Raw genomic sequence first — 288,358 nt, forward strand, 5'->3', positions numbered from 1 at the left:
CATCTTCCATGTTTATTAGAATATGCTAATAATAGCATCTGTAGCTCTTAGGAAATGGCAGCCCCTCTGGATGCCAATTCAAACTTCAATTTTCAAATTTATCAACTTTATTCTGAATTTAAATGTGGTTCTTCAAAAGTAATGAAATGCTTGTTTATCTGTCCTCCTTTAAATGAAAGAGAGTGACGTTTTGTGTAGCATATGTAGTCACAAACCACAAAATGTTTAGGTAGAGAGAGCTGAGGTGATTCTCTTTAAAATCGGGATCAGTCGTGAGAGGATCAAATGACAGTCTCCTGTCACCTCCACTGTCTGTCTTTATGTTTGCATCCCTATCATGAAATGGTCTTAAAATGAATCTTGAAGCGGGGTTGGGGGAAATAGGCCAAACGGAGACTGCCCTGAGTATACCAGGAAGAAGAGTACGCTTAGATTTTACAAGGGTGACTGACCGTAAGAGCTGACTGACAGAGGAGGGAGGCTTTTGGGATGGTGCCCTGTGACTCTCAGCTTCTTATTTAGCAGAACCTACCAGATCCATGGACTCCCCTACCCCACATCATCACACTAACCGGCACTGCCTGTGCATTGGGGCTGCATACTGACAGCAGGAAGACTCTGCTCAGATTATTAGAGGGATTGCTTCTGTGATAATTGGATCCTTTCCTCTGGTAGATATTACAGCCTTTACTAATTACAGGCTAGTGGCTCTGGTGCACCCTCCCCCTGGCCCGCCCCAGCCCCAAGTAAGTTGCTCTGAGACAGCAGTTGGAAATGGGAATTATAAAATAAATCTGCAAGAGGCTCTTTGAGCTTTTCTTTCCCATAAAAATATGAAAATAGAATATCATTTGTGAAGTTCTATTGAAGGAAGACTTGGGAAAGATAATTTAGGTTGTTTAGCAGAGGGAGTGTGGCTATTGAAAGAGCGCCAACCATGGCAGCCACGGGTAAAAGACAAATGCAATCAGGAGAAATTACTCGGAATGTTTACGTTCACTTTCAGTCTTCAAATTAAAGCAGAACGCTGTGTTCCTTTGGGTTGCAATTCAAATTCCCGTTTCCTCCCCAGATCCCTATAAATGTAGCAGCTGAAAGAGACTTCCTCTCTTCCTACAGTGACTGCTCCGCACTTCACACTTTTGCTTCTATTTTCTGAGGGCTTTATTGCCCGTTTGACACTTTGAAACCACAAAACGTCTCCTTCAGACTCTCCGCTCAAGAGTCTCGCTGACTTTGGGAAGAGTATGTGAAATGCTCGCTGAGCAGAACTGAACCGCGTTAGTCTCCAAGCCAATCAGCCTTCGCCTTGGATGGGTCTGACTACATCAGAGAGGTCCAGTCACCTCCTAGTCATGTCCGGCCATCATCCTTCACACAAGTTGCTTCCTCTTGGATTTTGGTGACTCAGAATTCAGGGCTCAGTTGAGTCTACTGATGGGATTTGGACACAGGCCAGCAGTGCAGGTGTGAGGACAAATAGAAACCGCTCGTGACCCCTGCAGATGGTGACAGCTGTTAACGTGGAGGGAAATGCCTGCACGTCGCATCCTGTCTAAAGTCTGCTATCTGTCCTCAGCTCTTCCTCTTGCTTGCCTTTTTCTCGCCCCGACTCCCCAATGTAGAAGACGTAATTATACCCAAGATATACAAGAGTGCAAGTGGACCACTCAAGTAAGGAGAAATGACTTTATCTTTCTGGGGCTCAAGCAACTAGGGGGGAAGGGGCAGAAAAGAAAGGGGGAGGGTAAGAGCTCTCACTTCTGATTCAGTTATAATGCCCTACTTTTCAGATGGACAGTGATGGAAACTGCCAGCAAGAGGGAAGTCTGAGGTTATAGAAATCCCACTTCTGAAAAAAGGCCAAACCAGACACTTTCTAACAGCTTTCAAGAATCTCCCAGAAGGGCCTAGCACGGTGACACAGTCCTTTAATTCCAGCATGTGCGGGACAGAGGCAAGTGGATCTCAGTGACTGTGCCTTTAATTCCAGCGTGTGCGGGACAGAGGAAAGTGGATCTCTGTGAGTTCAAGGCCAGCCTTGTCTAAATAGTGAGTGCCAGGATACTCAGGACAATGAAGAGAGATCCTGTCTTAAACAACCACAACAGAAGCAAAACAACAACAACAACAACAACAACAACAGCAGCAGCAGCAGCAGCAGCAGCAGCAGCAGCAGCAGCAGCAGCAACAAACAATAGCAGCAGCAGCAGCAAAAACAACAACAAAATCTCCATGAGAATAGCCACATAGCAGGGTGAGCTTCCGCGCTGAGATCACCAGGGGGCGAACGCATCTGTTGAGCTCCTACTCTGCAAGTGAGCCAGGCCGTAGGCGTGGACGTAGGCGTGGGCATGGGCCAACAGTTTCCGGTCAGACATCCACGTCTTCTGGTGTCCACAGGTGGTGCTTGAAGACATGGACAAATATGCCTTGCTGCAGAGGGCTAAACTACATCTGGATTTCATCCACGCCAATTCGTGAGTTTCCAGAGGGGTTGGAACGGGGTAGTTTTTGTCCACGTGCCACCACCATATTCAATTGGAAAACGAAAGCTTAATGAACTTGGTAGGACTGCTTTAAGAATGTATTTATGCTGTGTGTGAGGACTTAGCGGGGAAGCCGTAACTCTATATCTGGGGATAATAACTGAATAATTTTGATGTTCTTCAGGTAAAGCCGAGTGGAAGGATTGTCCCATGTTTATCATTTAACAAACTTAAATATTGGCCAGCAAATTAGAACACTTATCCCCCTCCTTTCTATCCTTACTCCGACACTCTGGAAGACACTGTTAAAAAAAATCTTGTTGCTATACAGAGTAATTCGCTTGTGTAGATTTCAACTGCAGTGGGCAGTAATCGTGTACTTTTCCTTTTGTGCTGAGTCAGATGTGTTTGCTGTCTGACTAGCTGTTATGCTGTCAGACTAGAGGGAAGACAAGGCAGTTGAGAGAACCAGCTGCTCTTCCGGAGGACTGGGGTTCAATATGAAACACTCACAAGGAGACTCACAACCCTCTGTAACTCCTAACACCATGTTCTGGCCTCCTTGGGTACCAGGCATGCACTGTGGTACTCCGATGTACATATACCGAAACACCTTTGCACAAAAAAATTAAAAATAGAAAAGAAATATCACAGTCTGTTCTTAACCATGACAATTGACCAAAATCCCCCAAGTGCATCTTTAAAATTCGGGTTAATACAGAACTACAAATGAAAATATAAATCTGACTGTGTTGGTATATCTTCAGCTCTTCCTATGCATAGAGGCCTAATGTAAAGTTGAAGATGGAGACAGGAGTAAGAGATGAACTAGGATAATAATACAGTCCACTTGCAACCATACACCATGATGAGCAGAGCAAAGCAAGGTTATGATCCTGCTTAGATGGGTATACCACTTAAAGTACGGACAGCTTATTTCTAGAACTTTCCAGTTGATATTTTTGGAGTGATACAGAGGGTAATGAAGATCTGCAGAAAGTAAAACCATGGGCTAGAAAAGGCTACTGCAGTCAGGTTGCAGAGGCAAGTGACTGAATTTTGTGGCGTCATTTGTCACTTCGAGTTCGGCACAGTACAACAGTGGATGCTGTGTCTGTCATTCATACGGTGTGTTGGTGTTTAGGAATTACCTCGTAATCTGTTATTTACCGAAAGCACCAACTGATAAGATGGATGGAGCAAGTTTTAACCACAGGAATGGAAGTGTGTAGAGATCCAGAACAGGGTTGTCGTATTTTGTAGGACACTCTGAGATTCTAAGGTAACAGAGGAGAATAGGCTGTGCTAAGCAGATGCATACCTGCCGTGGAGAGTGGCTTTAAGCTGGAAGGATGGGCTGTCTTCTCAACTCCTTGGCTGACCTTCATCCATAGAAACAGGGGTAAAACTTTTTGCTTAATATTTGAAATAGGGTTTTGTTGTGTAACCCAGAGTGGTCTTAAACTTCAAATCCCTCTGATTTCGCCTCTCACGTTCTGGGATGGCTATATGCAGTATTCTGTTTCCATACCCCAGAATCATACCCTATGATTAAGCTCATGCTTTCTCTAATGCACTCAACAATTCTCTCCATCCTTTCTGCCGTTGACTTCAGCCCAAGCCACATGATCTCTCTTGTGACCCGCCCTCCACGCGGCCTCTTATCCAGTGCTGTGCTTCCGACCCCAGCTCCTCCTAGGCCTGTGTTTTCTGAAGCTTCCAGGCTGAACTTTTGAAAAGTGAACCAGATAGAAAGGCCATTCATCAAAAACTATTAACAGTGCTTTCCACTTGGTCTTAAACACTTCTCCTCAGGGGCAGGAATTCCTATATGATCCAGACATGCCTTTATTTTAGCCTGTTCTCTGTATCCATCAAAGGTTTAGTGTGGTCTCAACCACTCTTTCCTGCTTTGGGATGTTTACCTGTTTGGAGAGTTTCCACCTTGGCCCTTCAAAAGATAAGAGTTCTTGTCTGCAGGGGTCAGATGAGGTATTAAGAGTCTTCGGTGACTTTCCATTCCATCCTTTGTAGTCACTCTTTCTTGTTACTGCTCTGAAAATAGCCCTGCTCAAGCTCTGGGAACTTGTCTTCATGTGTTTGTGTATTTTCTATGTACCCCATGATTTCCTTCTAGATTATGACTTGAATTCTAAGAAGGAAAGACCCAGTCTGTACACAGGGGACACGGCTAATGTTTATAAAAATTTCTTGAATGAGCTAGCACAGAAAGGCCGTTAGGGTCAGAAGTTTTACACTTTAGAGAGTCAGGGACATAGCTTAGTGTTAGAATGCTTGCCTAGCACTGAGGCAGGAGTGCGTGGGTGGGTGGGTGGCGGAACACCTTCATAGATGCAGGAGAGAGGGGAGGAGATAGGGAGTTTGTGGAGGGGAAACTGGGAAGGAAGGGGGATAACCTTTGAAATGTCAATAAATAAAATAACTAATAAAAAATGAAAAAAAGAATGCTTGCCTAGAATTACTGTGAATTTCTAGTGGGTTGGTTACATATAACATTTTAATTAAAAAATAATATAGACAAAAATAAATATTTATAATTTGTGCGTGTGTTTGTCTTCCATGTGTGTACAAGTGTGTGTCCATGGAGGGTCAGAAGAGTGTGTCAGACCCCTTGGGACTAGAATTACTGGCAATCATAGCATCCGGTTTGGATGCTAGGAACCGAATTCAGACTCAGATTCTTTAGTCTAGAAGAATGGCAAGTGCCTTGAACCACAGGCCGCATCGCCAGCCCCTGCACTTCAGTTTTAAATTCTCTGTGCTTGTGCTTGAAGTAATGATTCTGTAGAGCATGTCTTTTATTTAAAACAGTGTTTTATATTTTTATACTAGTTTCCTCCCATGAAGGACAGCTGTCTATTGGTGGCTTAAGAAAGCTAATTTAAAAATAGCTTACAGAATACTGAGTTTAATAAGGTATTTTGTGCACATATGTCATTGTACTTTGCTTATATGGCCCCCTTCATTACACTCTAGTCTTCCTGCTCACTTCCTGTTGGTCTTCCTCCTCCCCCTTCTAGACTGTACATGTGAGAGAAGACACATGAAATTTCTCTTGTCTTTAGCCACTCCCATCACTCTCTCATTCTCCCTTTGCTAATGCTTATTTTAAAATAAATTAGAAAATTTAAAGAATAACTGACTCAAAAGTCCTTTTCTTAGCATCTGAATTTGAAGTTAAATTTGGCTTATGTGTGTGCATTTTGTTTTCTTTGAGACAAAGTTTCTCTGTATAGCCCTGACTGTCCTAGAACTCACTTTGTAGACCAGGCTGCCCTCAAACTCAGAGATCCACCTGCTGCCTTCTGAGTGCTGGGGTTAAAAGCATGTGCCATCATGGCCTGTCATGTTTATTTTTATGAAGTATATTTAAGCTAAGGTGCTGCCCAAGGCTTGAAGTTCCCATTAATTTATTTATTCACTTTACATTCTGATTGCAACCCTCCTTTCTCTCTGCCTTTCTTTCACACAGCCCCCCTTCTTTCCCTTTTCCTCCGAGAAAGGGAAGGCACCCTGGATACCACTCCATCTTGGCATATCCAGTCACTGTGGGACTAGGCACATTCTCTTCCAGTGAGGACAGACAAGGCAGCTCAGTAGGGGAATGGGATCCACGGTCAGGTAATGGTTTCAGGGACAGTCCCCATTCCAGTCATTGGGGAACCTTCATGAAGACCACGTTTCACATCTGCTCCATATTCTTGTGGTGGGAGGATGGGTTCAGCCCATGTTTGCTCTTTTGTTGGTGGTTCAGTCTCTGGTAGCCCCCAAGGGTCCAGGTTAGTTAACTCTGGTGGTCTTCCTGTGGAGTCTCTGTCCCCTTAGATTTCCTCAATCTTTCCCCCAACTCTTCCACAAGATTCCCTGGGCTCCATCTAATGTTTGGCTGTGGGTCTCTGCATCTGTTTCCATCATCTGTTGGGTGGAGCTTTCAGAGGATGGTTGTGCTAAACTCCTCTCTGCAAGCCTAACAGAGTATCATTAATAGTGTCAGGGATTAGAGCTTGCCTATGGGGTGGATCTCAAGTTGGGCTGGTTACTGGTTGGCCGTTTCTCAGTTTCTGCTCTGTCTTTATGCCTTCACATCTTGTAGGCAGGACACATTTTGGGTTAAAGGTTTTGTGGGTGAGTTGGTGTCCTTATCCCTCCACTGGGAGTCTTGTCTGGCTGCAGGAAGTGGCCACTTCAAGATCCATAAGCACCACTGCTAGAAGTCTCAGCTAAAGTCACCTCCATAGATGCCCTGAAACCTCCCCTCTCTTCCCAGGTCTCTGTCACTTCCTAGAAATGCTGCCCCCTACCCCATTTCGATTCTCTCTCCCCCAGCCTGAAGTTTTTAACATTTCAATGGTGATTCCCCCCCCCCCCTTGTGTGCATGCACTGTGGGGTGTGTGGGGTGTGTGTGTGTGTGCAAAGTTATGTAAATGTCTCTTTTGTTTCTGCTCTCTTGCTTCTGCTACATATTTTCTACACAAAAAGAAAAAAATTGCAAGCTAGAGTTTTGTGTTGAAGTTGGTGGCTGTGTGTCCACATCAGGAAATGGAAAGCAAGCACCTGATGCTGTCAGGAGCCTGATATCACCCACAGATCACCCTTCCCTGCAAGTATTGGAAGTGGGGAACACAGAGAAAGGCCAGCCACCATGTTCTGGAGAGAATATAGCATTAGGACTGAGGAGGGAGTCCATAGGCATCTGGGAAGCCCACTCACAAGTGCCTTCTCAACTTTGGAAAGGCTCCATACAAAATTATACACAGTGGAGTTGAACAGGGTGCCTGCTAACTTCTGTATCCACAGGTTTTTAATATTCTCCAAAAATGATTTGTTCCTAAATACTATTATTTATTAAATACTTAAAAGAAACAAAAACTCTACTTGAATATTTAAGAGGTGTCTTTAAAAGATCAAAGTAATTTGTAGCAATAATACATTCCTTGGAGTCTCCCTTTTACTAGGATATTTTGGTAAGACCTGTTTGTAGAACAAAATATAACCATATGAATATATGAAAATCATGCCGTGAAGCCCATTTCTTTGTGTGCTAACAAAATGCTAATGTTGAAATAATCTAAGGGGCTGGAGAGATATCTCAGCAGTTAGGAGCACTGACAACTGTTCCAGAGGACCCCAGTTCAATTCCTAGCATCTGCATGGTAGCTTACAGCCATCTGTAACCACAATTCCAGGAAATCACTTATTTTCTTCTGGTCTCTGCAGGAACCAGGAATTCACATAGAGCACACACTTACTAACAAAAGGCCCATATACATAGAAATATAAACAAATATTATCTTTAAATGATAAGTCAGGGAGTGGTGGTACATGCTTTCAACCCCAGCACAGGGGACAGAGGCAGGTAGAACTCTGTGTTTGAGGCCAGCCCTGTCTACAGAGTGAATGAGTTCCCGGACAGCCAGGACTATTTAGAGACACTCTGTCTCAGAAAAAAAAAAAAGACTAAATCAACCAACCAATCAAAAACAACAACAACAAAGCCCACAAACAAACAAAAACCAAAAATAAAACCAACAAAAAACTTAAAATTAACTGAAAAATATGTTCTTCCTTTAGCTTTAAAATATATAGGATCTATTTCAGAGTCTTAGCAAGTAGTTTTTTAAGATATCTTAAAACTAAATTTGATTAAAATAGAATTCATCATCTATGTGTTACACACTTATACATACTAGTTGTATTTTAGGTAAATATCATTATTGCCTGTATATTTTCCAAGCATACTTAGTGTTGGTTATCCCTCCTCCCTCCCTCTCCTTCTGTATTGTTCTTCCTCCCCTGTCCATAATTGAATCCCTCATCTCCTCTTAATTGGTAAGCTGTTTAGAGTGGCAGAATGTTTGACTGTATCTGAAACCCTACTCTGATTACATACTAGCCTCACCTTTTTCTTCTCCCTTTATTTCCTCATCAGCACAACACACAGTTTCCTCTTTGGAGCGCTGGCTGAGTTGCTGGACAACGCAAGGTAAGATGTATCTGTGAACAAAGGTCACTGGGGAAATTTCAAGACACAACTATAGTCTATTTATATTTGAAATAAAACTATAATGCTATTGAATAAAAAAACAAATAAAAGTGGACATGGCTGTTCCCTAAGGGGATGAAGGAGTTTTGTTGTTGCTGTTATTGTTGCTGTTGTTTTAACTATAGATACAAGATAGAACAGAGAGGGAGAGACATCTGGGAGAGTTTAGAATGAACATGGCTGGCAGATTGAAAGGGGGCCATGTGAGGAGAGGGGAGGAGAGGGGAGAAAGGGGCCAGGAGCCAAAGAGGCCAGGATCAACTCAGAGACCAAGAGATTGGCATAGCCCTAAATGGCTGGGTTAGATAGGAAAGAGAAGCTGGGGGAAGGGCAGCCCAGGAGGACCTTGTAACAGGGAGGAAGGCTGGCAGCCAGAGTGCACCTAGATAAGTTAATAGGCACCTCAGTTAGGCATTTGTCCTGGGTTTGAGACCTAAGAACTATTATCTCCCATTTGGAATGTACTATGATTTGCTTTCCTATACAATCCAAGTACTATACAAAAAGACCAAATAAGAGCACCCCATATCTTTACTTATTTGTGGTTTCACATCTGAAGCTCTAGGAACATGGATGTCTGCTTTTCTCTTAGCAGTTGTGTAAAAGCAGGTATTCATTTAGCTGTTTCTTGAATTATGTATCAGTGCATGCTATGTCTGAAGCCAGTTGACTTTGAAGCCAGTTGTACTTACCAGTCGCTGTTGCTTATATAAATGTGTTTGTACACGTCTATATATGCATCTCAACTTGTCCTAGTTGGCTTTCTGTTGCTGGGACAAAGCACTGATCAAAAGCAACTTGAGGGGAAACAGGGTTTTCTTTGGCTTTCACTTCCAAGTCACAGTCTGTCACTGCAGGGAGCATAGGCAGGAATTTGGAGGTAGGAAGTGAAGCAGAGGCCATGGAGAGGTGCTGCTTACTAGCTTGCTCCTGTTGGTTGTTTTTATATGGCTGAGGCTCATCTGTCTAGGGATATACTACCTACAGTGAACTGGGCCATCCTACATTAACTAGTTATCAAGAAATACCCTCTAAAGCCATGCCCATAGAATCCTGTGATAGAAGCTTCTAGACCAAGGCTCCCTCTTCCAAGGAGCGTCAAGTTGACAACCATGACTCGCCATCGCATAACTCCTGCATCTCTTCAGTGTCACTCTGAGATTGGGGGATCATTATACCATCTCTACTCACGTAGGCATGGCGTACAGGCAGACTAGGTGGCTTATTAAAAGTTATGACATGGTTATTTGGCACAACTGCTAAAAGTTATTCAGTAGCCATGTGGCCATAGAATCCAGTACCAAATTTAATGAGTCTGGTGAAGGTAATGAAGCTTAAGTTCCCTCTTTATGAGTTTAAGATTCATCCAGTAGTGTGTTTTGGAAGACTTGAGAAAGACTCAGTTTTGTTTTGGTTTGGTTGTTTCCCTTGAGACATGTTCTCATTATGCAGTACAGCCTGCCTCAGGCTTCCTCTATAGTCCAGGTTGGCTTCAAATTCATGGTTTCTTGCTGCCTCCATCTCCCAAGTGTTGGGATTGTGGGAACACACCACCATACCTAGCTCACACCTCCATGTCTCAGCTCAGGTGAATACTGACTTGTGTATATTTCTATTTCTTGTTTAAAAAAAAATGCTTACTTTCTCTGCAGCAAGAGAAGTCAAGAAACACCCTGTAGTTTTCTGATGAAGGCTCTTAACGGGGGAGCTAAATTCCCTGTCACTAGTTGATAAGATACCAGGTTCTTGAGCTTGCCTCTCAGTTCGACCCTGAGAAGTAAGATGGCCTTGTGAGAGCCCATAGAGAGTGGAGTAATTAGCTAACTACCTAGAAATTCCTCCAAGCACCAAGAGGGGAATCGGACGCTAGCACTTTTTTTTTTTAAATTCTCTTTCTGTAAGTTAGAAAATAATAAATTGTTCAGTGTAGAAGGATTTAATCCAAGTATGGAGCTACCAGGGATGGGGCCAGGATCAAGTTTGGGGTGACTGATGCTCCTACAAGGATTCCTCATCTACCCCTAGATACTGACTGCTTCTGAACACTGTTTCCCAGAGCTTCATTAGCTCTGACTCTGAAAGAAACACATTTTCAGGAGTTGCCAGCTTTCTCTTCTCCTGTGTTTTACATAGTCATTTAAGCGAGAAGGGTAGTTAAAAGCGGAATGTAGTAGGAAGGGTTCTGGGAGAATACTTTACATGGCAGAGGATGCGGGGTGACTGGGGAATGGAAGACTGACTTGGCCTCAGGCATGAGGGAGAAGATGGAGGAAACTTTTCTGAGCTGTGTTTGCAGCCCATCTCTTGTTTGCATCGAGCCTGGAAAGAAAAGGCAGATAAGGTTCAAGCAGCAAGAGGCAGGCTGGGGGTGTGGTGGGGGCTTGTTCAATAAAGGACTGGCCTTGTGAGCACAAGGATCCCAGGGGTCACATACACCCTCCCCCCTCTTCCCCCCCCAACCCCCCTCCCCCCTCCCCCTCCCCCCAAACCCCCCAACCCCCCACTCCCCCCTGTGATAGTTGCAATTCCAGTGCTGAGGGGTGGAGATAGCAGCATTTCCACGCTCACTGGGCTCACTGGCCGGCTGGTGTATTCTAATTGGTGGTGAGATTTTTTTTCTTGAAAGGGATAAATAGTGTTGTTGAAGATGACACGTGAGATTTCGTCCAAACTCTACATACTGTCACCCTTGTGAACATGCACGTAGGCACTCATGCCTACCCCCATGAACATGCACCATCTCTCCCTTCCTCTGCCTCTCCCCTCCCATTCCCTCTTTCTCTCTACTCCCTCCCTCTTCCTCTACCCCCTGCCCATCTCCATCTCCCCTCTCTTGTCTCCTACTTTCCCTGAAGTGACATGTGGCAGGTATCTTCATAGGACTGGGCTGTTCCTTCAGCCCTGCTTTACACCACCGTTGCCCTTGGGGGACCGCCCACATTGGTCTTTTTTTTTTCTGGCTTTGACAGACACTATGGTTTTTTTTTTTTTTTTTTTTTTTTTTTTTTTTTTTTTTACCTTTGATTAGATGCTGATATTAAACATCAAAAGAAAATGTACATTTATTATTTTATTTAAGATGCTCAGTTGGTCTCCTGAAGGATTTTCTAAACATCGCTGTTACTCAAATAATTTTGCATTATATTCAAGACTTTAGTGATTTCCTGTGGATGTATATATTAGAACGTATGTATCTTTTTTTAAAAAAGTTTTTATTTATTTATTATTTATGTGAGTACACTGTTGCTGTCTTCAGACACACCAGAAGGGAGCATTAGATCCCATTACAGATGGTTGTGAGCTACCATGTGTTTGCTGGGAATTGAACTCAGGACCTCTGGAAGAGCAATCACCTAACCATCTTAACCACTGAGAGCCATTTCTCCAGCCCCCAGACCTAACATATCTTAAAGGGATATCGTGTAGAGAAGAGGAAGGAAGGGTGGTGGCAGAGAAAGCAGCGCTGGAGGTGTGGCTAGTACAGTAATGATCCAAAGAGAACATTTCCTGGGCCGAAGCAGAAACTTCATAAAGCATCCAGTGAAGAGTCTATATACACAAACTGTTTCTTTAAAACCCTTAGTCTCTGCTGGGAGTGTGACTTAGTGATAGAATATTTATTCTCATGTGCCTGGCCTTTTATTAGTTGTCTAACACACAAGAAGAGAAAAACAAACAAAGAAAGAAACAAACCTATCAAACATTTAGCTTTAGTCCAGTGGCATTTCCTGAGCGCCTGATGTGTCCACGGTTCTTAGCAAAAGGCACAAGTGTATAGTGGAAGGATTGACAACTACATACAGGATCTGGTGAGGACTAGAGGAGAATAAAGTCAGTATCCCACTCAGTGCTTGCTTTATATACAGGGAATACTTGAGAAATGGCTGGGATTCTTGCAGAATGTGTATGTTATGAAAGCCTTACGGTATTTTTAGCTATATGGTAAAGCAGGACTCCCCACCAGGCTGGCTGACTGAGTGCTGGGTGCGGTTTATTAGGTGTAGTACTCACTCTCCCCCTCTGACTCTTGCATCTGCACTGAGCTGATGCAGCCCCACCTGTCCCTCAGACTCTCTTTTTCTTTAGCACATAGCTTTGGCCATCAGCTGAGAACTTGTTCCCCATTGTCAGCATGGCTGCTCTTACACCTGATATGGAAGCCAGGATTTGGCGTTAGAGTTTTTCACTTTTACAAATCCTGAAATACAAGAAATAGCTATGAATTTACAAAGCTGAGAAAATAAGGAAGAAAAAAAAGAAGAAGAAGAACCAAAAAACTCACTGTTAATCTCATCTCATACAGTAGCAATCAGAATATTTTTCTGTGGAAGGCCGGAAAATAAATAAATTTGTCTCTGAAGGCTGTCCAGCATCTGCTGAAATAATTCAGTTCTGCTGGTGAAGGGCTAAGAAATCCATACTCAGTACTTGAGTGAACAAGTGTGATTGGGTTCTAATAAAACTTTATTTATAGAAACAGTTGATGAGCTAGACTCCATGGGCCATAGTTCACCTTTATAGGAAAAACTTTTATTGACATTTTGAGGGGCCGGTAAAGCATTTTCCTAGCATGAATGGAGCCTGAACCCTCATCTCCACCATTTCAAAGAAACACATTTCATTTGAACATGTATATAACATATGCCTTTAAAAATATGGTCATATGGTACAAATGACAGTAATTTCCCTTTTCTTTTCAGGTTTTCAACTGGAATATGTCATGAAAAGTCATCCTATGGCTTTTTATTATTCTCTGGGAAGTTTTAAAATATAAATACTGTATTTATGTTCACTTGAACCTTTTCTTTATACCACGAAATTCCATATGCAGTCTTTTAAATGTACTAAGTTTTAGCTTTTGTAATATTTGTAAATTACGGGTGATGACAGTTCTTTGTATATAAATGTTCAGTGAACCATCTTAGAAATTGACCTTAAGTGATTTATGATTTCTGTATTGATATCTTACAATATGTTACACCTCACATAAGCTATGGAGATTAATGTTATTTTTAAGACACATTTTTTTTTCTGTGAATCAATGTTATATCTGTATTGTTTCCAGAGATGCCGGGGCTGTAAGACTCGATGTGTTTTCAGGTGAGCACACATTTTCTTTTCTTGCTTTTTTTTTCTTCTAAGAAAAAGCCTGTAGCTACTTTGGTTTTATTTTATTTCATCAAATCACACCACATTCTGCAGCTTTTTGATGTAATCTAAGTGCTTTGTGAACACCGTGACCCTGTGGGGAGCCAGATTGAGAAATACATACTCTGAGGGTCAAATCACTCACTTGCTGGAGGGTCTGTGTACAAAATGATGTCTTCTGGAGTTTCCTGAAAACCTCTGAGTGATTTGGGGCCATGAATTTATTGGCCATGAAAAGCAGTTTTATTTTAAAAATCACATCAACATAATAGTTATTCATAACTAAGCCTATATCATTTCTGATTTATTGAAGTCTTAAAAATGCTTAAGTGACTATGTGGTGCAGATAATTGTCTAACTGCTACAAAGTGTTTTCTTTATTGACTTCATTTGTGGTTCCTCAGTGTCTTGTGTGCTTATTATTTAGTCTTGGTAGATTGGGATGCTAACGCCCTTAGTTTCTGAGATGAAGTTAATGCTACCTTCCTGTACCAACACAGCCTTCCTTCCCTTAGTTTCTGGTCCCACAAGAGGGGATGTTGTCCATGATGTGATTCCATCTCTGAGAAAAATGCATCTCCTATCACGTCTCATGTCTGAACATGTTGACATGAGTGCTTAGTGTTCATGAGATATGTAGAGGTTGAAATCCCAAGACATGGGACACAGTAAGTGGTACTCTCTTTGTTTGTCCTGTTCACATTATGAAAAGTCTGAGAAACGAATGGACAAGTGAATCTCTATTGCTGAGACATAAGATTAGGTTGGGGTGTTGTACCGGCTGGTTTTGTGTGTCAACTTGACACAAGCTGGAGTTATCACAGAGAAAGGAGCCCCCTCGCTTGAGGAAATGCCTCCGTGAGATCTAGATGTAAGGTATTTTGGGAGAGCCCCTTGTGGGTGGTGCCATCTCTGGGCTGGTAGTCCTGGGTTCTATAAGAAAGCAAGCTGAGCAAGCCAGAGGAAGCAAGCCAGTAAGTAACATCCCTCCATGGCCTCTGCATCAGCTCCTGCTTCCTGACCTGCTTGAGTTCCAGTTCTGACTTCCCTTGGTTATGAACAGCAGCATGGAAATGTAAGCCCAATAAACCCTTTCCTCCCCAACTTGCTTCTTGGTCATGACGTTTTTGCAGGAATAGAATCCCTGACTAAGACACTTTGTTATGTGGCTTGGATTTTTTTTTTTTTTCTTGAGAGCAGTGGGAAGTCAGGACAGGATTTTAGCAGTAGTGGTGACATGAACTGCTGACCAAAATCAGGTTGCACATTGTGATTAGAGGAGGAAGAAATTAGGGAGCTGTTGCTGTCATCCAGAAAATCCAGATCTTCTGAGTGAAGTCAACACAGCAGAATAGCGTGGCCTAATCCCAGAGGCAGGGAGAAGCAGAGGACACTGAGGGTGCATATCCTGGTAGAGGAGGGGGCAAAGGGCTTGATAGCCATGATGTTTTGACTTGGCCAAAGCCCAGGGCAAACAAGAAACACTAGAGAAAGAGAAAGAAGTAGTCTTGTGGAAATGACGATGCCGTTTGCTTAGGGAAATACATAGTTAGCAGGAGATAGAAATCTGAGCCCCCTGCCTTCTAAAGAAAAATTTATTTTATTGTTTTTCAGTTATGCATGTATATATTCCTCTGTGTGTGTGGCTTTGTGCATGTGAGAGAAGGTGCCTGAAGTATCCAGAAATGAATGTTGGATTTCTCTAGAGCTGGAGTTACAGGCAATCGTGAGCTGCCTGCTGTGGGTGCTGGTCCCCAGAGGTGGGCCCTCTGCAAGAACAGCCTGTGGTTGTAAAGCACTGAGGCATCTCTCTAGCCGCAGACTGATTGCTTTAGGGAACTGTCATAAGGTTGTCTCCATGGGCATAATAGGGAAGCCTAGATTTTTGAGGTCATATCTGCTTAACCCTAAGACCCAAATTTGCATATGAATAAATGTCTTTAGTGTATCTGTCTTGGGGATTTTGGTCTTTTAAAGCTGTTTTGGAAGAAATATATTTTGTGTCTGCTTGCTTCTTCTATACGTTTGTTTGTTTGTTTGTTTGTTTAATCTTCAAACTTAGCTTTGGGTATTGTGTATTGCTGCTGAGGCTAAGCAACATCCTGAGCCAGGTGTATCTTAGTTCTAGATGACAAAGAATAATGAGGAATGGCTCTTAGCATGAGTACAAAATCAAATTACTATGAATGCCCTCAAATTAGTTTTATGGTTTGAATGTGGTTTGTCCTCTAAAAGTTCCCCTTAGACACTTTGGCCTCTCTGGATGATGGGACTTTGACGGGCAAGCCAAGTGGGAGATGATCAGAGCATTGGGGGTCTTGTCCTTGAAAGAGATTAATGTTTGCCGGGTATGGTGGCGCACACCTTTAATCCCAGCACTCGGGAGGCAGAGGCAGGCGGATTTCTGAGTTCGAGGCCAGCCTGGTTTACAGAGTGAGTTCCAGGACAGCCAGGGCTACACAGAGAAATCCTGTCTCAAGAAAAAAAAAGAAAGAAAGAAAGGAAGAAAGAAAGAAAGAAAGGAAGGAAGGAAGGAAGGAAGGAAGGAAGGAAGGAAGGAAGGAAGGAAGGAAGAAAGAAAGAAAGAAAGAAAGAAAGAAAGAAAGAAAGAAAGAAAGAAAGGAAGGAAGAAAGAGATTAATGTTGTTCTAATACATAGCTTATGATGAAATTTGACTCTCGGCTTTTGGCTTCCTGACTTGCCAGGTCTCACTCTGTCGCATGCTTTCTCATTCAGCCTTCCCACTGGCATTTGGTATACCATGAAGCCCTTACAGAGCTGAGCAGAAAATGGCACCCTGCTCTTAGACCTGCAGCATCATGAGATAAATAAGTGTTTTCCTCCTCACAAATTATCCAGCCTCAAGTATTTTATTATTATAACAAAAGTGGGTAAATACAACTAGGTGCATCTTTTAGATATTTATTCTTTGGCTGTCTTGAGCATTGTCTTCATTTTAAATGTGAATTAACTGTGAATTCTATTTGAACTTTGAGTACATATTTAAATGTGCTAAAAAACCAAGAAAGGATGTCAATGATTGTCGGGGGACTATCGATGATAATGATGATCGGGTATGGAAGGAGGAAATATGTGGGGTGCTGATATGTTCTCTGCTTGTGATATTTTCACACATACACCAAAATTAGCCAAATTATATACTCTAAGCATGTGTTATGTATTGTGCATATGTTATTCATCGGTTGCACTACTATCAAAAAATGAAGTGTGTCATTTTTTATAGCCAGCTGTTGAAATTCTTTTCAGAGCTGCTTTCCAGACTTGGCACTAGAGTTTGTTTTATTAGTTTTAGTTACACCTCTAACACTTTAAATGGGAGATTAGATTATGTAATTTAATGGCATCTCTTCATCTTCAAAATTGACTTCAAATGACTTCCCCCTTTTCCGAAATCAAAAGTGTCATTAAGAAGCAAATATTTGCTGCTACAGAGAAACACTCACCAGAGGCTCTCAGAGGAATTAGCTACTTAGAAAGGAGCCTGATGAAGTTAATAAGACCGGCCCTGATCTGTTGTAGAACTACTGTGTTGTGGGAAGGGCATAAGGGACAGTCAGGTTGATAGAGAGACTCTGGAGCTCACCTCGCACAGTTACCTTTTTCCCCTCTCCCAGGGGAAAGTTACCTGAAGTTGAAAGGACCAAGCCAGGTCCTGAGCAGGGCCCATCCTCCTGGATGCATACGTTGCTCACCTGCAGATGCTGCATGTTAATTTAAATCTGTTTTGCTGTGTGATTGTTTTCCTCCTGCAGTTTCTTAGGAAGTTATAGCCAAGATTCCATTCGGAGCCCATCTCTATTCTGTACCTGGGGCTCCAGGCCTGCCGTGGAGGAGAACAAATAATTACGGGAGCAGCATGATTTTTCTGACGAACAAATTAAGCCCAATATTTATTAGGGGTAACTGCTTTCTCTTACAGTGGATAATGAAACACTGCAGGGAGGATTCATGTTGTGTTTCCTGGATGATGGATGTGGCATGAGCCCTGGTAAGTTAATTATCCAGCTACCTAACTGGCTATGGAAGGATGCCGTCTGCACACCCAGAAAATAAAAATAAATTGAACTATCTATTCCAAACAGAGATACGGAGCAATTAGGGCAAATAGATTGCAGACAAACTTGTTTTGAAAAAGATTTTTCTTTTGAGGTTTAAATATTCTAGCTGGTAAACTAAATCCATTTTAACCACCTAAACCAAGACACAAAATGACTATACCTTCTATAGTCAGGTCACATGAAAGACAAACCAGACTGATTGTAATACAAAAGCACCTCGGAAGGAACAGGTTACAAATAGTAACTGAACAGACTCTGAGCTCTTTTTCTTGCTCATCTTTTACCTCTCCGATGCAGGAGCCCTGAGGCAATTTCCAATGCCTTTAGGCTATTATTAATTTTCTGCATAACCTTGAGAGAGAGGTTGTTTCTCCTTGTTTTTAACAGTTTCTGGGTCTTTTTCCTCCTCTTCTTCAAAGGCTTAGTTTCTTTTACTGAATGTTGCCATCATAGCAAATACATCCACGATATATTTTAGGATTTATCTTTGTCTATTTAAGGGTAATCCCTGAGTCAGCACATCATGGGTCCACAGTGCAGACTCCAGGCAACTGAAATGATGTTTCCTCTGATCCGGGCTGTGTGTTCTTTTGGATCTAATCTAGACTTCTTAGGATGCTTTATGTATCTTAAGATAGGGGTTCTGACTGCTCTGCTTAAAGAATGTCAGAGGAGTCCAAGCAGATTGGTCAGGCACACACATGAGAAAAGGGTGGCCATCTCAATGGACTGAGAACAAGGAAAGCAGTTAACTTCCCTTAGCTTTGATGTCACCTCGTGATCCCAATAGCCATTGGGAAAGCTTAAAAAATGTCCTACTATCCCACGCAGGTGCTTGTTTATACTTTGTTTAGATAGTTTTTCCTGGTCTCTTTTGATTAAAGTGGTGATTTTTTTTTTTCAGTGTTTCAGTAGGAAGTGGTAGAGGGAAGCCACAGTGAAGAATGTCTCTAATTACATGTAGCCTGAGTTACAAGTTTATTTTCCTGAGTTTTTGTTTGTTTGTTTTGAAGCAGGCTTTCTTGATTAATGATTGATGTGTGCATGCCCAGACCATTGGGAGTCCTGCCTCCCATAGGCATGTGGGCCTGGATGCTCTGAGAATGCAAGATGAGCAAGCCAGTAGAAAGCACTTCCCCAAGGCCTTTGCTCCAGCTCCTGTCTCCAGATTCCTGATTTAGTTCCTGTCCTCATTTTCTCTGATGATGGACTGGTGTGGAAGTGTGAGCAACATAAACCCCCACCCTCACCACACCCACCAAGGTGCTTTGGGACATGGTGTTTTATCACAGCAATAGAAACCCTAGCTAAGACAGTTGGAAATCAAGAATTCATCTTGAATGACATTTGTCTGTTGTCTAAACTAAGCATCTTGACCCATAGATGATGGCTGTACCAATTTCCAGGATGCTTTGGTCCTTCATTCTTCCATAGTCTTCCATATCAAAGGCATCTGCTCTATGCTCTGTAACTTTATCTTGGGCTTGTTGTTGTTGTTTATTCTTTTTAGACCGTTTCATTATGTAGTCCTGACGGGGCTGGAACTCACTATTTAGACCAAGCTCTGTATGTTTAAAGTTAGCACAAACCAACACAGCAGGTGCTCAGTTCAAATACTGTGCCGTGAAAATATTTTTCCCTGTGGTCAGGGCTTTGATGTCAATGATATTTCACTTTACCAATGAAAACCCTCAGAGAATGCCCATGGCTTCAGAATAGGACTCAGAGCCACTCCCTCATGGTCAGCATTTCCTAGTCTTACACTCAGCTCCATCCAGTTCTTGGGTCTTCTCTTAGAGTACTTGCTTTCTTGCTTATAGCTCTCCAGCCATAGCCAATGGGACCTTCCCCACTCCACTCTGGGGCTGACCTTCTTCAATGCCACTCCCCAGTCATTCCATCCTAAGGACACACCTCTGTGCTTCTCTGTCACATCCCTTGTTTCCCTCCCTTAACCCTCTAGGACATGATCTTGTATTTCTTTCTCTTTTTCCTTTCACTGTGCTAATACAGATTTTAATATCTTCCTGTAAGTGTGTTGTAAATGTGAAGTAGAAAAGCATATGAGGCATATAACCTTCCTCACACATATGAAACTGAATAAGTGCTGGCTAACATTGTCACGGACTTACTCCTGTATGAAAACATGTGACCAAATGTTTTTAGCTTTAGACTCACAGGGTGTTAGTGGCCTTTAAATATCTTGCACCATGTGATGCTGAACTATAGCATGTCTGTACCCAGACTGACATAGGACTCAACATCCACTTGGCAGGCCAATAGGAAGAACATTCACTGTCAGAAGATCACACAGTCTGAGTTCCCAGGATCTTGAACGCTTTAGAGAGATGAGAACAACAAATCTACAAGTCTGGAAACAAATCTCCTTCCTCCCTAGGCAGCAGCATAGAAATCTCTCTGTCCTTAGTGTTACATGAACCAGAACCAACACCATGAGATAGTTACAAGCTAGCAGGCAACTGCAACATTTACATTAACACTTACACTCAAGGCCACGTGTGAAGCAGATCAGGATATAGCAGCTCATTTGTTTTCTTTATCGTTGTCGCTGTGGTGGTGTTAGCCCTTCTCTTTTAGAAACGAGGAATCGGAGGCTCACAGTTCTAAACTGTCACATGGTTATGTCTGTCTGACCTCCAGGACATCACCTTGAGGATCTTAGTGGTTCTGGGTCATGACACCAGTCCTTGTGGACTGTCCCAAAGGCTATGGTCTTATCTTAGGGTCCTGACGCATGGACAGAATTCTGACACGGGAACTCAGTGCTGACATCAGACTTTTCCTAACTCCCTTAAGAAATTGTTGTCGATTACAGATGAAGCTTCAGACATCATTTACTTTGGAACATCCAAGAAACGGTTGTCAACCTTGAAGTTCATTGGGCAATATGGTAACGGGCTTAAGAGGTGAGAATTGTTTTTCCTTAAGTTATACATTATTTGCGCATACTGAAAACAATATGCAAGCAAAATTTCATTTCTAACAACCTGGCACCTTAAACTCAGTGGCTGAGTTTTAGGGACCATCAAAACTCACTTTGGAATCTTTATACCCATAACTGACACAGCTCTTCACAACATTAAAAAGCTTTTCATGTAGAACTAGGTGAGTCTTTCACAGGCATCCAGAAGCTGTCCAGTGTCACTGGGTCTTTACATCTGCTTGCTTCTCAAAGCATATTTGAGCATCGGTGTGGTATCTACAGCTTTCTTTAGTTTGTTTCAATGTAAGTGACACGTGTGTGGTTCCATCCAGGGCCCAGTAATTGTTCTTTTGTGCCTTGATTGGAACCTCTCTCAGGCGACTGTATCTCAAGCAAGAGTGTCAGGCCGAGTCTGCTAAAGTTCGTCTGTTCTCCTCTGAGAAGTAAAGGAATATTCGCGCACTCCTGGGGATGACTCCAGCAGCTGGGTTATGGAAAAGAACAACCTGTTATAGTCAACAAAATCATGCCCCGGCTACTTCTCTATTAGTGTCTGTATGTAAACCACTGTGCTCCCATTTTTAATATAGCGGCTCCATGAGAATTGGCAAAGACTGTATTCTTTTCACAAAGAAGGAAGAGACCATGACCTGTCTGTTCTTCTCTCAGACTTTCTGTGAAAAAGAAGGTCTCACTGAGGTAAGAGATGGGGCTTTCTTTCTATTACCATGGCAACAGTGCAGTTTTCATTTACCCTCTCAGGAGGTGGAGGAGGCTGTAACTCCTTGCAGATTATGACGTAGAAATTTGGGCATATGTTTGAGGAATGGACAGAAGGTGTCTGTATGCACTGGGGTCACCAGAGGCCTTTCTGGGGAACTTAATTTTGTTCTCCTTGTGCCCGAATTTCCCAGAATAAGAAGCTGTCTCTGGCACAGTAATATTTCTTGGAGAAGCCTCCAGAGACCTTTCTGCCGTTTTGTGACACACACAGTTTATCAGTTTTTAAATAAATAAACCGTTGGGTTCCGAGACTTAGAACACATCTATAAAGTAACTGAATGCAAAATAGATTTAAATTGCTAATTCTAGTGGCCACATTTTCAACTCTTAGCTGATCTTCAGACAGTGTGTTAATTTACACTGTTTGAGTTCTGTTATGAATGTCAATTGTAATCCAACATATCATATGCATATTACAAATACTATCTGCTTAGCAATGGTTAGAGTCTGTGGATGGGCAAAAAAAAAAACACAGCTCAAGACTCTGTCTCTAATAAAATGTTATCATTCAGCCTCATCACATGATAAGTCAGACACACAGAAATTGGTTAAATAACAAAACTGGAGGGTTGTGGGAAAAAAAAAAATGCTGCTCAATGAGCACGTGTGACTGTTCTTCCCAAAATGTCAAAAAGCAGCAGTATGGAGGGAGAGATTAGAGAGCCTTGGGTAGCCAGTGAGGTTTTATGGAGACAGTATGACTTGTATCTGAGCAGGCTGCTCTGTGAAGATGGGTGTGGGATTTGAACAGTGTGGTAGTTCAAGCCTGCTGCAGGGGTTGGGTCTGGACCACAGCAACAGCCTTTCATCAAAGAGGACCTTAATCACACACACACACACACACACACACACACACTCATTTGTATTCCTCTGTACAGGCTGTGAAGAGTGACATCATGTCACCTTAGAGTACGGCACCAGTGATTCCATGTTTGTTTTTCTTTTATGCACCTTTTATCTTATCTAGAATGAACAATTATTTGGCATTGTGTGTGCTTACTGTGGTCACTGGTAATGTGCTTAGTTTTCCAGGTTTGTATCCATTGGTTCACCCCAGTCTCACACTGCAGTCAGATCCACCTTCCCCAGTAAACTCTGCTAGTGAGCCCTCCCCTCCCTGTGGCTCATGTCTCTGCCTCCCAAGGAGTTGGCATTCAGCTGCCTTCATTCTATGTGTCAACCTCTCCCAACCTCTCTGATTCTAAATCTCGTGTGTGTGTGTGTGTGTGTGTGTGTGTGTCTGTGTTGTTCCATTTTGGTGTAACACACTGTATACTTGATTCCTGAGCCAGAGAGCATGTCGGACTCTCTATGCACAAACATCTTCTTAACCTACCTTTACCTCAGCTTAATTTTAAAAAGATTACTTTGACAAGTTTTATTAAGTTACCAAGGTTAGCCTTGAACTTGTGACCCCTCTACCTCTACCTGAGTAGAGGGCTTACAGGCATGTACCATCAAGGCCAATTTACACTCAAGGTTTTAACAATTTTCTCTTGAGATTTTTGTCTTCTTGAAATCTAATGGCTTCTGTTTCTACAGATTTTTTTTTTAAACCTTGTTTCTATTTATCATAGTAGAAGCTTTTAAAAAGACTTTTTATTTATCCTTTAAGAGTTTTCCACGATATATTTTGATCATATCCATTTGCCTCACCTTAAACTCTCCCAGATTCCCTGCTCCCTCCCGGCCTACCCACCTTCATGTTCTCTGTCTTATCAGAGAGGTTTTATACCTATCAGTCCCCAGTACTTCAAAGGTTAACTCACTGAAAGCACTGAGATTGTGGGTGGGGATTGGCAGCTGGAGTGCTGTAGTCTAACCAGCTGTTTTCTTGAGGGAACTCTACTTATTTTCATTTATTTTTATTTGTGTGAATGTGCGTTCATACCTCTGCACCTCTCTCTCTTTCTCTCTCTCTCTCCCTCCTTCCCCTCCCCCCCGTTTTTTTTTTGTTTTTTTTTTGTTTTTTTTTGTTTTTTTTTTAGCTTATTGTGCCACCATTACACATGTATGTAGGTCAGAGGACAACTTGTGGGAATTGTTTATTTTTTTCCACCCTGTATGTCATTCCCAGGGGTTGAGCTCAAGGCTTGGTGGCAAATACTTTTCCCCACTGAGTCATCTCGGCAGCTCTGATAATGGAAATTAAACAAACAAACAAACAAAAAAACCAACCCTGAGTAAACACACAGACACACACACACACACACACACACACACACACAGACACACAGACACACACACACAGACACACACACACACACAGACACACACACATACACACACACGTCTGTCTCCTAAATCTAGGCTTCAGGAGGAAGATTACTTTTAACTTAGTGTTTTGTAATTTGGAAGAAGAACGGAATAAATTGGAATAAAACAAAGGAATGTTAGTGTGTGTATATTTCATAATATGTTGTGTTTTTTAAAACTAGGTTGTAGTTCCAATACCTTCATGGCTAACGAGAACAAGAGAGAGTATCACAGATGACCCGCAGAAGTTCTTCACAGAATTGTCCATCATTTACAAATACTCCCCATTTAAGACCGAAGCTGAATTGATGCAGCAGTTTGATATGATCTACGGGAGATGTGGTAAGGTTATCAGAAGCAACATTTTTGACCGGAGCATTTCTTTTCATACTTTTTAGCATCAATGATCTCAGGTGCAGTATCGCATGAGGGCAGCCATTCATTTTATCTGTATGAGTGTTATCTTGAAAGAATCCAGATATGATTTATTGTAAATTCTTGACACCTGGAGAAAGGTTCAGGCTTGAGCTTCTGAATGAGCAGAGGGTGACAAAGGCTGTGCCCACAGGGATCCTCGGTCCTGACCTTCATAGCAGAGTTAGCTGTCCATTGCATCATCCGAGTTCATGTGATGCTATTTTGCTAATAGAGTTAACAATAATGAGAGAATGTAAGAGTGCATTCCCATCTTGGGGAGGGGCAGTAAGCAAGCCTTCATCTACACTCATCTCCCAGGCTGACAGATCTTTTATTCATTTCCTTCAGCTGCCTTCATTTCCTTTGTTTCCTCTCATGATGTCTAGACTGCATTAGTTACTGGAAATTTCCTTGTGTCGGTCTTTCTCTAGACATTCCCTATTTTCACTTCTGGAAACATAAAAAGAAGTCTACTTTAGAGGAAGCCACACGTGCCCTGCCTGCTCTTAGCAATGTTTTGGCTAATATAATATTTGTAGAAAGATTTTGATAATTTTATTTACAACTTGGTCTGCTTTATCATTAAGATACCTTCTGTAACCCATGGCATCATTTTTTTTTTCCCAAAAGTATTCTACTTCTTTCCTTCTGTCATTGAGGAAAAAATGGTGGTGATTAAATTAGTATTTACATATTAGATAAATATTATAATCTTACTGTTTTAGGTTAGACTGTGCAGTAATGGTTTTCATGGTATCTTCAGATGTGTCCTCACATTTTCTTCTCATTCTTACCCTCTCGTGGCCTTCTCTGTGCTCCAGCTGGTCCCTTTCAATCCCTGAGTTAGTCCCACATCTGCTTCCTATCATTACACTCCACTCCACTCTCTGCCTTCTCCCTCCCTTAATAGCTCTTCCTCCCCTGTCATAATTTTCTTTTTCATCTTACCCCTTCACATACATAAATAATTGTATATACACACATATAAGTAGTGCTAAGGTGAGGACCTTCAGATAAGGGAAAACAAGGACTTTACATCTTAATGCTTAATGATCATTTAGTCTCTCAGAGGACTTCTGTTTTCGTTATTATATGTAAGTACACTGTAGCTGTCTTCAGACATTCCAGAAGAGAGCGCCAGATCTTGTTGCGGATGGTTGTGAGCCACCATGTGGTTGCTGGGATTTGAACTCTGGACCTTCGGAAGAGCAGTCAGGTGCTCTTACCCACTGAGCCATCTCACCAGCCCCTGTTTTTGTTTTTCGAGACAGGGTTTCTCTGTATAGCCCTGGCTGTCCTGGAACTCACTTTGTAGACCAAGCTGGCCTCGAACTCAGAAATTTGCCTGCCTCTGCCTCCCAAGTGCTGGGATTAAAGGCGTGCGCCACCACCACCCAGCTCTCAGAGGACTTCTAATTGTGACGCACTCACATTAATATTAGTAAAATGTTTATTTTTGCTTATTTTATTTTGCTTATGAATTCTTTTGGATAGATTAGGAAAATGAGGGTTTTGTTAGTTTTATGTGTGTATATATGGTTTTAAAATCATTTTACTCCCCCATTACTATCTCTTGTCCTCTTCTTAGCGCTCTGCACTCCCTTCTCAACTAGTCTCTGCCCACTTTTATGTCTTTGCTTGGAGTGGAGCTCTTAAGGTCACACCACTGTTCAGTGGTTGATCCAGAATTTAGAAATAGGCATTTTGATTATAAACTTCTCATTCTTCTCCCCTATGCTGTTCTCCCCACCAAGAGAAGTGTAATTCATTTCCCTTTTTAATTTCTTTGAAACTCACATTTGTGCTCATATTGTAAACAGTTTTGTGAACAGTTTGGTCATTTTTGGTTAATGATGCCTTAGAGCAGGTGTCACAAGACATAGCCATAGGCCAAGTTTGGCACTTTGTGTTTGTTTATTTATCCTTTATTTTATTAAAAAACCAAAATATAAGAATATAAAATGAAAAAAAAACATTGTATTGAAGTTAAACAAGACAAGCCATCAAAAAATAAAAGAGCCCCAAGAAAAGGGACAAGAATTACACTTGTTTACACATTCAGAAGTCCCATAAAAGTACTAAACAGAAAGCTATAGTATATATGATGTGGAGGACCTGGTGCAGACCCATATAGACCCTGTACATCCTGCCTCAGTCTCTGTGAGTTCATATGAGCTTTGCTCAGTTGTTTTAAAGGACTTTGTTCTCCTGGTGTCCTGTCTCCCCAACTCCTGCTGCCTCCTTTTCTGTGGTGTTCCCTGAGCTACGAGGGGAGGCCTTTGATAGAGACATCTCCTTTAGAGCTATGTGTTTCAAGGTGGGTAATGGCTTCCTGTGGGTCTCTGCACTTGTCCACATCTGTTGCAGGAGGAAGCCCTCTGATGATGGATTAGGTACTAATCCATGAATATAGCAGGATATCATTCCTTTTTTTTTTTTATCAGTATTATTTGGTTTTACCCTAGGTCCCTGGGCTATCTAGTCTCTGCTTCTTGGTCACAAAAGCAGTGTCAGGTATGAATTCAATATCATAGAGTGGGCTATAGTCAAATCAGATATCAGTTGGTTACTCCACAGGTTTGTGCTGTGGTTGCACTAGTCTTATTTTTCATGCAGGACAGATTGTAGAGCATAAGTTTTATGGTTGGGCTGGTGTTTTTTTCTACTTTTCTCTTTTAGTAGTCCACAGAATACCTTTTTGTGTCATAGACACCAGAACATTGGGGTGAAGGTTCTATGTAGGCACCAACTCGACCTCTCCGTGTTCAGTGAGTTGTGTGGGTGTTGTCTTCAGCAGTGGGGCCTTGCTGTCAGTTTATAGAAAACAACTTATTGTCTTGGCAACAGCCTGACTTGTATGGGGATTTCTGTGCAATCACTTTATCCACCAATCACTGGATAAAACCCAGTCCCACTCCTGGAACCTTTATTTGGTGACAAGAGATGGCCAGTGGGGGTTCCGTCTCCTTCATTATTTGGAGTCTTCATTAGTATCACCTTGTATATTATAGGAAGTTTCTACTTCACTGTTTCCATTCTGTCCCTCAAATGTTCCTCAAATGCTCCTCAGTTCTAGCTGTGTCTGCCCTCATTCCCTCCCTCAATCCCATGTCTTCTCTTCTCCCTATTCCTATCCCCACCGTATCCTCCTGTTCTTGTCTCCCTGCCTTTAATCCACCCATAAAGTCTATTCTATTTTTCTCTTCCAGGGAGATTCATGCCTCTATGCCTAAGATTTCTGGGTATATGGATTGTAGCATGGTTTTCATTTATTTAATGGCTACTATACAGAAATAACTGAATATATTCCATATTTATGTTTCTGAGTCTGGGTTACCTCAGTTAGAATGATTTAATTTTACTTCCATCCATTTGCCTGCAAATTTCATAATATCATTTTTTAAATATTAGTTATTTATTTTTATTTATATGAGTACACTGTAGCTGTCTTCAGACACACACCAGAAGAGTATGCATCGGATCCCATTACAGATGGTTGTGAGCCACCATATGCTTGCTGGGAATTGAATTCAGGATGTCTAGAAGAGCAGTCAGTGCTCTTAACTGTTGAGTCATCTCTCCAGCCTCCCTTGATGCAATTTTTTAAAAAAGAGCTGAGTAATATTCATTTTGTAAACGTGCCACATTTTCTTTATGCATTCTTCTGTTGAGAGACATTTAGGTTGTTTCTCATATCTGGCTAATTATGAAAAGAACAGAAGCAAATATGGTTCAACAAGTATCCTTGTGGTAGGATGAGGTGGCCTTTGTTACATGACCAAGAGTGATGTAGCTGGATCTTGAGGTAGATGGATTATCATCTTTCTGAGGAACCACCTACTGATTTCCATAGTGGCTGTACAAATTTTCACTTCCACCAACAAGAGGGGAGAGGTCCCTGCTCTACATCATCACCAGCATGAGCTGTCACTTGTGTTATTGATCTTAGCTGTTCTGGCAGGTGTAAGATGGCATCTCACAGTAGTTTTGACTTTCATTTCCCTGATGTCTAAGTTAGTTGTCTAGTTCTTCTAGTGTTTCTCACCCATTTTGAGTTTTCTCTTTTGAGATTTCTCTGTTTAGATATGTACCCCCATTTTTAAATTGAGTTATTTGGTTTCTAGATATCAAGTTTTTTTGAGTTCTTCACATATTTTGTATATTAGCGCTCTATTATATATGGAGTTGGTAAAAACCTCCTCCCATACTTTAGGTTGTTGCTTCATTCAAATGCTGGTATCATTTGGCATGCAAAAGCTTTTCAGTTCCATGAGGTCCCATTATTTGATTAATTGTTGATCTTAGTGTCTGTATTAACAATGTTCTCCTCAGGAAGTTGTCTCCTGTATCAATGACCTCAAGATTGTTTCTTACTTTCTCTTCTATCAGGTTTAGTGTACCTGGTTATATGTTCAGCTTTTTGACCCATTTGTAGTAGAGTTTCACATGGGGAGATAAATATGGATGTATTTGCATTCTTCTATGTGTCACCATCCAGTTTGTCCAGCATCATTTGTGGAAGGTGTTGTCATTTTTCCAGAGTGTATTTCTGGATTCTTTTTTTCTTGTCAAAAGTAAGTGTCCATAGGTGTGTGGGCTGATTCTGGGTCTTCGGTTTGATTTCTTTGATTAACATCTGTTTTTACACCAATACCATGCTGGTTTAACTGTAACTCTGTAGTATAACTTGAGATCAGGAATGGTGAAACTTTTCAGGGTTTCTTTATTGTTCAGGATTATTTTAGCTATCTGGATTTTAGCTACCCTGGGTTTTTATTTTTTTCTTATGAAGCTGAGAATTACCCTTTGCAGATTTGTGAAGACTTGTCTTGGAATTTTAATGGGGACTGCATGAATTTGTAGATTACATTTGACCATTTTTACTGTAATAATTCTACCAATTAATAACATAGAAGCTCTTTCCATCTTCTGATAGCTTCTTCAATTTCTCTCTTTAAAGACTTGAAGCTTTTATCACACATGTCTTTAACATGATTGGATAGAATTACTCCAAGATATTTTATGTTGTTTAAGGCTATTACCAAAAATGTTATTTCCTTGATTACTTTCTCAGTCTCTTTGTCATTTGTATTTAGGAGAACTACTAATTTTTGTGGGTTAATCTTGTGTCCAGTCACTTTGCTGAAGGTGTTTACTTGTTGTAGGAGCTCCTTAGTAGAATTTTTAGGGTCACTTATATACATATTATCATATCATCTGCAAAATTGATGCTTTGACTTCTTCCTTTCTAATTTGTATTGCTGTCTTAGTCAGGGTTTTTATTCTTGCACAAACATCATGACCAAGAAGCAAGTTGGGGAGGAAAGGGTTTATTTGGTTTACACTTCCACATTGCTCTTCATCACCAAGGAAGTCAGGACTGGAACTCAAGCAGGTCAGGAAGCAGGAGCTGATGCAGAGCCATGGAGGGATGTTCTTTACTGGCTTGCATCCCTTGACTTGCTCAGCCTGCTATCTTATAGAACCAGATTACCAGCCCAGAGATGGTCCCACCCACAAGGGGTCTTTCCCCCTTGATCACTAATTGAGAAAAATGCCTTGCAGTTGGATCTCATGGAGGAGGCATTTCTTCAACAGAAGCTCCTTTCTCTGTGATAACTCCAGCTGTGTCAAGTTGACACAATCTCCTTGACCTCCTTCAGTTTTCTTATTGCTCTAGCTAAGACTTAAAGTGCTATATTGAATAAGTATGGAGAGAGTAGACAACCTTGTCTTCTTTCTGATTTTAGAAGCATTGCTTTGAGTTTCTCTTCATTTAAGTTGATATTGACAAGGCTTGCTGTAAACTGCTTTTTTTATGTTGAGGTATGTCTCATGTATCCCTGTGTTTTCATGGTTGTAGTTAACTTCCTTTGGTTGGAATTTTTCTTCTAGCACCTTCTGTAAGGCTGGATTTGTAGATAAATATTGCTTATATTTTGTTTTATAATGAAGCTTTTTTTCATTTATAGTGATTGAGAATTTTGTTGGGTATAATAGTCTGGGTTGGAGTCTGTGATCTCTTAGAGTCTACAGCACATCTATTCAGAACTTTCTGGCTTTTAAACGTTCCATGGAGAAGCAGGGTGTAATTCTGATAGGTCTGCCTCTATATGGTACTTGGTCTTTTTCCTTTGCAGCTTTTCATATTCTTTCTTTGCTCTGTATATTCAGCATTTTGATTATTATATGCCAAGCAAACTTTATTTTCTGGTTCAATCTACTTGGTGTTCTGTATGTTTCTTGTACTTTTCTAAGCCTCTTTTTCTTTAACTTCAGAAATTTTCTTCTTCCTTTATTCCTATTATTTTTAGATTTGCTCTTTTCATAGTGTCACAAATTGGATTTTTTTGGAGTGTGTGGATTTAACATTCTCTTTGACCAACGTATTCATTTTTTTCTCTCATACATTTTCATTCCTGAGATTGTTTCTTCCACCTCCTGTAATCTGTTGATGATGTAGTTCTATTTAAATGCCCAAGATTTTCACTTCCAAAATTTCCTCAGTTTATATTTTCTTCATTGATTCTACTTCCATCTTAAGATCTTAAACAGTTTTATTCACTTCCTGGCACTGTCTGTGTTCTCCTGGGTTTCTTTAGGGCTTTATTAATTTTCTCTTTAAGGGCTTCTATCATTCTCACACAGGCTGTTTAGAGGTCTTTTTATTGGACTTCAGCTATTTTGGAATAATCAGTGCCTGCTATGGTAGGGTAGCTGGGTTCCAGTGGAGACATATATTACTGAATGTTATTGACTGTATTTTTATGCTGACATCTAGGCATCTGGGATTGGGGTTCATGCTTCCTCCCTAGATGTGGTGGCTATATGCTACCTGGAAAGAAATTTTCCACGGACCTGTTTTCCCAGACTGTTCAGCTGCTGTGTACCCAGTGATTGCTTGCTTGTGTTAGAAGCTGGAATGATGGGATGCGTTTTGGGTAATGAAAGCTGGGGGAGAAGATATTTGTGATTTGTTGGGTTAGGGGATCAGAGAGAAAAGGGAAACTGGAGCAAGTGTGGCTCTGCCATCAGCCTACTTGTTGCACTGGCATGGGTGGTCTTTGGATTAGTTAGTATCGGCTGCCTGCTTGGGTTGGGGTCTGAGACAAAGCAGTGAGTCGGGTAGGGATGTTACAAGGGGAAGATCTGTGTTGGTGTCCACAGGAGATAAGAGTAGGGCGACAGGGAAGGCTTCCACAGGTGTTCTGATGCAGAACCTCGGTTGAGGCTGAGGGATTAGATCTCAGAGAATGGAGGGAGAAGAGAATATTTGCAGGTAGTCTACCTGGTTTTCTTGGCGCTCTGTACTTATAAATCACATTTTATTGGAACATAACTGCATTTATGTTCCTCTGTCTTTTCTCTATCTGGTTTCATGGTACAGCAGTGACCAAGTTGAGTTTGAGTAACTATGACAGCGACAACATAGACTACAAACCCTAAAATATATACTGATTATCTTATACAGAATATAGTTTGTCGGTGCCAGCTCTAGAATCAAAAATCAACACTCAGTACACGGTTTTAAACTAATATTTTCTCATAACTTTTTCTCACTGCATTGGTTTCAGATTCACCAATGAGAGCTCCACCTACAATACAAACTTGGCTCAGGCTCCTAAAAATTGTCATCATGCAAATTATGAAAAGCGGACCAATGTTTGAAAGACTCACAGTGTATTTAATAGTACTTAGAGCAGTGTATTATGGAAGTACAGCAGTCTCAGACAGATAGTATAATTTCCCAGAAAGCATGGCGTGCATTTTATCCAAATGTATTTGGCTGAAGCAAAAAAGAAATTTGATCTAGAGTAGCAATCCTCAACTTGTGTGTCATAACCTCTTTGGGGGGGGGGGGGCGGGCCAAATGACCCTTCACAGAGGTCACATATCAGACATCCTGCATAGCAGATATTTACATTACAATTCATAACAGTAGCAGAATTAGAGTGGTAAAGTAACAATAAAAATAAACTGTCACCACAACATGAGGATCTGCATTAAAGGGTTACAGCGTTAGGGGGGGTTGAGGACCATAGCTCTAGAGTCAGCTGAAGTGATTAGAAAGGTCTAGAAGTGTCTTGAGGAACTGACGAGTCAATATTTCCTTTTCCTCTTTTTTACAGGAACTTTGCTGATTATTTATAACTTGAAGCTGCTGCTTAGCGGAGAACCAGAGCTGGATGTTAGAACTGACAAAGAAGATATACTGATGGCCGAGGCTCTGGAGGAGTGAGTACTAGTGTATCTAAGAGCATCCTTCCTCCATGGCACTGGGCTGGAGCTGGGAGCACTGCTTTCCAGCTGCAGACCTGGGGCCCCTAATGGTACCACAGAGACAGATCATTTTATTGTATTTTATTTTATTTTTATTTTTTAATTTTTTATTAGGTATTTATTTCATTTACATTTCCAATGCTATCCCAAAAGTCCCCCCCTCCCGCTCCCCCCACGCTCCCCACCCACCCACCCACCCACTCCAACTTCTTGGCCCTGGTGTTCCCCTGTACTGAGGCATATAAAGTTTGCACGACCAATGGGCCTCTCTTTCCACTGATGGCCGACTGGGCCATCTTCTGATACATATGCAGCTAGAGACACGAGCTCCGGGGGTACTGGTTAGTTCATACAGTTATTCCACCTATAGGGTTGCAGATCCCCCCAACTCCTTGGGTACTTTCTCTAGCTCCTCCATTGGGGGCCCTGTGATCCATCCAATAGCTGACTGTGAGCATCCACTTCTGTGTTTGCTAGGCCACCGCATAGTCTCACAAGAGACAGCTATATCTGGGTCCTTTCAGCAAAATCTTGCTGGTGTATGCAATAGTGTCAGCATTTGGAAGCTGATTATGGGATGGATCCCTGGATATGGCAGTCTCTAGATGGTCCATCCTTTCATCTCATCTCCAAACTTTGTCTCTGTAACTCCTTCCAGGGGTGTTTTGTTCCCAATTCTTAGAAGGGGCAAAGTGTCCACACTTTGGTCTTCGTTCTTCTTGAGTTTCATGTGTTTCCCAAATTGTATCTTATATCTTGGGTATTCTAAGTTTCTGGGCTAATATCCACTTATCAGTGAGTACATATTGTATGAGTTCTTTTGTGATTGGGTTACCTCACTCAGGATGATGCCCTCCAGGTCCATCCATTTGCCTAGGAATTTTATAAATTCATTCTTTTTAATAACTGAGTCGTACTCCATTGTGTAAATGTACCACATTTTCTGTATCCATTCCTCTGTTGAGGGGCATCTGGGTTCTTTCCAGCTTCTGGCTATTATAAATAAGGCTGCTATGAACATAGTGGAGCATGTGTCCTTCTTACCAGTTGGAACATCTTCTGGATCTATGCCCAGGAGAGGTATTGCGGGATCCTCCTGTAGTACTATGTCCAATTTTCTGAGGAACCGCCAGACTGATTTCCAGAGTGGTTGTACAAGGTTGAAATCCCACCAACAATGGAGGAGTGTTCCTCTTTCTCCACATCCTCGCCAGCATCTGTTGTCACCTGAATTTTTGATCTTAGCCATTCAGACTGGTGTGAGGTAGAATCTCAGGGTTGTTTTGAGTTGCATTTCCATGATGATTAAGGATGTTGAACATTTTTTCAGGTGCTTCTCAGCCATTTGGTATTCCTCAGGTGAGAATTCTTTGTTTAGCTGTGAGCCCCAACTTTTGATCGGTTGTTTGATTTTCTGGGGTCCACCTTCTTGAGTTCTTTATATATATTGGATATTAGTCCCCTATCTGATTTAGGAAAGGTAAAGATCCTTTCCCAATATGTTGGTGGTCTTTTTGTCTTATTGATGGTGTCTTTTGCCTTACAGAAGCTTTGCAGTTTTATGAGGTCTCGTTTGTCGATTCTCGATCTTACAGGACAAGCCATTGCTGTTCTATTCAGGAATATTTCCCCTGTGCCCATAACTTTGAGGCTTTTCCCTACTTTTTCTGTATAAGTTTCAGTGTCTCTGGTTTTATGTGGAGTTCCTTAATCCACTTAGATTTGACCTTAGTACAAGGAGATAGGATCAATTCACATTCTTCTACATGATAACTACCAGTTGTGCCAGCACCATTTGTTGAAAATGCTGTCTTTTTTCCAGTGGATGGTTTTAGCTCCCTTGTCAAAGATCAATTGACCATAGGTGTGTGGGTTCATTTCTGGGTCTTTAATTCTATTCCATTGGTCTACCTGTCTGTCGCTATACCAATACCATGCAGTTTTTGTTTGTTTGTTTGTTTGTTTTTGTTTTTTGTGTTTTTTATCACAATTGCTCTGTAGTACAGCTTTAGGTCAGGCATGGTGATTCCACCAGAGGTTTTCTTATCCTTGAGCACAGTGTTTGCTATCCTAGGTTTTTTGTTATTTCAGATGAATTTGCAGATTATCTTTTCTAATTCATTGAAGAATTGAGTAGGAATTTTGATGGGGATTGCATTGAATCTGTAGATTGCTTTTGGTAAGATAGCCATTTTTACTGTATTGATCCTGCCAATCCATGAGCATGGGAGTTCTTTCCATCTTCTGAGATCTTCTTTAATTTCTTTCTTCAGAGACTTGAAGTTCTTATCACTTCCTTAGAGTCATGCCAGGATATTTTATATTATTAGTGACTATTGAGAAGGGTGTTGTTTCCCTAATTTCTTTCTCAGCCTGTTTATCCTTTGTGTACAGAAAGGCCATTGACTTGTTTGAGTTAATTTTATAGGCCGGGCGTGGTGGCGCATGCCTTTAATCCCAGCACTTGGGAGGCAGAGGCAGGTGAATTTATGAGTTCGAGGCCAGCCTGGTCTACAGAGTGAGTTCCAGGACAGCCAGGGCTATACAGAGAAACCCTGTCTCGAAAAAAAAACAAAATAAATAAATAAATAAATTGTATATACAGCCACTTCATTGAAGCTGTTTATCAGGTTTAGGAGTTCTCTGGTGGAATTTTTAGGGTCACTTATATATACTATCATATCATCTGCAAAAAGTGATATTTTGATTTCTTCCTTTCCAATTTGTATCCCCTTGATCTCCTTTTGTTGTCTAATTGCTCTGGCTAGGACTTCAAGTACAATGTTGAATAGGTAGGGAGAGAGTCTAGTCCTTGATTTTAGTGGGATTGCTTCCAGCATCTCACCATTTACTTTGATGTTGGCTACTGGTTTGCTGTAGATTGCTTTTATCATGTTTAGGTATGGGCCTTGAATTCCTGATCTTTCCAAGACTTTTTATCATGAATGGGTGTTAGATTTTGTCAAATGCTTTCTCTGAATCTAACGAGATGATCATGTGGTTTTTGTCTTTGATTTTGTTTATATAGTGGATTATGTTGATGGATTTCCATATATTAAACCATCCCTGCATCCCTGGAATGAAACCTCCTTGGTCAGGATGGATGATTGTTTTGATGTGTTCTTGGATTTGGTTAGCGAGAACTTTATTGAGGATTTTTGCATCGATATTCATAAGGGAAATTGGTCTGAAGTTCTGTATCTTTGTTGGGTCTTTCTCTGGTTTAGGTATCAGAGTAATTGTGGCTTCATAGAATGAATTGGGTAGAGTACCTTCTGCTTCTATTTTGTGGAATAGTTTGTGAAGAACTGGGATTAGATCTTCTTTCAAGGTCTGATAGAATTCTGCAGTAAACCCATCTAGTCCTGGGCTTTTTATAGTTTGGAGACTATTAATGACTGTTTCTATTTCTTTAGGGGATATAGGACTGTTTAGTTCATTAACCTGATCCTGATTTAACTTTGGTACCTGGTATCTGTCTAGAAACTTGTCCATTTTATCCAGGTTCTCCAGTTTTGTTGAGTATAGCCTTTTGTAGAAGGATCTGATGGTGTTTTGGATTTCTTCAGGATCTGTTGTTATGCCTCTCTTTTCATTTCTGATTTTGTTAATTAGGATGCTGTCCCTGTACCCTCTAGTGAGTCTGGCTAAGGGTTTATCTATCTTGTTGATTTTCTCAAAGAACCAGCTCCTTGATTGGTTGATTCTTTGAATAGTTTTTCTTGTTTCCACTTGGTTGATTTCACCCCTGAGTTTGATTATCTCCTGCTGACTACTCCTCTTGGGTGAATTTGCTTCCTTTTGTTCTAGAGCTTTTAGGTGTGTTGTCAAGCTGCTAGTGTGTGCTCTCTCTAGTTTCATGTTGGAGGCACTCAGAGCTATGAGTTTTCCTCTTAAAAATGTGTTGTGTCTCATAAGTTTGGGTATGTTGTGATCTGATAGGATGCATGGGACAATTTCAATATTTTTGTATATGTTGAGGCTTGTTTTGTGACCAATTATGTGGTCAATTTTGGAGAAGGTACTGTGAGGTGCTGAGAAGAAGGTATATCCTTTTGTTTTAGGATAAAATGTTCTGTAGATATCTGTTAGATCCATTTGTTTCATAACTTCTGTTAGTTTCACTGTGTCCCTGTTTAGTTTCTGTTTCCAGCATCTGTCCATTGATGAAAGTGGTGTGTTGAAGTCTCCCACTATTATTGTGTGAGGTGCAGTGTGTGCTTTGAGCTTTACTAAAGTTTCTTTAATGAATGTGGCTGCCCTTGCATTTGGAGCATAGATATTCAGAATTGAGACTTCCTCTTGGAAGATTTTAACTTTGATGAGTATGAAGTGCCCCTCCTTATCTTTTTTGATGACTTTGGGTTGGAAGTTGATTTTATTAGATATTAGAATGGCTACTCCAGCTTGTTTCTTCAGACCATTTGCTTGAAAATTGCTTTCCAGCCTTTCATTCTGAAGTAGTGTCTGTCTTTTCCCTAGAGATGGGTTTCCTGTAAGCAGTAAAATGTTAGGTCCTGTTTGTGTAGCCAGTCTGTTAGTCTATGTCTTTTTATTGGGGAGTTAAGTCCATTGATATTAAGGAAAGTAATTGTTGCTTCCTCTTATTTTTGTTGTTAAAGTTGGCATTCTGTTCTTGTGGCTGCCTTCTTTTAGGTTTGTTGAAGGATTACTTTCTTGCTTTTTCTAGGACATGGTTTCCGTCCTTGTATTGTTTTTGTTTTTGTTTTTTTTTTTTTTGTTTGTTTTTGTTTTTTTCTGTCATTATCCTTTGAGGGGCTGGATTTGTGGAAAGATAATGTGTGAATTTGGTTTTGTCGTGGAATACTTTGGGTTCTCCATCTATGGTAACTGAAAGTTTGGCTGGGTATAGTAGCTTGGGCTGGCTTTTGTGTTCTCTTAGTGTCTGTATAACATCTGTCCAGGATCTTCTGGTTTTCATAGTCTCTGGTGATAAATCTGGTATAATTCTGATAGGCTTGCCTTTCTATGTTACTTGACCTTTCTCCCTTACTGCTTTTAATATTCTATCTTTATTTAGTGCATTTGTTGTTCTGAGTAGTATGTGTCGGGAGGAATTTCTTTTCTGCTTCAGTCTATTTGTAGTTCTGTAGGCTTCTTGTATGTTCATGGGCATCTCTTTCTTTAGGTTTGGGAAGTTTTCTTCTATAATTTTGTTGAAGATATTTGCTGGTCCTTTAAGTTGAAAATCTTCATTCTCATCTACTCCTATTATCCGTAGGTTTGGTCTTCTCATTGTGTCCTGGATTTCATGGATGTTTTGAGTTAGGATCTTTTTGCATTTTGCATTTTCTTTGATTGTTGTGCCAATGTTCTCTATGGAATCTTCTGCACCTGAGATTCTCTCTTCCATCTCTTGTATTCTGTTGCTGATACTCACATTTATGTTTCCAGATTTCTTTCCTAGGGTGTCTATCTCCAGCATTGCCTCACTTTGGGTTTTCTTTATTGTGTCTACTTCCCTTTTATGTCTAGTATGGTTTTGTTCATTTCCATCACCTGTTTGTACATGTTTTCCTGTTTTTCTTTAAGGAATTGCAACTCTTTAGCAGTCTTCTCCTGTATTTCTTTAAGTGAGTTATTAAAGTCCTTCTTGATGTCCTCTACCATCATCATGAGATATGCCTTTAAATCTGGGTCTAGGTTTTCGGGTGTGTTTGGGTTCCCAGGACTGGCTGAGGTGGGAGTGCTGAGTTCTGATGATGGTGAGTGGTCTTGGTTTCTGTTAGTAAGATTCTTACGTTTAACTTTCGCCATCTGGTAATCTCTGGAGTCAGTTGTTATAGTTGTCTCTGGTTAGAGCTTGTTCCTCTCGTGATTCTGTTATTCTCTACCAACAGACCTGGGAGACTAGCTATCTCCTGAGTTTCAGTGGTCAGAGCACTCTCTGCAGGCAGGCTCACCTCTTTCAGGGAAGGTGCACAGATATCTGGTGTTAGGACTTGCCTCCTGGCACAACATGAACGTCTGAAACAGGACCTGTCCCAGAAGCTGTTAGCTTCTGTAGTTCACACTCTCACCTGTGCAGACTAGTCTCAGTGGGATCCAGGGACCGAGATGACTCCCTCAGGTACTCCGGCAAAGCCCTCCGGGGCCAGGTGGACACTTCTCTCCTGGCAGGGAAGGTGTCTGGATGTCTGGAGCTCGAAAAGGGCTGCCTCAGAAGCTCTGTGGCTTCAGATTGTCCCAGAAGTTGTTAGCTTCTGTAGTCCACACTCTCACCTGCGCAGACTAGTCTTGGTGGAACCCGGGAACCAAGATGTCTCCTGCAGATGCTCCGGCAACTCCCTCCCATGACAGTTCATTTTATATTATTTATAAAGGGAAATTAGGCCAGACAGGTGGTTCCCCAAAACATGTTCAAACCTCCACTGGCCTGGTCTGCTTCTTAAACAGGCCTCACCAAACTTCATATTCAGACTCTCTGGATATCAAGGTTGGAGAATAATACATTCCAGATGTTTCTCAGGGGACAAAATGCCAGAACAATTGGAGATCATTGGGTAATAAGACTTACAAAGTCCCTTAAAAGTGTACTCCTATTTCACATATACTAAAACAAACAACAACAGACTTCAGTGTTATCACAAATCAACAAAGGTGGGTATATGTGAGATGTGAGTAAGGAGCAAAGAAGAATATGACCGAAGGTGAAAAGAATATGGAGAGAAATCAACTACAGGGTTTGTCTGCTCAGGTGTCCTTGTGTGAACTCCCCTTGTTTCTGTAATAAACAAATGAATTAGGATCATCATTCTTATTTACTATGGACCCAAGGTAAACAGAACGAGATGGAACAGAGAGAAGGTACACGTGGAATCTCTAAGAAAGTGAGATTGCTGTAAAATAACTTACCAAGGCTTTCAGTAACAAACCAAAGGGTATGAGACCTCTCAGTGTCAGACTAAAGGACAAAAAGGGACTTCAAATGCAACTTAAGGGGCTGGAGAGTTGCTTCTGTGACTAGGAAGGCTGCTGCTTCTCCAGAGGAGCCGAGTCTTATTCCCAGCAGTCTAGTTGGGCAGCTCACAACTCTATATTTCTGACTCCAGAGCATCAAAGGCTTTCTTCTGACTTCTACACAGTCACACACACACCCACACACACACCCACACCCATACACATATATACACACAGTCATATACAAAGTCACATGTATAGCACATAAATAAAAATTGTCCTTTAAAAAATAATTTACTATAATTCAATTTGTTTTATGTGTTGTTAGCTAGTCTAATCTTAAATTTCTTACTAGCTGTGTATGTTTTAAGTAAAAAGAAACATGAAAATGATTTTAGTATTGTTTAATTTAATCTGATATATCTAAAATAATAGAGATTGAAATAATAAAGATTGAAATAATTCAATCTCTTCAATTTTCAATAGAGATTGAAAATAATAAAATAATAAAGATTGAAATAATTCAATCTCAATATGAAAAATACCAAAAATGTGTTTCTTTGTTTGGCTGTGGGTCTCTGCATCTGTTCCCTCTCCCCACCCCTAGTCTTTGACTCTAGAGTATGTTTTAGACATACAGCCCACAGGAATTCAGAGTGGTACCCAGTAGCCACAGTAGTCAATAGCTACTATACTCAACAGAATTGTTTTAGCCTGAGGTGTCATTATTCTTGTAAACACACCAGCTTAGCAGAGAGCATTGTTTCTTTTACCTTTGAGGTGAAACTTAGAAAGTCTCTTTTAGCTTATTGTTTGAAATATATGCTTTTCTTGGATTACCTTTTGTAATTTTTCCTCGGTTTTATAACATGTGGAATTCTGAATAAACAGGAATAGGGAGGATTTTGTTCATTTAGAAAAAAGAAGAAAAAACACATCCAGCCTAATTGCTGTAGTGCTGGGAACCCCCTTGCCAGCATTAATTTGCCAATATCAGGATGGAGGCCAGAGTTGTTATGGGCACCTCCATTACACTCTCCATGCTTCCCACTGCCCCTGCCCTTCTGTTTAACAGTTGGTTCCAGAACTGATATTTCATGCTATTTAAAAGCTTTGAATACACATTTTCAAGTCGTTATCTGTCAGAGTGCCTTGGCATTTCAACATTAATGTCAGAAAACAGTACATTATTAGAGGAATAATTTGTCAACCTAAGTTGAGGGAGAAAGTTCTCGCTGCTGTTTCCAGGTTGTGTAATGATGCCTGAAGTTTCTCAAGACATTTATGCAGTCAATACAAAATAAAATTAATCAGACCAAAGACATCTTATAGTTTTGAGTAGGGAAATTGACAGTTTATTTACTCATTAATTAATTAATTAATTAATTCACTTTACATCCTGATTGCTGCCTTCTGTCCTGATCCCTCCCTCACACGAGCTCCTCCCCCAACCTCCCTCCCCTTCTCCTCTGAGAGGGTGGTGATCCTTCCTGGTTATCCCCCCATCTTGGCAATTCAAGTCTCTGCAGGGCTAGGTACACCCTCCCCCTATGAGGCCAGACAAGGCAGTCCAGTTAAGGGAGCATATTCCACAGATAGGCAACAGCTTTAGAGATAGCCCCCGCTCCAGTTGTTGGGGGACTTACATGAAGATAGAGCTGCACATTTGCTACATATGTGCAGAGGTTCTAGGTCTAGCACATGTATGTTCTTTGGTTGGTTCAGTCTCTGAGAGACCCAAGGGTCCATGTTAGGGTCCATGATGGTCTCCCTGTGGAGTTCCTATTCACTTCAGGGCCCTCAGTTCTTTCGTCTCTTCCATAAGAGTCCCCAAACTCCATCCAATGTTTGACTGTGGGTCTCTGCATCTGTTTTAGTCAGCTGCTGATGGAGCGAACCTATGAGAGGAAGTTATGTGAGGCTCCAGTCTGCAAGCATAACAGAGTATCATAAATAGTGTCAGGAACTGGTTCTTGTCCATGAGATGGGTCTTAAGTTGGGCTGGTTACTGGTTGGCCATTCTCTCAGTCTCTGCTCCATCCATTTCCTTGTACTTCTTGTTGACAGGATAAGTTTTGGGTTGAAAATTTTGTGGGTAGGTTGGTGTCCCTAACATTCCAAATGGGGTTTGTGCCTGGCTATAGGAGATGACCTCTTCAGGGTCCATATTCTCACTGCTATAAGTCTCAGCTAAGGTCACTCCCATTGATTCCTGGGAACCTATCCCCCCCCCAGGTCTCAAGCAAGTCCTCAAGATGGCCCCTCTGTCAGCTGCAGATTTCTTTTTTTTTTTAAATATTTTTTTTATTATGTATTTTCCTCAATTACATTTCCAATGCTATCCCAAAAGTCCCCCATATCCTCCCTACTCACCCATTCCCACTTTTTGGCCCTGGCGTTCCCCTGTACTGAGGCATATAAAGTTTGCGTGTCCAATGGGACTCTCTTTCCAGTGATGGCCTACTAGGCCATCTTTTGATACATATGCAGCTAGAGTCAAGAGCTCCGGGGTACTGGTTAGTTCATAATGTTGTTGCACCTACAGGGTTGCAGATCTCTTTAGCTCCTTGGATACTTTCTTTAGCTCCTCCATTGGGGGGCCCTGTAATCCATCCAATAGCTGACTGTGAGCATCCACTTATGTGTTTGCTAGGCCCCGCCTAGTCTCACAAGAGACAGCTATATCAGGGTCCTTTCAGCAAACACTTGCTAGTGTATGCAATGGTGTCATCGTTTGGAGGTTAATTATGGGATGGATCCCTGGATATGGCAGTCTCTAGATGGTCCATCCTTTTGTCTCAGCTCCAAACTTTGTCTCTGTAACTCCTTCCATGGGTGATTGTCATTCTCCTGGCCCTCTGGCCCTCTCTCCTTTCTCTTCCTACACCTGATCCTGAAGCTCCCCGAGTCCCCTCCCCATCCCCTCTCCCACCCAGTTCTCCCCCTCCATCTCCCTCTTATGATGATTTTAATTACCTTTCTAAGAGAGATTCAAGCATCTTTGCTTGGCCTTCCTTCTTGTTTAGCTTCTGTGTGTATCCTGTACTTTATGGCTAGTATCCATTTATCTAATAAAAAAATTTAAAAAAAAAAAGAAATGTACCTGGGTTTGAATTTAAGTAGGTACAGTAAAATGGCTCATCACTATAGAATACATCAAATAAAATTTAAAATTCTCCTCCATCCACCTCCCAAGTGCTAGGCTTATAAGACTCTACCTCTGTTTCCATTTTTATACATTATAAAATTGGTTGTGAAACAATGTTCTTAAATTTTTTTATTGGATATGGTCTTTATTTACATTTCAAATGTTATCCCCTTTCCCAGTCCTCCACCCCTGAAATCCCTATCCTATCCTCTCTCCCCCTGCTTCTATGAGGGTATTCTCCACCCACACACCCACTCCCACCTCCCTACCCTCAGTTCCCCTACACTGGGGCATCTATTGAGCCTTCAAAAGACCAAAGACCTCTCCTTCCATTGATGCATGACAAGGCCATCCTCTGCTACATGTGTAGCTGGAGCCATGTGTGCTCGTTTGTTGATGGCTTAGTCCCTGGGAGCTCTTGGGCAACTGGTTGTTTGATGTTGATGTTCTTCTTGAGGGGTTGCAATCCCCTTCAACTCCTTCAGTCCTTTCTCTAACTCCTCTATTGGGGACCCCACACTCAGTGCAATGGTTGGCTGTGAGCATCTGTCTCTGTATTTATAGGGCTCTGGCAGGGCCTTGCAGGAGACAGCTATATCAGGCTCCTTTCAGCATGTACTCCTTGGCATCCACAATAGTGTCTGGGTTTGGTGACTGTATATAGGATGAATCCCCAGGTGGGACAGTCTCTGGATGGCCTTTCCTTCAGTCTCTGCTCTATACTTTATCTCCATAATTGCTCCTTGTGAGTATTTTGTTCTCCTTCTAAGAAGGAGCAAAGCACCCACACTTTGGTCTTCCTTTTTGAGCTTCATGTGATTTGTGAATTGTATCTTGGTTATTGGGAGCTTTTGGGATAATATCCACTTATCAGTGAGTGCATAACATGTGTGTTCTCTTGTGACTGGGTTACTTCACTTAGGATGATATTTTCTAGTTCTATCCATTTATGTAAAAATGTCATGAATTTATCATTTTTAATAGCTGAGTAGTACTCCATTGTGTAAATGTACCACATTTTCTGTATCCATTCCTCTGTTGAAGGACATATGGGCTTGTTCCAACTTCTGGCTATTATGAATAAGTGGAGCATGTGTCCTTATTGCATGTTGGAACATCTTCTGGGTATAGGTCCAGGAGTAGTATAGCTGGGTCTTCAGGTAATACTACGTCCAATTTTCTGAGGAACTGCCAAACTGATTTCTAGAGTGGTTGTACCAGCTTGCAATCCCACCAGCAATGGAGGAGTGTTCCTCTTTCTCTATATCCTCACCAGCATCTGTTGTCACCTGAGTTTTGTATTTCAGCCATTCTGACTGGTGTGAGGTGAAATCTCAGAGTCGTTTGACTTGCATTTCCCTGATGACTAAGGATGTTGAACACATCTTTAGGTGTTTCTCAGCCAGTCTATATTCCTCAGATGCCCTATTTTTTAATAGGGTTATTTGGTTCTCTGGAGTCTAACTTCTTGAGTTCTTTGTATATATTGGATATTACCCCTCTATCGGATGTAGGGTTCATAAAGATCTTTTCCCAATCTGTTGGTTGCCTTTTTGTCCTATTGACAGTGTCCTTTGTCTTACAGAAGCTTTGTAATATTTTTTAAAAAAGATTTATTTATTATATGTGAGTACACTGTAGCTGTCTTTAGACACTCCGGAAGAGGGCATCAGATCTCATTACAGATGGTTGTGAGCTACCATGTGGTTGCTGGGATTTGAACAAAGGACCTTCAGAAGAGCAGTCAGTGCTCTTAACTGCTGAGCCATCTCACTAGCCCCATTTTTCTTTTGGTTTTTGGTTTTTGTTTTTTTTGGTTTTTTTTTTTTGTTTTTTTGTTTTGGATTTTCGAGACAGGGTTTCTCTGTATAGTCCTTGCTGTCCTGGAACTCACTTTGTAGACCAGATTGGCCTTGAACTCAGAAATCCGCTTTTTTTTTTTTTTTTTTTTTTTGCCTGATTTGGACTGGGGTACCTCCAGCGCTTTTTTTTTTTTTTTACCATGTCTTTAATTCTTTTTTTTTTTTATTTTTTTAAATATTTTTATTACATATTTTCCTCAATTACATTTCCAATACTATCCCAAAAGTCCCCCATAGCGCCCCCCACTTCCCTACCCACCCATTCCCATTCTTTTGGCCCTGGCATTCCCCTATATTGGGGCATATAAAGTTTGCAAGTCCAATGGGCCTCTCTTTCCATTGATGGCCGACTAGGCCATCTTTCGATACATATGCAGCTAGAGACAAGAGCTCCAGGGTTCTGGTTAGTACATCATGTTGTTCCAACAATAGGGTTGCAGATCCCTTTAGCTCCTTGGGTACTTTCTCTAGCTTCTCCATTGGGAGCCCTGTGATACATCCAATAGCTGACTGTGACCATCCACTCCTGTGTTTGCTAGGCCCCGGCATCGTCTCACAAGAGACAGCTATATTTGGGTCCTTTCAGCAAAATCTTGCTAGTGTATGCAATGGTGTCAGCGTTTAGAAGCTGATTATGGGACGGAGCCCTGGATACAGCAGTCTCTAAATGGTCCATCCTTTCATCACAGCTACGAACTTTGTCTCTGTAACTCCTTCCCTGGGTGTTTTGTTCCCAATTCTAAGAAGGTGCACAGTGTCCACACTTTGGTCTTCATTCTTCTTGAGTTTCATGCGTTTAGCAAATTGTATCTTATATCTTGGGTATCCTAAGTTTTGGGCTAATATTCACTTATCAATGAATACATATTGTGTGAGTTCTTTTGTGATTGTGTTACTTCACTCAAGATGATGCCCTCCAGGTCCATCCATTTGGCTAGGAATTTCATAAATTCATTCTTTTTAATAGCTGAGTAGTACTCCATTGTGTAAATGTACCATAATTTCTGTATCCATTCCTCTGTTGAGGGACATCTGGGTTCTTTCCAGCTTCTGGCTATTATAAATAGGGCTGCTATGAACATAGTGGAGCATGTGTCCTTTTTACCGGTTGGGACATCTTCTGGATATATGCCCAGGAGAGGTATTGCTGGATCCTCCGGTAGTACTATGTCCAATTTTCTGAGGAACCGCCAGACTGATTTCCAGAGTGGTTGTACAAGCTTGCAATCCCACCAACAATGGAGGAGTGTTCCTCTTTCTCCACATCCTCGCCAGCATCTGCTGTCACCTGAATTTTTGATCTTAGCCATTCTGACTGGTGTGAGGTGGAATCTCAGGGTTGTTTTGATTTGCATTTCCCTGATGATTAAGGATGTTGAACATTTTTTCAGGTGCTTCTCTGCCATTCGGTATTCCTCAGGTGAGAATTCTTTGTTCAGTTCTGAGCCCCATTTTTTAATGGGGTTATTTAACTTTCTGGAGTCCACCTTCTTGAGTTCTTTATATATATTGGATATTAGTCCCTTATCTGATTTAGGATAGGTGAAGATCCTTTCCCAATCTGTTGGTGGTTTTTTTGTCTTATTGATGGTGTCTTTAGCCTTGCAGAAGCTTTGTAGTTTCATGAGGTCCCACTTGTCAATTCTCGATCTTACAGCACAAGCCATTACTGTTCTATTCAGGAATTTTTCCCCTGTGCCCATATCTTCAAGGCTTTTCCCCACTTTCTCCTCTATAAGTTTCAGTGTCTCTGGTTTTATGTGAAGTTCCTTGATCCACTTAGACTTGACCTTAGTACAAGGAGATAGGAATGGATCGATTCGCATTCTTCTACATGTTAACAACCAGTTGTGCCAGCACCATTTGTTGAAAATGCTGTCTTTCTTCCACTGGATGTTTTTAGCTCCCTTGTCGAAGATCAAGTGACCATAGGTGTGTGGGTTCATTTCTGGGTCTTCAATTCTATTCCATTGGTCTATTTGTCTGTCACTATACCAGTACCATGCAGTTTTTATCACAATTGCTCTGTAGTAGAGCTTTAGGTCCGGCATGGTGATTCCACCAGAGGTTCTTTTATCCTTGAGAAGAGTTTTTGCTATCCTAGGTTTTTTGTTATTCCAGATGAATTTGCAGATTGCACTTTCTAATTCGTTGAAGAATTGATTTGGAATTTTGATGGGGATTGCATTGAATCTGTAGATTGCTTTTGGCAAGATAGCCATTTTTACAATGTTGATCCTGCCAATCCATGAGCATGGGAGATCTTTCCATCTTCTGAGATCTTCTATAATTTCTTTCTTCAGAGACTTGAAGTTTTTATTATACAGATCTTTCACTTCCTTAGTTAGAGTCACGCCAAGATATTTTATATTATTTGTGACTATTGAGAAGGGTGTTGTTTCCCTAATTTCTTTCTCAGCCTGTTTATTCTTTGTGTAGAGAAAGGCCATTGATTTGTTTGAGTTAATTTTATATCCAGCTACTTCACCGAAGCTGTTTATCAGGCTTAGGAGTTCTCTGGTGGAATTTTTAGGGTCACTTATATATACTATCATATCATCTGCAAAAAGTGATATTTTGACTTCATCTTTTCCAATTTGTATCCCTTTGATCTCCTTTTGTTGTCGAATTGCTCTGGCTAGGACTTCAAGTACAATGTTGAATAGGTATGGAGAAAGTGGACAGCCTTGTCTAGTCCCTGATTTTAGAGGGATTGCTTCAAGCTTCTCACCATTTACTTTGATGTTGGCTACTGGTTTGCTGTAGATTGCTTTTATCATGTTTAGGTATGGGCCTTGAATTCCTGATCTTTCCAAGACTTTTATCATGAATGGGTGTTGGATCTTGTCAAATGCTTTTTCCGCATCTAACGAGATGACCATGTGGTTTTTGTCTTTGAGTTTGTTTATATACTGGATTACGTTGATGGATTTCCGTATATTGAACCATCCCTGCATCCCTGGGATGAAACCTACTTGGTCAGGATGGATGATTGTTTTGATGTGTTCTTGGATTCGGTTAGCAAGAACTTTATTGAGGATTTTTGCATCAATATTCATAAGGGATATTGGTCTGAAGTTTTCTATCTTTGTTGGGTCTTTTTGTGGTTTAGGTATCAGAGTAATTGTGGCTTCATAGAATGAGTTGGGTAGAGTACCTTCTGTTTCTATTTTGTGGAATAGTTTGTGAAGAACTGGGATTAGATCTTCTTTGAATGTCTGATAGAACTCTGCACTAAACCCATCTGGTCCTGGGCTTTTTTTAGTTGGGAGACTATTAATGACTGCTTCTATTTCTTTGGGGGATATAGGGCTGTTTAGATCATTAACCTGATCTTGATTCAACTTTGGTACCTGGTATCTGTCTAGGAACTTCTCCATTTCATCCAGGTTCTCCAGTTTTGTTGAGTATAGCCTTTGGTAGAAGGATCTGATGGTGTTTTGGATGTCTTCAGGATCTGTTGTTATGTCTCCTTTTTCATTTCTGATTTTGTTAATTAGGATGCTTTCCCTGTGCCCTCTAGTGAGTCTGGCTAAGGGTTTATCTATCTTGTTGATTTTCTCAAAGAACCAGCTCCTTGATTGGTTGATTCTTTGAATAGTTTTTCTTGTTTCCACTTGGTTGATTTCACCCCTGAGTTTGATTATTTCCTGCCGTCTACTCCTCTTGGGTGAATTTGCTTCCTTTTGTTCTAGTGCTTTTAGGTGTGTTGTCAAGCTGCTAATGTGTGCTCTCTCTAGTTTCCTTTTGGAGGCACTCAGAGCTATGAGTTTTCCTCTTAGAAATGCTTTCATTGCGTCCCATAAGTTTGGGTATGTTGTGGCTTCATTTTCATTGAACTCTAAAAAGTCCTTAATTTCTTTCTTTATTCCTTCCTTGACCAAGGTATCATTGAGAAGAGTGTTGTTCAGTTTCCACGTGAAGGTTGGCTTTCTATTATTTATTTTGTTATTGAAGATCAGCCTTAGTCCATGGTGATCTGATAGGATGCATGGGACAATTTCAATATTTTTATATCTGTTGAGGCCTGCTTTGTGACCAATTATGTGGTCAATTTTGGAGAAGGTACCATGAGGTGCTGAGAAGAAGGTATATCCTTTTGTTTTAGGATAGAATGTTCTGTAGATATCTGCCAGATCCATTTGATTCATAAATTCTCTTAGTTTCACTGTGTCCCTGTTTAGTTTCTGTTTCCATGATCTGTCCATTGGTGAAAGTGGTGTGTTGAAGTCTCCCACTATTATTGTATGAGGTGCAATGTGTGCTTTGAGCTTTACTAAAGTTTCTTTAATGAATGTGGCTGCCTTTGTATTTGGAGCATAGATATTCAGGATTGATAGTTCCTCTTGGAGGATTTTACCTTTGATGAGTATGAAGTGTCCCTCCCTGTCTTTTTTAATGACTTTGGGTTGGAAGTCAATCTTATCAGATATTAGAATGGCTACTCCAGCTTGTTTCTTCATGCCATTTGCTTGGAAAATTGTTTTCCAGCCTTTCATTCTGAGGTAGTGTCTATCCTTTTCTCTGAGATGAGTTTCCTGTAAGCAGCAAAATGTTGGGTCTTGTTTGTGTAGCCAGTTTGTTAGTCTATGTCTTTTTATCGGGGAGTTGAGTCCATTGATATTAAGAGATATTAAGGAAAAGTAATTGTTGTTTCCTGTTATTTTTGTTGTTAAAGTTGGCATTTTGTTCTTGTGGCTGTCTTCTTTTAGGTTTGTTGAGGGATTACCTTCTTGTTGTTTCTAGGGCGTGGTTCCTGTCCTTGTATTGGTTTTTTTCTGTTATTATCCTTTGAAGGGCTGGATTCGTGGAGAGATAATGTGTGAATTTGGTTTTGTCGTGGAATACTTTGGTTTCTCCATCTATGTTAATTGAGAGTTTGGCTGGGTATAGTAGCCTGGGCTGGAATTTGTGTTCTTTTAGTGTCTGTATAACATCCGTCCAGGATCTTCTGGCTTTCATAGTCTCTGGTGAAAAATCTGGTGTAATTCTGATAGGCTTGCCTTTATATGTTACTTTATATGTTCTCTTACTGCTTTTAGTATTCTATCTTTATTTAGAGCATTTGTTGCTCTGATTATTATGTGTCGGGAGGTATTTCTTTTCTGGTCCAGTCTATTTGGAGTTCTGTAGGCTTCTTGTATGTTCATGGGCATCTCTTTCTTTAGATTTGGGAAGTTTTCTTCTATAATTTTGTTGAAGATGTTTGCTGGTCCTTTGAGTTGAAAATCTTCATTCTCATCCACTCCTATTATCCGTAGGTTTGGTCTTCTCATTGTGTCCTGTATTTCTTGGATGTTTTGAGTTAGGATCTTTTTGCATTTTACATTTTCCTTGATTGTTGTGCCGATGTTCTCTATGGAATCTTCTGCACCTGAGATTCTCTCTTCCATCTCTTGTATTCTGTTGCTGATGCTCGTATCTATGGTTCCAGATTTCTTTCCTAGGGTTTCTATCTCCAGTGTTGCCTCATTTTGGGTTTTCTTTATTGTGTCTACTTCCCTTTTTAGGTCTAGTATGGTTTTGTTCATTTCCATCATCTGTTTGGATGTGTTTTCCTGTTTTTCTGTAAGGACTTCTACCTGTTTGATTATGTTATCGTGTTTTTCTTTAAGGATTTGTAACTCTTTAGCAGTGTTCTCCTGCAATTCTTTAAGGGATTTTTGTGCTTCCTCTTTATTGTCTTCTGCCTGTTTAGCAGTGTTCTCCTGCATTTCTTTAAGTGTGTTATTAAAGTCCTTCTTGAAGGTCTCTATCATCATCAGGAGATATGCTTTTAAATCCGTGTCTAGCTTTTCCGGTGTGTTGGGGTGCCCTGGACTGGGCGAAGTGGGGGTGCTGGGTTCTGATGATGGTGAGTGGTCTTGGTTTCTGTTAGTAAGATTATTACGTTTACCTTTCGCCATCTGGTAATCTCTGGGGTTAGTTGTTATCGTTGTCACTGTTTAAAGATTGGAGCAGAAGCTGTGTTCCACTCACCAGCAGTCTCTAAATCCTGCGGCGGGGGTCGTGGGTAGCTGACGGTACCCCGGTGCTGGTCCAGCCGGAAGAGGCCTGTGGTCCTACTCAGGCCGTTTTTCTGCTTCCCTAACTAATGCAGTCTCTGGTCCCGCGTGCAATTGGATTGGAGCAGAAGCTGTGTTCCACTCTCCAGAAGTCTTAAGATCCTGTGGTGTGTGTTGTGGGTAGCTGGTGAGTGTCAGCCGACCCTGCGCCCCAGCTGCCCCGGTGCTTTTCTGACCGGAAGAGGGTTGTGGCCCTATGTAGGCCGGATTTCTCTCTCCCCAACCAGAGCAGTCTCAGGTCCCGCGTGATTGGACTGGAACAGAAGCTGTGTTCCACTCACCAGCAGTCCCAAAATCCTGCGGCGGGAACAGAAGCTGTGTTCCACTCACCAGCAGTCCCAAAATCCTGCGGCGGGGGTCGTGGGTAGCTGGCGGGTGTCAGGCAACCCTGCGCTCCCGCTACCCCGGCGCTGATCCAGCCGGATGAGGCCTGTGGCCCTACTCAGGCCGGTTTCTGCTTCCCTAACTAATGCAGTCTCAGGTCCCGTGCAATTGGATTGGAGCAGAAGCTGTGTTCCACTCACCAGCAGTCCCAAAATCCTGCGGCGGGGGTCGTGGGTAGCTGGCGGGTGTCAGGCAACCCTGCTCTCCTGCTACCCCGGTGCTGATCCGGCCGGATGAGGCCTGTGGCCCTACTCAGGCCGGTTTCTGCTTCCCTAACTAATGCAGTCTCAGGTCCCGAGCACTTGGGTTGGAGCAGAAGCTGTGCTCCACTCACCAGAAGTCTTAAGATCCTGTGGCGGGTGTTGTGGGTAGCTGGCGAGTGTCAGTAGACCCTGCGCCCCAGCTGCCCTGGTGCTTTTCTGACCGGAAGAGCTTTTTTTTTTTTAAGATTCATTTATTTATTATATCTAAGTACACTGTATCTATCTTTAGACACTCCAGAAGAGGGCATCAGATCCTGTTACAGATGGTTGTGAGCCACCATGTGGTTGCTGGGATTTGAACTCAGGACCTTTGAAAGAGCATTCAGTGCTTTTAACTGCTGAGCCATCTCTCTATCCTTAAAGTTTGCAATTTTATGAGGTTTCATTTGTCAATTCTTGATCTTAGAGCATAAGCCATTGGTGTTCTGTTCAGGAAATTTTCCCCTGTGCCCATGTGCACGAGGATCTTCCCCACTTTCTTTTCTATTAGTTTTAATGTATCTGGTTTTATGCAGAGGTCCTTGAGCCACTTGGACTTGAGCTTTGTACAAGGAGATAAGAATGGCTCCATTTGCAGTCTTCTACATGCTGACCACCAGTTGAACCAAAACCATTTGTTGAAAATGCTATCTTTTTTCCACTGGAATGTTTTAGCTCCTTTGTGAAAGATCAAGTGACCATATGTGTGTGGGTTCATTTCTAGGTTTTCAATTCTATTTCATTGATCCACCTGCCTGTCTCTGTACCAATACCATACAGTTTTTAGCACAATTACTCTGTAATACAGCTTCAGGTCAAGGATAGTGATTCCCCCAGAAGTTGTTTTATTGTTGAGAATAGTTTTCGATATCCTGGGGTATTTGTTATTCCAAATGAATTTGCAAATTGCTCTTTCTAACTCTATGAAGAATTGATTTGGAATTTGATGGGGATTGCATAGAATATGTAGATTTCTTTTAGCAGGACAGCCATTTTGACTATATTAATCCTGCCAATCCATGATCATTGGAGATCTTTCCATCTTGGGAGATCCTTCCATCTTGGGAGATCTTTCCATCTTCTGAGATCTTCGATTTCTTTCTTCAGAGACTTGAAGTTTTTGTCATACAGATCTTTCATTTCCTTGGTTAGAGTCACACCAAGGTATGTAATATTATTTGTGACTATTGTGAAGGGTGTTGTTTTCCTAATATCTTTCTCAGCCTGTTTATCCTTTGAGTAGAGGAAGACAATTGATTTGTTTGAGTTAATTTTATATCCAGCCACTTTGCTGAAGTTGTTTATCAGCTTTAGGAGTTCTCTAGTGGAATTTTTGGGGTCACTTAAGTATACTATCATATCTGCAAATAGTGATAGTTTGACTTCTTCTTTTCCAATTTATATCCCTTTGACCTTCTTTTGTTGTCTAATTGCCCCAGCTAGAACTTCGAGTACCATATTGACTAGATAGGGAGAGAGTGGGCAGCCTTGTCTAGTTCCTGATTTTAGTGTGATTGCTTCAAGTTTGTCCCCATTTAGTTTGATGTTGGCTACTGGTTTGCTACATATTGCTTTTACTATGTTTAGGTATGGGCCTTGAATTCCTGATCTTTCCAAGACTTTTATCATGAAGGGGTGTTGGATTTTGTTAAATGCTTTCTCAGCATTTAATGAAATGATCATGTGGGGTTTCCTTTGTTTTTGTTTTTGTTTTTTAGTTTGTTTATATAGTGGATTACGTTGATGGATTTCTGTATACTGAACCACCCTGCATCCCAGGGATGAAGCCTACTTTATCATGGTGAATGATTGTTTTGATGTGTTCTTGGATTCCATTGTTGATAATTTTATTGAGTATTTTTGCATCAATGTTCATAAGGGAATTTTGTCTGAAGTTCTCTTTCTTTGTTGGGTCTTTGTGTGGTTTAAGTATAAGTGTAATTGTGGCTTTATAGAATGAATTGGGTAGTGTTCTTTCTGATTCTATTTTGTGGAATAGTTTGAAGAGTATTGATATTAGGTCTTCTTTGAAAGTCTGATAGAACTCTGCACTAGACCTCTCTGTTCCTGGGCTTTTTTCAGTTGGGAGACTATTAATGACTGCTTCTATTTCTTTCGGGGTTATAGGACTGTTTGGATCGTTTATTTGACACTGATTTAACTTTGGTACATTGTACCTGTTTAGAAAATTGTCCATTTCATCCAGATTTTCCAGTTTTGTTGAGTACAGGCTTTTGTAATAGGATATGATGAGTTTTTGGATTTCTTTAGGTTCTGTTGTTATGTCTCCCTTTTCATTTCTGATTTTGTTAATTTGGATACTGTCCCTGTGCCCTCTAGTTAGTCTGGTTTATCTATCTTGTTGATTTTCTCAAAGAACCAGCTACTGGTTTGGTTGATTCTTTGTATATATCTTTTTGTTTCTATTTGATTGATTTCAGCCCCAAGTTTTATTATTTCTTGCCCTGTAAGCCTCTTGGGTTTATTTGCTTCTTTTTGGTCTAGAGCTTTCAGGTGTCCTGTCAAGCTGCTAGTGTATACTCACTCCTGCTTCTTTTTGGAGGCACTCAAAGCTATGAGTTTTCCTCTTAGCACTGCTTTCATTGTGTCCCATTAGTTTGGGTTGTTGTGGCTTCATTTTCATTAAACTCTAAAAAGTCTTTAATTTCTTTCTTTATTTCATCCTTGACCAAGGTATCATTGAGTAGAGTATTGTTCATCTTCCATGTGTATGTGAGCTTTCTATTGTTTTTGTTGTTATTGAAAACCAGCCTTGTCCCATGGTGATCTGACAGGATGCATGGGATTATTTCAGTCTTCTAGTATTCTTTGAGGCCTGTTTTGCGACCGATTATATGGTCAATTTTGAATCAGGTACCATGAGGTGCTGAAAAGAAGGTATATTCTTTCATTTTAGGATAAAATGTTCTATAGATATGTATTAAGATCCATTTGGTTCATAACTTCTGCTAGTTTCACTGTGTCTCTGTTTAGTTTCTGTTTCCATGATCTGCTCATTGCTGAGAGTAGGGTATTTATGTCTCTATTATTATGTGAGGTGCGATGTGTGTTGTTTCTTTTATGAATGTGGGTGCCCTTGCATTTGGAGCATAGATGTTCAGAATTGAGAGTTCTTATTGGTAGATTTTTCCTTTGACTAGTATGAAGTGTCCTTTCTTATCGGTTTTGATAACTTTAGGGTGAAAGTTGACTTTATTTGATATTAGAATGGCTACTCCAGCTTGTTTCTTTGGACCATTTGCTTGGGAAATTGTTTTCCAGCCTTTTACTCTGAGTTAGTTTCTGACTTTGTCTCTGAGATGAGTTTCCTGTATGCAGCAAAATGTTGGGTCCTGTTTACATACCCAGTCTGTTAGTCTATGTCTTTTTACTGGGGAATTGAGTTCACTGATGTTAAGAGATATTAAAGAAAAGTCATTGTTGCTTCCTGTTATTTTTGTTGTCAGAGGAAGAATTATTTTTTTGTGGCTATCTTCTTTTGGGTTTTTTGAAAGATTACTTCCTTGCTTTTTCTAAAGTGTCGTTTCCCTTCTTGTGTTGGAATTTTCCATCTATTATCCTTTGGAGGGCTGGATTTGTTGAAAGATACTGTGTGAATTTGGTTTTGTCATGGAATACTTTAGTTTCTCCATCTATGTTAACTGAGAATTTTGCTGGTATTGTAACCTGGGCTGGCATTTGTGTTCTCTTAAGTTCTGTATGACAACTGTCTAGGATCTTCTAGACTTTACAGTCTTTGGTGAGAAGTCTGGTATAATTCTGATAGGTCTGCATTTATATGTTACTTGACTTTTTTTCTCATGGTGTTTTAAATTCTTTGTTTTGTGTATTTGGTGTTTTGACTATTATGCATTGGGAGGAATTTCTTTTCTGATCCAACCTATTTGGCGATCTGTAGGCTTCGTGTATGTTTATGGACATCTCTTTCTTTAGGTTAGGGAAGTTTTCTTCTATAATTTTCTTGAAAATATTTATTTGCCCTTTAAGTTGTGAATGTTCGTTCTCTTCTATACCTATTATTCTTAGGTTTGGTCTTCTCATTGTGTCCTGGATTTCCTGGATATTTTGGATTAGGACTTTTTTGCATTTTGCATTTTCTTTGATTGTTGTGTTAATGTTTTCTATGGTATCTTCTGCACCTGAGATTCTCTCTTTTACTTCTTGTATTATTCTGTTGGTGATGCTTGTCTCTATGACTTCTGATTTATCTCCAGGGTTGTCTCCCTTTGTGATTTCTTTATTGTTTCTGTTTACATTTTTAGATCCTGGATGGTGTTGTCCAATTCTGTCACTTATTTTGTTGTGTTTCCCTGTAATTCTTTAAGAGATATCTGTGTTTCCTCTTTAAGGGCTTCTACCTGTTTGCCTGTATTCTCCTGTATTTCTTCCTGTATTAAAGGAGGTATTTATGCCCTTCTTAAAAATCCTCTATCATCACCATGAGATGTGATTTTAAATCAGACTCTTGCTTCTCTGGTGTGTTGTTATATCCAAGGCTCACTCTGGTGGGAGAACTGGGTTCTAATGATGTCAAGTAGCCTTGATTTCTGTTGCTTATGTTCTTGTCCTTTCCTCTTGCTATCTGGTTATCTCAGATCTTGCTGTCTCTGACTATGGCTTTTCCCTCCTGCAAGCCTGTGTGTCAGTACTCCTAGGAGATCAAATTTCTCTGGGAGGCATTTGGATATGGAGAGCTGTAGCACAGGTTCAGCTCCGGGCACAGATGGAAACCGGAAGGATATATTAAGCTTTTTATAATCATCATTTCCTCTTCTACCTTAGGTAGCTTTAAGCCTTTTCTCTGGACCTTTTATAATCCCCATTACATATCACTTGTGCTTCAAATCCTTGTCTTATTTTTAATACTCAGTTACTTCATCGTGGTTTCACTCTCTAGAAAGATTCACATGCATGCATAATGTTCTGGTACACACCCAGTCATGTCCAGCTTCATTTTTGCAACACGACTTCCATTATCACCTGGGTCTCTCTCCATCTACCCTTGGTCCTCTAAACCTGTCCCTGATACCTAAATAGCTACCAGACCAATCTTTTTTAACTTTTAATAAAACAAAACAAAAAGTCTCTTTGGCATTCTACTGTACTCCAACAGAATGCTTGGTTGTTCTACAGTTGTATTGGGTGAATAATTTGGATGCCCAGATCTTTCAGGCCAGCCTCAAGCCCTTGGCTCTCAGGCCACACTAATAATATCCTGGGTTTCAGCTGGAGACTATGTGTATGCTCACTCTGACAACCTGATTTTATGTCTTTATTAAAAAAAAAAAAGATAAAAAGATTCCTTTACCTAATAGCCTGGGCTACCAGTAGAGACATTAGGGTTAATTGGATGTCTAGGACCTGTTGGCTGCCTAATGCCATATAATTTATTCTATGTATAGTGATAGACAGGATCAGTAAATGGGGCCACCAGATCATTAAATTCAGATCTCTATGAATAAGTTGAAGCAATGCAAGTTTATGTGTACATAGGTGGTTATGGAGAGCTGTTGTTCTGGTGACCAGTTGTCTAAGGTTCTAAACTTCTGTGTTCCTTTGTATAAAACACAGCTCTACAGCATCTAGTTTATGTGAATGTTGTTCAGCTAAAAGAGATGCAGCACTTGATGTGTAGAAGATCTCAGTGCGGTTTGCTCCCACTCTTGTGTTCCACTTCTCCCTACAGCTCTTCTTTCTGGCATTTAACAATGTCATTAGTTTGTACAATAGGAAACTAAGCTAGTGCCTGGTACATGTGGAGCAACAAATGGATTAGATTCAAGTGACTAATGGGAATGCTATTGTCTGCGTGATTCTCTAAGCATATGGTAGGAAGGCATTGGGAAGCCTTAGTCATAGCTTCTACTGCCCTCCATCCCTGAAGATCACTGGAGAGCCATATGATGTGAGAGGGATTTTGTTATAATTGGAGTCTCTTCCATTTTAAACTCTGGAGGTCTAATCACCTCTAAGGCATCATTTTTCTAATGCTTTGGGCTTTGTTTGTTTGTTTGTTTTGATCACATGATTTATTGCAGCTTCTCTGTTTTACACTAGGATTTCTTGTGCTCATATTACCTTCAATGACATAGTATATTGTAAACATTATAAATTACATGTCCTGAATATACAGAACACTGGATGAAAGCACTGACCCCCAGGAGAAGAAAATAGAGCTTATGGGATTGACTGTCCTTATAAAGCCCTGCTTTACCTTTAGAACTGGTCAGGGCTGAGGCTCTTCAACACCACGTCCATCAGCTTCTAGAATGTTGTTATAATGCACAGAAATAATGAGGATTTTGTCCTATGTCACGTTTTGAAATTAGGTGCCACATTGCCAGCAGTTTTTAAATGGGCAATCATTGGGCAGCCTTCCATAATGACCCTAGTTTACATCTTAACCAAGCTGGCAGGAACACATCACTGTGACAGCTCCAGACTGTTCTTACATGCTGCTGACATCCTGTGGTAATCCCAAAAAGAAGTACTTTCATTACCCCATGTCGCTTAGGACTTTTCTTTGAAGTTACCTCTTGCGGTTGACATTTCTCTTAGGTATAATCTACAACCTAACATTCAGTAAGTCTGCTCAAAGTTCAGAATTTACACTAGTTGAAAAATCTTCATGGAGCCTTTTGTGTGCATAATATAGACTTCGTTAATGTCACGTATAACAACTCATCTGATTTATGGGAACACAATTTTGGTTGTCACATATAACTATTTTATATATAACATATAACACCTCTGAGACACTATAAAAAGACTTAGCTTAATGTTGTACCTGGAAGTCAGAGCCCAAGACCCAGCCATAGACTATATAAGGTACCGTAGCCTATTTTTCAGTTGCTATACTAGAATACATACAGATGGGTTAGTTATTGACACTAGGATTACGTAACTCATGATTTGGAAGCTGAGCGATCTAAGACCATGGGCTGATATCTGATAAAGGTCTTCTTTCTGTTGGGATCTTTCTACTGTGCCCCAAACCATCAGATGACACCTCAATCAGACAAAGCTGGGAGGACGACACAGTGAGAGAGACAGAGACAAAAGTACTTTTATAAAAGACCTGCACAGGAGATAACCACTAATCTATTAAGCCATGAGTGTATGGATATATGAATGGATATAATGACTTAGTTTTCTCTTATAGTTCCCATGGGGTTGTCACCAGTTGACTTTAAGTTTTAACATGGATTTTTGTGGGACATTCATACTATAGCACAAGAATAGCTCAGCTGATGGCTTGGATGGGAGTCTGTTGTCTAGGTTCCTTTGTGACTATACATAGGAGTTAGCTTTCTCAGAGAGTGTTCTATTCCCAAACACCTATGAGTATGTCCCCCTTTCTTGTGATTCTTTTCCTACATATCCCCTGCCAGCTATGTCTACCAAGTTGTGACTTCCAAACTTCATAGAGGGAAGGAATCTGAGGGATTCATGCTCCTAAACTCCAACCCCCAGGGATCTGAATCTGAAGATAAAGGCAAGACTTGGCTGTAGTGGCTTGCTCTCACTGTCCTTCCCTGTTCTATTATTATTATTATTATTAATTATTGTGCGACCACTATGTCAGTCCACATGCATCTAAAGTGTACATGGAGCCCCTGTTCTATTATTATTATTATTATTAATTATTGTGCGACCACTATGTCAGTCCACATGCATCTAAGGTGTACATGGAGCAGCCCCAGGAATAGAAGAATATGGACAGGTCAGGTAAAGACAACGGCACAGATGGCACAGCAGACCGTGGAAGCCAAATTGCAGGCAGACTTCTAAGAATTCTCAAGTCTAAGCAGAGAAAAGGACACTGATTCTAATCTGCTTCTCCTACACCATATTCCCCAGACTCTGCAAGCAGCAGGTTCAGCCTTAAAGTAGCCTTTTCTTTACTTCTGCTTGTCACGTGCCTCTGAGTGGGGAGGGCTGGAGATGGGGAGAGTGGCTTGCTTCAGTTTCTTCTTTTTTTTTTTTTTTTTTCTTCAGTTTCTTCTTATCAGAGCTAATTAAATAGAAAGTGAAAAAGGAAACCACACAGTGATAAATATACGAACTCCCCTGGCAAAGCACACAGAGGCAGAAAGGATGTTTGTGTAGAAATGAGACAAGAAAAGCCCTTGAAGAATTTATGCAAAGAGGGTCCTTACAGATGGAGAGTTGCAGACAGTCCTTTGTCTTCTAAAGATATCCTGACTATAGGGTGTTTCTTTGTCAGCCCCTCAAGTGCACAGCTTGATTTACAATTGGATAGCATCAACACTGAGGATGATCTTCCATGAAAAGACCTCACCACAGGAAGAATGCTCTGCTGCTCATTCTAAACTCGGCAAGAGAAGCTGTGAATGATCCTTCATTCACACAAGAACCAGTTATTTAATGGATGAGGTCACTAACTGCATGGAATTTACAACCTGATGGAGAGAAAATCACAGAGGTATAGACAGTCACAGGGACAGGAAGTAAAGAAGGAGGGACTCACACAGACTCTAGCACTCTGGAGGTGGGGAAGCACTTCAACAGAAGTGAGATTTCCAGGGTGCATCCAGAGAGGTCTAAAAGAACTAGTCAAGAGTGAACAAGAGTGACATCCCGTGGTCTGGAGATGAGATGGTGTGAGCCATATTTGAGAACTGAGAGTAGTTGGCTTATCCAAGCTGGAAAGAGATGAGGCTACAGCATTAATTTGCCCAGAACAAGAAGACCGTTTGCATTCTGTATTTAGCCCTGTTTTCTTTATACCTCAGACTTCAGAAATTAGAGCTAGTTCTGTAATGTTTGTCACAAACAGGAACTTGAGAAAAGACAGGAGTAGAGAAGAAGTAAACCTGCATCAATCCTCAGAAGAGCTGACTCATCAGCTGGACCAATGGCTAGCTTCTGGTAGTTCCCAATACTGATAGAAACCTTTCATTTAACTGAAAACTTGAGTCACTACACCTAGATTATGCAAAGAGCAGGACTGCAACTGGTCAGTTTTAATTGCCAACTTGTCACACACTACAGTCACCTAGGAAATGAGTTTTAATTAGAAATTACATCTGGCTGGCCTATGTACATGGTATGGCATATGTACATGTGGTGGACTGCCTTGATTGTTAGTTGATAGAGGAAGGCTGGGCTCATTGTGGGCAGCACTATCCCCTAGGCAGAGAGTCCTGAAGTATATGAGAGAGGAAGAAGCTAGATGAGAGGAAGTAGGCAAGGATTCCCATGTTATATTCTCACTCAGATCTTGACAGTGGATGTGAAGCGTTAAGTCCCTGCCATGACTTCTTGGAAGCAATAAACTGACCTGATATTATAAGCCAAACACTCCTATTTTTGCTAAGTTGCTTTTTGTCGTGATGTTTTTCACTGTTACAGAAATGAAACTGGGATAATGACTTATAATAAAAGTCCTATTTTCCTCCTGGCCCTCTGGATCTTGGACACACAGTAGGTGGCAGGTGCTGATGCTGCTAGAGCCCCACAAACCCCGATCTTGTATACTAAGTCTTTCAGGAACTACCTTCTGATGGGACACAGTGCATATGTTTCTGCATTTTCATAGCTGTGGATGGCAGTGCTGTGTGGACCTTCATGAAGGGGAAATGCTATACTTTGGGCATTGTCTCACCAAAAGTCTCATGTACTGAATCCTTGGTTTGCAGCATGAGGCATATTACCCAGAGGTTGTGGAAGCTTAGGAAGTGAAGCGGAGCTGGAGGAAGTAGGTCATTGTGATGGGACTCTCGGAAGTGTGTTGACAAGGCCCTGCCGTATTGGGCTCTTTGCTACCTGATTAGGCATGTACTGAAAAGCCACACACTCTTGCCACCATGATGTTCTTTCTAAGTGTATGGGGCTAAGTGATCATGGAGTGAAGTCTCTGGAATTAGGAACCCAAATAAATCCTTCCTCCTCTAAGTTATTTCCATCAGATATTCCATCTTAGCAATAAAAAAAAAGGATACAAATGAAAAAAAAAGTAAGAAGCTAGCAAATGGGTTCCCCCAGACTCCCCCACTTTCCTCTGCACCTATGTGTATCCTCATTACAGACCTGTGATAAATCTTAGTCATGAGTCCTTCCAGAGAAGGAGGGCGTGATGGTTTGTATGTTTGGCCCAGGGAATGGCACTATTTGGAGGTGTGGCCTTGTTGGAGTTGGTGTATCACTGTAGGTGTGGGCTTTAATACTCTAGTCCTAGCTGCCTTGAAGCCAGTATTCTGCTAACAACCTTCAGATGAAGATGTAGAACTCAACTCCTCCTGCACCATGCCTGCCTGGATGCTGCTGTGCTCCTGCCTTGATAATGGGCTGAACCTCTGAACCTATAAACCAGCTCCAATTAAATTCCTTACAAGAGTTGCCTTGGTCATGGTGCCTCTTCACAGGAGTAAAACTGTAACTAAAACAGAGGGTTTTAATGACCTCTGACAAACATGCTCTGTATATTTATCTACATTTTTTGAATTAATAAATTCAGCATCAATGGGTAGGAGTATTATCTAGATACAGTAACATATCTGTAATCCCAGTAATAAGGAGGCTGAGGCAAAAGGATTGCAGGGCCATAGTTATCCTGAGGAGTGGCATGGTGGTACACAACCTTTAATCCCAGTACTCCGGAGCCAGAGGCAGGAAGATCTCTGTGAGATGGAGGCCGGCCTGGTATATACATAGCAAGTGCCAGGACTACACAGATTTTCTCCAAAAAAAATTTATCCTGGGCCTCCAAACAAACAGAAATACTACTGTCATTATGCATATGGTGTGTGTGTCTGTGTATATCAGAAGTTGTTAATCACTTTGAGTTCTCACCATACCTCTCCACTTCATAAACTCTGCTGTAAATTATGCTGTTGTTTTGCTATACTGGGAATTGAACCAAGGGCTTTGTGCATGCTTGGCAAGCACTCGACCACTGATTGAAATCCCCAATCTCTCTGAGTTACTCTTGACTTTAACCTTGAAGTATCAACAATGTGTCCATTCTGAGAAGGGTACAGATAAGGAGTTAGTAGCTCCAGGGCGGTTTCCAATCATAGGATGGGAAAGGATTTCAACACTGGCAGGATTCCTTCGGATGTTTATAAGCATCCCAAGAACTATTGTTTTTCTTTTCTCGACTAAGTGAAGAGATACTTAATTGTTTAACCCCTGGGGTACTAAATGAAACTGCAGCATCACAGTGCAATACAGTAATGCAGATAGTGTCTCTTGTTACATTCAAAGTGTATTAGCAATGACACATATGCATGAACATGCTGTAATAAAGAAACCCATTACTTCATATGCCAACTTAAAAATAAATTAGAAAGTGCATTGATATTGATGGCATAACAGCCACATCCTAGTAGGCACTTTGACATGACTTATGTCAGAAAATTGGAACAATTGAAAGGAATTCCTTTGATCTTTGATCAAGCTTCAGATGGTATCCAAAGGAAGTTATATCTTACCAGAAAATCCTTGGATTACTTAGGGCTTCACCTTCAGTTTCCAGAATCCCTTGGAGTTCTGCCCTTGGACTGAGTGCCTGCTGGACAGATCCCTCAGATGGACCTCAGAGCTTCACCTCATCATCTCTGTCTCCTTCTGAACCAGAGAGAGATGGCTTCCTGCTTTCTCTTTAATCTTGGAGCCTTTTCTGCAGCTTAGAAGCACAGAACGCCACCTCTTAAGCCTGGCTTGGTTTGCTTTTGCCCAGCATTTCTTGTCTATTTGGAGAATATTTACAGCTCACAAGTGGGTTCTAATATTTAAGGTCTGCAAAGAGGCACAGTGTTCCAGCAACCTCACAGGAGCATGCAATTTACTGGTTTTTTTATTCCTGCTTGTCTTCTCTTCCGTTCTGTTTTCTTTCTCCTTTGTCTTCATTCATCCATCCTGTTAAGAGTGTCTTCTCAGCTGACCATAAGAACTTATTATAATAAGGTATTATTACGTATGGAGTTAAGTGTTATATGTCCCCTTCAATGTTCTGAAAGCAAATGAGACTTTTTCCCCCAATTTTATTTCTCTGTTCACAACTGATCAGTAGAAATTCCTTTTGTTCACGTGGACCTACAATCTCTTAGTTATGTTTGGACAGGAAGATTACATTGTTTGTTTATTTTTTGTTCTGCATCAATTACTGGGCCAGCTAATGTAAAGTATATTTCCTGTGACTGATGTATCTTCTTAGAATTGGTTAGCTGCCAACAGATTTTAGTTCTGACCAAAGCAAATGTTATCTGTGTTTGCCTTCTGTTCCGAGGCTTAATGCCACGAGTGTGGTAAGATTTGCTTGTGTTTGCAGCATCGTTAGTTCTGGGAAAAGGTTTCTAAGAGCATACAGGAATCTGAAAGAGACTGAGCCCATGGCCCACATGTCTGCATATGTAGTGCCCAGTTGGTAGAGCTGTTTGGAAAGGAGGAGGTGTGTCCTTATTGGAGGAGGAGTATCACTAGCGGTGTGGGTGTGGTCTTTGAAGTTTCAAAAGCCCAGGCTATTCCCACTTAGCACTCTCTCTGCTTTCTGCTTGTGGTTTGATATGGAAGCTCTTAGCTGCTGCCCCAGCCAACATGTCTGCTGCTTGCGGCCCTGCTGCCCTGGCGTGATGAACTCTTACCCTGTGTAACTGGTTCCTTACATTAGTTGCCTTGATCATGGTGTTTTATCCCAGCAACCGAAAAATAACTAAGACAGAGTGCACTAGTAGAACATTTCATTTTTTTTATCTTCCCAAAGAGAATGGTACCCTGCACACTGTGACCTTTCGAATTCTCTATTTCAGAATTCCAGAGAGAAGGTCCTTGAGAGCCTACACAGCTGTTCTGTATTTTGAACCCCGGATGAAAATATTTATTCAGGCCAAAAGAGTTCAAACAAAGCACCTGTGTTATTCCCTCTACAAACCCAGGTAACATGTTTCCTTTATTCCCTTGGTTTTCTGTTGTTGTTGTTTTTAGCATATAAAATTGATATAACGCCTCAGGTTGTGAAGAGGAAGGCACTGACTGATGTTAAGAGTATCACGTTGCTCTCAGGAAAGACTGAACACTTCAGGGAACATGCAACGTTTGGATAAGACTCTTAGTAGGAATTGGCTGTTCACTTTCACGCTTTGGTTGTGATTGTTTCCAAGAAGAGAACACAACTGGAGGTGTTTTTTAGTTTATATCGTATGGTAGAACTATTACGCTCCATATGGTCTTGTTATATAGTAATGTTCTTCAGAATGAGACGATAAGAAAGTGACTCCATAGGATTTTTACCACTTAATAGTGACGTAAGTGTCTTAGTGTTGTAAGTACACTGTGGCTGCTGACCCAGTTCTCAGACTATAATATACCATCCCTATCATTAAGCAATTCATGGCTTACAGTTATGCATGGTATGCATATAGAATGAGCAGATGTATAAAATACCTGATCCACTTATATTTTACTGCAAATATTTTTATTTTCTTTTAAAAGTTATTTTATTTTATTATTTTATATCTGTGGATCTTTTGTCTGCATGCATGTCTATATGCCACTTGTATGCAGCATTCACTGACATCGGGATTGGGCACTGGATCCCTGGAACTGGGGTTAAAGACAGTTCTGATCTGTGGTGCGAGAAATTGAACCTGAGACCTCTGGAAGAGCAGCAATTGCTCTTACTTGTTGAGCCATTTCCCCAGCCCCTTATTTTATACATATATTTAATATAAAATTTAAGCTTGAAGTTTCATAATATAGAATCAGTCTTGCCCAAATACTTATGACGTTCCAATGGTCTTTTCTTACTTTTACTGTTTTTTTGTTTGTTTGTTTTGTTTTTCTGGGTAGTCATTGATTTGTACAGGAGGTTAGCACATTCCATGTGTCAGATTGTACAGGTACAGAGACTAGAAATAGAAAATGAGTCTCACTTAAGGAACTTACGATTCACTAGGAGAAACAGTTCTAATGAGGGCTAAATAGGTACCTTTTACTTATATTATTTTCTACAGTGACTCTGTGGTTTTGTTTTGCTTTAAACCATCATGATGTTACAGATCTGCATTAAAAACTCAAATCTTCTGGTTCCATTTTCTTTTCTTTATACCAGTCCTCATTTGGTGTTTCTTTCTATATATCAGGTTATTTTTGGTAAAACATCTTTGCTAATCATGTTGTCATGGTGTCATGAAATCTCAACTGCTGGCTTGGTGCTTGAAAATTTCCTCAAAGAGATGTAAAATTAGAAATACAGCTTAATTCTGTGACTTCACCAAACAACGGTGGATTTCTCAACAGCTCCAATTTGGATTTCTGTCCATTCTGAAGATCATCTTTGAAAGTAAAGTGTTTATAGGCTGAGATCATGTCAGGCTGTTCATTTCCTAGTAAATATCAAACAGTGGTTCCTCTCCATCAGTCTCAGTCTTGTGGGAGGTACCCAGGGTCTTCTGGATCAGTCAGCTGGTCTTTTCAAGTTACTCCTGTCTTAGTGAGTTTGATTGAGAAAAATGTTCAAGCCACTGGAAAACGTATTCCTTTCCATTTTCTGAAGAGATTTCCCTTTGGCGAACACTTGCTGTTTTCATCTTAGTATGTTTGCCTTCACCTTCTGAAGAGACATTCTTAGCTCTGTACTGGCAGAAGTAGGCAATATGTCAATGTGTGTATGTGCATGTGTTGGTGTCACTAGCTTCATTTCTACATCATACCCTCTTCAGTATTTTCAGTAGTAACTTGGATAAAAAATGCCAAATGTGAATATTTTTCAATTCATATTTGACCCTGACCTAGTGGAATATATCTCCTAAGAAGTACCCGAAACAAGGTGTGAAAAGACTTGAATTCATTAAACAAATATGATATGGACAAGTGACAGATCAGCCTTTAGATTTTGTAGAATAATTTATTTATTTTTATCTTATATACATTGGTGTTTTGCCTGCATATATATCTGTGAGAGGGTATTGGGTCCTCTGGAACTGGAGTTACAGACAATTGTGAGCTGCAATGTGGGCACTGGGAACTGAACCCAGGTCCTCTGGAATAGCAGTCAGTACTCTTAATCACTGACCTATCATCTTTTCTTTCTTTTTTTTTTTTTTAAGCTATCAAATAGATTTAATATGTCTTACAAATTTAAAAGTTGATTGCTTAATTCAATTACATAAAATATATTAGCACAGAAATAGTATAAAATTTGACTTCTAATGTATTTGATTTTTTCCTTTATAAAGACAAAGGCCAAAGACAAACCACACAATCATCTGTAGCATAAATTTCTACATTATGAAATATCTCATAAAGATTAGTAATTAAATAATATTTTCATTATATACATTAATATGTAATATCAGCCAGAAACTGTATCTATGATATTGGCATTTTGTAAGTTCTACTAAATATAACTTTTGCAATAAATCAAATAAAATATAATTTAAAAAGGTCACATACAATAATGTTATATTACATAATGTTTACATTGAAAAATCAAATGTTAAACTTTATGTTTCAGTTAAGCAGTTTGTAAATTATATTCATGAATAATTTGAACCTTCATTTAGATAATATAAACCATACTACATTTTTTTAACTACTCATTTGTTCTTTGTGAATTTCACATCACCAACCCCAATCTCTCTCATCTCTTTTTTTTTTTTAATTTTGAATATTTTTATTACATATTTTCCTCAGTTACATTTCCAATGCTATCCCAAAAGTCCCCCATAGCGCCCCCCACTTCCCTACCCACCCATTCCCATTCTTTTGGCCCTGGCATTCCCCTATATTGGGGCATATAAAGTTTGCAAGTCCAATGGGCCTCTCTTTCCAGTGATGGCCGACTAGGCCATCTTTCGATACATATGCAGCTAGAGACAAGAGCTCCGGGGTTCTGGTTAGTACATCATGTTGTTCCAACAATAGGGTTGCAGATCCCTTTAGCTCCTTGGGTACTTTCTCTAGCTTCTCCATTGGGAGCCCTGTGATACATCCAATAGCTGACTGTGAACATCCACTCCTGTGTTTGCTAGGCCCCGGCATCGTCTCACAAGAGACAGCTATATTTGGGTCCTTTCAGCAAAATCTTGCTAGTGTATGCAATGGTGTCAGCGTTTAGAAGCTGCTTATGGGATGGATCCCTGGATACGGCAGTCTCTAAATGGTCCATCCTTTCATCACAGCTACGAACTTTGTCTCTGTAACTCCTTCCCTGGGTGTTTTGTTCCCAATTCTAAGAAGGGGCACAGTGTCCACACTTTGGTCTTCATTCTTCTTGAGTTTCATGCGTTTATCAAATTGTATCTTATATCTTGGGTATCCTAAGTTTTGGGCTAATATCCACTTATCAGTGAAAACATATTGTGTGAGTTCTTTTGTGATTGTGTTACTTCACTCAAGATGATGCCCTCCAGGTCCATCCATTTGGCTAGGAATTTCATAAATTCCTAGTCAGTACTCTTAATCACTGACCTATCATCTTTTCAATCCTAGCTGTTAGATTATTAAAACTCTATTACATAAGCATAGGCCTGATAAGTAATTGACATGAAAAAGTACATACATGCCTTAAATGAGCCAGAATGTTGGTTTTAATCTCATAGTGTGATACATAATAAGATAGCGTGTTACTTAATGTGGTTATGGAACTTAGTTGTAGAACTAGACAGTCATAGCAACAGTTTCCAGGGAGAAGTCCAGCATCAGATCTTTTGAAGGGACAGAGACCATTGACAGACCAGAGGATTGTCCCATGGAGCAAAGAACACTCTGAGTGAAACCTGAAAGGCTGCCATGTGGTTGATAGAATTTGGGAGGCAGACCTTGGATGGCTGCGCAGAAGACAGAGTTAGCTCTGCATGTCATAGTTAGGCTGCTTTCAAAATGAAGAGTTGTGTAACTGATCTTTCCCCATTGCTGCTTTATACAACGATATTCAGAGAACCAAGTTGAGGGAGCCCTTACAGCTGCTTTGTGTTCAGCTTGCCTTTGAGGTGTGGGCAGAAATAGGTCAATGTTAGAAAATCCCTAGCCACTCAGAGGGGAGGCCTGATGCAGGCAGGGACTGAGAAACAAAGAGCTAGATCTTTTCCTTCAATATTTTATTAGCAGGGAGTGTGCGTTTGTGTGTGTGTGTGTGTGTTGGGGACATGTAGAGGAATTTTAATCTAGCAACATGACTGCTTTGATCACATCTTAAAGAACTTCTAGGTCTAGGTCTAGGTCTAGACCTTTAGAATGCAGACATGTCTTTAGCACACACCTTTAATCCCAAACAATTGAGGGACAGACAAAGTGACAAATCAGAGAAAGATTTGACATCATGAGTCAGAGAAAGGATCTGCCCAACTCGAAGGAGAAAAACTACTTAAGGGCAGCTTGGGGAGAGAAATTTCAGTTTCTCAGTGAGCTGAGTTCATTTTAACCAGTCAGTACAGGAGGCAGTGCAGTAGAAATGAGTTCTGTTCAGTTCATGTAGCTGAGGCAGTTGAAGCCAAAGAATGAGAAGGAGCCAGATGATTAGAACAAATTGTCAGAGTTAGTCCGAGGCCAAACAGAGCAATTCAGTGAGAAGCCTAGAGAAGTCAGATTGAATCTCTTGACTTGGAGAGGATTTGGGCCAAAAGAGCTGAGGTAAAACGCCAGCCAGAGCTCAAAAAGAACTAGAAAGTGTGAGCTTATTCAGCAGTAAGCCTCTGAGATGGCATTTACATCAGGTGAATAAAAGTTATATTTATCAGGGGGAGGCACATAAAACAGTATCAGGGTGGTGATGGCTTCCATTTCTGGAATGGAGATTTGAACAATTTTTTGTTATGAGGATGCACAGGTTTACTACATTAAACTTTTAGAAATGCTTGCACAAAGTTTGTTTAAATTGTCACAAGAATTCTGAAGTTGCAGTTGTAGACCGAGATGCAGATTGTCTGGGGTCAGGTTATATCACTCAATTGTCAGTTTATTATTTTAAATTAATCACTAATGCAGAGTTGGCACCTCTAGTGCCACCTTTACTTCCTACAAAAATACTTGAATAGCTTAATTCACATTCTTTGAAAAATGACTTCATTGTTTAAACAATATCACCTTAATTTCATTTTGATTAAAAATATGATTTGACCTAAGATGAATGATTCGAACTAGATAAAGTACATTATTAGAACCTGATTTTTTAAAAGCAAATGATAATTTCAGTATATGGCCACTGATAATTGTATACCTTCAAGGCTTAGCTTTGCTGTTCTCTGAGTATAGTCAAGACTAATGTGGACTACACCAAGGTTATGATTTGAATGAGCAATATTCAGTGTAAAAGAAAATCAAGAGAACAAACTTATTATAACTTCACCTTAGATTTTAGAAGTATTTCTTCTCTGTAGTCAGTCTTTTCTCAAGTTGGACATTGAACATTGACAGTAACTACAAAGCTAGACCTGATAATAAAATGCCCATTACACCATTGCAATACAAGAATACAGGATACCATTTGGTTTTGATATAGTCCTGTATTTGGTTTTTGTTTTCTTTCTTTGGTTGGTTGGTTAGTTGGATGCTTTTATTCTCTGAAGAGATCCAAGATCCTTGGATATTCTATGTGAACATACTCTCCCTGAGTCTACACAGCCATTCTGTCTTAGTTAGGATTCCTGTTGCTATGATAAAATACTATGACCAAAGATGAATTTGGGAGGATTGGGATTCTTTCATTTATATATCCAGGTAGCCATACATCACTGAGGGAAGTTAGGGCAAGAACTTAAACAGGACAGGAATCTGGAGGCAGGAACTGACGCAGAAGCCATGAAGGAGTACTGCTTACTGCCTTGCTCTCCATGGCTTACTCAGCCTAATTTTGTACAGCACTCAGGATTACCAGCCCAGGGCTGGCACCACCCACCATGGGCTGGGCCTTCCCACATCAGCCACTAATTAAGAAAATGCCTATAGGCCAGTCTGCAGCCCAATCTTCTGGAGACATTTTATCACTAATGTCCCCCCACCCCCAGATAACAACTATGTGTCAAAGAGACAAGACAAATAAATAAATAAATAAATAAACCTAGCACAGAGTCCAAACATGTAGTTATTTTACAAATATTTGTTTTTTCATGTTATTGACCCATCAAATTTTACAGGCTTTTCATATTATGGCAAGAAAAGTAATTCATTCTCAATCCACGATGTATTTCTTCTCTAAAACACACATAGAGGGATTAGACAATAATAACTTATACTGAGAACCAACATTGTTTTAAGTTATTTATTTCTTTATTATTTGGTTATTAGATATTTTCTTTATATACATTTCAAATGCTATCCCGAAAGTTCCCTATACCCTCCCTCCCACCCTGCTCCCTTACCCACCCATTCCTACTTCTTGGCCCTGGCATTGCCCTGTTTTGGGCCATATAAAGTTTGCAAAACCAAGGGGCCTCTCTTCCCAGTGATGGCCGACTCGGCCATCTTCTGCTACATATGCAGCTACAGATATGAGCTCTCGGGGTACTGGTTAGTTCATATTGTTGTTCCATCTATAGGGTTGCAGACCCCTTCAGCTCCTTGTGTGCTTTTTCTAGCTTTTTTTAGCTTCTCCATTGAAGGCCCTGTGTTCCATCTTATAGATGACTGTGTCATCTTTGCCAGGCACTGGCATAGCCTCATACGAGACAGCTATAACGGTTTCTTCAGCAAAATCTTTCTGGCATTGTGCAATAGTGTTTGGGTTTGGTGGCTGATTTTGGGATGGGTCCCCAGGTGGGGTAGTCTATGGATAGTCCATTCTTTCATCTTAGCTCCAAACTTTGTCTCTGTAACTCCTTTCATGGGTATTTTGTTCCCAATCTAAGGAAGAATGAAGTATCCACCCATTGGTCTTCCCTCTTCTTGATTTTCTTGTGTTTTGCAAATTGTATCTTGGGTGTTCTATGTTTCTGGGCTAATATCCACTTATCAGTGAGTGCATATCTAATGACTTCTTTTGTGATTGGGTTACCTCACTGAGGATGATATCCTCCAGATACATCCATTTGTCCAAGGATTTCATAAATCCATTGTTTTTAATTGCTGAGTACGACTCCATTGTGTAAATGAATCACATTTTCTGTATCCATTCCTCTGTTGAGGGGCATCTGGGTTCTTTCCAGCTTCTGGCTATTATAAATAAGGCTGCTATGAACATAGTGGAGCATGTGTTCTTATTACCAGTTGGAACTTCTTCTGGGTATATGCCCAGGAGAGGTATTGCTGGATCTTCTGGTAGTATTATGTCCAATTTTCTGAGGAACCTCCAGACTGACTTCCAAAGTGGTTGTACAAGCTTGCAGTCCCACCAGCAGTGGAGTGTTCCTCTTTCTCCACATCCTTGTCAGCATCTGCTGTCACCAGAACTTTTGATCTTAGCCATTCTGACTGGTGTGAGGTGGAATCTCAGGGTTGTTTTGATTTGCATTTCCCTGGTGATTAAGGATGTTGAACATTTTTTCAGGTGCTTCTCAGCCATTCAGTATTCCTCAGTTGAGAATTTTGAACTCCATTTTTAATGGGGTTATTTGAATTTCTGGAGTCCAGTTTCTTGAGCTCTTTGTATATATTGGATATTAGTTCCCTATCAGATTTAGGATTGGTAAAAAAAAATCCTTTCCTAATCTGTTGGTGGCCTTTTTGTCTTATTGACAGTGTCTTTTGCCTTACAGAAGCTTTGCAATTTTATGAGGTACCATTTATCAATTCTTGATCTTACAGCGAAAGCCATTGCTGTTCTGTTTAGGAATTTTTCCTCTGTGCCCATATCTTTGAGGCTTTCCCCTACTTTCTCCTCTATTAATTCAGTGTCTCTGGTCTTATGTGGAGGTCTTTGATCCACTTAGACTTGAACTTTGTACAAGGAGATAAAAATGGATCAATTTACATTCTTCTACATGATACCCGCCAGTTGTGCCAGCACCATTTGTTGAAAATGCTGTCTTTTTTCCACTGGGTGGTTTTAGCTCCCTTGTCAAAGATCAAGGGGCCATAGCTGTGTGGATTCATTCCTGGGTCTTCAATTCTATTCCATTAATCTTAAAGATTTATTTATTTACTATATGTAAGTACACTGTAGCTGTCTTCAGACACCCCAGAATAGGGCATCAGATCTCATTACAGATAGTTGTGAGCCATCTCATTTTGAATTTTGAACTCATTTTGATTTGAACTCATGACCTTCAGAAGAGGAGTTGGCTCTTTTAACCCCTGAGCCATCTCTCCAGCCCCTTAAGTTCTTTAATGTGCTAAAAATTTTACTTCCTATAACAACCCTGTGAGATCAGTACACTGTTGTCATCCAACTACAAATGATGAAACAGAAGTTCTGCAAATGTGATTGGCTCAACCTTATATTAATATAGAGGGTACACATTAGCCTGAACCCAGGCAGAAAGACTCTGTGAAGTCCAATTTGTGTTCATTTGTTCATGAAGCTGTTTTGACTTGTGTAATCTGTTTTGCATCTGTTAAGATAATGGAAAAGAGTCATCAATAAACTAAACAGACTCCAGCTATCAACCATTTGATTGGTGTGTGACCTGTTTATATTAACAGTCAGTGAAAATTTTACATCATTGCTTCCATTCTTTAAAGTTACCATATCAGGCTGGAGAGATGGCTCAGTGGGTAAGAGCTCTTGCTGATATTCCAAAGAACTTGAATTCAGCACCTACCACCCATATTTGGAGGCTCACAACTACCTCTAACTCTAAGTTCCGGGGATCTGACACCCTCTTTTGGCCTCTTCAGGCACCTCAAAAGTATGACATATACATAGACATGTACATGTTGTGGTAAATCTCCTCTCAGCCTTCTGCTCCACCTTCCCTTTTACCTGCCCCAATCATCAGCTCTCCTTTATTTTACAAATTAAGGTGGGAAGCAGGTTTAAAGGAAATCACCTGAGTGCTGACTCATTCCTTGTTTGCAGCCACTCACAGGAGAACAGAATTAACATCAAATATAATTAGCCCCAGGGCTATCCATAACACATACACATAAATAAAAAAACAAATCTCTAAAAACTTTTTAAATGTCAGAAAAATATAAAGGCATTTCTAGATTAGGCCACAATTTAAAGGCTGTTGCTAATGGGTTGCCAAAGCTGTTTCTGAAGGTATATTTAGGAAACATGTTACTAAGGACATAGACACACTTGCACATTTCCTGTAGTTTAAAAACCATCACAAAATGATGAATCAGGTATGAGGCTGTCTCAGAAGTCAGTGGCTCAATTTGGCCCATGGGCTGTAGTTTGCCTTCTCTCATGTAAACTTATTCAATGCACAGATTTATTCATTTCTTTTTATGCATCTTAGGAAAGCTTGACTTTCCGAGAATGATCTCTGTACTTTGGGTATGTTTAATTAATAGTGATTTTACTAGTCAGGATTCTCTAGAGAAATAACTTGCGACATAGTTAGGGACTTTGATGTGGGGATTCATCACATGATTGTGGAGTTCAGGACCTCTTACCAACTGCAGTATGCAAACTGGCAGCCCAACAATACCAGTAATATAGTTCAGCTTGAAACCAACTGCCTGATGACCAGGGTAGTAGATGGTACATCTTTTATTCTGAGTCCAGTGGCTCAAGGACCTGGACAGGGAATGAGTAGGTAACTGACAGCACATGCAAGCCCAGAATCTGACGTTCTTGATGTTTCAAGTTGAGTGCCTCAGCTCAAGCAGATCTTGGATTAGCCTGTCTTCGTTTTATGTTTCTACTCCTCTTGAGGAGGTGGGCTAAGTCCAGACACACTATGAGGGTTGTCTTTGTTCATCTGTATCTTCAAATGCTCATCTCCTCCAGGAACACCTTGACAGACACACTTGGAAGTAACATTTTACCAGCTCTCTGGTCATAACTCAGTTATGTTGATACATAGAATTAGCTGTCCTGTGCCTTTCTAAATGACATTTTTGTTACTGGTGGGCTCCTGAGTCAATAGGACTGTGAGACACAACACAGATTGAGGGAAGTTGTGCTTTGGGCTTTCTCAAGTCTAACATTCTAGAATGTTCCTTTCCATAATGATTTAAGATAAAACTTAAGAGCCAGGTTCTAAGGATTCTCTATACATGCCTATAGCTTTAACTATATCAGGGTGACCTATTCCACTAAACTTTTTCTCGTAGAGTTTTTTTTAGTTGGCATATATTATTTGTAATGATATGGGTTTTATTATAACATGTCTATTATATGTGAACATGTATTTCAACCGCGTTCTCCTCCATTAATCTCTTCCATCTTCCAAAGCAGCCGTCTTTCTACCACTCTGCATGCATGAGTGTGTGTGTGTGTGTGTGTGTGTGTGTGTGTGTATTTGTTTACAGGACCCTGGGTGGGAACTTGTTTATACCAAATGATGGGAAAGTCTTTCTTGTTCTGCTTTGCTACTGCTGTGGTAAACGCCATGACCAAAAGCACCTTGGGGCAGAAAGGGTTTATTTCATTTTATACTTCTAGTTCACATGAAGGGAAATCAGTGCAGGAACTCCAAACAGGAACCTGGAGGCAGGAACTGAAGTAGGGGCAAGGGAAGAAGGCTGTTTATTGGCTTGCTCAGCCTGCTTTTTGACAATAACCAATCACCTGCTCAGGGGTGGTGCCACTCCCAGTGCTCTGGGCCCTTCCACATCAATCACTAACCTAGAATATATGCACAGACATGATCAAAGGCTAACGTGAAAGAGGCATTCTGCTCAATTGAATTTCCCTCTTTCCAGATGACCACTACTTGTGTCAAGTTGACAAACAGCTAACCAGCTCATTCCTCTATCAGCTGTTATCTGTGTATACATTCTCTTGACAGGATGCTGATGGGTCTGATCTTGCACAGATCTAAGCATTTAACTACAGCTTCTGTGCGTTCTCGAATGCAGCTTCCGTGTTATGCCCAGAAGTTGGCGTGCACATTTTTCTTTAAAATTTTTTTAATGATTTTTTTAAAAAATTATTTTATATGAGAACACTGTAGCTATCTTGAGACACACCAGAAGAGGGCATCAGACCCCATTACAGATGGTTGTGAGCCACCATGTGGTTTCTGGGAATTGAACTCAGGACCTCTGAAAGAACAGTCAGTGCTCTTAACCCCTGAGCCATCTCTCCAGCCCAGCATGCACCCTTTTTCTACTTCTGCTCTTATACTCTTTCTGATTCTTTTTTATGCACTGGTATTCAAGTCTTGGAGATAGTGTTAGAGCTGGGCCACTTATGTCTTGTCATTCAAAGTTATTTCTTCTCTGTTCTTTGACAAGTTACGAGTTTCTGCAGTCTCTGCTGACCACTGCAGAAAAGCTGCTCTTGCCAAAGCAGACAGCAGTATGATTCTGTGATCATCAACCTGGCTATTTTAGAAGGCAGTTTGACATGCACATCATGTCCATGTAGCAAAATAACAGCATGAGCTTCCTCACTAGGGGCTACGACTGCACCTCAAGCTGTATGCTATTGGCCAGGTTTACAGTACCATATGTGAATCCCCTCCCAAGGAGCAGCATCAAGTCCAATAAGAAAGCAGTTAGTTACCCCCATAACAGGCTTGCCACTGTAGCACAAGTGAGAGCATCTTCTCTGGCTGGAGTCCATAGCTATGTGCATATTGATGACAATTCTTCCCAGAAGCCTGCTCGGCACCTTCCTGCCCAGGGAAGGCTAGCCAACAGAGAGGAAGCTTCCAGCACAGTAACAGCTTGCTTTCTCAATGTCCTGTGATGAAAATGTGTGGCATCTTTAGGGTCTTAACAACTTGTTCATGTGGGAAAGCAACAACAGGAGCAATTGTCTAGATTCATTTGAGAGCTTCTGGAGCATATCGATCAACAGCCCGTGGAAAGATGCACCTCCGTCTTACCCCTGATTTGTTTTCCTTGAGTTCATAGATACATAGATATACATACATATTTTTTCCCCCTTGGTTATTCTAGAAACTGTTCGCTGTCACTAAAACAATGGACCTTAAAAATAGAATATTTCATCAAGACAGCAGAAAGTGGGGCTTTTAGTAGCTCAAAATTACTTTTTATGTGTTTTTCTGAGCATTTCAGGCAGAGATAATTGCTTGGGGACTGGGAGAAGCCATTTATACAGTGTCAATGATGAGCTGATCGAGAGAGCTATGTATATTAACCGGAAACTTTGACAATGGAGGACTTTTCGTGATCTTGTATTCCCTTTTTGAGAGTTCTCCTGTTTTGCGCGTGTAAGTGAACACCTGTGTGGGAAGAGATTTTAATCTCACTCTGGACTCATGATTTCCTGACTGTGAATTTTCCTCAAGGAAAATTGCCATGTATTTAAGAGGCAAGTGATGTTTTCATAGGTATGGAGTCAGCTAATGCATCAGGTAGGTGGAACTTACTCAGTGAATCTTTCTTTCTTAACAATTGTATATTTCAGCCAGGTGTGGTGGCACACGCTTTAATCCCAGCACTTGGGAGGCAGAGGCAGGCGGATTTCTGAGTTCGAGGTCAGCCTGGTCTACAAAGTAAATTCTAGGACAGCCAGGGCTATACAGAGAAACCCTTTCTCAAAAAACCAACCCCCCCCCCAAAAAAAATAACCAAACAAAACAACAACAACAAAAAAAAACCCAAAAAAACAAAAACCAATTGCATATTCCTGGAGTACATAGTCTTACTAAAGAATATTCTCTTATTAATGCTCTTTAAAATGATAATCTGACTTGATGATGTTCTTTTCTTCTTCCCAGAAAATACCAATATACTACATCTTCTTTCAAAGGGAAGTTTAAAACTGAAGTTCAAAAGGCAGAAGAAGCAGTAAAGAGGGGTATGTGGGTTTCTATGGCCAAATCATTATGGTTCATCCACTTAGCAAATGTTAATCAAACATTTATTCTCAGGAAGACACTGCTCTAGGCATTGTGGGTACTGTCACTGTCAGGCAAATGCAGCTCCAGTCTCTGGAACTTAAAATGCCCTGTTTCTCTCTGGTTTAATTGTGATATGATTTAGTATCTTTTCCACATTTACCCTCCCCCACAATTTCACCCTCCTCCACCGTGTGTGTGTGTGTGTGTGTGTGTGTGTGTGTGTGTGTTGGTCAATAAACAACCTGCAGGAGTCAGTTCTTTCCTCTTGTGATGTAGGTTCAGGGGCTCCAACTCAGGTCATCTCGCTTGGCGGCATGTCCATGCCTGCTAGTGTGATAAGCCATGTCACGGACCTATAGTTTAGCTTCTTAAGTGTGATCTCTGTGCTAGACAGAGTTACTGTTGCTGTGATAAAGCACAGAAAGCAACTTGGGGCGTAAAGAGTTTACCTTATGCACTTTCTATATAACAATTCATCATTGAAGGCAGTGAGGGCAGGAACTCAAGCGGGGCAGAAACCTGGAGGCAGAAGCTGATGTGGAATCCTTAGAGGGGTGGTACTACTAATTGGCTTGTTCCTTATGACTTACTCAGCCTGCTTTCTTATAGAACCCAGGATGAACAGCCCAGGGTGATACTAGCCCTCTCACACCAACCACAAGTTTATAAAATTTATAAAATGCCCTCCGGGCTTTCCTGTAACCCAATTTTCTGGAGGCATTTTCTCAATTGAGCTTTCTCCCTCTTGGATAACTGTAGCTTGTGCTAAGTTGACATAAAGCTAGCCAGAAAAATCCCCAACATATTAAGAATGAATGGGTATGTTAGAAATCCTGGATGCCACGATGTTATGGTAGCTCATGTTAATGATGAACATTGCCTCTATTTGAACTTGGAAGGTCAACCAGCAAGCTTTCCGGATCTGCGTGTCTCTACCCCATAGTGCATGCATACACACATGTAGCCTTGCCCTGCTTTTTATGTTGGTGACTGGAATTCAAACTCAGCTCCTCATGTGGGCACTCTTACCCACAGCAACAACTTCCACCTGCCTCAGACAGAAGAGTTAAAATGAGTGATCTCTGTGAGGCACTGAGGGTGTTCAGCTATAGTCTCCGTGCCATCCTCAGTGGTCATGGCTACAAGGATAGAAAGCATGTGCTTAGAAATGGCTTGGAAGAGTCTCTCCGTGACATACATAACTGTTGTGTTTTTGCTCCTAGCTGAACTCCTGTTTAAAGAGGTGCAAGCCAAAGTAAAGCCGGACAGAATTGCTTTGTCTTCTACCCAGGTATGAGATACAAAACATCATCTTCAATGGAAAGCCATGCCCCTTACTCCCCCCACCCCCACCCCCACGCACAGTTGTCTCTGATCATATAGTTTCCAAACTCCTAAATCCAGACAAGCTCAAAAGCTATAGGTGGTTTTAGCACAGGTAAACAGACAGTGTGAGTGCAGAGAGAGGACAGGAAGCCCAGCGAGAAAGGGAAAGGCTGGGGTGGAGCAAAGATGAGCAGCATCTAGGATTTATTTGGAGCAGGGTGAAAGAGCTTTACACTCAATTAAAAAAAAAAATAAAATGGAAGCACTACCAAACAAAAAAAGAGAGAGAGAAAATAATGAAAAGATAGCAGAAAAATATCTAGCCAATGAAGCATCCTCAAAAAATATCTATTCAAATTATAGCTCTCCATGGATCCAGATAAATGGGGAAAGCAAGAAGAAGGCTAATAAGCAATCCTTCTTCCCAGCGCTAGGAATCATAGACCATAATTATGAATATTAATCACAACACTTCCAGCTTACAAAGCTCTTTTCTTGCGCGTTGGTTCGCACAGTTCATAAACAATCCCTGTAATCCTTGTAATATGCCCACAAGTAAGGCACGTTTATAAAGGACTATAATTATTAATTATTGCATACTGCAGCTAACCGAAAAAGAATATAGCTGCAAGATATGCACTGTTAGTCTGCTCTTACCAAAACCATGGCATAACACTTCCACTGCGGTGATTCATTAAGCACTGCATCAACTTGCTTGTGTGCCAAGAGCTGAACAGGAAGGAGGAGAGGAATTCCTTCTCTATTACCTCTGCTACAGGTTAAATAAGTGAGTCTTGGCAGTGATTTGGCCTTAGCTCTCAGAGCCAGGGACCGGGATCCAGGCCACAGGTCACACAGAAGGGACAGAGTCAGAGAGAGTGTGTGTTAATGCCCCCAAGCAAAGTAAAATCATGGCTTTCCCAAGATTCTTATATTGCTGCTGTCATTTTAAAGAAAAAAGTAAATCTATCTTATTTTTAATTATCAGTGCCCCCTGCCTTCTGTATATAAGAGCCGAGAGAAATACTCTCGTGGCTCAGGGTCTCGTTCCTTTTCTCTGTGCCTTTGCCCTGTGCAGAGTGCTCTATCATGAAGGAAGGGCTCTCTTCGGCCAGCTTGCTTTGTATCTCGGAAGTGTCCTGGTTACTTTAATGCAGAGAAGACCGCAAAGTGGAAGGGCCTGAACTTCGACCTCTCCCATGCTTTCAGGAAGCTTAATGTGAATTCCTTTTGCGCTCTACCCCTCCCCTTCTAACTTAAAAGATAGTGAAAGTACTGTTCTGTCAGGGATGCAGCCAAGAGTGCCACCATCAAGAGATGTTCTCAGTCAAATATGGTGGGTGAAGCTCTTTGAATGTCTATTTTTTTATTAGCATATGCTGTGTACACTAATGAATCTCAGTAGAATATTTGCATACATGCATAGGATACATTTTGATCACATTAGCTCCATTACCAGCCCCCTCTGAGTCCCTATGAAGGCCTTCTCTTCCCAGGTGCTCCCTATAAAAATCTGTTATTATCTATGAGAACAGTAATAATGGATACTTCCTCTTGAGCATAGTTCGAGGGAATGGGAACATACGACAGATGGGGAGGGGATAAATCACTGTATCAGATTAAAATCAAGTCAGGCTGGAGGCTGGCTTTAGAGCACTCTGAAAAGAAAAAGCCCGAGGAACCTATAAATGGAACTTTTGGGAAGTGTCAGTCCAGAATTTGATATGGAGGGGACATAGGAGAGGGATACTAACAAAAGTTATTGCTGAAATATATCTCAGTGACTGCAGAGTTCAGAATTCCTGTCCCCCAGACAAAAGTCAGTCTATATGCATTGAATAAGTCACTCAAGTTTTCATGTAGTTTGTGTCAAAACCCTTCTGCCTCATAGGGAGTAAAATGAAGGCAGAGAGGGTATCTTAGAATGTCAAAAAAAAAAATAGAGTATGGTAGACTTGTACTTAGGGCGTGTTCTAGAAACACTGGGATGAAGCCTATTGCTGTGTGCCTGTTGAGTTCCTGCCATTCGAACTTCATCAGACATGATGAGCTGTCTCTGCTACCCCAGAACCTTCGGATAACAGGGTATCAGCTCAACTGACATCCAGTCAATGTCCTTATGTTTCCTCTCAATCAAATATCCTTCTCCAGGATGTATTACAGAAAGCTCTGCAAGACCTGGACACAAAGCATAAAACTCTTCGCCAGAAACAGAGGTAAGGCTTGCGGCTTTCTGTTGGTGAGGAACCCCATGCTGGGTCAAGTTCTTATTTCTAAGTGGGCGGATGTTATGGTAGGTATTATTATGAAAATTTCTCTTTATTAGCATGTGATGTATTATGATAGTAAATCTTAATGTGATCAGGCTTCCCCAACTAAGGCACACATTGTAAAACATGGGTGACATTTTTATCGATGTGTACATTGGTGTCTGTATAATGTTGAAGACAAGCCAGAAACCCTCCCAGAATTTGTCAGTGTGGACTTTATGAAGTTGTCTATATGAAGAGGCCCGAGCAGGAGAGCATGTGACAGCTTCACTATCCCTCTGCCATTTGTCCTTTACTGTAGAGCTTAAAATTTCAAATTAAGAATTAATATTTGAAGGGATGTGTCACTTATATGTATTAAAATAAAAATGGCAAAGATATCTTACAAAACAAATATTTATGTTTGTAAGTTTGACTTGCTCACCATCCCAGATGCTGAGTAAGTTAAATAAATAAATAAATAAATAAATAAATAAATAAAAATTACTGTTGCACAGACCAAGTCAGGCTTTGAAAAGTGACATCTTTGAGAAACTCCATTTCAAGAAACAGTGGTTAGCTCTGAGGATAATTTTGATGATACATTTATACCTTTAAACATAAGCTTAAAATGTTAATTATGCAGATGCCAAAAGTAAATTTAAAATATTATTAACATATTTTCTAAAATTTAAATTTCTTGGAAATTTCTATTGAAAACCAAGATTTTTTTCTAGTCTCTAGAAAGGAAAACTTTGTTGATAACTCATTTCCAGCTGTAGTGGAATGTGTTAAAATTGCCCTGTACTGGCAATGATGGCAGTTGTCCTGAATGGATTTATAGGAGAGTGCTAATTTCTCAATTAAAATTTAAAGTTAGCCTACAAAGTAATGAATGGCATCGTCATGTTCATGAAAATTCTGTGGTTTTTCCATTTTGTTTTAGAGAGAGTCTCACTATGTAGCAATAGCTGGGCTAGAATTCACTCTGTGGACTAGGCTGGACTCAGACTCACAGTCTCTACTAGCCTCTGCTTGTTGAGTGACAGGATTAAAGATGTGTGTGCACTACCATGCCTATGCTTGTAAATCTATAGACCACCATCTATAGTGTATTCCGTACTATACAGTGGGGATGTCGTATCTTTAGATGCTCTGTTTTGGGAACCCTTGCACTGTCCATATTCCAGTTTGTTGCAGAATTATAATCTCATGGTTAAGTACAGATTTTTGAGAAAGGCTTTGATTGATATATTACCTAGGTATATATGCATTTAGTGTTATATAATATCCATGTCAGTAACTCAACCTCTACAATCCGGGGAAAGATCCTATTTGTGGCCATTTTGGGCTGAGAAAATACCTCTTACCATTCCAAATTAATTCTTAAAAATCATCTCTCTCAGTCTTCACCATATCCCATGTCTAGAGAGACATTTTCCCCATGTTGCAGGTAGGACACTGTTCAAGTTGCTTGTGATTGCCAGGTTACTGTGAACATGAGCCAAGGTTGTGTCTCACATCCAGGTACTTTCTATAGCCCCATAAGCTTCCTTGTACCATGGAGATCTGTTCTCTCTCTCTCTCTCTCTCTCTCTCTCTCTCTCTCTCTCTCTCTCTCTCTCTTCCCTTCTCCCCTTCCCTTCCTCCCTCCCCCACCTCTTTGTTTTTAACACTTAATAGTAAAGAAAAGGAAAAACAAAACAAAGCACTTTATGTAAAGGGAAACAACAATGACAAAAACAAAGCAAAACAAAGACTGTAGTGCTTGCCCAGCCTGTCTGTGGTCCTTGTGAATTGGCTTTATTAGCTTTTCTTTATAGTTTTTGAACTTTGGCAAATGTTAGAGAAAAAGCTAGAGAGGACATTTTTGTCACAGCTTAATCTTCATCAGTTATTTAGAAATTTGAGAACATATCCCAAGTGGGAGATAGATGCAGTGTCAGAAATGTTTCTTTTAAGAGCCACATTACCATTTTTTTTCAATAATACTATTGTGATGACTATTCTTGCCTGTCAACTTGATTATAAATGGAATTAACTAAAACACAAGCAGCTGGGTACACCTATAAGTTAAATAATTAGTTAAATAATTTAATGTGGGAAGACCCACTTTTAATCCAGGTCTTTTGAGGTGGGGAAATCCACCTTGAATCTGGACTACACCTTCTGCTGGAAGCCTATATAGAGGACCCAGAAGCTAGAAGGTTGGTCTCTTTTCCTGTTTGCCCTCACTCTCATTGGCAAGTCCATTCCTTCACTGGCATTAGAACCCACTGCTTTGGGATTCTGGTGTATAGTGACGACCAGCTGAGATATCCAGCCTTGTGGACTGAACAACTACTGGATTCTTAGCAGAAATGTTTCTAGATCAACAGAAGTATAAAGGTGAGTATTTTAGCAATCTAGAATAAGCTTTTCAATTTGTTAATACCTACAGTTACCGAAGCCTCTCCTGCGAGTGTGGAGACTCCTGAAAACCCATGGCGTGAACTAGTTTACAAAGCGAAGGAGACAAATGCCTCTGGTTACTCCGATCCACCAATTGTGAGAGGCAATGGGTTTTGTGACTCTCTATATAAAACTTTTGACAATTTGTGGAAAAATAAGGAAAATAATGATCCTGGTCATTTGCTCCTAGGATCTCTGGATAAATTGGCAAAGGAAAAGAATGAGTTCTGTGATGAAAATCACGCAACCTCTCACATTTCAGTGTGGTGTAGGATGACAGTGAACTCAGTGGTAAAATTGACAACCTCCAGATGTGCATAAGCAGTCTAATGTTTTCTAAACGTGCTCTGGGAGGGAATCTTCTCTCCATTAACTACAGAATTTATGTTATGGAAAATCAATGAGAAGCCTTCATTAAATTGTTGGCTGAATTACAGCGAAAATTCAAACCCCAGCCTGAGGCGATTAATTGATAAAGGATGGGATCTTCTAACTTGGGGTAGTGATGTATGAGAGAACTCTATTGAGCCTGAGAACTCCAAACCCTCAGTTTTTGTTTCTCTTTTTTTTTTAAGATTTATTTATTTATTATTATATGTAAGCACACTGTAGCTGTCTTTAGACACACCAGAAGAGGGAGTCCGATCTCATTACGGATGGTTGTGAGCCACCATGTGGTTGCTGGGATTTGAACTCGGGACCTTTGGAAGAGCAGTCGGAGCTCTTAACCACTGAGCCATCTCTCCAGCCCACCCTCAGTTTTTAAAGCATTTATTTCATCTAAGGAAGTAGTCTCTCCACCTTCAGCAGGAGGTGTACCCAACACCCCTGAAATACTGCGCTTTATACCGTTGACAAAGGCAATGTATTCTTCATTGTCTTTTAAACTGCCGGTCACCTTCTTTAAAGGAAATGTCAGGCAAGACAATACTGATGTTCTTCAGGGCCCACCAATAGCTATCTCTAGATCTATAACCAGAATTAGCTCTACCCAGGCTCCTGGAAAGGAGATAGAAAGTGCATAGGCCATGGGGAGGTACGCAATCCTTCTGAAGAGCTTAATGAGTTTACTACTTCATTCAAGCAGAAGTATGGGGGATATGTGTGGGAATGGACTTTAAGGGTGTAGGATAATGGTGGAAGGAACCTAAAATTGAATCAGTCTAATTTATTGAAATGGGCCTAGTGACTGGAGATTCTAGGTTTAATGTAGAAGCTGTACAGTAAAAAAGAAAAGGTGTCAACAATTTGAATGGTCGCTGAAGCATTTGTCAAAAGATAGCTGACTGAAAAGGAGTTGGAGATGCCTTCTATCTCTTGGCTTAGTATTGATAAAGGGATTTAAGGTTCAGAGAAATTGCAGTGTGGGAGTGGGTATACTGTGTACAATAGTCCACGATGGGAAGAGTCAGAAGCTATGCTCTTCACTAATCCTATAAGATGCAAAATGGCAAGAGGGCACCAGTGAGTATGAAGAGATTTGTTGTTGCCCTTTTTTCTTGTACTAGAACTTAGATTGGAGATGCTACTGCTCAGTTGGATGGATTAAAAGAAGTGGGCTTTATTGGGTCCTGAGCACTGAGTCAAAGACACGGTAATCATAGTTATAATGGGCAGCATAGGCAAAGCAATGTCCATAATGATTTGACCCATAATGTTCAGCATAGGCAATGTGATTTTTATGATGGCATGACTTCTATGGACCTTTGATTCTGGATAATCAATCATGGTGTTTCTAGGCATGATATTGATAAGAAGCCTATTGCATTTTTTTTGTTTCATCTATATAAGCAGAAAAATTCTCACATGAAAGAAAGGCTAAATTGGATTATGAGAAAAGAGAATCTTGGCCAATTTCCAGACTTGAGCCCATTTGAAGATCCAGTACCCTTTAGTTCCCCTGAGGAACAATCTTCCTAAAATACCTAAGAGTTGTATTGTTAGCCTTTTTCTAGACCTTCCCCAGAGGGACCTATGGCCTTTTACAAGGAGAGAAGAACACCGGGAAAGGAAACAATCAGACTTTTCTGCGTCTATTGGATGCTGGTTCTGAATTAATAGACTCTGTTGGATCTCAAGAAACACTGTGGCCCTTCAGTTAAATTAAGGGCTTACAGAGACAGGTCATGTGTTTATGAAGCCTGACTCACAGTGTGCCCAGTGAGTTTTGGAGTTCATCCTGTGGTTATTTTCCCAGTCACAGAATGTGTAATTGGGATTGATAAATTCTAACATTTTCATGACCTATAGAGTGAGGGCTATTATATTTGGAAAGGCTAAAGGAAACCTTTAGAGTTGTCTCTGCCAAGTAAAATTGTTGAATTGAAAACTGTATCGCATCCCTGGATGAATAACAGAAATTAGTGCCACTATTAAGTACTTAAAAGATGCACGGTTAGTGGTTCACACCACATCTTCCTTTAGCTCTCCAATCTGGTCAGTAAAGAAGACGGATGGATTATGGAGAGTGACAAAGGACTGCTGAGCACCCAATCAAATAGTGACTCCAATTGCAGCTGCTGTACCAGATGTGGTGTTCTTACTTGAGCAAATTAACATATCTCCTGGTACATGGTATGCAGCTATTGATCCAGAAAATGCCCTTTTCTGATACCTGTCTGGAAGGATTGCCAGAAGCAGTTTTTCTTTCAGTTGACAAGGCCAGCAGTACATCTTTACCTCAAGGATATATTAACTCTCCAGTCTTGGATCATAACTTAGTTTGAAGAGATCACAATCCTTTGTTACTTCTTCAAAATATCACATTGGTTCACAGCTATCTTTATGACATTATGCTGATTGGACCAAGTGAGCAGGAGGTAGCGACCACTTTGTATGTGTTGGTAACACATGTGTGTTTCAGCAGATGGGAAATAAATCCAAACAAAATTCAAGGGGCCTTCTACCTCAGTGAGATTCTCAGGAGTCTAGTGTGGAGGGCATGTAGAGATATTCCTTATGAGGTAAAGGATAAATTATTTCACTCCCGCCACCAAAAAAAAAAAAAAAAAAGCACAACATTTTGTGGGCCTATTTGGATTCTGGAGGCAGCAGACTCCTCACTTGGAAAGTTACTCTGACCCATATACCAAGTGACTTGGAAATCTCCTAGCTTTGAGTGTAGCCTGGAACAAGAGAAGTGTCTTGAAGAAGTCCAGGATGTTGCTCAGGCTGCCCTACCACTTGGAACATGATTCAGCACACCTATTGGTTCTTGAGATATAAGTGGTAGATAGGGATGGTGTTTGTTGCCTTTGTGAAGAGGAGACCTTTGGGATTTTGGAGTAAAGCTTTGACACCATCTACAGACACTATTCTCCCTTTGAGAGAGAGAGCTCTTTCCCTATTAATGGGCCTGAAAGTTTGTTAATAGTCCACAAAGTTACCACATGACCTGAGCTGCCCATAATGATCTGAGTATTATCTGACCCACTAATCCATAAAGTAGGACGTTCTGAGTAGCAATCCATTATCAAATGCAAATGGTATATATGTGATGTGTCCAGAGCAGGTCCCTGAAGGCCCAAATAGGTTACAAGAAGTTGTTGTCTAAATGCCTACGGTTCTACTGCAGTTACAGTGCCATCTCCTCCTAGGACTCCAACTATAGCATTATACAGTGTGCCCTGTGATCAGATGACTGAGGGAGAGAAGACTAGGGGCTCTTTTACTCTTGGCTCTGCACATTATGCAGGCACCACCCAGAAGTGGACAGGACAGCATTATAGCCCGTTTCTGGGACAACACTGAAAGACACTGGTGAAGATCCCCAGTGGGCAGATCTTAGGGCAGTACACTTTGGTCATACGTTTTGTTTGAAAGAATCAATGGCCAGGTGTCCAGTTGTTGATGGATTCATGTCAAGAGATTGGCTGGATGGACAAGGACTTGAACACAGCATGGTTGGAAAATTGGTGAGAATTATATCTGGGGAAGAAGTATGTCAATAAATCTCTCCAAATGAGTGAAGGATATTTGTGTTTCATGTAAATGCTCATCAAAAGGTGATGCCAGCAGAGGAGGAGTTTAGTAATTAAGTAGATACAATAACCTATTTGGTGGGCAGTAAGGCTATTTCCATAGCCATTGCTCGATTTAACCAATGGGTCCATGAAAATGTAGCCATAGTAGCAGAGATGGAAGTTATGCATTGGCTTGACAACCTGGACTTCCACTTGCACAAGGCTGACCTGGCTACAGCTGTAGCTGACTGCCAGATCTGCCAACAGCAGAGACGAACACTGGTGCCTTTAAGCAAACATGATAAGAAAAAAATAAGAGTTAAGAGGGATACTTGATCCAGATTATCAAGGAGATATTGGATTTCTTCTCCACAATGGAGGTAATAAAGATTATGTCTGGAATTCAGGAGGTCTTTTAGGGTGTATCTTGATGTTTCCATGTCCTGTAATTAAAGTCAATAGGAAACTACAATAACCTAATCAAGGTAGTATTACAAAGGATATAGGATATATTCCCACTAGGAATGAAGGTATGGGTCACTCCTTCAGGAAAAGAACCAAGGCTTGATGAGGTACTTGCTGAGGGTGGAGGAAATACAGAATGGATAATAGAGGAACGTAGTTATGAAATGTCAGCTAAAGCCACATGACTGCTTACAGAAATGAGTATTACAATCAACATGGGTGTTTCTGTCATATTTTGTTAAGACTTTGTACAGATATTTGTGTTTTCTTTCCTCAATTTCTTAATCATGTAATTTAACAACAATTAAGGGGTATCTATGGTTATCATATATAAGTTGAGGGATTAAAAGAATGTCTCTCAAGAGATATTGCCACCTATTCTAAAAGTTTATAGTGCTTTTGTGGCAATGCATGGGATAGGTATATCATGTTAGACATAATTATGACACACTTAAATATATGATTCATTTATGATAGTAGGTGGGATAGAAATATTATGATAGGTGTAACTATGACATATTTATTGTTTTCATTTGGAAATTAAGCATGATATAAAGAGATATGATTGTGTGTCACAGCCTGTAAGTCACTCTAACCATTCTATAGGTTCTCTTACTCCAGAGAACTCTGACCACCATGACTGTCATACCTGTGTCAAATGAATAAACACAGAGATCTTTCTGGTCCTTTTAGATTTAAGTTAACAGACTTGTGTTTGCATGAATACCTGTGCATGACTTGTAATTTACATATACAGAATACTTGGCCACATCAGCTATACCCACGAGGTTTTACAAAATATCTGGTATGTTACAGGTTATTCTTTTGATGTTTATCTTTTGAATATATTAAAGGTTTTATAAATTTTAATTTTTCCTTAATTGAGCAGTTTTAAATAATCTTTCTAAATACAATTCTAGGGCACTAAGGAAAGCAGGAACTCTCTCTCTGTTCTTTGGAGTGAACACAGAAGACCAACACCAAGCTGGAATGTTCATTTACAGTAATAACCGATTGATCAAACTGTACGAGAAGGTTGGTCCCCAGCTGAAAATGAAGTCATTGTAAGTAGTTCGTTTCTCCATTTAAAGGCAGTATAGGGAGGCCACAGTCCATTTCTGTCTGTGGAGCTAGATGTGTGATTCACTATAACACCAGTAGGTGTCCTGTTCTTCACTCACCCTTCCTCTCACTCTACGGGAATTGATATGTGTAATTTATAATATGATGAAGCTGTGTGCTGTCTCGCATGGGAAAATCACATTGTAGGAACAAATATTGTTTCTAATATATGACCTTATGTCTTTCTATTCCTTATGACATCCCTTCATGTTTCTAATTTTACCAATTAAAAGAGTACTACAAATTAAAGAAATGTTAACAGAGAAAAGGTGCTAAGGTTCCAGAAATTGCTTTGACAGTTATGTGGAATCTTGCAAAGGCATCAGAGGAATAGAGTGATGGTCAGATATTAAAAAGGTTAATCTCACAACCAAAAAGTCAAAAGGATAGAGTCAGAGAAGATGTCCAAGAGTGGTAGAAGGACTCAGGGGGTCTTTGGTCTTCTTGCCGCCTCCTGCTCAGGGGAGTCGCTCTTCATTCATTGTTCAGGCAAAAGCAGGTGTGTTGCGATCTCATGTGCTAAGCTCTATGGACACGAAGGTCAAGGGCACCCACCTTTTGCTGAGGATCATTAGTGCACTTTAATACTGTGCACGGACAGTGAGAACAATATTTCTTTATTATCAATTTTAAGCTTAACATACACAGTGGCCAGTTTCATCATGGCATTTTCATACATATGCATCACTATATTTTGTTTTCATTCATCCCTGTCTCCCCATGCTCTTCACCATGTTCCTGTCCTTTCTAGTGAATTCCCTTTCTCCTCCCCCAGTCCCCATCTAGTGAGTCTGCTTTTCTGATTCAATTTCATGCTTTTCTTAAGATCTCTTCCTTCCTTCTTGTGATCCTTTTTCTAGTTCTATATCCTTATAAATACATTCATAATGCACGCTCCCATATATATAAATATAAATTTAAAAAATTAGAGAAAGTAGGCTCTGTTTGTTTTTCTGAGCCTGACTGACTTCTCTTCTGGTTACAAGAAATTTTCTTCCAATCTCATGTTTTTATTTTTCCTTATAGCTGAATAAAATTTCATTTCATATGTGGACCACATTTTCTTTGTCCATCCACCTACTGATGGATGGCTAGGCTGAATCCATTTCCTGGTATATTGACTACAATAGTAGTAAACTTGGATGTATAAGCGTCTCTGGGATACGTTAACAGAGACTTTTAGGTAGACGCTGGAGAATGAAGCGAGCTGGGTCATGCCGTACTTCTGCTTTCAGTTTTGTGTGGGACCTCTGTCCTGATTGCCTTTGTGACTGCATGGCTTTGCATTTCTGCCAGCAGTGAAGAGAGACTCTTCTTTGTCCTCATTTTCACCAGCATTTGTTGTTCTTCCTCTTCTTGATTGCCATTCTTACTGGGGCGAGACAAAATTTCAAAGCAGTTTTTTCTGGTTTCCCTGAGAGCTAAAGATATTGAGCAGCTTCTCAAATACATCTTGGTAATTTGACTTTATTCTTTTGAGAATAATCTTTTAGTTCATTCATTCAATGATTGATGGTATGATTTGGTTTTATGGTATCTAATTTTTACACTTATTTGTCGTGGATATTAATTTCTTGTCTGATGCATAACTGGCAAATGTTTCTCCCACTGTGTAAGCTATCATTCTATACTCTGGTGATTATTACCTTTGTTGTACAGGGGCTTTTTAATTTCATAATCTCATTTGTCAATTCTTGGGGTTATTTCCACGCTACTAGATTCCCAATCAGAAAATGCATGCCTGTGCTTATATTTTTGGGGTGTTTTTCTCTGTGTTTCCCCCTAGCACTTGCAAAGTTTCAGGTCTTACATTGTGGCCTTTGATCCATGTTTAATTAATTTTGTGGTCAGAGTGGGAGATAGGTATCCAATTTCACTCTTCTAAGTATGAAAAGTCAGTTTTCTGAGCACCACTCTTCTCTGCAATGTATGTTTTTAGCAGCTTTGCCATAAGATAGATGATTATGGTTGTGTAAGCTTGTTTTTGGGTCCTCATTCTAGCCTATTGGTTCACAGATCTGTTTTTCTGTCAGTTCCATGCTCTGTGTTTAAGTGTAGTCCATAATACCCAATGTTGTGATTCTCTTCCACTGATTTTTCTGCTAAGGGTTGTTATTTGGGGGGGGGGGAGAGGATATTTTTACTTGGTACTTCCATATGAATTTTAAGATTTTTTTGTTTGGTGAGAAATGTTATTAGAATTTTGATGGGATTCCTTTGAACCTGTATATTTGGTAGTATATTCTTTTCACAATATTAATTATCTTTATCCATGAACATGGGAGATTTTTTCCTAGGTTTCTTTCTTCATTGCATCAAAGATGTAGAAGTCTTTTATTTCCTGAGTTAGGTTTATTTAGTTGGATTTTTCTAATAGTGGGATGGAACTTTCCCATCCCCTTATTATTTGGTATTTTTAAAAGCTATTATGTTATTTTCATGTATAAGCAATATGTCTCAATACAGGTACTAAAAGATTTTTTAAAAAACCTGATTATTGCTACTGATTTGTTTCTACAAGGAACTTTGTTTCTTGGTACACTTCTGGGAGGATTTATGGGGCCTAAGTGTTTTCTGGTGAAATCTTTAGGCCATTTTCAGGACAGAATTATGTTATCTGCAAGTAGGGCTAGTTGAGTTTTTCTTTTCTTATGTGTAGAGTGATTTTCTAAAATTCAAATTCTTGGCTTTCATTACTTAAAATCTTAGCGCAGTTGCCTCCAAAAAGAAACTAGAGAGAGCATACACTAGCAGCTTGACAGCACACCTTAAAGCTCTAGAACAAAAGGAAGCAAATTCACTCAAGACGAGTAGACAGCTGGAAATAATCAAACTCAGGGCCAAAATCAACCAAGCAGAAACAAAAAGAACGATTCAAAGAACGACCATACCAGGAGCTGGTTCTTTGAGAAAATCAACAAGATAAATAAACCCTTAGCCAGACTAACTAGAGGACACAGGGACAGTATCCAAATTAACAAAATCAGAAATGAAAAGGGAGACATAACAACAGATCTTGAAGAAATCCAAAACACCATCAGATTGTTCTACAAAAGGCTACACTCAACAAAACTAGAGAACCTGGACGAAATGGACAAATTTCTAGACAGATACCAGGTACCAAAGTTAAATCAGGATCAGATTAATGACCTAAACAGTCCTATATCCCCTAAAGAAATAGAAGCAGTCATTAATAGTCTCCCAACCAAAAAAAAGCCCAGGACCAGATGGGTTTAGTGCAGAGTTCTAGCAGACCTTCAAAAAAGACCTAATTCCAGTTCTCTTCAAAGTATTCCACAAAATAGGAACAGAAGGTACCCTACCCATTTCATTCTCTGAAGCCACAGTTACTCTGATACCTAAACCACATAAAGACCCAACAAAGATACAGAACTTCAGACCAATTTCCCTTATGAATATCAATGCAAAAATACTAATAAAATCATGGCAAACTGAATCCAAGAACACATCAAAACGATCATCCATCATGACCAAGTAGGCTTCATCCCAGGGATGCAGGGATGGTTTAATATATGGAAATCCATCAACATAAACCACTATATAAACAAACTCAAAGACAAAAACCACATGATCATCTTGTTAGATGCAGAGAAAGCGTTTGACAAAATCCAACAGCCATTCATGATAAAAGTCTTGGAAAGATCAGGAATTCAAGGCTCATATCTAAACATAATAAAAGCAATCTACAGCAAACCAGTAGTGAACATCAAAGTAAATGGAGAGAAGCTGGAAGCAATCCCACTAAAATCAGGGACTAGACAAGGCTGCCCACTTTCTCCATACCTATTCAATATATTACTTGAAGTCCTAGCCAGAGCAATTTGACAACAAAAGGAGGTCAAGGGGATACAAATTAGAAAGGAAGAAGTCAAATATCACTATTTGCAGATGGTATGATAGTATATATAAGTGATCCTAAAAATTCCACCAGAGAACTCCTAAACCTGATAAACAACTTCAGTGCAGTAGCTGGATATAAAATTAACTCAAACAAATCAGTAGCCTTCCTCCACTCAAAGGAGAAATAGGCTGAGAAAGAAATTAGGGAAACAACACCCTTCAAAATAGTCACAAATAATATTAAATATCTTGGTGTGAATCTAACTAAGCAAGTGAAAGATCTTTACTATAAGAACTTCAAGTCTCTGAAGAAAGAAATCAAAGAAGATTTCAGAAGATGGAAAGATCTCCCATGCTCATGGATTGGCAAGATCAATATAGTGAAAATGGCTATCTTGCAGAAAGCAATCTACAGATTCAATACAATCCCCATCAAAATTCCAACTAAATTCTTCACTGAGTTAGAAAGTGCAATTTGCAAATTCATCTGGAATAACAAAAAACCTAGGATAGCAAAACCTCTTCTCAATGATAAAAGAATCTCTGGTGGAATCATCATGCCTGACCTAAAGCTGTACTACAGAGCAATTGTGATAAAAAAACAAAACAAAACAAAACAAAACTGCATGGTACTGGTATAGCGACAGACAGGTAGACCAATGGAATAGAATTGAAGATCCAGAAATGAACTCACACACCTATGGTCACTTGATCTTTGACAAGGAAGCTAAAACATCCAGTTGAAAAATGACAGCATTTTCAACAAATGGTGCTGGCACAACTGGTAGTTATCATGTAGAAGAATGCGAATTGATCCATTCTTATCTCCTTGTAGTAAGGTCAAATCTAAGTGGATCAAGGAACTCCACATAAAACCAGAGACACTGAAACTTATAGAGGAGAAAGTGGGGGAAAGCTTTGAAGATAGGGGCACAGGGAAAAAATTCCTGAATAGAACAGCAATGGCTTGCGCTGTAAAATCAAGAATTGACAAATGGGACCTCATGCAAAGCTTCTGCAAGGCAAAAGACACTGTCAATAAGACAAAAAGGCCACCAACAGATTGGGAAAGGATCTTTATCAATCCTAAATCAGATAGGGGACTAATATCCAATATATATAAAGAACTCAAGAAGCTGGACTCCAAAAAACCAAATAAGCCCATTAAAAAATGGGGCACAGAGCTAAACAAAGAATTCTCAACTGAGGAATACCGAATGACTGAGAAGCACCAGAAAAAATGTTCAACATCCTTAATCATCAGGGAAATGCAAATCAAAACAACCCCAAAATTCCACCTCACACCAGTCAGAATGGATAAGAGCAAAAATTCAGATGACAGCAGATGCTGGAGAGGATGTGGAGAAAGAGGAACACTCCTCCATTGTTGGTGGGATTGCAAGCTGGTACAACCACTCTGGAAGTCAGTTGGTCCTCAGAAAATTGGACATAGTAATACTGGAGGATCAAGCAATACCTCTCCTGGGCATATACCCAGAAGATGTTCCAACTTGTCATAAGAACACATGCTCTACTATGTTCATAGCAGCCTTATTTATAATAGCCAGAAGCTGAAAAGAACCCAGATGTCCCTCAACAGAGGAATGGATACAGAAAATGTGGTACATTTACACAATGGAGTACAACTCAGTTATTAAAAACAATGAATTTATGAAATTCCTAGGCAAATGGATGGACCTGGAGGGTATCATTCTGAGTGAGGTAACCCAATCACAAAAGAACTCACATGATATGCACTCACTGATAAGTGGATATTAGTCCAGAAACTTAGAAAACCCAAGATATAATTTGCAAAACACATGAATCTCAAGAAGGAAGAACAAAGTGTGGACAATTCGCCCCTTCTTAGAATTGGGAATAAAACATTCTTGGAAGGAGTTACAGAGACAAAGTTTGGAGCTGAGACCAAAGGATGGACCATCCAAAGAGTGCTCTACCTGGGGGTCCATCCCATAATCAGCCACCAAACGCAGACACTATTGCATACGCCAGCAAGATTTTGCTGAAAGGACCCTGATATTGCTGTCTCTTGTGAGGCTATGCTAGTGCCTGGCAAACACAGAAGTGGATGCTCACAGTCAGCTATTGGATGGAACAAAGGGCCCCCAATGGAGGAGCTAGAGAAAGTACCCAAGGAATTGAAGGGGTCGGCAACCCTATAGGTGGAACAACAATATGAACTAACCAGTACCCACAGAGCTCCTGTGTCTAGCTGTATTTTTAGCAGAAGATGGCCTACTCGGCCATCATTGGGAAAAGAGGCCCCTTGGTCTTGCAAACTGTCCTAGTACAGGGGAAATACCAGGACCAAGAAGTGGGAGTGGGTCAGTAAGGGAGTGGGGGCTAATAGGGGACTTTTGGAATAGCATTTGAATTGTAAGTGAAGTAAATACCTAATAAAAAATTGTGGGAATATCTTAGCGCAGTTAGCTTAGCAATTGCTAACAAGTTTCCTGTCCTTAGATCTTCCCACTATTGGCCTTCGCATGCTGTTCAGGCATGAATGCTAAAGTCCTTTCTTTGATTACCTAATTAACACTGGGCCCTATTGTCACACCTGTCTGTCACTTTTCACATAATTTAGTACTCAATTTATTTCCCTAAAACCACTTATCACCTGGTAACATGATCCCTGTACATTTACCTATTTGCTAATGTCATGGTTGTCATTCTTCAGTGAATGAGACCTAGGGACCTTGTCTTTTTTGCTTTTGTCTAAGTCCCTAGTTCCTGGGACAGGTCCAGGTGCTAACTTTGAATGGCTGTGTGAATACATGGATGGATAAATGAATAAATGAATGTTGTGTGAGAAGGGCAGTAAGAAAACAGGAAAGTCACATCAGGCCTTCTGTTTGAGACATAAATTTAGACTCACAGAGCATGTTACCAAGAAGGACATGGTAGAAGAGAAAAGTTGTGAAATATGGAGCCGTCAGGGGCCTCAAGTTGAGAAAGAGTGCTATATCCTATGGCAAAAGCAATGAGGAACCAACCTCCTGTATTCTGGGACATGGGGGGGCTTTCCCCCAAACCCTGTAATGCTAAAATTGAGAATACCCCAGGTGGATGTATACCCTGTGCCTCTTATCACCCTCGGGGCCTGTTACGTCCCCTTACTCGAGCTCTGTGAATGCCTAAGAGCCTCTGTAATAGTGAGATGTGTAGTCTGATGATGAAATGGGAACAAAGAAAGTAGTTCTTTTTGTCCAGTGTCAAGCTTAAAGGTGCACGTTGGGTCACTGCATGAAGATACTGGGGTTATGGTTGGTTTTGCTAAAATTTATTCCTTTTTACCAACCTGGGATCCCCACAAAAGTACCAGGTTTGGGAAGAGTATTGTTATCAGGCCTGTAACATTCTGAGGTAACATCGTAGAACAGAACCAAGCTCACTAGAAATCACTGTGGATAATGAACTATCTTTAAGTTAGCATAATTATTTCGATGTGGTCCATACCAAGACAGTGTATTTATTTGTGGAAGACTTGACTGCAAGTATCCAGTGCATGTTTGCCTTTTCTTTTTCTTTAGCCTGATTTTTACAAAGTTCATACATGTGTTTACTCCCTCAGACTTGGTGCAGGTGTAATTGGAATTGTGAACATACCCTTGGAGATCATGGAACCATCCCATAATAAACAAGAATTCCTCAATGTCCAAGAATACAGTCATCTACTAAAAGTCATGGGACAGTACTTGATCCAGTACTGTAAGGACATTGGGATCAGTGAGTATTCTGTGGTTATAGTAAGAATTGAGGGGCTCAAACTTGGGATTTATTTAAGGTAAAAAGATTATATTGATTCAAGTAACCAGTAGCCCAAAGCTGTGAAGAAAGGCTTCTGCTTTAAAAACCTAACAGGAAGACTGGGAATTTGGCGTAGTTATAGAACCCTTGTTTAACTGTGGAATCTGTCCTCAGTCGTAGAAAAACAAATCAATAAAAAGTGAAAAGAGTTAGTTCATATTGATGTTCCTTCTATGGGGCTTCAGCTCCCTGGGTACCTTCTCTAGATCCTTCACTGGGGACCTTGTGCTCTGTCCAATGGATGACTGTGAGCATCCACTTCTGTATTTGCCAGGCACTGGCAGAGCCTCACAGGAGACAGCTATATCAGGCTCCTGTCAGCAGGCTCTTGTTGGCATCTGCCTAGTGTCTGGGTTTGGTGGTTGTTTATGGAATGGATACCCAAGTGAGGCAGTCTCTGGATGGTCATTTCTTCAGGCTCTGCTCCAGACTTTGTCTCTATAACTCCTTCCATGGGTATTTTGTTCCCCCTTCTAAAAAGGATTCTGAACTTCTGGGCTAATATTCACTTATCAGTGAATGCATATCATATGTGTTCTTTTGTTATTTGGTTACCTCACCCAAGATGATAACCTCCAGATCCATCCATTTGCCTAAGAATTTCATAAATTAATTGTTTTAATTGCTGAGTAGTACTCCATTGTGTGAATGTACCACATTTTCTGTATCCATTCCTCTGTTGAGGGACATCTGGGTTCTAACCAGTACCCCCAGAGCTCCTTGGAACTATACTGCCAATCAAAGAAAACACATGGTGGAACTTGTGGCTCTATATGTATATATGTAGCAGAGGATGGCCTAGTCGGTCATCAATGGGAGGAGAGGCCCTTGGTCCTGTGAAGGTTCTATGCCCCAGTATAGGGGAATATCAGGACCAAGAATGGGAGTGGTTGGGTTGGGGAGAGGGGGGGAGATAGGGGATTTTCAGAGGGGAAACTAGGCAAGGAGATAACATTTGAAATGTAAGTAAAGAAAATACCTTAAAAAAACCCAAAAAACCACATTTATATGTGTGTATATGTGTTATGTGAACAGACACCAAAAACACAGCAACTCTAATAAAGAACTACATTTAATTGGGGAAAAAATGTGAAAAGGGAGCCAATTTCAGAATCTTCCCCAGAATATCACATAAAAAATCAAAGCATCAGTTGGGCATTGTGGTGCACATCTTTAATTCCAACACTTGGTGGGTAGAGGCAAGTGGATTTCTTTGAAATCTAGTACAGCCTAGTCTACATAGGGAATTGCTAGCCACCCAGGACTACATGGTAAGTCAGTCTCTCTCTCTCTCTCTCTCTCTCTCTCTCTCTCTCCTTTCTCCTTTCTGTCTCTCTCTCACACACATGCACATGCACACACACCACACACACACATGCACACACAAAAACAGATTAGAAATTTCAAGAGGAAAGCAATTGGAAAGCAGTGTGTTGTGGTAGCTGATCTTGGCAGAGGGAGGCAGAGGGAGGCAGAGGGAGGCAGAGGGAGGCAGAGGGAGGCAGAGGGAGGCAGAAGAATGTTTCCAAGAGATAGAGGAAACCCCTCAGAGAGTCTCCTGAGACTCCACAGTCTTCCCAGAGCACATAATCCTACATGCTCCTAAGAATCCCTTGCCATCACATACCATGAAATAATTCATATCAACTCATGTGACAGTACATAGGTCAAATGGTATTCTGTAGGTCAAAAACTTAGTGAGGATACCAACACTGGTAACAGTTCAATTAAAACTAAATCTTTCTAAACTTAAAAGATAAACAACAGTTATCTGGAAAATTTGACCTGTGTCACCTCACTTCCCAGACATACTTAAACAATGACTTGCTGCTCTGTGTATTACACAAATACTTTTTTTCTTTTTTTCGGGACAGGTTTTCTCTGTATAGCACAGGCTGTCCTGGAACTCACTTTGTAGTTCAGGCTGGCCTCGAACTCAGAAATCCCAAGTGCTGGGATTAAAGGTGTGTGCCACCATGCCCGGCTACACAAATACTTTTTAACATAGGCAGACAACACTTCGTTTATATAAAGGAGATGTGTTAGCTACTATGAATCTGTTCAGTGATTGGTTTGAAGTATGTATAATACAAGTGTATCAAATATAGTTTTTCTATCTCCAGGACAACTTAAGATGTTATTATTGCTCTGCTTGAAGTAGTAACTTTAGAGTGTTTTTTTTTTCTTATGTACTCATTGTATTTCCACCTGAAAATTCCTCACCAGCAACACAGAGGGATGTGTTACACAGAAGGATGTGTTACACAGAAGGATGTGTAAATTCACAGGACAACAGAGCAAACAGGTACCCTACCAAGGGTGTGCTTGATGTGGTCTGTGTTGTGACCTATGGAGTAGCAGCATCCATACTGTATACATCTCCCCCTCAGAGACATATGTGAAGTTATACAAGGCACAGGAATTACCACAATGATTGACAGGCTCTATTTTAAGCTTTAGAACATATAGAAGAATATAAATATAAACATAATTATAATTATAAACAGTGAGAGAGAAGCCAAGCCTTTGCTCCTTGGTTTTCAAGTGCTTTCATTGTACAGACTAGAAACTGTGAGCACCACAGAGAGGATGTGATGAGAACGAGCACCTCATATGCAGACCTTAACCTCCCAGCCTTGTAGTAAGGAATGAAGTCCCCAGAAAGAGGTAGAATACTTGGGGTAGTCTAGTGTGTGTGTGTGTGTAGTTTACTCAACCCCTTTCCCTGGTGTGTAGGTACCATTTCTCCTAGTCAGATGTTACTTAGCATGTCCATGTCAACTCTATTATTTCCTGTCCCTATTCTATCTGTAACACATGCCCCACTTTCCTTTAAAATCCTCTCAAGTGATATAATATGGCTCAAAATAAATACTTTATCTGTTTCTATTAATATTAATATTAGTAATATTGTGTTTTAAATCTTATAACTCTCTATGGATTAATTTCGGGATGAAGAATGCTTTTTAACAACATTCCTTCCTGGAAGGAAGACAATGGGAGTAGGTAGCAAGCATGGACCATGGTCCATTCACTATAAATTAGAATTCAATCATTAAGAGGAACCAAGGAGCAGCCTGGGACAGGATCCTTCTGGTTTCCTTTGTGCCCGGAGCTGTTCCTGTGCTGCAGCTCTCCATACCCAAATACCACTGAGAGAGAGCAGGTCTCCCAGGAGTGCTGACACACCTGTTAGCACAGGTAAGACCTGTGGCCAAGAGGCCCAAGAGGGACCGGCCCAGATCCACCAGGACACAGGAACCAAAAAACAGCCAGGGACAGGATCCTTCAGGTTTCTGTCTGCACCCCCTGAGCTGACCCTGTGCCACAGCTCTCCATACCTAAATTCTTCCCAGAGAGAACTGTTCTCTCAGAACTACTGACACACAGGCTTGCAGGAGGGACAAGACACAGTCAGAGACAGCAAGGTCAGCTAATACCAGAGATAACCAGATGATGAGAGGCAAGGGTAAGAGCATAAGCAACAGAAACCAAGGCTACTTGGCACCATCAGAACCCAGTTCTCCCACCCTGTGAGCCCTGGATACCCCAACCCACCAGAAAAGCAAAACTCTGATTTAAAATCAGATCTCATGATGGTGATAGAGGACTTTAAGAAGGACATAAATAACACCCTTACAGAAATACAGGAGAATTCAGTCATTGAGGTGTGGCCTGATAGTTTCAGTGATCTTCACCAGAATAGCAAAAATTATGTAATGCTTGACTAATACTCTTAAAACCAGTACAACAGGCCACAGGGTTTTAATGAAAAGCATTTGAGAGGTTTTTTTCCCCCTTATAAATAAAAGATGCAATCTTTGTATTTGATTTTAATCTGATCTGTTTCTATGGAAAACTGGGCCCTTGTAAAACTCTGAATCAGCAGAAAGAGAAATGCAGAAAGAATGACTTTGTGTCATTTCGCAGCATTTCTTTTTTTTTTTTTTTTTTGACACAATGGATCCTAAGGAAATCAGAAGTAGTTTTCTCCAGGGCTGACCTTACCTCACTGTTGGCTACTGTTTCCTAAATTCTTCTGTATCCTAATGATGCTATTGCTATTCATCAGCTTTGAAGAGTAGGGAGGGAAGAAGATAGAAATCATGGAGTAAAACATCAAATGACATTTGAGGTTGAATGAAATCTATTATGTAATAGATAACATTTGTTATTAAATGTGGATTGGAATTGAACTGATTGCTAAAGCGCGATCTATGATGTAATGGACATAGTCTTTCTCAACAAAATTCACCATGTTCTTAGTTAACAACAACCCCCCCCCAAAAAAAAAATCACTCAGCCTAGTCACATTCATCTCCTTAACTTCACTGTTGCTTAGCCCTGAAGCATGGCTTCCAGAGTTGCAAAGATGTTACCTCCTTCAAACTTCCTGTGAATCTCAGTATCACAGCATTTTAAAATATCCTCATACCTCTTCAGCTTTCTCATGGTTGCTCATTCAACCAGCTGCTGTAGGGGTGAGTGTTCTAGAGCTGTGCCGCAGACCCTCTGGGCCCCTTTGTCTGTGTGGAACGGGTCTCTAGTCTCGGGTGGGCAAAGCGTCAGATGAATGACAAACAGATGCACACAGAGCTGACCAGTCAAACCTGATCTACCTTGTGTAGCAACTTTTAATCCTGTTGCCATGGTCTGAATGTTGTGTCCACCCCACATTAATAACTTGAAACCCTGACTCCCCAAAAGGATGGTGTAGGAGGAGGGCTCTCCTGGAAGTAGTTGGGTTCTGATAGCTGAGGACTCATGATTGTGATTCCTATTAAAAAAAGAGAGCAAGTAAGAGGAGGGGAGGGTGTGTGTGTGCCATCCCTGGACCAGGAAGTGAGTCCACACCTACAAATCTGCCAGCACATTTTTCTTGGACTTGCAGCCTTCAGCACTGCGAGGAACAAATTTGCATTGCTTATAAATTGCCCAGTCTATGTGGCCCAAATCAACCAAAGACACAGGGCTAACCTGCTGTGACAAACAATTAGAAACAGAATGGTTGCCTAATGGAGACAAATAAGAGGGAAGCTGCAGCCAATGTCTGGCAAGCTTTAGGGTTTGTGCTAATGTTGGAGATTGGTTCTAATGCTTTCTCTTAATTTAGCCTCCAAAAGCAGGAATCTGCATGTCTAAATGCTGAAGGACTCTGTCCCCAATTGGTTTTTGATTGATCAATAAATAGCCAATGGCTGGATAGAATGAAAGAGGTGGAACTTCTAGGTTCCAGGAGGAAGACCAGGGGAGGAGGAGAAAGGGCTGCCAGGAGAAGGGCTTAGAAGGACCACACTGGGAAGGAACAGGAGGGAGTAACAGCCAAAATGTAGGTACAAGAAGGAAAGTGGCCCCCAGAAGGCCTGCCCAGAAACATCTTGGGTAACAAAGAGAGGGGGCCACCCAGAAGGAGCCAGGGAACCAAAGATAAAATATGGATTTTAGAGGTATTAAGCCAGGAATACCAGAGGGGCATACTTCATAGCTGCTGAGAGTTTTAGAAGTGCCCCGACATTTAGCTAGTCAAGGCATATCAAAATTAAGCTGGCATGTGTGTCTTTCATCGTGAATCCAGAGGGCTCTGGCAGGTGACTGGAAGCACCCTCACTTCACCACTACAGGCTAAGGAATGATACATCTCTGAGGAAGTGATTATTTCTGAAGGAGGAAAAAGAGTGGACAGACAAACTTGACTCTTCCCACACAGGCTATGGGATATAGGGTTAAAGTCTTCTCAGTTGTTGGCCCTTAAGATCTTTAAAGGTAAATCATATCTCTCTTCTGCCTTTTCAGCCTTACTTATAGCTCCAAATTCATTGTTATTCTTCATGTGGACAGAATTTATGATTTCTACCATTCTGGCATTTATACTTTGAGGTATCACCTGGAGGAAAGTGTTCTAGAGCAAGCATAGACAGCCTTGACTGCAATGAGATCATCTCTTTCTTTGGAGTAATTGCATTGTTTTCAGTGTAGCTTGGTGATACGGTAACTCTCTTTTAAACATTTATTTATTTATGCACTTGGTAGCCCAATATCAACCCTTCCTCTTCCCACAGTACCCCCTCATGGAAATCCTTCCCCCATTCCAACTTTCCCTTCTCTTGAAGGGGATTAGGTGTACCCTCTCCCATTGAGGCCAGACAAAGCAGTTCTGTTAGGGGTGCTAGATTCGCAGGCAGGCAGGCAGGCAGGCAGGCAGGCAGGCAGGCAGGCAGGCAGGCAGGCAGGCAGGCAGGCAGGAAACAGGCTCAGGGACAGCCCTTGATTCAGCTGGTGGTGGACCCAGGTGAAGACCAAGCTGCTCATCTCCTGTATATATGCAAGGGGTATGGATCCAACCCATGTTTACTCTTTGGCTGGTGATTCAATCTCTGAGAGACTCCAACAGTTCAGGTTAGTTGTCTCTGTTGGTCTTCCTCTAGAGTAAGTCCCTGTCCATTTCAAGTTCTTCAGTCCTTCTCCCAACTCTTTCACAGGATTCCTCAACTTCATGTAATGTTTGGGTGTGAGTCTCTGTATCTCTTTCCACTGGCTGGGTGGAGCCTCTCAGAGGACAGTTATGTTAGGTTCCCATCTTCAGTCATAAAAGATTAACGTTAATACTGTCAGCAATTGGTTTTGCCCATGGAATGGGTCTCAATTTGAGACAGTCATTGGTTGTCCATTCTTTCAGTCTCTGTTCTATCTTTGCCCCTGCCTTGTAGGCATGATATATTTTGGGTTGAAGGTTTTGTGGGTGGTTAGCTATCCTTATCCCTCCACTGGGAATCCTGCCCCTGGAAGTGGCTACTCCAGGATCCAAATCCCTCACTGCTAGGAATATAGCATAGACCCTCTGGGACGTCTCCTCATCCCAGAGATTGCCCCCTCGCCCCTGCCGATCTCCCATCTCTCTCCCCTGTTCTCCTTACATATGATCTCCTCACCACCATCCTCACCCTCCCATCTTTCACCCAGATCCTTCTATCCATTGATATCCAATATCTATTTTGTTTCCCCTTCTGAGAAAGATGTAACCATCCTCTCTTGGGATCTCCTTGTTATTGGGTTGTTTGGGTCTGTTGATTATAGCATGATTCTCCTGTATTTTATGGCTAATATTTACTTATAAGTGAGTGCATAACATGTATGTCCTTTTGGGTCATGGTCATCTCACTCATTTGCCTGCAAAATTCATATCCTTGATTTTAATGACTGAGCCGTATTCCATTGTGTAGATATACTACATTTTCTGTATCCATTCTTCAGTTGAGAGACATCAAGGTTGTTTCCTGTTTCTGGCTACTACCAATAAAGCTCTATGGAATAGTTGAGCAAGTGTCCTTGTGGGATGGTGGAGCATCTTTTGGGTATATGCCCAGGAGTGGAATAGCTGGGTCTTGAGGTAGAACTATGCCAAATCTTCTTAAACAAAAAATAAAAAAAGAGAGAGAGATAAAGAGAGAAAGAAAGAAAGAAAGAAAGAAAGAAGGAAAGGAAAGGAAAGGAAAGAAAAGAAGAAAAGAAAAGAAAAGAAAAGAAAAGAAAAGAAAAGAAAAGAAAAGAAAAGAAAAGAAGGGGCTGGTGAGATGGCTCAGTGGGTAAGAGCACCCGACTGCTCTTCCAAAGGTCCAGAGTTCAAATCCCAGCAACCACATGGTGGCTCACAACCATCTGTAACGATATCTGATGCCCTCTTCTGGTGTGTCTGAAGACAGCTACAGTGTACTTACATGTAATAAATAAATAAATCTTTAAAAAAAAAAAGAAAAGAAAAGAAAAGAAAAGAGGAAAAGAAAAGCTCCCAAATTGATTTACAGAGTGGTTGTACAATTTGCATGTCCACCAGCAATGCAGGAGTGTTTCCTTTGCTCCACAACCTTGCTGTCACGTGCTGTCCTTTGAGTTTTTGATCTTATCAATTCAGATGGATGTAAGGTGGAATCTCAGAATCATTTTGATTTTCATTTCCCTGATGGCTAAGGTTATTCAACATTTCTTTAGGTGCTTGTTGGCCATTTGCTATTCCCATGTTAAGAATTCTGTTTAGTTCTGTACCCCAGTATTTCATTTGTTATTTGGATTGTTTGTGTTAACTTCTTGAGTTCTTTATATATTTTGGGTATTAGCCCTTTGTCAGTTTAGGGTTAGTGAAGATCTTTTCCCAATCTGTAGGTTGTCATTTGTTCTAGTGACATCCTTTATGTTACAGATGCTTTTCAGTTTCATGAGCTCCCATTTATTAATTCTTGACCTTAATGCCTGAGCCATTGGTGTTCTGCTCAGGAATTTGTCTCCTGTACCAACGATTTCAAGGCTATTCCCCACTTTCTCTTCTATTTGATTTAGTGTATCTCATTTTATGTTGAGGTCTTTGATCCATTTGGACTTGAGTTTTATGCAGTGTGATAAGTGTGATCTGTTTGCATTCTTCTACATACAGATATCCAGTTAGTACAGTACCATTTGTTGATGGTACTCTCCCTACTCAATTGTATAGTTTTTGCTCCTTTGCCAAAAATGAAGTGTCCATAGATATGTGGATTTCTTTCTGGGTCTTTGAAATCAATTCCATTGATCTGCCTTTCTTTTTATATATCAGTACTATGCATTGCTTGTTACTATTTCTCTGTAATACAGCTTGAAGTCAGGGATAGTAATACCTCCAGAATTTCTTGTATTCTTCAGGATCATTTTAGCTATCCTGGGGTTTTTTTTTTTTTTCTATATGAAGATCAGAATTGCTCTTTTAAAGTTTATAAAAAAAAACTGTGTTGGAATTTTGATAAGGATTTCATTGAATGTATGGGTTGCTTTTGATAAGATGACCATGTGTACTATCTTAATTCCACTGATCCATGTGTAAGGGCAATTTTTTCACCTTCTGATATCTTCCTCAATTTCTTTCTTCAGAAACTTGAAGTTCTTGTTATACAGGTTCTTTCACTTGCTTGGTTAGAGTTACATTATGGTATTTGATGTTATTTGTAGATATTGTGAAGAGTCCTGTTGTCCTAACTTCTTTCTCAGCCTGTTTATGGCTGGGGTAGAGTAGGGCTACTGATTTCTTTGAGATAATTTTGTATCTAGCCACTTTCCTGAAGGTGTTTTTCAGCTGTAGGTGTTCTACAGTGGAATTTTTGGGGTCACTTATGTATATACTATGGTATCATCTGCAAACAGTGATACTTTGACTTCTTCCTTTCTGATTTGTATCCCTTTGATCTCCTTTTGTTTTTTATTGTTCTAGCTAGAACTTCAAATGCTATAGTGAAGAGATATGGGGAAAATGGACAGCCTTGTCCCTGATTTTAGTGGAAATGTTTAAGTTTCTCTCCATTTAATTCTATGTTGACTATTGGCTTTCTGCATATTGCCTTTATTGTGTCTAGGTATGTACCTTGTATCCATGCTGTCTCCAAGACTTTTATCATGAAGAGGTGTTGGATTTTGTCAAATGCCTTTTTGACATCTAGTGAGAAGACCATGAGTTTTTTTCCAATTTGTTTATAAGGTGATTATGTTGGTGGATTTTCATATATTGAATCACCCTTGCATCCCTGGAATTAAGCCTACTTGATCATGGTGTATGATGTCTTTGATGTGTTCCTGGATTTGGTCTGTAGGTATTTTATTGAGTATTTTTACATCAATGTTCATGTTTTGTGTATCTGTTGAGGCTTGCTTTGTGATCAGTTTTATGCTCAATTTAGGAAAATGTTCTGTGAAGTGCTGAGAAGAAGGTATATCCTTTTGTGTTTGGGTGAAATGTTATATAGATATATGTTTGGTCCATTTTGAATCATAACCTCTGTTTCATTTTTCTGTTTAGTTTCTGTCTCAGTGACCTGTCCATTGGTGAGAAGGTGGTGTTGAGGTCTCCCAATATTAATGTGTAGGTTTCTATGTGTGATTTATGCTTTAGTAATGTTTCTTTTACAAACATGGGTACCCTTGCATTTGGAGCATGGATGTTCAGATTTGTGATGTCCTCTTGGTGGATTTTTCCATTGACGAGTATTAAGTGTCCTTAATACTGTCTCTTTCAATTACTTTCCATTGAAAAGTCTATTTTATTAGATATTAGAATGGCTAATGGGTATGCTGCCTTGGAAAACCTTTTTTCAGCCCTTTATACTGACATAATGGCTATTTTTGTTGCTGAGATGGGGGGGGGCATTGTATATAGCTGAATGATGGATTCTGTTTTTTGCATCCATTATGTTAACCTGTGCTTTTTTTAAAAATAGTGAACTGAGTTCCTTGGTGTTGAGAGATATTAGTGACCAGTGATTGTTAGTTCCTATTATTTTGATGTTGGTGTTTGTTGAGTGTGTATGTGTGTGTGTATTTCTCTTCTATTGGTTTTAATGTATGAATTAATTTTTCTTGTGTTTTCTTTAATATAGATAGCCTCATTGGGTTGGAGTTTCCCTTCTAGTATCCTCTGTAGGGCTGGGTTAGTAGAAAATTATTGTTTAAATTTGGTTTTGAAATGGAATATCTTAGTGTCTCCATCTATAATGATTGAATGTTTTTTTCTGTATATAGTAATCTGGGCTGACATCTGCGTTCTTTTAGGGTCTGCAGCACATCTTCCCAGGCCCTGCTAGCTTTTAGATTCTCAGATGAGAAATTCTGATAGGTCTGCCTTTATATGTTACTTGGTCTTTTCCCCTTGCCACATTTAAAATTCTTTGTTGTATATATTTAGTGTTTTGATTATTATGTGGTGGAGGGATTTTCTTTTCTTGTTTCATTTGTTTGGTGTTCTGTAAGCTTCTTGTCCCTTTATGGGTATCTCTTTCTTTTAGTTTGGCAAATTTTCTTCTATGATTTTGCTGAAGATGTTTTCTAGGCCTTTGAGCTAGGAATCTTCTTCTATTCCTATTATTCTTAGGTTTGGTCTTTTCATGGTATCCCAAATTGCCTGGATGTTTTGTGTCATGAACTTTTTAGATTATGCATTTTGACTGGTATATTAATTTCTTCTATTGTATAATTTACACCTGAGATTCTCTTTTCCATCTCCTGTATTTTGTTGGTGATGCTTATGTCTGTAGTTCCTTTTTCTTTCTTACAGTTTCCATCTCCAGGATTACTTCAGTTTGTGTTTGCTTTATTACTTCTATTTCCCTTTTTAGGTCTTGGACAGTTTTATTCATATCCTTCACCTGCTTGAAATATTTTCCTGTATTTTCTTAAGGGGTTTATTCATGTCCTTTTTAAAGGCCTCTATTATCTTTATAAGATTGGATTAAAGATCCTCTTCTCGTGCTTCAGTTTCATTAGACTATCCAGAGTTTGTTGTAGCAAGATAGGAGGGCTCTGGTGGTGCCATGTTGCCCTGGGTCTTGTTGATTGTATTCTTAGGCTGCTCTTTAGGCCTCTGGCTTTCTCTGCTGTTGGCTGGCTAATCCTATGGCAGCAGGACTTCGAAGGAAGTCAGAGGAGCTGTGGGCTAGATAATGGCGGTCAGGGTACCTGACTCTGATGGCTGTGTCTCAGACAGACTAGACACTGGCTGCAGAGTGGGATGGTGGGTGGATCTGACTCTGCAGGCTGTGTTCCAAGAAAACCAACTGGGGTGGAGGGCAGTTATGACTATGATGGGTGTTGGGACAAGGTTCCAATCCAATTAGTCTTGGAGCCCAGAAGTTTTCCACAAAGAAGCAAGACACTCTTTGGGCACCACAAGGTTCCTCTGGACCAAAGAGCAATCCTAGAGCTAGACAGTTGGGCTCAGGGGACCATTCCTGAGCCACTCACCTCCGCAGGCTGTCCTTAGGTGGACCAAGAGGAATAGTAGGCAGATCCAAACAGGATACATTAACTTTCAGCAAGCGCATTCTTGATCTTCGGTGCACTTATTGCTAACTAAAAATTTCAACAAAAAGTTTAATGTGACTTCATGTGAAACTGAATATGAGTTCATGAGTCTTATATGTACTTTGATCTTTCTGAAATAAGCATTTTTAGTCCCTTGTGCACAATTGTACATTTATTCCCATTAAATTTTATTACCTTCCTTGGCCCATTCATCTGCATTGTCAGGGTTTTATCATTCATTGCTGACTTACAGCTATATTATTATCTTACATGATTCGTGTAAAGTTAATGTCCTCTATGATTTCATGTAAATCCTGTTGTATAAGTAGGAGAAAGACAAGGACTATGGCTTTGACTAATGGTCTCCACCAAGGTGGACGTTTCTGGATCAAATTGATTCAATTACAAATTTCCCCAATTAGATTCTTACCTAAATAATACCAATTTCCAAATTTGTGCTTAATTTTGAAAGTGAAGTTTAATATTCTTACGGTGATAATATTCTCCTACTTGGACATAGCTTTCTGTGTAACAACATTTCATTTTACTGTTGATTCACTTTGGTTTCTAAGCCGTCAGAACTTCATTATAGAAAAGTACACTGCCACACCCTCCTAGGGAGTGTGGAGAACCCTAGAAACAAAAAGGTGAAAATGTGAGACAATTTTAAGATCTAGGCCAAGAAACAATTCATATCCTTTGAATTTTATTTTATAAAGTTATGAGATTTTATTTTGTTTTTAAATATTACATTATAAATATCACATCTTTGGCATTACCTTTAAAGTTTTATTATACTGTTGTGAATTGAACTGTTCAGATTGTCTTTCTGAAATTCATACTTTGAAGCCCTTCTCCCAGTACCTAGGGTATGACTCTTTGTGAAGATAGGGGCTTTAAAGAAATTCTTAGGTTAAGATGGAATTGTTACCATGGACTCTAATCCCATAAGCTCAGAATCTTTGTAAGAATACATTCAGACACATAAAGAGACTCCAGGAATGGATACAGTTAAAGAAATGACTATAGAAGAATGTGCCAGAAGGTGGCCATCTGCAAGAAAGGCGGAGACACCAGGGCCAGGGGCACACACAGGGACATGTGCACACAAAGACAAAGCTATGTGACAATACATTGAGGAAGTGGCCTTCTTGCAAGTAAGGCAGGGTACCCTAGAAGAGAATGAGAATATGTTGTTTATCCAGCTAGTCCATGAGTCCCAGCTGCTATGGCAGGCCAAGGAAAACAAGGGTTATTTCAAAATTAGAATCAAGGTAATTACATGGAAGCTCCACAAACCTCTCATTTAGCATTGACAATGATCAACTGGTGGGAAAGTGATTTCAGCTCCTTTTTTCATCTATTTCACCACTTGGATTGTGAAAGGAATAGTTCTGTAAATTCTGTACGTATATTCGTGAGTACTTTAGCATGCATTTTTAAAAGCAAGTACCCTTTAAGACCACACTTCCTCAGTATGATAAATTGTTTAATATACTATTCATATTTATAAATTATTTCCTATCTTAATATAAACCTTAGGACTCTTCTCCATTTTACATCCTTTTCTTCCCCTTTACCCCTGATGTCTGTTTTTAGGTGGAGCGGCTTTTGTTGTCTTGTGGTTCATCAGAGTATAGAATTGGCTCACTGTGTTTCTGTTTGATGTGCTCTTCTCTACTGGATTAGCTTTTGTTCTTGTAAGGTGGCAGTCTGTGCACTACAAGTTCCCATGTAGTGGTAAAGACAGTCCTCAGTCTTATGCTACCAAATGAAATGCTTAGTACCAGGAATGGGTTAATGCTGCAAGATATTTTGATCACATTGTAAACACCGGGAATATGTTATTTACTGAAAAACCCTGTTTCTAGTTGTTGTCAGCCCTTAGCCCACACCTTTAATCCTCTGACTGGAATACAGACTTGCCCTTAGGGCATACCTTAATCTCAAACATTGAAGGTAACATTAGTTTGTAGAAGGAAGCACTGTGTTTGAAAGTGATGTCTGAGTGACAGACAAAATGACCAATCAGAGAAAGAGTAGGATATGCCCAACTCTCATGGGAAGAAGACAGGGAAGCTATTTCAGGGCCAAAGCAGAGAGAGAAGAAAGCAGTTTTTTCCAGGACAGTTGTACATAGACTAGTTGCAGAGAACAAGCTAGACACAGGTGAAGACAGAATGAGCCAGAGAATGTGGAGGAGTCAGAAGATTAGAACAGATTGCCATAGTATTCGGCCAAGCAGAGCAATTGTGGAGACACAGAGAGAGAAGCCAGATTGAGTCAGTCATCTTGAAGAGGAGTTTGAGACAGAACAGCTGAGGTTGAATCAGCCAGCTAGAGATGAGAAAGAATAAGAAAGGGGAAGCTTATTCAGCAGCAAGTCTCAGAGAAGTTGAAAATATTCTAGGCCTAGATAAGATTTTTACAGACTCTAGAAGCTTCCAGGACTAGGCCTAGGTTAACAGACTGAAGCGATAAGCCTCAGAGATGACAGTTACTTCAGGTGAATAAAAGTTACAATTACAAGTTATGTCTTATCGAGTTGTTGGCCAAAGAAGTCCCATAGACATCCTAAAACATTACAGGCTGTATTGCTGATGCAAGACTTCACAACCTAACAGTAAGACCCTATTGCTGATGATGCCCACTTACTTATATCATGGGACATGGAGAAAAAGAGCTGATGCCCCACTGGAAGCTTCACCTCTACTGATTAGCATTCATGGTGTTGGAAATTACCCTGTATGCTACTGGAGGAGAAACGTATCCATCAGTTTTTTTTAAATTTTTTTATTAGATATTTTCTTCATTTACATTTCAAATGCTATCCCAAAATATACCCTCCCCCGGCCCTGCTCCCCTACCCACCCACTCCCACTTCTTGGCCCTGGCGTTCCCCTGTACTGGGGCATATAAAGTTTGCTAGACCAAGGGGCCTCTCTTCCCAATGATGGCCAACTAGGCCATCTTCTGCCACATATGCAGCTAGAGACACGAGCTCTGGGGGTACTGGTTAGTTCATTATCCAGCTACAAACTCTGTAACCTACAATAGCACGCTGCCTGCAAAATATACTCGTGTGACAATGGCATAAATGTTTTTTTTTTAATTTTTAATATTTTTTATTACATATTTTCCTCAATTACATTTCCAATGCTATCCCAAAAGTCCCCCATAGCGCCCCCCACTTCCCTACCCACCCATTCCCATTCTTTTGGCCCTGGCATTCCCCTATATTGGGGCATATAAAGTTTGCAAGTCCAATGGGCCTCTCTTTCCAGTGATGGCCGACTAGGCCATCTTTCGATACATATGCAGCTAGAGACAAGAGCTCCGGGGTGCTGGAAAGAACCCAGATGCCCCTCAACAGAGGAATGGATACAGAAATTATGGTACATTTACACAATGGAGTACTACTCAGCTATTAAAAAGAATGAATTTATGAAATTCCTAGCCAAATGGATGGACCTGGAGGGCATCATCTTGAGTGAGGTAACACAATCACAAAGGAACTCACACAATATGTATTCACTGATAAGTGGATATTAGCCCAAAACTTAGGATACCCAAGATATAAGATACAATTTGCTAAACGCATGAAACTCAAGAAGAATGAAGACCAAAATGTGGACACTGTGCCCCTTCTTAGAATTGGGAACAAAACACCCATGGAAGGAGTTACAGAGGCATAAATGTTATAGTAGTAACCAACTACTTTTTAAAAATTTGGATTTAAGGCCCGCTCCATGAGATGGATCCCATGCCTGATACTACTAAACTAGACCCTAAGACTAGGTCATGGGCATGGGGGGGGGGCGTAAAAACCATTATTTTGCTAAATAAATGACAAAATAAGTCCTAATTGTATACAGTTATACCCATAGATCAGTGTCTTGCTCAACCCTCATCAGAGAAGCATCTGTTTGCCGTAGATGATGGTTAGTATAGAAACCCACAACCAGACAAGGTGCAGACAGTGAGAGACCTTGGAACACTCAGCTCTATATAGAATGTCTTCATCAAAACCCTCCTATTGTGACTCATGGATCTATGCAGAAGAGGAAATAAACAGGTTGTAAGAAACACAGGTCTTGAATGAGTCCCAGGAAACAGCATCTAGACTGAACAGGAGTGAAGTACATGTAAACTTTCAGAAACGGTGCTAACATTCACAAAACTTGAACACATTCAAAGTAGACAAAATTCCAGCAAGAAGGGGCAGTGGACATACGGTCCCACCCTAGCAGGAACCTATTTGTAGTTGACACCTGCAGGGAAAGGGGAAATCAGTTTTCTCCAATGGAGACTGGATATATCAGTCACACTCCAGGGCAAGCCCTGTGCTCAAAAGTAGGCAGCAACACAAAATAGACTCTATGTATTTATGTGCCTTTTTGTTTGACTTTTGCTGTTTGTTTACTTTGAGAGAGAGAGAGAGAAAGGAAAAGTACATGAAGTTAGGTGGGTGACAAGGAATAGGGGATGCTGGAGGACTTGGGCAAGGGAAAAAATGTGAGCAAAATATATTGCATACCAATTTTTTTAAAGCCAGTAAAAAATAACTTCCTGTTAGATACCCATTCGTTGGTAATTTTACCATTTGACAGAGAAGCAACATAACTTTCTCCTGCTAAGATTTGTTGGGAAGGAAAACACAAGAGAGAGTAGTTGGAGATAATTAAGATACTAAGCCAGGGGGACATTCTGGCTGTTTGGCTAACTGGAATGCATACTCTGTTTAGAATTCTTAGGTCACTTCAGCTCCCAATGAATAACAGAACAGTTCAGAAGTTCACCAGAATGGTTTCTGCTGCAAACAAAACCCCCAGCCACCTGACCAAACAAATAAGCAACAAACTCCCACTTTGGCTCTCACCCACTGCCCAGCTTTTTAAGTGATTAGAACTATCATCTAGATATATACTAGATTTATATTATGGCAAACGAGTTGTTTTTACTTACTTTTTAAAGTATTTATTTCTTCAATGAAATTTCTCACAAAGTTGCTTTGCCTAGAATTTAATATGGTTTTATTTTTAAGTCTAAATTTTTTTCACCGTTATGCCTGGATCAAGACCTCAAGACTGTCAATCAGTCTGCTGATTCATGTCCACCTTAATGAAGGTCGAGTTTTTAGCTAAGGACTTTGGAGTTCAAACAATTACAGATCTTATGTTCATCATAAGGACTCTGGGCACAGAAATTATGCTGTTTATGCTTTTTAGTCATGTTTAGTGAGTATATTTCAGCTGCCTTTGCTACAAAACAAAGCTAAAAGATGATCAGGGGTGCCAGGGTATCTATGTGAGATACCAACTCTTCTTTCATCCATTCCATGAACATATCCTTTACTCTGTTTACATATGGCATGCTACATCATACTCGATACCACTGAGCCATGCCATGAGCCTCAAGTTTAATGCCAGCCTAGCTTATATGGGAGACCAGTATGTTATAGTTAATTAAATTCAAGATGTTAATTTTTTTCTAATTGGATGAGGAAACCTCTTAAGAGACTGAAGGAGGCCGGGCAGTGGTGGCACATGCCTTTAATCACAGCACTTGCGAGGCAGAGGTAGGCGGATTTCTGAGTTCAAGGCCAGCCTGGTCTACAAAGTGAGTTCCAGGACAGCCAGGGCTACAAAGAGAAACCCTGTCTCGAAAAAAAACAAGAGAGAGAGAGAGAGAGAGAGAGAGAGAGACACTGAAGAAATCACCATCCAGAGACTGCCCCACCTGGGGATCCATCCCTAATCAACCACCAAACCCAGACACTATTGCAGATGCCAACAAGAGCTTGCTGACAGGAGCCTGATATAGCTGTCTCCTGAGAGGCTCTGCCGGTGCCTGACTAATACAGAAGTGGATGCTCACAGCCATCCATTAAATGGAGCATAGGGTCCCCAATGAAGGAGCTAGAGAAAGTACCCAAGGAGCTGAAGAGGTTTGCAGCCCCCTAGGAGGAACAACAATATGAACTAACCAGTAAACCACCAATCAAAGAAAACAACCAGAGGGACTAGCTCTAGCTGCATATAGAGCAAAGGATGGCCTCATTGGTCATCAATGGGAGGAGAGGCCCTTGGTCCTGTGAAGGTTCTATGCCCCAGTATAGGGGAATGCCTGGGCCAGGAAGAGGGAGTGGGTAGGTTGGGGAGCAGGGGGAGGAGGGAGAGGATAGGGGATTTTTGGAGGGGAAACTAGGAAAGGCGATAACATTTGAAATGTAAATAAAGAAAATATCTAACAACAACAAAAAAAAAAGAATATTAAATCACTCATCAGGTCTCCTGAACATCTGAGTAATGTTAAGAGAGTCCTGCTAGAAAATTAACCTCCTAACTAGGGACAAGGGAGACAGGTGCAGTTCACAAGGCCATGACAACAAGATGCTAAGATGTTTCAGATTACTGTGGCTAGTGTCATGAAAAAATGCCCTAATAGGCTACAGCATTTGAAACCTCGGTGCTCAGTTGGTAGTCCTGTTTGAGACAGGTTATGATTTCTTTAGCCGTTTCATCATTGCTAGAGGAGGTACATCAGTAGAAGTGACCTTTGAGAGCTTAGAGCCTCACCTTACTTCCAGTTCTTGTTCTCTTTGCTTCGTTGATGTGGTTGAGGTGTGATGTCTCAGCTCCTTGCTCCTGTTGCCATTATGGATGCTCTGAAACCATAAGCCAAAATACATTTTTTCTATAAACCACGTTGGGTCATCTTATTTTATTAAAGCAACAAGTAACTAATATAATTATTATATTTAGGAGTTTAGTTTGTTGTTGTTGCGGCTGCTGTTTTGAAGCAGGGCTTATATAGCTCAGGCTGGGTTTTTTGGTTTGGTTTGTTTTTTTGGGGGGGTGGGGCGTGGTTTTTCGAGACAGGGTTTCTCTGTATAGCCCTGGCTGTCCTGGAACTCACTCTGTAGACCACGCTGGCCTCGAACTCAGAAGTTTACCTGCCTTTGCCTCCCAAGTGCTGGGATTAAAGGCGTGTGCCACCACCGCCCAGCAAGGCTGGTCTTAAAAGTGAGAATATTCTTGCTTTGTGTGTATGAGTGCTAAGATTTATAGGTTTGTGCCATCAGGCATAGCTTAGGTATATATAGTTTTGATTTTCATATTTTAAAGACAGGGAAATGAATGTATCCAAAGAAAGTGGTAACAAATGCTAAGTAAAATTACATCCTCTAAAAAAAAGGAAAAGTAATTTATTCCTAAGGAGAGGACAGATCAGAAGAAACCTATTTTGTCCTCTATTTCTTTTGAAGGTTTGTCATAATGAAGTATCTTGTTCTTTCCTTTCTATCCCCCTTAAGCAGAATGGCACAGATTCCAACTGGGGCTAAGATGCCCAGGCATCTGCAAGAAAAGCAGTCATTGAGTGGCTGGCCTTACACACAGCACAAGCAGTTTGAAAAGTTAAATGTAAAATCACTCAAAGGTTTTACTGAAAATAAGGCTGAGAACTGGATGTCCATATATATCAAATAGGACCTTGATCTCTCATCCTGTACACAAATCAACTTAAAATGAATCAAAGACTTGAAATCCAGACCTGAAACTATGAAACACGAGGAAAACTTGAAGTCATTGGTGTAGACACTAACTTTTTGACACTGGCTTCAAAGCATTGTGAGCCATTTTATATGATTAGAATTAGATCTACTAATATATCTATGGGAATAAAGTACAGGGACGCCTATGGGATGAAAGAAAACATTCCCAGGACAAAGAATTAATGTTCACTATATACAAAAATCTCTAAATCTACCAAGAACAGCAAAAAGATCCAAGTGATAAGGACCACTGGTTCATAAAAGGAGAAATAAAGTGACCAATAAATATATTAAAAAGTTCAATATAATACTATTAGTCATGAGGGTAGTGTCCCTAAACACTGCAATAATGTCATCACACTTATTAGAATGGCTGTTATCAAAACAATAAAGTAATGAATGCTGGTGAGGTGTGAAGAGAAAATGAACTGCCATTGACCAGGTGATAAAAATTAGTACGACCAGTAGGAAGAGCATTGTGGAGAGCCTTCAGAAACTAAAAATAATTCTTCCATTTGACCCTGCTATCTCGTGTCTGGGTACTGGCCTCAAGAAAATGAAACCAACACGCAAAGAGACACATTTGTGGTGTCCAGTGCACCATTCCCAATAACTAGGGTGAGCAACCTAGGTGCCCTTCAGTGGATAAGAGCGGACTTTACAACACAGTAAATAAGCACATCTGAATATTATCCAGCCATAAGGAAAAATGAAATCTTGTCCATTTCAGAAAAGTAGTAAAACTGAGGGACAGTTTTAAGTAATTGAATCGGATGTAGACAAGTACATGTTCTCTCTCCTATGTGGTGGATCTGGAGACTTGGTTTACTCAGAGCCCAGTGATTATTAGCTGTTGATAAGGGAGGGAGTGGGTAAAGGAAGGCTGGTCTTGATTGGTGTTCTTTCCTGGGTCAGCTGAAGGCCTGGGTGCCATTGTGCTTTCTATTTAGCTGATGTCCAGGAGGCAACTGTATTTCTCCCATTTTAATGTTTTAATTAGCATGTATTAACTATATCTAATAATGGGTTTCATTCTGATGATTTCATGTGTTTGCATACTATGTTTCAATCACACACACCTAGTTATGTTTCCTTATTTCCCTTATTTCTCTTATCTTTATAGACAAAATCTAACTGTGTGAGCTTGACTAAAGTTACTGGATTTCAACATTTTTTTTCAATAAATAATTGTCGCAGAATATTTGATCACACTGTGAACCCCAAGGTTGTGTTATCTACTGAACAAAAGATGTTTCTAGCTGTGTTGTGGCCCAGCCCTTAGCACATACCTTTAATCTCTTTGGCTGGAAAACAAGTATGCTGTTAACATCCACCTTTAATCCTAAACAATGAATGTAAACTTTCGCTTGTAGAAGGAAGCACCCATGTTTGAAAGGTCTAACTGAGTGGCAGACAAAGTAAGGAATCAGAGAAAGATTTAACAGAACAGGATATGCCCAACTCTCATGAGAACAGAGAGGAAAGGGAAGCTACTTGAGGGGCAGTGCAGGGAGGAAAGAAAAAGAGGCAGTTTTACCAGACAGTTAGAGAGAGCAGGGCAGAGGGAGAAAAGAGGGGTTTTACTGGAACAGTTGTAAAGAGATAGGTTGCAGAGAGAGAGAGGGAGAGAGAGAGAGGGAGAGAGAGATTAGACACAGGTGAAGGTAGAGCAAGCCAGAGAGTGAGAAGAAGCCAGAGATTAAAACATATTGCCAAAGTTAGTAACAGGCAAAGAAGAGCAATTAAGGAAAAGCCAAGAGAAGCTAAATTGAATCAGTCAGCTTTGAGAGGAGTTTAAGCCAGAACAGCTTAGTTGAACCAGCCAGCAAGAGATCAGAAAGAACTAGAAAGAGGTGAGCTTATTTAGCAGTAAGTCTCAGAGGCTGAAAACATTCTGAGCCTAGGTTAGATGGTACAGAGGCTAGGAGCTTCCAAGACTAGGCCTAGGTTAGCAAACAGAGGCATTAAACCTCTGAGATGACAATTTATCAGGAGAATAAAAAAAATTTTTCCAAATTATTTCAGGTTTTAAAAGACTCCTGAAAATTACAGTGATATAACCATTACAGTTTGGTAATGCAAATAGTTTTGAATAAAATATTCTATACATAACCTAACTTAGATTTACTACTCAGAGTTTTCCTCACAGATCTCTGTTGTAGAAAGAGAGATTTTAATTCGATTTACATCAATCCTAGATTATCCTGTTAATGGAATGAATGGATTGAGTTTTTAAACACGTCTCCAGTTATATATTTTGTTATAATTCTGAGTGTTAGCTGTGAGCTTTTGGTCTTTTACTCTTCACAGAAGTAAATGGAAGTTTTGAATCAGCCGAGTTTAGAGATGCTAAAGTAATAAAAATGTTGTAGTCAGTTGATTGTGGATCATCTGCATGGCTTACTTCATTGGTGGCTGGAAACACTATAAATATATTCTGAAAAATGAATTACTTTTTAAGTTCTGAAAAGTTAGTATCTGTTAGCAATCCATGTATTTATCTATCTGTGATTGTATGCCACTCCGTGAAGGCCAAAACTAAAACATTGAAGGGTCATTATTACTGATTTTATTTCTTGCTAGACTGGGTTAGACAAGAACTTTTATGAGTGCAGATTCTGAGCCTGCTTCCTGCATCACAGTTTGAAAATGTCAACACATTTGTACCTTTTAATGTCAATCATCATGATCACTATGGAATGCATGGATTCCTCTCCTTGTGATCTTTCTGGCCTTCTTGCGTATGAGCACATTTTCTCATCTCCAGAATCCAGCCCACAGCAAATTTGTTCTAATACCACGACTGGCACAGATGCGAGCTGTTTATGTCGCTGTGGCTCTTGTGGAATGGAAATAGTTGAGTGTCCATCAGGAGTTAGTGAGAGCTGTTTCTAACCCTGCAGACATCCAGTTGATTTCTTTGCCTTGATCTCTTCCTTGAGTTTGTATAGGCCAGGCCAGGCCATGGCACACAGACAAAGGTCAGGGACAAATTTCTGGAGTCCATTCTCATTCCACAATGTGGGCCCCAGGGATCAGACTCAAACTCCTTTACTGCTGAGCTATCACACTATCCTGATACTATCATTCTCTGTATATTCATGTGTCTTTAATTTGGTCTGATCTTCCAGATGTCTGGGCTAGTGAAATTTCCAATTAGCCTTTAAGCAGTAGTTCTTTAGTATTATGTAATACTTTAGAAAATAGCTAAGGAAGGTAGACTTCAGTTGTATAATTAAATATTCAATAATCTGGACAAATCAAGCAGATATTTAAAGAAAACATTCAGCTCTCTATGTTGGGTACTGCAGCCCGTGATACTGTGCACACCCAGTGTCTTCTTAAGATTTTATCATCCGCTGGAGAGCAGAGGCAGAAGGCGAAAGATAGGAGGTGTTAAACGGTGAAGGGTAGTGTGATCTCAGAGCAGGGAGGAGAGCATCACCCAGACTGGAGCATGCACTCTGTGTGATTACCAACAACCTGCTGTTCCCAGTCTTACAGGGTTTGTGCTAGAGATCATCGTGGATATTCATCCTGCAAGTTAGCTGCATGGCATTCACTGTCTTCGTTAATGTTTTATGACAGAGACTTCATTTCAACTTCGTTTTATCTCAAACAGGTTAACAAAGAGTCTGGTCAGGAATACCAGCAGGAACATTGCTGCAGAATGCTAGGCTCCATGCTAAAGCCATGCTGTGAGAATGGTGGTTATGGGAGATGGCAGATGCAGTACAACTGCACCATATCTGACTGTACATCTCTCTTTCCCCCCTTTTACATTTTATACATTTTTACGTGTATAAAACACTTAGCATCTTTACCTTTTTTATGTACAAGCTGGTGTCATTAAGTACATAATTCTACATGGCTGTCACTGCCATCTGTTTCTGTTTCCAGAGCTCTGTTGATCTTCTAAGACTGAAAGTCAGCATTCATGAAACAATAAGTCATTTCCATCCCCTTATCTTCTGTCTTTCTGTAAGTTTGACTCAGTATTCAACATAAATGCATTTGTCTTTTATGACATTTATTTTACTTAGTTATAGCCTGAAGGTTTTTCATTTATGTTTAAGCATGTGCCAGGATAGCCTTTCTTTTTATGACTGACGGTTAATCCATTTTATATATAGGATGTATTTTGATTTCTTATCTGTCTGTCCATAGATACTTGGGTTTCTCCCACATCTGATCTCTTGTGAAAGATACTGCTTTGGACAATTATACAAATTCTTTCCCTTAGAAGTTCTGAAGTCTGTTGTTAATTATATTCACCATGGTGTGCAGTAGATCTCTTGAACATATTCCCCATGACTGAAATTTTATGTAGTTTGATGAACAACCATTATTGTACCCTTCGTTCCCATGAACTCAATTCTTAGAGATCTACTTATGAGTGAGACCATGGGACATCTGCCTTTCTGGGCTTTATTTATTTATTTTTTTTGTCTTAATGCCCTCCATGTGCATAGGTGCTGTTGCCAATGGCAGGATTTGCTTCCTTTTCAATGCCAAATGTGTGTATTTACTGTGTGTTTCAGACCATTCCTCTAACATTTAGATGGATTCCATGTCATGCCTGTTTTGAGAATAATGCTGTAATGAACTTGGGAATGGAGATGATTATTCTACATTTCCTTTGGGTATACGCATGCTCTGAAGAGCGGTTTTAAGATAGTTCTATTTTTATTTTTTTCGAGCCACCTCTGTTTTGTTCTGTATTGGCTGTACAAACGTTCATCCCTACCAACAGTGTACAAGATTTCCTCCTTTCTGCACCTTCTCCTAAATACTTGCCATCTTTCACGTAAAAAAAAGTTCTAGTCTCACTATGTAGCCTTGGCTGGACTGGAACTTACTGTGTAGACTAGGCTGGCCTTCAACTCACTGTAATCTCTGATCTCCCTCCCTCTCTCTCTCTCTCAACACCTCTCTGACTGTATAACTCCCATCATTTCACTTTCTTCTTATTGCATGGATGCTGGATCTTTCACAGATGGCTTCCCCTTTGTTATTTTACTGTGGTCCATCCCACTGACTGATTTTGCACATTGAATTTTTGTACATTGAATTAAGAATAAACAGGGCTGTATTGTAATACACATACACACATATGTCGTTGGATTTAGTTTGCTCACATTTTAATGAGAATCTTTGCATCTACCAAGAGAATGTTGACTTATAATTTTATTTTTTTGTAGGATTTTGTTATGGAATTATCATCAATGTAATGCCTCCCTTATAGAATGAGTTACAAAGGAGTATTTCTTCTTCTTCAGTGTTTTTTTTTTTAAGGAAACTTGGAGAAACTTTAATGTTAGTTTATCTTTTAATAAGTCTGATGTTCAATGTTTATTTTCAGTTTGAGAGAATTTAGAATCACAGGGGAGCTGTGCTTCTGGGCATGCGTATGAGACTTTACTATGGTTACTTTAACCGATGTGGGGAGACATCTATGAATTGTGCATGGGAACATTCTCTGGTCATGGGCAGCAAGACACCCCAGGAGGAAGCAGAATATTGCACCAAAGCATGCATTTGTGGCACTAGAATCCTCACCCTGCATGTGATATGAGCGACTGTTTCAAGCCCTTGCTTCCTTGACTTCTTTGCCATGAGTACCTTAGACTGTGATCTAAAACACGCCCTTTCTCCCTAACATTGCTTGCTCAGGGTACTTTATCACAGCAATGGGAAGAGAAACGGAAAAGCAAGTACCTGTCCCAGGGTATGCTCTTGATTACAGATTCAAGTTCCTTACTCATCATAACTCTGTTCAGATTTTCTGTTTCCCTCCTCCTGGGTTTATCCTGGTAGGATTTACCTTTTTTGGAATTTGGCCACTATGTGTACATTTCTAGTTCACTGCCATAGCATTGCTCACGTTAGTATCCCTTTTTCTCCCACTGTAGAATTGGTAGTCATGCCTCTCCCTTGACTCATTATTGTAATGACTTGAATCTCTTAGCTCTTTCTTCTCAGTCCATCTAGCAGATGTTTGTCAGTCACTTGATTTTTTTTCTTTGAGAACCAAATTGTTATTTTATTGATGTTGATTTTTTGGTTTTTGTTTTTTTTACTTCATCTTTTATCTGACTTTTATTTATTCCTTTCTGCCATCTTCAGGTTTGGTTGACCCATTTTTCAGCGAGTTTTTTTTTTTTTTTATTGTAAAGTTAGGTTTTTGATTGATATCATTTTTTATGAGCATTTGTAGTTGTAATTTCCACCATAACATTGATTCTGTTGTCTCTCACACATTTTAGTGTGTTGTGGGTTTTGTTGTTGCTGTGTTTTCATTTGTTGATAGATATTTTCCAATTTCTTTATGACCTCTTCTTGGATTCATTGGGTAATTCTTATTTTGTCAATTTCATACAAGTTGCAGTTACTTGGGAAAAGGGACCCCACTTGGGCATCTGCCTCTATTAGATTGGCCTGTTGGCAAGTCTGTGAAGCAGTTTCTTGATTGATAATTTATCCCGAGCTTTTGTTCCCACCGGCAGAAACTCACTCAGGACAACCGGAATCTTCTGCGGCAAAGCTTTATTGCTTACTTCTCAGGAAGACGACCGACCCCAGAAAATGGAGTCGCTTATATAGCCCTCAGCCATGGCGTTTCAGCACCTGATATGGCGTGTCAGCTCCTGATTTGTTGCTCGCCCATCACCCCACTATTACGCCCCGAGAATGGGCAGTGACTAGGAGTGAGTTCACTCTTGCACTTGCATACAAGGTTTGTTTACTAGTTAGGCACAGCGGAGGCCAGCGCCATCTTATAATGGCGATTGCTCGCTGCAAGCATGGCTCTCCACAGCGATTGCTCGCAGCACGGCTCTCCACAATAATTGATGTGAGTGACAGGTGTCAGGTGACTGTGGGACGTGTCACCCCTAGACAGGTGGTTCTGGACTGAGCAAATTGAGCAAACATTGGAGAGCAAGCCAGTAAACAGCATTCCTCAGTGGTCCTTCAGTTTCTGGCGATGGGGTTCTGGCTGAGTTCCTGCCCTGATTTCCCCTCATTGATAGACTATGACACAGGCGTGCAGCCTTCCTCTCCCAGTTGCACTTGGCCAGTGTTTGCTCATAGCACCAGAAACTAACCTAGTGCGGTGCTTAATAGTACTCTATTTAATTTTCACAAATATATGGATTTCCCAGGTTTTCTTCCTATTTCTTTCCTATTTCTTCTTCTTTCCTTTCCTTTTTCTTTTACGTTTTCATATTTTTCCATTTTTTAAAAAAATGAAAAACACTCTCTTTATTTTGTTTTGTTTTGTTTTATTTTATTTTATTTTATTTTATTTTTGAGAGTATAATATAATGACATCATTTTTGTCCCCGTTTCTCTAACTCTCACTTGCACCCCTCCCACCACTCTTCTAATTCATGGGAAATCCCATGCTTTGGCCCAGGCTATTTTGAGACTGCAGGCTCAGAGAGCTCTCTTAGACCTCTGAGCTCTAGGACCACCAGTCAGTCACACCACCCGTCATCCTGCCATCCCTGACTTGGTGTGGGGTTGGCTTGTTTTATTTTTTTAAGTGATAACTAATTTTATTTTATTATGGTTAGAGAAAATACCATTTATACCATACATGTTTTTATTTCTTTCTGGGTTTGGAAAGATTCATTATGTTAAGGAGTCAGGAAGTTTCTATAGCTAAAGTGTCATGTCATGGGCCAGGGAAGAGGAATGGAGTGAACTAAGAATCAAAGATGGAAGATAAAAAAAAAAAACCTAAGAATTCCTACTAGATATTTTTTATTCTTGGTACTGAGGGAAGGCGCTAGAAAGGTTGCAGAGGAGGAGTTTGTTAAAGCATCATCATCATCATCATCATCAGGTACTGGGGAATGGACCCAGGGCACTGTTTCTGCTAGCAAGTGTTTTACTAGTGAACTTTATCCCTTGCTCTATTTATTTGTAATTATTAAGTTATTGATATTATTTAGTGGATTAGTTGATTGGTTTGGTTTTTTGTTTGTTTTTTGTTTTGTTTAGTTTTTGAGATAAAGGCACACGCTTAAGTCTAGGCTGCCGAAACCCAATGTGTGATCTAGACTGTCCTTGAATAAATAGCGATCCTCCTGCCTCAGCATACTGAGTGCTAGAATTTATAGGTGTGAAGCCCCACCCCCCCCAGCTTTATGCCATATTATTTAAACAATATTCCTGGAGTGCATTTGAGAAAGCTGATTGTAGAGGTAAAGAAAGGCATAAAATACACTGTAATATCTGAAATTCTTGGCAGTTGAGGAAACCAAGAGTGAGTGGATGTCTGGAGTTAGAGAGAATTGCACAGCCATTTGCTGTGGCTGCCATAAAATATATACCAAAGGTGGCTACAGCAAGAGAAAGTTGTTTCCCAGCAGTGTTAGAGGCTGGAAAGCCTATTGACAAGGTGTGGTGACAAAGTGTGGTGAATTGGCGTTCACCCCGGGGGCTTCTTCTGGTTTAGATTGCTGCCATTTAGTTGTAAGCTCAATGTCCTCTGCTCTGAACTCACTCAGGTAGACAGGACAGACTTGCTGCTGTCTCTGTCTCTTCTTGTCATTTGCTTTTACTGAGGATATTTTTTGTATTGAAGTTTCTCTTGCCTGGTATTTCTATTTAAATTTGTTGCATTAGCGCTGCCAAAGGGATCATGGCAACTGGTTCTTACTGCTTGCATACAACAATGGTGTGAATGTGGCTTCTCTACTTAAAGCTCCTAGACTTAATTTTAAGATATGGTTAATAACATATACTGTTGTATGCTCTAACTCATTTTCTAGTTGCTCTATAAAAGGGGTGGATTAATAAATGATACACAGGCAAGCTTTTAGTTAGAATAAGGAAAAAGGAAGAGGACCCCAAGAAGAGAAAAGAATGAATGAAACATTAAAACCAGGGATTTAAAAAAAAAACCATCAGTAGAAACTATTATGAGCAATAATATACCAACAAATTGGAAAACCTAGATGAAATGAAAAATTTTCTATATATTTATTTATTTCTAAAACTGAATCACATAAATAGCATAAAACACTGTGTTAAGGATGAAGTATCCAGTCTCTTTTGTAAAGCTGTTTTCATGTGAATTTTGCCAGTTAGCTTCCTGTTTTTCTTTAGCTTATTGTTAGGTGCATCTGTTTGTAATTGTTTTATCTTCTTGCTCTTTTGAACTTTTTATTAATATTTAAGATTCTTCATTGTCTCCTGTGACCAGTTGTGGTTTGAAATCTATTTTGTTTAATGTTTGCACAGCCATGCTTGCTCTTTGTGGTTGTTTTGTTTGCAAGAAATATTCCTTCTTATAATTTTATTTGTAACCAGTCTCCATCTTAGTATCAAAAGACATAGCTTTCTTCTTTGTCTCATTTGCATCTGTACAGCACATATAGAAATCATATTTTTAATTCACTCTAACTTGTGTCTTTTGAATGGTGACTACATTCTCTTCTACACTAAAGTAACCGCTGATAGAGAGGGGCTTTGGTCATTGTGCTGATTGTTTTCTGGATGCCTTACAGCTTTTTATTTGTTCCGTGTTTCTTGGTTTACTTTCTTCCATTGTGTCTGTCTGATTACTGTAATGAAGCACTTAAATTCCTTCCTAGTTTATTTTTCTTGTTTCAGACAAGGTCTCAGTATGCAGCCCAGGCTGGCCTCAGACTTGGGATGTGGTCCCCACCTTCAGAGTCCTGGGATTATAGGCAGACACCCCTTTTTTTTCATTTCCCATCTCTTTTTCTGTTACTTAAATTCTTTAGCCATTTTCTTTGTATGTATCATATTTACTACACAAAAATTATAACATTCTAATGTTAATATATAGCCTCTTTACTTCAGTAATGTTAGTGTGTGTGTGTGTGTGTTTATTGTGCCTTTTCTTTTTTAAAATTCTCATTTGTTTATTTTGCTTGTGTGTTTATTTTCTAAAGAGAGAAGGAAAGGGTTTGGAGTTAGGTGGCTGGGGACATAGAGTGTACCTGAGTGGCATCGGGAGAGGAAAACTATCATCAGACCATATTGTATGAAAACAAATCTATTTTCAGTAAATATTTATATATAAATATATATGTACACACATGCACACTAACATGCATGCTCACACACCTGTCTTTGTCTTTTAACCGCTTGATTATAATGAGTATTGTTTTATATTTGAGTTTGCCCTACTTAGAAATTCTTACAGTTCTTGCATATGATATCGTTATTAATGCCTTTAATCAAATATGGAGACAATTTGTCATTACTTATTTAAATGACTTTAGCTTTTATAATGAAGTCTCTCACTGAACCTGGAGCTCACTGACGGGGCTAGCCTGCCAGTCAGCGAGCCCAGGGATTTTCTTGTATCTGCCTTCCTAGGGCTGATCACAGGCATGCACTTCTGTATTCGCCACTGAAAGTGGATGTGGGGGATTTGAACTCAAATCCTCATGCTTGCACAGCAGCACTTTACCAGCAAAGCCATCCTCTAACCTCCCTTTTAGACCTGTGACAGCATGTATGTTGGTCAACATGGTGGGGTTACTCTGGCTTCAGAGGCTCGGTTCACTTTCTTGTGGTCATTTTCCTTTCTGCTCCGCACACACATAATTTCCATTATTGCATCTTCAACTTCACTGGCTCTCCCCTGTTCCTGCTAGAATCTGCACTTGAACACTTCAGGGAAACATCCATTTTGGCTAATGGATGGCTCTGCTCAGGAATTCTTTTCTGCTTCTTACTAGTATTCATGTTTCTCTGGTACTTCTGTTTTTACATCATTTTCTTCAGGGTTTTTTTTTTCTTTCCTCTTTTAGAATTTGCTCTAAAGTTTTTTGTAGATGTTTGCCAAGTAAAGCTTCTGTTGGCTTAGTTTTCCTTTTGTTTTGTATGCCTTAGGATATTGTTCTTGAAAACTCCGTGTTGGAATCTGAGAGTGTGGTAACTCTGGAGACTGGGTCTGACCTTTGTGGCCTCTTGTGTTTTATTTTGATTTTACTGTTATAAGGTGGTCTCTTGGCAGAGGATCAGCCTGAGATGTAAACTTAAGTCTTCTCTGGTATATTTTGATCTTCTGCTACCTTCTGGTCACTTAAATGTCTCTTGTACAGATTGCTGCTTTTCTTTAGCTTGCCAAACATAGCTCCCAAAAGTGAGATCACAGAAAAAGCAAAGGTTTAGAAGAAAAAGGTATCAGCTCCTCAGATCTCCTGGAGCCAATGGGGACCTGTGATGTCAGTGGCCCTCCTTCATCCTCTGCCCCTCATGAGGACCAGCACTGGGTTCCCCTGGCACTGGGGAAGCAGTTATTGGTCAACCTTTTTTGCTTAGTCTGAGTTATCAAAATGTGCACCAGCTTTTCCAGGGACTCTTTCTGTCACAGGGTTAGGGTGGATAGGATGAGTGGGGACTACTGGGTAGGAGCTGAACTGGCTTTGTAATCCTCTGATAGGCTCCAAAGTCCCAAAATAGTTACACTCAAGAGATTCGGCCAGTGATGTTTCTGTCTAGATGGTAAAACTGGTTTGAGAGCATCCTATTCTCTCATTCTTTGCTTCAGTGTATCTCATATTCATCTTTATCGTAATCCTGTAAGACAAGTTACTATAATCATTCACTTTTCATAATATAGTTCATTATTTTTCTCTTGTCTTGAGAGAGAGAGAGAGAGAGAGAGATCATGCAATGTTGATTTTTTTTTCTGGGTCTAAGGTAACTTGCTTGCAATGATTGTCTCCACCTCCATCCATGACCATGCATGTCTTTCTCCTCTTGCTTACGTCACTCAGGATCATATTTTCAAGCTCCAACCATATGCCTGCAAAATTCATGATGTCTTTTTTTTTAATAGCTGAGTAGCTTTCCACTGTGTAGCTGAACTACATTTTCTGTATCCATTCTCCTGTTAAGGACATCTAAGTTGTTTCCAGTTTCTGGATACTATGAATAAAGCTGCTATGAACATAGTTGAGCAAGTGTCCCTATGGTATAGTGGGGTATCTTTGGGGTATAGTCCCAAGAATGGTATAGCTGGGTCTTGAAGGAGAGTTATTCCCAGTTTTCTGAGAAATCATCAAATTGATTTCCAGAGTGGTTGTACAAGTTTGCACTCTCACAAGCAATAGAGGAGTGTTCCATTACTCTACACCTTTGCCAACATGTGTTATCACTAGAGTTTTTATTATTTTTCTTACATCTATTTATTTTGTTTATGTCTGGGGATATATGTAGAGGTCAGAGGACAGGTAGTAAGGTGTGTTTCTCTCTTTCTGCCTTGTGCATCATCAGGGATCAAACTCATGTTGTCAGATTTGGCACCAAGCACCTTTGTCTACTGAACCATATTGCCTACCCAACATTCACTTGATGGATAAGAAAACTTAGCAGTTTGCCCAAAATTTTGCAAATAATATGTATCAGAGCCAGCATATATTCTATATCATTAAAATCTATAGGACATCCCTTAGATAGGAATGACAAAATAGTTAATATGAAAATCAGAGGAGCAATTCTCGTAATCCACTTCAGATTCAAGAGAGTGGTCCTTCAGGATCTAGAGAAGTGGAGGATGAGGTGGACCACGACTAAATAACAGGGCTGTGGGGGCAGGGGCTTAGTTGGTTGGTTGCTTGTTGGAGAGTACTGAGTTCATAGTCGTCACCCGGCTTTGATGATCTTGATCCACCTCTCAACACCATATAAACCTAACTCGTTTACTAAGAAATGGAGACAGTGGGATCGGGAGTAATTGTAATTGTCTTGGTCAGTATTCTATTGCTGAAGAGATATCATGACCGAGGCAGCTTTTATAAAAGAAAGCATTTAATTGGGGGCTTGCTTACATTTTTCAGAGGTGTAGTCCATTATCATCATGGTGGGAAGCACGGTGGCACACAGGCAGACATGATGCTGGAGAGGTAGCTGACAATTCTATATCCACATCTGCACGGAGTAGGGGAAGAGAGACAGAGACAAGGGACAGAGAGAGAGACAGAGAGAGACTGAGACTGGGACTGACTTGAGATTTTGAAACCTCAAAGCCCAGAGGCATTCTTCCTCTAACCTTGCCATGTCTCCTAATCCTTCACAAATGTTGCCTGCCACTCACCGATGTCCAAGCTTTCAAATGCATGAGCCTCAAGGGGCCATTTTCATTCAAACCACCTCAGTCATCCTCAGCGAGATGGAAATTCCAAGGCCAAATAATAAGCAAAAGGCAGATACTGAGTCTGAATGGAGAGTTCACCAGGCCCGTGCCTAAGGAGGATTTGTTTGAAAGAGTCAGGAAAATTTTAGTGAAGCATCAAGATAGAAATTTAGGGATCTGTGAGTTCTTTTTAGTTGTCTAGCTCATGGAGAAAAATCTGTTTCGAAGACTGACCTTTTGGTCTGCTTGTTTTAAAATTAAACATGTGAAGAATGGCCTTGTTTCCAGTATCTCTAGGGTTTATACTTCCGAATGCACTTTTGGAAATGTGAACATTGGTGATGGTGTTCTCTGTGGACGTATTTCAGAAGTTCCATAGCCACATGGCTAGGTTGTCATATTAGGTGCAATAATATTGCCATATTTATATATGCCATATTTGTATAAATAATATGCCGTGGTTGCCATATTAGGTGAAATAGGAAGACTTGGTTCTTTTCTTTTTATTAATGATCCTTTTAAAAATAGTACCTGCGTGCACATGGAAATATTAGAAAGTGTTCACAGAAAGTAAAAGTACCTTCCTTAGCGTTCTTCATTACCCTTTTCTTCTTTAAAGATATCTACTGTTAAAACCTCATTTGGGGCTTGAAGAGATGGACCAGTGGGTTAAAAGCACTCTGTGCTCCTGTAGAAGACTGAGGTTTTATTCCCAAGACCCACATAGAATTTTATGCCACCGGTAATTCTGGTCCAGGGGATTCAGCATCTTTTTTTGGCCTTGGTGGGCACTAGGCACACATGGTATACAAGCTTATGGGTGAGCAAAGTGCCAATACACAGAAAAAATAAATTTTCAAAATGTTTAAAAATAATATTTTTCATACTTCTAGTAAAGTATTTCCAACCTAGTAGTTACAAAAACAGTATATTCTGGTGTTGCCTTGTATATTTTAAAAATAAAAGCTGTGTTTTGTAGAGCCTTGTAAGACACTACATTTATATGTTCCTGTATCCTCTTCAAGATGCCCAGGGTTCTTCCCTGTTTGAAATTGGAGTTTATCAGTTATCCATAACCTTCTTTGTTATTTCCCAATTTTTTGCTATTCTAATAATTCTGTAGTGTATACACAGCTGTGAAATTTCTAGATCAGTGGATAAGAACACAGCTTCTTAAAGAGATCCTAACACTCTTCTGAGATGAGTGCCATTTCCTAGCAAAGAACATTATAGAAGTTAGGGTTAAAGCGGAACAGAGAACACAGCCCAGGAAAAAAACAGAACCAGTGATGATATATGGTCTGCGTGATAGGAATGATAAATATTTGTAGCAATAATTTAAAAAATGGCCTATACACATTAATTAGCATAGCTCTTCCTGGGACTATTTAAGAATAATACTTTAAATGTCACCATGTTTTATTGCAACAATAAAAGTGTAACTTTTTATAACTGCTGTTGTCTTTAGTTTCATTGTAAAGATAGTACTCATTATTGTGCGTGATCTGAAAATGCAAGAGCATATAAATCAATAAACATATTCCACCTATAAATACCAAACAGAGATAACAGTACATCAATCTCTTATTTATATTTTGGCTTCTACACGGTGGAAATTACATTGTATTTGTACTTACATGTAAACGTTTCTTTGTTAATCACCTTGACTGTGTTACTTACTTATTTTGTCCTTACACTGTCTTTTTTTTTCCCCTTCAGGTAATAGAAACCTAACACTGTTTTGGGACGAATTTAAATATCAGCATAGCAAAGACACAGACAGCTCTTTGGAGTCTCTCCAATGGCGAAGAAGACAAGCCATGGCTATCCCATTCATCCTACAATGCGGTGAGTGCTGAGTGCCAATCTAACAAATGTTCATGATTTCCTAAAGGGTCAAGTCATGGGGCTAAGGAGACAACACAGGGTAAAAACTGCTGTTTGCCTCTGAGGAGTTACTGTCTAGGCAAGAATTTTACATAAGTACAATAGAGGGGAAGTTGGGTATGTGAAGGTTTGAGGCAAAAAGTTTTTGAGCATGGGGTGAAGATGGAGTGAGTGTGAAACTGTAGGCGAGATGTCATGACACAGGCAGCATATGAGATAGTTGCTATGATTGGGTTTTGAGACGAGGGATAAGGCACAGGGAAAGATAGCTAATATCAGATATGCACCTTAGAAATATTTGTGATCAAAGCACCAGAAACAGCCATTTTCCTGCTTTTAGTATATAACACTTTCCTACTTTTAATATGTAATATTGTGTCTGAGGCTAATAGGACTTCTGTAATCTTAATAACAAAATAAGTGGGGGGATGAGTCAATGAAGAAAGATACAAGTATTTCCTTGGGGAAATGCCTTTATGTGTCTTGAATTCCAAGGCAACATTTTTTGATTAACAATGGGAGGTTGTGTTGTGCTATATCTCCAACCCAAATATGCCCCGGCAATGAAAACACAACTCAATTAATATGAATACATGCTGTGAGCCTAGACTGGGCAGATCTATAGCTACACTACCATCTTCCACATCTCTGAGATCCCTTAGAACTTGTAGTTTTTCCAGGCCATGTGCTTCTGCTCCACTTTTCTTCTTCTTCCTCCTCCTCTGCATCCTCTCCCTCTTCCATTTTCTCCTTCTTCTCTCTTCCCACCTTCCACTCCATCTTCCCTTTTATCTGCCTAATCATCAATTCTCATTTATTTTACAAATTAAGGTGGGAAGCAGGTTTACAGGAAATCACTCGAATGCTGACTCACTCCTTGTTTACAATCCCTCACAGGAGACCGGAATTAGCATCAAATATAATTAGGGCTTATTAAGGTTTCATTCCTGTGAAGAGACACCATGACCAAGGCAATACTTATAATGGACGCTATTTAATTGGTCCTGACTTACAATTTCAGAGTTTTAGTTCATTATCATTGTGTCAGGAAGACATGGTGCTGGAATTGCTGAGAGTTCTACATCTTGATCTGACGACAACCAGGAAGATAATCCCTTCCACAGGCAGCCAGGAGGAGGGTTATCCATCCACACTGGACAGAGCTTGAGCATAAGACCCCACAGTAACTCACTTCTTCCAATGAGGCCACATAACAGGACCATATCTTCTAATAGTGCCACTTGCCATTGGCCAGGCATATTCAAACTACCACAGAGGCATTGGGAAATTCTCAGTAGTAGGACAGCAACATGAAATCACCAAGCACTCGATACACCTTCAACCTGCTCTCCAAAGGGCTTGGAGTTAAGGACAATATACTTTCTATCACCCGGAAGTCCAGTAGATAAGACAGACAAGTACCAGAAGAGCGCCTCCCCCACACATTCCAGGGGGAATTATTGAGTCAGATGTAACTTCCAGTAAGGCAACTCCGTGAAGGATGATTTGATGCAGGGGCAAATCATCCTTCTATTGAGAATTTCCCAATACCTCTGTGGTGGTTTGAGTATGCTTAGCCAATAGCAAGTGGCACTATTAGGAGGTGTGGTCTTGTTACAGTGGTATGGCCTTGTTGGAGGAATTGAGTCACTATGGTGGTGAGCTTTGAGGTCCTGTGCTCAAGCTCTGCCCAGTGTGGAAGGATAACCATCCTCCTGGTTGCCTGTGGAAGAGAGTCTCTTTCTAGTTGTCCTCAGATCAAGATGTAGAGCTCTCGGCTCTTCCAGCACCATATCTTCCTGCACCGTGCCATACTTCCTGTCATGATGATAATGGACTAAAACTCTGAATTAATGAGGGATGGTCAGACCTGTGCTGGTAGAGCCTTTTGTAATAGAAGACCCAGGGAAGAGATGTAAATGCATGAACTGATGTGTTCCAGTGAGAGTTAGTAAATGGAATATGGCATGTTCCATATGGAATATGGAATGAGGCCATGGACGACAGTATGTGAGAGTCTGCCAAGTGACAATGATAATGCCCAATAGTTACTACATATATTTGATGCCTGCTAAGGAAACGCTGATTCCAGTGGCTAAAAGCCATATGGGATCCCGGTAGTCATTGGATATCTCTGAGGATTAATCACCTATTTAGAAAATAAGGGTGGTGCTTATAACCCATAAGCACTTATGTCATAAGGTGAACATGTGATCTAAGATATGAACTTTGCTAAGCGATTGAGAAAGTGTTTAGTGGTGTTGATTTTTATCGTCATTAATACTACAAAGCCATCTATCCTCAGCTCTTCTTTCTATAAATACTAGTAGAAACATTTTTTTTAACAGATGATTGTTCTGACACAGAAATTAAGTCATTCTCTCAAGATCCACAGGCTGTAGGAGGTAGTTCAAGGGCTTATTGGCTGTGCAAACTGCTTTTGCCTCAGGAGTGCAGGAAATGTTTACCTTTGTGTCAAGAGGGAATCCAGGATTAAATTTAGGTTTAGCCTAAAGGCAGCTGTGTGCCTTGGGCATAAAGGCAAGGAGGAATTGTAAGGGGAAGCACACAAGGAGTAAGATCAAGGGAAAGAACAGGCAGAGGAGGGTAGTGTGTGAATGACTTACAGATCTTGACTTTCACTTTTTCTGTCAGTTCTGTGGATCCAAATGGAAAGTGGAGTGGATGGGAGTGGGCTGGAAACCATGGGAGTCAAAAGGGAGAGGGTGGTCTAGCGAGGTTCCTTGCTCACAAGTAATAGCAACCAACCTGGAGGAGTCACGATGATGATTGCACATTTCTTGGAGAGCTTTGCATATAGCTCCTGGAAGGCTGGAATAGACGGTCGACGTGCAAGGGTGTGTGCTGAAAGGGCCACTGCTTCGGGTGTGGCTGAACTGACTGTTTGTTTGTTTGTTTGTTGTTTAAATAGATTCATTTCTTTTGTGTTTTTGTCTTAATGGTCAGATCTTTGTCTCAAATGGAGAGTTCTGCCTTCCTCTTTCAATTACCAGGAAAAAGGATTTCCTGACCTATGGATTTGTGCCAGTAATCCCAACAACCTGGAAAACAGGTAAGTTGATTAATTCTCCAAAACTTCTCTTGTCAATGTAAAATTCCTAAGGTATCCCTTATAAACCTTGAAAGTATCAGTTGTAGAGAGATTTTTACCTTAGAGGCCCATTTCTCTTTAAAGCCTTTGTAAACTCCTTGGCTATCTATGAGAATATTGTTGGTTAGGATATTTTTCTATTGATTTACAGATCTGGCTGGACGGTGGTGGTGCACACCTTTAATCCCAGCACTTGGGAGGCAGAGGCAGGTGGATTTCTGAGTTCGAGGCCAGCCTGGTCTACAGAGTGAGTTCCAGGACAGCCAGGGCTACACGGAGAAGCCCTGTCTCAAAACAAAGAAACAAACAAACAAAAAACAGATCTGCTATCACAAAGCACAGGTCCTCCTGTGTGTGGGCCTTCCACCTAGCAGGAAGCCTTGGCCTCCTGAGCTGTATTTCCCATCCATGCACACAGCCAACAACTTACAGGAGTGTTCCTAAGAGGGTGTATCCGGCAGCTCTAAGCTGTTAGAATATGTGCTTTTTAAAAAAAAAAAAAAAATTTAAGTCATATATTGATTCCATTATTTTATATGCTAGAGGAAAAAGTTCAGACTAAACAGGAAAAAGGGCCGATTAAATATTGATGGCTGTTGGGGTTCTGACGAGCCCTTTTAGACTACTATCCTTTCTCTAGGGAAGAGAGTTAGTATTCCTTTTTAATAGAGGCATCTTCGCCCCACCCCAGCACTGCTTTCTCTGTACAATCTCCTCTATGTCCTTAGAGCTAAAGAGTAAAGGGATCACTTTTACTAATGTGGACCCGAGAGTAATCCCTCTTCTTCAAGTATGTTTATCCAGCTCTGAAGACTAACCACGGAGGCCCCGGGGAAGCTGCCTTTCACAGCTTTCTTTACTTCCATTGTCCCGTGACCCTGAACTAGCATGCTCTCGCCCTCATCCCTTAGCAACTAGGGATGCCTCACAAAGCATTGCAGAATCATCCTCAAGACCACATTAACTTTGTCCCTTTTACGCATCCAGATAATTCCACTTGCAAGGAGAGGCAAGACAAATTTAGTTGTGTTGACAGAAAATTGATGGACTCTGAAACTATAAATACCAGAAAGTGCTTCTATTTCTTGTTCCCTGAAGTCCCTGAACCTTTCAACACAATGGCATAATACTGACCATCTGTATGTCATCCCCACTGAACAGATTATAATAAAATATGCAGAAAACAGCAGCAGGAGGCTTAGCAAGATGTAAGAGCATCTAATTGGGAGCAGGCGCTTCCTGCATAGGGAACTCACAGTCTGTTGTGTGGATACGATGACTCCTGGGGGAAGACTGGGCATCAGTCCTGTGACCTCACTCAGTCCTCTGATTCAGCATCCCAGTCTGGACCTACCTTCATGAAAAGTGGGGATTGATGTATGCCAGGAGACCTATGCACTGTTGAGTTTAGATAGAATCATATAAAATAAACTCATATAAACAAACCTGATGTGGTTGTGTATTAGGGCATGTTCTGTAAGAACAAGAACTGTCAAGAGTCTTGAGAGTAGACAAGGTATTGCCCATAGTCCCAGAGCCCACAGTTGGTGGTCCAAAGTGGCTTCCTAGTAGCCACCAAAGTCAGTGCTAGTGGATGGCGTTTGAATGAACAATGGTCTACGAAACAGAACTTGAGACAGAAACACCCCTTTTGTAAACACAAAAGCTTACCCTTCCATCTTCATAAAAGTCCTGTGAACTCATTCCATCCCTAAGAGGAGAAAGCACAGATACTTAGAAGGTTTTAGTGACCTGCTGGCGATTCTCCCTTCAAGCTGAACTTGAAGCAGAGAGTCTGTCATAGAACATCCTATGACATCCTATGGAACTCAGTTCTACTTTACATGCATTTAATGATTAAAACCATCTTACCCATGGTAGTGTTCAGGGCCAGCAGCCTGGACAAACTAACATAGAGCCAGTTTTGCTGAGGCTACTGAAGTCTTGTTTGTTTGTTTTCTGGTTCAAGCACAGAGGGAAACTACATTTTTGTTACAATCTCTGAGAAATAGCTATCAGCACGCTCCCATTATATTCATGATATGCATTCATCTGTATTGAATGCAGGGATCACCAGCAGAGTAAAAATGATGCCTGTATTTGGCTGAAGTAAAAATCTCCTCTATTTCAGAAAGGATGCAAAATACATAGAGGTTGTACTGCATATTAAAATTGTTGTCCAAAGATCTTTGAAGGTAGACAGTTGCGTGTGCTTCATTTTAATAAAATACTTCCTTTCTCTGTTCTGAATAAAAACTTAACATGGCCAGGAGGTTCTTTTCTCAAATGAAGTAGTCCTGTGTAAGTGCTGCTCCATAAGTGTCTTCAGGTTCATGTGGTTGGTGGCTGTATAGACATCCTTGTGCAGTCATCCTTGGGCTTTGTTTATATAGCACCTTCCTTGGAAAATAACAATAATAGCCAATACCACATGAAGGCAGAATGAAGTAGGTTTTCACAGCAGTGCTTGAATTCAGTGGTAGTTCCTCACTCTTCTCTGCTGGTAGGGGTCAAGAGAAATCCATGCTCAACGCACTGAAAAACAGAGCAGGTGGTTTCCTTCTGCCTTCTATTTCCTTCTCTGTTTCCAGTGTGGAGAGGTCCTCCCCATTCCCAGTCTCCTCTCTCTCTGAGCCCAACACCCTTATGTTTTCTGATTCCCTCCACCTCCTCTTTTAGTGACCGGATACAACTTTCCCCTCCTTCCACGTGTCAATAATAGAAAACTTCTTAGGCTAGGGTTTTACTGCTGTGAACAGACACCATGACCAAGGCAAGTCTTATAAAAAAACAGCATTTAAGCCGGGCGTGGTGGCGCACGCCTTTAATCCCAGCACTCGGGAGGCAGAGGCAGGCGGGTTTCTGAGTTCGAGGCCAGCCTGGTCTACAAAGTGAGCTCCAGGACAGCCAGGGCTATACAGAGAAACCCTGTCTCGTAAAAACCAAAAAAAAAAAAAAAAAAAAAAAAAAAAAAACCAGCATTTAATTGGGGCTGGCTTAGAGGTTCAGAGGTTCAGTCCATTATCATCAAGGTGGAAGCATGGCAGTATCCAGGCAAGAATGGCACAGGAGGAGCTGAGAGTTCTATGTCTTCATCCAAAGACTGCTAGTGGAAGACTGACTTCCAGGCAACTAGGGTGAGGATCTTATGCCCACAGTGACACACCCATTCCAACCAGGTCACACCTATTCCAACAAGGCCACACCTCCAGATGGTGCCACTCCCTGGTCTAAGGATATACAAACCATCACAACGAGACATCTAAGGAACTGATATCTGCATTTCCTATTCCTACTGCACACTCAATCAGGCTTGGACTCAGAGCTATACTCAGAGAGTTCAGCCCTTTTCTGCATCAAGTCTTGATACCAACACAAACTAAACAATTTCACTTTTTTCCCCCAAAAAGCAATTTGTCTGATTCAGCTCCCTATTTCACAGCTGTAGCATAAAAATTAATTAATTAATTAATTAATTAATTAATTAAATAAAGCAAAATGGCTTCACGCTTTCCAAAATAAAGGCTTATTTACTTTTTGTAACTTTGAAGAGATTTGTTCATGGTTGTAAAGTACACAAGGCTGGGAGCCAGGATGAATGCAAAGTACTGTACGACTGAAGACGGCAGTTCATTTGGGAAAGATGGACCAGTCAGGGTCGCTTTGAGCTATCTAGTGAGCTATGTGCAAGCCTCCATAACCCCAAGACTGTCCCTGAACAGCGTATGACAGGGTACCCATTGCTCTCTCAGTGATTCCAAACTAGAGGTCCATGAATCTCAGAGGCAGAATTTTTTTTTTTTTTGTAATATTTTAGAGTGGTGCATAGATTTCTACACCAAATTTGGGGATGTAATGGGAAATATTTTTCAGTATCAAGATGATCCAAAACAAATTGTTTCTAAAGACTTGATTTATGATAATGTAGGATAAGTGGACCAGTAACAAGATAATTTGCATTCCCACATCCTGGTAAATACATGTGCCCCTACATTTTCTATGTAGCTACTTCCCATACCAACTGAACATTTAAGATTATAATCCTGCTTTAGATTCAAATTGTGGGTGTATAACAGAAACTATAACACTTTAGAGAAGTAAATAGTTTTTGCTAGTCAGCAAAACACCTTCCCGCTGCCTCCTGACGCTAATCTGTTACTTCTTGATTGTGAAGCTGTAACCAGATAGAACGCCTGCCTTCTATCCCACTGGGCACCATGAACAGAAGACCACCATCAAAAGATGAGAGAGAGAGGCAACTTCAAGAGTCAGTCCAGAGATATCAGGACAAGCTGGTGGAAGCGCAGCCGCAGGTGAGAGTCGCTCATCTTTCCAAATTAAGCAATTGCTCTTGAGTTGTTGAGTTCTTACATGGGAATCGACCAATATAGTTTTCTCATGTAAATTATACAGCTTCTTTTTTATTTCCATTTTGTCCTTTTCTTTTAATTCTGCATCAGAGAATTTGCTAAAGGAAGGGAAGGAGGTCTATTAAAATATCTGCATAGGTACTATCTAAGACCATCTACCTGCACACAGAGCATGTGTGTAGGAGGACAAGGCATTTCTTTCTACTCTGCAATTGTGTGCTTGGTTTTGGGTCAGGTATTCAAGACAGGGAACTACATTTGCATGACTACAAAGGTTAGGCTACATCCCTCTCCTATCTGATGTACTACCAGGCTCCTTCCCTGGAAATGGACATTCTGGGTAAAGACTGTTTTGTAGACAGCTCTGGCCTATTCATATGGAATGTCAAATGTACATTTTAATTGTTATGAGAACTCAATAAGAATAAACATTATTATGAATGAATGGGGAGTTATAGCAATTTTAGTGAAAGAAATGTTACAAACAGGAAAATTCTGTGATCTTTGCTTTTATTAGCATGTATCAACTGTCCAGGTTAAGGGAATGCCTCAGGACATTTCTATAATACCCATGATACACTTCGATTATTTTCAATCCTCTCTTACTCTGTCTTTTATGTTTCACTCCTCTCCTTTCCTTTCCTTTCCTTTCCTTTCCTTTCCTTTCCTTTCCTTTCCTTTCCTTTCCTTTCCCGTTCCACATCTTTAGTGTATTTTTATCTTCATTTTCACCGTGATTTGTTTGCTTGAGAGCACCCATGTGCGTTCACGCATGTGCAGAGGTCATAGGACCATCTTGTGTGTCAGTCGGTCTTCACCTTCCATATTGTGTGACGCAGTGTCTCTCTGTTATTCAAAGATGCATTTGCTTGTGAACCTCTGGAGGTCTCCAGTTCTTGGTTCTTATCTCAGAGAGGAGTGTCGGGGGATCATAGATGTGCACCACTGCACATAGTCTATGTGGGCTCTGAGGATTCAACTCAGGTCTTTGTGCTCATGTCGAATGTGCTTTACCTACGTCCCCAGCCCTTATTCTCTGATCCAAGAGTTATATCCCTGCTTGTGGACTCAGCTCTCAAATTCAGCATTTTAAAATTTATATTGTTCATTTACTCAAGTGTCATTTGAGCAGGTCAGCAGTAAATAGGCAGAACTATTGACTTGTCTGCCAATTCCAGAAATCAAAAAAATGGAAAGCCTCATTAGAATAGAAAAATCTGGTGATGGGGTAAGAGTCAATCCAATATTACATTAGTTTTGGTTTTTATAATGTAAACATGTCTTCTTACCTTCCCACTTTGCTAGGGATCTGCTGTGCAAGTCAGATATCACCTGAGGTGGTCAAAGGACTAGGTCTCCCCTTTTAGCCTAGTGCCTTGTTCAGTCTTGGAATGACACTAATGATTACTTGGGAAATGCATCCCCTAAGCATTCCCTACTGCTAAAACACATCTCGCCTCTCTAGTTCATAAAGCCCCTAGTCTGGAGTGTGCTAAAAGAAACCAGAGATAAAGGCAGAAGAGCCTGTTATTATCTTTTTTTGTGTGTGTGTGGTTTTTCGAGACAGGGTTTCTCTGTGTAGCTCTGGCTGTCCTGGAACTCACTTTGTAGACCAGGCTGGCCTCGAACTCAGAAACCCGCCTGCCTCTGCCTCCCGAGTGCTGGGATTAAAGGCGTGCGCCACGACTCCCAGCTGCCTGTGATTATCTTAACTAACAGCCAAATAGATAAATACAGAAGTTTCTATCTGGAAATATCTCCATTTTAAAAGTCGTTTCTTAATTGGAAATCACTCCTTGAAGCTTTGGGAAGACATTCAACACATTGGGATTGACCATCTCTGAATATATTGTTTTCCTTCCTTACAGGTCACTGTTAACCATTGGATATTGATAGTGTCATTCACAAAGCCTTGATTAGCTTATTGTTTGTTTAAAGTTGGACTATGTTAGCCATTATTGAGTGGAGATTTTAATGGCAGCTGATGAAGTCAACAGATGGGAGCCATCCACTCTGCCTACTCTCTCTCTCTCTCTCTCTCTCTCTCTCTCTCAGTAGATTTTTTTTCCCTCACACAAATTTAAGTCTAGATTATAGATTCAGCTCATTCCAATTCTAACAGCAATTTAGAACCACTTCTGTAGAAATCTTGTTCAAAGGATATAAGAATCCTCACTGTCTTACTTTACTGAAAGGAAAGTTTCCACAAAAATCTACATGGGCAAACATTCCTAGAATCTTAACATATTTTCAAGTATTTAATACTTATCAGTGACCCAATCCTGGGCAGCTGGTTAATTGAGTGGTCATTGACTTTTAAATGCTTGCTTTTGGGCACACCCCAGACTAGACCATGTATTAAGTTCAAAGCTACTGGAATAGTAGACTGCGAAGTTCCTGGAGGCAGGGAAACTCTTCAGCTTTGCCTACCATGACTCAATATTACCTATATCAGTGCCTGGTAGGTACAGGGCATGCAACAGACCATTATTGAAATAGTAAATATATCACATCCTCAGATAAAAAACAGTCTCCTTCTGACCAAACCTAATGATGATTTACAAATTTCCAGCCACAATAGAACATTAGTTCAGTAATTTCTGATCACAGCTGAAATGGTGTGGAAATCTTTTCTAAAGAAACTGGGAAGGGTGATTCAGTGTCCGTACATGTTACAGGGGAAGTAGCCTTGAACTTCTTTCTTGAAGTCTAGTTAGAGTAAATTGAAGGAATCAGAGAGAACATTTGAGACAAGAACAGCATAAATAAGAACTTGGCAAAGAGCACTGCTCTTGACCTTCATGGGGTACTTAGATATTTAAAAAAGCTAACCCAGTCTTTGTATGGTATAGTTATCTTTCCAAAATAGCCAATCTCTTTATAAAATATGGTAATTACTGAATAGGAGAATATGGAAAGAACCTCTCAATTATTTTTTTTATGAAAAGAATAATGTGGATGTTCAATAACTCTTGTTTGGAGATACCTACCCAGTGCCAGAAGCGAGCCTAAAAGCCACGCAGCAGATGGTATGAAGTTGTCATCTCGGTACCCTTAGACTGTCTTTCACATAAGGACTTTTGACAGATGTGGGAATGGGGAGGTCAGAGAAGCAGCACTGATTCCACTCAGTATCAAAATAAACTGCATTCCTGTCCTGGCTGTGTGCTGCTGACAGATCAGGACTGGCTAATTTACTACCATGATTCAGCACGTTTCTCGGCTGGCATTCTTTTGTCTATCCTCTCGAAGCCAGGCTGTCATAAAGTCTAAACCGTGTAATTACACGTGTCCCCGTCCTTGCACTTCTCTCTAGCCTCTCACTGGTAGTGATCACTAACCCACCATGCAGACCTGGGCAGTGAATGGAGCCATGTCTTACTCTACACATCTATGTTCCAGCATCAACGGCAGCTGGCGGTCTGATCTGGGAAGTGAAGAGGGTCACTGGGTATCTTAGTTAATTCTCTGTAGCTGTGATAAAATGCTATTACCAAAAGCAATTTAAGGAAGACAGGTGTATTTTGGCTCACAGTTCAAGGACAGAGCCCATCATAGCAGGGGAGTCAAGGCTCCGCACAGTGCATTGATCTCTGCTTTGTGTCCAGTTGTGGCTTTCTATGAAGATCTCTGCAGGCTGTAAGAGAGGCTTCTTTGCTGAGGGTTGGTAACTATACGTACCTGTGGGTTTGGGATAAGATTTAGAATATAGTAAGGGAGTACGTTGGTCTAGAGAACTATCAAGAGTAGATTCTCTCCTCGGGTTTATGACCTCACTAGCCATGCTAAGCTGACAAGGTTTCCAGTCCTGGGGCATGATTTCCTTCCAGTGGAGTGGGCCTTAAGTACCACTAGACAGACATTCGTTAGCACCAACATGGGCATGCTACTTATGGCAAGCATAGGGTTATCTTGCCATGGTGGTCATTGTCATGTTCACAGGGGTGGCATCAGGGTAGGACTACTCATTGCTTCCCTCCCTTGGCAACTGGTCAAGTACCTTCTTGTAGACAACCAGAGCACAGGAAGCAATCTTTTATGTTAGATCCAGCTCACTTTATGTAAACAATCTGTCACTGCAGGGTTCTCTCGTAGGTGATTCCTGAGCCTGTCAGGTTGACAGTCAACACTAGATTCAAACTTCCAAGATCATTCTGTATCTCAAGTTCTGGGGCTCTAGGTTTTATAGCACCCACAACCAGGACAGTAGAATGTTAACCCTTCTCTTCCTCTCAAAACCCAGCAGCTTTGGTTTTTTTTTTTTTTTTTTTTTTTACCCCTACCCTGTACACAGCCTACCAGCGTGTAGCATGCCAGTCTCTTACCCCTAGGAACACCCACATGAGAATACCCCAGAGTCAATCAGAAAACTGTTGTGGTAGAAGAGGCAGCCTAATGGCTGGCATGCCTTGTCCTCTAGTGTGGAAGATATAGCTCATCCTGGAGCTGCATCCCCACATGGTTATATATACTTCCTACGCCATTCTAGCTACGTATATTCATTATAACCAAGGGAGAGAGCCAAGTGATTAATGGAGTCACACATCTTTAAATGGTGGCATTTGGATTTTTCTGTTTCATTTTTGCACCAGTTTTGCTCACAGGGAAAGAACAGTACAGAAAAGGCCACCCAAACATTTGTAGAGCAGCAGAGTGGTGTGTGACAAATCATGTTTGGTAAAAGAAACCCCCCTAGTTTAGTAAGCTAAGAAGAAAGGCCACCTCAAGATCTGTCACCCATGGTGATACATTTTTCAAGAATAAAGAAATTGTGTAATTGATACTCAGTGTCAGCCAGCCAAAGCCCTGGTTATAAATTGTGTGACTGGAGCAATCCTTTGTAATCTTTCTTCTGAACATAGGGATGAGGAATTTGTACCCAACTCCAGTGTAGGCTTCCTTCTCCCAGTGTTACCTGCTTTCTACACTGAGTGCCATGCGCCACCTGCTGGCCGAGAGAAGCATTTCCATGTCCACGCGTCGCTTGAGTGCTTTGCTGCCGCGTGACAAATTAACTGGATAATTGCTTTTCTATTTTCTAATATACTGAGGCAGTACTTTTAATACCATTGACCTATGAAATCAAATTCTATGCAGTTTAGAAGTTTCTAAGCTTCCAGTTCCCCTCCCTTAGTTTTAACTCACAGCTTAAGTTACTAGATTCCATTGTATATCAAGGATGACTCTGGGCATAGAATTTTCTTTCACTGACATTTGATTCGGGCATTGTGGTATCACATTAAAATTCCCTTAATGCCCTCAGTCATTAAAAGATGAGTCATAGTTTTGTGCCTGAAACTGACCTACTACTGGTTATCTTTTACTTAAATATTATAATTTCTCTTTATTTTATGGGGGTGGTGGTGTTGCCTGCATGTATGTCTGCACATGTGCGTTCAGTGCTCATCGAAGTCAGAAGAAGACATCAGATTCTCTGGAGCTGGAATTACAGATGGTTGTGAGCTGCCATAGGGGTGCTCCGAATTTGCATGTTTGTGCAGTGTGTATTATGTTGCTTATGTATCCTCTAGGCTTTGTGGCTAGTAGTAATTTGTTAGCCCACAGTCAAGGCTGTCTGTAATCAGAGACTACTTTCTTCCTAACATGCCTTTATTGTGCTTAGCCTGATTCTTCTCTGCACTCTTCCACGGGCTCCTCTTACCTGTGCAGCCCTGAGAACCTTTTCTTTCTGCTGTGCTCCTCTATCGTGGCCTCTGCCCCTTCTCTGGTCCCTTCTGACCGCAAACTAATACCAAACCTGATGGGAAATTTTTATCCATCCAGGCCTGTAAAAACATCCCTTTTTCTTCTGGTTCTCTTGTCCTTGGCATGTGTTTTTTCCAGCACATTTTCCCCTTCTCCTTGCCATTATAGATACTTATATAGTCAATAGGCTACACACTTTTAGAAAGTAAAAAAAAATCATTTATTCATATCCACAATCCTAGCAACACCCAGAGCTGGATCTTTTGAGTTATAGGTATGTAGCAAACAATGTGAAGGACAGAATGAATCATTTGATATTGCATTTAGTAAGACTGGGTGTTCTTATACAGGTGAGACTTGGAACTTCTGCATCATATATTACCAGAGACCAATTTTTTCTTAACACTTAGTCAAAGTAGAATGAATTATACTGAAGTTGCAGTCCACATTTGGATTCCATTTGTCTTGTTTATAGTCTTTCCACCAAATGAACAGTCCTGGTGGAATTCCATGCCTCTTGAAAGGAAAAGGCAGCAATAGCTTTCTATAGTTTTACAGCACTGATATGGATACACACAAAAAAAATTGAACTGAAATAATCTTGCAGTTCCCGTGTTGGCCATTGTCGCTGTAAATGTTAAGCAAAGGCGGCTTGCGGGATTTTTAACTGTGGTTTTAAAGTTAAAATGACCTATCTGAAGAGAACTTTGTAATGGAGAATATGAACACATTTTTCCATCTAGAATTTAGTCTTTTTAATGTGCCATTATTGTGTAGGATGCTGGTTTCAAATCTATGTCACCACGGTGACAGACGCCTTAGAAAGTATTTTGATTTATCACAAGAACTTTCTAACCCCCTTCCACCAACATCCATGTTCTGAAAGTTATAGCACCTAACGACCTCTTGTCTTATAAGAGGCTATTATTGTCATTGTGGCCGAAATATTTTACTTTCTTACTCTGGCTACAGAGATCTCATTTCTCCATGGTATTGCATTACTCTTGCAAGATGGAAAATGTATAATGTGTTCCTGTATAATAATGACAGGTTAGAAGAACTGCTTGTGACGAACTCATCCAGAAGCCTGCCGAAGGCAGGGACGGTGGGCTGCCTTTGTCTCGATGCTCCTCTCACTACCATGTGTGGCTCAATGTTGTGCACAATAGAGTGACATCAGAGGGTGGTCCTCTCACCTCAACTTGATCTGTCTGGTCAAACCGTCATCTTTAGAAGATGACATTAAACCTTTGGTCAAAACAACAGTTTGTGCTTGCTAAACAAACTCAGATAAGATCATTACACCAGAGAGAAGGCATCAACCTGGTGTAATGGCATGTGATTCACAGAGCCCAGTATATACCCAACTTCTGGATTCATAAATTATTCAACTTTTTTTCCAGGAGGTTGGAACTAAGGAGCATTGCCTATTGTCATCTGCTACTGGGCTTCTCGGAAATGACCAAATACTGATATTGAAGGCCAAGATGATTGTAAATCCAGAGGGGACTATGTCTCCCTTTAGGAGGACAGAAATAGCCTTGACAGTTGCAAGCAGGCATGCCGTGTTACATTCCTCTGTCTTTACATGCTAGTCAGACATTCCTCACCACATCAGCAAGCATGAGAGGAGAGGACTGGATGTGTGGCCTGAAATAATTCAACAGGGGACAATACCCATTTAGGTTCTAATGTAAATGTACCTGTTTGATCTCTGACCTACACACCTCCTCAAGCACCTGAACTCTGTGTACCACCAGTTCTCAATTAGTACACTGGCTAACCAAGGCCCATCAGAGGCTCCCCAGCATCCTAGATGTGCTTTGGAGCCTGGTCCCTGACTCAGCTGAGAAAGGTGCAGGGATTCAGCTTTCTTCCAAGGCTCCTCCTTGCTCCTGTCTAAGGGACACCCTGGCCACTAAGCCTCCAGGTCTGGACACAGCATGCCTATGTTCTTCCCTGGGAGTGGGAGTCCTGTTTCTCATCTTGTTTGACTTTCATATTTCTTCTTATTCAAAACCTGAATTCACATTTTGAATTTAGTTCAAGGATGTGGAATTTATTGCAGTTGTGACTTTGAACTATCTGTAGACGATCTGTAGTACCACTGGCTTGTTAGTCCTTGTTGAGCTTCTTTGACTCCTGCTTTTTTTATCATCTATTATCTATCTCAATTCTATAGGCTCAGGTCAAATTCAGACTGGATCCCACCCTGATTCTGTTTCCACCCTAGACTTTATCAGCAGGTGCATTTAACACTTTAGCCCGTCTTCCCTGACCAGGCCCAGCCTCCTCCATTCTGTATGGAGAGGGGCTGCTGATAACCCAGGACCTGACACTGCAAGGATGGAGCCACCACACATATACAGAAGAAACTGAGGAATCTAGAGCTAAATAGTTGATTTCTGTTTGAGGATTCTGTCAGTTTTGGGCAACTTTGGAAGGCTAGGTGACCACTTGGGCTTTTTTAAGTGGCTTTTTAAATCATTAATGGGTTTCTACATAGAATATTCTTTGATGTTTACCTTCTCCCAACTCCTCCCAGATCCTCCCATCTCCCTACCTACCCAACTTCATGTTTTTTCTCTCTCTAAAAATAAATAAATAAATAAATAAAACTAAAAACAAAGAAGCAAACACTAAAACAAATGAAAACCACAAGACAAACAAACAAACAAAAAGTCCACCAAAGGAGACAGACTAAACCCAAACAGAACAACAGCAACAAAGCTTGTGGAATCTGTTTTGTATTGGCTAACTACTCCCGGGTTATGGTAATGGTACCTGCCCCTGAGTCCTCGGATGATGTACCTAGTGACACTCCACTGACGAATGACTCTTAATGACATACTGTTATATGTCTGGCTTATTCCTCATCAGGGAAGCTGCTCCTGGCAGGAGACGGTGATTAACACAGAGATTCCCCCCTCTGGTCGATGTGCAGAGAGGGAGACTTCGAAGCACTCAGCCCTAAGTTCGATGCCTTCATCAAACCCTTCCTCTCAGGGATCAGTGGTGTAGAAGAGGAAGCAGAAAGATTGTAAGCACCAGAAGTGGTGACTGACTCCATGGCAGTAGTGTCATCCAGACCCAACAGGGCTGATGCTCACATGCGCTCCAGGAGACTTTGACAGCACAAGACCTGCTTAGCAGCTTTTTAAGTAGGAAAAGAATGTAGCAAGTGGTGGCGGAAATTTGCTTTGTAGAACTTAGGAGACAAAGATGTTAGAAATAGAGAAATGGGGCAGGGTGGGGAGAGAGAGATTGATTAATTTTTACTATAGAAATGTCCCTTCACATTCAAACACACTCTCCAGAGACACTGGGTTTCGAGAGGTAAATTCTTTAAATGCTCATTAGTAATCAGTCACAAACTAAACTCAGAGATGCCTTATTAGATCTTAAGTGAAGTAAAGTTAGTCAGAACGTTGCTGTGGAACATGAAGGCATTTTTCTGTACTGTCCCACACATCATCAACACATACACAGAACAGGGAAGTGGGAGGAGAAGGAGAGCAGACAGACAGACAGACAGACAGACTATTCTGTTTTCTTCAGCATTGAGTCTGAGGTGACTAGGGGGTCATCTGTATGAGAAAACATCACGTCTGTGGAAATGTAGATTCCTGGATGGCTCCCCGAGTTCACAAAACAAAATTTTCTGCTAATTCCAGGCTGTGTCCAACACAAATGTTCACCCCTTTCTCTCTGTCTTGGGGGTTCCTCTGTGTTCTGCTCCCACAGATAACCCACCCGAGGCAGCTTTTGCTGATTCCATGTGGTTTTGCAAGACTCCGAACTTGTAAGAGCAATGCAGTCACCTTGCTGGCAGAGGTTAGGAGCGCCATTTAAAATTAAATACCTGTATTTTTAAGATTTCTATCATAATCATTCTTTTTCTAAATCTGAAAAAGATGATGGGAATAAAAAGATTCGTGATTAGGAAACAGTTATTCATTAGATAGCAGAGAGAGAGAGAACTGGAAGTAGATTAGCTGCGCTGACAGAGTTCACGTTTATAAAAGTGCAATCAAAGATGGGAAAATGTGTTCTTCAAATTAAAAATGAATATAGGTGATTTTAAAAGATACTGAAAAATAATAGGGCAACCTGCAAACTGATGCTGACAGCCTACGTCAGTTAATGGAAAATGCTACTTCTAATTTGAACCGAAGGGCAAACTTCACTTAGTACATTTAGCATGTGCAGAAGTTTTTAGTGCACCCGCTATTTGTCCACAGATGATGCTTTAGAAAGAAAGCTGATATACCATACTCTGTCTTAATTCCTTAGCATATTCCTCCTCTTTTGTTCTTTTGCTTTGGCTTTGTCCCTTTAATTCTGTTGCATTGGGTTTTACGATAGAAGTTCTGAGTAGGGCTCAGATACGTTGAGGAGAAGGGGTCAGTGGAATGTAAAGAAAGCAACTAAGTGTATATAAAACTTATGAAGGTGGGCTTGTAACTGCATGATCACACAGGGCTGTGGTAAATCTGTGGCTGAGCGATTCGTCCATGTCTCTGAACTGTTGTAAGATAGCCAGTGAAACTGAAAAATCCTATCACACAAGAGAGATCTGGCGTCTGGCTGATGGACAAGTCCAGGAGACGGAAGGTAGAAGGTGAGGACTAGGGAGAGGCCTTAGGTCAGAGGAGCTGTTTTCCCAAGACATGGTAATAGTACTTCAGGGCCTTCACATACACTAATAACCTTAATCTTGTCTCCTCTAAAGAGGAATCAGGGCTATCTGATGACAGTGAAGGGCAGGCACCATGTACGGGTGCCCAGAAGAACAGACTTGTGTGACAAGGAACAGGAGTTAATTAGGGACCAATGAGAGAACAACTGACCATGCAATGAGAATCACGCATGCCCTTGTGGTATAGAATCAGGAGTCTTGGAGGACTGAAATTTCTGAGTTTTTGAACTATTCTGCTCCTGTTTTCAGCTGAGAGAATAAAACCTCACTTGAATAGGAGAAATTAAGAAGTTCCGAATTAAGCGTGGTTCTAAGGAGAAGCGTGAGTGACCTGAGGACCATCAGGAGAGGCCCAGCCCAGGACACAGGCTTTTTCTCAGTAGAATTGAGGAAGGAAGGATAGTCAAAAGGAGCATGAGAGAGAGGGGGAGGGATGAAGGGGAAAGAGGTTTTCATTGATAGCCACAGCATCAGAGATACTCCTGATACAATTAAAGCTATAATTGTAAGGAAGAGTAAGGAATTTCACAGCTGGGTATTTTTTAAGGAATGAAAATACTCGTGAAAAAAAAAAAAAGCTCAAGTTAAGCCATCCCTGGAATTAGAAAGTAACCCATGCCACAAGAGGGAACTCACCCCAGACACTTTTTAGAGGGCTAGGACCCAAGAAGCCAGATAATCTAGAGACCTAAGATAGAACCAAAATGACTGGCAAAAATAAGTCAACACAATAATTCCTAATTATTCTGCTATACTCATAGATCAGTGACTAGCCCACATGCCATCAGGGAGGGTTAATTTAGCAAACAGTGAAACAGATACAGAAACCCACAGCTAAACATTAGGCAGGTCTTGTGGAATCCTGCAGAAGACAGGGAGGAAGGAATGTAGGAGCCAGAGGGGTAAAGGATACCACACAAAATCCCACAGGATCTAAGGATACCACACAAAATCCCACAGGATCAACCAACAACCTGCATGAGACTGACCTGGGCCCTCTGTGCACACATTACAGCTCTGTAGCTTGATTGATTTGTGGTCTTCCAGCAGGGGCTATCTCTGACTCTTTTGCCTGCTTTGGGGATCTTTTCCCTCATACAGGGTTGCCTCTTCCAGCCTTAATACAAGGGAGGTGCCTAGTCTTACTGCAACTTGATATGCCATGTTTGGTTGATATCCATGGAAGCTGGCCCTTTTCTGAAGAGACAGAGGAGTGGATGGGGGATGCGGGCAGAGGGGAAAAAAGGGGGAAGGACTTAGAGGAGAGGAGGGAGGGGAAGCTGCAGTCAGGACGTAAAAATGAATGAATGAATAAATGAATGAATAAAAAGGAGTAGAAATAATCAGAAAGGAAGTGAGTAGAACCCAGGTGAGTGGGAGGAAGGCAACTACAGATTTTATAGGCTGTATCAAGCACCTTTACTGAAACTCAGGAAATAATAACCATTTATTAACTGTATTCAAAGCTACTGATTGTATAGCTGGGGGAGAAAGTGTTCACTACAGTGGCTCTTCCTCCTCCTTCTCCTCTTGTATTCTCTTGTCTACCCCGACTCTATTCTTTGAAGCCAGTACAGTATCTTCTATTGGCTTCTTGATAGCTTCAAAATGTTCTGTTTGATCATAATTATTAATGCGTTTTTATTCAAAATGCGACCGGAAACTCTTCTGTGCTTTTCTGTCTCTTGTCCTTTTGTAGAAACAATTCTGAAGTTAAAATGAAGAGTAGAATTTATGGGGCTTATAAAATACCCATTTACTCACAATTATTGTTTAGTGATGTGGTTAGTAACCCAGGTCTGATTGGATTACAATAAAACTGTATAGCAAGCAATAATTGTCTTTAGATTATTATTAAAACATTGCAAATTCAAATAGTGCAATTGGGTCATATATTATAGCCAAGCTAGGCTCAGTCTGCTTTGTCCTATCAGGAATCAGTCTCATTATAGATGGTTGCCAACACTTCACTGGAAATGAATGTATATGACACCATTGAAAGTGTTTGCAAGGTGTGATAGTATCCACCATGGAGTATAGAATCTGTCAAGCTATGAATTCAGAAGAGAATCTGACAGTGGTTCAACTGTGGATAAGATAGGCAGTACACGCTAGGACCGTCTGTGTATCCTATAGTCAGCACCCCTATACTGAGCATCTATAATAAGTCAAGAATTATGCTCTGTGCCTCACATTATAGAAACAAGTTTGAAGTTCTGTCTACTGTCATGCATCACTGACACGCAATTGTATGACTGTGTGATACAACCATATAGATAAGGTAGAATCCTGGAGGACTTGGGTGTAAGTGTAGCTATAAATACACATCATTTCTACTCTTTTCTGGAAGTCCTTTGAGAACAAGGCACTCAAAGGACAAAGATGTGAACTGCATTAAGCTAGGACACATCTACCAAAGATATTTCTCAGGGTTGCTTGGTGGAGTCAAGATGAAACAGGAGCTTCAAAAGAAAAAGGAGAAAGCAGTTGAAGAGACCCAGGCAAGAACAGGTCGGAAGGATCAGCATGTGGGCACCAACAGAAAAGGGCACTTGTAGAGATGGAAAAGGTACATTGTTTACAATGGAAGGAGGGCTCCTGAGACCCTGCTGGACAAAGGCCAGTTCATGGAAATAGAATACACAGGATGCTCGTGAAAGAGTTTAAGAAGCCATGACTGACAGAGCAGCAGTTTGTGTAGATATGAGAAAAGTGGCTTTCCCTGTGAAGAACTTGCTGGAATCTTACCTTCCATTCTACTTTTCCTGTAGAAACACTCTGGCCAAAAGCAATCTTGGTAAATGTAACTCACAATGTTTTTTGGTTGGTTGGTTGGTTGGTTGGTTGGTTGGTTGGTTGGTTTGTTGTTGTTGTTTTTTTTTTTTTTTTTTTTTTTTTTTTTTTTTTTTTGAGACAGAATTTCTCTGTGTAGCCCTGGCTGTCCTGGAACTCACTCTGTAGACCAGGATGGCCTGGAACTCAGAAATCCACCTGCCTCTGCCTCCCAAGTGCTGGGATTAAAGGCATGCACCACGACGCCCAGCACAACATTGTATTTTTAAAGAATGAACCAGTGAAACTTTTTTTTTCCTGTAGCTTTAAAACAAAACATATTAAGAAGTAAAAACCCATTTTCTGAAATGTTCTATGAGCTAAAAACATAGATGGTTCAGCATGGTTCTTCCTTAGGCAACTGGATGCAGCAGTTGGGATGGATGCTTTTGGAACCAAGGCTTGAAGGATGAACAGGGTTTAGCAGAAAGATAATGTTGGAAAGCACCATCCAGGCTAAAACCATGGGTTATCTAGTGGTACAGCAGTATGAAAGGGGCCCATGTAAACAGGGAGGAGCATTGAGTGCACAAAGGGAAGACTGTGGTAGAGGGATGAGAAGTGATCAGGATCAGAAGTAGACATTAGGAAGCAGCTCATAAGTCTATGGGTATAGTGAGTTTGCACTTGTACAACCTGAATTAAAAGTTCATGCGCCAGGTGCCTGAGGCTCAGCCACAGTATCACCCTTCAGGGTAGCGTTTCTTCATCCATACTGCATATCAGAACCGCTTGCAGAACACTAAAAGATGGGCTGCCAGACTTCACCCCCAATGGTTTAATTAGAATTCCATGTGTAAGGATGTGATACAATGTCCAGAGGCTTTTCTGAAGATTCTGATAACATGTATGCAAATTTGATTGTAATGTATTCTTCTCAATTCGATTTATTTTTTAATTTAATTTTGTTTAACATGTGTGTGTATATATGTATGACTAGCATGCCATTTTATGGTTGTCAGAGAACAGCTTTGTGGAATAAGTTGCATCCTATCCTTACACGTGTTGTGGTATCTGAGTCAAGTCGCCAGGCTTTCTTGGTAAGTGCCTTTATGCACTAAGCTATTTCACCAGCATTTTCATCTTATTTTTATTACATTTGTTTATTACTTATTTAGTTATTTGGAGGAAGAGTGCTTTAGTGTGTGTGATTGGTTCTTTCCTTACGCTACACTGGTACTGGAAAACTCAGGTCACAGGTCTTGGTGACAAACACTTCCACCCACTGAACCACCTCACCTCTTTGATGGTGACTTTGGCCTAATGCATTTTGAATTTACAGAAGATTCAAGTGGGGAAAGTCACATAGGTTGGTCACTGAAAGGCATGGGAACTGGAGAGGGACTGTGAGCCAGGAACATCCTGAGGCTCTAACGTAGGTGTCTTTGCTGATGATCCACCGAGCAAGAGAAAGCGCTGTAAAAAATAACCTGTTCGAATTTGGAAGGGTGGCCATGAAGGTACCTGCAGGTGTAACATGTCACTAAGAACTATGTGAATCCCAGGACAGTGCATTTCAGGCCAGCCAGGCCTATGTAGTGGGGACCCTGTCTTAGAACAAAACAGCAGCAGTAATGGAAATAGTAGCTAAAAGTATCAACCAAAGCATGAGCATCAAAGGAGCACCCTTTTCAGAGGGAGTACCAGTTCCTCGTCTCTCTACCCTGCCTGGAGATACAGGAAGCTTCTGGGTGCTAGATATAAGACATTCACCAGTTTACTGAAGCTCAGCCCAGTGCTCCCAGAAAGGAAGAATAATGCCTCAGGTCAGAATGCCCCAGGCAGAGGGCAGAGGGTTTCAAGACAGGAGAGGGAGGGGATTATGGGATGGAGAAGCTGGATCCAGACGGGGTTTGATTAAGTTGCTCATAAGACATTGAATCTGCAGTGCTTACTAAAACAATCAGATGATGCACTACCTCCACCACTGTAAGAACATCCCTACAGCAGAACTGAAGGATTATGGGTAAGGATTGTGATCTTGGCACTTCTTTAGGAAAATAAAAATACTGCGTTTCTGTAATATGGCAACTTAAAGGTATTAATAAACTTGCTTTTATATTTTCTTCCCCTAGAAGTCTCAACTTATAGTAACGAGCAAGATCCCCGAGTTCAAGTCCTCCTGCCTTTCCTCAGCACTCAAGGTGAGCAATGCAAGTAAGATTCAGGATCTAGGGAGATGGCTTAGCTGTTAGGAGTGCTGGCTTCTCTAACAGAGGATCCAGGTTCAATTCCCAGTGACTCACAACCATCTTCAGTCTCGGGAGATCTGACACTATCTTCTGACTTCTGGTGTGCATGTGGTATGTAACATGCAGGCAAGATATACATACACATAAAATAAAGTAATTTAAATCTCAAAAATTTTAAATAAATACATAAACTAATGTCCAGCCATTTCTGTTACATTTCTCACTTAAGCATGATGGGTCTCCAGATTTTCCTATGGATGGTTAGTTCACAGAGTGAAGCAATAATATATTTTAGCTGACATAGATCTATTAGCAAAAATTTAAAAAATAAAACATAAATAATATTTAGATTATTTATTATCTCACTGATTGGCTATGATGACAATTCTTTTTTAAATTTTTATTTATAATTCTCTCATACCATACTTTCCAACTAGAGATTCTGTTCCTTTCACTCCTCCAAGTTCACTTCCACCTCCCCTCTCCCCCATATCCATCCCTGCACCACCAGAAAAGACCAGGCCTCCCAGGGTTATCAACCAAACACGGCACATCAATACTGGGTGAGGCAACCTAGTAGGAGAAAAAGGGCCCCAAGAGCAGGCAAAAGAGTCAGAGATAACCACCACTACCACTGTCAGGAATATCCTCAAAACACCAAGCCAACAACCATAATATATATACAGAGGACCTAATGTAGACCCATGCAGGCTCCGTGGTAGCCTCTTCAGTCTATGTCAGCCCCCATGAGGCCTGCTTAGTTGATGCTATGCTATGGGATATGATCCCCTGGTATTCTTGACCCCCTGGCTCCCACAATTCCTCCTCTCTGTCTTTGCTGAGTTCTCCAAAGCTTCAGTGGAGGCACCCTATGGAGACCTGCAACCTGGGCTCTCTCTCCATATAATATTTGGATATGGGTCTCTGCACCTTCTCCCATCAGCTGCCCAAGGCAACCTCTCTGATAATAACTGTACTAGGCACTGATCTATGAGTATAGCAGAAAATAGTTAGGAACTTTTTTCTTTTTCTCTTTCTTTTTTTTTTTTGTGAGTTGTATTTGGTTCTATCTTAGGTCTCTAGACTATCCAGCCTCTGGTTCCTGGTCATCCTTGAGCTTCCTCTCATGTGGGCCTCATATTAGATCAGTCACTGATTGGCCACTCCCACCACCATTGCCCCAGCCCATCTTACAGGCAGGACAGATTGTAGATTAAAGGTTTTGTGGATGACCTGGTGTCCCAGTCCTATCATGGGAAACCTTGCCTGACTACAAAAGATGGCTGATTCAGACTCTGTATCCTCCATACTAGAACTAATATTTTAAAAATATGTTTCCAGTAGTTTCTATGAGAAAGTTACTGATGATTTAGTTTATAGAAATGTATTTACTTACAAATATTCTATAGACATAACTCTTCTATATGCATGTGTGTGCACATGCATGGGTATTCATGTGTGTGCCGCAATCCTTGCATGGGTGTGTGCATGCCTGTAGAGACCAGAAGATAGCTGTAGATGTTGACGCTCAGACATCACCCACCTTGGAGGTTTCTGTTTGGTTGGTTTTGTTTTGTATTGTTTTTTGGAGAAACTGTCCCTCACCTGGCCTTGTGAGGTGAGGCAGACTTATCAGGAAGATGAAAGAATCCACTAGTCTCCTCCTCCCTAATTCTGGGATTATAAGTGTGTGTCACTGTACCCAGCTTTTGAAAGTGGGTTCGTGTCCTCAAGCTCTTTCTTGGTTTTTAATTTTGCTAAATGCCATATAATGTTATATTTATCAGTTTTACAAGGATCCTTCCTTGTAACTCACACCTGCAATATCAGTACCAGGGGGCCAGAGGCAAGAAGGACTGCCATAAGTTCTAGAGTAGCCGAGTCTCCCAGCTTGCAGCCTGCCGGGTGGTACATAGTGAAGTTTTGCACATGCCTCCTCTTCACATACACACTATAATAACATAAAATCAAGTGCAGAGCACATTTGAATCATTTGAGCATCTTTAAAAAGGAATAGTTGTGAGGCCTCAGAGCTTCTCAGCTATATTAGACACATAAATGTATAGGAAACCTGGCAGTTTCAAATTGCCCCTATTTTGTTTATGTGTATGTGCGTATGTTTTTGTGTGTGTCCATGTGTATGTGCATGTCAACAATTAACATCATCTGTCTTCTCCAATGACTCCCTATCTTTTTTTTTTTTAGAATTAATTTTTTTAATTAGGTATTTTCCTCATTTACATTTCCAATGCTATCCCAAAAGTCCCCAATACACTCCCCACACACACACTCCCCTACCCACCCACTCCCACTTTTTGGCCCTGGCATTCCCCTGTACTGGGGCATATAAAGTTTGCAAGTCCAATGGGCCTCTCTTTCCAGTGATGGCCGACTAGGCCATCTTTTGATACATATGCAGCTAGAGTCAAGAGCTCTGGGGTACTGGTTAGTTCATAATGTTGTTCCACCTATAGGGTTGCAGATCCCTTTAGCTCCTTGGGTACTTTCTCTAGCTACTCCATTGGGGGCCCTGTGATCCATCCAATAGCTGACTGTGAGCATCCACTTCTGTGTTTGCTGGGCCCCGGCATAGTCTCACAAGAGACAGCTATATCTGGGTCTTTTCAGCAAAATCTTGCTAGTGTATGCAATGGTGTCAGCATTTGGAAGCTGATTATGGGATGGATCCCTGGATATGGCAGTCTTTAGATGGTCCATCCTTTCGTCACAGCTCCAAACTTTATCTCTGTAACTCTTTCCATGGGTGTTTTGTTCCCAATTCTAAGAAGGGGCACAGTGTCCACACTTTGGTCTTCATTCTTCTTGAGTTTCATGCGTTTAACAAATTGTATCTTATAAATTGGGTATCCTAAGTTTTTGGGCTAATGTCCACTTATCAGTGAGTACATATTGTGTGAATTCCTTTGTGATTGTGTTACCTCACTCAGGATGATGCCCTCCAGGTCCATCCATTTGGCTAGGAATTTCATAAATTCATTCTTTTTAATAGCTGAGTAGTACTCTATTGTGTAAATGTACCATATTTTCTGTATCCATTCCTCTGTTGAGAGGCATCTGGGTTCTTTCCAGCTTCTGGCTATTATAAATAAGGCTGCTATGAACATAGTGGAGCATGTGTCCTTCTTACCGGTTGGAACATCTTCTGGATATATGCCCAGGAGAGGTATTGCGGGATCCTCTGGTAGTTCTATGTCCAATTTTCTGAGATGACTCCCTATCTTATGTGAGATAGAGCCTCTCTATAAACTTGGAGCTTACCACCTTGCCTAACTATCTCTGGTCAGCAAACTTAAGCAGCCATCAGTCCTCACCTCCCCAGAGGTTACAAGTATGCAGCACTGCATCTGGCTTTTTATGTGGATGCTGGAGATCCAAACTCAAGTCTTTCTGCTTGCCTTCTCCGCAACTTTTAACAGCTCATAGGTCTTAATAGACAAAGATGTACATATTTTATGTCTCGAAATTTCTCCATGTTTGTTTTAAGTACTGAAGCATTTGCTTCCAGCGTGTCCCTTTAGTTTGGGTTGCTGCTGCTTGCATTTTTTGTATTCTACACAGGCACCAAAAAACTCCTGAACCCAGTAATAAGTTGGAATGCACATGAGCTCATAACCTTGCTCCTTCCTTTCATAGAAATTTACCTAACTCACTACATAGCTGAATTTCAGAATCAGGCACAAGAGCAGTATGTTCCATTTGTATTAAAGTTGGTTCTCCTGGATAGCAACCCATCACCAGCAGGAAACTTGGGAATGCTAGAAAAGCACAAACATTCTACCCCAAAGTCCCTTAGTTCTGTTTGGCTTCTAGCATAGAGAGGAGACTCTAGGAAAGGCTAACGGGTGCACATAGAAAACAGTAGCCAGCAGGGGCAGGATTCAGGATGTGAGATGTGGGATTAGCCTGAGAATGCAAACTGGCCTCACCTCACATGCACTTCCTCTGGCAGGAAGTGAAGGTGCATTGTGTGTTCTCAAAGTCAGGTCTCTGCATTCAGCCCACCTCTGCAGCTCCTGCTGAATCCACCGAGTGAACTATTTATTACTGAAGGATGCAGTCAACCCTTTTTATTTTTGAACTTTTTATTAGTAGCGAGAAACACGCCTGATAATCCCAAGCCTCACAATGGGTAGAAGTGCAGAGAAAACATGTCTAGGGCATGCTTGGTCCTTCATGCTCAACCTCAGTCTACATCATGCTCTGCCCCACAAGGCTCAGAGGGCATCACGGAGGAGACTTCTAAGAGTCAGAGATCAGGGCGATCTTCTATGAATCAGTGTCTTCTGCACGTGGCAGGGCCATTGCACCCATAAACACAGGAGCTGTTGCTACGTGCATCTATAGTCTGCCTAAGACCAAGGCAGTCTGCATTCTACCATGGGTGAGGGAGGAACACACAAATCCCTGCCCTGAGTTGAGGCGCTATTTGCAGGGTATGACTTTTATAGAAAGGAGAGTTATTTTTCTTCAGAGGCATGGCCTTGCTCCAGTGGGTGATGCCACACCTGTGTGAATATAGGCAGTATGAGTTGGACCTAGTGGATTTAAGAAAAAAAACAGGACATGAAATTGAAAAGGGGATGGATGTCTCTTAGCTGCATGACCAAGGCAACTTGGAAAAGAAAGCATTTAATGTAGGGTTTTACAGTTCCAGAGGATTCTTATTCATTGCGGGACGTGGGGAGCATTGTAACAGGCAGGGAGGCATGGCAGGAGAACTAAAACCATAGCAGAGAACTTATATCTGAGGGAGGGAGGGAGGGAGGGAAGGAGGGAGGGAGGGAGGGAGGAGAAAAATATGCATAGGAGTATAAGAAAGCATACTAACTGGGAATGATATGAGCTTTTAACACCTGAAATAGGGCCGGGCGTGGTGGCTCACACCTTTAATCCCAGCACTTGGGAGGCAGAGGCAGGCGAATTTCTGAGTTCGAGGCCAGCCTGGTCTACAGACTGAGTTCCAGGACAGCCGGGGCTTCAAAGAAAATCCCTGTCTCAAAAAAAACCCAAAAAACCTGAAATATATGAATCTATGGGTACCACTCACATTTGAACATATATTGGGGAGATCTGGGAGAAACTGGTGGGCAAGACTAGGGGGCAAATATAATCAAACTACATTATATACTATAAAAATATAATGGAGTGTTATGAGAGAAAATAGTAATTCATCATAAATGATGCAACTACAACTCATAAAATTATGTCTTACTGTTTTTAATTAAGGAAAAATCCAAACTTGGGAGACTCAAGCCTTCAGGGGCAGACCTTACTCAGGGCAGTCCCTCATCTGTTAAGCTTTCGTTCATCCAAAGAAGCCAAAAGAGAAGCACAGAGGATGCTCACTCGGACGTGGAGTTCATCTGCATGACGAAGATTCCGAAGAAGTCTGTGAAGAAGACCGTGAAGTACCTGCAGCCTGGTCATGCTCCAGCTCTATTGGAAAACTTCAAACTTGAGGACACAGCCCAGGCATGTCTTTTTTCCCCCCCATTCTTTTCTCTTATTCACAAAATATATAATAATTCCCTTGTTCTGGAAATAGCATGTGGTAAAGGTTTTGCTTCATTTTCACATTTTTAGCTCACTCTAATTATGGGATGTACATTGCAACCTGTGTTTGCTGGATAAGGTCCCAATTTCTATTTTTTCCCTTTGGTTCTCTATTTTGGAAGAAAAGTTAGATTGCTAATATCAGCACAATTTGGAGAACTCAGCCAAGTGACAGTGCCCCAAAGAATGCCTGGATGAGAAAAGAGCTCACATTTGTATTTAACAGAAGAGAATAGACTGGAGAAACTTCTAACTTATAGCAGCCTTGGTGTGGTGGTTTGAATATGCTTGGCCCATGGGAAGTGGCACTATTAAGGAGGTGTGGCCTCATTGGGATGGGTGTGGCCTTGTTAGAGGAAGCTTGTCACTGTGTAGGCAGGCTTTGAGGGCTCCTAGGGTCAAACTCTGCCATGTGAGGAAGAGACTCTGGGTGCTTGCAGAAGATAGTTCCTTTGTGGCTGCCTTTGTATGAAGATGTAGAATGCTCCACTCCTCCAGCACTTTAAGCTGTTCCCAATTAAATGTCCATTATCAGAGTTGCCTTGGTCATGGTGTATCTTCACAACAATGAAGCCCTAACTAAGACAAATGATTTGTTACCCTATAGTCAAAGTTAGGGAGGAATTGGCATCAAATATAAATACACTACTAAAGAGTTGAGATTGTTTATTTTTGTTTTTAAATTTTTATTATTATTTGGTAATTTGTACACCTATTTAATATATTTGGGACATTTTCACACTTGTTACCCCCTTTGTCTGCTTTCTATGCCTGTGGAATTCCTTCTTCTTTCCCAAGTCTTAAGACTAATAAATATGTCACCCTAGAATTTCTAGGTATGCAAATATGTGTTTCTTTTAAAGAATCACAGCACACACACACACACATTCCTGTGACGTTCATCTTGTACCATGTTTATTGCTCAGTGCTCAGAGGCACTTTCACTGGCATCCTTTCTTTCTTTTTTTTGTTAAGATGTATTTATTTATTATACATAAGTACACTGTAGCTGTTTTCAGACACCCCAGAAGAGGGTGTCAGATCTCATTTCGGGTGGTTGTGAGCCACCATTTGGTTGCTGGGATTTGAACTCAGGACCTTCTGAAGAGCAGACAGTGCTCTTAACCACTGAGCTATCTCTCCAGCCCACTGGCATCCTTTCTAAAGGATGGCTGTCTATAAGCCTCTTTGTTGTTTATGTTATCTTCCTAGCTCATCAGTCTGACTTTGATTGTTTCGCCTAATAACATTCTGGTGGTTTGAATATGCTCCCCAGGGTGTAGCACTATTGGGGAGGTTTGGCCTTGTTGGAGTAAGTATGGCCTTATTGGAAGAAGTGTGTCACTGTTGGGGTGGGGGTGGGGTTTGAGACCCTCCTTCTAGTCAAGTGGGAATCAGTCTACTCCTGGCTTCCTTTGGACGAACATGTAGAACTCTCAGCTCCTTCAGTGCTGTGCCTGTCTGGAAGCTGCCATGCTTCCCACCTTGTTGGTAATGGACTCACCCTCTGAGCCTGTAAGCTAGCCCCGGTGAAATGTATACATATATATATGTACATAGACATATATGTATATATATACATATATAGATATATATTATACTATATATTCATACATATACATATAAACATGTACATGTATGTAACATGTATGTAGTGTATTTCATGTAGCTAACATGAAATACACTAATTTACTGCTTTATATACACAAACAGTTCTGTAGCTTTTCATAGCATGTGTGTGTGTGTGTGTGTGTGTGTGTGTCCATCCATCTGTTCTGTATAATCTTATTGTAGACTTTTCAGCATATGGCTCCTCCCTTATTAAGCTTACTATAGAACAGCTTAATATTTTCACAGGCAGATGTAAACTGTGACTGTGGCAGATGCTTAAGTTGTTTTTCCTTTATTGTTTTTAGAGAGTTTTACTCTATTCCCCAGGCTTCTCTTCCTTTTCAGCCTCCAGAGCAGTAGGAAATAGATTTGGATGCTGCTCTGCCTAGCATGTTGTTTGTGCATTTTTCAGTTTATTTTTATTTCCATTCATGTGTATATATACTTGTCTGGTACATGTATGTGGGTAGATACCCACAGAGATGAGAAGAGGCTGTCAAATGCCCTGCAACTAATGTGATGGGCAATTGTGAGCCAATCCATACGGGTGCTAGGAATCAAACTTTGGTCCTTGATATGACCTGTCAAAGCTCCTAACTGCTCAACCTTCTCTGCAGCCTCTGTTATAGCAGCTGTTTGTAACACAAGAGTAAAAACACTTAAAATGAGGAATTTAACTAAAAATAGAACAGAGATGTCTTTCAGAGATGTGTTCCCTGCATTTTTAAAGATTACATTCAGTTAAATTGATAACAAGAGAGGAGATAGAACATTTGGCACGATGAATACAATGTATGTTAAGAGGACAAACAATGGTAACATGGAGGGATGCCAAAGAGAGATTATGACTTGTACAGGAATCATAACCATGGTATGTTCTAGAAGCCATGAGGAGGGGGTTGCATTATCCTAAAGGCAGTGAGGCTACACTAGTGGTCTTACATGGAAGAGTTGTGTGGCCAGACTTTCCTTCAGAAAGGGTTGGTCTGACATAGTGTAGAGAAACATTTAGTACAGAATTGGTTATAGAAGTCTTGGGTTTGCCAGGTGTTGTGTAGCACGCCTTTAATCCCATCACTCAGGAGGCAGAGGCAGGCAGATTTCTGAGTTCGAGGCCAGCCTGATCTACAAAGTGAGTTCCAGGACAACCAGGGCTATACAGAGAAACCCTGTCTTGAAAAACTAAAAAAAAAAAAAAAAAAAAAAAAAAGTCTTGAGTTGTGTAGTCTCTTTAGCCACATAAAAATGGCCCATGGGCCTGGGACAATTCCTTATTCAAGATATAAAACCCCTTAAGCCCATAGACAGATGCAGGGTTCATCTCCCTTTTAGAAGATGCACTGTTTTTGTTTGTTTGTTTGTTTATATACACATGTCACATGTCACAAAGCATCTGGGTAACTCCACAGCTCAGTCTGACCTCTTCTGGGAAGATGTGGGATCCTTTTGCCAAACAAAAGAATGCACAGTTAGACAGTTCCCCTGCATTGGCTACTAGAGGCATACGCTGCCATGCAGGAGGGATGCCCAGCACTGAGGGTCTTGCACTCTCTCTTCTTTATGCAATTAAAGCAGTGTTTTATCTGATGGTTACCTATACTGTGTACCAATATCAATACCAAGATGCAAAGGATACCTCTCTGGGGCTGATAGCTGATGCATGGATTCTGCTCAGTGATTGTACTTAACAGGAGTCACTGTGAAACAGGCAGTTCAGTGGGTGCTCCAGAGGAGAAATCACTGGAGTGTGGTCTAGAATGATGGTGGTGGAGGTGGTCACATTTTGGTCACATGTTAGGGGTACTGAATGAGCAGAGAGATATTGCAAGAGTGCCAACTGAGTTTTGAACTTCTGAACATGGCTGTATAGTGATGATATTCACCGAAATTGGGGGTTCAAGAGAACAATTGGCCTGTGGAGAGGAACATGAATTTGACTTACAATGTCAGACTTAACGAAAAGAGTCTGGATTCACATTAGACCCTGGATTTAGAATTGAGGTCTACACAGGGCATGTGACCTTATGAAATGCTAACACATCTGAGTGTGAGTGAGGGTAAAGGGTCATGTGAAGAGAAGACAAACAGTTGTGGCTAGGAAGGCAAACTGCACAGACTGGGAAGGACTTGCTAGTCCTATGAGGAGAGAAACTAGGGATGAGGCTTATCATTAAAGTCCAGGGGGAATAAGGAGATTCAAAAGGACCTGAGCAAGAGGGCTAAATTCTATAGATCTGAAAAATCATTCTTTAAGTTGCCCAAACTTATCAGCAGTAGGTATGATAGAAGGAAGACGTTTGGTGCTGCTGCTGGTGGTGGAGGGAAGAGGCCAGAAGCCAGATTGGGACTGATTCAGAAATGGAGACAGGAAATGGAGGCAGGATGTATGTCAGCTCTTGAAAACTAATTTATTTGGTTTGGGGAGATCTTATATTCTTGGAAAACAAAAAGTGAAGTAGATAAATCAGAAGATCATTTAATTTTTTATAAATATTTAAAACTAAGATAATTGTTTTATATATATATATATATATGTATAATTGTGATGTGTTCTTAGGTGATCTTTATATGTATTTATTGGCTTGTGACCCTCCTGTCTCAGCCTGCTGAGTACTGAGATTATAGGTGTGTGTTATCATACCCAGCCAACCATGCAGTTAATAGCGTCTCCATGACATAGTGAAAGTGGCTTCAAGTTAACCATTGCTTGGTTCTACTGCTTGCTTAACTGTTGACACTGTTTTAGGTTTCCTCCTGGGAAATAAAAAAGCAGCAGAGTGAGAGCCTCGTGCAGGCAGGCAAGGCATTCACTGATGCAGCTAGCAGCAGAGACCCGACTGTGACCGTGGTAAGGACAACTCCATCTTAACACTCTATCACATCCATAAAAATTAAAGAGTCTACTAAATTTTGGTAGGTGAAACATAGCTTGATGATGAAGGAGCATGCCCCAAAGACACTAATTGTTATCTGCATGAACCAGAGAGATGATAAGTATTTTGGTTTTTTTTCTTTTTCTTTTTTTTTTAGAGCTGAGGACTGAACCCAGGGCCTTGCACTTGCTAGGCAAGCACTCTACCACTGAGCTCTTGTTATTTTGTCTTTTTTTTTTTTTTGAGAGAGATAATAAGTGAACTCTGACCTATGACTCCTTTTTTTCACGCTGAGAGAACTTTGACATATATGTAAATGTATGAAAAAATGTACATATAATTTGAAGAACGTATCAGAACCCCATGTCCCAATCCAAATCATATGCAATTTTAGATATGGACTCTTGTCAGAAACGTAATTCTTCTTTTGATGTTCTGGTCTTTATTATTTATTTATTGCCTGTCTGTCTGTCTAACCCTTGTGGTGCTAGGGACCACTAAGTTATAACATCAGTCCCTGAAGTATAATTTTGAATTGACTTAAATTCTCCAAAACCCCTTTGGAGAAATCAATTCAGGAAACACGGGAACATTTTACACTCAATCCACTAGACAATGCATCTTCATTCTGATGGTTGGTATCAAACAGCTATGTATCTTGGCAACTGTGAAATCACTTTGAGTTTATGAAGCCAAGAGTGACAATGCTTTGGTGTTCAGGATTAATTCAAGGCCTGGCCATGTCATTAAAACCATTGTCCATATGCTCTATAGCATTCTTTTCTGTTTATGAATTGTTTAAATTGTACTGGCCCAATAGGGGACATATTTCTCCTGATTTTACTTCCCTTCAGGGGAACATAACTGATACAAGGTACACAATAGGACTATTTAAAATGAATTTATAATCCTAGCTAGCCTGTATAAAACACACACAATCCAGGTATTTTGTTTACAAACCTTGTTTAGTTTGGGCAGCTTGGGAGCTATTCTAACATATTCTCCAGCTATAAAGTCTCTTGTTACTTACTGTTTCTTCTGGCCATGGGCTCACGGTCCATTTCCTTTCATGGCAGCCTCCTCCACCTTCGTCTTCCTTCTTCTCTTCCCTTCCTGCCTTTGTAACCCCCTCACTTGATCCTCAAGTCCCATCTTTCTCCCTCCACTGCCCAATTACAGGCTCTAGCTTTTAATTGCCCAGTTGAATTGGAAAGCAAGGTTCACATAGCATCACTTGGTGTACATGAGGATCTACCCATGGGGGCAACCTTATCTTGAGAATTCATATTTACCATTAGAATACAAGCAGCATTAGAACCACCCACTACAGGACTATGAAAGAAGTTTTATTTAGAGAAAATAAATATGGAAATTTTCAAACAGAGCTCCATCAAGCCCCACGTGCTCATTTCCCACCCCTTAGCTAGGATTTTGTGGCTAATTTGCTCCCTTCTATATTTGAGTCTAGTCTTGCTACTTCCAGACATCACACGAAGCCATTGCTAGCATTTTAAGAAGCCATCAGAAGAGAAAGAAAGAAAGAAAGAGAGGAAGAAAGAAAGAGAGGAGGAAAATGAGAAAGAAAGTTAGTTGAAAAGGAATAATTTATGTATGGGAGCAGAAAAAAAAAACCCTTAATATCAATGATAAGGAACTAAAATCTAGCAAGTAAACTTGAAAGCATCTTCAAAGTTAGAAAAGAGGTCAGAATGTAACCAGAAGCTGAGAAGGAAGGGAGAGCCACTTGCAGCGTTTTAACCACAAGACCTCTGTGATGTACAGTTTGACACAGCTGCACCTGAGACTGTTAGGGCTGCCCCTTATTTTGCAGATGCATCAGCTTCTTCATCGGCTTCTCATGAAGCTGTTACATCGTCATCTTTTCTAAACCGTGCACAAGATTTTAGTAAGTGCTTATTTGGAAACTACCTATGTGCCTTTGTGTGGTATATTTCATAAGTTCTGATGAATTTTTGTGGGTGTGGTGGGTGATTTATTTGTGACTCTGTGATCTTATCAGGGTATTCATTTTCAAACTCATAGAACAAATTAATTTGCATAAGTGCACATTACTGAGATGCATATTAATTTCTGTTTGGCTGATGTTAGAATAATTCAACTAGGACATAATTACCTGTGAACGCTTATCTGTAATTTCTTTTTAAAAAAAAAATTGAAGATTCTTAAGCCCTATGATCCTTCATCCCCAGTTATCTTTTAATTACTGTGTGCATGCCTCTGTGTGTGTGTGTGTGTGTGTGTGCATGTGGTGCAGTGGATGGGTGTGTTTGTGCACTCACATGTGCACACGTGTGTTTATGTGTGTTTCATTTGTATTCTGCTTGTTGAATAGGAGGGAGGACAGCAGTCAGTGCTAACAGTGGAACAAGAGGCTGTTACTTAAGGAAGAAAAATAAACACAACAGAAAACACTCTCCCTTCACTTACCATGCTACTGTTTATTATGTTAGTGTGCGTAATTGATTGTGGAGCCTGGAGCCTTATTCCCAAGTATAACAGACTGATATGTATGGTGTGTGCAGCCCACCATAGAAAGCCCTTACCTCATGCCTGGCTGTGCTCTACTGTACTGGTTTCATGTTGTCTAGGGAACAATTTCATTCTGATTAGCATATTTTCCCTGACTGTGTTAATAATGTCTACCCACTTGCCTTTAGACAAGATTCATTTTCACAGTAGGGCATTTAATTTTCCTCCCTTCTGACTTTGGGTACCTCACTGGCTCTTGAATTGACAGTTTCCCTAGCTCAAGTGAAATGATGATAGCACCAGTTGCCCCGTACATCGTAATTCAACCTCACCATTGCTTAGGGTTCGGTCACGTGATCATCTGTCCTTCCAGGTGACCTCACTGTTGGGGCTCAGTGTTCTAACAACTTCCTCTGTTACCCTAACGTCTTCCATTTTCTCTCCTTGAAGTCTGTTTCTTTTTATTTTTTTTAATTGAAAATATCTTTTCCTACACTCTACATTCTGATTATAGTTTTCCCTTTCCCATCTCCTCTCAGTTTCTTCCTACCTCCCCTTTCATCTAGAGCCACACCCTTTCTGTCTCTAGTTAGAACAAAAGGGCAACTAAGAATAAAAATAAAATAAAAATAAGATAAAATCAAATTGGAATAGGACTAAACAAACTAAGAGAGGAAAGGGAGGGGCGGCTGGGGGGGGGACCATGAGAACATATACAGAGCAGAGACACACACATTTGTATGCTCAGGAATTCCTTAAAAACACAAAAAGCCATGATATGTACACAAAGAATCTGTAGGATTAAAAACCAAACAACCAAACAAAAAACAGCCAGGCAGTGGTGGCGCACGCCTTTGATCCCAGCACTTAGGAAACAGAGGCAAGTGGATTTCTGAGTTTGAGGCCAGCCTGGTCTACAAAGTGAGTTCTAGGACAGCCAGGGCTACACAGAGAAACCCTGTCTCAGAAAAAAACAAAAACAAAAACAAACAAAAGAAACCCCACAAACACAAAAAGTATAGACACAACATCACAACATTATGAGACAAGGAACTCCCAGAGATGCTGTTGAATTTCTTTGTATTGTCTATCTGCTCTTGGGCATGGGCCCTGCCCTGTCCAGTATTTTCAGTGTCCTCTTTTCCCATGCTCTGTGTCACTGGTAACACTCCCCTGCTTTACTCCCCAGGTCTTGGGCTCATCTGCTTCGCCTGCAGTTGCTTCAGGCTGTGTAGACTGTTGTCTCTGCCACAGCATTTTAAATTTATGCTTTGCCTTTCAGCCAGTGTAGGTCATTCGTTTTCTGAGTCCATGCAATGAACGTTAGTTAGTCCACACAATGCTCTTGGTTGGACCTTGCACATCTTTCAAAGATGCAGAAGTTTCCAACTGGGAATTAGTGAGCTTGAAACACTCTCTAGACATTGAAAAAAAAAAAACTGCCCTGCAGATAATGAAGAGTTTTCCAAAAGACATCATAATCCACTTTCAAATGTGCAAGTTAGCCTTCCAGTCCCGTTGGCATTGGACTCTTCACACCAATTTCAGCAAACTTCTTTTGTTATTCTCCACAGTTCTATTAGCCTAGGGATCATCCTTGCCAGCAATTTAGGGAAACTAGTGTGATCCAAATTTATCATCTCTGTTCCTGTAAACCTGAATTGTTCTCACATTTTGGGGTATGTGTGTGTGTGTGTGTTGGGGAGCAAGGAATATGGGGTTGTCTGAGTGTTTTACTGAAATCAGTCTCTTTTCTGTGTGGCCAGGATGAAATCTGGGGGGAAGTTCTTACCCTGAATCACTTCATCTAATCTTGATAGTATGAGGAGTAGGATTTTCATCCTCACATCACAGGCAAGGAGAATCAAAGGTCTCCCAAGGCCACACTGCTGGAGGTGCTTACTCTGAACCTCAGTGGTCCAACCATGACTCCTCCTCCTCCATTAAGGGGCTATTGTGACTTCCTGCTCTCTGTGTAGTAACTGATCAGTTATCAGAGCAGCCTCTTCCTCTTGGATCATCTGAGACAAACCAACCTTCAGTACACAAACATGAGGATTCCAAGAATACCCATGCAGTGTATTGATTGACATTAAGAATTTGGGGCTACCAATGGAGGAGCTAGAGAAAGTACTCAAGGAGCTGAAGGGGTCTGCATCCCTATAGGTGGAACAACAATATAAACTAACCAGTACCCCCAGAGCTCATGTCTCTAGCTGCATATGTAGCAGAAGATGGCCAAGTTGGCCATCACTGGGAAGAGAGGCCCCTTGGTCTTACAAATTTTATATGCCCCAGTACAGGGGAACGGCAGGGCCAAGAAGTGGGAGTGGGTGGGTAGGGGAGCGGAGTGGGGGGGAAGGTATAGGGGACTTTCGGGATAGCATTTGAAATGTAAATTGAAAAAAAAGAATTTGGGGCTAAAAAACTTTCAAAGTTGTATAGATGAGTATCTACAAGACCAATTTACAGGTCAGAATCTTGAATTGATATTTAAGAGCCAAACCATCTAAAAACTGGTATGTGTACACATACACACACACACACACACACACACACACGTCTTGCCATTGGTAGCAACATGCCTAGAGCTAAGTTATATGGAACATACCAGGCTTCGAACACAAACCATATATCTCCCCACTTGTTTCTGGAAGCTGAAAAAGGTGATCGTGTAGATGTCAGTAGGAAGGGTAGCCAGATAGAAAAGGGGCAGATAGTGGCTACTAAAACACGTTTCCAAGAGGAGAAATGGTTATAGGTTGTATAATTCAAAACAGAACTCCAGTCCACAATTATTCATGCTATACTTGAAAATAACTGCAGAAGACTTCAGAGGTTACCAACCCAGAATATTTTAGGATATGGAAATGCTAATTACCATGAAGTGCCATTCCTCATTCCTTACATGCATTGAACTTTGGTTCAATAGGTAAGGTTCCATAGGTTCCATAGGTAAGGACAATAATTATATCCCAGTTAAAAAATTTTAATGACCAATCCATGGGGCTAGAGAGATGGCTCAGTGGTCAAGAGGACTTGTTGTTCCTGCAGAAGATGCTAATTCAATCCCAGCACTGAAGTCCATTGTGAGCACCACACAACTCCAGCTCCAGGAGATCTGATCTCTGTGGATGCATGCACGTGCACACACACACACACACACACACACACACACACACACACACACACATACACAGAGCATATGTATACACATAAATAAAACTAGATCTAAAAAAAAGATCTTTTCTTTTCTTTTCTTTTCTTTTCTTTTCTTTTCTTTCCTTTTCTTTTCTTTTCTTTTCTTTTTTTTTTTCTTTTTTGGTTTTTCAAGACAGGTTTCTCTGTGCAGTCCTGGCTGTCCTGGAACTCACTCTGTAGACAAGGCTGGCCTCAAACTCAGAAATCTGCCTGCCTCTGCCTCCCAAGTGCTGGGATTACAGGCATGCACCACCACTGCCGGCTAATATAAATTTTCTTAAGCCTGTCTTTCTGTGTATCCTCCCTGTAGCTAGCCTGAACACACACACTTCCCTTTTTTTTTTTTTTTCTTTTTTCTCATTACTCATCTCTTCTTCTAGTCAGCCTGGTATCCTGTACGAGTCATCTTATAGAGGACTGTAAGAACATTTCTGGACAGTCTCTCCTCTCAGCTCTTAGGGAGGAGAGTGTCTTTTTTTCTTTTTTAAACATCACTGTGCTGATATACCTACCACTAACTTTTCCCATGGCTTAGTGTTCTCTTACTTTTACCTTTAAAAAAATCCATTATTTCCTTATTTCCTCACATTCATTGATGATATTCTGACCTGTTTTCTGTCTCAAGCATTTCCAAACTTATGCGTAAAGTTCTGATTTGCCCTACATAATCCCAGTTGGGAAAGAAGTAGAAGCTATTTTATCGTATGCAACTATGTGGACTTTTGTCAGTAGTACCAAAGTCTGGATAAACATTACTATATGGTCCCTGTTACTGCTCATAGTGTTACATCCCTGTCAAGGACCTGTCTAAATTCAAGTAAAAATTTCTGTGCATTGCTGTGTGATAAACTGGCAATTCAACCCAGATTCCAGCCAAAAATTTGGGACTTAGTTTCCACACCCAAGAGCTGGGACTGGACCTGGTAGTATCAGTCACCCATGTCCCACCACAACACTCAAAAGTGAGGCAGTCTGAGTAACTATTACTTCATTGTGCATAAAAGAAGCAGCATAAGAAAGGGGAGCAATGGGAAGAGAATAGCAAGCAGCCTATCAAAGAGTTGTGAGTTCTTTCAAGTCATGCCACAGCCTAACCTCCCTAGAGGCTCTCTGCTTAAGGCCAGTGGTGTAATCAGGTTGTCATCCCAACAGATGGCCGCAAAAGCAAGTGATTAGTTTGAAGAAAGCTCAATTTCAAAAAAAAAAAACCTTCAAGTTTGTGAAATTAAGTGAGAATAATTTCCTGAGCCTCAAATGAGAAGGACAGAAGAACAAACTTTGAAATATGCATGTGCGTGCCTTCATTTACCTTTCTGGGCTACACATTCCAGATTTATGAAGAAATTTTATGATTCTAATATGGGATGAACGGTTATTCTTTTCTTGTATCTGTCTTCATCTCCAGTATTCTTCGGTTGCTAGTATGAATATATGAAGCAAAGATAGTTTGCTAAAAACATGTGCAAATATCTTTATACCATGGTTATATGTGGATGGTTTAGATTTAAAAGAAAGAGATACTATACAACCTTTAAAAAAAGTATTACCCTATATCAGAAGTCTTCACAGCCAATGTGAATTGTGCTGAGATTATGTTTTTATATTTATTTGTTTATTATCAGTGTGCTTATTTATTATATGTGCACATGCCTATATACGTGTACCTTATGTATTCAGGGGTAAGAGGAAGTCAGAAGGAGTGTCAAATGCCCTGGAACTACAGTCATAGGTGGTGTTAAGCTGGTATGTGACTGCTGTAAACTTGAATTCCAGCCTTCTGAAAGGGCAACCAAGCCCCTTGTTGCCAAGCTCTCTCTTCCAGCCTCCCATATGGCCTTTTGATCGGGCTGGCTTTAGCTTGCTGTCTTCTGAAGAGACTTCTCCCTCTGGGGATCAGGTCTTGAGGAAAGACTGGCATATGGATTTATCATCTGAGTTAAAAGCAACACGCTCTGCCCTCCTTTTTGATAAATACTTGATATTCTGACCTGTTTTTTGTCTCAAGCATTTCCAAACTTAAGAGTTCTGTCAACAGAATTCTGTCTTCAAAAGCTTGATGGCCAGGTTATTCTCGCAGAAATACTTTTAAGAGTCCATGGAGTCTTAGATGTTTGGGGGCGATGTACACTCCAATGTTCAGAACAGAGTTCAACACAGTTTGGGGCCCAGGAAAGATCTGTGGATAAAGGAACAAGAGTGGATGGAGTCATCAACCTGTGTCAGAGTCAAACTAAGCCTCAAAGACACCTGGGTTGCTCTTCCTTTCTGTCATTCTCCCAGACCGGCCACTTGCTGCTACCTGAAAGCACCAGGGACATCTGAATGCCTGGGACCAGTGGCAGAGCTTCCCTGTAAAAATCAAAGGACACTCACTCGGTGAGCTGCTGAGTTATCAACTAGACTTCATTTATGGTGGTTAAAATCCATCCCACAGGACAACCCGGAACAACTGCAGCTAAATTTCGGGCATCAGTGTTATATGGCGACTAACCCAAAACCATATAAAGAAAAAAGAATAGTAAAGAGCCCACTTCTGCTGTATTCACCCTGCTCCTTGTTCTGGGCCCTAAGACGTTTCCATAAGAAACTACATTGTTGTCGCTGTAACATACGCAGAATTCACCCAGTGACAGGGTTTCAGAATATCGAAGCTGCCTTCGTTTCAAAAGAGGATCATTTTTAAATCAACCTTCCTTGTTGCCTTACTGTGAACCAAGAAAGTACCAGGGTTGTTTCTAATACTACCAAAACATTCCTGGAGAATGCGATATAGTCCGGAGATGCCCAGGGGCTTTGAGGAAAATTATCTATACCCAGCCTGTCTTGAGTCATCCATCAGCTGACCAGCAGACTGCTCAGACAGACAGCCACAAGATGAATGTGTGAGACATGCAAAGGTGCATCTCATGGGTGACTTAGACTGAATCTAAATAGTAGGGACCTGTGAGTGAACTACCAACCACCATGACTCAAATCATGGAGGCCAATGAACAAAGCTTTCTTGTGGCAGAGATTGTGAGGGTCAATAAAAAGATAAAGCTCATAACTTTAGCCCAAAAGGAAAGGGGAAAGTAACCGGTACCTGCTATGGTAAATCTCCATCCCAATTTAAGCCTCGGCAATGAAAACACAACGCAGTTAATACGATTACATGCTGTGTGCCTAGATTGGGCAGATCTACCGCTACACTCCCGTCTTCCACAGCTTATGAGACCCCTTAGAACTTGCAGTTTCTCCAGGTCATGTGCTTCTGCTCCGCTTTTCCTCCTCTTCCTCCTCTGCGTCCTCTCCCTCTTCCATTTTCTCCTTCCTCTCTCTCTCCACCTTCCCTTTTATCTGCCCAATCATCAGCTCTCTTTTATTTTACAGATTAAGGTGGGAAGCAGGTTTACAGGACATCACCTGAGTGTTGATTCATTCCTTGTTCACAGCCACTCACAGGAGAACAGAATTAATATCAAATATAATTAGCCTCAAGGCTATCCACAACAGGTACCCATACTCGTATCCCATGAGCCCCTTTTCATATGGTGAGAAGATGACAGGCTGTAGCTTAGGAGAAGCTTCAGTTTCCAATTCAAACCTACACGCTGCCTGCCAGTTTTATCAAATTTTGACCTGCTGTGGCTTACATTTTGTAAACAAAGTAGCAATAGCACCTACTGCCATGGTTGCTACAGGGATGCATGGGATAATTGGTTGTGATGAAATGAAAATATTCTGTGTAAAATGAAATGCATCTCTTAAAGCCACCTTTGATAATTGGAAGGAGCCAGATTCAGTCTTTATTGTGTAACCCAGAAGAAGGAAGCAGAGAAAGCAAAATTTTCCAGGGAGAATATGGGATGGAGCAAGGGCAGGTTGTGACCCCAGAAATTGTGAGTCCTGGACCTGAAAACCAGAAAGGCTAAACAGGGAAAATGTCAGTCATGGAAGAATTAGGTGTTAATGGCCCAGCAAACTTCTGCTGCAACTTTCTACACCTATGAAGTAGGCAATTTAAAGTTGATTTATAGTTTTGCTACATGGAAATGTTTCCTTTGTTTGTTTAATACAGTTCTCAGTATTTTTTATTTTTTGGTAGACTTAGATTTGTTTGTGGGAATTCAACCGAATTGTGAATTCTGATTTGAAGTGTCATGGCAGGAATTGAAAGCATATGAATAATAATAAATAATAATAACAGTAAGAAAGAATCAAGGCTGCTGTGTGTTCTAGTGTTCTCCAAGCCATAGTTGCTTGGCTACTAATGACAGTAGCATTAGTATATATTCATAGTCAATGTTGAGAAGAAGGAAAAATGACTGTGTGCTAAAGAGATGAAAAAGACTCTTTAAGGAACAAGATCTATATTTGTCTTTTAAAATGGATACACATTTTAAGAAAGGAAAAAAGTGAGGAGACATTGCAAGTAGAAGAACCCCCTACATCCTCCCCTCTTTCCCTCTCCTGATAAATAGATAGATAGGTAGGTAGGTCGTTCGATCGATCGATCGATAGATAGATAAATAGACAGACAGAGATGTGTACATACACACACAAAAGAGACAGTTGCTAAGCAGGACTTTCTGTCATTCTTCTAGGGTATTCCTGGCAGAACCTTAGGTTATAACAGGAATGTGTATTACAAAAGGTGATCTATGACATGTTAGCTCAGATTCACATTGAGAAGGGTTTGGGAAGTCATAACACTGTATGCTTGAAGTAGTAAGCAGGCAGAGCCTGCAGGAAGCTTTCACTGTGTTTCTGTTAACTGTGGAGTTTTCTCTTTTTCTTTTTTTTCCCCAATCTTTATCAGACAATGAAAATGACTGAATCAGAGGGAGAAGGAGTCAAAGCAATTAAACCAAACAAATAAAAACACAAGTAGGATCTTACTGCCTGGAAATAAGAAAAGGAAGAAGATGACGTAAACATTTGAGAGACAGATTGTGCATTGTGGTAAAGAGTATGAAAGACTTAATGATAAAATCAGTGTTCAGTCAAATGTATGCCATAAAAGATAAGGGACCAGATGAACAGTGGAATCTGCTTGGTGTCCAGTAATAACACTGAGGATTTGAGGTGTCAGCAAGATATTTGCCTTTAAAAGCAAGCTCAGTTGTGTAGGTGGGGGGCCCAGTAAAGGAGCTGCCAGCACAACTGCTTCATGATCCCATTATGGATTTAACTGTAGATATAAGAGAGGGAACAGCAAGAGCCTGGGGTAGAGAGAGGAAGAAGCAGACTGGCCATGGCCAGGACTAAGGATGTGGGAGAGAACGATGAAGGTGGTGGCAAGAAAGTAAAGAGAGTGACAGAGTGACTGAGCCAGTGGCGGGCTCAGAGGAGGGTGAGGAGCTGTGGCAATTGAGGGGCCAGGAGTCTAGCTTGTGCACTTTGACATTTCCAACAAGCACTTCTGAGTAGGGACTGGGGGGACTTTGATATGCAGCCAAGGCCAAGGATAAATGTCAGCAGAAAGCCAAATGTCCCTTCTTACAGAAGTAAAGAAGATGACTCCTTTTGGCCAGAGGGAACCCATTTTAAAAGTTCTGAGGGATACTGGTTTTTATTTAACCACCAGAACTCCTATGGTCTAGCTTGAGCTGATTTTGGGCTCTGTGGACTGCTTTTGGAGTCTGGGGAGAAAGTTTCCTTTGGGCCTGACCAGTTGGTAGTATCTAGAACAAACATGGAAGGTGGAGGGTTGCTGCTGCTGAAGGCACTGTGTGCATAAGATGTGGTAGCTTGCCCTTCTGTGGTTTCAGTTGTACAGTGAGAGGTGGAGGGGAGCAAAATAATCATTTGCTAAGGGATCATGGAGACAGAGAAGCCTACAGGAAAGAAGAAAGAATTCCGAGAGAGGGGATTTTTGTGTTCATTCCATAAGAGACACTGTGTCTAGCCTTTAAACCCTGCATTTAGCACAGAGCCAATCTGGTTGAGTCAGACTTCCTAAGTTGAGTTGCTGTTTTGTTGCCTCCACAGTGACCACTCTGGCCAGCATCATCTCTTCTAGAGCAACTACAGAAGCCTCATTAAGAATCTTAATATTTGTGGGGCAGTGGTGGCGCACACCTTTAATCCCAGCACTTGGGAGGCAGAGGCAGAGGCAGGCAGATCTCTGAGTTTGAGACCAGCCTGGTCTACAGAGTGAGTTCCAGGACAGCCAGGGCTACACAGAGAAACCCTGTCTCAAAAACAAACAAACAAACAAAAACAACCAAACAAAAAATCTTAATATTATTCTTGGCCTCCACCAGTCTTAAAACCATGAATGTCTCACTTGAAGTCTAAGTTGTCTTAAGCGCTTCCCCTACCCTGACTTTTCTAATAATTCCTCATTCCCAGACAAAACTCAATGTCCTTGCTGTGACTCCAGAACTCTAGATGAACTGAGCCGGGCTTTGACAAGCATAACAGATACATGTGTGTAGGGAGTCTGTAGACGAGACAATAAGGCTCCTTTTGGCAGACAGAAATTCCATTTTTACAGGTCCTTGAGCAATTCTGCATCTTTGCAGTTTTTAAAAAATTATTATTATTATTATTATTATTATTATTATTATTATATATTTTCTTCATTTACATTTCATATGCTATCTAGCCCCTTTCTAGTTTCCTCTCCGAAAATCCCCTATCAACTCCCCCCATCTGCTCCCCAACATGTCTCCTCATTCCTTTCCTTGCCTTCCAACACTCTAGTAAGTACTAATTGAACAAAAATAGAAAAATGGAACATGATATCAGGTACCATAAGTTCTGTAAAAGCAAAACAAAACAAACAGGCAAGGAGAAAAGAGTGTAAACCCAAGCTTTCCTTTGTGGTTTCTAATTCCTGGACTTCACTTTTGCACAGACCCTACCACTATTATCAAACAGCACACATGTCTATTCAAAATTTTGTATGCTGTTAACTATTGACCTAGATATTGAGGATCTGGCAGAGGGAAGGTTGCGATGGCAGTGCTCACTCCTTGTTCTTGCAAAGGTGACATCCTGTGCTGTGAGCAGTAAAGAAACTGCTGCTCAACTGGCCACTCTGTGGATGGGGAAGAAAAAGTTTACTCCAAACTGCCAAGGCTGTGAAGTGTGATGTAGAAGCAGGACCAGGAAAATAATAAGGAAGGGACTAGAATGAGAACCTGGGAGGAGAGAAGCCTGTGAGCTTAAGGTAGAGGAGGAGAAGGTCTGGGACCCTAGCATGGGCTTTTTGTTTGTTTGTTCATTTGTTTTTTTGTTTGTTTGTTTGTTTGTTTTGAGACAGGGTTTCTCTGTATGGCCTTGGCTGTCCTGGAACTCACTTCGTAGACCAGGCCGGCCTCTAACTCAGAAATCTGCCTGCTTCTGCCTCCTGAGTGCTGGGATTAAAGGTGTGTGCCACCACGCCCGGCTAAGCATGGGCTTTGACATGCATAACAGATACGTGTGTGTGTGTGTGTGTGTGTGTGTGTGTGTGTGTGTGTGTGTGTGTGTGTCTGAGTGTGTGTGTGTGTGTGTGTGTGTGTAGGGAGTCTGTAGACGAGGCAATAAGGGAGTGGCTCCTTTTGGCAGACAGAAAACCCATTTTTACTGGTCCCTGAGAAATCGGCAGGTGAGCTTCTGCCAGCAATCCTAGTCCAGCTGGAGCTGAGCCAAAACTGTCATTTTGGGGTTTTTCACTGCTTTGGGGGAACTGGAGTTCCCGTTGCACCTGATATGTAGGGGCAGGGATCTGATGGGACATAAGATGGCTAAGTGAATGGTTGCATGGTAGGCGGTTCTACATGCTCAGGAGGAAAGGAGGCAAGGGGAAGGGCTACGCACATCTTTGTGGGTTGTGTATATGTGGATGGTAATTTTAGGTAGGGTGTTCAATGAGCTCAGAGACGGCAGCAGTGAATGGAGGCAAGAAAAAAAGGATGGATCCAGGAGTAAAACAAAGTCACCACACAGAGAGAGCCAAAGGCCCCTAAGATCCGAGGGCGGCTGACATATTGCCAGGGGGTGGGGAAGGGGGAAGGGGGGAAGGGATGCAGAAATGCAAAGCAGAAATAGAAGGAAAGCGGCAGAAAACATGGACCAGCTGGGTCAGCTATGCAAGGTCTTATATTCCTCTTGTGCATCTGTTAGTTTTTCTTTGTAGAATTGGTTGTCACCTGATACTGAGTATGTATTGTTTTGTTTATTAAAGATCTTTCTCATACATTAGAAAATAGGCTGCAAACCGCAGGACTTTGAACTTCACACCACACCAGGGCTTGATTGCACTACAAACTCACCTTTAATGGAAAACTGAATGTGTGAATGGGAGGGGCCTGTAACAACACACTACCCATGAAGAGGAAGAAACAGCCTGTTGAATTGACAGAAGGGTATTTACTTATCTGATATCTTTCTTAAGTCCTTGACAATAAAGTGCACCCAGCGGGGCAAAGGCACCAAGGAAGAGAAGGGAAGAAACCTAATGATGGCATCCAGTTCCCTAGTTTCCTAGCAACATTTAAAGCAGGTGTTGCACAGCTGGTTACCCGGGTTCCACTCAAACATAGTCCAGGCTTATAGGTCTTCTGACCGAGAGACTTTACAAAGTGAGCAGGTGATCCTATAACTGGCCTGCCTGCCCAGCAGGAATAAACACATTCTGAAGAGACTCTTTTTCCCCCTCTAGACCATCAGAAAGAATGAACTCCCGGAAATTTGAACTTCCCTAGGAATCTCCTGCTAAGAGGGGAAATGGTTAAAGCCTAGAAGAAATCTCCTGGGAGAACTCTCAGCTCTTGGAGAAAGATTTAAAATTCTTCAGAGAACCTTGAAGGAAAGACTCAGGGCTGACACAGCAGGAGGCAGGGTACTGTACCTTGCTGGAGTGTTTAGTTATTTCATGCTTCCTGTTTTAAAGCCTACCCTTCCGTCAGGAACCCAGAGATGGGCTTGGGGTGTGACCAGATCTCTTTGTTCCCCTTCATAATGTGGCTAAAGGAGTAAATCTCCTTTTTATCCTTTGTTTTGTTTTACTTTTTACTTTTAATTGGTCTTTTGTTCTTCTTTTTTTTTTTAATTCTCCTTTTCTCCCTGCCTCCTCTCTTCTTGTTCTTTTTTTTTTTTTTTTTTTTTTTTTTTTTTTTTTTTTTTTTTTTTTTTTTTGGTTTTTTGAGGCAAGCTCTCACTATGTAGCCTTAGACCAGGCTGGCCTTGAGTGCTTCCAGATTTTCTATCCTGTGCCTTAAGTGGAATGCTGGTTTTAAAGGCATGCCCCAGCACCCTTAGCCTAATTTGGCCTTTTTTAGGTGGCTTACTGAAAAGGACAGGTGCTCTAACCTAGGAAGAAAAGTACATTTTTGGGTATCAACTGCCTACAGCAAGTGGACCCCAAGTGGAGAGGAAAGATGGCCATTCTGGCAGCTGCCTGAGTATTCTCCAGGGACACTTTCCTCTTTTTTTTTTTTTTTTTTTTTTTTTTGGTTTCTCGAGATAGGGTTTCTCTGTATAGCCCTGGCTGTCCTGGAACTCACTCTGTAGACCAGGCTGGCCTCGAACTCAGAAATCCACCTGCCTCTGCCTCCCGAATGCTGGGATTAAGGCATGCGCCACCACACCCGGCTGAGGGTTTTTTTAAATGGCAGATTTGATGGACAAAATAGGTGGGATTACAGGGTCAGAACATAACCATAAGTTAGTCATAATGACATCCTGAAACAAAAACATGATTGCAAAGTGGCCAGAATAAAGTCGTTACAACAACCTTCTGAAGCAGTGGGGGTAGGGTTGCAAGATGATTTTGAAACAAGAACATGGCTGCCATTTCCTGGAACACACAGTGCAGAACTATTTGTAGTTAAGGTTCTAAGTGGGTTATAGCCCAATCTTTGAGAAACAGAGGTTTAATCATAAACAGAAATGAATCTGGTTTGTCTGTTCTATGAGGTGGCTTTCCAGCCTAAGATGGAGGCAGGCTAGTTCATCATTGAAATCATGACTGGCCATTTTTGCAATTGGAGGCTTCGCAGGGAAAGCACATTTCATGATAAATATTGACATGTGTCAGTGTTGAGATGTTCTAATTTTAGTTAATTGTGGAGACACAATACATTATGTTGTATGTAATGTCTTACAGTTCCGTATCTTAATATCTAAATATGTTACAGGAGGTTCGCGGTTTCTTTTGAGGTGCTTAGTCTTAACATGGGAATTTGGAAATAGGACTCAGAAAGAAACTTGAGGGCCACTTAGTTTGAGAGAAAGCAAAACAGCCTTGGAAGTAGAGTTTGTAGAATGTTCCGGGGAGGAACAGAAGTTTTCAAAGTATGGATGAAAATGCCCAATGTCAGCACAAACATGCTTGGGATTTTAGAGCCACAGAAAAAACAGAATAAGGAAGATGACGTGTTAGGGTTTTGTTGCTGATGCCATTACTTGTTTTTGTGCTGTTTTCCTTGGGGCTCAAGAGAATAGTCTAAGCTTACCAGTAAAGATTGCAGATAGCTGCATTATGGGAAGGACAGCAGTAGGTAACATTACAGCTACTGAGTACTTTGGACTTTGAAGTTGCCACCCCAGGCCTGAGCAATAAAATTCAGATTCTATTCATGTGGAAAGGAGAAGTAGTTTTCCCTTAACAAGCCTCCACCCTTCTTTTCATATGCTATTTTGGATCTTGAGAAGGGGCTGTTGTTATTTTCCCTTCTGTATGTACGTTTTGTCATGGAAATTCTACTTTCTGGGGGTCCAGCCTTTCTATATTATATTATAGCCAATGAAGGGGACATACTTGTCTCTTTACAATGTATTTATTCCAGCCAGGCAGGCTGGCCACAAAATTATGCCACTCTTTTAGGCCCCACCATGCTTGTTGCAGACAAAATTGAAGTTGAGACATTTTTAAAATCATGCCAGGATTGAACTGTAATATCATTTGCCATTTGGGAGGTGTTATCTGTCTTATGGTTTAAGTAAAAAAATCTGAGCAGATATTCCCAAACTGCAGAGTGCAAACCATAGTCCAGCTACTGAAAAGATAAGGAAACGTCATTGAAGACAGATTTCTTGTGTCACCCTGAGCAAATTCAGACCCTCTAAACAAAACTGCATTGTGAGAGAAGATGAAACAGATGTTTTCCTGAAACAGATGTCTAGAACCTTACTTAGAGAAATGTAGTGTAGGCAGTGAGTTAATTAATTTTTTCCCTACACTTTAAATCTAAATACTAAGGAAAATACGCCAGACATGGTGGCATATACCTTTAGTACTGTCACTCAAGAGGCAGACGCAAGTGGATGTCTGAATTCAAGGATAGCCTGTTCTATACAGAGCAAGTTCCACAGTGAACCATTGTCTCAAGAAACCAAAACCAACCAAACAAAGGAATAAATAAAACAGGTGTCTGAGGTTGTATGGCTTTCTAGTGGATACAGCCCTAACAACACCGCACTGATAGTAGAATGAATAACAGAATAGGAAAACAATAACTTTATGAGTCCGTGTTAACAAGAACAGACTGAAATCCTCTGTGGTCCATGCTGCCTCAGAAGGCCATGTCTGTGTTGTTCTGCAGAGGGGGACCTGTTGGTGTCTGTGGCCTGTGTTACCACCAAAGGCCACTGTCCACGTTGCCATCTGAAGCCATGTTGATGTTTGTGGGTCTTGCTGCCACTGGATGCAAATTGGTGTCCATGGCCCTGTTTACCCCAAGTCTGTGTTGATGTCACTGCCACTGGGGTCATGATGGTGTCCATGAACTATGCTGCAGCAGGGAGCCATGTTGATGTCTGTGGTCTGTACTGCCACCAGAGATCCTGCTGAGGTCTGTGGTGTGTGATGATGCTGGAGACCATGTGGAAGTCGTGATCCATGCTTCTACTGGGCTGTAAAGGGTAACAGAGCAAATGTTGCCATGGTATCGGTGACTGCAGACTCACAGTTGAGAGAGGGATGTAGAAGGCTTCTGTGACAACCCCTATCCCCGTCCTACAACCCACCCCCCAAAAGTAACAGCTTAGAAAGGAAACTGTTAAAGACAACTCTTAAAAATTGTGATAAGGAGCCGGGCGTGGTGGCGCACGCCTTTAATCCCAGCACTCGGGAGGCAGAGGCAGGCGGATTTCTGAGTTCGAGGCCAGCCTGGTCTACAAAGTGAGTGCCAGGACAGCCAGGGCTACACAGAGAAACCCTGTCTCGAAAAACCAAAAAAAAAAAAAAAAAAAAAAAATTGTGATAAGGACATTGAAGTGTGTCTCTCCACAGTTGAGGGCTTCTGGCAGGGATGCTTGTGGGGAAGGACTCAGGGTTTTTGTTTTTCTTTGTTATTTTCTTTTTGTTTTCTTTTTGAAGTGTGTCTCTCCACAGTTGAGGGCTTCTGGCAGGGATGCATGTGGGGAAGGACTCAGGGTTTTTGGTTTTTTTGTTGTTTTCTTTTTGTTTCTTTTGTTTTCTTTTTGCTCCTCCTCCTCCTCCTCCTCCTCCTCCTCCTCCTCCTTCTTCTTCTTCTTCGAGGTAAAAAGGGTCTGGGTAGACCTGGGAGGACTCAAAAGTAAGTGAGCTTTGGGTGCGTGGTGTAAAATTCCCAAATAATCAATAAAAATATTATGCTGGAAAAAAAGGAGCACTAACAAGAAGTGTTCTTTGCTGGGAATAGTGCCAGTTTTGTTCAGATTAGATGCTTCCTCTGGACAAGGTCTTGTCTTATCTCATCATAAGCCAAGTCACCAAGAAAAATCAATACACATGAACAGACTCATCACACATTAAAGTGCTGATATTCAAAGACATGCAAAGTTTCCCTAAGATTGTCTTACAGCCACTCCTAACTGCTATGGAAATTTTGCTACTTATAACCTGCTCAAAGCTATTTAGTCCAAATATAGAGAAGCTTAGTATCATGTAGCCTTTCTTTATATAGCAGAAAAAACTATTAATTTTATGTGGTGTCAGAAATATAGGAAGGCATACATTTGAAAGTCACTCTCAAGATTTTTACAAAATGAACTTCAGAAATATGCATTTTCCTTTCTTTTCCTGGAGAATTCAGATAGTTGCAATGTAAGCATGAACATATTCTAACTGCACCACAGTAACTGAAAAGGGACTGTTTCCCCTGCCTGGGAGGCTCTACTTTCTGTTTGAATGGAATAGCCAAGGGCAATGATGGGCAGCTATAGTTATTCAGTTGCTAGGCTACAGGTGTGCCGATTAACCTGCCTTGAGACTGTGCCGTTTCCAAAGTGTTGTGCAGGAATCCACCGTTGTTTCCTGGTAAAGGGGAAAAGGCAGTTTGACTTCCCTTCTAGCCATGTTTGGTTAGAGGTGTGTATGGATGAGGAAGGCTAAGGAAACCCTCAGAATGAAGAATCTTAAGGAAACAAGCTACCTCTGCAGGTGTGCATGGGGTGGGTGGGGGTGGAGTCCCCAAAACAAAAGACAGGGCAGAACCTCGTCTTCTTTCTATTTTCGTAATCTTTTAAGTCATTAATTTTTTAAAAAAATATTTATTGTTTTATGTTTATATGAGTACACTGTTGCTGTCTTCAGATACTCCAGAAGAGGGCATTAGATCCCATTACAGATGGTTGTGAGGCACCATGTGGTTGCTGGGAATTGAACTCATGACCTTTGGAAGAGCAACCAGTGCTCTTAACCGCTGAGCCCAAGTCATTAATTTTTTAACTGCTTATTTTTCCACCTTGATAAAATTTACAACATATTTAAAGGCATCATACTGAGTTTCTTTTTTGTCCTTGAAGGTCACAATCAAATTCATCTCCCCTTTCCCCATGGCCCTCCTCCTTCCCTGTGCTCCTCCCACTTCTCTGTGCCCCTTCCCCTTCTGCATGCCCCTCCTCTCATCTATGGAGCTGTCTTCTGGAAATGTAAATCTGTTTCCATTGAGCCCTGTCCTTGGGACTCCCGGGAGAATTCCCAGTGTGAGGTTAGGTAAGGGAGATTTACAATTTAAGGAATGTTATTCCTCACCCTGACTTTACAAACATCCTTCATAGAGATCTGCCTGCATCTGAAGCTGGAGCACTAGATTTAAAGGTGAGCCCCATCGCAGTCAGCAGCCTCCATCAGTTTTCTTGCACCGATGCTGAGCTCCTGCTTTGTCTTAGCTGTGTGATGAACCTCGCCCAAACTACACATTTATTCCCAGTGAATCAAATACTTGACTCACTTGCTGCAGCCTCTGTTACAGCCACATGTAAGATCAATTTTAGAAATAAATGGGTCTTTTTAAAAGTCTGTAGAGATGCTAGGAGTGAGTGTAGAGTCTCAAAGATGGTCATTCTGGAGGGACTCACCACCATAGCTGTCTCCAGTGACTGTTCACTGCCTCAAAAACCTGGCCATAGTTTGGTGCTGGTTTGCTTATGGTCTGCGGTCTGTGATGTGGATGCTGCGTTTCAAGGCTTGGCTCTGCTCTTTCCTATGTCCTATGTGCTTGCACAATTTTAAATGGAGAATTTGTTTTTCAGGTTTGGGATCAAAGCAGCACCAAGGTCTCACTGAAACAAGAAAAAGAGGAAGTTCCACTTGCAAAACCAGGTAAAACAAAGCCAAGCGCTCTAGATTTTATGCTGTTCTCAGTCTTTGACTGCCTGGACAGCAATTTGGACTTGAATAAGCTCGGTTTGTTTTGTTTTGTTTGTTTGTTTGGTTGGTTGGTTTTTGTTTTTTTGAGACAGGGTTTCTCTGTATAGCTCTGACTGTCCTGGAACTCACTTTGTAGACCAGGCTGGCCTCAAACTCAGAAATCCGCCTGCCTCTGCCTCCAGAGTGCTGGGATTAAAGGCCCACGCCACCATGCCTGGCTTTCTTTCTTTCTTTCTTTCTTTCTTTCTTTCTTTCTTTCTTTCTTTCTTTCTTTCTTTCTTTCTTTTGGTTTATAAGCTTGTTTTAGAAGAGCAGGTCTCAACCTATGGGTCGAGACCCCTTTGGGGTCACATATCAGACACTTAAATTATGATTTATAACAGTAGCAAAATTACAGTTAGGATGCAGGAACAAAATAATTTTATGGTTGGGGTCACCACATGAGGACCCGTATTATGTGGTCACAGTATGAGGAAGGTTGAGATCCACCATTCTAGAAGGAGAAAGGATAGAAGGAGAATGTGCTTTTGACAGTGCAGAGAGATGCCTCCTGTCTGGGAACAGTGTCCTGCACACTGCCCCACTGCCTTCAACTCACACAGGCTTGAGCCAGGCCACATTGAATTCACTTTGGATAATAGTTTTTTTGTTGGGATTCAGACCTGGAACAAAAGGCTGAGGGGCATATTTTACATACCAAAGTGTACCTGGCCGGCCTCCAGGTTCTCTTGGCATCTCTCAGTCCCTAACTGTTTCAAGGTATGGCTGGCAGACCTGACCTCGGCCCTGAACTTTCCAGCAGTCACTGGGCATCCCCTCCCCTAGAAGCCAACAACATTTTGCTGGAGTTACACCCCCCTTCTTCCCCCCCACCTCTCTCTCTCTCTCTCTCTCTCTCTCTCTCTCTCTCTCTCCCTCCCTGCCCCATGTGTGTGTGTGTGTGTGTGTGTGTGTGTGTCTATATGTCTCTGTCTTTCTCTCTCATCTTTCTCTGCTCCTGTGCTCTCTCTTTCTCTTGCCCCTCCTCTGTCTCCCTCCCATGGCAACTTCACCGATCCCCTTCTATGTGGTCAGTGTCAGAAAGCTGCTTCCCCATAAACCTGCCCTTTCTATACTCTACTCTGGCTCAACTCAGGCCACCATGGAGAATATCTTAACAATTTTCACAATCCATTTTAAAATTATAATGTTTGCCCCAGGTTTCAGTCTTCTACTCTTCCTTCCTGCTTTTATGATTTCCCCAAGACTCCCCAAGAATATCTCAGCAAATCTATTCATTATTTATTTCATGCTCATACGATTTAATGCATTTCAGATGAGATTTGAACTTACAGCAGAAAGTTCTCATCTAACAACATTCAAGTCAGCAAAAATCTCCATGGACAGCTGTCCCTAGGAAACCTTCATCCTTCGTAGTAGCCATTCTTCATCAGTCCAGTATTTGTGTCTCATCCTAAGGCAGCCATTGTGCATTCTCTCTTTACCACTCTGTCCCTGGTCCAGGCAACACACACAGTGCACTCACTCTCATCATCGCCTCTGGCTGTTTTGTTTGTTTTTGTTTTGGGACGAGGTCTCACTGTGTAGGCCTGGCTGGCCTGGAATGAGCTGTGAGGACTGACTAGTCTCAGACTACAGAGCTCTGTTGGCCTCTGCCTCCTGAGTGCTGGAATTTAAGGTGTGCACTCCCATGCCCAGCAATTGTCCTTACAGTAAACTTAAATTCCAAAGTCTTTCTTAGTCTTCTTACTTGGTGACCCTCAGCCAATATACTTGACTTTGTCATTCCTAGCACTTTTTTCCCCCTCTTTTACTCCTTTCCTCTTTCATCTACACCATCATTTTGCAATCGCTTCCCTGGCAATGTGTTTTTCCTGGCATCCTCTGTTTCCTCGGTAATGTCTTCCTGGCATCCTTTGTTGCTTCTATAACCTTCTCAGCTATTTACTCACAACTTCACTTTTGAATTCATCAGTGAGGCCCTAAGAAATCACAGTCTTTCCTTTTCATCTTAATTAGAATGAGTTTTAATTCTACAACAAGGACTTTTTTTGGTAATGGTCTCTTAATTTTAAAGCCAACATCTTAATTTTAGTGTCAGTTTTTCAGAGGTTTCCAACCACTACTTTGCCATCAAGTGTGGTTCCAATTGGTAATACAAAAATTGTTAATATAATTTTGATCTTAAAATTCATATTTAACTTCAAGTACTCATTTGAAGTTTGGCCAGAATGAATTTTGAAATATTTCCAATGTTTGTCATTGTGGACTAGTTGACTGTTGTTTTTGAATACAAGTCAGCAGGCAAAGCTCGTGGTGCCAAGCATGCTCTTGGAGAGCCTGTACATCCATTAGTTCCTTTTGTGTTTGCCTTAAGGGAGGTTGGCCAGTCCTCATCATTCTAACCCTTTCCCTGTTGCTCTCCTGTTCTACTTGGCCTTCAGTAGCAATAAACTATAGCAGTGATTAATTCTGTGAAGCAAAAGTACCAGGAATGTCATAACAAGGAATTGCTGGGCTGGAGACATGGCTCAGTGGTTAAGAGCACACTGACTGCTCTTCTGAAGGTCCTGAGTTCAAATCCCAGAAACTACATGGTGGCTCACAACCATCTGTGATGAGATCTGACTCCCTCTACTGGAGTATCTGAAGACAGCTACAGTGTACTCACATATCATAAATAAATAAATAAATAAATAAATAAATAAATAAATAAATAAATAAATCTTAAAATTACAAGGAATTACTGAGCAGGATAGAAGCAACTCACTCAGCTACTTCATGAGCCACAATGCAATTCCACACGGAAATTGTAAACTAAATGGCCAACTTCTCTTAAACTATAATTCTGAGATTTCCTGAGTGATCAGATCTTCTAGAAATAGCAGACTTCTTCCTGCTCTAAAGTTCAACTCTCTAGTGGAGCCTCCACGCTCATCTAGACTCAGAACTCTGAACCTGAATCCCAACGTGAGAGTGGCATATGAGAGGAAAAACAGGGTCATCTTAGGAGAAGGTAGAGTGAGAGGTGACTTGAGCAGACTGTATCGGCTTTCCACACATTCGTAATCGTAAAACATTACAGGCAAGAGGTTGCAGAAGTTCTTAGATCATAATTACACCAATATATACTTCATTAAAATTATTACAAATTCCCTTAAGAATGTGTTAAAAATTGCACTGAAATTGGCATAATTTACAAATGGATGTTTAACACATATTCAGACTCTACACAGGTAGTTAGTGAGCTGGCATTTTCTTTCTTTCTTTTTTTTTTTGGTGTAATTTATAGTATGCTCATAAGCCTGATATTTTGTCTGTGTTCTTTTGAAGACAAACAAGAGCTGTGTGATGATACTCCAGTAGTGAAAGGAGATTCTTCAGCGCTTCACTGGAAAAGGTGTGTATACTATAATTATACAGATTCCAAACGAGTGTAATTACGCTGCTGGAAAGTAATTATCAATGTGGAAGTAGAATAAGACAGAAAATAATAGCAACAAAGGCAATTAAGAATGACACCCAATCTTACAGCACAGCCGAAAGCATAGGCATTCTCCTTTTCTGTAAATCTTTTCATTTCTTTTGTGAGGATTTTGGAATAGCGAAAGGGAGCAAGCTTCACTTCCTGTTCACAATAGCTAACCATCTACAAATTACTGTATAGTCACCAAAGAAGTGAGAGTCACTGGGCGGCGGTGGCTCACGCTTTTAATACCAGCACTTGGGAGGCAGAGGCAGGCAGATTTCTGGGTTTGAGGCCAGCCTGGTCTTCAGAGTGAGTTCCAGGACAGTCAGGGCTACACAAAGAAACTGTCTCCAAAAAATCAAAACAAACAAACAAACAAGCCTGTAGTAGCCCTGTCACTTGGAAAGTGACATTTAAATTTCCCCATGGCATACATAGTCCTTACTGTATTCCTCCTTAAAACGAAGTCTCTACTTTGTTTCCCAGGAATTCTAAATTATTTATGATGCAGACATCCTTCCCTGTCTATACATAGATACTTGGATGCACACTGCCAGCCTGTGTCCCATCAGCCCCGCTCCCATTATAGTTGGATCTCAGGTCAATGTTCCCTTCCTTGGGGTCTCCTAGCTGTCCTGGGCAGATGTGGATATCCACAGAGTCTCTGCAGCAGTGCCTAGGTACATGGCAAGTCCTTCCGCTTCCAAAGTTGTTTGCTAAACCCTTTACCAGTTGCATTCTCTCTTGCTTGGCTGTTTCCTGCCTTTTCCATGAGAAATAAACCTAACTCTGTAAGAACACAATCTGCCTTTTTATCCCCATGTCTCTAAGTAACCAGACAGATGCCTGTCCATAGTGGGCACTTGATGTTTATTTGGATATCCACCAGTGCTGTGGCCAGGCCTTGTCATGGAAAAGACTGTAATATACAAGTATTTGTTAAAATAGGAGTTAAAAATTTGGATAGAGCCAGATACTAGAATGTATGCATGTTCGGGGTGAGTGTGTTTGTGTGTGTGTGTGTGTGTGTGTGTGTATGTGTGTGTGTGTATTATGTGAATGTATGACTTTTAGTTCTTGAGGTTCATTTTAACACTGTTGAACCAGGCTAGGTGGTAGTCGTACATGCCTTTAATTAGCACTTGGGAGGCACAGGCAAGCAGATCTCTTGAATTGGAGGACAGTCTGGTTTACAGAGACAGTTTCAGGACAGCCAGCGCTACACAAACAAACCATGTTTCAAAAAAATAAAGAAAAAAAATGAAAAGAAAGAAAGACAGAAAATAAGCAACCAATGAAACAAAAAGCCCTGTTGACTTAGTATAAAATGAATGTTAGACCTATAATCATATAAAACAACCTTCATGGAAGAAATTGATCAAATCCAGAAGAGATAGTAGCTATGAAAAAGATGATTATAATAACAGTGGTTATTAGATACTGTTTGTTGAGCACTTAATCCTCAGAACTGAACTAGTTATACATTTCATTTAATCCTCAGTATTCTAATGTGAGGTACGCCCCGCTATTAGTTGTTTTGTTAGTGCTTAGGATGCTAGGCAGGTGCTATACCACTGAGAAATGTCTCCATCCCTGTGACATTTGACAGAAGAAATGCTGTCCTGGGATCTGGCCTAAAATATTTTACCCTTACTGTCAACACCAGAGACAATTTCTGGCAACTTTAAAATGCTTTTAGAAAAATCTTAAAATGTCAATATATAGATAGAAGATTATAATTAATGATCACTTGGATGTTTTATATATACTCTTTAACAGATGACTAAGCAGTAGTTTATATAATATTCTTCATCGTAAAATGGATGGGTGAAGTAAGACAGTATGCTTAACGCTAAAGAAGAGTTAGCAGCAGAGGCACCTTCCTCATTATTTAAATTATCACCCCATTCTTAAAGGCCTTCCCAGGATAATCAGACCAAACTCTTTGAAGCAGAGGTTTATAGGTGTCAGTGTGAAAGGATTTAAAAAAAAAAAGATCTTTATTGCTACTTGAAAATAAAAGTGCCTGTCTACCCTCTCTACCCATCTGACCTGTGTCCACCTCCACCTCCTTTGCTCCACCACCTTTGGTGTCAGTCACTGTTGTGTTCCAACCATGCCCAAAGCATTGTTCTTGTCTCCTGCTTCACTCTCATGCACCCTCACGTGACTGATACTCTAGGATCATTAACTGTTCCTCCAGAACATTCTTCCCTCATATCTTTACTAGGAATTTCTCTTTTTACCTTTGGCCCTTATATGTTTGGTTATTGTGCATCTTTGCAAGTATAAAATAGAACCTAAGTCTCTTCCTGCAGAGAAGAGGTGAGTGGTATATGACTCTATTGTTGACTAGGTGTGATAGGATATACCTAAAATCCCAGCACCCAGCACTTGGGAAGTGGACAAGAAGATCAGGAGTTCAAGACTATCAGCTGTATATATAGTGAGTTCAAGGTCAATCAAGTCTAGATAAGATACTGTCTCAAGCAATCCTAAATAATTAGTGAATTATCACAAATTGTGTTTAATCAATGCTAGCCCCAAACCTTGAAGCAATGTATAAGACTAAGTTATTTTTGCTATAAGACTTTTGTATACTCAAATACGTGGGATCTCTGAGTATTACATTGATGCCTGTCCTTTTCTTTCATTGTGTATTAACAACTCATGGGAATGTTTCTGAAATGGGTGGAATCTAACATGGTTATTCTTGACATCAGAAATCCCAGCTTGCCCGGGGTGCAAATGGAAGATTTAAGTCCACGTTCTGGACACAAAATCAACTCCGTGAGTGGTGACTGTCAGCTACCGTCTTCACCAATGCCTTCTCAAAGCATGTCTGTGGAGGAAACAGCAAGAAAACTGCTGTCTCACTTAAGGTAAAAATAATTCCTAATTTTCCCACATGCTGTATTGAATCTTTAAAATAAGCAGTGACAAACCGTGTTTTGTTTTATGTTGGCTTCCCGCTGATAGGGGATGTTTTTGAATACATTCAGTGGAATGATTTTTATGGCCTATTTCCTTAACCATATTCAGTTAGATACACCATAAGTTAATAGTCCCTTGAAAGAGAACTTGTGGTCACTAGCTGCCCATTGTGATGTGACCCAGCAGTATGGTGGATATACACACATAGGCTACTCTTTCCTTGAATATAATAAAGAAGATTTTTATTGAATATTATGTTTTTTTTTCTACTCACAAAGATACGCATGACATTCTCATGGCCTTTTGAAAAGGATTTTTTGTGGGTTTAGATATGGAACTTACAGAAGAGAACTGAGTTTCACTCTTTGGTGGGTTGAATTTGGACATTTGTAGACATGGTTACTCAAGGAATTTAGATGTCATAATCTCAGCTCTCAAAGGAGAAGCTGGGAAGGAGAGATGATTCTGGGTTTTCCGAATGGGACAGGTACAGGAGATGGCTTTACTGTCAATACCATGAACGTATTGTCCACAAGTGTGTTCTCAGAAAGCTGTCATAGGGAGGGCTGGGGTAGGAGCAAGAGTCCAGTTCACTTAGTGGGCACCATTAATTTTTCTGGGTTCAAGGACTTGCTGAGTTAGGTGAGGGGACTTTGAGCCAAGAAGAACAACAAAGCCTATGATCGCTGGAGGGACATTCCCATAAGGCCTTGATTTTCTTAGCAACTGAATGAATTCCCTTGTAGGTGGAAGTTCTCAAAGAATAGATGGTAGAAAGAAAGGAAGGAAGAAAAGCCAGCCATGGCTGCTGCTAACACCCAGGTGCTGTCCTGTGTGTGAAAGGACTAGAGAGCACTGTAGACATAGACTCTATTATGCATCTGTACAGAGCCCTGTGGCAGCATTAAGGGCCGAAGGGCTACATTTACTTGGATATAGAGCCTATCCTTCAAGAGTCATGTCTAACAGCAGTCCTGCTCCAGGAGATTAAGGGCACTTGATTTTATGTAAGGAGACAAGGTTGATGGACCAGTAAACCACTAGCACTATGTTCCTCATTAGCTATGCTAAGCACCCATTGAGCCTGAGTTGGCAACCCTGCAGTCATCTAGAAAGGAGACAGAAAGAGGGCACACCCAACTGTGTAAAGATGTTATAAGATTGTAAAGGCCACTAGTCAAGTGGCTTTGGATGGATGGAAAGGCAGATGGATAAATGGGTGTCATATTGTTAAGCCTACCAGCGAATGTCTGAAGAATGAGTTCTCCCTATAGTGCTTCATCCTTTGACAGCATTTTTTCAGAGGACCATTTATTTCTTACCCTTTGCTTTGTAGTTAACTGACTGTAGATTTAGCCTGGTTTATTTACTGATATTAAAGTCAGGGCATATCAACTGGTTACTCAGACTTGATAGTGTGCAGTCAATTACATTCACATATATAAATATAATAATAGATATATTGATGTATTGTGTGCACCTATATGTATCTGAATAAATATGTGATCATTTAAAAATGTGTGGATATGACTACATAATAAGTAACTTGGGACATTGCTGAAAGTAAACCAGAGTTTCTTGATAATAATAGTTATTATTTTGTGCCTTTACAATATTTTAGATATCCATCCAAGAATTATTTTGAATTAAAACCACGAATAGGTGAATATCTTCCTGGGCTCTCCCCACTGAGGCTAGGAAAGAGCTGCCTGAGTGTGTTGTAACGGAGGTTGAATGCTTTCCTACTTAACTTTTTTTTTTTCCGGAGACATAAACATTCTTTTCAGATTCACCATCTTTCTTATTTTTCACTTGGCTAGTCTTTTTTCTTCATGTCAGTGCAACGCCGGTACTATTAATTTTAACGAGTTCCATGTGATCAAAAGGAGGTAGTGCGATTGACTGTATTAAGACGTTAAACTGGGTCTGCCTCTATCGTTAGCCAGCAATGGCATATTAAACCTTCCCAGAAACCATCTCCCTAGTGAGCACATGGACTCAGCAGTGCCCAGAATCATCATATTGAGCGTTGATTCTTAGGGTGTTTTTTTGGCATGTTTGCAGGCACAACTCCTTTAGGGGTCCCCAGTGAATTATAGACTGGCTGTGTCTGGTTAAAGAAACCTGAAATTGGATAGGCTTATAGAGTTAGATATGATAAACTCTGAAACAAAGGAAAACATCCTTAAAGAATACGATAGAATAGGAGAAAGGGACCCATGCCAGTAACGGAAGGAAGTTTTAAGAACTGCTAAATAGTTATAATCAGAACCTACAGGTGTGAACTTTTGTTACTCTTTGGCTTTTTTTTTTTGTGCCTGACCTTGGGCAGGGGTGAATTAATCCTGCAGAAAAATGAGGTCGTGTGTGTGTGTGTGTGTGTGTGTGTGTGTGTGTATTTAGAGGCTGCATTGTTGTATCACTTATCTTTCTGTCTAGTCAGTCCGTGGAACAGAATTCCCAAAGGAGGAGCTATTTAGCCATTTAGCCACAACTTGCTTTAGAAAGGCACAAAAGGCTAAACATAGTAAGTGAATCAGAAAAAAACCAAGCCGGGCAGTGGTGGCGCACGCCTTTGATCCCAGCCCTTGGGAGGCAGAGACAGGCGGATTTCTGAGTTCGAGGCCAGCCTGGTCTACAAAGTGAGTTCCAGGACAGCCAGGGCTACACAGAGAAACCCTGTCTTGAAAAACAAAAAAACAAAGCAAAACAGAAAAAAAACCAAAAAAAAACACCAAAAACAAAAAAACAAACCCACACAACTTTCAGATGTGCTGGCCATACATTTCTAGATTCTCTGTTCTCTTAGAAATGAAATATGTATCATGAATATAATTAATCCCAGAGAAATATGATATATTCTGGCAAAATAAAAGATCTTCAGACCAGGGGACACCATGGTCTGGGAAAACTAAGATCCATATGTGATTTCTTTTTTGTTCTTCTTTGAGACATGGTCTCATTATGCCCCTCAAGATGGTCTTAAAGTCAATCTTCCTGCCTCAGTTTCCCAAGTGTTAGGATTAAAGGTTGTGCTTCTGCCTGGGTCCATCTGTGAATTTCAAGACTAGCCCTGTAGACTCTAATGAAGGGTATTGCTTTGGGTAATTAAACACCTTTGTTCTTGCGGGGGGGGGGGGGGGGAGGAGGAGGGTGTGGAGTGAATAGAGCCAGTAGTGGTTTTTCTCCAGGAAGCTTTCAACACTGAATTCTCTATAGAAAAGGATATTCACACAGGTGCAGAGGTTTCCTAGAATGGTAGTTGCAGATTTCTAGGTATTGCGAATCTTTGAATCTTTTTAAATATGTCTCTTCTGTTTCTGCCTCTGTCTCTGTCTCTCTATCTCCCCCCCCCCCACCCCCACACACAAGCAGGGATATATCTGTGATTATGCATGCCTTTGTGTGTGTTTGCATGTTTGTGACATGTATGTGGTGTGTGTGTGTGTGTGTGTGTGTGTGTGTGTGTGTACAGATGCCTCTGGAACACTGGGATTAAGGTGCCTACTATGCTCACCCAGCAGTTAGTTATATTGATGCAGGGAATCCGAACACCAGCCCCTTTCTGTTTTACCCAATAAGCCATCTACCCAGCACCCCCGCCCCCTGTCTCTGTCTCTGTCTCTCTCTGTCTCTCTCTCTGTCTCTCTCCCTCTCCTTTTCTATTCTGTTGCTTGTCTTTCCTTCCTATCCTCTTTTTCTCCTTTGGTTTTCCTTTCATTTTATTGTTTTAATGAACTTTTAACTTTAAAATAAATAATAAAATACAATGTATGGTTTAAAGAGATAATAAAATTAAAAGTGTACTTTTATAATGGAAATATCTTGAAAAACTGAAGAACAAAACCACAATCAAGGTATTACTGTTGACACAGTCAAGAAGCAGAGCATCTCCATCTCTGAGAGGCTCCCTCCTATTGCCCTTTTATGACCACATCCAAGTTCCAACCCCAGTCTCTGTTTCCTGAAGATGTTAATGTTGAAAACAAAATAATTAATAGGAACTAACATCTATCTCTGCCAGGAAGTTAAACACACAAGAGACAAACTCTGTTCTTAAGGATGGGTGCTGCCTCTCTTGTCTGGGTACACTATGATTTTGTTGTGATTGTCTTCTTAGGGAAATTCTTCTATACTTTGTTCCCGAGTTTCAGCTATCATCTGAATTTGAGTGCACATCTGTGGAAGAACTCATAACAAATCCTGAGGTAAGCTGGCTATTTTGGAACTGGGTGACTGACAGAACAGTGTGAACATAGAGGAGGACATAGAAAGGCTTTCAGTGATTGGAGATCGAAATTCCATACCAGGTATGTGAGAAGTCACTGCCATCACAGGCAAAGCAAGGTAGAGAAGATCTCGGAGACTGAGACTGTTAGCCATGACTATCATGGAGGACAGCATGGTAATAGCAGGAAAGCAAGTGTGGCGTTAGAGCAGTAACTGAGAGCTCACATTCCGATCCACAAGCACAAGGCGCAGAGAACTAACTGGGAATGGCATGAGATTTTGGAAACCTCAGAGTCCATGCCCAGGGACACATCTCCACCAACATGAATGTGCCTCTTAATCTTTCTGAACAGTTCCACCAACTGCGGACACAAGCATTCAAACCTGAGCCCATAGAGGCCGTTCTTGTTCAGATCACCACAACACTCTCCTACCAAATAGAGTTTCTCATTTCATCCTCCATTATTGAGATGCTGAGCTAAGGATTGTGCAGCTCAGCCCTCTGAGGTGTTCAGAGTACTCTTTCTAAACCTCATGGGGAATGATGAAGACAAAGCACTCACCGAAGCTCCTCTTGGTGACAGTGCCATGGAAGATGGGAGGAACAACTTTGGCCAGCTGCCTCAGATGCAGAGGGTGACTCTCACACCGGCCTTGGTTCAAATCTAGGGGCAAAGTGCTAACAGGGTTTAGTACCCTCCAGGTGGAGGTGTTGGTAAGTGAGGAGTACATGTAGCAGGCCAATGCAGGGAAGAGACACTCCAGGTAGGACTCTGACAGGCCCTTCTCGGCCACCATGGTCAGCATGGACTGTAAGATCGGCAGGCACACAAGGAAAGGTTCTCAGTGAAAAGAACACAGGTTACTAATAGGATAGAAGTGCCATGTGCCCAGGATTTCATTTCTTCACCTTCTTTCATCTCAGCCTCTCATTGGCTTCTACTGCATTGCTTAGCTGAAGTCCTTCCTGTAGGGGTCACCAGTGAGCTCTGGGCCAAGTGTGGTAGTTGTTTTCTTACCTGACTTCCAGAGGTATTCAACCCAGGTTTCTGCTTTCTCCCCAGAGTGCTTTCTTTGCATAGCATCCATGACCTCATGGCCCACTTCCTTGTTTTCTGCACCTCTACCCCATCATCTTTACAGTAATTATTTCCTGTTTGAATTCTGGATGCTACCATGTCTGAAGCCTTATTCCTGGACCATGGTGCTTTCTCTGCTAAGAGCCATTTCTGGGTGGCATCAACTAATCTCTTATCTAATCCTGCTCAAGATACCTGTGACTCCTAGTCTATTGCTACCCAAATATATGCCTTCTTCACACTGCATTTTGGATAGTTGTCATTTGATTTTCCTTCACCTTGATTTGTACTTTCTGCAGATTGCTAAACTAGGCTGAGTTTATTATTTAACATAGGCTACCTTGCTTCTTTAAAGAAAATAATAAATTCAGGTAGGTCAGTTCAGTTAAATAACTTAATTAGGCTTAAAAGATGCCTAGTAGCAGTGTTGGTGGATTCTAAGCTTGGATGATTTTTCATACTAGAAACATCAGTGTTCTAACAGTATTCTAGACAGATCACTCTGTAAAATTAATGTCCTTTTCTGTTATTGCTTATGAAAACAGCTGGAGCGATGCCCAGAGAATATAAACGAAAAGCTAAAAACGTGTTTCAACCAGGTAAGCTTCCTTTCCATGAAGCCATTTATATCCTGAAATCTAAACAACCCTTTGCTCCAAAGAAAAAATAATATGTGTTTTGAAATGTTAGGTTTGGAAGAAAATCAAGTTTTTCTGTCCTTATCCAGACTTAGATTAATGTGTAGCCCATCAGATGTCACGAAGCAACATCTTTTTGAATTTGAAGATGCAAGTGTTCCCACAACCAGTGCTTATGTAGCACTGAAATGGAAGTTAGTTTAAACCAGAAATGGGAATTTTCAAAGTTTAAGAAATATCTCCAAATCTTTGAAAGACTGGAACAAAACAGAAATTGTTGAGGAGTCACAGAAAATTAAACAAGCTCCCAGGTAGTTTTAGCTTTGGGGAAAAAAAAATCCATGATTTGTTTACATAACAATCAACCAACCTCCTAGTCTGTCTCCTCATCTGCATGCTGCATACACACACACACACACACACACACACACACACACACACACACACACACACACACGGCTCTGCTGGTGCTTTTTCAGAGACTGTTCTCAATTGAGTTTATGAAAACCACAGGTATTCAGAGGGAAACTTACCAACATAAGCAGCAGGTCACGGTGCTGTAGGGTGAGGCTTTAACTAAGGTATCATCGGTTGATTAAAGTTGCTTTACCAGCTTTCATATGGGATTTTCATACATACTTCACTATGGTTGATTCTCCCCATGCTCTCTCTGCTCCACCTCACTTCCCTGCACATACACCCTGCACATATACCCTGCACATATACCCTCACACAAACCTTGCAATATACCTTGCACATATACCCTGCATATATATACTCTGTACACAAACACTACAATATACCCTCATACAAACCCTGCACATATACACTGCATATATAACCTTTTACCCCAGTATTCTCCACAGCTCTCCCCACGTCTTTTCTGCTTCCTTTACCCCACTCTCTGTTTTTGTTCTTTCGCAAACCTCTTTCTAGTTTCTCATCTTTACCCATATTTGCTCCCACCTGGATACACAGAATAGGAGAGAGAACATACTGTTTGTCTTTCTGAGCCTAAGTCACCTCAATGTAGTGGTTACTAGTTCCCACCCACTGTCCTGTAAATGTCATGACTTCATTTTCTTTCTAGCTGTATAAATTCTGTAGTGTATAAGCATATACTTAACCAACCGCTCATCTGTTAATGGATGCCCGAGCTAATTCCATTTCGCTAGTATGGTGAAACATAATGCTGTTCAATTCAACGGACTCACACCCTCTCCACTGCAACACAGAGCCAGCTGGTAGCATGGAACTCTTCCTCACAGCAGATAGAATTCTTGAATAATTGCACTACCTCATGCTGCCAACTAAGACGTGCCTGAGGGCAAAGTCAGCCTTATGTATCTTTGTATCACTAATAATGAATTTCAATGCCTTGACTTAGGATGTTGTTAGTAGAATGTTTAGGAAACAGAGCTATGGGCAGGTGAGGGTTTGAACATTGGGTTTTATAGAGGAAAAACTCATGAAAGCAGCATGGCCAGCAGACGTTGTAGATGGTGCAGAAGAACTTTGCACACATTAGTGGATTTGAGTGAGAGCTGTAAAGTGTGTGTGTGTGTGTGTCTGTCTGTCTGTCTTACAGTTCCCTGCCACCCAGCCAGCACTCAAACCCAGAAATCTTAAGATAGAAACATTTAAATGTTTATCAAAGTGGGGATTGCCCTGTATCTGTTTTCTCAGAATTCCCCCCGGTCCTCTCAAAATGTTGATATGAGTAAGTAATACCATTCTAACATGGAAGAGGAGCCCGTGGGAACAGCATGACATCTTGGAAAACAGCCCAGACCCTAATCCTTGAGGGGCTTTAGGGGGCCTTTCAATATTCTTTATATCAGGATTTAAAAGGAAATAATATTAACCAAAAAAAAAAAAAAAAAAAAAAAAAGGTCCCAAGAGCAGAATTCCTTACTCTGCAGCCTCTGTGCTCTGAATAGTACAGATTTGAGTTACAGCAATGGGTCATCACTGAGTTGCTCCACGTGACTGGCCATCTGCCAGTGCCTGTGGTACTGCTCCTTGAGATGACATTATACCACTGAGGAGGAAAACAAAGTCACACTTCACAAGGTTTCTTCTTGATTCCAAAACTAAGGTCATTACTCTCCCCTCTCTGTGCCTCTCCATGCCTTCTGTGATAAATACTTCCACATGCTTTTCCTTCCTTCCTTCTTCCTCTCCAGCAGAGAGTATGTTCAAGCATCATGGTTGATTCTTAGCCGCTGTGTGCAGAGTTGGAATGTGAAATTGCTTTGTGATATTATGGGGAAATAATAATGTCGTTAAAAATGTACTTGTGTTCTTTAAAAACCTTCGCAGATCCAGAATATCTACATGGCTCAGTATGAGAAAAGACTCAAGAGGAAAATGCAGTCCATTGTGTATGAGGCAAACAGAAGGGGCTTACTCAACCAAGTTTTTCTGGGACAGTGTGAACTGAAAAGGAAGAGGACTGAGGAGAAACTCAGTGACCTCCGTGCAAAGCTGGCTTTGCTGCTGCAGAAATTTCAGCTGGTGAGTGACAGGGTGAGGGGCAGCAACAAGCTCTGGGGAAAGAGCCTGTGACTGGATCTCCCTCCTAACGGTGTGCTTTGCTAACTCACCTTGGGGAAACCGCCTAACCCAGGCCTTGATGCCAGTAATGATACTAAAATCTTTCTGGTTCAGATCTGGGCTCGAGGGATAGTGTGATAGACTGTTGGGGACAGACAGGCAGAGGACAGAATGACAGGGCTCTGAAGAAAGTTCAGGCCCTAATACCACTACAAAGAGGCAAATGGTGACTGCTATGAAGAGAGGAATCAGGCACATGTGGCCTAGTTGGAGTCTTATGTTTCTGAGAAAGAAGGGTGGTGTGTCACAGCTGTCTTCTTCAGCCCAGCAGGAAAGGGGTTTGGGGTGGGGACAGGATGTGTGGCTTCCAATCTACTTTCTTTGGTAAAAACTCATGGCTCTAGGCAAGACCTGGAAGTCTGTTAGCTAGTTACAAGCAGTACTTATAGTAGAGTGCTTGCCCATGCCTGTGAGGGGAGGGGTTGCTGTAGACACAGAGACCGAGCAGTCTGGTCTGTCTAACCGTACACTGTTACAATAAATTAACTTTCAAGGCATACATTAGAATTTTTCTGCACTTCTTTCTCCAAGGAAACACTAGAATATTGGCTTGTACCATTAGTTGATGAAAATACCTGGACAAAATGAGCTTATGAGAGAAAAGAGTGTGTTTTGGTTTACAGTTCAAGGATGTGGCCTATCATGAAAGTCAGAGCGCAGGAGCTTGAAGCTGGCCACATTGCACCTGCAGTCAAGGACAGAAAGCAATGAATATATTCTACTACTTAGGCCCTTTATCCTCTTACATTGTCCAGACCCACAGTGCACACAGTGGGAGGGTCTGTTTACCTCATTTAACACAGTCAAGATAATCTTCCATAGGCATGCCCAGAGCCCTATTAACTAAGTAATTCTAGATCCAATCAATCAGTCTCTCAATAGCATGTGTCCAAAAGATAATAATTTCCAACTTTTTCAGGAAGTGAAATATTTTAATGCAATTTTATTTTATATAAAAATAAAAATATAATTTTCTTAATCTCAGAGGGAGGAGTTAAAACAAAACAAAAGCCAGGGAAACATCATAAATCGAAATTATTGTCACTTTTGCTTGTATGCTTCCATGATGAATTAAGTAATGGGTAAGGGCCCATCTTCTTTTATTGGTATACTTTCACTGTACATAGCGATGAGTTTTATAAATACATTTACTTTCTAGTATATTGTTGGGAACAAAAAAGGGGGGAGCCTGGGGCCCTGGGGAATAACGGAAAGAAAAAGATGCCCACACCCCGCCAGAGTTTCCCTGTTCTCTGGTCAGTCAGGCATGGGAGGGCTGCTACCTACCCTATCCACTCATCCCTGGGTGGGCATTCCTCTATCCTACTCTTCAGGGGGTGGTCAAGGGCAGCCCTGCCTGGGGATCCCCCCCCACCCTGAGCTACTTTGCTAAAGCCACCAGGGTTGTGGGAGAGAGGGAAAAGGGAAGAAGTTCCCAACACTGACCAGAGTGGTCAGTGGAACTTGAAGGAGCAGAGCAGAGACTCTATGGTTTTAGAGCTTTATTATAGAAATGCAGGGGAAAGAGAGAGAGAGAGAGAGAGAGAGAGAGAGAGAGAGAGAGAGAGAGAGAGAGAGAGAGAGAGAGAGAGAGAGAGAGAAGAGGAAAGAAGACAAAGAGAAAGGGAAGAGGAGAGAGAAGTGAGAGAAGAGAGAGGTGAGAGGATAAAGGAATAAGAGAGTGAGGTGCGAGCTGAGCACCCCTTTCTAAGGTCTTCCCTGTTGCTAGGTAACTGGGGAGGAGTTTAGCCTGAAGGTCAGAAGCTTGGGCCATTGCTTACTTGACTACTGACCATGCTTCTCTTGTGGGGGCTGTGGGAGGTGGTACCTTAGGCAGGGGCTGGAGTTCCAGGAGCATGAGGGAGCGCCTACCATGTCATGTAGGTAAATATGACCATCGGGGTTCAGACCTCAGCTCGACTGGAGACCAGCCTGCAATTCCCCACAGTATATCATGCCCCTATCCCATGTCCCTCTAGACCTATAAGAGTGGCCCAGTTTCTAGACAGCACATAGGAATCTTGGTTATATCAAAAACTTAAATATAGTAGCCAAAGCTGTAAAGGCTTTCTGTGGATTCTAGAAATATATGGAGAAGTCAGAGTCAAAACTGAGTTTAAGGAGCCTGTGATATTTTAGATTTAAGTCATGAGGTAAGTCTTCTGGAGCTTCGCACACTGTGAGAAGGCAGGACCTTATGGAAAACTTTGAGAATTGGGGTGGCTTTATCCTGGACTGGAAAAGAGACAGGCAAATCTGCCATATATCATGACAGAGTTGAATCCAGGCTGCATGGGTTTCTGTCTGTAAGGGTTCATGATTCAATAAAGAATGATACCCTGACTCAAACAGTATGTAAACGCAAAGAGTGTTTTATTCAGCAGAAATCTAGCATGCTGGGGTCTCCCATTACCAAGATAGAGACACCCAACTGAGCTTGCTGGCCTGATTTAAAGCACATTAGGGAATTCCAGAGTAGGTGACCTCTATGTTAATCTGTTGCATTCATCTCTACGGACATTCCATTGTGTGTGTGTGTGTGTGGGGGTGTTAGGGGTAGGGGAGTTGGGAACATATTGTGGAGGGAACCATTACTGAGAAAGTAGCTGAGGAAGTCTGGAAACTGCTTCAGGCCAGGTGGCTGGGACATTACCTGGTCATGAAGTTGGAGCCTGGGCTTTTTTTTTTCTATTAGTAATTGACTTGCCTGGGCTTGCCTGGACTTGTGCAGTTTTTAGGCCTAGTCTCCTTAACTGCCAGTTTGAAGTTTGTCATGGAATCAGCCTAGCCTTCTCATGTCTTAAGTTGTGAACATGCTGAAGTGGGAGAGTTCATTTTCTCTAATATCCTCATCTTCAGCTTCACCAAGAATTCTTTCTCTATTGAGTACAAAACGAGACACACAAAAAGTACTTCACACAAGCTCAGGCGGCAGTCCTCACTCCTCCATTCACCCAGGAAGAGCTATGGAGAAGGTGGGGGACTTGAACCATGAGGACCCTCACCTCCGGTGGTAAGGGGCTTCTCCCCCACCATCCAGCCCAATCTCTTTCTGTTCCCCAAACCCAGATGGAAAGGTTTTTTTAAAAAATATATTTATTTATTTATTTATTTATTTATTTATTTATTTATTTATTTATTATATGTAAGTACACTGTAGCTGTCTTCAGACACTCCAGAAGAGGGCATCAGATTTCATTTTGGATGGTTGTGAACCATGTGGTTGCTGGGATTTGAACTCAGGACCTTTGGAAGGGCAGTCAGCACTGTTAACCACTGAGCCATCTCACCAGCCCGGAAAGGGTTTTAACATGCTGCCAGACGGAGAAATCCCTGGTGATCCAGTAAGTGATTAAGAGGCTACATTATTAAAGAGCAAAAAGATAATTTATGCTAAATTATTTCACACATAGTAATTGTATTTGGGCTTCTGTCAGCACTACCACTTCAGCCAATTCTTGAAAGAGGAAAACTCTGACTTCCACTGAAGAAGAAAACATTATTCAAATCCTTAACCACTTGTAAGCGTAAAATAAGATTAAATGAGAGAAAACATTTGCAAAGGTTAAGAGCATTAATCAGACTGTGATGTAGGGTTGCTGCTGCATGAATCTCCACGATGACTGCAGGAGGCTTCCAGAGGGACAGGAATAACAGCTGAGCCTCTCCTCCTGGAGTGACTATGGCTTCTCTCTTCCAGGGTGGTCCAGCAGGAGACCTGCAGCAGATTGATGCTTACTTAGAAGATTTGCTTAAAGAAGATCGGCTCTCGACCACTTTACATGAAAAGTCTCCAGAGTCAGCTTAAGGGAAAGATACAGAACCCTGAGAGGGTATCTCAAAAGTCAGAAAAGATGTTTTTTCTTAAAACCACTAATAAAGAAAACTGGAAAATCCTTTTAGAAAACATTTCCTTTTGATTGCTATTGTAAAATTTAGCCTGATTCTTTTTTTTTTCTGTCTTTGTTTGCTATACATCCATTCCCTTATTTCTTAATTCTTCCAATTCTATAAGAAGCAATTTCTAGAGTTTTCTACTTTCTCTCTGAGGTCTAGAGAAAAAGAAACTGCCACTTAAGCTTAAGTTTTGCTTGAATTGGACTGTGATATGCTTTTTTATACTAATTTCATTATTTAGGTGGAGTGAAAGAGTAACCTTTGTAAGTATGACATGCATATGTTATACACATGTTAAGAATTGTATTTTTACACTTCTATGTATGTGAAAAATCATTTTACACTTCCCTCACTGATTGCTTTGATTAGAAATTTCTGCCACTTTAGAAAGCACAAGGAAACATTAAACATTCTTTTGCAGAATTGTATTCTGATGTATAATGTGCCTCCTGTGACATTGGGAACATGTAGATGGTATATAGCGAGAAGCCTGTACCTGATTTGTGTCTTAACCTACTTGTTAAGCCTTCCCACAAGGCATGCTCCTATCAGTTTTCTTACTAAAATTCTACATTGGTATGTTTTACCATTTTCTGATAAATTTATTACTATTCAGTGTATGGAAACCATACGAATCATGAAAGAGCTGAAAACAAGAACGTAATAGTATCCAAAGGAGGCTGTTAGGTTTCCCCACTGAAAATACCGTCCAGATTATTTTATATCATATATGCTATATATAACTTATTGTAAAATTACTTTCTTATTTCTATATGCGGTACTGAGACAATAAGATAATATTACTCTTTAATGGTTTCTTGTTATTCAGTTCTACAGAAATACTAAAATTTATTTAGCCATTCCCCATCAGTGAACATTTAAAGGTTTTTTTGTTTTTGTTTGGTTTTGGGTTTTTTGTTTGTTTTGTTTTGTGTTTTGATTTTTCGAGACAGAGTTTCTCCATATAGCCCTGGCTGTCCTGGAACTCACTCTGTAGACCAGGCTGGCCTCAAACTCAGAAATCTGCCTGCCTCTGCCTCCCGAGTGCTGGGATTAAAGGCGTGCGCCACCACACCTGGCTACATTTAAGGTTTTTAATCTTGTGTTGACTGCCTATTGGATTCATGATTGATATGAATCAATATCCTGGGAGATATGTTATTGGGAGATATTTTAATTTCATCTATGTATAGCTGTTGCTGTCAAATCTGAGAAACAGAACCTCTCGGTTAAAGGAGCTCATGACGCTTCATCGTTGTTATCATTTTCACCAAGTTTGAAACAACCTAAGAAACACAGCTCTGAAGATGGCCGAGTGGATGCTGCCAGAAAGGAAGACCCACCTTGAATGTGTTCCACCATCCTAGAGTAGGGTCCTAGGTTCACTAAGTCAGAAAAGAGGAAGCCAGCTGAACAAAAGCAGTCCCGTGTCTCTACTTCCTGATTGCAGAGGCAGTGTGACCTAGGTTCCTCCAGTTAAGTCTTCTCCAACATCTTGAACTGTGTCCCTCAAAACTGTGGAGCCAAATCAAACCTCTTATTCACTAAGTTAGTTTTGTCAAACCAACTTATTGTCAGGGCAATGACAAGCTAACAGGTATCACCTACCGGCACTCTGAAAATCTACAAATATACATCCCTCATCCCTATACAACATATGAACCCTCATATCATCACAATTTTGCCTGCATTATCAACCTGTTGATCAAATAAAAAGTTGTATTTCCTCGTACATTTAAGGTCCGACTGCTGAGTTACTAGTTGGACTTCTTATGTTTTATTGACACTCAAAATTTAAAATTTGACTTCTGTAGGTTTTTCTATTTGGTGAAAGGTCTGTTTATGATTTATGTGAACAATTTTCAAATGAAAGAAATTATCTTTTTTCTCATAGTATATGTGAAAATATTCCATTTTTTTTTTCAGTTTTAAATGTTTTATTGTGTCTTAAGGCATCCATATGAGATTCCAATTTTTTTCTCTAGTATCCATTTGTTAATGCCCTTTGTAGCTATATTTAGAGAGAACATTATGGTGCTAAAGTTATTTTTAACAATAACAATTTTTAATATTTTCTTATAACTTTAATAACTATGAATATATTTTTATTTGTTTGATTCACGTAGAATTTATTTTGTTGTAAGATGTTAATTGGAAATCTTTTGTGTATGTATTTCTACACAGTTACTTCCTGGTTCCATATTACATACTAATCAATCATTTCCCCACTGAACTAAAATTTTACTTTTATTATATATTAAATTTTTTCCTGTATAAATCTTTTAAACAGATGTGAAAGGAGGAAAACTATTTGGGACAAAGAGGGTCAGCAGGACTAGGATGGGAGGGATGAGGTATTTGTACACAGTTATAACCATGGTATACATATAGGAAGTTATAAAATATTTAAAGCATTACAAATGAGTCTTACATTGAGCCTACTTCTAGATTTTTATTTTTATTTTTTCTCATGTCAGACTCACAGTGCCATGGCAAACTAATTAATGGTTTTACTTTACATAGTTTTGTGTATGTTTTTGTCTATTCAGACCTCATGTCGACTTTAAATAAGCTTTTTCAGTTACCACCCACTCATAAATTTTATTTGCATTTTCTTCAGTTTGTAGTGATAGTGTAGAAAAATATACAGTTTTCGAAATTAAGTCTTTCTACAGACAAAATCAGATTGATCTTTCTATGTGTTCTAGCTGTGGTAACTATATTGGTATTGAATATTCCCTTTCAAGTATTTTGTGCATTTTTACTTACATTTCTTGCAGTTAACTCTTTCTGTTAGCTAATTATAAATGATGTTTTTCCATGCTCATATGACTGGAAAAATGTTTGAAACAGAAAGAGTCCTTGTTGTTGGATATTGATACTATATCTAATATAATAAGGCCCAGAAAAGAAATAGTTTAAATAAATAAATCTTTAAAAAAAAAAAAAAGGGGGGCTGGTGAGATGGCTCAGTGGGTAAGAGCACCCGACTGCTCTTCCAAAGGTCAGGAGTTCAAATCCCAGCAACCACATGGTGGCTCACAACCATCCGTAACAAGATCTGACTCCCTCTTCTGGTGTGTCTGAAGACAGCTACAGTGTACTTACATATAATAAATAAATAAATCTTTAAAAAAAAAAAAAAGAAATAGTTAAATTTGTTCTGCATCAGTAAGTCATCATTATGCAAATTTTAATATGCATAATGTATAAATAATAAGATATGTGTAATTTATATGAAGAGACACACTTTTAGTATTTCAGATCCTTGTAGTTTTAATCTATGCAAAGTTTTCTTGGACCTGAAAATGAATTTCCTTCCTCTATCAACATCAGTGCACATTTTTTCTTTAATTTTTAAAATTGGTGATTAATAAAAGTGAAGAGTAAAAAGAAATCAGTGTTCTGAACCTCCTCCTGGCAGACATTTAGAGGCTGAAGAGGGACTTCCCCAGAGAGCACTTTCCACTCAACTAAATCTTTGTCATTTCTAAGTTCTCCAGACCTCACCATCCTTTTCAGGCTACCTAAAAAAAAAAAAAAAAAAAAAAAAAAAAAAAAAAAATCTCATCCACATGGTTTCAAGCAACACTTCCAAAAGAATTGATTTTAAACTCTATGGCCCTGCTGTGCATCTGTTATTTAAATTTAATTGTGAAACAAATGTTTTAGGGAAAGTCTACATTGACCTAATAGAAACCAAAGTAATGGTACTTATTTTAAGTGCCTCTCTTTCTGTCATGGCAATTCTTTAGGCTCCATTGGATCCAAGTTTTGGGAAACCTTAGATGGTAAAGAGGCAGTCTGTCAGGACTTGTGTAGACTGCCAACTGAGCCAGTATAGGAATGGGAAAATCAATGCACGGAAGTTAGGTGAGGAAAATAGATTTTATGATTAGAACAATTAGATGTCCATCTGGAGAATCTAGTTTTCAGTATAGCTTACAGGAAAGTCTATGGGACAATAGAATTTGTTTCTATCACTGGACTGTGGGTGTACATCTTAGATTCATTGATTCAGTCACAGGTCCAATTGGGACTTAGCTAGGAAAAGTTTAGCTTATGAAGTGAAGTGAGGTAAGACCAGCAGGCAAAGGATATATGTAGATACAGACTTGAGGAAGAGAGGGGGAAGACCAGAGAAAAGAAGTAGTGTGGAGAAGAAAGCAACATCCCAGGTTGGTCTTTTATCTTCAGACAAGTTTAGCTATTATATCTATAATGCTACTTGATACTAATCAGTTTACCTTTGTTTTCCTTCCTCATACATAGACATTCTTTCCTTTTTCTTTCTTTCTTTCTTTTTTTTTTTTTTTTTTTTTTTTTTTTTTGGTTTTTTGAGAACTGGAACTCACTCTGTAGACCAGGCTGGCCTCGAACTCAGAAATCCACCTGCCTCTGCCTCCCAAGTGCTGGGATTAAAGGTGTGCGCCACCACCACCCAGCTATACATAGACTTTCGATTTACTAATATTCTATTTATAATTTCCATTACAAAAACCCATTGCTCCTCTAAATACATATTTCCAATATTCAGGTGTGCACAAGCAGACACTCCTTACTATACGGATAAGGAAATGAGACCCGAGACTCGTAACGTGGTAGAAAAGTCTAGAAACCATGCATCCACAGATGCAATTATCCTATCACTAACTTCACTGAAACATTATTCAGATTTCTCAATTTCAGTTTCTCCATCTGTAAAATAGAAATGACTGTGTCACCAGGAGTGGTGGCGCACGCCTTTAGTCCCAGCACTCGGGAGGCAGAGGCAGGTGGATTTCTGAGTTTGAGGCCAGCCTGGTCTACAAAGTGAGTTCCAAGACAGCCAGGGCTACACAGAGAAACCCTGTCTTGAAAAAAGCAAAAAAAAAAAAAAAAAAAAAAAAAGACAGTGTCTTCCTTTTCTTACTATCTATCTATCACCTATCTATCTATGTATCTATCATCTGTCTACCTATCTATCTATTTGGTTAGTTGTTGTTGTTGTTTTGACAGGGCTTGTAACAGCTCTGGGTGTCCTGGAACTCCTGTAGACCACACTGATCTAGAACTAATAGATATCTGCCTGCCTCTGCTTTCTGGATACTTGGATTAAAGGCATGTGCCACCACTATCTGAACAATATCTTTCTTTTCTTAATATAATTATTTTTCTATGCACTCAAAAATGTAGGCATAAGGTATAGCCAGTAACACCACAAGGAATACACTCAGTAAAATAATTGCCTCTGCCTTTCTCTGCAAACTCCCATTGGCTAGCTGTAAACACGGTATCTTCAGTTAGTGAGAAGTGACCTTATTTTTAAACTGTATAATTAATCTCACTAGCTTTCTGATATTATTTAGCCAGTATCTATAAGAGGTCTGGAGTCACTTTCAGAGAACACAAATGTTTTCATTACTTTTCTATTCCTGAGACAAAGCACCACGAAGAAGAAGAAGGCAATTTACAAAACAAAAATTGTTTAATTAGGATTACAGTTTCAGAGGATTAGACTTTGTGATGGTGGAGCAAAACCTTGGTGGCAGGAATCTCTTCAGAGCTTACATCTTTGTCAATAAGCAGGCAGCAGAGAAAACGGGCTGGGGATAGTGAGAGTCTTTTGAAACTTCAAAGCCAACCTCCAGTAGCATACTTCCTGTCTTGGGACCACACCTCCTAATTCTCAAATACTTCTACCAAATTGGGACCACGCATTCAAATACATGAGTCTACAGGGGCCATTCATATCCAAACCATCATAACATGCTAGCTTCATTTCACAGTGAAGAATGAAGGTCTAAACCAAGAGATAATTTATACAAAACCAACCTGAGCAAAAGGCTGGGTTTTGAGAATCATGTCAGGGATCATTGGATCCATACCTGATGATAAGACAGCCATTCCTCAAAGAGACCTGTGAGTGGCATAGAGCCTTTAAGATGGAACTCCTGCCCAGCCTGTGAACACTGCATAAATCGAAAGCATTTTGGATTGGTGAGGTCTGTAGCAAAGGCCAATCAATAAGATCAAGTTTATAATGCCTTCATTATGACCCTTTGCTTTTTTTTTTTTTTTTTTTTTTTTTTTTTTTTTTTTTTTTTTTTCCAAGCAAACCAACACACTTTACTGTGGCGCAGGCTGCCTCAGACTGTTACTTATTCCAGCCCAAGAACTAGAAGGACTTGACCAGCTTGGACAGGCATCTGCTCCGCTCCAGACTTCCACGAGTCCTGGCACAGAAGGGTTCTCTGAAAAGTCTACCACAGGAACTGTGTGCTCAGCACATGCCAAGTGGGGTTCGCCCACTGCCCACAGGGGAGGCTGAGCCCAGTGCTCAGGCGTGGTCACCGGCTCTCTTCTGCACCACTGCGGGCCTGGACAGAACCTGCTCCTGAAGCCGCTGGACCAGCTCCTCTACGTAGACCTTGAACAGGGGTACAGGGTCCTTCTCCTCCAGAAGCCTCTGCTTCTCCAGGGCCTCCTCCAGCGTCAGGCCAACCCACTCGGCCTCTGCCTCGGGGATGACAAAGCTCCTGTATTTGTCATAGATGGCTGCTCTCCGCTCAGGGTTCTCAGGGTGGAGATGGGGGTCCTGGCGAGCAAGCCTCAGCAGCATCCCTCGCTTCAGGTCCATGCCAAACTTGGAGCCCAGGTCCTCCTTAGGGGTCTTGAGAATATAGAAGTCAAATCCATAGGCCTCATCGATGAGATCCAGGGTCCTCATGGTCACAGTCACGGTGAACTTCTTGTCAAGGATTTCACTGTAAAGCTCCCGAGTAAACAGCTGTGGCTTCCACACCTTCTTCACCCTCTTGGAGAGCTTGTCGTTGTTGGCGTATCTGTAGCCTAAAATCAAGCCCTCTCCACCCCACAGTCCCTGCTGGGACTCTGGAGGGTAGTGAACTGGAATGGGTACGTCCTCAACGCGCTCACGCTGCCCATTCTTGGGGTTGATCTTGAACTTGGTCCCGTGAGGTTTGTAGTGTACCGGGGTCGGCGTCCGTTCTTCTTCCAGTGAGCGCAAGAAGTGGGCGGGCAAGCGTGCACAGATGCCCTGCCGCAGCCGCAGCTTCTGCCATAGGTGCACAGGATACCTGTGCAGCGGCATCGCGCGACCCTCTACTTCTGGGAGAGCGACCCTTTGCTTTTCATTTGTTTCTAATTCTTCTTTCTCCATCGTTTGGTCCCTATTAATTAAGCTCAGGTAAAACACATGCATCCACTGCCTTCACACAACCCACCATGTGCAGGTGAGCCAGTCATTTAAACACATTTAGCATTGGCGGCATGAAAATAATTGGGAAATCGCCTCTCTAAACTTGGAAATGTTCTGCATGTAGAGAGTTATTTTAAACCAAATTAAGACTCAGCATGGAATTCTAATGCTATCGTTTAAATAAATCTAATAAGTGCAAATTGATTTACAAAGACTGTTTGCAAAGTATGTAATGCATTGGTGACATTTTATCAAAAGGCACATTGTAGGGGTTTGCTTTTAAAAGTGTGATTATATCTAGTTTGGCAGATAAAATCAATACAAACTAGCCAATGTGGTGTCCATATGCTTTGCATTGTCCCTTTTCCCATCTACCCTATTTAGTTTAGCTAAAATAAAACAACTTGGTTTGTAATTCACATCCATTTTAGCTTATAAAGATTGCTACTTGGCTAGTGTTATGAGTTACTCACTCCCAAGAAACTGAAAAAAAAATGCCTACTTAGATTTCATGAAAGAGAAGCAAGTTTAAGAAGAAAAGTAACGATACAAAACAAAAAGAAGACAAAACAAAAAACCCATGAAGTCACAGGCTCACGTTCTTCCTGGTTTTCCTTATGTATTACCTACAGACATCTATATAATTAAAATGTCCAGATGGCAAGTGGAATCAAAGAAAGGGGCAGAGAGGGATACTACTAACAGAAAAGTGAGTAAACTTTGAAGGCTATGCCAATGTTACAAGAAGAGTCAAGTAACTAAGGAAAATCCGAAACAATAGGCTGGCTTTAGGATGTATGGAGTTCGGCTCACACCTCTGATCAGTTTCCAAAACCAGGACACAAGTGACCTAAATCAAGCCAAGAAAGCCAAGAACTCGGGAAAGTTAGACCTGTGTGAATTAGCATCTGTGTCAGGGAAGACAGTCCTGTCTTCTGTGTTTCATTATCAAGCATGAGTTAGGTGGTGACCACATAGCATGCTGTGGTCTTCCTCGTAAACTTGCCTTCAGGTAGATGCAATCCTGAGCCAGTGGGAATGGCTCTGTCTTGCTATGTATCTATAGATTCTCAATCCCCCCCCCCCCCCCGCCACCCCGGCTGCTACTATCCCATTGTACCTGCAGTAAGTGATACAGTTTCAGTGTGGAAGGCAGATGCTCTAGATAGTAGCTTTCCAGCCCTCACAGAGCCCCTGAGATTATTTGATGTGAGATGGTCAAGCTCTACAGCACAGTCTCAGGGATGTGGATGTTGCATCCAATAAGAACAGTGATGTTATCTGCTTAATAAGTGAGAAAGCACTGTGCTCTCCGGTGGCGTCTATGCAAGAGCAGGAACAATGCGTGAAGAAACAGGCTGGGTGGGAGCAAGGGTCTGCTGTCAAAATGAAGCCTGTTTTCAAGGAAGCAGGAGGAGATGATGTCTGGGCACATGGATGCTGCTCATGAGAAAGCTTACTTAGTGCCCGTCACGGAAATGGATGGGCCCATTTTAAGATCTCTGTTCCAGAGGCTTATCAATGTTGTTGCTATTCATGACTCAGCCATGGGGATTTTAGGTTTGGCTATGAAATAAGTGCTCCTGCACATTCAGGACACGCCCCGAACGAACGCCATGGGGTGTCAGTGTAGAATCTGGTGGTAAGATGAGATTCGTAAGGGTTTCCTGGTATCAAGTGACACCAACAAATGATACGAGATTTGGCACAGATAAATAAAAGGGCTTATGTTTATTTAGGCAAGTCAGTATAACTGTCCATTATTCCTGAGGACTGGATTTCCATGAAGCACCTCTGTGCATTCATGGGTTCCTGGATCTTCACAGCGCTGGCAAGGCTTATTTTTGGTATGTGTGCATCATGAATATGAGCATCAGCTATGACATTTCATGCAATGTCACAATCCGCACATGCCTTTTAAAGCTGGGGTCAGTTTTCTGAGTGTTAAAAACCCCGGGGGAAAACCATGTTTTCCTCATTCTGTTTTTTTCTTATTCTTTCCATGTTTCTGTGTCTTCAGTTGTCAAACTTTTTATGGCTTTCTTCTTGTTTTAATACTAAAACAAGTTGTTTGATCTCTTTTTTTAACTTATTCTTCCTAAACTGGTTTTGGCTAGGCCAGGCTGTCAGAAGAGTCCTTAAAGCAAAAGCAAACACATCCTGAAGTTTAGAGAGTAAAATTTATAACAATTCCCTCAGCTACTCGCACGGGCTTCCCTTTGGTATTTCACATATGTTTTGAATATTTAAGGTTTGAGGTCAAAACAGAACCTGTTGTACACTATTGGCGATAATGTATATAACTACAGCCTTGTGAAAAACAGTATGGCAGTCTCTCAAAATATTGAAAATAGGGTTATTGTATAATCTAGCCATGTTATTTCTGGGTGTTTATCCAAAACCACGAAATCACCGTGCTGATGAGACCTCTGTACCTCCACGTGTATTGCTGCAGTATCTGTAGTAGATGAGATGTGGTATCGACTTTCATCTAGGCCGATTAAAGACACGATACACACCAGCACAAAGGAACATTCTTCAGCCTTAAAACGGGAAGAAAAATCTCAGTGCTTGTGAATGAACCTGGAGCATACTGTTCTGAGTGAGATAAACGAGGCAAAATTTGTTACTGAATAATTTTTTTTTTTATGTGTGGCTTCTGAAGTGAGTTGAATTAGTGTAAAAGCAGAGAGTAGAATGGCAGATGCAGGGGCTAGGATGGAGGCAGAAGAACAGAAAGACATTAGTTAAAGGATGGTAATTGTGGTCACTAATCACACTTTATATGTCTGAACTTGTCACAAAATAAGTGTATGAGATGATACATATGTTGCTCTATTTAATCATTATATGTGTGTTCATATATAATACTTTGTGTTGTAGACTATAATATTGCAATTCTTAAAAAATTATAAAATTATACTTATTCTATGTTTATGTGTATGTGTGGGTATATTAACACTATAACATGCATATGGAGGTCGCACAACAACTTGGAGTTGTTTCTCTTTGCCTTGTGGGTCCCAGATACTGAATTCAAGTCAACAGATTTGGGTGGCCAGTGCCTTTGGCCGACTGCAGCATCTCACGAGCCCTATAAATATATATAATTCTCACTTGCCAATTACACCTTATTAAAATTCAAAACAACTACATCTGGAGTACTTGATGTATGCCTGACATGTGTGTACACATGCATGATTAGCAAATTCCATCATCACAAGGACGATGGGACCTATTTTACCACAGTAACCATGACAACCACACTTGATTTTGCAGTGGGCGTCACTGAGAGGGACCTACAGATGCTTTTCATCAGTGTGCTTGTGCTGAGGACATGCCTCCTGTGCCTAGAGTGTCCACAAGGATGGGGTAAAACAGATACTATGGCCGTTCCCTACAGACCTTCATCTGGATTCGGATGGCATGGAGGGCTGACTGATTCCTGAACTGCCCCGATTCTCTTGTTTCCATTCAGAGGAGCAGCTGTCTGGATGAAATCCCTATCATTTTAGCATTTGCACAATCTCCAGTGATAAGTCTAAACTTTGAGATATCGATAGAGGTTACAACAGACGTCTGCACTGGTGCTTAATAAGCTCCATTTTCTCTCATTTCCTGTTCACTCACAGATCTGTGAGCCCCCCACGTCAGATGCTCTTTAGTGTCAACACACACTGAGATATGGAAACCCTTTTAGAAAGATCAGTTTAGCAGGGCAGTGGAGGCGCATGCCTTTAATCCCAGCACTTGGGAGGCAGAGGCAGGCGGATTTCTGAGTTCGAGGCCAGCCTAGTCTACAGAGTGCATTCCAGGACAGCCACAGAGAAACCCTGTCTCGAAAAAAAACCAAACAAACAAAAAACAAAAAAAAGAAAGAAAACTCAGTTTGGTGGACATAACCTTACACTCTTTTCCCCAAGCTCTTTGGCTGCAGGGGAACCTACATGGTTGTACGCCAGCAATGAATCACAGGCACTTCTGCCTCTTACGGTTGCCAAACTTGGTATTTAATGCCTTCCCAACCTTTTCCTGCAATGGACTTTAGCTCTCACATAGCAGGACGACAGGATACTTAATGTATGCTTGGCATGTGTATGCATTGCACAATTGACAAGCTCATCATTACAAGGACTATAGGATCTATTTTACTGCAGCAACTGTGACAACTACACCCCCAAACCTACAGGGGGCGGCACTGAGCAGGACTCACAGGTGCATTCCTTTGGGAGACATAAGTGTGCTGATGTTTGGGAACCTTCTTTTCCTTGTCTTGTGCATAGATTAGCACGTTAATGATTACTTCTGAGTCACAAGTAACACCTCCATGTAACATTAAGAAAAAAATTCAAGGCGCTTCCCCTTTGTATCATTGAACTAAGCGTGAACCCTGGTTTGGATTCTTTACTTTTCGCTTTCTGTGTCTTCTGCTGTCCCTGCCAGTCCGTTGCGTGAATCTGTCCTTGCCTTAAGGCTCTCTTTTGAATCTGTCCCTGTCCCTGTATGTCTGTCTGACTGTGTCTCTGTCTATCCTTAGCAAAGGGCTTTGCTCTCTCTTTATTGAACAGCTCAGAAAGCACCATGTGGGGACCAAATGAGATACTTTACAGAAATCTTTAACAGAGTTCTACGAGAGATTGTCACTAAATCCAATTAATCCAGATAAAAAAACAATACACAAAAGCCATTGTTTATTAAGCAATATCCAAGTGTGTTTATGGTGGATATCATTTGATAAGATTGCTTTCAACCCCTGTTACATCTATTTCCAGCAAATAATTATCAGAGCACACATGCTTTGCTTTGGAGCAGTGTCATGAAGAGGACTTACAATCACAGCTATACATTAGCTTAGGCTGTAAATATTGATTACATGAGAAATCATGTATGGTTATTTGTTCGGTTCTCTTAAAGCCAGGTTAAACACAGTCTGAGTCCACAGTAGGATAGCAGTCTTAAGTCTTAAATGACCTTCGAGGTATGTTATTAACTCTGGCTAATGAGGTCCAGCAAAAAGTCTAGTCTCTCAGCATATAAGTGACATTATTTATTAAAATGAATTGCCATGTTCATAGTCCATACCTACCCAGCAAAAGATATCTTTATCTGGTTTGGGAATAAACAAGATGGGAGTTTGGGAGAAACAAGATGGAACTTAATTTTTGCATTCCTACCTCTCTAGTTTCAGGATTTTTAAATCATGTTTGTCAATATGGCCCATCGTCTAGCCTCTTCCTCTATAGGGTGGTCTATGTGGGAGGGATGGCTTAACAGATAGTTCAGTTCTACCCAGGTAAAGCAGGAAATGGTAGGAAGACCATAACCCCATTTGAGGACATGGTGTGGCATTGAATTAGTAGATAGACATGGCTATCTGTGCTTTTCTTTTTTAAGACTTATTTATTATATATAAGTACAATGTAGCTGTCTTCAGACACACCAGAAGAGGGCATCAAATCTCATTACAGATGGTTGTGAGCCATTTGAATTCATGACCTCTGGAAGAGCAGTCAGTGCTCTTAACCGCTGAGCCATCTCTCCAGCCCTCATCTGTGCTTTTAAGCCATTTACAATGTGTTTGTGAAGAGAAAGTTATGTCCAGATGAAGAAGCGAGCAGAACAATGCTGTTGTGACATGCAACAAGATTAGGACTGTGTGGTCCAAGACACAGTCTTCCATCAGAAGATGTGACACAAGCTAAGTCATGGAGCTTTCTGGAGAAAGTGAGGCATTTTCAGATCACTGAGGAAGGGAATAACTAACAAAACCTAACACTCAGTAATTCTACGCCAGTAACTGTATTAGACATTTTACATTTGTAGATTATCCCATAGAACCTTATATAATATATAATCTTATATAATTATATGTTATAGAATGAGTACGACTTTAACGACTCTCCTTTTACATAAGAGAAACCTGAAGCACAGACAGTGTAAATCATACTTAAAATTGCATAGCAGAATTGGGAAGTTAATACTGGCTCTAAGGGTTGTGCCTTGAACTGGTATGATATTGCATCTTTACTATAATAGCTCTGGTCACAATACACAGTATGAGAGACCATGGATGCGGGGGCCTTATATGCAGAGGTTACTGCTAGCAGCTTATGGGGTCCACTCACTGCAAACATTCTATCTAATTTTTTGCCTCATTCAGGATTGAATTTGTATCCTACGCTGGAGCCACTCAGCATCCCAAGATGCCAGCAGTGAGTACCTGGAGAGTCTCGGTATGGAGATTCAGCCTTTGCTCCCTCAAGTTTATGGTACCTTCCTTCACACATGGAGGAAGTATCTACAGTATCATCATTGGCTATGCAAATCATGTCAGATGCAGGAAGACAGGAGTGAAGCCACTTTTCTCAGACTAACATGAGCTGCAGAGCCTAATTGTTAGGACTCAGGAATTGTGGTTGGGTAATTCTGTCTATCTAAATTCTATAAGAACTTAAAGTCCTTGTCTCATGTGGGCTTTCAGGAGGTAATTTGGTTTTGTTAATTTATGTGTACAGTGAATGCATACATGCATGTGTATGTATATTTGAGACAAGGACTCATTCAATAGCTTCAGGCTGGCCTGAGACTTACTTTGTAGCCTGGAATGGCTTTGAACTCACTGCAATGCTTGGGCTTCAGTTCCTGAGTACATGGATTACAGTCATGTGCCACCATGCCCAGCTTGATCCTCAGAAGTCTCAGTGAGGTAGATCAATGATCTTCCTGAATATGTGGGTCTGAGATTGCAATCCCAAATACAGTTAACCAGTTTAGTTGTACAAGGGATCATCCACAGGCTAGATAAACCAAGTAGCCAAAAAAGAGTCTCAGGTTGTTTTACACTAGCAGCCCTGGGCAAATTTAGTGAATTAGGGGGTGAGGTAATGAGCAAACACTTACTAGTGTGGGCAGGTCATCTGACACACAAAACAAAAATAAAAGTGGCAAAGGGACAAACAATGGAGCTTGGGTATGTGGCACGAGTGCTCAGTCATTGTCTTGCCTCAGTCTGTAGAGTAATGGGATTACTAGCCTGGACCTCACGTCCAACTTCTTCCTATTTTAGAATACATTCTGTGATTAATTTCTTCATAAGTCTCAACTCAATAAGGGGACGGTGGAAGAAAGACCTTGAGAATTATTAGGATGCCTGGGCTCTTGTCCCAGCTCTGACCCTTACTTGCTGGGTGTAATCTCAGACAATGCCATTAGCGTCGCTGCATCTCAAATTCTTTATTTTCAAAACTGGGACAACATGACCTATGCTGACTACATTATCATTGAGTGCATGAGATGTCATGTAGGTGAATGATCTTTGAATAACAAGTGTATGTAGCACAGTCAGCAAAGGGACAGCCTGTTTGTCCTCAGAATGCAGATGATGGACCTCGGCATCTCGGGTATGACTGATGTGCTCAAGAGCCTGCTTCCTGTCAAACTTGAACTGTATCCTCCTGAGGAAACGATGCTCCTCCAGGTTTAGGGCTTGCTTTCCTACTTTTCTCAGCTCTCACTTATCCCCGTACTCATTTGTGTTATTTTGGATGACATTTTCAGTTTGGGATGGTTGCCAGTCACAGAATGAAACTAATGAAATGAGAGTCAGCTTAAGAGTTTTGATTGTCACCTCAGTCTAAACCCGAACACATGCGTGGGAGTCTCAGCTGTACTTGAAATTCAGAAGTGACCTTTGATTATCTGTTCCCTTCGTGCCCAATAGCTAGGAGTCCTGGAAGGATGTGAGCTTCATGACATGGCTCTCATCCTGTGTCATGGGTGCTAATATTCATCAACCCCAGGCTACTCTCACCTACAGCACTGTGTGGGATTGCTTGGTCTATATAGTGACCACAATTACTGTTACTACTCATGAGATGCAATTCCTGGAAACACATGACCATCTATGGGGACACAGACCTTTTAGCCACAGCCCCTTTAGGGTAAAAATCAAGATTCCTCACTTCAGAACCCCTGGCATGGGCGCTCTCAAATATTTGTTAGTATTGAGAAAATGGCACATTTGCTTTAAAAATCCTACAGTTTATAATTAATTTTCACATGTAGCATAAATTGTTAACATTATAGCAAGGGCTTTGACAGAATTTTATGTGCGAAAGATGTCAGCTTTACTAGACAATGTAGGGTAAAATGTAAGCCGTTATAACCCGTGTATTGTAGTGAAATTTATTGAAGCTGTGCTGTTTACTTCTGACCATGGGTTCTAGGACATCTTTTCTACCTTAGAACAATTATCTCAGAAAAAGTTTTGATTTTTTTTTTTTTAACTTGCTGGGTGTCTTGGATGAACAGCCAGTTATGGGTACCACTGTTATCTTACAAATAGGCTAGATGGTAAAAGACTGGTTCTAGGCCCATTTCCTACCACCAATGAGCTGAGGACTTGTAAAAAAGGGATTTTGGTGACAGACAAAGACAAAGAGATAATCGATACATGATTGATAAATAAACAGATGGTAGGTAGAGAGATAGATGGTAGTTCGGTCGGTGGATAGATAGACGCTATAGATAAGTGATGGATAGATAGGCAGATGATAGATTAGCTTGAATAAATAATCTTCTAATACAGAAAGTTGTTTTATTTTCAGACGGTTTCAGTTCCGTTCCTTGTTGCTATGACGGAATACCTGCAGTCAAGAAGTGCACAGTGATGGGTGCGTCTGCTCACTTGATTCACTTTCCTTTTTTATTCAATCCATAACCCCAGACCCATGAATGGTGCTGCCCCAAATTTAAGATTCGTCTTCACACCTCCATTAACCCAACCTAGATCATCCTCCCTAGCATGCCAGAGGCTTGCCTCCAAGGTGATTCTAGGTCACATCACATTGACACTTAGTTAAAAAAGCAAACAAACACAAATCCATGCCACCAGCCATTCTGCATTGTCTATGTCCTCAGCTCACTCTTTTTACTCATTAGTGGACCCAGGATCATTTTGCAGGAAGTAACAACACTTTCACGAAAACAGACTGACTAAATTAAGGCACAGCTGGATTTTATATCTGCTATGAATGTCAGGAGACAGATGTTTGGAATGGCAACCAGGTTTGACACCAGAGGTAGTTCTGTGTAGAAAGCTGATGTAGTTACAATCTCCGATCTTTAGTATTTGGAGCATTCAGAAGTCAGCAGATTTTCACTCTTGTCTCTCCTTCCCCAGTACCATAAGAGACTGACTTCAGATTTCTCTTGAGATGGATGCATGCTGGTCAGGGTTTCCTGATATCAAGGAAACCTATTAATCATCTAGCATTTGTCTGGAAAACATGGGAAGCCCTTTGTCTCAGAACTCCTGAACTGTGTACAGTCATGGTCAAGTCAAAAGCAGCCATATCTGATCTGCATAAAGATCACATTGTGAAATCAATTTCCTAAGGCAGCAAAGCATTCTTATCTTACTGAGGTGACTCTCTCTTCAGGCATGCTAGCAATCTTGCGTGGCTAGAGATTATGTTTGCTGTTAACTGGCATCCGTGGGTGAATCTAGGCTAGGTCATAACCCTGAACACACATCTCTCTTTCAGGATTTTTACATTCCACAAAAGGGACTAATGTGTACTTAACATAGGGTGGCCCTTGTTTTATTCTTTTTTGTTGTTGTTGAAATTTTTAAGATTAAACACCATCTCATTAACAGTTAGTGATTAACGATAGGATGTACATAAACAAGCCATCTGAGTGTCTTTATTTTTCAAAAATTTCAAAGTAACTTGTAGTTAGCATACAAGACAATGAATGGGCTTCACTGTGACATTCTCATGCATGTGTATTATGGAGCTTTGCCGATGGTCTCTCCCTCTATTAACCTTTCTAACTCTGGGTTAACCACTCTCAGGCAGATGTTTCAGTCCATCTGGTTTGTACTGACCCATCACAGCAGGCAAAGGATCACTAAGATGTATCATATATAAAAGGAAGAAATCATCTGGATATCTTAAGGTTAGAGTGAAATTTCAGGATCTTTGTCCAAACTCTGAGAAATTAACTTACTTAGTGCAGTGGGAGGAAACAGTTTTTAGTGGATTGACAGTTTCGTGAATTTGTGTTAGAGGTAGACATTTTAGCTTACTGAACTAGAGAGTAAATAGAATGAACAGGGTTTGACAGCTACAACCAAAAACATCCTTTTCAGTGTTCGTTGTTATTGTCTTGTTTGAACTCAAGGCTTTGTGGATATTAAACAAAAGTTCTATCACGGAGCTTCCCTCCAAGCTTCCACGAACTTAAATTTACTAGATGACAAGATATTGTGATCCTTGCTCAATAGATCAAATGACCTTATATGTGCAAAGTACAGTGGCTAGCCTCATATATACTTTGAGTACTCCATTACAGCAGGGATTATCATTGTGACAGATATAATACAGATGTTACTAATACTAGTTTACAGTGTTTGCTATCTTAAAATGAAGAAATATTTCCTTCATTATTGAAGGAAATTTTATTCCTTCAATAATGTTGCTCACGTTCATGTTTTCATGGCACCAGCATTAACCATTTCACCATGTAAGCATCTATTTTAGGAATCACTTGGGCACAGAGATAGATACTGAGCAATGGTGGGATGATCATGGGCACATTGGGTAAAGTCTATAGTGGATTTTTACAGGGAGCAAAATAAGATTATTTCAGCATTTTATGGGAGTGAGAGGCCTGGAGGGGTAAGAGAGATGGTGATCCAAAAGCAAGAACTTCTCCCTGAAGCTAAGTAGCATAGTGTACCCAGCTTAGTTTCCTCAATCAGCCCCAGGGGTGCATGAATGTGAGACTCTCCAACCTACTTTTCTCTTTTTACATTAATTAGTTAATTAATTAATTAATTAATGTGTGCCTGTGAATGTGTTCGCACCATGGTAAGCAGGTAGAGATCAGAGGACAATTTGTGGGTATTGGTTCTTTCCTCTACTTTGTGGATCCTGGGACCTGAACTTAGGTTCTCAGCTTGGTGGTAAGTGCCTATACCCACTGAGCCATCTTGCCAGTCCCTTGACATAGCTTTCTTTGTACCTTCCTGTCTTTTCACAAATAGCTCACACCAGAAACCAAGTGTGGTACACTGCATCAGATACGTCCCCTCGAGTCACACTTGTGTCTCCCTTCAAGAAAGAGAATTCTAGCAGTAACCAGTTCTGACCTTCAAGCAGGGCTGACTGGGCTTAAATGGTGCAGTCACCTGAATTTTAGTCTCGTTACCTAGCTCCTTTATTTAACTCCTCTGAAAGCTAATTCTGTACTCTATAAAATAGGAATAATTAGACAATCTGTCACAATAAGGACACTTTTAGAATTAGAGATAATTGAGGTGGCTATCATATCCTAGAGATATAGGCTTTCTCTTCCTTCCTTCCTTCCTTCCTTCCTTCCTTCCTTCCTTCCTTCCTTCCTTCCTTCCTTCCTTCCTTCCTTCCTCCCTCCCTCCCTCCCTCCCTCCCTCCCTCCCTCCCTTCTTTCTTTCTTTCTTTCTTTCTTTCTTTCTTTCTTTCTTTCTTTCTTTCTTTCTTTCTTTCTTTCTTTCTTTCTTTTTTCTCTCTCTCTCTTTCTTTCTTTCTTTCTTTCTTTCTTTCTTTCTTTCTTTCTTTCTTTCTTTCTTCTTTCTTTCTTTCTTTCTTTTTCTTTCTCTCTCTCTCTCTTTCTTTCTTTCTTCTTTCTTTCTCTCTCTCTTTCTTTCTTTCTTTCTTTCTTTCTTTCTTTCTTTCTTTCTTTCTTTCATGTATAGTGTCTCTTAACTTTACAAATATATGAAATACTTATTTTCATGTACATGTATGTTTTATCATTTGCCTTCTGCTTATACTTCAATTGGTCATATTCTGGAAAGAGTTGTGACTATGGCAGTTCTTAGACATCACCCAGAGACTCCTGTTGGGCAGATCTGTAGGACCTTGTTCTAATTTTAAAAAATTATATTATATTTATAAAGTCTTATATTCTTATGGCAGAAAAGAAAATGTAATCATATATGCTTATAATTTCCTTACAGGTATAAAACAACATGTGTTTATAGTTTTCATGTGTTTTAGAGATTATTAAAAACAAATCTATACACATATACATACATAGTATATATGTGTATATGTATATGTTTATGTATATATATATATATATATATATATATATATATATATATATATATATAAAATTTCTAACCCTTCTACAAAATGAAGCCTAGCTTCCTAGTAACCTGGAAGACTATCATGTTTCCACACACTTATTTTCTGCCTAACTTCTCCTGAAACACATATTATCCCAAAGTCATGATAAAGAAGTCTATAGATATGTTGAGATTCAAATTCTGTCTAATGTGCATACCTTTAAAGCTTTCTTTTCCTTGGGCTTCCTAGAATAAGTTCTGTTTGCCTACCTGTGGGTTCTTCAGAATTTTATGAAGCAGAAATATGATGAGATAAAAGCATGAGATGCTGTCATGGGAGACCCGGTGGAGAAGGAACTGGGGAATTCCTGAACACTCCTTGGTGAGGTGTGTGGAGAAGAGGATGGACAAAGAAGGAGATGGTTGTAAAGAAATCCTTCGATGGCTTTACTCCTGTGAATGCTGAAAACTGAGGCAGGCTCTCACATGCTCTACAGCCGGGCTACATTTCCAGCCCTATGAAAACATGTCAAGAAAAAAGAAACTCAGGATGAATGGCTAACTGTGGCGCCTATTAGCATTATGAAGTGTCTGCTGGCCTCCAGGCTCACTCAGTACCTTTGGTTTCTCTCAGTCCTTCTCACTCCTCCCCGACTCTAAACTTCTCCAGCTCATGGGCACCCCTTCCCTGCAGCTTCTTGACCATGCTCTCTTAGTCCCATATCCTCTCCTCTCTCTCTCTCTCCTCTTCTTTTCTTACTTCCCCACCCTCTCTCATGGCCCTGTTCAGTCTACTGGTCATGTTTAGTCTACTACTCTCTCCCTGCTCTGAAACTCTTCCAGGGGCCTTTGGCTATACTTTCTCTCATATTAATAATAAAAACTTTCCCTTCAACCATACATTGAAATGATCTGGTCCTCACTTTATTCAAAGCAAAAATTCTTAACAAGTCGTATTTGCTCCAGAAATATAAGCAAAGACTGTTCATTATTTTTGTTAATTTTTGTTAGATTATCTTCCTATGACTAAATCACTATTCTTTTTAAAAAAATTTTTATATTTATTAATTTATTATATGAAAGTATACTGTAGCTGTCTTCAGACACACCAGAAGAGGGTGTCAGATCTCATTATGGATGGTTGTGAGCCACCATGCGGTTAATGGGGTTTGAACTCAGGACCTTCGGAAGAGATGTCAGTGCTCTTAACCACTGAGCCTTCTCTCCAGCCCCTAGATCACTATTCTTAGACTGAACAGTGAATTAGAACTTTTTAATTAGCTTAATAGCATTATGCACTCACATCTGATTACACCAGAATTAAAAAGCCACTTGAACAGGTAGCAAGGTGACAATTACTTACCAAAAAATAAATAAAGAAAGAAAGAAAAATGATGCTTAATGTCTATAGTTCACAAATCTTAGCATATACATAACTCAACACAGCAGTGTGTTAATAAAGCCCTTTGGATTCTGTCCTGAACAGCTTTGATGGTGTGCTTTTTGTCTTTTGTCTATTGGTTTGTTTGTTTAATGGTGGTGGTATAAGCATGTAGTAATTTTTTACTTCTACATGATTCTGATGCAAGGAGATAGCTTCACTTAGGCCCAGACCATAAACTTCAGACATATCCAGAAAGTTCTGTACAATAGAGGAGCTCCTATAGGTCAGCTAAGGAAGCACAAGCTTACTAATGCTTCTTTGGGTTACCTTACAGAACCACCTTTGGCTATTTTATTTTATTCTTCATGGTCCCACCTGTGGGCATACTTAACTTCCCAATAAAGTTTAGTTTCTTCCCTTGCCCTTCATGTGTATGGTTAATGTCAGAGGCTAGGCAGGGCCAAAGACCCTTCAGGATCTTGTGGATGGAACAAAGAGCACTGGGCGTTTTTTCTCTGGCAGGGTCACACATGGCAAGGCCATCAATGGACTGGCCAGGGCTCTAGGGGAAGGGGTTGCCTGAGGCCAGGACTTTGAAAGGATCAGTCTTCCTGTAAAGCTGTGGTCAGATGTTCCAGACACTGAGATGGGAAATGCTTTGCTTACTGTGCCAGCATGTACCTTGCTGAGGAGGAACCAGAGCTGCTCTGAGATGCTCATAAACCTTCTGTCTGATGAACTCACTCCACTGATGTTTTTCTGCTTCCTCATTTGAGGAGAGATGAAGATCTATGATACTAATAAACTTGCTGGCTTGGGTTATCAGCCCTCACAGCCCTCCTGACCCCAACTTTTGATTATTTTATTATCTCAGGTCCTCCTTGTTGGAATGCCAGCATAAACTCAGGAAGAACTGCTAGTGCAGTACAGACTAAATTTTTTTTAAAAGTTTCCATTTATTGATAGGTATAGGAATTTCAAAATTCCAAGGCTATATATATCTTCTACATTTTAATACGGCTTCTGGTTTATCACAGAGTTTCTCCTCCAAAATGTTACTCTTAGCTAGATTGAAACAATATTTGGGAGATAATTCCACAGTGTGAATTCTGCTGGAGATCCACAGACATTTCCTGTTGTGGAGTTGAAAACAAAGAGCACGTAGCAAAATTGTTGTGGGATTCCTGGGTCATGAAGTCAGAAGCGGGAAGGGAATGAGAAACAGTTCTGAGGATTCAGGCTGCAGGATGCTGGATGCTGAATGCAGATTGCAGGATGCTGGATGCTGGATGTAGGATGTTGGATGCAGGATGCAGGATGCTAGATGAAGGATGCTGGATAAGGGATGCAGGATGCCTTCCTTTCAGTCAAAAGCAAAAAATAAAAAAATCAAAACAAATGACTTGGAAATATGGTATTTAAGAAAATGCCAAAGTTGTTGTGGACTGGTTCCCAAAGAATCTTGTTCTCTCCTTGGAGAGTGAAAACAGTTACATATTTTCCCTCTCATACAATGAACCTTTCCCTACAACCTATACAGTGCAAACATGAGCTGTTGAATTACATTCCCCAAGGCATGCACATTTCTTCCTTCCTTCCCTTCTTTCTTCCTTCCTTTCTTTCTTTCTTTCTTTCTCTTTCTTTCTTTTTCTTTTTCTCTTTCTCTTTCTTTTTCTTTTTTTTTTTTTTTGTTCGAGACAGGGTTTCTCTGTGTAGCCCTGGCTGTCCTGAAACTCACTCTGTAGTCCAGGCTGGCCTCGAACTCAGAAATCTGCCTGCCTCTGCCTCCCAAGTGCTAGGATTAAAGGCTTGCACCGCCACTGCCTGGCTGCACATTTCTTTACAAATCACAATAGATAACTACAGGAAAGAAGATCTGACTATAGCTTTAATGGTTAAACTGTGATTGCAAACAGGAGTCAGAGGAGTGTTTAACTTCCAGAAGCTCTTACTAGAGGAAGAACTATTTTAATCAGAAAGTCTCCCTACTTTAAATCAGCTTTGCATGAAAATCAGATTGGCCATGTTAAATCATTCCATGCAAAATATTTTCTAAAAGATTTATTTATTTATTATATGTAAGTACACTGTAGCTGCCTTCAAACACCCCAGAAGAGGGCATCAGATCTCATTACGGATGGTTGTGAGGCACGGTGTGGTTGCTGGGATTTGAACTCAGGACCTTCAGAAGAATGGTCAGTGCTCTTAATTAACTGCTGAGCCATCTCTCTAACCCTCCATGCAAAATATTTACACTCATCTCCATATAGGTTTTGCTCATGATGTCTAGAACCTGGATTGGCAGGTGTCAAGACCACTCAGGCACTTTATTGAATAATAAAATACCAAATATTCTAAGGGCATTATTGATTAATACATTTGTCACCATTTTTCTTTTTCAATGTAGCAGGTACCAGGAGATGTGATCACTAATCCAGAACTCAAAAAAAGCAAAGTGATTTTTATAGACACTCTGGAGATCACATCACCAATAAACCAGGTTTGTTGCAGGGAAGGTTCTGTGGTCCTCTGGTAAGCTCACTCATTAACTGCCCAGGGCAGAGATAGTCAGCCCGAATGTCCCAGGAGCAGTGTCTAGCAGCAGCTGTACCCCTGCTTGAAGACTGCCCGCCTTGATTATTCCACACAACTTATCAGACTGCCTGAAAGATGGTGGTCAGACATGTCCTGCCAAAGCTGAACATACGATGCCTCTATTCATGTTAAGTGTATTTCAGTTTTCTAACAATATATTTCCTTTGTTTTAAACATAGCTCTGTGTGGGGGCTAACCAGATGAAGCTGCAGCTAGCAGTAGGAAAAGCAGGCGGAGAAAAAGTTTTCACAAAAGAAAATGTGTTTTATTCTTTGAATCAATTCCTTTAGGGGACCCTTTTGGCCACACTCTCCATCTGTCAGTAGAAATAATTTCTTATATCAAGGATATCGATGGAATAAATATACTTAAGTCATAAAGCATAGCACCCTAATACCAATTATGGTGGAATGTTTTTGGATGTTTTCTTATTCTGTTTATGATGGTAAAAGCAAAGTGTAGGGCTGGAGAGATGGCTCAGCAGTTAAGAGCACTGGCTGCTCTTCCGAAGGTCCTGAGTTCAAGTTCCAGCCACACGGTGGCTCACAACCATCCATAATGAGATCTGACGTCCTCTTCTGATGTGTCTGAAGACAGCTACAGTGTACTTACATACAATAATAAATCTTTGGGCCGGAGCAAGCAGAGGTCCTGAGTTCAATTCCTAGCAACTACATCATGGCTCACAACCATCTGTACAGCTACAATGTACTTATATACATAAAATAAATAAATCAAATAAAAAAAAAAGAAGCAAAGTGTCACACACGCAGGCTTTCCTTCTCAGAACCACTGTGGGTTCCTCAGTTGCTCATCTCGCAGACTTAGTTGCGTTGTTTATAGACGCTCAGGATTCAAAGACATGCTATTTTACAGACCAACACGCTGAAAGCCCTGTATTTCCAAGGAGAAAGGATACTTTACATTTTACCTGCTGTGTGAACAGATAGGGGCATTACAAGTGTTTCAAAAAGAACCCAGCTGGCAGCTGATTTCCCTGAGCTGAAGTTACATGGGAAAACAGCAAAGATGCATCTGTGCGTTTCCCAGGGCCGGCCACCTCTCTTGACACTCTCCCTTAGCTGAACAGTTTTTGTGCCGGGTTTGAAGAATGTGGCTGATAGTAATCCATGTTTCTGTTCCAGCTGAAATGTTTTATTCTTTTAACTCAGGCGAAGGGGAACCCCCTGAGCTTCCAACCTGTGACTGACTTGTCTGTGATTGAATACCAGGACAAAATCTTCATAGACAAGGAGCCTCAAACACGTTGACTCGTATTTTACATTACCTGCGTAGAGGAAGCATGCCAAACTTAGAACCAACTATTGGTTCAGTAAGAGGAATGCAGCATTATATACTCTCGTTCTGTGTGATGGTATATGTCTGCAATCCCAGCAGTTGGCAGGTAGAGGCAGGAGGATTGGATATTCTAGGAGAGCTGCCAGTATTCAGCATGAGACCCCATGTTAAAACAAACAAAAATAATGAAAAATAATTATACACTTGGACATGTTACACTCTTATTAAAATTTGGTACTTTATCTTCTTCCCATGAAGTACTAACTGGTATTGATCCAGAAGCATAGAGCAGACTTAGTTTTCTTCCCAGGAAGTACTAAGTAGTATTGATCCAGAATATGCATTGATCCAGACAATCACTGGAGTGAAGGGTTAGGAGTCAGCCTTCTGTCATAGCATTTCAATGTTTCTTTGGATTAAGAAATAAATATTTTCCCAAAAGGCATCTCAATTTGATGATTGTTTTAAAAGTAAAAGCAAGCATCCATTAATAATGGCAAGAGAAAGAGAAGCGTTGTCACAGAGCTCAGGAGCAAGGCTGGGATACTCTTCCTCACTTCTGCTTGTCACCATCACAGTGAAGTCACAGCTCATGCAAAACAAACTGTATACAGATTGAGAAGGAAGAACTAATATGGTCCTTCTTTACAGGTTGTGTATACAGAAAATCCAAAGGGATGGAAATAAAATGTCTCCTGGAGATAGCAACACACAACATTTTAAGATGCAAAGTTGGGAGACAAAAGCCCCATTTCCTCTACACCAGCAGTAAGTGGGCATTGAAAGTGAATACCAGTGCTATTTTCAGTCACACCCTCAAAGACAATGCTTAGGAAAACTATAAAACCCAGATGAAAGGTATCAAAGGATTAGAAATAATCCCAGCAATGTACCAAGATGGTAGTTTACAAACAGCTTCTGTGAGATGCCAGGACAGGAATGAGTCTGGATATAAAAGATAAGATTTTATCCTGGAGAGAGGAAGAGCATTGCAAAACACAAACATGGACGACCATTAAGGCCACCAGTGGTTCTCAACCTGTGATCCCTTTGATAAACCTCTATCTTCAAAAATATCTAACATTACAATTCATAACAGTAGCACAATTACAGTTATAAAGTAGCAACCCAAAGTAATTTTATGATTGGGGTCACCACAATCTGAAGAACTTTATTAAAGGGTCTCAGCCTTAAGAAGTCTGAGAACCACTGGTACACAGTGAACAAAACTAGCTAGAAGATCGTTCCTGAGTATAGGAAGTAGAGTCAGGGACTCTCCCACAACTTAAGGCAGACAGGAGGAGAGACTCAAGTCAGCAGTCTAGGTGTAGGACATAACCACAGCTCTTACAATCCTTGAATCCATTTTAGAATTTGGTGTGACAGTGTCTCCTGTCTAAGCCAGCACTGAAGAAGTCCATTTTGGTGGTCAGCCCTACCAGCAGGAGCTATTTTCAGGCCATTTTGAAAGGGTTTCTTTCTTTTCTTTTTCTTATTTTAAGCCACAAAATTAGGTCATTTTACATTTTCTTTTTAGTTTATTTATTTTGTGTGTGTGTGTGTGTGTGTGTGTGTGTGTGTGTGTGTGTGTGTGTACATGCTTGTTTGTGATATGGAAGCAGAGGGATAAGAGGGATATTTAGGGATAAGAGGGAATACTTTTGTCTTAGGGTTTACTGCTGTGAACAGACACCATGACCAAGGCAACTCTTTTTTTTTTTTTGGTTTTTCGAGACAGGGTTTCTCTGTGTAGCCCTGGCTGTCCTGGAACTCACTTTGTAGACCAGGCTGGCCTCAAACTCAGAAATCCGCCTGCCTCTGCCTCCCGAGTGCTGGGATTAAAGGCGTGCGCCACCACGCCCGGCTTCCAAGGCAACTCTTATAAAGACAACATTTAATTGGTGCTGGCTTACAGGTGCAGAGGTTCAGTCCATTATCATCGAGGCAGGAACATGGCAGTGTCAGGCAGACATGGCTCTGGAGGAGCTGAGAGCTCTACCTCTTGTCACAGAAGGCAGTTAGGAGAAGACTCACTTCTAGGCTTCTAGGGTCTTAAAGCCCAAGCCCACAGTGACACACTTTCTCCAACAAGGCCACACCTCCTAATAGTGCTACTCCTGGGGCAAAGGATATTCAAATCACCACACCATCAGGAGGCATAAAAGGAGTTAAGAGCAAATATGAAAAAATTGCAATGATATACATGCATGAAAATGTTATAACTAAGTCCATTATTTCTATAGAAATACTCAATAAAAGGAAATGAAAAAATTAAATAAATGATGAGATATCCTATGTTTATGGAAAAGGAATATTCACTCTTGCTAAGGTATCAGTTCTTCTCAACTTCATCTATAGAGTCAATGCCAATCAGAATTATAATTTCATGAGCTATTCTGTGGATCTTTCCCACCTTAATCTGAAGTTTACATGGAGACACAGAAGATTCAGAACAGCAGACACAATCATGAAGAGAACAATGTTGCCATACTTACTTTAATCTGACTTCAAGGTTTGATACAAACTGTAGCAGTCAACATGGAATGGTACTGGAGAGGAGATAAATAAAGCATAGCACATCATAGAGCCCAGAAATAGGTCCCTATAAGAATATTCAAATCACTTGACAAAGCAGGCCAGGCAGTCTAATGGAGAATAGACTCTCTTTCAGTAAGTGCTACTAGAATAGCAAGATGCCAACATACAACAAAGTAAATGAATCACCGCTAAGATCCCATGACCATCACAAAGGTTAACTCAGAAGGAATAAAAGGCTTAAGTAAAAGCTAAAAATCTAAACATATTTACACGGCAATATTAGAGAAATTCTCAGTAGCCTTGAGTTTGAGGATGAATTTTCCAATAAAAATCAAGATTAAAGATCTCATTAAAATTACAGTCTTCTGGTCTGCAGAAGGCACTGTCAATAGAATGAAAAGATCAACTATAGATGAGGAAAAAAAACATATGCCAAAGACATCGCTGATAATAAATCAGTGTCTAAAATACACAATTCGGGCTGGAGAGATGGCTCAGTGGTTAAGAGCACTGACTGCTCTTCCAAAGGTCATGAGTTCAAATCCCAGCAACCACATGGTGGCTCACAATCATCTGTAACGAGATCTGACCCTCCCTTCTGGTGCATCTGAAGACAGCAACAATGTAAGAGTGTGTACTTATATATAATAATAAAATAAATCTTAAAAAAAGAAAGAAAAAAAATACACAATTCATACATGAGACCCAATAATGAGAAACAGGAATCCTGAATCAGAAATGAGCCAAAGATGTCACTAAAGGAGACATGCAGATGACAAATTCATAGGAGAGAATTCCAGCATCTTATATAATTATAAAAAAAGCCGAAGGAGACATCTCTACACACTCCCACTTAAACAGACTGTGAAATTCCAGTGCTGGAGAGGACTTGGAGCAACATGAACTCTGGTTTATCACTGGTAGGCAAAAATGGTCAGCCACCTTCAAGAGTTTGGTGAATTTTTAAAAACCAACTTACTCTTTTTATATTGTCCAAGTATTTTACTTTTTGTTCCAAGGATTTTAAGATGCACAAAGAGACAAAACTCTGCACATGGATATTTATGGCAACTTTATTCATAATTGCCCATTCGAGTGCAACCAACACATCCTTTACTGGGTGAGTGGAGGAATGGGTGTATCCAGACAGTGGAATATCATTCAACGTCAAAAATAACTGAGCTATCTTGCACAGCAAGCAAGCATTCAGCATAGCGAGGAGACAGCCTACATGGTGGGAGAAATATTTGCCAAATATATATCTGACAGGGGATCCAATCAATAAATGGGCAAGTGAAGAGAACAGATGCTTTTCAGAATAGCTACAAACAGAATTACATTGTGAAGGGATTTTTCACTATCCCTAACAATCATGGAAATACAAAGTAAATCTATATTGAGATCCCATCCCACTCCAGTTAGAGTGGCTGCCATCAATGAAACAAATGATTACAAATGCTAGTCAGGAGGTGGGAAAAGAGGAACACTTGCATTGCAGCCTGCATGCACACCAGAGCAGCCACTATCGCAACTGAGATGGAGCTCTCTCAGAGCTAGAAGTGAATCTACGGTGAGATTCTTTTATACCACTCTGCTGAATCCCAGACAGAATCCCAGACAGAATCTAAGTAAGCATACCGCAGAGACACCTGCACACCATTGCTGACTGCAGCTCTAGTCACAAAAAGCAAGATATGGATCCATCTCAGACATCCACTAACAGATGAATGAGTAAGAAAAATGCTACACACACACACACACATCAAGGGTTTTCTGAAAGAAATCAAGTTATTTGCACAAAAATGAGTGGAACTGAAAGTTATGATGGAATTAGCCAGTCTGAGAAAGACAAACATCACATTTCTTTACTACGTGGAATCTAGATCTTAATGAAGCATATGTGTACAAGTAAGAAAGCACCAATGGGCGCATGCAAGGGAGAAAGGGGCTTGATAGAGGGGCGGGGGAACGAGAGAAGGGGAAATAAATATGTCTTTATGTGTGTATGTGTATGTCAGAGAGAGAGAGAGAGAGAGACAGACAGACAGACAGGCACACAGACAGACAGACAAACAGACAGAGGCACAGAAAGAGTAACTATTTGGGAAGGAAGAGAAACAGGACTGGAGTTTATTCTCTCCCCAGCTCCCATCCACATTTTTCTCAATGGATTTGGGATGTTTTCATGGTTTGTCGTGAAAAGGATCCTAAACTAAACAAACAATCAAACAGAAGAAAAACATTAAATGAAAATTGTACCATACCAAAGATAGAGCTGTAATAAACATTTTTGTTGCGAAACAGTCATCTCCTACCATGAACTGAAAATGAGATAAAAATCAAATACGTTATAAAGATTTGGTCTACATTTATCCTTCTTACATTAAAGAGCTGAGTGACTAACAGACGTACTATAGAAAAATGAACAGAGATTTTAATCATAGCCCAATGTTGCAACAAATGGGTAAAATGGATGAAAAGGTAACCTTAAGCTAATATGAGTAAAGCTAACCACTGTGTGGACAGAGCTCAAGGGCAGAATAGTAACAGTGTTACTTCTCGCACCAGGCATTCACCACCATCAACAGAAAAAGGGTGTTAGATGTGGGGGAAGCAAAGTACAGCCATGTTCATATGTGGACTGCCATAGTGAGTCCTGACTTAAAAAGAAACTTTACTTTAGGTCAGGTATGGTGATTCCACCAGAGGTTTTTTTTTTTTTTATCCTTGAGAATAGAAGTGGATGCTCACAGTCAGATATTGGATGGAACACAGTGCCCCAACGGAGGAGCTAGAAAAGTACCCAAGGAGCTAAATGGGTCTGCAACCCTATAGGTGGAACAACAATATGAACTAACCAGCACCCCCTGGAGCTCGTGTCTCTAGCTGCATAAGTATCAGAAGATGGCCTAGTCGGCCATCAGTGAAAAGAGAGGCCCATTGGTTGTGCAAACTTTATATGCCTCAGTACAGGGGAACGCCAGGACCAAGAAGTGGGAGTGGGTGGGTGGGGGAGCGTGTGGGGGACTTTTGGGATAGCATTGGAAATGTAAATGAAATAAATACCTAATAAAAAAAAAAAGAAGAAACTTCACAGGTGGACATTAAAGTCCAGACAGTCAGTCTCCTTTGTTTCACAGATTGAACTAAAGTTTAGCAATCTAAAAGATGGTGTAAAGTTTCTAATCAAAATTAAATATAATCTTAGGGAAGTGCCACCACCACATTTCTCAAAAAGAAAAAAAAAAAGAAAAAGAAAAGAAAAAGAAAAAATTAATGGAAATTTGATGAGCTACATAATGCGGCTAAAGCCTGTCTTTATTTTAGATTCGAGATTACTTATTTTTTATTTTCCACGAAGGATTATTATTAAGAAAACAGACTTTGAGCTGGGTGATGGTGGTGAAGCCTTTAGTCCCAGCACTAGGGAGGCAGAGGCAGGCAGATCTCTGAATTTGAGAGCATCCAGAGTGAGTTCCACGACAGCCAGGGCTATACAGAAAAACCCTGTCTCAAACCAACCAACAAACAAGAATAAAAACGCCATAAGTTACATTATACAATCACTTAATTCAGTAGAAATAACTATCTTTACCATTTTTCTTTTGCTTTTGAGATTGTAATATAATTATATCACAATCCTTTCCTCCCTCCAAACTCTCAGATACACTCCCCTTACTTGTTTTCAGATTTGTGTTTCACTTTTCATTAATTGTTATTGCATGCACTTATGTATATCTACATTCATATATATCCCTAAGTGTAGCCTTGCTCAGTCTGTATAGTAAAAATATCTCATAAAATGAGCTGAAGGAGAAAAACGTTTAAATGAATCAGTGCAATGGGATCGTGTGCTTGATAAAAAGTCAGTGATTTAAAAATATACTTTTTAGATTTAGTTTTATTATATGTGTGACTATTTTGCCCTTCACGTGTGTATATGTACCACATGCATGCCTGGTTTCCTCAAAAAAAAAAAAAAAGAGTATCAGAAGAGAGTATAAGATCCATTGGAACCAGAGTTACAGGTGGTTATGACCACCATGTGGATTCTAGGAATCTAACCCAGGTGCTCTATAATGGAAACAAGTGTTTCTAACTGTTGAACCATCTCTGCAGCCCCAACCTATGAACAAATTTTATATACAAAAGCAAGTGAAAGAAAAACTACAGCAAAATAAAGATGAATAGATGAAGTATAATCCACCCCCCCCACCCCCGAAGCTAGTAAAGCTATTGAAATGGAATTCAGCTGAGACGTCAGAGATTAGCAGGGAGAACTATATTACAGCGTATACAATTTTACAAAGGACGTACTTGCATCTTCATCTCAATTGAGAGACATGAAACTGTCAAGAGAAGTCATGTTAGCCTTCCATCATTCTGACAGAGCACAGGAATAACAAATGACAAGGAGAAAAGATTTATTATGGCTCATGATTTCAGAGGGTGTAAGTTCATGGCTGTTGGGTCCTGGGTGTGGAGCAAGGGGGAACATTACAGTAGGGAACAGATAGTAGAAAACACTGCTTGCTCACAGCAACCAGAATGCAAATAAAGATAAGAGCCCGACTTCCTCCCTCTTGGATAAACCCTTATGTCCTAACTCCCTTCAACCAGACCATGCCTCTGAAAGATTCGACCACTGTCAATTTCACCATAGGCTATGGACTAAGACTTTGACACACTGGCCTATGGAAGGCATTTCAGATGCAAACTATAGCAGATTAGGTGTTTGGTATTTGTTTGTTTGGCATGTATTTAACAGGGTCTCACTATGTAGCCATGGCTCACCAGAAGCTTGTTTCTAGACCAGGTTGGTGTCAAACTCCCAGTGATCCACCTGCCTCAGCCTCTCAAGTGTTGGGTTTAAGGGCATGTGCTATCATACACAGCTCAAAGCATGACTTCTTTTTCTTTTTTGAGACTTTTAGAAACACTTGAAATTGGACCCCCAAAATCAGTAATAGGTGTTTTTGTTTGCTTTGTTTTCATTTTTCAATGAAAGAGGTATTGAAGGAGAGTATTGAGAGGTGGACAGATCCCGTGGTTCTGGAGAGCACTGTTCTTGATATTTGAATTGTGCATGGGATGTGTAAGGGAAACAGTTTAGGACAGTAAACTGAGGTTGTGCCAAGGATATGATACTGGGATGCTTCCCATAGGTCCAGTAGTGACCTCTGCAGAAGAAAGATGGCATGTTGTAGAAGATCTTCAGCAAGGCAACATTCAGGAGTGGGGAACTGCGGGTTGCAGAAGAGTAAAGGACAATCAAAGCAAGCTAGCCCTGTTCATAAGTATCAATCTTAGATCCAAAGTTACTGTTGGTTGCAAATCAGCAGAGAGGAGGCCATATTTAAATCTGTGACCCCCTAACTGAAAGACAGTGCCAGCACTTTCTCTAAGATCCCATTCAGTCAACGTCATCATATCTGCATTCCGAGATAAGTGCTCTGCTCTCCTTTTCTTCTGCGTTTCATTGTAAATCTGAGTCACTGGCTTCAATCACCCTAGGGGAGGAGCTAAATCTTCCTTCTAAGGAGGCTGGAAATGTCACTCGTCCAGGGTCTCTTGACAGCATTCGTGACAAAAAGGTGGTGTCTGAATGTGAGAGGAATTTAATGTTCTTTTGAGGCATATATCTCTCTCTCTTGTCTACTGGTCATCCTATAGAATGTCATAGAGAACCAGAGGTGCTGAGGGTGGAAGCTAGATAGGAAACCTTGGTTTTTGTTCAGTTTCAGCCATACTTAAAAAAAAAACACTTATTTGCTTATCTATCTATCTATCTATCTATCTATCTATCTATCTATCTATCTATCTATCTGTCTGTCTGTCTGTCTGTCTATCTATTCACTCATTCATTCATCTAGTGCAGGCTATGCCTTTAGAAGTTTATTCTCTCCTTTAATCTGCTCATTCCAGAGATCAATTCCAAATCCTTGGGTTTGATGGCAAGCCATTTCTCTGGCTCTCCCGGCCATATTCTCTTGCTCATCCCTAAGGCACAAAAAGAACCTGAAACTGAGAGCTATACCTCTTTTTTATGATTCTTATGGTCATGACAAAGACAATATCTTTCGTAAGGGGCTCTTTGAATCTTTTGCTGCCTAATATGTTGAACGTATTCTTGGGTACTATATTAAACCAAACCTCGACAATTCATTTAATTTCTAAGCTTCATTACTAAGTACCACATATAATGTTTTCATCTTGTTTTTAAAAGCTAGAACAGGTTATGAAGCAAAACTTATACCAACATATTGCCCAAACCTATCACATTGGCATAGGAATGCTGCAGAAAGCATTTGCATCCAGCAAAGTTGAACTCTGGTTGCTTGCAGGTTATGTAAGCCCTCAACAGCCAGAAGTCTTGAGGCCTTTACAATGTGGTGCTTCATAATATTGACATAGACCCCAGTGCTAAAGCTTCTGCTCTCTGGCTGACATAGCTAGGAAGTATCATTTACTTAAAAGAATGAAATTTCAAGGCAACATTGGGTGGTTCTTGGGTTTTATAACTTTACTAGTTCAGTGTTCTATACTAAGTGCAGTTCAACTGAGTAAATGTTTATTGGATGTATTTCTTTTTAATGTGTGTTGGTTGGTACTTTCACATATATAAAAGACTGTGTAAGGGACTTGGGTGAATATAGAATTGTTACATCATGTTTGTTGTTCACCATTATAAAGGAGAAAGAAAACACCAATGGGTTCGCAAAAACAACAAAATCTTTCATTGTTCCCACCACATAAGCAGAGTCACTGATCTATCAGGATCAGCAGACAGGGACTCAGGAGAATTGTTTCTTCTGGCAGTCCAAGTAGGAGCTGAAGAGGACCTATAAGTACCTGCAAGCATCTGGGCCAAGTTACAGTTGTAATTTTAACCAATCAGGACTTGGGGATTAGGGTCTTTCCCTAGTGTTCCATCCTTATCAAATGACATTGAATGTAAATGATGTGTTTTTTGCCCAACCAATCAAATTCAGTTGCTCTTTCTGTTGTTAGGAACAAGAAAACTTAATTAGTTGGGGCTGGCAAGAATGCCCAGAGAGAAACTCTGAGCTCTTTTAACTCTTAAGTGTACAAACATATAGACAGATAGACAGACAGACAGACATTTGGATGGATAGATGGATGGATGGGGTAGAGTCCAACCACAACACAACACCACACCATCTTTATTTTCTCTGGCTTTTTTTTTAATAGACAAAAGTTCTTAGAGAAAATAGCCTCGAAGAAAAAAGTTACACAAAATAGGAGTTACAGAAGGATGTTGATATTAACTTCAAAGCAGAGCTGCATTCTATATGCTCATAATAAGTCCAAAGCAACAGTTTCTCATGGCTTTATCTTATCATAGTGCACAACTGTGGCTTCACCCTTGGACCTGCATGCTTTTCCTTGAACACAAATTTGTCCCAAATCTATTCCTCTTTTTAGTATAATTATGAAAGCTCATTGTATTTCTTAATATGCAGCCTTTACTTAAGCTCATTGTATTTCTTATTATGCAACCTTTACTTTCTATTATGAGGAGTGGGCACATTCTATTCTTGATTCTAACTTTATTATATCTTTCTAGCAAAACAACTAAGACCATCTTTTAAATTTTTCTTCCTCATACCAAAGAAAAAACTGAGAACCGGGATAAGGGAGGCACCCAGGAATCAATGGGGGTGACCTTAGCTGTGACTCACAGCATTGGGTATGTGGAACCTGAAGAGGCCACCTCCTGTAGCCAGGCAGGAACCCCAGTGGACCAATAGAGACACCAACCCACCCACAAAACTTTTGACCCAACATTTATTTTGTCTACTAGAAATGCAGGCATGGGGAATGCAACAGAGTCAGAGGGAATGGCCAACCAATAACTGTTCCAACTTGAGACTCATAAGCCCATGGGTAAGCACCAATTCTTTTTTTTAATTTATTTATTATATATAAGTACACTGCAGCTGTCTTCAGACACTCCAGAAGAGGGCGCCAGACCTCGTTACGGATGGTTGTGAGCCACCATGTGGTTGCTGAGATTTGAACTCCGGACCTTCGGAAGAGCAGTCGGGTGCTCTTACCCACTGAGCCATCTCACCAGCCCCAAGCACCAATTCTTAACACTATTAATGATACTCTTGTTTTGCTTGCAGTCAGGAGTGTAGCATGGCTGTCCTCTGAGAGGCTCCACCTAGCAACTGACTCAGACAGATGCAGGCAACCACAGCCAAACTGTGGATGGAGGTTGGAGATTCTTATGAAAGAATAAGAAGGATTTTGGCCTCTAAGGGGATAGGAACTTCACTAGAAAACCAACAGAACCAACTAACCTAGACCCTTGGGGTCTCTCAGAGACTAAACCACCAACCAAAGAACATGTACTGGCTGAACCTAGGCCTCGCTGCACTTATAGCAAATGTGCAGTTCTGTCTTCATATGGGTCCTGAACAACTGGAGAAGGGGCTATCCCAAAAGCTGTTGCCTGCACATGGGATATGTTCTTCTAGCTGTGCCGCCTTGTCTGGCCTTAGTAGATGTGCCTACCCTCACAGAGATTTGATGTACCAGGTTGGTATTGAAGCATGCAGTGGTCCCACCTGGGTAAGACCATTGATGGCGTTTCTGGTTTGACAGCTTGCTTATCACATTTCAATTTCATGAATGCTAGTCAGCAGGCACGAAGCTTCCAATTCAGGTTCATCTTGATTTTTCTGAGTCCTATGTCCAAAGTGTGTGATGTCTGTAGTATTGAGTCTTCAGATCAAGTTCTGGTGGGCAGCCAAAGGCAATGGCAATAGCTTGCATTATTTCTGGGGCCTCTGGGATCTCCTTGGCTAACAGGAACTCCTAGGGAATGATAGAACAGCTGGCATTGCAAATGAAATCCCTATTTCAAATAAGCAGCAGAAAATTGCATCATCACATAGGTAAAAATTGCTGTAGGTTTTGTCCTTGTTTTTGATCTTAAAGGTATAAGAGATTGGAGTAGAGAGGACAGATGATTTCAGAACACCAATGTAAAAAGGTTCAGTTTTTCTATGAGGAAGTGGGGTATGTGGGTATTTTAAACAGTCTATGAAATGAATTTTAAGTCATCAAGGCAAGATGTTTGATACTATCAATGGTGCTGCTTCCTGTGCAAAGAAAAATTAGGTAGAGAGTAGCATCCCTGGAAGAAGTATGAGGATTCTGTTGTCCTTAGTGAAAGAACTATCCTGAGAGAAAAGTGTCTACAACCCCAGAAAATATGAACCAGAAGAAGGCAGGCAGGGTTTTTTGCTTGCTGTCTGGGGTTAATTCTGCACGAGCAAACACAGCTGCTAATAATAGGAGGACCGTGGTTAGAAGGCCCCTTAAGACAAAGAGGTGTGGATTAAAAAAAGAAATGATGCAGGCCTAGAAAAATAGCTCAGTAGTTGAGAACACACACTGGTTTTGCAGAGAAACCATATTCACTTCCCATCCCCCATTTTGGACCGCTATCAATCACTTGTGACATTAGCCGCCAGGAAATGTGCTGCCTCTGGCCTCTGTGGGCACCCACAACTCACATGCACACACCCACACACAGGAACATAATTAAAGTAAATAAATTTAAAGTGCCTATAGAAGAAAAATGATATTCAGACTAGAGCTTAGGTAAAAAAAATGGGACATCTGAACTGGAAGACTATGACAAGAACAGATGTATCACAGTTCCTAAAAAGCACTACAGAATTATGTGTGTTATTATTTCCCCTGGCTTTAAAAATCACATTTTAAGCAAAAATCAATACATACGTAAAACTATGCACGTATATATACATATATATATATAATATATACACACACATATATATAATATATATACATATATATATGTATATATAATATATACATATATATGTATATATAATATATACATATATATATAATATATACATGCATAGTTTTACGTATGTATTGATTTTTGCTTAAAATGTGATTTTTAAATATATATATATAGGAATAGGAGTAAACCACTAAATCCTGCATTTGGGGAATTAAAATTGATAAAGTTTTCTTTAAATGAGAGATTATTAGGGGTGTTTGTGTTGCCTCAAGTAAGTGACTGTCTACTTACTTTCCTGTTGCTGTGACAACACACCCACCATAAGTGACTTAGGGGAGGAAGGCTTATTTCAGTTCACAGTTCCAGGGTATATCTCTCTGTCATGGTGAGAAAGGCATGTGACACTTCAGAGTGCCATCTCCCTGCCACCTTACCCATCTAGGAAACAAATAATAAGACTGGAAGCAGGGGCTGGAGAGATGGCTTAGCGGTTAAGAGCACTGACTGTACTTCTTTCTAGAGGTCCTGAGTTCAAATCCCAGCAACCACATGGTGGCTCACAACTATCTGTAATGAGATCTGATGCCCTCTTCTGGTGCGTCTGAAGACAGCTACAGTGTACTCACATATAATAAAACTTTAAAAAATAAATAAATAAAAGGCTGGAAGCAGGACCATATAATAGCTCTCAAAGTCTGTCCCACAGTGGTGGCCTGAGCCACTGCTGAGGCCCCATGTTCCAAAGGTTTCATAATTTCACAACACAGTGCCATAACCTGGGGACCAAGTGTTCAAAGATATACAAGCTTATGTAGGGAGACATTTTACATTCAGCCTATGATGGCGAACCATTACAGGTGTCAATAAATGATGTTAAAATAGTTTCTGTTGGATAGAGACAGTCCTGTGACACAGAGGATCAAAGTGAGGAAGTAATAAAGACAGAAAGTCAATATTTGCTTAAGTAGAAGAGGATTGGCAGCCATGAAGCATGCAAAGGAGAAGCCACTGCAGAGGAAACTGTCTGGTCACATTTGTACAATCCAAAGCATGTAGACCTCAAATACATTAAAAAAAAAGGTTCCCCCCCTTTTTAAAAAAATTACTTATTTAGTGGTGTGTGTGTGTGCAGATGGGATGTGTGTTTGTGTATGTGTGTTTGTGTGTGTGTGAGTGCAGGTGGTGTGTGTGTGCAGGTGGAATGTGTGTTTGTGTGTGTGTGCAGGTGGGATGTGTGTTTGTGTGTGTGTGCAGGTGGGATGTGTGTTTGTGTGTGCATGTGTGTGTAAGTGCAGGTGGTTTGTGTGTGTGTGTTGTGTGCAGGTGGGATGTGTGTTTGAGTATATCTGTGTGTGTTTGTGTGTGTGTGAGTGCAGGTGGTGTGTGTGTATGTGTGTGTGTGCAGGTGGGATGTATGTATATGTGTGCAAGTGGAATGTGTGTATGTGTGTGTGTGTGCAGGTGGGATGTGTATGTGTGATTGCAGGTGGTGTGTGTGTGTGCAGGTGGGATGTGTATTTGTGTATGTCTGTGTGTGAGTGCAGGTGGGATGTGTATGTGTGTGCAGGTGGGATGTGTGTGTATGTGTGTGTGTGTGTCTGCTTTGAATTCTTCTAGCCTGAACAGTCACAGTCAGCTTTACTTTAGGCCCACTCTACCAATGGTCACTGCTCTACAGGAACATCCCTTAAGTATTCTGTGTTCACATTGGCTGGGAAGACATGCTCAGAATGGGAAACTGAATGGAAAGGCTTGTAAAACCAGTACCCTCTGTGACTGAGAGAGACTCCAAGACACAGTGACCTTGGAAGGCTGAGAAGGACAGGGCCCAGCCTTGCCACCACTACAGCACTTACCCTGAGGGTTCTGGATCAAGTAGAGGATATGCATTATGGAGAATTCCAGAGCCTTCCTTCTTACCTGGCAGTTCTGATGGTAGTGAGGAAGGGGTGGGGGACGGGCTCTCAGTGGCTGCTGTACCTCCTCATTCACCCCTTCCCCATGTATCAGTAATAAAACAGTCAGTTTCAGGGAGTGGCCCTCCCGTGCTTTCTCTTGAGGTTCTTAGACACTTCTCAAATTGTTAGATATATACTTCTCATTGTGTTAGTTCCAACAGCATCACTTTTCATTATCGAAAGATGGTTTTAAGACAAAATAACAAATTTGGGGACACTTACTTCTAAATCAGGCCTGGTTCTTAAATGGAGACAAATGGGGTTTATGTTGTCCTTTCACACACACACACACACACACACACACACACACACACACACGAATTTATAGAAAAGAACATATGCAAATACCTGTGCATATGTGTGCATAGACCCCCCCCCCCCCCACACACACACGTACACGTACACTGAAATTAAGCAAGCAGTTCTATAGGCTTCACTACCCAGAAAGAAGCAGCTCACATTTTACCATGCTCTGTTTGGAATTTTTCCTGGTGTGATTCAGGAAGAGTTGTGCATATTTGTTAGAAGATCTTGCTATTTAAAGGTCTTAGTCTACCATCTCCAGATAGCTCCCTTGAGCTCAGAACAAAATAGAGGACTCCCGTTCCCAGCAGGGCTTCCTCTTCTCTATTTTACCTACCCCCACACTCTACCTGAGGAGTGTCAGGTAATCCAAATTCCTGGACCGGGTTATCCCCAGTATTTAAACCTCAGTCAAGGAAACCACTCCATAAAGAACCGCTTCCCACTCTCCAAGGCTTATGTAGTCCGTGCTCTTCCCTAGTAAAGAGCTTAAACTGATTGGCTATTGTTTAAGAGAGCTGTTTTCTTTTTTCTTTATTGGATATTTTCTTTATTTATATTTCAAATGTTATCCCCTTTCCCAGCCTCCCCCAAGCCAGAAGTGGAAAAAAAACGGAACCACACATGCATTCGATGTAGAAAGTTTCTAGATTAATTTAAGAAGGAGCCAAAGAGCACAAAGAAAAAAAGGGTGACCTCAGTGACTCATAATTATAAGTTGTGATAATAAAGAGAAGCCAAGGAAGAAATGAAAGAGACTGTGGTTCCTAAGCAGGTATTTTACTATTTTACGTTTTATTTCCTATCCATGGAGCTTTTCATGCTGCGTGTCAAGGTACCATCACTTGCGTGCCTTGTGTGTTTAGAGTTACAGTCCGTTTGAGCTTCCATGTGAGCGCTGAGAATTGAATCTGGCCCCTCTGGAAGAACAAGTAATATTAAACTCTGAGCATTTCTGTCGTCCTGGATGAGCAGAGATATTAGGTACAAGAAAATAAGCAAAGAATATAAAGGAAACTATTTCCTTGGATGACTAACAAGAAAGACGAGTACTTCAGACAGGAAAAAAATGTGAAAGAACCCCCATCAAGGTCAGAATGAATCAAACTAGGAGACCGTGAAACAATGGAGTGAAGGAATAAGGTTCCCCAGAGTCGCAGCTGCTGCCAGCACAGAACAGGAAGCTGCTACTTCGTGCCGAGAGCGCCACCTTGTTGACACGTATAAAACTAAAGCCTTAAACTTGTCACTGGTGCTCTCCGGTGAATAAGATCTGTTGCTCTCATCATCTGCCGGCTCCGCCCCGTCTCATCTTTGTTAATTTTCCGTTCCCAGCACATGTTTTCTTAGAGTTCTGACAAAGCAAAATTGTAATTAAAAAAAAAAGCTTTCTTTGCAAACCAAGGTGACTTCATAAGAGTTAATGTGAGTGTGAGCTTTTCTGGGAGGATGCATTGTTTGTTATAAAATGGTAAGATGCTGATGTAGGAAATATATGATCCAAGAGTATTAATGAGGACACAAAACTTGAAAGGAAATACACGGTCATCCTGTAGCTAGACCTAGAGGTCACTTGTAATTCACTGGACTCCAAAATTCACAGCTCCAAAAGGAAAATGTGGATCATCACATAGTTCAACAAGGTAGGTACCAATTGTATGCATATGTATATTTTGACACATAAACTAATTCTTTTTTTTTTTTTTTTTTTTTTTTTAATATTTTTATTACATAATTTCCTCAATTACATTTCCAATACTATCCCAAAAGTCCCCCATAGCGCCCCCCACTTCCCTACCCACCCATTCCCATTCTTTTGGCCCTGGCATTCCCCTATATTGGGGCATATAAAGTTTGCAAGTCCAATGGGCCTCTCTTTCCATTGATGGCCGACTAGACCATCTTTCGATACATATGCAGCTAGAGACAAGAGCTCCAGGGTTCCGGTTAGTACATCATGTTGTTCCAACAATAGGGTTGCAGATCCCTTTAGCTCCTTGGGTACTTTCTCTAGCTTCTCCATTGGGAGCCCTGTGATACATCCAATAGCTGACTGTGAACATCCACTCCTGTGTTTGCTAGGCCCCGGCATCGTCTCACAAGAGACAGCTATATTTGGGTCCTTTCAGCAAGATCTTGCTAGTGTATGCAATGGTGTCAGCGTTTAGAAGCTGATTATGGGACGGATCCCTGGATACAGCAGTCTCTAAATGGTCCATCCTTTCATCACAGCTACGAACTTTGTCTCTGTAGCTCCTTCCCTGGGTGTTTTGTTCCCAATTCTAAGAAGGTGCACAGTGTCCACACTTTGGTCTTCATTCTTCTTGAGTTTCATGCGTTTATCAAATTGTATCTTATATCTTGGGTATCCTAAGTTTTGGGCTAATATCCACTTATCAATGAATACATATTGTGTGAGTTCTTTTGTGATTGTGTTACTTCACTCAAGATGATGCCCTCCAGGTCCATCCATTTGGCTAGGAATTTCATAAATTCATTCTTTTTAATAGCTGAGTAGTACTCCATTGTGTAAATGTACCATAATTTCTGTATCCATTCCTCTGTTGAGGGACATCTGGGTTCTTTCCAGCTTCTGGCTATTATAAATAGGGCTGCTATGAACATAGTGGAGCATGTATCCTTTTTACCAGTTGGGACATCTTCTGGATATATGCCCAGGAGAGGTATTGCTGGATCCTCCGGTAGTACTATGTCCAATTTTCTGAGGAACCGCCAGACTGATTTCCAGAGTGGTTGTACAAGCTTGCAATCCCACCAACAATGGAGGAGTGTTCCTCTTTCTCCACATCCTCGCCAGCATCTGCTGTCACCTGAATTTTTGATCTTAGCCATTCTGACTGGTGTGAGGTGGAATCTCAGGGTTGTTTTGATTTGCATTTCCCTGATGATTAAGGATGTTGAACATTTTTTCAGGTGCTTCTCTGCCATTCGGTATTCCTCAGGTGAGAATTCTTTGTTCAGTTCTGAGCCCCATTTTTTAATGGGGTTATTTGACTTTCTGGAGTCCACCTTCTTGAGTTCTTTATATATATTGGATATTAGTCCCTTATCTGATTTAGGATAGGTGAAGATCCTTTCCCAATCTGTTGGTGGTTTTTTTGTCTTATTGATGGTGTCTTTAGCCTTGCAGAAGCTTTGTAGTTTCATGAGGTCCCACTTGTCAATTCTCGATCTTACAGCACAAGCCATTACTGTTCTATTCAGGAATTTTTCCCCTGTGCCCATATCTTCAAGGCTTTTCCCCACTTTCTCCTCTATAAGTTTCAGTGTCTCTGGTTTTATGTGAAGTTCCTTGATCCACTTAGACTTGACCTTAGTACAAGGAGATAGGAATGGATCGATTCGCATTCTTCTACATGTTAACAACCAGTTGTGCCAGCACCATTTGTTGAAAATGCTGTCTTTCTTCCACTGGATGTTTTTAGCTCCCTTGTCGAAGATCAAGTGACCATAGGTGTGTGGGTTCATTTCTGGGTCTTCAATTCTATTCCATTGGTCTATTTGTCTGTCACTATACCAGTACCATGCAGTTTTTATCACAATTGCTCTGTAGTAGAGCTTTAGGTCCGGCATGGTGATTCCACCAGAGGTTCTTTTATCCTTGAGAAGAGTTTTTGCTATCCTAGGTTTTTTGTTATTCCAGATGAATTTGCAGATTGCACTTTCTAATTCGTTGAAGAATTGATTTGGAATTTTGATGGGGATTGCATTGAATCTGTAGATTGCTTTTGGCAAGATAGCCATTTTTACAATGTTGATCCTGCCAATCCATGAGCATGGGAGATCTTTCCATCTTCTGAGATCTTCTATAATTTCTTTCTTCAGAGACTTGAAGTTTTTATTATACAGATCTTTCACTTCCTTAGTTAGAGTCACGCCAAGATATTTTATATTATTTGTGACTATTGAGAAGGGTGTTGTTTCCCTAATTTCTTTCTCAGCCTGTTTATTTTTTGTGTAGAGAAAGGCCATTGATTTGTTTGAGTTAATTTTATATCCAGCTACTTCACCGAAGCTGTTTATCAGGCTTAGGAGTTCTCTGGTGGAATTTTTAGGGTCACTTATATATACTATCATATCATCTGCAAAAAGTGATATTTTGACTTCATCTTTTCCAATTTGTATCCCTTTGATCTCCTTTTGTTGTCGAATTGCTCTGGCTAGGACTTCAAGTACAATGTTGAATAGGTATGGAGAAAGTGGACAGCCTTGTCTAGTCCCTGATTTTAGAGGGATTGCTTCAAGCTTCTCACCATTTACTTTGATGTTGGCTACTGGTTTGCTGTAGATTGCTTTTATCATGTTTAGGTATGGGCCTTGAATTCCTGATCTTTCCAAGACTTTTATCATGAATGGGTGTTGGATCTTGTCAAATGCTTTTTCCGCATCTAAGGAGATGACCATGTGGTTTTTATCTTTGAGTTTGTTTATATACTGGATTACGTTGATGGATTTCCGTATATTGAACCATCCCTGCATCCCTGGGATGAAACCTACTTGGTCAGGATGGATGATTGTTTTGATGTGTTCTTGGATTCGGTTAGCAAGAACTTTATTGAGGATTTTTGCATCAATATTCATAAGGGATATTGGTCTGAAGTTTTCTATCTTTGTTGGGTCTTTTTGTGGTTTAGGTATCAGAGTAATTGTGGCTTCATAGAATGAGTTGGGTAGAGTACCTTCTGTTTCTATTTTGTGGAATAGTTTGTGAAGAACTGGGATTAGATCTTCTTTGAAGGTCTGATAGAACTCTGCACTAAACCCATCTGGTCCTGGGCTTTTTTTAGTTGGGAGACTGTTAATGACTGCTTCTATTTCTTTGGGGGATATAGGGCTGTTTAGATCATTAACCTGATCTTGATTCAACTTTGGTACCTGGTATCTGTCTAGGAACTTGTCCATTTCATCCAGGTTCTCCAGTTTTGTTGAGTATAGCCTTTGGTAGAAGGATCTGATGGTGTTTTGGATGTCTTCAGGATCTGTTGTTATGTCTCCTTTTTCATTTCTGATTTTGTTAATTAGGATGCTTTCCCTGTGCCCTCTAGTGAGTCTGGCTAAGGGTTTATCTATCTTGTTGATTTTCTCAAAGAACCAGCTCCTTGATTGGTTGATTCTTTGAATAGTTTTTCTTGTTTCCACTTGGTTGATTTCACCCCTGAGTTTGATTATTTCCTGCCGTCTACTCCTCTTGGGTGAATTTGCTTCCTTTTGTTCTAGTGCTTTTAGGTGTGTTGTCAAGCTGCTAATGTGTGCTCTCTCTAGTTTCCTTTTGGAGGCACTCAGAGCTATGAGTTTTCCTCTTAAAAATGCTTTCATTGCGTCCCATAAGTTTGGGTATGTTGTGGCTTCATTTTCATTGAACTCTAAAAAGTCCTTAATTTCTTTCTTTATTCCTTCCTTGACCAAGGTATCATTGAGAAGAGTGTTGTTCAGTTTCCACGTGAAGGTTGGCTTTCTATTATTTATTTTGTTATTGAAGATCAGCCTTAGTCCATGGTGATCTGATAGGATGCATGGGACAATTTCAATATTTTTATATCTGTTGAGGCCTGTTTTGTGACCAATTATGTGGTCAATTTTGGAGAAGGTACCATGAGGTGCTGAGAAGAAGGTATATCCTTTTGTTTTAGGATAGAATGTTCTGTAGATATCTGCCAGATCCATTTGATTCATAATTTCTCTTAGTTTCACTGTGTCCCTGTTTAGTTTCTGTTTCCATGATCTGTCCATTGGTGAAAGTGGTGTGTTGAAGTCTCCCACTATTATTGTATGAGGTGCAATGTGTGCTTTGAGATTTACTAAAGTTTCTTTAATGAATGTGGCTGCCTTTGTATTTGGAGCATAGATATTCAGGATTGATAGTTCCTCTTGGAGGATTTTACCTTTGATGAGTATGAAGTGTCCCTCCCTGTCTTTTTTAATGACTTTGGGTTGGAAGTCAATCTTATCAGATATTAGAATGGCTACTCCAGCTTGTTTCTTCATGCCATTTGCTTGGAGAATTGTTTTCCAGCCTTTCATTCTGAGGTAGTGTCTATCCTTTTCTCTGAGATGAGTTTCCTGTAAGCAGCAAAATGTTGGGTCTTGTTTGTGTAGCCAGTTTGTTAGTCTATGTCTTTTTATCGGGGAGTTGAGTCCATTGATATTAAGAGATATTAAGGAAAAGAAATTGGTGTTTCCTGTTATTTTTGATGTTAAAGTTGGCATTTTGTTCTTGTGGCTGTCTTCTTTTAGGTTTGTTGAGGGATTACCTTCTTGTTGATTCTAGGGCGTGGTTCCTGTCCTTGTATTGGTTTTTTTCTGTTATTATCCTTTGAAGGGCTGGATTCGTGGAGAGATAATGTGTGAATTTGGTTTTGTCGTGGAATACTTTGGTTTCTCCATCTATGTTAATTGAGAGTTTGGCTGGGTATAGTAGCCTGGGCTGGAATTTGTGTTCTTTTAGTGTCTGTATAACATCTGTCCAGGATCTTCTGGCTTTCATAGTCTCTGGTGAAAAATCTGGTGTAATTCTGATAGGCTTGCCTTTATATGTTACTTGGCCTTTTTCTCTTACTGCTTTTAGTATTCTATCTTTATTTAGAGCATTTGTTGCTCTGATTATTATGTGTCGGGAGGTATTTCTTTTCTGATCCAGTCTATTTGGAGTTCTGTAGGCTTCTTGTATGTTCATGGGCATCTCTTTCTTTAGATTTGGGAAGTTTTCTTCTATAATTTTGTTGAAGATGTTTGCTGGTCCTTTGAGTTGAAAATCTTCATTCTCATCCACTCCTATTATCCGTAGGTTTGGTCTTCTCATTATGTCCTGTATTTCTTGGATGTTTTGAGTTAGGATCTTTTTGCATTTTCCATTTTCCTTGATTGTTGTGCCGATGTTCTCTATGGAATCTTCTGCACCTGAGATTCTCTCTTCCATCTCTTGTATTCTGTTGCTGATGCTTGCATCTATGGTTCCAGATTTCTTTCCTAGGGTTTCTATCTCCAGTGTTGCCTCATTTTGGGTTTTCTTTATTGTGTCTACTTCCCTTTTTAGGTCTAGTATGGTTTTGTTCATTTCCATCATCTGTTTGGATGTGTTTTCCTGTTTTTCTGTAAGGACTTCTACCTGTTTGATTATGTTATCATGTTTTTCTTTAAGGATTTGTAACTCTTTAGCAGTGTTCTCCTGCAATTCTTTAAGGGATTTTTGTGCTTCCTCTTTATTGTCTTCTTCCTTTTTAGCAGTGTTCTCCTGCATTTCTTTAAGTGTGTTATTAACGTCCTTCTTGAAGTCCTCTATCATCATCAGGAGATATGCTTTTAAATCCGTGTCTAGCTTTTCCGGTGTGTTGGGGTGCCCTGGACTGGGTGAAGTGGGGGTGCTGGGTTCTGATGATGGTGACTGGTCTTGGTTTCTGTTAGTAAGATTATTACGTTTACCTTTCGCCATCTGGTAATCTCTGGGGTTAGTTGTTATCGTTGTCACTATTTAAAGATTGGAGCAGAAGCTTTGTTCCACTCACCAGCAGTCCCAAAATCCTGCGGCGGGGGTCGTGGGTAGCTGGCAGGGTGTCAGGCAACCCTGCGCTCCCGCTACCCTGGCGCTGATCCGGCCGGGTGAGGCCTGTGGCCCTACTCAGGCTGGTTTCTGCTTCCCTAACTAATGCAGTCTCAGGTCCCGCGCAATTGGATTGGAGCAGAAGCTGTGCTCCCCTCACCAGAAGTCTTAAGATCCTGTGGCGGGTGTTGTGGGCAGTTGGCGAGTGTCAGCAGACCCTGCGCCCCAGCTGCTCAGGTGCTTTTCTGACCGGAAGAGGCTTGTGGCCCTGTGTGGGCCGGATTTCTCTCTCCCCAACCAGAGCAGTCTCAGGTCCCGCGTGATTGGACTGGAGCAGAAGCTGTATTCCACTCACCAGCAGTCCCAAAATCCTGCGGCGGGGGTCGTGGGTAGCTGGCGGGTGTCAGGCAACCCTGCGCTCCCGCTACCCTGGCGCTGATCCGGCCGGGTGAGGCCTGTGGCCCTACTCAGGCCGGTTTCTGCTTCCCTAACTAATGCAGTCTCAGGTCCCGCGCAATTGGATTGGAGCAGAAGCTGTGCTCCCCTCACCAGAAGTCTTAAGATCCTGTGGCGGGTGTTGTGGGCAGTTGGCGAGTGTCAGCAGACCCTGCGCCCCAGCTGCTCAGGTGCTTTTCTGACCGGAAGAGGCTTGTCCATAAACTAATTCTTAATTCATGTCATATTGGAATGTGCCTTCATATATAAATTAAATGATTTTAATATATGAATTATATTATATATATTAAATTTCACAAATGGAATAAACATTCAATAGGCACTCCTGGAGCCTGTGATCTCCAGCTCTCCTTTTTCTCTCACCTCTCTCTCTCCCTCTCCCTCTCCCCCTCCCCCTCCCCTCCCCCTCCCCCTCTCCCTCCCCCTCTCCCTCCCCCTCCTTCCTTCCTTCCTTCCTTCCTTCCTTCCTTCCTTCCTTCCTTCTTTCCTTTTCGAGTCAGTGTTTTATTTAGTGAGGCTGGTTTCAAATTCATTGCATTTCAAGAATGACTTCAAACTGCTGATTCTCCTGTTGCTGCCTCCCAAGGCACACACCATCATGCCTGATTTATGTGATACTTAGCATTCATTTGTGCTTGGAAAGGATGCTACCAGCCCAGCTCTATCTCCAGCTCTTCACAGTCAATGACTCTTTGGAGTGAATCTTGTAGGCCTGCACAATTGACCCCCACCAAGCTTTATCTGGAAACCATCCATTTGATTTGTTTGGGATTCAATTCATAGCCAAACAAGAAGGATTAGGAAGCAAGGTCTCCTAGTTATCAGTTGTCAACATGTCAAAGTCCAGAGTTATCTGAAAGAGTCTCCATTGGAGGATTGTTTCAATCTCATCGACATACAGGCATGTTTTGGGGGACTTGTTAAAATTATGAATTAAGAAAGCATACCACAGTTGGCAATACCACCCTAACCTGGAAGGTCTGGGTTATAAAAGAAAACTAACTTAGCCAAAGCTAGGGATCAGACCAGTAAGCAGTTTGGCTCCCAGTTCTTGCCTCTGTTACTGCTTGAATTCCTACCCTGACGTTCCTCAGTAATGGATTATAACCTGGAAGATGAAAGAAAGACTTGCCTCCCCAAGCTGCTTCTGCTCATGGTGTTTATTGCAGCCACAGAAAGCCAAGTGGGATGTGAGGTAAGCGAAGAGCAGACCAACAGAAACAGTTCCCCTTGCTCTCTTCGTGTCTGTGTGGTTACACTCCTTCACTGGGCTGTGCTCTAACCAGGCGGAGGTGAAGATGATGATCGCACACACAGGGGCTTAATACACATTTGATGAAGAAATAATCTGTGCAGTCAGCAGGAAAGAGTGAGGAGCAGTAATACATATTAAACTGCAGGAGATAAAACTTGGTGATTGCGTAATACTTTTAAATGGAAGCATTTTCATGATTTAGGAACATTGGAAATGTTAATTTCAGAAATCTGAAGGACATTGAGGGACTAAGGGCAGCGGCAGTGAAGAATTCCTTGTTGGTTTGTTGTTGTTGTTGTTGTTGTTTTGTTTTTTGTTTTTTGCTTCTGTTTTGCTCCGTTTGCCCGTGCTGATTTTCAGCTGAGGCAGTGACTAGCCCATTGCTTTCAGTCGACGTATCTTGACCCTATAGGTACAACAGACTTGAGCAGCCTATTTCTGCTCTTGCTTCTTTTCTGTTCATGCTGAGTCCCTAGAAATGTGACTGTCTTCTGGTTGGGAGTTTACCAGCTGTGACTTCCCTGTGCCAAGGGATTAGGTTTTGGTTACTTAAGATGCCCTGTCTCATCTACATGGACCTCCCTACCCCCACGCCCTTTTCTTTGCAGTGTTTACAACTTCCCTGTGGTTAGTAGTGGATTTTCCCCTTCAGACTTGAGGTTTCATTCCTTGCTGCTGTTAACTGTAGTTTTTGCCTAGACTATTATTTGATGAATACTGAGTAACTGTGGAGCAGCATCTGACTTCACTTCCTGCTGGTGTTCTGCTCTTTGCACATCCCCTAGTGACTGGATGTCTTGACTTGTCTTGAGCTGATCTTGTACATGGTTATAAACCCCATTGGGCATAGTTTCTGTGAGATTTAAGTTCTGCACCAGTATCTCACAACTAGGACACATTCAAAACTCTAATTCAAATGATTTGTGTCAACAAGGATTCCCTCCACCCTCCAACTGAAAAAGCACTATCATGTTGGTGAGGGTTGAGTGTAACCATTGCAGACAGTGCATATGTTACAAGGTGATAGATAGCAAAATTTGGCTAGCATATAGTCCAGGCTTCAGTCAAGATGATAAAATTTGAGGGCATAATACATTAAAAGGAGAGAAAACCAATGATAAATAATAATAGGCATGAAGAGGGAGATTCCTCAGTGGGCAAAATGTTTGATGCATAAGCACAAAGACCTGAGTTTTATCTTCATCACTCGAGAAAAACAAACAACAACAACAACAACAACAACACGCCTCCAGGCATGGTAGCCTTGGTAAGGTAAAGGTAAGATCAATTCCCAGAACACACAGAAAAGAGAGATGGAGGGAACCAACTCCACCTCTACACATACCCTCCGACCACTACACATACATCATAACACACATATCTACATACTTCACAATACAGTAATATTTTTTTTAAAATCTACAATCTCATAAATCCATGACCTAGTCTCACTTTCAAAACTAAACGACACATAGCCAATATTAAGAAGAGATGTAAAGGGCTATTGACCATATTGCATTAGGCATATTATCCACCATAGCCAACCAAATATAAAAGCACATTGTGTTCTTTGTCTCAGATTTTTAAGGCATACATTGAATGGTTTTTCATATATTCTCAAACATTTAGATCTTAGATTCTAGTAGAGATGAGAGGGTTAAAAACGAGCTAGCCAACAGAGCTACTAGTGAATATAGTGGGTATCAATGAGCCGGAGTGGGTATATCTTGCTACTTTCCAAAAGAACTGTTTTACAAGGTTTACCAACTTCTTGGGAAAAGATCAAGATCTCCTAGAGATGGTCACCATGTGCCTCAGCCTGTCCTATAATGAGAGGCTGCCAGATGACAAGGCTGACTCTATAAACATCCTAGGCAGGACGATCTGGACAATGGAATTGAAGTAGCCGCAAGACACCCTCCCGAGCTCTCAGTGAGTGTGACATGTGCGGTGGAGAAGAAATGAGGCCTTCCCTAAGTACCAGCTGTTGGCTTCAATCTTTATCATGATTAAGATGGGCCTCTGAACGAGCTACTCATAGCTTCCACACAGGTTTTCACAGATAAATCATTCCTTTGGGGTTTGTGTATTATGCAATTCTCTGCAGAATCCAATGTGATCATTAAATTGAAAGCATATCTCTGTACCTAAAAGTTCAAAGCAGGACTTGTGTGCATGCACCTTGAAATACATCTGCATTACCTGGGCGGGGTCTTTACAGTTCAGCATTCTTGGATTAAGCATACTGTTGTCCAATGCATTTGCTGTGTCCTGGCTCCAGATGCATCTGTGTATTATACGTGACTGAATTCTGGAATATTTGAGAATTAGTTTTTCTGCCCTGGTTTCTTACTCCTAATGCTGAATGCTGTCTTGAGTTTGTAGTAATGTTTTGCTCCAAAGGAAAAGCAACTGTGTAGGATAAGGAAAGAATTTCAGGCTGGGCAATGAGAATGTATTCATCAGACTACTCATGAATCTGGGGCCAGCCGCACATGAACACCTTGTGTATCATCTGTAATTATTATACCAGTTGGAGGTTTGATTGGAAGAGCAGACAGGCTGGCTGTGCAACAACAGGCACTTGACATTTTAAATGCTCCCGATATTATAGCATTGACATTTCATTTTTCATATCCTTTCCCTCCAAAATGAAATGATGAATGGGGTTTCTTGATGGGTTAGAGCTTTTAAGTTTTCCGTCCTATATCATGGGCCCATTAGCATGTCTGTCAGTGCATGGCTTTCTTACAGAAACACCTCAGAGGCTTCAGAGACCACATGTGAACCATCTTTGTGTCAAAGTCTTCCTGATTATGCTTTCATATTCAAATGAGAGTTAAAGCATACAAAACTTCTTCAGGGAAAACTGAAGAGACAGAGATGGACTGTCTTATATACTTATTAATATCAATATAAATAGAGATAAGGATGAAGGTTTAAATGAGAGATAAATGACAATAACAATAGAGAGTAGAAATATCTAGGAGATTTTCTTCCCTCAAACACTCTGTGAAGATTCACTCTGATGTGCACACTGTATAATAAAGAATGTGAACATAAAATGATCACAGGTAAAATACAGTGAGTAAGATTACTGCAACCGTATGATAAAATTCTATTGTAAAATGTAGGTTATGGATTGGATTTTATGCATCCTGGCAGTGGAAGTTAAAAGGAAAACACTATCATAAGAGGCAGAATATCAGCAAGACAAATAACCACAGAAAGTTACTGTGCTGTCAGATGTCAGACTGTCTCCAATTGGTAGGGTTCCACGAATTTCAAAGATTTGCAAATACAGGGTGTTATGCAATGTTAAAGATAGATCATTTCGTCTGTGGAAGGAAGACAGCATGTCACAGAGCAAATGGGACAAAAAAAAATGGAGTCAACATTCTCTGCTGGGATAAGGCTGCTGCTGAAGCAAGGTGGGCAGGAGAAGGTCATAGCCTTCTGCCTGCCACTGAGAAATTTTCTGCTAATATCCACAAAGGGCTCAGTGAGAAAGAAAATGTCTGGTAAAGGATACACAGACATGGATGCTCACAGTCATCTATTTGAATCTAATCTCCACATGAAGCCATGCTGCTTTAGTGATCCAGGTTCCCTCACATATTTTCTTGTTGTGACTAGATGCTGGGAGGAAGCAAGTGAGGAGGAGAAGGCTTACAGTTTGAGTAAATCATGACCAGCATGGCAGAGAAGGCATCGTAGCAGGAACAGGAGGCAACTGGTCACACTGTGATCACAACAGGGAAACAGAGACAAGATAGAAAGTAGGACTGGATTATAGAACCTCAAGGCCCTTTCCCCACAGTGGAGCCTTTCCTCCAGTGAGGCTCTACTTCTTAAGGTTCCACTAATGAAGGGGCTAGAGAAAATACCCAAGGAGCTAAAGGGGTCTGCAACCCTATAGGAGGATCAACAATATGAACTAATCAGTACCGCAGAACTGTGTCTCTAGTTGCATATGTAGCAGAAGATGGCCTAGTTGGCCATCAATGGGAGGAGAGGCCCTTGGTCTGGCGAAGATCATATGCCCCAGTACAGGGGAATGCCAGGGCCAGGAAGCAGGAGTAGGTGGGTTGGGGAGCAGGGCACGGGGAGGGTAAAGGGGGCTTTTGGGATAGCATTTGAAATGTAAATGAAGAAAATATCTAATAAAATTTTTTTTTTAAAAAGATACATATGGACAGGTGGGCCCAGGTCAGCCACACAGAGCAGGTTCTGGAAAGAGGGCTATGACTGAGAGCCTGCCTTGTAGTTTCCCCACAGGTGGGATTGGTCTAGTAGGTTCAGTAGAGTCCTACAGATATCCTCTCTATCCTAGGATATTCTCTCTACAGACTAGGAGCATCCAAGCCTGCTTCTCATCCAGCCTTTTTCCCATCTTATGTGTTGAACCCTGATGCTTTGGTGTTTTCTAAGTTTCTGAGTCTATCCCAGACCCCCTCAGCACTTCTTCCCTTTGGAGTCATGACTGGCTTATGAAGTTCACTCTGAGGAGCCACTGACAGAACAGAGTTATTCTTTGTGATAAAAAGAGTTACCACAAAGAATAACTCTGTTCTGTCAGTGAAGAGGGCATACACAGTCCACATAGTTCTCCTGGGCCGGCTTCTAGGAAACTGCTTTGGTGAGCAGGGACAGAGAGAAGTACCTAAAAGTTTGTTTAAAAATCAAATGAACAAAACAAAACAAAACAAAACAAAACAAAACAAAACAAAACAAAACAAAACAAAACAAAACACCAAACCCCATAAATTCTATCTATTTCGTAACTTTTCCTGAGAACAGGTCTACAAAGATAAGTTTGAAACTTACAGATACAAAATGTAAATTAATCCATGATTATCTCAGCTTGGAAAAGAAGAGGGACTGAGAAGACTGAGACTGTATCTCCCTCAACTCCCCATCTCTTACAGACCTGTACCCCCACCTACCACCTCCAGATAACATCCCATTCCCCAACACCCCAACTCCAGTCATGCTCCTCAATGCTGTCTGAAGTTTACCTTAGGTCTAAGGAAACACTGCTAATCTTCACGTGAAGCCATGCTGCTTTAGTGATCCAGGTTCCCTCACATATTTTCTTGTTGTGACTAGATGCTGGGAGGAAGCAAGTGAGGAGGAGAAGGCTTACAGTTTGAGTAAATCATGACCAGCATGGCAGAGAAGGCATCGTAGCAGGAACAGGAGGCAACTGGTCACACTGTGATCACAACAGGGAAACAGAGACAAGACAGAAAGTAGGACTGGATTATAGAACCTCAAGGCCCTTTCCCCACAGTGGAGCCTTTCCTCCAGTGAGGCTCTACTTCTTAAGGTTCCACTACCTTCCAACCCAGCACCATCAGTTTCAGACCAAGTGTTTAAATGTCTGAGTCTATGAAGACTTTTCACATTCAAAGCATAGCACACATGTTTTGAAATATTTTCTTCATATTATGAGTATAGCCTACCTTGCAGTGACTTAATATTTATGTTTTTATGTTTTTTTTAAATGTTTTAAAATCACAACTCTATGCACTTCCTTTCTTCATGGCTCTAGAATAACAATGTCCATGTGCATGAAAGAGTCCCAACTAACCTTAATGACCTTCTGACCATTTATCAAAGATCAGGGACCCAATCACAATCACATCACCATTCCATAAGAACCTAGATTCTTCAATATATTTCTTGTCTTATTTCTACAATTAATCATTGCTTGCAGGGTAGATGATCCTTGAGAAAGAGAAAAATGAAGATTACCATATTGCAGGGTCTGATAATATTGGCTTTATGAGAATGACACTCTAAGAAAAAGCAATAACTGTTTACTTGAAGTTTCTATAAAGATAAAGATACACAGGAAGAAGATAGCCTGGTTCATTGGTTCAACAGGTAGAAAAATAAAGGAAGAAAGGTGCTCAAGATGACGCAAGGCAGATAGCTGGACACAAGGACAAGTAGTGATTCATTTTCTATCCTTCCCAAGCAGGTCCATGACCCACAAGTAGGGCTTGCTTCTAGCACCAACAAAGAGCATTCCAACCCCAGAGTGCCATCTGTAGCAAGTAGAAGAGTAGATTAAAGGTGGCTTAGGTAGGGCCAGTGTTACATTCATTTTTCTTTCCAAAACGAATTGGCATAAAAGTGGTGAAATATATGAGAAAAATATGCTTTGTGTAAAATAGAATTTATGACTGAAAAAACAGTAATTTAAAGGAACACTTAGTACATCAGAGAAATAACATGAGGGTTGGGAGAAGTGGCTTTCCTCTCCACAACCTTATATTAGAATAACCTTTAAAAGTGAAAATGAAATACAGAAAGCCCTGACATTTAAAAGCAAGCTAAGATTTCATGCTTGCTGGGGAAATCTAAATCATTGAAACCCAGTAGACAGGGAATAGATTTTTCAATACTCAGATCGTGTTTCTGGGGACAGCTGTAACTAGACAAAGCTAGATGCTCAGATTAAACCAACAGACAGAAGGCTTTCTCAGAGGGATGACTGACTACATTAGAAGAAGTACACAAGGGAGGTAGGATTGTTCTGTGGAAAGAGAACTGGGTTGAGCCCCAGGTCTAGGTTCTTCTGACCCTTAGTCTTCCCATTTCTAAAGTGAAGTGAACAATCTCTGAGATTCCTCTACTTCTATTAGTTTGATTCGATGAGACTGTCACAGTGTGGGGTATAACACAAACATATGAAAAAATTGTTAATATTTGACTAAAATTAGCAGATGTGTAGCTTGGTCTTCCTGCAGGTCCCTCAACAACTGGGAGTGGGGAGCTGTCCCTAAATCTGTTGTCTGCCTGTGGATCTCATTCTTCTAACTGGCCTACCTTGTCTGACCTCAGTGAGAGAGGATATGCCTAGTCCTGCGGTGACTTGATGTGCCAGAGTGAGGGGATACCCAGGAGAAGAGAAGGGCAGGGTGTAGGGGATGGGAAGAGAGGCTGAGGGGAGACCAGAGGAATGGGGCAGAAATTGGAATGTAAAATGAATAAATAAATTAATTAATGAGAAAAATTGGCAAAGCCAAGGTGTTGGTTTTCATTTACTCGTTTATTCTTTTGCTTTTAGAACCCTCCAATTCTTTAATTATTTTTTCATTTATTCTTTACACATTTCATACATTATATTTATATCCTATTCTTTTCCATCCCTCCAGCTCTTCCCAGATGCTTTCTATTTCTTACCACACACACACACACACACACACACACACACACACACACACACACACACTTCATGTTCCTTTTCTCTCTTAAAAAAAGCAAAAATCCAGGGTTACAATTGGGATGTGAATGAATTAATCATCTAATGGAAAAAAGCAAACCAAAGAAAACAGCTACTAAGCAACATGAAATCTGATTGTGTTGGTCAACTACTCCTGAGTGTGAGGCCTGCTCTGGCCTGTGATGACCAATGTAACTCCATTTAAGAAAACTGATTTTTTTTCCTCTCCTAGCAGCTATTATTTGGAAATAACTTCTCAGCCAAGAGTGGTAGTTTGTACTTACCTCTCCTCCTCTCTGCTGGGACTTTGTCTGGATTGACCTTGTGCAGGTCTCATGTATGCTGCCACGGTCTCTGTGAGCTCATAGGTGCCCTATTGTTTCTGAAAAATGCTGTCTTTCTACCCATTCTTTAGAGGACCCTGAGGCTTATTTTATTGTCTTAGAATCCTATAGCCAGTGAATATTGGCTACTTATAAACTCTGTACCTGAAGTTGCTCATTGCTGTTCCTATAGATAAGTCAACTTTGCTCTCTATTGTGTATGAAATGCTACATGAGAGAGAGGCTGTCTACATAGAATTTGCCTGGAAATCCTTTTCCAAATAAAAAGAAAACGTATGGCTCCACTATGCAGTGTGATTTTAATGCTTGACCACCACACGGTTTCTATGGTTCTCTTTGGTTGCCATGGAGATGACCAGAGGCCATCCACACTTTATTTCTTAGCATTGACCTTTAAAGTACATTGAGACAATGGGCTCATGAATATTTCTTTTGTAAAATACAAAAAAACATTCAGATGCACTTGTTGGCATTCATTGCTACATATGTGATTCTGGCCAAGTTGTTTTCGCCAAAAAAATTAAACCTAGGTTTCCATGTTGATGAAATCAAATTAAAATGCTTATTAATAAGGAGTGATACATCTCCATCAGCAGGGGCTTGGGAGGCTGTCACTGTGTGCTTAGTGAACCTTTTAGATTCTTCAGGCACTCAGGTAGAAGCTATGGGTGCTCCCTGGGAAGTGCTCCCTTGTCTGGTCAGGCAGCCACCTGGAGACTTATCCCAGACAGTTTCATCACCTATTCTGGGCCATTTTAACTGGCCTGTAGTGAGGTCTGGGTAAACTATGGTTTGGTTCAATAACTGAGACCTCTGGGTAGACAAAGCATTTTAAATGTCAACAGTCCCCAAACGATCACTTGCCCACACATTTATATTGTCCCCACCCCCGTGCCCTTCAAATGATAATGAGCCCCACCCACTTTTAGAAAAAAGTACTTAAAAATAGATGTCTCTCTTGGCTCCCATTCCAGTATGAGTGTCCAGATCATTAAGTCTTTCCATTATTATGTGATCTCATGAATAATTCATATTAAGATCATGTACCCCCTGCAAGTGGGGTGTGTGTGTGTCTTGCATAGGCTGATGTCTAATGTCTTCTTCAACTGCTCTCCGTATTGTATTGAGGCTAGAGCTCTCACGGACACCCAGGATTTACTGACTTAGCTAGCTTGATGATTCACCTTGTCCTAGGGGATCACCTGTCTCATTTTCATGAGTTCTGCAACTTCAGGCAAGCTTCTGCGGCTGCCTGGCATTTGTGTGGAATATAGAGATCGGAACTCAGGTCTTCACACTCAGGCATCAAACACTTTGCCTACCTAAGTCATCCTCTCTGGCCCTATTTTGTGCTTTTATAAAGGAAAGGTTTACAATATACAATGTCAAAGCTACTAGTCATTCATTAAGATAAATTTGGCATATATGTAAATCTTATATCTGTCATCTAATGTGTTATTTAAATTGGCATATATAAAATAGTTAAGTAAAATGTACTCAGAAGTTGTCTTTCTTTACCAACCTACCTCCTCTATTCCAAGCCCTCACTAGGATGGATTATCTTTTGTCTGGTGTATTATATAGCATTTCCAACTTTGTTCCCTTTACTCTCTGTTTCCAGTGAGCAGCCAGAGACTCAAAGCACAAAGCAGATCACAGCATTCAGAATACCATTCAGGCTCCATTCACTCTCAAGAGAACATTGAAAGTTCTTGGATGGGATTTGGACTTTCCATAACCTGCCTCTCTCCTCTTGCCTCATAAAATCATGGTGGATACCGCAACTCTTGCCTTCCTTTCCCCACATTAACTACACTGACTGCTTTCTCTTTTTACAACACCTTAGACAAAAGCCCTGTGCAGAGATTGGACTTTTGTTTATGTCTCCACAGGAAATGTTTCTCCAGATGGGAGCATGTTTTTTTTCTCTCATCTTCTTCAAGCTTTTGGTCAACTATGAAGGAGGCTTTTCCTAACCACACATTTAGAAGTACATTTTTAATCAACTAGTTGGTATGTATATTTCAAAATGATTATGTGGATTTTGTTCTTCATTATGCAGGTACAGTGTACCTCTTTCTGTGACAAAATGTTGACAGTTCTTGGGCTAGGAGATGGCTCAGCCTGTAAAAGTTCTTGCTCTGTAAGGCTGATGACCTGAATTTGATCTTCAGAACCCACAGTGGCAAGAGGAAAGATGGTTCCCGAAAATTGTTCTTCAAACTTTACCTACATGCTATGTGCCTGGACCTGGTCTCTGATGCACACTAATATGAATAAAATAAAATAATGATTTAAAAGTTTGCATATTCTGGTGTAGAATGTCTATGCCTCCGGATAGAACCCCTTTGCAATAAGTCAGTAGCTAACATCATTGTGAGTGAGGAAAACTGAAGGTTCTCGAAGATGTAGAAGAAGATAAAGGTGCTCGATTTTATTACTTCATTTGCATCACTCTCCGTAATTCTGGAAGGTGGAGCTAGAGCAATCAGGTATGAAAAAGAAACAAGATGGGCTGGAGAGATGGCTCAGTGGTTGAGAGCACTGACTGCTCTTCCAGAGGTCCTGAGTTCAAATACCAGCAACCACATGGTGGCTCACAACCATCTGTAATAAGATCTGATACCCTCTTCTGGTGTGTCTGAAGACAGTCACAGTATACTTATATATAATAGATAAATAAATCTTTAAAAAAATAAAAGAAGCCGGGCGTGGTGGCGCACGCCTTTAATCCCAGCACTCGGGAGGCAGAGGCAGGCGGATTTCTGAGTTCGAGGCCAGCCTGGTCTACAGAGTGAGTTCCAGGACAGCCAAGGCTACACAGAGAAACCCTGTCCCGAAAAACCAAAAAAAAAAAAAAAAAAAAAAAGAAAAATAAAAAGAAACAGAATATTTAAGTTGAACAAGTGGCTGTCAAATGTCACTGCAGGTGATGTGGTCTGTATTTAGCCCCAGGATTTCAACCAAGAACTAGTAGAACTAATAAATGCACCAATTTTGCCAGACATAAAATCAACATACAGAACCAGTAGAGTTGTCATAGCAAGCTAGTGCATTGTCTGGAATAGAAACCAAGAAAGCTACTCCTCGAACAACACTACAGAGAGAGATGGAATCCTTGGGAAGAGTTTAACCAAAGAGGTGAAAGACTGTAAGAAGTTATAAAACACTGATGAGATAGAAGGAATTCAAAGGTTAATAGGTTGGTAGACTTGATTAAGCTAAAATGTCAGCACTATTCAAAGAAATCTACAGATTCAATGCAATCTCTTTCAAAGTACCAAAGGCATTCATCAAACAGGAAAAGCAATCCTAAAGTTTGCTAGCATACCTCACACTCCCTTCATCCACACACAAAATACAAATAGCCAGTGATATGTGAACAGAGAAGAGCAAAGCCAGAGAGATAAGCATGTTGGCACACACCTATAATTAAAGCACCTGAGAGGATGAGGCTAGAGAATTACTTTAAGTTTTAGACCAACCTGAGCTAGAGAGTGAGGTTCTGTCTCGAAACAAAAAGAAATGACAGAGAGGGAGAGAGAAAGGGAGAGAGGGAGAGGGAGAGAGAGAGAGAGAGAGAGAGAGAGAGAGAGAGAGAGAGAGAGAGAGAGGAAATTAAAAAAGATATTGTCTAATTTCAAATGCATAACAAATCCAAATTCATTCAAACATCATAGTCTTGGGTTTTTTGAAAAGATTTAAAAAATTAAAAACCCCCAGCTAAAATAAACAAAAATAGAAAAAGAGACAGAGAGAGGGAGGGGGAGTTATGTACATAGGTACAAAATACTGAAGTATTAATTTAAAAAGTAACAAGATAAAGACAAGTAGAAGACCTAAAGGAACAGAATTAGAGATGAGAAAGGAGTGTTAGGATAAATTCCAATGAAATGATCTAGAAAAAATGGATAAATTCCTAAATGCACATGACTTTCTGAAGATATAAATGCACAGAATAGAAATGGTATAAACAGAGATATAAAAAGCAATGGGGTCTTTTTAAGCTCTCACCTTTCTTACTCTCATCTCTAGCTCCCCCCGCCCCCCTTCTTCACATGGCCATGGCTGGCCCTTCTTCCTCTTTTTTTTGTTTTTCAAGACAGGGTTTCTCTGTATAGCCCTGGCTGTCCTGAAACTCACTCTGTAGATCAGGCTGGCCTCAAACTCAGAAATCCACCTGCCTTCCAAGTGATGGGATTAAAGGTGTGCGACACCATGCCCGGCTTCTCTCCCTCTTTCTACCTTCTCTCTTTATCTCTGTCTTTCTACAATAAAGCTCTAAAACCATAAAATAAAAAAAGTTCGCCGGGCGTGGTGGCACACGCCTTTAACCCCAGTACTCGGGAGGCAGAGGCAGGTGGATTTCTGAGTTCCAGGACAGCCTGGTTTACAAAGTGAGTTCCAGGACAGCTAGGGCTATACAGAGAAACCCTGTCTCAAAAAACCGCAAAAAAAAAAAAAAAAAAGCAATGAGGTTGAAGCAGTAATTGTTCCATGACGATCAATTTACCTCAGAGTTCTACTATACTTTAAAGGAAAATCCAACACCAACAAACAGAAAGAGAAGAAACACTACCAAACTCACTCTACAAACCTAATATAACCTTGATAGTCAGACTGCATAAAGACACAACAACAATAACAACAACAACAAACCCAAAAAACAAACAAACCAAAAAGCCAACTAACCAAACAAACTGCAGAACAGTCTCCAATGGACATAAAACTTGCAAGCAAAATTCAAAATTACATTAAGAAGCTTATACAGCTGAACAAATAGGCTTTATGCCAGGGATGCAAGGTTATTACAAAGACCACAGATTAATAAATGAAATAAATCACATGAAAGACGCAAATAAAGAAGTCACTTGGTCATTTCCATAGATACAGAAAAGGTATTTGACAAAGTTCAAGACAGTTCCATGAGAATTGTCCCAAAGAAATTAGGCATAAAAGGAATATACTTTAACATAATAATGGTTACAAAGGGCAAATGTATAGTAAATATTGTACTAAATAGTGAAAAACTGAGAGCTAGTCCATTTATTTAAAGAAGTAAATGTGGAACTGTTGTATGGTTTAGCTATACTACTTATGAATATATACCCAAAGGACTCAGCAGGCTGCACAGGGGTTCTTCCACATGATGGTAAATGCTGCTGTTTCACAGTAGGAAGGAAGCAGGATCAGCCTAGATGCCATCAACAGGTGAACAGATAAAGAAAATGAAGAACTCATACACAATAGAATTTTATCCAGCTGTATAGAGGAATGCAACTGTGCAATTTGCAAGAATCTTGATAGAGCTGGGAAATGTTTTATTAAGTGGGGTAACTCATGCTTGGGAAGACAAACCCCATGTGTTCTCTCTCAAATGCAGATCCTCGTTTCTAACTGTTAAATAATATGTGTGCCGATGTCAGAGTCTTCGTGAGAGACACTCAACACTAGAAAGGAGCCTGGAAAAGAGATGGAATAAGGTATGAGGTAGAGAAGGCAATAGAACACCATGGAAAGGCGAATCCAAGAGCAAAGGATAACAGCAAGAAACTGAGAGCTCTGAGACAGGAGAGCTGCCATTAGAAAGACCTCAGAGAGAAGCTGGTGAAGGGGGAAAGCTATTAAGACATCAGTGTGAAGGTTCCTCAGAAAACTAAACTACAAAGACTATATGTCCCAGCAGTTCCATTATACTATCTATGACACACATAAATGAAATTCCTCTTCAAAGAGCAATCTGTATTCTTATGCTCCTTGCAGCACTATTTACCATGGCAGAGAAGAGGAAACAACCGAAGTGTTCATGCAAGTGGATAAACACAGCCATGTGCGCACACACAGTTGAATGCTATTCAGACAGCAGAGCTAGCAAACACCTCCTACTTATGACACGGATGGAACTGGAGACCATCATGCAATCACAATATGCCAGTCAGAAGAAGAAGTATCTCTTGATGACATTTCTCTATAAAATATAAACTGTTGATTGTCTACAAATCGATGAGTTGAATGGAGCTAAAGAGTGGAAGGGAGGTGGGGACAAAGCAAAGTAATCACTGTGTGCTAGGTTACAGTTCTGTGTACAGTAGGGCAACACAGCAAATTACAGTAATATGTTGTAAATTTCAAAGTACTAGCAGAAAGGATTTTGGAGTTCTCACCATATAGAATGCTAAATGTTTGAGGACAGATACGTCGAAACTTATTTAAATATTATACAACTTAAACACATCTCAAAATGTAACATTGTGCCATATTTACCCACGGTGCCATTATGAGCCCAGTAAGTTCAGTTTAATTTAAAGATGAATAACTAAATTAAGAACACTGATTTGGCATTCCTTGACTCTGCTCCTTATGGGCCATCCTTACATCATCCCGGGTGCTTGTTCCCTATCATTGATCTCCAGTGGGATAGGAATCCTCTCCATGGACTCTGCAATTCACTCCATCAATATATATATCTACAGCACTCTCCATCAGCCACACAGTAGGCACTCCCCTGACATGCAAATAAAGACAACGCAGCAAAACTTGCCGATGGTGACACATTTAAAAAATGACAGAGCTAAGCAGAGCCTCTTGCCCTTCTGCAGAATTGTAATTTCATGCCATCTGTCCCACATTATCTCACACAAGTCAGAATGAAGAATACTTTTTCTATTTTCCTTCATATTAGTTTCCAGAAAACCCCATATAATCTGACTAATGCTGCTACTTAAAAAATGCATTCTAAATTCACATTTAACCAGTTTTTGATCCCACAAGAAAGCCATAATGTGAAATATATATATATATATATATATATATATATATATATATATATCATCCAAGATTATCTCCTTTTGAACTGATTATGCATTTTCTCATCAAAATGCCATTTGTTTATCTGGTCACCTAGCTTGACTGCAAATGATGTCTGGTTATTTAAGGAAATCAGGATCTATTCTCAGAACTAGAATGGTGAGGCTGGAGGGAAGCCTCAGGGGTTAAGAGGACTTCCTGCACTTGCAGAAGACCTGAATTTGGTTCCCAGAATCTACAGTCATGTCAGGAAGCTCACAATTGTCTCTAATTCCAGTTCCAGGATATCCTACTCCATCCTTTGTCTTCCATATATGTCATCTGTACCCATATCTCTGCATATGCACACACACTCACACAGGAATTAAAAAGGAAATTGACATGCTACCATTGAGTGAGTAATAGAGAAAGATATGAAACTCACTCATTAATACAAAGGAGAATCATTGACTTGAGAGAGAGAGAGAGAGAGAGAGAGAGAGAGAGAGAGAGAGAGAGAGAGAGAGAGAGAGAGTATGTATGTTTTAATCTGCCCCCAAAATGGACTGTGTGTACTTCCCAGTGTTAAGTTCCATGCAGGCACTACCCACCAAGTCATCATTGATCAGTAAGTTAGACTGAGCAGAGCTGGGGTCCCCCAAACTTACCTCTACTGACAGGTATTACATAATTGCTTTAAGTGTTTTGTAGGTGTATTGTATATAAATTATTGAACTAAATTCATATATAATTTTTTAAAGAAAAATATGATATGGTTACTTGAACTTATACAAGTATAGATTAACACAGTTAAATATAAAGACCTAGGCAGATTTCTAAGAGAAATACCATTTCTTCAAAGGTCAAAGGGAAAGAATATTTACAAAGGAGAAAATAAATTCTTCAAGGTCACAGCTCAGGTATTAGGAAAAATACAAATTAAAACATAAAAATGATTTTACGTGTCAAATTTAGTGTTTACATAAAAACAGTAAGAGTGTGACATCGGAGGAACTGGGAGAGCAGGTGTAAGAAGTTCCTCATCTCAGTTGTTCATCTCTCTGTACGTCTAGAATTAGTTCTCCATGTTAGATAGAAGAATGGCTGCTTCATTGAGCTTCCGTGGTGCTGCTTAGCTTGCTGCACATCAATACTGCACGCATAATTACTAGTATTGTCGCAATCAGTCTTGGCATCTGGTATTTGCATCTTCATCATGATTCTCTTGGTTAGTCCAGACCCTTAGCGTTTCTACAGACAATGTGAAATCAATTTGTTAATTTCTGCAGAATGACTTCTGGGATTTTCTACTAGAGCTGTACTGGATTGTAGCTGAGCTCGAGAGAACTAACAATGAAAGAAGAGGCCTAGTGTGGCAGCAAAGCACTGCATGGGCTGCCCAAATGTCAAGCTCAGTGCAGGTACCACTCACCTAGTCAGCATTAATCTGTAAGTTAGACTGAGCAGAGCTGGAATCTCCTAAACTCAGTCTACTCCAATACACATCAGTGTTTACAATTTCCTTTCTGATAACATTTTAACATGCTGGAGAAGTGAAACTCATAGAAATTGTCTTCTAGATTAAGACTATTAATCTAGTCTTAATTAATTAAATTTATATATATATATATATATATATATATATATATATATATATATATAAATTTAGTCCCATTTAGCAGACATACGTTTCCTGGTTTGGAGTACATTAGTGGCTGAACTTCTATAGCTTATAACTCAAGGACAGGAATGCATTTCAGTGGAGTATTTGACAGCATGTGCTAAAATAGCTCTAAGTAGAAATGAAAAGAATATCTCACCACTTACATATCTGTATGTAGGCACCTGGACACAAGGTCTCAGACACGGGATGATTCTGCACTTCTCTAGGTCTCTGATCTCTATTTGCCTCACTGTGTATTAAGCAGATTTTCCTCAAATTCTTCTCTGAGATACAAATGTATCTAACACAGTCAACTCTCCATTTTTTTGTGTTAATATGTACTTTATTTTGGCTACTATGGACATTTTAACAATAACGTATCATAACCTATCGAGTAAAACATGTCATAAATGTGTGTGCAAATGATCATTTGTGTACACATGTGTTTGTTTATTCCACATTTCTTTTTTTTTTTTGCACACACATTTATGACATGTTTTACTCTATTTTTTTAAAAAATAGACTTCCTCCTCACCATCCCAGCTCACCTGTACTGAAGCTGAGTGAAGATTGTTTTGCTGAGCCTTGGGTGCATTGGTCAGCAGACCAGAGAGTGTGGCTAGCTTTACTCACATACCCACTCTATTTGACTTTGTTGCGTATTCTGAAGTTGGAGGCAGGCCACTGAGAACCACCACTGGCCTCACCTATATCGTACAAACAAACATCTCTCAGTGAGGTCAGTTCTCTTTCCTGAAAGGGGTGGGTGGAGCTGGTCTGACAGGAATAGCTTCTATCACCAAAGTCATGAAATCAGGGCCTTGTTTCACATCCATGATAGTGTTTATCATCTGCCCTTGAGAGAGCCAAGACAATGGTGGATGGAGGCAATGCCCTTCTTCTCACTCAACACTGCTGAAGAAAAACCTTGCAGAATCCATGTCAATTTTAAGCATTATCTGAAATCGATTTTCAAATATGTGATATAAAATAGTACCAAAATTATTTTATAGTTATTAGGGTAGGATTTTACCCTAATAGTTGTACAGACACACATACAAATTATAAATATTGGAGGTATATGTTGCAATGATTTGATATACATATACATTATTAAATGATAGTCACAGTCAAATTAATTCACATGTCCATAGTCATGAGATCTTCTGTTTGCCATTTTCAGCACATAATACTGTATTATTAACTACAGTCATCATGCTGTAAAATAGAGGCTTAGTTTTTACTCCTTGTAACTTAAAATTCCTACCTTATAACCAGTATCTGTCCAACCCACCCCTACCATAAAGCTGCCAGCAACCAGCATTTAATCGTGCTTTCATGGATTTGATATTTTTGCACTTAATGAAGCCATGCATATTTGACTTTCTGTGGCTGGTTTAAATTGTTTGTTTACTATGATATTCTGCAAAGATAAGAAAAAATCAGTAAGACTCAATGTATTTCTAAATTTAACCTGACCCCACCCCCCAAAAAAATGAATAGAGCCACATCACTAATATACACAAAGGACAAACATGCAAATTCACTGGCAGTCAACATTATTAGATACCAGGAAGGGAGAATTCAAAACCACACAAAGAACTTATGTGTCTGTAGGAATGGCTGAAAGGAAAAAGAATGACAATTCCAGAGCTAGGGAGTCCAAGCGGGAATGTGAGTGCCCATCTGGAAAACAGTGGAGCAGTTTCCTTAATAAAATTAAATAAAGACAACACAGCAGTGACAACACCAGAAACAGCAGCAACAACAAACCCCTTAAGGATGCAGCTAGGCATGGTGACATATGCCTGTAATCACAGAGCTGGGGAGACTGAGGCAGGAGGGACGTGAGCTGAAGGGCCAGCCTGACGTACATAGTGAGGTGTATGTAATTTAGTGATTTTAACAAGGCCCAGAGATGTGTCTCAGTGGTGGAGCCTGGCTTAACAGGAACATATTGCAATGATTTGATATACATATACATTATTAAATGATAACCATGTATTCATTATTCAATAATGGGTTCAAGCTCCAATACCAAGGGAAGTAAAACAAATAAAATAAAAATCCCAAACATGCAATTACCTTATCACTAAGCAATGGCTCCATGGGATTTTACAGCTCCATTATTCATAAATAACAAAAAGTAAAGAAAGCATGGATGTTTTTGTGCTTCGAATGATGAAGCACACAGTGGTGGATGGAGCCATATTATGAAATACTAGGCAGCCATGAAAAGAAACCAACTGCTGGTGCATGCAATAACAGGAGTAAAATCTCTAGAGAATCATTCCGAGCCTTAAAATAAAGTTACAAATAGTTACATACCATGTGGTTTTATTTTTATAACGTTTCTGAAATGATAAAATTATAGACATGGAGGACCAGCTAGTGATTAAGGAAAAGGTGGACAAAAGAGGAGAGTGGGTGTGAGGAGAAGAGCAACATGAGGTGTGTGTGTGTGTGTGTGTATGTGTGTGTGTGTATGTGTGTGTATGTGTGTGTATGTATGTGTGTGTATGTGTGTATGTGTGTGTGTGTGTGTGTGTGTATGTGTATATGTATGCGTGTATGTGTGTGTGTGTTAATGGCAATGGTGGGCATCTTGACTGGTTTAACGTCAGTATCAATGACGTGTGTATTTCGGTACTACACTCTAGACTAAGTGTGGTCGCCATCAGAGAAGTGGTGGGTGTCTAAATGTCAGTATCATGATGCATGCAGTTTGGCATTACACTGTGGACTGATTGTGGTTACCATTAGAGAAGTTTAGTAAGGATTGCTCTACTGAGACTCCTTGGTTTATGTGAATCTGCAATTGTCTTAAAGTAAAATACTTAAAGAATATGAGGATGTTTTGATGACATATGCCTGTAATCCCAGTACTCAAAACTTGCAAGAGAGCTGCTGAGCCAACTCAGTGGACAAAGCCACCTGCTACCAAGTCTGATGGCCTTAGTTAGATCCCTGGGATATATTCATATATATATGATAGATTAAAGATGATAGATAATAGATTATAGATGATAAATATATGATTGGCAGATAGATTATAGTTTAAATAGATAGATGATAGATAGTAGCTAAATAGATAGAATGTTAGAAAGATAATTTGAATCCAGTCTGGATATATGGTATAACATTGTCTTTTTTTTCTTCTTGGCTTTCCAAGACAAGGTTTCTCTGTAAAGCCCTGGCTGTCCTGGAACTCACTCTGTAGACCAGGCTGGCCTCGAACTCAGAAATCCACCTGCCTCTGCCTCCCAAGTGCTGAGATTAAGGGCATTCTCCTCCACCGTTGCCCAGCATGACATTGTCTTAAAGAAACAAAATTAATAAAAACAAACAAATACTAGATAAAAATCAACAAGGAGCAAGGAACACGGTGATGTACCCAATCTTATTTCTAGGTTTGGTACCACCATTGTGCTCATAATTCATTAAATATGAAACACAGTGCTTTTCTTCATTATGTTTTCTTGTTGGTAAAACAAGAAGACTCCTCTCTTGTGTCACTGAGGTCGTTAAGCGCAACACCTTTACAGAAACAGGCTCCCCAGGGTCTCTCTTGCGAGGCAGTGCCTTCCTGTCTTATGAATTAGTAACCACACAGCTGTTGGGCAACCGCGTACTAACCTGCTTTGTTTTCCATTTGCTGTGCTTACCAAGACAGGACCCTTTGCAGTTGCCATGTAATTCATTTAGTTAATGACCCCTGTCAGCTTGTACACAGCTAGAAGACACAGCTGTGTCTGATTTTATTAATGTTATCTCCATGTTGTCTATCTCAGAGTCTTAGGCAGGACTGTCTATGATAGATTTGGGGTGAACCATGTATATTAGTTACCCATGACTCTTTCTGCCCTTCCCACTTCATCAGGCAGTTGTCTGCCCAACAGAGCTCTGGCTGTGGGCCACGTGGTCAGATGGATGAAGATTTGGCTTCCCGTTCCCACTTCAGATCTTGCTGTGCCGGGGATCCTAGTTCTCTCTGGTGCCATAGTGCCACTGTTTGTATCTCCTGTCAGGATTAGCTGCAAAATCAGGGAAGTGGAGCAAGATGGGACTATTGTCACTGCTGGAAATCATGCAATGGATGGAGGAAGATGGCTTCCTACCGAAGTTCACTCCCATTTGCTTAGGCAGAGAGGTTCTCAACCTTCCTAAGGCAGAGACCCTTTAATTCAGTTCCTCATGTTGTGGTGAGCCCCTCCCCCACAGCCTGGAAATAAATTTAATTGCTACTTCAAAACTGTAGTTTTGGTACTGTTATGAATCGTAATGTAAATAATTTCAAAGAAAGAGGTTTGTAGAAGGGGTTCCGACCCACAGGTTGAGAACCATTGGCTAGGAACTTTCTTTTCTCTGGACAATAAGACCTCAGTGTGGCTTGTTTTGTTTTGTTTTTGTTTTGTTTTGTGTGTGTGACCTCTATAGTCCAGACGACAGTGTAACAAGCATGAAAAATATTAATGATCTGTGTTTGCACAGTTCATAAATCAGAAATGTCACATATTTTATTTTTCTCATTCTTATGACAGTAGCATTTAAAATTGCTCTTCAGTCAGCACATAGATAAGGATGCTCTGAGATAACTCTAATTTACTGAAACTGTTTCTAAACACTGTAGAAGAAAGTTCTAGATCTTTTTCCAAAGCAGGAATCAAACCAACAGTAGTGTTTTCACAGACAGCCCTGTCCTACTGAGGAAAAGACATAATTTTCTCAGCTTTAAGTAGAATTGAGGTTATGTGAAAGGCTGTTATCCCACTAATTTCAGTGGCTGGACAGTCACTGACAAGGTGCACATTTCACAATTTTTCATAACACAATTTGTAAGCAAACAGCAAGGAAGAACAATGTGGAATTCCCATACAATAATTCTACTTCTTATGCAGCTGTTTTATCAAGTGTCCTCAGAGTCTTCCCTTTCTGACCAACAACTGCCAATGGCTCACTTTCCCCACAAGGCCCTAGAGTATTTTGTGTTCTAGCTGATCCCATGTTAAACTGAAAAACCAATTTCCAAAAGAGTACTTAAGATTCAGGCTCTCAAAATTCATGGTTTGACCAAAATCTAACTTAAAAAAAAATAACTAAATATTTTTGGAGTTAAATTATTTTGTTTTAAATGGAGTCTTTTTAAAATTACTCCTGAACAAATTGTCACATCTTATAAGTTCTATAGCGTTTTTATTAAGAAAAATACAACTCACCAGGAAAGTTCTACCTTCCAAATGCTATATTAGAGAACGAATAAAGTGACCGATCTTTAATGTCGATTTTATGCCTTTTCATCTGTAACTGAGCTATTTGCAGGGCAATGTTTAACATCCGTACTTGTCTGGGGATTCTTGGTAATGCTGATTGTGTTATAAATAAAACGACTATAAATAAAATATCTGCCTCATTGATTTGTTTTTGTCAATTTCAAATAAGGTGTAACGATTTCAGCTCTAAGCTATTGCTTACCATAACTGTCAGCTTTGATTATAGCTGTGAGAAATCCTGTTTAAATAGTGAACTGTCTGTGTCCAAACAGTTACCCCCCTGAATGTTTGAGATTCACTCCTTTTGTGGCCCAAATCCTAAGTTGTGTTACCCAAATGTCTAGTGATATTTTTCTGATAATATTTGTTCTCGTCAGAACATATAACATTCCTTAGACCTTAGCCTGGATGAAGTTTCAAAATAAGTTGTTGAAAATATTTTACTGAAAGTCAGTAGTCCTGAAAACTTAACGAGGCGTTTAAGTCTGGCTTAGATATAGCTGTGCCACGGTCTTAGTAACATATTACAGTATCTAGTAAGGTGGTTAGTAAGTACTGCCTGTCAACTCGGCAGGATCTACCATCACTTAAGGGAAAACCCTCTGTGTACGCCTGGAAAGGATTTTGTAGGTTAGGTTCCCAGAGATGGGAAGACGAACCCCTAATGTCCACAGAACCGTTCCACGAGCTGAGGCCTGAGAGAAATCGCAGAGAACACAAGCATTCACCTCTGCACTCTTTCACTGCCTCCTGCATGTCAGCCAGCTGGTCCCCTCCGCCCCCTGCCCCACTATGCTCATTATCATGTTTTCCCAACCATGATGGAATGATACCGACGAAGTGCAAGCCAGAAAAACCTTTCCTTCCATACATTATTTTTTCCCAGCAGGTATTTTTGGCAGCAATGTGTGAAGTAATATTCCACCCCACAAACTGAAGCTGGGAAGAACCGCGCGGCAAAAGACCGAGAAAAGCATCCGATCTGCGGATAACCAGAAGTTCAGATGGGAAATAAGAACAAGAGTTGGAAACCCGGCGGTGGTGGCGCATGCCTTTAATCCCAGAACTTGGGAGGCAGAGGCAGGCGGATTTCTGAGTTCGAGGCCAGCCTGGCCTACAAAATGAGTGAGTTCCAGGACAGCCAGGGCTATACATACAGAGAAACCCTGCCTCGAAAAAAACAAAACAAACAAGCAAAAAAGAGTGGAGTCTGATTACAAACTTTAGAGAACACTCAGCCAAACTGAAAACTCTATTATTTCTTGGAAAATGAATTGCTATTTTCCCTTTAATTGGTATGGCATTGCATTAACATGATATACTGTAAATATCACAAAGCAGAATAAATGACATTTGATGGAGGAAAAAAAAACTGTCGCTGGGTTTTGTAAAACCCTTTTTGTTGTTGTTGCTGGTTTATTTTGTAGCTCATTTTGCAAGTTCTGACCCTAATCCTGAGATGCAATATTGCCTGGCAAATTCATGTTGCTCATTAAACAAGGTCTGGGTGACCCTACAGGAAAATCATCACCATAGCTTGTAATTGGCCCCGAGAGAGAAAAAGGAAAACCGCACACATTTACCCATCTATCTGAGTGTAGTGTTTGCTGGAAGCAAGCATTGCCATTAAAGGGGAAAAAGAGTCATGAAGATAAAATGGAAAAGAGGGTGGAGAAGGTCACCATGAAATAACAGTCTTGGGTCTTGCTTCTCAACTGGGATGATATGCCTATTCAGTTAGTTAACAACTGTCTCTGTGTTCCAACCAGTCACAAGGACAGAATGCAGAAACAATCTTCCAAAGTATAAGTCAGTGGCTAGAAAAATAGAAAAAGGGAGGCCTGGGAGCGAATTTTGGGAAACTTTTTCCAGAATGTGTTATTTAAAGGATAATAGCAGTGGACAAAGCAGACACAAAAAACCAAAGCAAGTTCTGAGAAATACAGCTCATGTCAATCAGAAGTGTATCAGCAAAGACAAAAACTGAAAGGTGAGCTAAGTTTGCAGAATGGAAAAGAGCATAAGTTGAGGCTGGAAACAGATTGGGCAGCTACCCAGAACCTGTGGAGCTGGGTACTAATAACTTATGCTGGGTTCTGAATTGCTCTGATCAACACATGCCCGCCAATGTGTGCTAGGGCTCAAGCCCCTTCTGGAGAGAGATGAGTGTTACTGATCAAAAGTTGGTTACGGACCCAGGATGGCAGAAGATCTACAGAAGCCACAGAGGTTACAAAAACGTGTTTCCACTAGACACTGTGGTACCGAGTTCTGCCTTTGGGCAGTTAATGTGGTGAGCAGAGAATATTGGGGGAGACCTGAGGGTAGTGACACTGTAGAATGACTGGGTGTTTGTTGTCTCTTTCATTTGGTTTCCTCAGGATGTTGGTTTGCACCCAGGCAAGTTCTGTACCAACACATTTCAAATCATTATGATTAACTCCTAATGAAATAACCCAAAGAATGGGCAGGGTTGCCAAAACAAAGACTGCTCCTGTGTTTGAGCTGTGTATTCGGAACCCAGACAGATAGACTTGAGTATCAAGCAGGTATAGTGCTGAACACTGAAGTGTATAATCAATATATATTATATTCCTTCTCTTTTAGATTTATTTATTTACATGAATGTTCTGTCTGCAAGGCTAGGAAAGAACATCGGATACAATTGTAGATGGTAGTGAACCAACATGAGCTTGCTCAGAATTTAACTCAGGACCTCTGAAAGAGCAGCCGGTGTTCTTTACCATCTTTCCAGCTCCTATATAATCTGTCTTAACATTATCTTTTATCTAATAAACATTCTCTCATGTTTAGTCAATAGGGTTTGCAGCCCAGCAGGCATCAAACAATCAAACAAACAAAGATTGCTCTTGACTGTCAGAAGTCAAGACCAAAAGGCCTTGAGCAACTCAGACTATAAAATATTCACACTAAACTATGGGTTTGAGAAGATGTAGGAAAATCTAGACTACAGAACCCTGTTAAAGAGATTCTTGAGGCTAGACAAGGGAGGGTGAGATATTAACAGATCTATTTCTGAAAATTATCTGAACTTTATCCTTTTGTCCCCATTACCTCTAACCTGCTTTAAACCAATGGATGCTTGATATGAATGAGCAATGGCAGAACACGTTAATAACCCTCTGATGGCTCCAGCATGAGCCTCTGAGTTGAACCCAAGAAGAAGGGAGAACTATGACTTTGCCTGTGTACTAAGGAGCAATTGAGTAGAAGACCATTTCTATAGACAAAAATGGACACGAGTTGTGTGTAGGACCCATGCATCTGAGAACTGATTGGATTAGGTACAGGAGCCATAGGGGTGTTGATTCCTTGATGGGGATGATATAATTAAGTTGAGGCTTGTGTGCACCAGCACCTCAGTGGTTCATGTCCATTATGTTTTTTGAGGGCAGCAGCGTTAAACCAGAGCTTGGTTTACCATCTGTATTAGTTATTCTCTTTATTGCTGTGACAAAATACTTGACAGAGGCAACATAACAGAGGCAGGACTTAGTTGGCTTACAGTCCTAGGGGACACAGTCTGTCATGGCGGAGAGATTTGGTGGCAGGAGCAGCATAGGGCTGATCACATTGTGATCAGCCAGAAAGCAGAAGGAGCTAAATGATGCTGCTCAGTTTTCTTTTCCCTTTATATTCCTTTTGGGATGCAGGTCATGGAATGCTGCTACCAACACCCAAGGCCTCCCTGCTTCAGCTACACCTTTTCAGAGGTACACTCACTGACGGACCTAGAGGTCTGTCTCCTAGGCAATTCCAAACCCTGTCAAGTTGAAAATCAAGATTAATCATCATGCCATCCAAGACAAAATGATATATTCCCTCAAGGATAGGAAAAATGACTGATCTGAGAGCGATGCATTTAAAGTGTAAATTTTGACACATGAAAACCCAGGGCCAAATCAACTTAAGAATTCTCCAGGTATGTGTCATCTGGGCATCAGGTTGCAGTGAGGATGTTATTTATCTTACAAATAATTTCCATCAAAGTTACAGCCCAATTCTCTCAGGCATCTCCAACCTAATGAACTGCTCATCACAGTAGTACAGCATAAAGGAGCTCCTCTTTGAAAGTGACTCTAGTCACTTTAACTCAGAGTACAGTGGCAAGTTGTCCCCTGCCTCTAATCCCAGCTGTCAGAACTCCTTCAACTTAAGCACATCTCTAAAGCAGGTACACATATGTCTTCATTGATGCCTGATTGGCCCTTGAGCATATTTAGAGTTTTTGATATTTGTTGTCTTGTGGTTAAGTACTAGGGGAAAAGGATGGGAAAACCTGTAGAAACTCAAACACTTGATAAGATGGGTATTTCCGGAATATGGGATGATGCCCATTACTGTGTGATGGAACCTGGCATTAAGTGATCTTTCCAGTTATTAATGCATCATTTATTCTTCTCCAGGAGGCCATGATGTGAAGGGCAGGGCTGAGAAAGGAATCTAAGGCTTTTGACTTCAAGGTTTTCTATGGCACCAAATTATTAATTTTAACCCTGTTTTAAAATATGGGAGCCCAGAGAGCTATTTTGGAAAGTGCAAAAGGAATAGCCTCTTCCCTCTGCCTCATGCATGTAGTCACCAAATAAATGGAAACTACAAGTGTGTGTGTGGGGGCAGTGTCTTGGTCATCTTGGCACATCTCATAGACGTGTACAGACTAGGTACTTTACAAAGAACAGAAATTTAGTCTAACACAGTTCTGAAGTCTAGGAAGTCCAGGGTCAAAGGAGTGGTGTTTAGCCTGGTGAGAGCCTTCTTCATTCTTTCATGGTGGAAAACAGAAGGAAATTCTCATAGAAGGCTCTATGGAGACTTCATCCCTGTCAGAGCGGTCTTTATGGCTTAAAGTACTCTTTAAAACCTTAGTTCTTAGTCACACTGGCAATACACAAATTATCAAGGGTACCCATTCAAACCATGGTGTCTTCTGGTATCTGCTTTCTTCTCTGGGTAGCCCAGCCCATTGAGCACCAAGTTGAATCGGAGGGAGGGAAGCTTTAGCCAAACCTGGGTGAAGGCAGTTCAGGATCTAGGTTGGCAATGAGCAACTGGCAATGAATACCTGGGAACAGCTTCAGAGAACTGGTTTCATTTACGAGTGGGGAAAGAAGTATTTATGCTCCTGAGATAGTGGCCAGGGTCTCTGGGAGCAAGGTTTGTGTGACTGTGTACCACTGGCCAGGGCACAAGTATTGGAAGATGTTTCACCTAGATAACCAGGGGCTTGTAGGGTGAGGGTAAGGGGAATCACATAAAATCAAAGGAGTGAAGCCTGATAATGGTCAGAGTAATAAATTCTTGCTAGGGTTGTCGGTGGGGGAGACAGCTTTATGGTGCCAGATTGGGATTGAAAAGCTAGCCGATTCCTAGCATCCTTACATTTTAGGAATCTGGCATTGAAGCTCCATCAACCCTTCGTCCATAACCCTGGGGCATTAGGGTCCCACACCATGGCAGTCGTGAACACTAACTCAACTTATGGCAGATCAGTGAACCTGCAAATAAAAATAAATGGAGAGAGAAGGACAATTCTGACTTCAGAGATTAGTGTCCAAAAATATCCAGGAACTTGAAATTCAACGATGCCTGTTAGTTCAGCCTTGCACCAAAATATCATTACATAGCTTTCCTTTCTTTAAAATTTATTCATCACCCATACATATTCATTTCGAACCTTACTTAGTTCAGCTAAAAGCACATGGACTTTTTTTTTTTTTTGTAAAAAAGCCTGGCACGATCAGTCCCAACTCTTTTGTGCCTTGCATTTATAACAAGATCAGGATTTATGCCCTCCAGCATCGAACCTACATGGACTCCTGCATGGGATTTTCCAGCTTATTAGTATTTTGAAGTGGTCAGGATAAGCTTTACCACATTAAATAGAATGTCTCAGTGACACATGAAGAGCTTAGTGAGAAAACATAAGGAAAGCCCGCAGGAGGGACTCAGTGCAAGAAGTAGCTGAGCTGTTTCAGTTGCCACTGATTTAGGCCATCTGATGAAGTTGGGAATACAAAGCAAGAAATCAGGAAGGAACTATTTTGAGGCTGAGGAGATGGCTCAGTGGTCAAAGTGCATGGTGCAAGCCTGAGATTCCAAATTCAGATTTCTATCTCCCATGTAAAAATTAGGCACACCTTTGTAAGGACAACTCTGAGCAACAGTGTGTGTGTGTGTGTGTGTGTGTGTGTGTGTGTGTGTATTTACCAAATAGCTAGATTCCAAGGAATCACAGGCTCCAGATTCAGTAAGAGACCCCTGTCTCAAAAGATAAGGTAGAAAGAGATAGAGGAAGATACTTGCAGTTGACCTGTGGGTTGCAACAAAAGATGACTGATAAAGAAAGCAACTCCTTCTTGTTAATTATAATGAGGCTTTCCCTCCTAGTACTATATTCCCTGAAGATTTGCACTCTAAACATTCTAGTAGCAGAAGCAAGAATCAGGGCTTAAGGTCTCATACCTGTGTGTGTGTGTGTTTTCCATAAGCTTGGCTAATTTTACTGTGCAATTTTGTAGAACATACAGCTTTTCAGAAATGTTATCACTGTGACAGAGATCACTGCATTCACCAGGTTTGGTGGGAAGCAAACTCTGAGACAATAGTTTCAGTGTAGGAGGATTATCACGGGAGTAATGCTTGTGGAAGGAACATGATGAGAAGAGAAGCAAAGAGAAGGGAAGGGGAGAGAAGGGGAGGAGAGGGAAGGGAAGGGGAGAGAAGGGGAGGAGAGGGAAGGGAAGGGAAGGGAAGGGAAGGGAAGGGAAGGGAAGGGAAGGGAAGGGAAGGGAAGGGAAGGGAAGGGAAGGGAAGGGAAGGGAATGGAAGGGGAGGAGAGGGAAGGGAAGGGGAGAAGAGGGAAGGGAAGGGAAGGGAAGGGAAGGGGAGGAGAGGGGAGGGGAGGGGAGGGGAGGGGAGGGGAGGGGAGGGAAGGGAAGGGAAGGGAAGGGAAGGGAAGGGAAGGGAAGGGAAGGGAAGGGAAGGGAAGGGAAGGGAAGGGAAGGGAAGGGAGAGGGGGAAGGGAAGAGGAGAGGGGGATAGAGGAAGGCAGGGAGGACTGTAGGCAGGGGGCAGCTAAAAGATGGTGCCGGCCTCTGGTACACCGTCACAGTAAACAATGCCACTGCGCAGGCGCTAGCCGGAATCTGGAGCCAACTCCTCCTGAGTGGGTGCATACAAATCAAAGTGCCGGCAGACTAACCAATCCCAGGAGGACACATAGCTCTCCCCAGTGCTGGGGTTTATAAGCAGTCCTCGCTGGGTTTTCCGGAGTTCCCATAGCATTGAGGTGTTCCTGAAATAAAAAAGGCTGTTGAGAAGAATTCGACCGTGTTGTGTTTTTTCTTGCTGGACGAGGTGAGTGCAACAATTTGGTGGCCGATAAGGGGAACCGAGGATCTCGTGGATTCAGAACTCTTCAGCTGAGGAAGGGTGGTACTGGTAAGTCTCCCAAATTGATCCCTGGTTAAAAGGAGGGATATATTTTTCTCGCCCGTAGACCTAGTGTGGGTAGCTCTTAGTGTTTTTGTTTCGTTTTTTGTAATTTCTGGCCTCTGCTTTTGTATGATAGAAGGCAGGTCAGAAAATTTTCACAGAACAACAAGAAAGTATGTCAGAGGAAGATAGAAAACACATAAGTAAAAGAAAGAAAAGGGGTGAAAAAGAGAGAGAAAAGGAAAAGGGAGAAAAGGCAAATTCAAAGGAAAAGGAAATAATGAGAAAGGAAAGGAAATAGCAAAAAGATATCCCCCATTAAAAGACTTAACAATAAGTTCAGCAAGTTCTGACTCCAGTGACTCAGAGCTTGATAAAGATGAGGAAGCTGATCTAGAAGAAGAGGCAGCTTGGTATGAGAGGGATAGGTACGATCCAGATTGGTCATACAAAACCAATCCTTTAAGAAAAGGGGGGTTGGCTGTCAAAAGAGTAAAATCGAAAGTGCCGACCGCTCCACTTCTTAACCCTGAGTATACAGGAAAAAAGGAATCTACAAAAGCTGGTAAACAAGGTACCTCATTGTGCCCAGAGGTTTGGAAGGAAGCTGAACTGACTTTCCCTGTCTTCTTAGATGGCCAGGGACGACGGTATCATGAGCCAATAGATTTTAAAACTATTAAGCAACTGGCTGAGTCAGTCCGTACCTACGGGGTGAGTGCAGCTTTTGTAGTTGCACAGGTCGAGGTGCTTGCTAGATATTGCCTCACCCCGGGGGACTGGAATAATATTACTCGGGCTTGTTTGTTGTCTGGACAGTATTTAGACTGGAAGTCCTTGTCCTATGAATATGCAAACAGTCAGGCAGCAGCAAATTTAGCCACAGGACAAGATCCTCAGAGACATTGGGATGCAGACATGCTTCTAGGTTTAGGACGTTTTGCTTTAGATCAAACAAATTATCCTGAAGCAGTCTATGCCCAAATAAATGAGGTAGCTACCAAAGCCTGGAAGGCATTGCCGAACAAAGGCGCAGTCTCAGGCAATCTTACGAAAATCTTGCAGGGTCCCACAGAACCATTTTCAGACTTTGTAGCATGCCTCGTTGAAGCAGCCACTAGAATTTTTGGAGACCCTGATATAGCTATGCCTTTGGTAAAACAGCTAGTGTATAAGCAATGCACTAAGGAGTGTAGAGCAACTATTACACCCTATAAACATAAAGGTTTAGAAGTTTGGATGAAGGTTTGCAGAGAACTAGGGAGCCCGTTAACTAATGCAGGCCTGGCGGCAGCTGTAGTACAATTGGGTAGATCTAATAATGATACTTATTATAAATGTGGCCAGAGAGGACATTTTAGAAGACAATGCCCCGAAAATGAGAAAAGGACTCCATTAGATAAACCTAGACAGCCAGGAATATGCCATAAATGTAGAAAAGGAAAACATTGGGCTAATGAGTGCAGATCAACAAAGGACATAGAAGGCTGACCATTACAAGCAGGATATGGTGGCACTAGGCCAAAAAATGGACAACGGGGCCCACGTCCCCAGGGCCCTCAAATATATGGGGCTCTCCAGAAAGACCAGATGAAACCTTGGCCGTCTCTCTGTCATCTGAGAGACCACGGAGAGCCACTACTGGCTCCACAGGATTGGACCTCCACTCCACCACCAGACTCGTATTAACCCCACAGATGGGGGTATGGCCCATAGATACAGATTTTAAAGGCCCCCTTCCCAAAGATACTGTAGGACTATTGCTTGGCCACTCATCTGCTTTAAAAGGATTACAAATTACCCCTGGAGTGATTGATCCAGATTATATGGGGGTTGTGAAAATCTTAGTGGCCTCCCCCAGTGGCATTTCAGCTATCTCCCCAGGAGATAGAATTGCTCAATTATTACTGTTGCCAAGTTTGCATAAATATTTTCCAGCAAATAATAAAATAAGAGGAGAGAGTGCACTAGGTTCTACAGGTTCTCAGTTCACTTTCTTATCAATGGAATTAGGAGATCGCCCCATGTTAACTTTGGAAGTTGAAGGACGATCCTTTCTGGGGTTGTTAGACACAGGTGCAGATCGCAGTATTATCTCCACTCATGATTGGCCGCCAAAATGGCCTTCGCAAACATCATCTCAAAGCCTCCGTGGTCTAGGTTATGAGACTGCTCCCCTTATAAGTGCTAAGGAATTGACTTGGAAAAATGAGGAAGGTAAGTCAGGGAAATTTTTTCCTTATATTGTGAATATTCCTGTGACCCTATGGGGTAGGGATGTCTTAACCAAAATGGATCTTAGACTAACTACTGAGTATTCCCCACAAGCCCAAGAAATTATGTCTAGTATGGGCTACACTCCAGGAAAAGGGTTAGGAAAGTCATTACAAGGCATGACTAGGTCAGTGCCTGCAAAGTTCAAACAAGATAAAAAGGGATTGGGTTTTTTCTAGGGGCTGTTGAGGGTGGTATACCCATTACTTGGAAAACAGAGGTGCCTGTATGGGTTCCTCAATGGCCTCTTTCCTCTGAAAAATTAGTAGTTGCCAGAGAATTAATAGAGGAACAATTGAAATTAGGACATATTCGACCATCCCAGTCACCTTGGAATACACCCATATTTGTGATTAAGAAAAAATCAGGCAAATGGAGGCTCCTGCATGATCTTCGAGCCATTAATAATCAAATGCAGATTATGGGCCCCATACAGAGGGGTCTGCCCCTACTTTCTAGTTTACCCAAAGAGTGGCCTATTATAATCATTGATATTAAGGATTGTTTTTTCTCTATCCCCCTTGCATTGTGTGACAGTGAGCGCTTTGCCTTTACTCTTCCTTCTGTAAATAATGAAGAGCCTGATAAATGGTATCAATGGATAGATTTACCTCAAGGGATGGCAAACAGTCCTACTATGTGTCAACTTTTTGTAGGAGAAGCCCTACAATCTGTCCGTGATGCATTCCCAAAATTAAGGATAGTACATTATGTAGATGATGTCCTTCTTGCCTCAAAGAATAAAGAAAGTTTAGATGAAGCCTATATTAAGCTAGTAAAATAATTAGAAATGAAACAATTATTTATAGCTCCCGATAAAGTTCAAATGGGAAATTTAGGAGCGTTCTTGGGTGCTCGAGTTACTCCACATTTTATTACACCTCAAAAGATAGAATTACGTAAAGGTCATTTAAAAACATTAAATGATTTCCAGAAATTGCTAGGTGACATAAATTGGATTTGTCCATATAGGAGGCTATCAAATTTTGAATTAATACCTCCTTTTTGATATATTGAAGGGCGATCCACAGCTTTCGTCACCTCGTGCTCTCACCCCTGAGGCCCAAGTAGCATTAGAAAAGGTAGAAAGGGGTTTAGAAAAGGCCAAGCTGTATAGATGGAAAGGAGAGGACATCCTCCTATGTGTTTTGAAGACATTCCGTTAACCAACAAGAGTGTTGTGGCAGTCAGGTCCCCTATTGTGGATTTATCCTCATGTGTCTCCCAATAAAACCCTTGAATATTATCCCATTGCTGTAGCTCAATTAGCGATTTTGGGCATTAAATCGTGTATTCAACATTTTGGAGCACCCCCTCAGAAAATCATTACACCTTATAATGCTAATCAAATACAGATCCTAAGTTCTTTGATAGATGATTGGACCCTATTGTGCTGTAGTTTAGATGGGGAATTAGATAATCATTATCCCAAAGATCCTTTGCTGCAATTTTTTAGTGAACATCCAGTGATTTTCCCCAAAGTCACAGCATCTAAACCCATATCGGGTGCATTGGATATTTATACAGATGGTTATAAAACAGGTGTTGGTGCCTATGTAGTTAATTCTCAAAAACCCGTTCTTTTTCAATACAATCCTGGCACCCCACAACTTACTGAATGTAAAATTGTGTTGGAAGTATTCAAAGCTTTTAAGGGATCTTTTAATCTAGTCTCTGATTTGGCTTATGTAGTAAATGCAGTGCGTGCATTAGAAATTGCAGGACCCATTAGACCTACCAGCCCTGTGTGCACCATCTTATTAGAGTTACAAAAATTGATTTGGAAAAGAACACATAAATTCTTTATTCAACATATTCGAGCTCATTCTACCTTGCCAGGCCCTATGGCTGAAAGAAATGCCTTAGTGGACGCTAGCACTCACATGGAATTTATTTTTCACGCCACCCCACTGGAGCTTGCAAAAGATTTTCATCGATTGTATCATGTTCCTGCTGCCACACTTCAGCAGAAATTTGATATCTCTCAAGCCTCAGCATGAGATGTGGTGTTACAATGCCCACAGTGTGTACAATTTCACAACCCTCCTCATGTTGGTATTAACCCTCATGGATTGCTTCCTCTAAAACTGTGGCAAATGGATGTTACTCATGTCTCAGCATTTGGAAGATTAAAATATGTTCATGTTTCAATTGACACCTGTTCAGGTGTCATTTTTGCCTCTCCCATGTCCAGTGAGAAATCCTGCAACGTGGTTGGCCATTGCCTAGAAGCCTGGGCAGCTTGGGGAAGGCCAGATAGTTTAAAAACTGATAATGGCCCCGCATATACATCAAAATCATTCCAAACCTTTTGCAAAATAATGCAGGTTAGTCACTCTACTGGCCTTCCCTACAATCCACAGGGCCAAGGCATTGTGGAAAGAGCACATTGAACCTTAAAAGAACTCTTACAAAAACAAAAATGGGGAATCGCCGATGGCCGGCCACCCAAAGAACAATTATCTACTTTAAATTTTTTAATTCTGGACGAACATGGTCGTTCGGCTGCAGATAGACATGCCATGACCTCGCCTATCCTTAAACAGGATGTCAAATGGAAAGATGTCCTAACTGGAAAATGGTATGGCCCAGATCCCATTATTTCGATATCCAGGAGAGCTGTTTGTGTTTTTCCACAAGGTCAAGAACACCTGATTTGGGTACCAGAGAGGCTAACGTGAAAATTGCTCCCCCCGACAGAGATATAGATTGTAATAATTCCGGAAGGACATGTTTTTTAGCAGAGTGTTGGCAGGGTATACTGCTGTGGTTGTGAAACTTCCCACCTTTGTGCCTACAGTAGATTTTGAAATGTTTGCCACCTATGCCCATTAGGTGCTCCTTGTATAAAGTTGTACAAGCTAATTTCTCTCAGTCTCTTGAACAGATTCGCCTCTTATCTGAGTAGGAAATTGGTCAGCTAAAGCGGAGCAGTGGTCCAGAAAGCTGCTCCTCCAGATTGCAAAACTCAACAGCACTCGACTGGACCCTGTCACCTTGGGGGACTTCACCTCCTGGATCACCGATGCCTTCTCATTTTTTAAGGAATGGGCGGGAATGTTGGCCTGGGGGGCAGTGGTCCTCCTGGGTTGTGTCTTTTGTATCTGGCTATTGTGTCGATTCAAACGAGAGCACACTCAGTATAAGGCAGTGGTGTACCAAGCATTGATGGCGCATCTCCCAATGTTTGGCTGGCTTCTTTAAAAAAATTAAGAGTTCGCCCTAGGTCATCTGGCAGTTGTAGTCACACAGATCCATGGTATCCAGTGACAGGCAACTTTCCTTATGCACAGACCAACCTAAGACATGGGGTCTGGAGGTGATAGGGTAACCCTAGGACGGGTAAGGCTGTGACATGAAAGGATCAACCTAAGACAGGAGCCATGGCCGATGGACAGACTTGCCCAGACCTAGTCCAGCATCATATTATTAAACAAAAAAGGGGGAGATATAGGCAGCCGGGCGCCTAAAAGATGGTGCCGGCCTCGGTACACAGTCGCCGTAAACAACATTACTGCTGCAGGCGCTAGCCCAAATCTGGCGCCAACCCCTCCCGAGTGGGTGCATACAAATCAAAGTGCCGGCAGACTGACCAATCCCAGGAGGACACATAGCTCTCCCCAGTGCTGGGGTGTATATAAGCAGTCCTCCCTGGGTTTCTGGAGTTCCCGTAGCATCGAGGTGTTCTTGAAATAAAAAAGGCTGTTGAGAAGAATTCGACCGTGTTGTGTTTTTTCTTGCTGGAAGAGGTGAGCGCAACAGAGGACTGCTACATCCACTCCAGAAGCAACGCGTGCAACAGGCCCCCAAAACCTGGACGCTGCCCTGAGGCGAAAAGTTCACAGAAACTTAGTCTCCTGGAAATTTGGCATTCCCACAGCTAGAATGCCCCAGATTTGTCCCTGTGATAATGTGCAGGGTCTTGCATGCTTTCTTATGGTATCTTACTGGATAAGAGTTGGAAATCTCAGGGCATGCTACTCCCATATGCAGGAATTTACCATTATCTAGGAAGAAGGAAGGATGTAGTCTAAGGAGGAACCAGAGTAGAACTATAGATAGCTGAGTTATACCCATACACAGGAATTTCCAATGGCCTAGAGGGAAGGTGGACTATACAATAGACTAGAATAGGAACTATGGCAAGGGCCCTTGCCCCTGACATCTAAGATTAAGCAGACCTTAGGTGGGGCTGCTTTTGATTCCCAGTTGTTAACATTGAATTTTATCCCAGTTGGTTCCTGCCAGTCCTCTGTAGGCATTCCTCTGTTTTGTGTAAAAGTCACTTATAAGACTGGTGCTTGCTTTGAGACAAATTACATTCAGATCCAGCACACTCTCTCACGCCTGCGTCTGTTTTTCAATTCTCGCTGACTCTATGCCCATCTGTGTGAACTCCTGATTCCCACGGATTGAGGGGGGCCCGACTAGGCCCAGTCCATGGCAGAGGATAGGGCCGGAGAGTGGAGAGGAGAGGAAGAGAGAGGAGGGGAGGGGAGGGGAGCAAAGGGGAAGGGAGGGAAGAGAAGGGGAAGAAAAAAAGCTGAGAAAGTCATTACGACATAGGCTGATCTCACAGGTGGCTTGAAGTTAAAATGGCCATTAGAATACTTAATATCACCTTAAAAGGTCTAGGGTCTTGTACTCTGCTCTTGATCAACTAGTCAATGTGGGGGTAACTTTGTGTGATCTTACACAAAGCATTCATACACACACACACACACACACACACACACACACACACACACAAAGCAGCTGCTTGAAGTTGAAGCAGTTCTAGAAAGGCTGATGGTTGAAGGCTGTGAACTGACAAGTGATGCAAGAATTTATGGAAAGGAGTATCCAGACCCAATGTCTTCAAGTCTGCTTTATTATGAGTTTTAAGTAAAACTGGATCAGTGTAAACCCTACACTCACAACTTATTCTTTGGTTTGTATGTGTATATTTGCAGACTCTTCTTTAGATCCTTGTGTTGTTTTGTCTTTGTGTTTGTGTGCACAGATATGGATGTAACAATGGGATTTTATAGTAGGTTTAATGCCACAACTGTTTCATTTGAAAATATATCGTGGAGATGTGTCTAGTTTGATTCTTTCATATATAGCAATTCTTCTTTTACTAGCATTTGTATACATCCAATGCGCGCACACACACACACACACACACACACACACACACATACACACACATACACACACACACAATGTATCAGTATATGAATACATGGATGCATTTGTGTTTTAAAATGGATGTACACCTGCCACAATGTACCCATGGAAGTCAGAAAACAACCTTTGGCATTGATGCTGGACTTCCATTTTGTTTGAGACAAAGTCTGTTTTAGTTACTGTTTCTATTGCCATGATAAAATAGCATGACCAAATGAAACGTGGGGAAGAAAGGCTTTATTTCAGCTTATAACTCCACAGCACAGTCCATCTTTGAAGGAAGTCAGAACAGGAACCTGGAGAAAAAACATGAAAGCAGGAACTAAAGCAAAAGCCATAAAGGGACCCTGCTTAATGGCTTGATCCTCATGGCTTACTATGTCTTCCTTCTTATATAGCCCAGGCAGTAGTACTATAACTGAGGCAGTAGCACTGTCCAGAGGTTCTCCAATAGCAATATACCCCCCCCCCCCCGAGCTCATGTCTCTAGCTGCATATTTAGCAAAAGATGGCCTAGTCTGTCATCATTGGAAAGAGAGGCCCCTAGGTCTTACAAACTGTATATACCCCTGTACAGGGAACTCCAAGGTGAAGAAGTGGGTGTGGGTGGGTAGGGGAACAGGGCAGGAGGGTATAGGGAACTTTTGGGGTAGCATTTAAAATGTAAATAAAGAAAATATCTAATAAAAAATATTTTAAAAAAAGCAATACCTTATTTAAACTTCTCCCAAAGGCTTGTCTACAGGCAAATCTCATGAGAACAATTTCTCAAGTATCATTCTCTCTTCTTTTTTTTCCAATATTTTATTAGATATTTTCTTCATTTACATTTCAAATGATATCCCAAAACTCCCCTATACTCTCCCTACACCCTGTTTCCCTACCCACCTACTCCCACTTCTTGGGCCTGGAGTTCCCCTGTACTGGGGCATATAAAGTTTGCAAGACCAAGGGGCCTCTCTTCCCAATGATGGCCAACTAGGCCATCTTCTGCTACCTATGCATCTAGAGACAAGAGCTCTGGGGTTACAGGTTAGTTCATATTGTT

The 288,358-nt window shown here is 40.8% G+C and overlaps 2 protein-coding genes across 2 annotated transcripts; one reads left to right on the forward strand and one right to left on the reverse strand.

The window, feature by feature from the left end:
- The first annotated feature begins 2,418 nt into the window (after positions 1–2,418).
- On the forward strand, positions 2,419–202,556 carry Morc1 (MORC family CW-type zinc finger 1). The gene is made up of 27 exons (XM_021185413.2): positions 2,419–2,480; positions 8,441–8,494; positions 13,620–13,654; positions 17,644–17,712; positions 20,619–20,709; positions 21,317–21,425; positions 23,948–24,107; positions 32,312–32,417; positions 63,879–64,004; positions 76,809–76,888; positions 78,155–78,222; positions 80,409–80,473; positions 88,305–88,448; positions 95,960–96,114; positions 130,407–130,535; positions 133,542–133,647; positions 137,861–137,999; positions 153,369–153,437; positions 158,733–158,978; positions 163,417–163,518; positions 183,665–183,734; positions 187,116–187,182; positions 189,984–190,133; positions 194,306–194,393; positions 196,040–196,093; positions 198,455–198,649; positions 202,449–202,556. The coding sequence occupies exons 1-27, from the start codon at positions 2,419–2,421 to the stop codon at positions 202,554–202,556; spliced, it is 2,847 nt and encodes a 948-aa protein (XP_021041072.1).
- A 6,160-nt stretch (positions 202,557–208,716) lies between these two features.
- LOC110311722 (large ribosomal subunit protein bL28m) lies at positions 208,717–209,760 on the reverse strand. Its single transcript, XM_021185216.3, has one exon. The coding sequence runs from the start codon at positions 209,736–209,738 to the stop codon at positions 208,965–208,967; it is 774 nt and encodes a 257-aa protein (XP_021040875.1). The 5' UTR covers positions 209,739–209,760; the 3' UTR covers positions 208,717–208,964.
- Between the last annotated feature and the right edge of the window lie 78,598 nt (positions 209,761–288,358).

The sequence above is a fragment of the Mus caroli genome, unplaced genomic scaffold (genome assembly GCF_978045245.1).
Source record: "Mus caroli unplaced genomic scaffold, Mus_caroli_1 scaffold_17, whole genome shotgun sequence".
NCBI lineage: Eukaryota > Metazoa > Chordata > Mammalia > Rodentia > Muridae > Mus > Mus caroli.

What these genes read in the sequence shown, in the direction of transcription:
- Morc1 (XM_021185413.2), top strand. Translation starts at nt 2,419, where the DNA reads ATGGACAAATATGCCTTGCTGCAGAGGGCTAAACTACATCTGGATTTC. An exon ending in AAAAAGAAGGTCTCACTGAG is followed by an intron (nt 21,426 to 23,947) that starts GTAAGAGATGGG and finishes TTTTAAAACTAG; the next exon opens with GTTGTAGTTCCAATACCTTC. An exon ending in CCCATTCATCCTACAATGCG is followed by an intron (nt 130,536 to 133,541) that starts GTGAGTGCTGAG and finishes CTTAATGGTCAG; the next exon opens with ATCTTTGTCTCAAATGGAGA.
- LOC110311722 (XM_021185216.3), bottom strand. Translation starts at nt 209,738, where the DNA reads ATGCCGCTGCACAGGTATCCTGTGCACCTATGGCAGAAGCTGCGGCTG.